A 288,358-nucleotide genomic window follows, 5' to 3' on the forward strand; every position below is an offset into this window, starting at 1 on the left:
GGAGGCTCCCGTAGAGGAACGACGTGAATAGTTGAGGAGTCTTTCATGAGGGGTTGCATTAGTAGCTGTGCACAGCAGTGATCTAATAGAGTGAAGAGCATCAGGTAGGACAGTTTGCCAGTGTTGAACAGGTAGATTGCGCGACTTCAATGTCATTGTAACTGCCTTCCATATAGTACCATTGAACCGCTCCACTTGACCATTGCCTTGAGGGTTGTAGCTTGTTGTTCTGCTGCAGGCAATACCTTTGCTAGCCAAAAACTCCTGAAGTTCGATACTCATGAACGAGGATCCCCTGTCTGAATGGATATAAGCTGGCATACCAAAAATAGAGAACAACTGTGAAAGACAACTAATAACAGTTGAAGCAGCCATATTTGCACAGGGGAATACAAAGGGAAACCTTGAATATTCATCTACTATGTTAAGGAAATACCTATTCTGATTTGTGCTTGGTAGAGGTCCTTTGAAATCTATATTCAATCTTTCGAAAGGCTGGGTGGATTTTATGAGATGAGTCTTCTCTGGCTGATGAAAGTTTGGCTTGCACTCTGCACATACTCTGCATGCTCTGATCACTTGTCGCACATCTTCCACTGAGTAGGGCATGTTCTTTGATTTGACAAAATGGTACAGGCGTGTAACTCCTGGGTGACACAAAGCCTTGTGGAGAGCTGAGAGTGATTGCAAATCATGACATGCTGCTCCACAGTGGGACCTAGAGAATGCATCAGGTGAGATGTTCTCTTGACCCGGTCGGTACAGAATATCAAAGTCATAACACGATAGTTCCATCCTCCAGCGTAATATCTTGTCATTCTTTATCCTACTTTTGTGCTTCTTGTCGAACATATACATCACGGACCGTTGGTCAGTCCTTATGGTGAAATGTCTACCAGTTAAATAATGCCTCCAGTGGCGAACTGCTTCTATGATGGCCTGGGCTTCCTTTTCTACAGCAGCATAACATTTCTCTGATCCTTGAAAAGTTCTCGAAAAGAAGGCTACTGGTCGTCCTGCCTGAGATAAGACTGCAGCAATGGCAATGTCAGATGCATCCGTTTCCACTTCGAATGGTAGGGATTCATCAATGGCTTGAACTACTGAGTTTTCAATGTCCTGTTTGAGAGTATGGAAAGCGGCTTCTGCTTCCTTTGTCACAGGAAATGTGGTAGCACTCAATGGGCGGACTTTACTTGAATAGTTGTAGATCCATTGTGAGTAATAAGCAAAGAGACCAAGAGTTCTTCGGAGTGACTTTTTGTCTTGAGGCATTGGAAGTTCCCGTAGAGGTCGTAGTCGTTCAGGGTCTGGGAATATTGAACCTCCTTCCACTACATAACCAAGGATGCTAAGCCTTTTAGTTGAAAAAGTGCACTTTTCCTCATTGTAACTGATATTTTTCTTCTTGGCGGCTTCCAAAAACTTATCAAGGTTTGCATCATGTTCCTCCTGGGTCTTGCCACAAATGGTAACATTATCTAAATACGCGTAAGTTCCCATGAGTTGCTCTTCCTGAATGAGTGAATCCATAATTCGTTGGAAGCAGGCTACCCCATTGGTGACTCCAAAAGGGACTCTGGTAAACTGATACAGGCCATCACTAGCCTGAAACGCTGTGTATGGTTTATCTTCATTCCTTATAGGGACTTGATGATAGGCACTCTGTAGATCAATTGTGCTAAACACATAGTACTGAGCAATTTTGTTCACTGTATCGTCAATTCGAGGTAGAGGGTACCCATCAAGAAGTGTAAATTTGTTGATTGTCTCAGAGTAATCGATAGCCAGTCTCCGTTTCCTATAACCATCTTTAACAACAACAACCTGTGCACGCCAAGGGGAATCACTCGGTTCTATAATACCCTCCTTCAGCAGCCTCTGAGTTTCTTTCTCAATGAACATCCGATCCTCATAAGAATAGCGGCGTGACTTAGCTGATATAGGATGGCAATCCGCGGTAAGATTTGCAAACAGCTTTGGTGGGTCTACCCTTAAAGTGCTAAGTCCACAGACAACAAGAGGAGGCAGTTCACCTCCATATGTTAAGGTGACACTACCATGCAGCTTCTGAAAGTCCTGACCAAGGATAACATCAGAGCACAGTTGTGGCAGAATAGCTAAATGTACATCTTGATAATCCTTTCCATTAACTCTGAGATTTACCTTACAAAACCCTAAGGTCTGAATAGAGAGAGATGTTGATGCCATGGAAACGGTACCTGAGGAGTGATGTAGAGTCAAGGAGAGCCGTTTAACTAAGTCAAGGTTGATGAAACTCTCTGAGCTGCCACTATCAATAAGACCATCTACTTCTGTTCCTTTGATGAATACTTTCACAACTGCCTTTGACAGTGAATTTGGAGTAGCCGCAGAAGTCACTGTTGCTAGAGTCGCATGATCACTGGAATGTGTGGAGGCACTAGCTCTTGTTGATGCATTAGCACGACATACTTTAGCAAAGTGACCTTTCTTGTGGCATTTATGGCACATTGCTTCACGAGCAGGACACTTTGGACGTGGATGTCTTGAAAAACCACAAAAGAAACACACCGTACCTGCTGCTGCTGTCACTGAGGCAGGTTCCACAGTAACTTCATTGCACGAGTCTTGGTCAGGAATTGCAGCACTTACCACTCGAGAAGGCTGAGTGGTACTGTATACTTCAGAATTCTTCTGGGCTGAATCTAGAGCTCTTGCCTGGTCAAAGGCAGCGGCTAAGTCGAGAGTTTTATTCTCCAATAAACGCTGCCTTATTATTGGTGATTGCAGGCCACTGATAAAAGCATCCCTGATGGACTCTTCACAATACTGAGCAGCTGTCACTGCTTGGAAGTGACAGTCCTTACCTAAAATTTTCAGTGCTTGAAAGTATTCCTCTAAGGATTCATCAATCTGCTGGCGGCGAGTTGCAAGGCGATAGCGTGCAAAGATTTCATTTGTAGGTTTAATATACTGAGACTTGAGGGTTTTGATAGCATCTTCGTAGGTATTACACTCAGAAATAGCCTCATATATCTTAGGTGACACAAAATTGATGAGCAGACTTAGTTTATCTAGATCTTCTTTAGGAAGGGCTCCCAAGAAGTTTTCGAAAGTCTTAAACCAGTGCTTCCATTCCTGAGCAGCCGTTGATAAGCTGGGGTCACAGTCTAGCCTCTCAGGTTTCAGTAAACGCTCCATGTTGTGATGTAGTCTAGCTCAGGATCACCACCAGGTAGCCCAGGATTCTATGTTCAATAAATTGTTGTGATAGAAACACAGGCCTTATCTCTAGGCTTTATTGAACATAGAATCTTCATAGTACTTCTGCAACAACAAAATATAATGACTAGTACATCTAATAATGGCTTCTACAGGGATGGTGATGTCTTGCATATGTCAAGAGAAAAGTTATAACTACAGGCCACATATTTAAACTCACCATGTAATCTGCATCACTGATAAATGGATATAGTAGGAGAGAATCACACACCATGTGTTGGCGCCCATGACACACACCAAACTGTTGTTGTTGTTAAGGGCCCCAAGAGGTGGTGCAGTATTATCCTGCTGCTGCTCCCCACAGGACCAGTATCACTACAAGATCATCATTGTTAGTGAAGATGATGTCTAGTGTATTCTCCAGTCTAGTTGACTCTATTATTTGCTAGTTTAAATTGAATTTTGTGCAGAGATTTAAAAGCTCGTGTGAGTGTGAGTTTTCATCAGAGCTGCCTCCTGGTGTTATTACTGCAACAATATTATTTGCTATATTCCTCCATTTTAGGTGCCTTAAGTTGAAATCCCCCAGGAGCAAGATGTTGGGTGCAGGAGCTGGAAGATTTTCTAGACAGTGGTCAATTTTTAACAGCTGTTCCTGGATTTGCTGGGATGTTGCATCCGGAGGCTTGTAGACTACCACAATGACTAGGTTTTGGTTCTCGACCTTTACTGCTAAAACTTCCACTACATCATTTGAGGCATTTAGCAGTTCTGTGCAAACAAGTGACTCTGCAATGTACAGGCCAACCCCCCCCTCCCCTTTTGCCTGTTCACTCTGTCACATCTGTATAGGTTGTAACCTGGGATCCATATTTCGTTGTCCAAGTGATCCTTTATGTGGGTCTCGGTGAAAGCCGCGAACATTGCCTTTGCCTCTGCAAGCAGTCCACGGATGAAAGGTATTTTGTTTGTTGCTGGCTTTAGACCCTGTATATTTGCAAAGAAGAATGTCATTGGACTGGTGGTATTGTTGGTACTGAGGGGGATTTTTTTTTCGGCATTAGTATCTGTATCTGTTGGTTTAGAGTGGAGGCCATCGACTGTGGTTCCACTCCAGAAATGACTGGATTTGGTGTACGATTTCTACCATTTCCTGCCAGTTTTTTCTCCTTCCTGGCACTAAAAAACCAGGTATAATCCAGGTGTGAAATGTGGTTGGTGCAGTGAGACATCTGTGGAGACAAATAGCTTTATCCATTTAGGCAATAAAGAGAAATGTAGGTAGATGTAGGTAGATGTAGATTATGGTGATGCTAACGCTGTGTTACGGGTTTGAGGAATGTATTTTCAACGATGCAGTGAAGAGGAAGCTAGAGGCAGTGGAGATGTCGTGCTTGAGGGTGATATATGGTATGAATATTATGCAGATAACTCAGAGTGTGAAGACTAGGAGTGGAGTTAATTAATAAAAGCATAGTTCAGAAGGCTGAGGAAGAGTTGAGGTGGTTTGGGCATTTGGAAAGGATGAAACGGAATGGGGCGAGCAAGAGGGAGAGCCATCTAAATTGTGTGGAAAGACTGATTTAATGAATGTTGTTTCCTCCTTTTTTGGTCACTGTACCTCGGTGGGAGATAGCTAGCATGTTTAAAATAATAAAATATTGAAATTATCTCAAAATCGAAGTTAAAGCCAAAGATTTATTTCTACATGATAAAATGTTTGTACAGAGATGCGTAACATGATGTAATATTTGTACAGAGATGGGTAACATTTGGTTGTGCATGCAAAACGCCCATGGTTATGTAGACCATTTCGGGCAATGGCTGTGTGTATGGCCCTGCCTCTATCCACACTACATTTTATGGGTGTACAGATAATTTCCTAATCCCTGGGAACGGGAAAGTAGGGCTTAATGCGTCTTGCACAGTGATGGGCCTTAAGAATCCCGACATCATGGGCTCTGGTGGCCTGGTGGCAAACGCTCTCGCTTCACACGGCGAGGGCCTGGGTTCGATTTCCAGCCAGAGTAGAAACATTGGGAATGTTTCTTTCCACCTGTTGTCTATGTTCCCCATCAGTAAAATGGGTACCTGGGTGTTAGTCGACTGGTGTGGGTCTCATCCTGGGACACTGACCTAATTTGCCCGACATGCGGAGCATAACAAGCGGCTTTCTATATAGTAGTATGTCATTGTTGTCAGCTAGGACTGTATACCTTGTACATGCACTTGTAGTAAATAAAGATATTATTATTATTATTAACAAGAAGCCCTAACCACACGGACTTCAGCACTGATGTTGGTGGAGTGTAGACGTGTTGCTCAGGGAGTAAGACACCTGGCTCTGCCGGTGTTTAGGCCTGAAGTTCACCTGACCTAAGTTGGGAATTTAATGTTTACCTTTCTTTTTTTCCGGAGGAAACTTTCCTATCTGAATTCCGCCCAGATTTGGTCAATACCATATTCCACGGACTCGGGTGGTAACGCTCAATAAAGGTTAAGCTTTGGTAGCCCTAAATAATCCCAATAACACCAACAACCCTCAACCACAACAAAACACTGATGAGACGACCTGTCACTTGCCTTTATAAACCCAAAAAGAAGATGGTGATGAAGAAGAAGATGCTGATGAGACAACTTTAGCAAGCATCTCACATCATAAAAACACATGAGAATTTATTCACGGTTTCGACTAAAGCGAGAGAGAAACACTAGATGACCTCAGCAAGCAAGTAGCACTGAGAACTAAATTACCAATGAACCAACACAGCAAGAGTGACAATACACTACAACTTTTGTAGTCAGAAGAAGATTAAGAGATTTCGTTCGGATTTTTAACCCCGGAGGGTTAGCCACCCAGGATAACCCAAGAAAGTCAGTGCGTCATCGAGGACTGTCTAACTTATTTCCATTGGGGTCCTTAATCTTGTCCCCCAGGATGCGACCCACACCAGTCGACTAACACCCAGGTACCTATTTGCTGCTAGGTGAACAGGACGATAGGTGTAAGGAAACGTGTCGAAATGTTTCCACCTGCCGGGAATCGAACCCGGGCCCTCCGTGTGTGAAGCGGGAGCTTTAGCCACCAGGCCACCGGGCCTCTGTATAGCCCTTGTGGCTTAGCGCTTCTTTTTAATTATAATAATAATAATCTGAGATCCGTTTCAGGCCCTTCCCAGGAGTATGCTAACTCCTAGTTATTTATTCACTGCTAGGTAATGGGGCAGGTGCTAGGAGAGTTGTCCATACGTCTCGTCTCTTCCTGGATTTGACTTGGGGTCCTCTCAGATGTTAGCCGAGGACACTATCATTGAGCTACGAAGTACCACAAGTCTTGAAGCACCTGTGAACTGAAACATTACAGTGTTACATGCCACTGTATAGCCTCACACACCATTGTATAGCCTCACACACCATTATATAGCCTCACACACCATTGTATAGCCTCACACGCCATTGTATAGCCTCACACACCATTGTATAGCATCACAAACCATTGTATAGCCTCACACACCATTGTATAGCCTCACACACCATTGTATAGCCTCACACGCCATTGTATAGCCTCACACACCATTGTATAGCCTCACAGCATTGTATAGCCTAACATGCCATTGTATAGCCTCACACACCATTGTAAAGCCTCACACACCATTGTATAGCCTCACACGCCATTGTATAGCCTCACACGTCATTGTATAGCCTCACACGTCATTGTATAGCCTCACGCACCATTGTATAGCCTCACACACCATTGTATAGCCTCACACACCATTGTAAAGCCTCACACACCATTGTATAGCCTCACACGCCATTGTATAGCCTCACACGTCATTTTATAGCCTCACGCACCATTGTATAGCCTCACAAACCATTGTATAGCCTCACACAGCTTTGTATAGCCTCACACACCATTGTATAGCCTCACACACCATTGTATAGCCTCACACACCATTGTATAGCCTCACACACCATTGTATAGCCTCACATGCCATTGTATAGCCTCACACACCATTGTATAGCCTCACACACCATTGTATAGCATCACACACCATTGTATAGCATCACACACCATTGTATGGCCTAACACACACACACACACCATCGTGCAGTTACCAGGATTATTATTGCCATGAGGAAGCGCCAAACCCATAGGATTATACAGCACCTGTGGGAGAAGATGGAAGGTATTCAGGCTTAATTCAGGGAACTGAGTGCAGATCCAATTCCCTAGATCAAGAGCCCCTCACCAGCATCAAGGAACCTCCCTTAAGGGGCAGTCACTAGGAAGAAAAGAGTGATGTTTCACTCTTATCTTACACTACATTTCATGCATTCATCTGGAGAGAAAGAAACTTCTAAATAGACCTCATATATAAAAATATATAACTTAATTCACTCTCCTCTCAATTTTTTTTATACTGACACATCACCTACCATTCTGATTTCATTATGTCACCTAATAGAAAAAGAAGTGTTGGAAAAAGTGTCCAGAAGAGAATTACACGACGACAGATTTCATTTGCAACAAAAATTGCCATTCTTGACAAATTGAAAGCTGGTGTGAGGCCTTGTATTATTGAACAAGAGTTTGGTGTAAAATACAACTCAATATTGAGCATAAAGTTTAATGAAACAAAAATAAGAGCCAAAGGTAGTACAAAAGGTAATCCGGTTAATCAGGAAACTTACTGTATGTCTTCGAGTGATCGTCATCTTCGAGTCTATGAACACGTTAATACTTCTGTACATAGTAAGCACAATATATAAATAAAGTACAGTATACAATACTCTTATTGGAATACAGATAGTTATACTTCTTTAGTTAATCTATAGATGTATGAAAATATGATGACTTAACCAAATATATTTTAGCAATTTATTGAATAATAACGATTCTGTGATGGGTTATGTTTATATATAATTTTCCAAAAGCTAATTTGATATATAAAATTAATAGAACAATTTAATTTAGTCATTTTTTTTTTTTGTTGCTCAATTGTTATATTTTCTAATTTAGTAAAACAATTTATTTCTGATTTTCCTTGCATTACATAGCTATAACTATGTACCGGTGTTACCTGGAGTTTACCTGGAGAGAGTTTCGGGGGTCAACGCCCCCGCGGCCCGGTCTGTGACCAGGCCTCCTGGTGGATCAGCGCCTGATCAACCAGGCTGTTGCTGCTGGCTGCACGCAAACCAACGTACGAGCCACAGCCCGGCTGATCAGGAACTGACTTTAGTTGCTTGTCCAGTGCCAGCTTGAAGACTGCCAGGGGTCTGTTGGTAATCCCCCTTATGTGTGCTGGGAGGCAGTTGAACAGTCTCGGGCCCCTGACACTTATTGTATGGTCTCTTAACGTGCTAGTGACACCCCTGCTTTTCATTGGGGGGATGGTGCATCGTCTGCCAAGTCTTTTGCTTTCGTAGTGAGTGATTTTCGTGTGCAAGTTTGGTACTAGTCCCTCTAGGATTTTCCAGGTGTATATAATCATGTATCTCTCCCTCCTGCGTTCCAGGGAATACAGGTTTAGAAACCTCAAGCGCTCCCAGTAATTGAGGTGTTTTATCTCCGTTATGCGCGCCGTGAAAGTTCTCTGTACATTTTCTAGGTCGGCAATTTCACCTGCCTTGAAAGGTGCTGTTAGAGTGCAGCAATATTCCAGCCTAGATAGAACAAGTGACCTGAAGAGTGTCATCATGGGCTTGGCCTCCCTAGTTTTGAAGGTTCTCATTATCCATCCTGTCATTTTTCTAGCAGATGCGATTGATACAATGTTATGGTCCTTGAAGGTGAGATCCTCCGACATAATCACTCCTAGGTCTTTGACGTTGGTGTTTCGCTCTATTTTGTGGCCAGAATTTGTTTTGTACTCTGATGAAGATTTAATTTCCTCATGTTTACCATATCTGAGTAATTGAAATTTCTCATCGTTGAACTTCATATTGTTTTCTGCAGCCCACTGAAAGATTTGGTTGATGTCCGCCTGGAGCCTTTCAGTGTCTGCAATGGAAGACACTGTCATGCAGATTCGGGTGTCATCTGCAAAGGAAGACACGGTGCTGTGGCTGACATCCTTGTCTATGTCGGATATGAGGATGAGGAACAAGATGGGAGCTAGTACTGTGCCTTGTGGGACAGAGCTTTTCACCGTAGCTGCCTCGGACTTTACTCTGTTGACGACTACTCTCTGTGTTCTGTTAGTGAGGAAATTATAGATCCATCGACCGACTTTTCCTGTTATTCCTTTAGCGCGCATTTTGTGCGCTATTACGCCATGGTCACACTTGTCGAAGGCTTTTGCAAAGTCTGTATATATTACATCTGCATTCTTTTTGTCTTCTAGTGCATTTAGGACCTTGTCGTAGTGATCCAGTAGTTGAGACAGACAGGAGCGACCTGTTCTAAACCCATGTTGCCCTGGGTTGTGTAACTGATGGGTTTCTAGATGGGTGGTGATCTTGCTTCTTAGGACCCTTTCAAAGATTTTTATGATATGGGATGTTAGTGCTATTGGTCTGTAGTTCTTTGCTGTTGCTTTACTGCCCCCTTTGTGGAGTGGGGCTATGTCTGTTGTTTTTAGTAACTGAGGGACGACCCCCGTGTCCATGCTCCCTCTCCATAGGATGGAAAAGGCTCGTGATAGGGGCTTCTTGCAGTTCTTGATGAACACAGAGTTCCATGAGTCTGGCCCTGGGGCAGAGTGCATGGGCATGTCATTTATCGCCTGTTCGAAGTCATTTGGCGTCAGGATAACATCGGATAGGCTTGTGTTAGTCAAATTTTGTGGCTCTCTCATAAAAAATTCATTTTGGTCTTCGACTCTCAGTCTGGTTAGCGGCTTGCTAAAAACTGAGTCATATTGGGACTTGAGTAGCTCACTCATTTCCTTGCTGTCATCTGTGTAGGACCCATCTTGTTTAAGTAGGGGCCCAATACTGGACGTTGTTCTCGATTTTGATTTGGCATAGGAGAAGAAATACTTTGGGTTTCTTTCGATTTCATTTATGGCTTTTAGTTCTTCCCGCGATTCCTGACTCCTAAAGGATTCTTTTAGCTTAAGTTCGATGCTTGCTATTTCTCTGACCAGTGTCTCCCTGCGCATTTCAGATATATTGACCTCTTTTAGCCGCTCTGTTATTCTTTTCCGTCGCCTGTAAAGGGAGCGCCTGTCTCTTTCTATTTTACATCTACTCCTCCTTTTTCTTAGAGGAATAAGCCTTGTGCATACATCGAGTGCCACCGAGTTAATCTGTTCTAGGCATAAGTTTGGGTCTGTGTTGCTTAGTATATCTTCCCAGCTTATATCGGTTAGGACTTGGTTTACTTGGTCCCACTTTATGTTTTTGTTATTGAAGTTGAATTTGGTGAATGCTCCCTCGTGACTAGTCTCATTTTGTCGGTCTGGGGCTCCATGCATACATGTCTGAACCTCAATTATGTTGTGATCTGAGTATATTGTTTTTGATATGGTGACATTTCTTATCAGATCATCATTGTTAGTGAAGATGAGGTCTAGTGTATTCTCCAGTCTTGTAGGCTCTATTATTTGCTGGTTTAAATTGAATTTTGTGCAGAGATTTAAAAGCTCGTGTGAGTGTGAGTTTTCATCAGAGCTGCCTCCTGGTGTTATTACTGCAACAATATTATTTGCTATATTCCTCCATTTTAGGTGCCTTAAGTTGAAATCCCCCAGGAGCAAGATGTTGGGTGCAGGAGCTGGAAGATTTTCCAGACAGTGGTCAATTTTTAACAGCTGTTCTTGGAATTGCTGGGATGTTGCATCCGGAGGCTTGTAGACTACCACAATGACTAGGTTTTGGTTCTCGACCTTTACTGCTAAAACTTCCACTACGTCATTTGAGGCATTAAGCAGTTCTGTGCAAACAAGTGACTCTGCAATGTACAGGCCAACCCCCCCCTTTTGCCTGTTCACTCTGTCACATCTGTATAGGTTGTAACCTGGGATCCATACTTCGTTGTCCAAGTGATCCTTTATGTGGGTCTCAGTGAAAGCCGCGAACATTGCCTTTGCCTCTGCAAGCAGTCCACGGATGAAAGGTATTTTGTTGTTTGTAGCTGGCTTTAGACCCTGTATATTTGCAAAGAAGAATGTTATCGGACTGGTGGTATTGTTGGTACTGGGGGGGGATTTTTTTTCCGGCATTAGTATCTGTATCTGTTGGTTTGGAGTGGAGGCCATCGACTGTGGTTCCACTCCAGGAATGACTGGATTTGGTGTACGATTTCTGCCATTTCCTGCCAGTTTTTTTTCCTTCCTGGCACTAAAAAACCTCTCCCTCTTGAGTGGCTGTGGCTACCCAGGTTTTCCCATGGCCTGGATGTTTTGTATCTTTTTGTCCCCTTTAGATGGTATGCCTGGCAATTTAAGTTATAGCACAGTCTTTCCTGTACTGAAGAGGTACACATTTCAGGGTGAAAAAGCTTACAGGAAGGGAGTTTGCATTTTCCTGTTTTCATATGGGCATGGCATTTTCTAGGGTGGTCATAGTTGCATGTCCCATCTGTTTTTCCAGATTTCCCATGCCAGCAGATACCAAGTGCATAGTATGTGCACAGGCTTGGTTTCCGCTTGCCTTGGGTTTCTGTGACTGTATTCCCTGTTGGTGCATGTTTCCCTGTCTTACTTCTATCCTCCCTAGCACCAACAATGGAGCTCCCACCAGTTGTTTTTGGTAATTTATCCTCACTATTGCTATTGGAGTCCTCTTGTTTGCTATTTCCTGCGGTATTTCTAGTTTGCAATATTGGTTTTATCTTATCTTTGACTACACTTGTTTCCCTACTATGGCTCCTGTCCCCTATGAGATCATTTATATGTATTCCTTCCTGCGTATAATTCCCGACTACCTGGACAATATCTCCAGCTTCACCATTTCTGTCTCCCAGGACAGTATCTCCAGCTTCACCATTTCTGTCTCCCAGGACAGCACCTCCAGCTTCACCATTACTGTCTCCCAGGACAGTATCTCCAGCTTCACCATTTCTGTCTCCCAGGACAGCACCTCCAGCTTCACCATTTCTGTCTCCCAGGACAGTATCTCCAGCTTCACCATTTCTGTCTCCCAGGACAGCACCTCCAGCTTCACCATTACTGTTATAAGAACATAAGAACATAAGAACATAAGAATGGAGGAACACTGCAGAAGGCCTACTGGCCCATGCGAGGCAGGACCTTATCAAAACGATTACTACCTAAAGCTTTCCTAGAAATAACTCCTGTACCCAATGACACCAATCAAACCCAGCCCCTCCCACTCATATATTTGTCCAGTCTCTTCTTAAAGCTACCCAAGGTCCTAGCCTCTATCACCCCACTGGGAAGACTGTTCCACGCATCTACAACTCTGTTAGAAAACCAGTACTTACCTATGTCCTTTCTAAATCTAAATTTATCCAACTTAAATCCATTATTCCTGGTTCTTACCTGGTTCGACACCCTCAGTACTTTATTAATATCTCCCTTGTTTATGCCTGTCATCCACTTATATACTTCAATGATATCTCCCCTCATTCTACGCCTCTCCAGAGAGTGGAGATTTAAGGCTTTGAGTCTATCTTCATACAGGAGGTTCCTTACACAGTAAATCATTTTAGTCATTCTTCTCTGTATGTTCTCTAATGAGTCTATATCCATCCTGGTAGGCTTTTTTTTTAACATTAATGCTGTATATATTGTATACTTTTTGCTGGTTAATAATGACCCTGGCACTTTGGATTTTAGCTTAAACATGTATGAGTGATGGTGAAAGTGTTGAATGATTACGAAAATTTTTTCTTTCTTTTTAGGTTTTTCTTTCTTTTTGAGTCACCCTGCCTCGGTGGGAAACGGCTGACGTGTTAAAAAAAAAAATGGTTCATTATGTAATTTTTCCAACATAAAGAGTCAGTAGAAATAGTTTTTATTTTAATTACCCAGAATATAACTGTCTATATTGCACAACCCACTTATTATTGTGGAATTTACATAAGAAAATTAGCGGCTAAACACAATACATGCTTACCTTGGTAATATGGTGCTCGCTTTAGAGCACTTCACTAATAAGTAAGTGTATTCAGGTACAGGTATACATAAATACAGTTACATAAATAATCATACATAGCATGTGTAGATTACCCAAGATAACCCAAAAAAGTCAGACAAAGGGACTTGCTTCCATTGGGGTGCTATTCAGTGATGTATATTCATGTTTATTATTTCCGGCACTTGCCTTGCTTTTAAGATGGTTTTTGAGTTCAAAAAAAAATTTTCTTTTTTTTACATTTGTTTTTAGCTTTTTATATGAACTGGCAAGTGAAAATATAGCTATGATTTGCTTTATGGTGGCGGTCTGGAACCTAACCCATCTGGAACGTGAGTCACTTTCCTATTGAACTGAGGGTCAGCTTTGATTCTTTTTACTGTATTTATTTCTTCCAAATAACTGCCTTCTTATGTAACATAGGTAATATATGCTTATATTTAAATCACATTGTGTATGTACTGTTACATTGTGTATGTACCTAAATATAGTAAACATATGCATTATTTTCATATAGTCAGACTTGAGTCCTGGAAATGGAAAGTACAATGCCTGCACTTTAAAGGAGGGGTTTGGGATATTGGCAGTTTGGAGGGATATGTTGTGTATCTTTATACGTATGTGTTTCTAAACTGTTGTATTCTGAGCACCTCTGCAAAAACAGTGATTATGTGTGAGTGTGGTGAAAGTGTTGAATGATGATGAAAGTATTTTCTTTTTGGGGATTTTCTTTCTTTTTTGGGTCACCCTGCCTCAGTGGGAGACGGCCAACTTGTTGAAAAAACAAAAAATGCGTTAAGATAGTATTTCAATATCTGTTAACTTTCATTTTTCTTATTTTGTTCAGGAAACCGTTACAAGGAATATTTGGAAGCTAGAAAATCTGGATTTGACAAAATTGCTGAATTAGAGTTAATGGAGGCAAGAAAAGATTGTGAAGACAGAATTAAAGAATTAGAGAATTTGCTGGCCAAGAGAGCTTTAAAAGGCAAAAAATCTGCTGTGCTGCTTCAAGAGTATAGCAACAAAAATGAAATTATGGATTTTCAAAGAAGAGGTGCTGTTATAAAATCTACATCTAAAGTTGATGGTAAATTAGAGAGTATTGTTAACTAAGTAAATTTTATTTCCCACATTATATTCTTTGTATGCCACCTTCTTATTATGCATTACTTTATTCTCAAAAATAATTTTATGTATTTTTTTTTCACAACTTTGATTACAAAATTCTAAATATTACAAATAATATACTTAAACAATAATTAATATTAGAATCCAGTTCTATACTTCCAGGGCAAGGGTCTGAGTCTCATCCTGACAAAACTATCAGGCAAGAGTTTTCTTTAGGTGTGGGAGAAAAACAGGAACTGATTAATAATGGTACTGTATGTCATCTTATGTATTTAAGATTTATCAAAAATGGTTTTGCATGTGTGTGTGTGTGTGTGCACGTGTGTGTGTGTGTGTACTCACCTGTACTCATGCAGTATTTTATATGTCGTTATCATGTCTCCCCTGACCCTCCTGTCCTCCAGTGTCGTCAGGCCGATTTCCCTCGAACTTTCTTCGTTGGACAATCCCCTTAGCTCTGAGACTACTCTTGTTGCAAACCTTTGCACTTTCTCTAATTTCTTGACATGCTTGACCAGGTGTGGATTCCAAACTGGTGCTGCATACTCCAGTATGGGCCTGACGTAAATGGTATACAGAGTCTTGAACGATTCCTTACTGAGGTATCAGAATGCTATCCGTAGGTTTGCCAGACGCCCGTATGCTGCAGCAGTTATCTGATTGATGTGCGCCTCAGGGGATATGCTCAGTGTTATGCTTACCCCCAGATCTTTTTCCTTGAGTGAGGTTTGCAGTCTTTGGCCATCTAGACTATATTGTGTCTGCAGTCTTCTTTGCCCTTCCCCAATCTTCATGACTTTGCATTTGGCAGGGTTAAACTCAAGGGGCCAGTTGCTGGACCAGGCTTGTAGCCTGTCCAGGTCTCTCTGTAGTCCTGCCTGATCCTTGTCCGATTTGATTCTTCTCATTAACTTCACATCATCTGCAAACAAGGACACTTCTGAGTTTATCCCTTCAGCACAGGTCCTAGGACTGACCCCTGTGGAACCCTGCTTGCCACAGGCGCCCACTCTGACACCTCGTCACGTACCATGACTCGTTGTTGCCTCCCTGTCAGGTATTCTCTGATCCATTGCAGTGCCTTTCCTGTTATGTGTGCCTGATCCTCTAGCTTTTGCAGTAACCTCTTGTGAGGAACTGTGTTGAAGGCCTTCTTGCAGTCCAAAAAATGCAGTGTGTGTGTGTGTGTGTGTGTGTGTGTGTGTGTGTGTGTGTGTGTGTGTGTGTGTGTGTGTGTGTGGTGTGTGTGTGTGTGTGTGTGTGTGTGTGTGTGTGTGTGTGTGTGTGTGTACTCACCTAATTGTGGTTGCAGGGGTCGAGACTCAGCTCTTGGCCCTGCCTCTTCACTGATCCATACTAGGTCCTCTCCCTCTCTGCTTCCTGAGCTTTGTCATACCTCTTCTTAAAACTATGCATGGTTCCTGCCTCCACTACTTCTCTAGCTAGGCTATTCCACTTCCTGACGACTTTATGACTGAAGAAATACTTCCTAATGTCCCTGTGACTCGTCTGAGTCTTCAGCTTCCAATTGTGACCCCTTGTTTCTGTGTCCCCTTTCTGGAACATCCTGTCCCTGTCCACCTTGTCTATTCCCTGCAGTATCTTGTATGTCGTTATCATGTCTCCCCTGACCCTTCTGTCCTCCAGTGTCGTCAGTCCGATTTCCCTCAACCTTTCCTCGTACAACATTCCCCTGAGGTCTGAAACTAGCCTTGTTGCAAACCTTTGTACTTTCTCTAACTTCTTGACGTGCTTGACCAGGTGTGGGTTCCAGACTGGTGCTGCATACTCCAGTATGGGCCTAACATACACAGTGTACAGTGTCTTGAACGATTCCTTATTAAGGTATCAGAATGCTATTCTCAGGTTTGCCAGGCGCCCGTATGCTGCAGCAGTTATTTGGTTGATGTGTGCCTCCGGTGACGTGCTCGGTGTTATGGTCACCCCAAGATCTTTCTCCCTGAGTGAGGTCTGTAGTCTTTGTCCACCTAGCCTATACTCTGCGGTCTTCTTTGCCCCTCCCCAAACTTCATGACTTTGCATTTGGCTGTGTGTGTGTGTACTCACCTAGTTGTACTCACCTAGTTGAGGTTGCGGGGGTCGAGTCCGAGCTTCTGGCCCCGCCTCTTCACTGATCACTACTAGGTCACTCTCCCTGAGCCGTGAGCTTTATCATACCTCTGCTTAAAGCTATGTATGGATCCTGCCTCCACTACATCGCTTCCCAAACTATTCCACTTACTGACTACTCTGTGGCTGAAGAAATACTTCCTAACATCCCTGTGATTCATCTGTGTCTTCAGCTTCCAACTGTGTCCCCTTGTTACTGTGTCCAATCTCTGGAACATCCTGTCTTTGTCCACCTTGTCAATTCCTCTCAGTATTTTGTATGTCGTTATCATGTCCCCCCTATCTCTCCTGTCCTCCAGTGTCGTCAGGTTGATTTCCCTTAACCTCTCCTCGTAGGACATACCTCTTAGCTCTGGGACTAGTCTTGTTGCAAACCTTTGCACTTTCTCTAGTTTCTTCACGTGCTTGGCTAGGTGTGGGTTCCAAACTGGTGCCGCATACTCCAATATGGGCCTAATATACACGGTGTACAGGGTCCTGAATGATTCCTTATTAAGATGTTGGAATGCTGTTCTGAGGTTTGCTAGGCGCCCATATGCTGCAGCAGTTATTTGGTTCATGTGCGCTTCAAGAGATGTGCCTGGTGTTATACTCACCCCAAGATCTTTTTCCTTGAGTGAGGTTTGTAGTCTCTGACCCCCTAGACTGTACTCCGTCTGCGGCCTTCTTTGCCCTTCCCCAATCTTCATGACTTTGCACTTGGTGGGATTGAACTCCAGGAGCCAATTGCTGGACCAGGTCTGCAGCCTGTCCAGATCCCTTTGTAGTTCTGCCTGGTCTTCGATCGAGTGAATTCTTCTCATCAACTTCACGTGTGTGTGTGTGTGTGTGTGTGTGTGTGTGTGTGTGTGTGTGTGTGTGTGTGTGTGTGGGGGTGTGTGTGGGTGTATGTGTATTCACCTATATGTGGTTACAGGGGTTGATTCAAAGCTCCTGGTGACCTAAAAAGAAAAACATAAGTTTTTCTTTTTAGGTCACCCTGCCTCGGTAGGATATGGCTGGTGCATTGAAAAAATATATACAGTAGTACCTCGGTACTTGAACTTAATTTGTTCTAGAAGGGTGTTCAAGTGCTGATCTGTTCGGGTACCGAATGAATTTTTCCTAAAAGGAATAATGTAAATTAGATAATCCATTTCAGACCCCTAAAAATACACTTACAAAATCATATTAACATGAAGTTTACAAGCCTAGCATGCATAAATCTAAAAAAATAAAAAATAAACGCAAAGTGGGGAAATGAGGTTCGGGTCACAACCAAATTGGGTTGCGACCAGAGTTTTGGAATGAATTATGGTTGTGACCAGAGGTTCCATTGTAGTATATATATATGTATATATGTACATATACAGTGGAACCTTGGTATGTGACCAGGTCCCTACTCGAACAAAGCTCAGAACTCTACCAAACATATACGACCTGCCAGAACTTTGCTGTAAACTGTGTACAGTGGAACCCCAAGTTTTGGCAGTAATCCATTGCAGGAGCTAGGCCTAAACTCAAAACAGCCAAAAGTTGAAGCAATATTTTCCTAAGAAATAATGTAAATACAGTTAATCCATTCCAGACCCAAAAAAATATTCACAAAAAATAAATTTTTTAAAGAATAACTATAGTTTAACATACATATAGTACTTAAAACATGCATATATAGTATTAAATGAGTAATACAATACATAAATAAACATTTAAATAAACATTTAAAATCACATTTACGTACCTTTATTAAAGTCTCTTGTTGGCTTCTGGAAGATAAGGAAGAGGAGAGAGGGAGGACTTATTATTGCCTCAACCACTGCCTCCACCACTGCCTCAACTACTGCCTCAACCACTGCCTCAACCACTGCCTCCACCACTGCCTCCACCACTGCCTCAACCACTGCCTCAACCACTGCCTCCACCACTGCCTCCACCACTGCCTCAACCACTGCCTCCACCACTGCCTCCACCACTGCCTCTACCACTTCCTCCACCACTTCCTCCATCACTGCCTCAACCACTACCTCACTGCCACTATGAAGTTTCTTTGGGCCCATGGTGGCTTATTTCACAGTCACAATCAATAAACAAGCACTAAACACAATGAATTTATTGTGAAATGTTTCGATGAGCATGCAGGGTAATGTTCACTTAAGGATAAACAAAGCTAGACTAGTTCAGGATGCCTGCCCGGGGAGGTGCACAGGCACGGGCAGGCAGACAGGTCTGGTACGCCGGCTGAAACACGGGACAACGGCCAAAACTCAGGACAAAAAAAAGTGGCCAAAAATAGCGGTTGAAACTCGAAGCAGCTGATACTCAGGGCAGCCAAAACTTGGGGCTCCACTGTATTTCATGTTTCTTTGCATTTTTTTTTTTTTTTTTTTATTATTTATATAAAGTCACCATGGGGCCTACAGTGATTAGTGATAACAGCCAACCAAACAGAAAATTGGTTGGGAAGAACTTGTTCAGTACTCAAACAGAGCAGCACTCGAACAGCCTTCTGGAATGAATTAAGGTCGTATACTGAGGTTCCACTGTACATACATACATACATACATACATACATACATACATACATACATACATACATACATACATACATACATACATACATATACATACATATACATATACATATACATATACATATACATACATACATACATACATACATACATACCTACATAGGTTGAAGAAGCAATCAAGGACTGGAATCAGAACATGCACACTCGACTAAATGAATACCTTGATTTCCAGGACGACAAAACTGAACAAGATAAGTTGTCTGATGCAGTTATAATAAACAGTCCACACATTCCTAGTGACATAACCCAAGCACAGTGCAAAGAAACTGCTATCAGGATAATACAGAACCACGTACAAGTCATTGTGCAAAACAATGAAATCAAAGAAACACGTTTGTTAGGAAAACCAGGAAGTAAACACAGTTTAATGATCCGACTTCATTCATACGATAAAAGAAAGGACCTAATTAAATCAGCAATTACAATGAAAAATGGAGTGTACATAAATGAGTATCTAACAAGAAAATGTCCAAACCTTCTGTTCAGGTTGAGAAAACTTAAACAGGAAAACAAAATACATCAGTGTTTCACGCGAGATGGGAAAATACTAGTAAGGAAAACATCAACAGGACAACAATATACTATCTCAAACGAACATGATTTCTCTACCTTCCTTAGAAAAGCTGACATTTCTGTAACAGATTAGATAAGTTCCCTTAATACATATATACGTGTGGTGCATATTGTGTACGTTACTATTATATTGTGCATTATTATTTTTTATTTTTCATCACTAGGTAATGCCAACTACCTCCAATACTTTATACTTCTTTCTTACTGCTATTAATTGCTCATAATTTTATGTTACAAGTCAAATCTTACTCCAAATTAATATTATTCATTGTTCTTACCTGTCCATTTAATTTTGTTTACCACTACTTGTTTTTTTTAGTCACTTTTTATTGTGTGTGCAATTAGTGTATATTCCAATTACTTTTTTGCAAGTACCAAAACTATCTTTTGCTAGCTAGTACCAACTACCTCATATTTTTTTACTTTTTATTGTGCAATAAACTGCTCAACTTATTTAATATTACAAATCAGATCTTACTCCTAAACCAATATTATTTCATAGTGACTATCTGTCCATTTAACTTTGTTTACCATTACTTAATTTTAGTCACTTATATATTTTCTCCTTTATTTTAGCTTTATATAACTACCCTAGTTCATATATTCACAATTGTTAAAATAATCAAGGTGCTATTCTCAGGTGCTAAAGTGTAATAAGTTCACTATTTTGCCATTATATTCCAGAGCTCATTTATTTGATTACCACTTTATTGTTCACCACAACTTATATTAGTTCCTTTTATATTGTTTTCCCTAATTATAACTTTAAAGAATTACCTTTAAAGTACTACCTACTATCATATTCCCAAGCTCCATTATTTGATCATCACTTTATTTGTTCACCACAAATTATTTTAGTCCCTTTTATATTGTCTCCTTTATTTTAGCTTTAAAAAAAAAAAAAACTACCTTAGCTCATTATTTTTACATTTGTTAAATAATTCAGGTGCTATTTTTTGCTTTAGACTATTTACTTTGTGTTATACTTTATTCTAACTATAGATTCACTACAAATCTTATGATTACAAGCATTGATCCTGATACCAACCTCTTATTTAATGACTTAAATGAATCAAACAGTTACTGTAATTACTACACAGCAGAACAATCAAAGGCACTCCTCAAAGCTAACAACACCATAACTGTCTTTAACTACAATATCAGATCTTTAAGCAAGCATTACAGTGACCTCATAGCATTACTAAATTCCTTGCATGCCAATATGTCCATCATTACACTAACTGAAACCTGGCTAAAGCCTGATACTACAGATGTCTATGCCATTCCTGGTTACACAGACATACACAACTGTAGGCCAGACCAACAAGGGGGTGGCACAGCTATATACTACTCAGACCAACTAGAATGTATCACTAATACTTGCACAAGGGATGAACATGGGGAATATATAATAGCTAAATTCAAATCCAAATACCTACAAAAACCTCTCACATTGATAAACATCTACAGAGTTCCACAGTCAAACATTAGCCAATTTAGTCAAAACCTAGGAAGTATGATAACTGATGCACGCATGAACAAAGATCACTTACTACTCTCAGGTGACTTCATTATAAATCTCCTGCAAGACCAGGACCCACACATTACTGAATTCACAAACACAATGAGTAACTGCATGTTGCTACCAACAGTAACAAAACCTACAAGAGTTACAGAGACTAGTGTTTCCCTACTTGACCACATCTGGACCAACACCATATCCCCTTTAAAATCAGGCATAATCACAGATAATATCACAGACCACTACCCTACTTTCCTCATAACAACTCTTGGTAAATTACCCCAAGACACTACTAAAGTCACCTTCAAACTTCACAATGAGGCAGCCATTAATAACTTCACAACAGCAGTAACAAACATTGACTGGCACACTGAGCTAGAAATCTATACAGATATTGACGAATGTTTTAATAATTTTCTAAAAAAGACCCAATACCTCTATAACAAGCACTGCCCTAAAAAAACTAAACAGATGACAGCTAAGAGACTGAACAGTCCCTGGCTAACACCCAGCATTCTCAAATCCATAAATACAAAGCACCAATATGAAAAACAGTACAGAATGGGTCACATAACCAGAGACCAAACAAAACGTTACTCGTCAGTCCTAACCAGCCTGATAAGAAGGGCAAAAAAACTGTATTATGAGAACAGATTATCCAACTTACGAGGTGATATAAAAAAGACCTGGAAGACCCTATCAGAAATTCTGGGAACAAAAAAGATATCACGAAATAGCGAAATAAAATTAGCAAAATCAGATGAACCCCAACTCCCACCAACAGAAACAGCAAACAGACTCAATGATTTCTTCTCCACTATAGGACAAAACCTTGCCAATAAAATCTCAAGCTCAGATACCCCACCAAATGACTACCTCACTGGCAACTACCCGAACACACTGTTCTTAGCTCCGACTAACCCATACGAAGTCTCCCTTATTATCAACGCACTAAAAAACAAGGCAGGAGATTTAAATACCTTACCACCCTTTATATACAAAAAAGTGTCACAAGTGCTATCACCAATCATTGCAACACTCTTTAACAAATCCACTGAATTCTCCACCTTCCCTACAGTTCTCAAAATAGCAAGGGTCACCCCGATCCATAAAGGAGGAGACCAAACAGAGTTGAATAACTATAGGCCAATATCCAATTTACACCCTCTCTCAAAAATCTTCGAAAAATTAATTCATAAACGAATCTACTCCTACCTCATCTCCCAAAACATACTCAGCCCCTGCCAATTTGGATTCAGGCCTAATAAAAGTACTAATGATGCTATTATACACATGCTAGAACATATATACACTGCAATAGAGAAAAAAGAAGTCCCACTGGGGATCTTCATTGACTTACGTAAAGCTTTTGATACAGCTGACCATGACTTGCTCCACATAAAATTGTCACACTATGGTATAAGAGGGCACTCCCTCAACTACCTCAAGTCATACCTCAGCAACAGAAGCCAATATGTGTACGCAAATGGGGCAAACTCTTCCGCACAACCAATTACAGTTGGTGTCCCACAGGGAAGTGTCCTTGGCCCTCTTCTCTTTCTCCTATACAGAAATGACCTACCAAACACTTCGCAATTACTCAAACCCACACTATTTGCAGATGACGCTACATACGTCTTCTCTCACCCGAGCCCAGTCACGCTAGCCAATACTGTAAATACTGAATTACAGAAAATGTCTACCTGGATGAGGACTAACAAACTTACACTAAACATTGACAAAACTTACTTCATTCAGTTTGGTAACAGAGCTACAGATGTCCCTCTTAACATAATGATAAATGGATCACCTATCACAAAGCTAACAGAGGGAAAATTCTTAGGAATCCACCTTGATAATAGACTCAAATTTCATACACATATACAACAAATTTCTAAGAAAATTTCCAAGACTGTAGGCATGCTATCGAAGATACGGTACTATGTTCCACAGTCAGCCCTCCTGGCCCTATATCACTCTCTTATTTACCCCTATCTCACCTATGGAATTTGTGCATGGGGCTCAACAACAATTAACCATCTCAGACCACTAATTATCCAACAAAAGGCTGCAGTCAGAATGATAACAAATTCCCACTACAGGCAGCACACTCCACCAATACTCAAAACACTAAACCTACTCACCATACAAAACATCCATACTTATTACTGCACCTATTACATACATAGAACACTTAACTCTGATATTAACCCTCCCCTCAAACATCTCCTTGCCAACCTCAACAGAACACATGACCATAACACAAGGCACAGATCACTCTTTGATGTTCCTCATGTCCATCTCACGCTATGCAAAAACTCAATGCACATAAAAGGCCCTAAAATCTGGAATTCATTACCTGTAAATATAAAAGAAACACTACCTGTTTATAAATTCAAGTCTCTTCTCAAAGATCACTTACTCACCCAAAACCAAATAAATACTGAATAACTGAACCTTATAAATTGTATATCTTAAATGTTTCTCACAATTTTTTTTTTTTTTTTTTTCAACAAGTCGGCCGTCTCCCACTGAGGCAGGGTGACCCAAAAAAGAAAGAAAATCCCAAAAAAGAAAATACTTTCATCATCATTCAACACTTTCACCACACTCACACATTATCACTGCTTTTGCAGAGGTGCTCAGAATACAACAGTTTAGAAGCATATACGTATAAAGATACACAACATATCCCTCCAAACTGCCAATATCCCAAACCCCTCCTCATAAATGTTAAACCTAAGACCCAATCTAACTTTGTTATTTTTTAAATACACTACCTAACAGAATACTCCATTCGACTGAATGTACAGCAATGCATGCAACCATATGACCTGTCTTTGTAATACTCATTTGTGCTTTATTGTTATCTGTTTACAATAATGTTTTATCACTGATTACATCATTGCTTAGTTAATCTTAAGTTAATTTTAAGCCAGCCCGTAATGCTATGCATACAAGTGGCTTTGGCATGCTGCTCTTACCTGTATTTTTTTGTACCTCTGTATGCATGCTCAAATTACTAAATAAATAAATAAATAAATTTTTTTTACATTTTTTTTATTTACAGGACTGGGCAGCAACAGGAAATCTTTGGAAGAAAATTCAATGCCTTCTACTTCAGGTTAGCATTTTGGATATTTTGTACAACCTCCATATTTGTAATAAATTGTAAGATAAGCTAAGCTTTATTAAGGAGCCCTACAAATGGTTTAACAGATTGCAGAATGAATGTTAGGCCATTGACTTTTATTAGTGCAAGGTTTTTGTTAATATGATGATTCAGAAACTCTAGGTTTATGTGTGAAGTACCTTTGACTGGCTTCACCAGGTTTTTCTGCCCTTGCAGCCTGGCCCAGGTTTTTCTGTTGATTGCCTCTTCTATCAGGCTTCAAAGATTCTGTGACTGGCGTGTACATGATCAGGTGACCAATTTCATTCGCTTATCTACAGTAAGTGTTTGAGTCCTGGTCACCTGAGTATTTAAAATGTATTTTCCCTTTCCCATAGTGAACAGCAAAATTTTCAAACATAATATTCTGGATACTGGTTGCTAGCAGTTTTGTTAGCATGGTCTTGCTTTACTTGTTTTAGTCTATTATCAGCTTCTAGCATTTCTATTTATTGTATATATTTACTTAATTCTATTCTCATATATTTGCTGTTCCAGCCTCATAGTCTATCCATTCTTTTTCTTTAGTTCATATCCCAAATAAAATTATTTTTTCTCCTTTAAGAGGTTACTTCTCATTAATATGCCCTTTTAGTACAGTATACGTATTATGTAGTCACTCATATATAATTTTCAAATGTTCTGTTTCCCATATGATTTATATTATAATGTGTTCTTACAGGTCTTCAAGGCAGATGTAAAAAAAGGTGTCCAAAATGTAGTGCGATAGTTCCTAGTCGCAAATACGCATGTGAATGTGGGCACAATTTTTTTGCAGAAAAAGAACACTTAAAGAAAAAAAGGGAAGCTCAGTTGCAGAAAGCTGGAATTATAGCAAGTGAAAATGGGAATCTATGGCGGGCCTTTGATGCAATTCAAAAACAGGTATAGCTGAGAAATGTATTATATTTCTATAATACACATATATACGTATATTCTTTCTTTCTTTCAACACACCGGCCATGTCCCACAAAGGCAGGGTGCCCCAAAAAGAAAAGCAAAAGTTTCTCTTTTAAATTTAGTAATTTATACGGGAGAAGGGGTTACTACCCCTTGCTCCCGGCATTTTAGTCGCCTCTTACAACACGCATGGCTTACGGAGGAAGAATTCTGTTCCACTTCCCCATGGAGATAAGAGGAAATAAACAAGAACAAGAACTAGAAAGAAAATAGAAGAATACCCAGAGGGGTGTGTATATATATGCTTGTACATGTATGTGTAGTGTGACCTAAGTGCAAGTAGAAGTTGCAAGACATACCTGAAATCTTGCATGTTTATGAGACAGACAAAAGACACCAGCAATCCTACCATCATGTAAAACAATTACAGGTTTTCGTTGTACACTCACTTGGCAGGATGGTAGTACCTCCCTGGGCGGTTGCTGTTTACCAACCTACTACCTAGGTTGGTGTGTGTGTGTGTGTGTATATATATAAATATATATATATATATATATATATATATATATATATATATATATATATATATATATATATATATATATATATATATATGGGAAGTACAATGCCTGCACCTTAAAGGAGGGGTTTGGGATATTGGCAGTTTGGAGGGATATGTTGTGTATCTCTATACGTATATGCTTCTAAACTGTTGTATTCTGAGCACCTCTGCAAAAGCAGTGATAATGTGTGAGTGTGGTGAAAGTGTTGAATGATGATGAAAGTATTTTCTTTTTGGGGATTTTCTTTCTTTTTTTTTTGGGTCACCCTGCCTCGGTGGGAGACGGCCGACTTGTTGAAAAAAAAAAAAAAAAAAAAAAAAATATATATATATATATATATATGTATGTATGTATGTATATATATATATATATATATATATATATATATATATATATATATATATATATATATATATATATATATATATATATATATATATATATATATATATATATATATATATATATATATATATATATATATATATATATATATATATATATATATTTTTTTTTTTTTTTTCCAACAAGTTGGTCGTCTCCCACCGAGGCAGGGTAACCCAAAAAAGTAAGAAAATCCCCAAAAAGAAAATACTTTCATCATCATTCAACACTTTCACCACACTCACATATTATCACTGCTTTTGCAGAGGTGCTCAGAATACAACAGTTTGGAAGCATATACGTATAAAGATACACAACATATCCCTCCAAACTGCCAATATCCCAAACCCCTCCTTTAAAGTGCAGGCATGGTACTTCCCATTTCCAGGACTCAAGTCTGACTATAAGAAAATATCCGGTTTCCCTGAATCCCTTCACTAAATATTACCCTGCTCACACTCCAACAGATCGTCAGGTCCCAAGTATCATTCGTCTCCATTCACTCCTATCTAACACGCTCATGCACGCTTGCTGGAAGTCCAAGCCCCTCGCCCACAAAACCTCCTTTACCCCCTCTTTCCAACCCTTTCGAGGATGACCCCTACCCCTCTTTCCTTCCCCTATAGATTTATATGCTTTCCATGTCATTCTACTTTGATCCATTCTCTCTAAATGACCAAACCACCTCAACAACCCCTCTTCTGCCCTCTGACTAATGCTTTTATTAACTCCACACCTTCTCCTAATTTCCACACTCCGAATTTTCTGCATAATATTTACACCACACATTGCCCTTAGACAGGACATCTCCACTGCCTCCAACCGTCTCCTCGCTGCTGCATTTACCACCCAAGCTTCACATCCATATAAGAGTGTTGGTACTACTATACTTTCATACATTCCCTTCTTTGCCTCCATAGATAACGTTTTTTGACTCCACATATACCTCAACGCACCACTCACCTTTTTTCCCTCATCAATTCTATGATTAACCTCATCCTTCATAAATCCATCCGCCGACACGTCAACTCCCAAGTATCTGAAAACATTCACTTCTTCCATACTCCTCCTCCCCAATTTGATATCCAATTTTTCTTTATCTAAATCATTTGATACCCTCATCACCTTACTCTTTTCTATGTTCACTTTCAACTTTCTACCTTTACACACATTCTCAAACTCATCCACTAACCTTTGCAATTTTTCTTTAGAATCTCCCATAAGCACAGTATCATCAGCAAAAAGTAGCTGTGTCAATTCCCATTTTGAATTTGATTCCCCATAATTTAATCCCACCCCTCTCCCGAACACCCTAGCATTTACTTCTTTTACAACCCCATCTATAAATATATTAAACAACCATGGTGACATTACACATCCCTGTCTAAGACCTACTTTTACCGGGAAGTAGTCTCCCTCTCTTCTACAAACCCTAACCTGAGCCTCACTATCCTCATAAAAGCTCTTTACAGCATTTAGTAACTTAGCACCCATTCCATGAACTTGCAACATCTGCCACATTGCTCCTCTATCCACTCTATCATATGCCTTTTCTAAATCCATAAATGCAATAAAAACTTCCCTACCTTTATCTAAATACTGTTCACATATATGCTTCAATGTAAACACTTGATCTACACATCCCCTACCCACTCTGAAGCCTACTTGCTCATCCGCAATTCTACATTCTGTCTTACCTCTAATTCTTTCAATTATAACTCTACCGTATACTTTTCCTGATATACTCAGTAAACTTATTCCTCTATAATTTTTACAATCTCTTTTGTCCCCTTTCCCTTTATATAAAGGAACTATACATGCTCTCTGCCAATCCCTAGGTACCTTCCCCTCTTTCATACATTTATTAAACAAAAGTACCAACCACTCTAACACTATATCCCCCCCTGCTTTTAACATTTCTGTCATGATCCCATCAGTTCCAGCTGCTTTACCCCCTTTCATTCTACGTAATGCCTCACGTACCTCCACCACACTTACATTCTGCTCTTCTTCACTCCTAAAAGATGGTATACCTCCCTGGCCAGTGCATGAAATTACCGCCTCCCTTTCTTCCTCAACATTTAAAAGTTCCTCAAAAAATTCTCGCCATCTACCTAATACCTCCCTCTCCCCATCTACTAACTCCCCTACTCTGTGTATATATATCTGTATATATATATCTTTCTTTCAACACACTGGCCGTATCCCACCGAGGCGGGGTGGCCCAAAAGGAAAAATGAAAGTTTCTCCTTTTACATTTAGTAATATATACAGGAGAAGAGGTTACTAGCCCCTTGCTCCCAGCATTTTAGTTGCCTCTTACAACACGCATGGCTTACGGAGGAAGAATTCTGTTCCACTTCCCCATGGAGGTAAGAGAAAATAAAGAACAAGAACTAATAAGAAAATATTAGAAAACCCAGAGGGGTGTGTATATATATGCTTGTACATGTATGTGTAGTGTGACCTAAGTGTAAGTAGAAGTAGCAAGACATACCTGAAATCTTTCATATTTATGAGACAGAAAAAAAGGACACCAGCAATCCTACCATCATGTAAAACAATTACAGGCTTCTGTTTTACACTCACTTGGCAGGACGGTAGTACCTCCCTGGGCGGTTGCTGTTTACCAACCTACTACCTAGGTTGGTGTATATATATATATATATATATATATATATATATATATATATATATATATATATATATATATATTTCTTTTTTCTTTTTTTCAACAAGTTGGCTGTCTCCCACCGAGGCAGGGTGACCCAAAAAAGAAAGAAAATCCCCAAAAACAAAATGCTTTCATCATCATTCAACACTTTCACCACACTCACACATAATCACTGTTTTTGAACATTAAAATGGTATAAAATACTGACAGTTTTTAGGTAAGACACATACGCAACAGTTAGGTATCTTTATTTCGAAACGTTTCGCCTACACAGTAGGCTTCTTCAGTCGAGTACAGAAAAGTTGATAGAAGCAGAAGAGACTTGAAGACGATGTAATCAGTCCATCACCCTTAAAGTTTTGAGGTGGTCAGTCCCTCAGTCTGGATAAGAGCATTGTTCCAAAGTCTGAAACAATGCTCTTCTCCAGACTGAGGGACTGACCACCTCAAAACTTTAAGGGTGATGGACTGATTACATCGTCTTCAAGTCTCTTCTGCTTCTATCAACTTTTCTGTACTCGACTGAAGAAGCCTACTGTGTAGGCAAAACGTTTCAAAATAAAGATACCTAACTGTTGCATATGTGTCTTACCTAACAATCACTGTTTTTGCAGAGGTGCTCAGAATACAACAGTTTAGAAGCATATATGTATAAAGATACACAACATATCCCTCCAAACTGCCAATATCCCAAACCCCTCCTTTAAAGTGCAGGCATTGTACTTCCCATTTCCAGGACTCAAGTCCGACTATATGAAAATAACCGGTTTCCCTGAATCCCTTCACTAAATATTACCCTGCTCACACTCCAACAGATCGTCAGGTCCCAAGTACCATTCGTCTCCATTCACTCCTATCTAACACGCTCATGCACGCTTGCTGGAAGTCCAAGCCCCTTGCCCACAAAACCTCCTTTACCCCCTCTCTCCAACCCTTTCGAGGACGACCCCTACCTCGCCTTCCTTCCCCTATAGATTTATATGCTTTCCATGTCATTCTACTTTGATCCATTCTCTCTAAATGACCAAACCACCTCAACAACCCCTCTTCTGCCCTCTGACTAATACTTTTATTAACTCCACACCTTTTCCTAATTTCCACACTCCAAATTTTCTGCATAATATTTACACCACACACTGCCCTTAGACAGGACATCTCCACTGCCTCCAACCGTCTCCTCGCTGCTGCATTTACCACCAAAGCTTCACACCCATATAAGAGTGTTGGTACTACTATACTTTCATACATTCCCTTCTTTACCTCCATAGATAACGTTTTTTGACTCCACATATGCCTCAATGCACCACTCACCTTTTTTCCCTCATCAGTTCTATGATTAACCTCATCCTTCATAAATCCATCCGCCGACACGTCAACTCCCAAGTATCTGAAAACATTTACTTCTTCCATACTCCTCCTCCCCAATTTGATATCCAATTTTTCTTTATCTAAATCATTTGATACCCTCATCACCTTACTCTTTTCTATGTTCACATTCAACTTTCTACCTTTACACACATTCCCAAACTCATCCACTAACCTTTGCAATTTTTCTTTAGAATCTCCCATAAGCACAGTATCATCAGCAAAAAGTAACTGTGTTAATTCCCATTTTGAATTTGATTCCCCATAATTTAATCCCACCCCTCTCCCGAACACCCTAGCATTTACTTCTTTTACAACCCCATCTATAAATATATTAAACAACCATGGTGACATTACACATCCCTGTCTAAGACCTACTTTTACCGGGAAGTAGTCTCCCTCTCTTCTACGCACCCTAACCTGAGCCTCACTATCCTCATAAAAACTCTTTACAGCATTTAGTAACTTACCACCTATTCCATATACATGTACTTGCAACATCTGCCACATTGCTCCCCTATCCACTTTATCATATTTTTTTTTTTTTCAACAAGTCGGTCGTCTCCCACCATAAATGCAATAAAAACTTCCCTACCTTTATCTAAATACTGTTCACATATATGCTTCAATGTAAACACTTGATCTACACATCCCCTACCAACTCTGAAACCTCCTTTCTCATCCGCAATCCTACATTCTGTCTTACCTCTAATTCTTTCAATTATAACCCTACCATACACTTTTCCTGGTATACTCAATAAACTTATTCCTCTATAATTTGTATAGTCTCTTTTGTCCCCTTTCCCTTTATATAAAGGGACTATACATGCTCTCCGCCAATCCCTAGGTACCTTCCCCTCTTTCATACTTTTATTAAACAAAAGTACCAACCACTCCAACACTATATCCCCCCCTGCTTTTAACATTTCTGTCATGATCCCATCAGTTCCAGCTGCTTTACCCCCTTTCATTCTACGTAATGCCTCACGTACCTCCCCCACACTTACATTCTGCTCTTCTTCACTCCTAAAAGATGGTATACCTCTCTGACCAGTGCATGAAATTACCACCTCCCTTTCTTCCTCAACATTTAAAAGTTTCTCAAAATATTCTTGCCATCTACCTATTACCTCCCTCTCCCCATCTACTAACTCCCCTACTCTGTTTTTAACTGACAAATCCATACTTTCCCTAGGCTTTCTTTCTTTTATCTTCATCAACATTTAACAATATATATATATATATATATTTTTTTTTTTTCAACAAGTCGGCCGTCTCCCACCAAGGCAGGGTGACCCAAAAAAGAAAGAAAATCCCTAAAAAGAAAATACTTTCATCATCATTCAACACTTTCACCACACTCACACATTATCACTGTTTTTGCAGAGGTGCTCAGAATACAACAGTTTAGAAGCATATACGTATGAAGATACACAACCTATCCCTCCAAACTGCCAATATCCCAAACCCCTCCTTTAAAGTGCAGGCATTGTACTTCCCATTTCCAAGACTCAAGTCCGACTATATGAAAATAACCGGTTTCCCTGAATCCCTTCACTAAATATTACCCTGCTCACACTCCAACAGATCGTCAGGTCCCAAGTATCATTCGTCTCCATTCACTCCTATCTAACATGCTCATGCACGCTTGCTGGAAGTCCAAGCCCCTCGCCCACAAAACCTCCTTTACCCCCTCTTTCCAACCGTTTCGAGGACGACCCCTACCCCTCCTTCCTTCCCCTATAGATTTATATGCTTTCCATGTCATTCTACTTTGATCCATTCTCTCTAAATGACCAAACCACCTCAACAACCCCTCTTCTGCCCTCTGACTAATGCTTTTATTAACTTCACACCTTCTCCTAATTTCCACACTCCGAATTTTCTGCATAATATTTACACCACACATTGCCCTTAGACAGGACATCTCCACTGCCTCCAACCGTCTCCTCGCTGCTGCATTTACCACCCAAGCTTCACATCCATATAAGAGTGTTGGTACTACTATACTTTCATACATTCCCTTCTTTGCCTCCATAGATAACGTTTTTTGACTCCACATATACCTCAACGCACCACTCACCTTTTTTCCCTCATCAATTCTATGATTAACCTCATCCTTCATAAATCCATCCGCCGACACGTCAACTCCCAAGTATCTGAAAACATTCACTTCTTCCATACTCCTCCTCCCCAATTTGATATCCAATTTTTCTTTATCTAAATCATTTGATACCCTCATCACCTTACTCTTTTCTATGTTCACTTTCAACTTTCTACCTTTACACACATTCTCAAACTCATCCACTAACCTTTGCAATTTTTCTTTAGAATCTCCCATAAGCACAGTATCATCAGCAAAAAGTAGCTGTGTCAATTCCCATTTTGAATTTGATTCCCCATAATTTAATCCCACCCCTCTCCCGAACACCCTAGCATTTACTTCTTTTACAACCCCATCTATAAATATATTAAACAACCATGGTGACATTACACATCCCTGTCTAAGACCTACTTTTACCGGGAAGTAGTCTCCCTCTCTTCTACAAACCCTAACCTGAGCCTCACTATCCTCATAAAAGCTCTTTACAGCATTTAGTAACTTAGCACCCATTCCATGAACTTGCAACATCTGCCACATTGCTCCTCTATCCACTCTATCATATGCCTTTTCTAAATCCATAAATGCAATAAAAACTTCCCTACCTTTATCTAAATACTGTTCACATATATGCTTCAATGTAAACACTTGATCTACACATCCCCTACCCACTCTGAAGCCTACTTGCTCATCCGCAATTCTACATTCTGTCTTACCTCTAATTCTTTCAATTATAACTCTACCGTATACTTTTCCTGATATACTCAGTAAACTTATTCCTCTATAATTTTTACAATCTCTTTTGTCCCCTTTCCCTTTATATAAAGGAACTATACATGCTCTCTGCCAATCCCTAGGTACCTTCCCCTCTTTCATACATTTATTAAACAAAAGTACCAACCACTCTAACACTATATCCCCCCCTGCTTTTAACATTTCTGTCATGATCCCATCAGTTCCAGCTGCTTTACCCCCTTTCATTCTACGTAATGCCTCACGTACCTCCACCACACTTACATTCTGCTCTTCTTCACTCCTAAAAGATGGTATACCTCCCTGGCCAGTGCATGAAATTACCGCCTCCCTTTCTTCCTCAACATTTAAAAGTTCCTCAAAAAATTCTCGCCATCTACCTAATACCTCCCTCTCCCCATCTACTAACTCCCCTACTCTGTGTATATATATCTGTATATATATATCTTTCTTTCAACACACTGGCCGTATCCCACCGAGGCGGGGTGGCCCAAAAGGAAAAATGAAAGTTTCTCCTTTTACATTTAGTAATATATACAGGAGAAGAGGTTACTAGCCCCTTGCTCCCAGCATTTTAGTTGCCTCTTACAACACGCATGGCTTACGGAGGAAGAATTCTGTTCCACTTCCCCATGGAGGTAAGAGAAAATAAAGAACAAGAACTAATAAGAAAATATTAGAAAACCCAGAGGGGTGTGTATATATATGCTTGTACATGTATGTGTAGTGTGACCTAAGTGTAAGTAGAAGTAGCAAGACATACCTGAAATCTTTCATATTTATGAGACAGAAAAAAAGGACACCAGCAATCCTACCATCATGTAAAACAATTACAGGCTTCTGTTTTACACTCACTTGGCAGGACGGTAGTCCCTTCCTGGGCGGTTGCTGTTTACCAACCTACTACCTAGGTTGGTGTATATATATATATATATATATATATATATATATATATATATATATATATATATTTCTTTTTTCTTTTTTTCAACAAGTTGGCCGTCTCCCACCGAGGCAGGGTGACCCAAAAAAGAAAGAAAATCCCCAAAAACAAAATGCTTTCATCATCATTCAACACTTTCACCACACTCACACATAATCACTGTTTTTGAACATTAAAATGGTATAAAATACTGACAGGTTTTTAGGTAAGACACATACGCAACAGTTAGGTATCTTTATTTCGAAACGTTTCGCCTACACAGTAGGCTTCTTCAGTCGAGTACAGAAAAGTTGATAGAAGCAGAAGAGACTTGAAGACGATGTAATCAGTCCATCACCCTTAAAGTTTTGAGGTGGTCAGTCCCTCAGTCTGGATAAGAGCATTGTTCCAAAGTTTGAAACAATGCTCTTCTCCAGACTGAGGGACTGACCACCTCAAAACTTTAAGGGTGATGGACTGATTACATCGTCTTCAAGTCTCTTCTGCTTCTATCAACTTTTCTGTACTTGACTGAAGAAGCCTACTGTGTAGGCAAAACGTTTCAAAATAAAGATACCTAACTGTTGCATATGTGTCTTACCTAACAATCAATGTTTTTGCAGAGGTGCTCAGAATACAACAGTTTAGAAGCATATATGTATAAAGATACACAACATATCCCTCCAAACTGCCAATATCCCAAACCCCTCCTTTAAAGTGCAGGCATTGTACTTCCCATTTCCAGGACTCAAGTCCGACTATATGAAAATAACCGGTTTCCCTGAATCCCTTCACTAAATATTACCCTGCTCACACTCCAACAGATCGTCAGGTCCCAAGTACCATTCGTCTCCATTCACTCCTATCTAACACGCTCATGCACGCTTGCTGGAAGTCCAAGCCCCTTGCCCAAAAAACCTCCTTTACCCCCTCTCTCCAACCCTTTCGAGGACGACCCCTACCTCGCCTTCCTTCCCCTATAGATTTATATGCTTTCCATGTCATTCTACTTTGATCCATTCTCTCTAAATGACCAAACCACCTCAACAACCCTTCTTCTGCCCTCTGACTAATACTTTTATTAACTCCACACCTTTTCCTAATTTCCACACTCCGAATTTTCTGCATAATAATTACACCACACTGCCCTTAGACAGGACATCTCCACTGCCTCCAACCATCTCCTCGCTGCTGCATTTACCACCAAAGCTTCACACCCATATAAGAGTGTTGGTACTACTATACTTTCATACATTCCCTTCTTTACCTCCATAGATAACGTTTTTTGACTCCACATATACCTCAATGCACCACTCACCTTTTTTCCCTCATCAGTTCTATGATTAACCTCATCCTTCATAAATCCATCCGCCGACACGTCAACTCCCAAGTATCTGAAAACATTTACTTCTTCCATACTCCTCCCCAATTTGATATCCAATTTTTCTTTATCTAAATCATTTGATACCCTCATCACCTTACTCTTTTCTATGTTCACATTCATCTTTCTACCTTTACACACATTCCCAAACTCATCCACTAACCTTTGCAATTTTTCTTTAGAATCTCCCATAAGCACAGTATCATCAGCAAAAAGTAACTGTGTTAATTCCCATTTTGAATTTGATTCCCCATAATTTAATCCCACCCCTCTCCCGAACACCCTAGCATTTACTTCTTTTACAACCCCATCTATAAATATATTAAACAACCATGGTGACATTACACATCCCTGTCTAAGACCTACTTTTACCGGGAAGTAGTCTCCCTCTCTTCTACGCACCCTAACCTGAGCCTCACTATCCTCATAAAAACTCTTTACAGCATTTAGTAACTTACCACCTATTCCATATACATGTACTTGCAACATCTGCCACATTGCTCCCCTATCCACTTTATCATATTTTTTTTTTTTTCAACAAGTCGGTCGTCTTCCACCATAAATGCAATAAAAACTTCCCTACCTTTATCTAAATACTGTTCACATATATGCTTCAATGTAAACACTTGATCTACACATCCCCTACCAACTCTGAAACCTCCTTTCTCATCCGCAATCCTACATTCTGTCTTACCTCTAATTCTTTCAATTATAACCCTACCATACACTTTTCCTGGTATACTCAATAAACTTATTCCTCTATAATTTGTATAGTCTCTTTTGTCCCCTTTCCCTTTATATAAAGGGACTATACATGCTCTCCGCCAATCCCTAGGTACCTTCCCCTCTTTCATACTTTTATTAAACAAAAGTACCAACCACTCCAACACTATATCCCCCCCTGCTTTTAACATTTCTGTCATGATCCCATCAGTTCCAGCTGCTTTACCCCCTTTCATTCTACGTAATGCCTCACGTACCTCCCCCACACTTACATTCTGCTCTTCTTCACTCCTAAAAGATGGTATACCTCTCTGACCAGTGCATGAAATTACCACCTCCCTTTCTTCCTCAACATTTAAAAGTTTCTCAAAATATTCTCGCCATCTACCTATTACCTCCCTCTCCCCATCTACTAACTCCCCTACTCTGTTTTTAACTGACAAATCCATACTTTCCCTTGGCTTTCTTTCTTTTATCTTCATCAACATTTAACAATATATATATATATATATATTTTTTTTTTTTTTCAACAAGTCGGCCGTCTCCCACCAAGGCAGGGTGACCCAAAAAAGAAGGAAAATCCCTAAAAAGAAAATACTTTCATCATCATTCAACACTTTCACCACACTCACACATTATCACTGTTTTTGCAGAGGTGCTCAGAATACAACAGTTTAGAAGCATATACGTATAAAGACACACAACATATCCCTCCAAACTGCCAATATCCCAAACCCCTCCGTTAAAGTGCAGGCATTGTACTTCCCATTTCCAAGACTCAAGTCCGACTATATGAAAATAACCGGTTTCCCTGAATCCCTTCACTAAATATTACCCTGGTCACACTCCAACAGATCGTCAGGTCCCAAGTATCATTCGTCTCCATTCACTCCTATCTAACACGCTCATGCACGCTTGCTGGAAGTCCAAGTCCCTCGCCCACAAAACCTCCTTTACCCCCTCTTTCCAACCATTTCGAGGACGACCCCTACCCCTCCTTCCTTCCCCTATAGATTTATATGCTTTCCATGTCATTCTACTTTGATCCATTCTCTCTAAATGACCAAACCACCTCAACAACCCCTCTTCTGCCCTCTGACTAATGATTTTATTAACTCCACACCTTCTCCTAATTTCCACACTCCGAATTTTCTGCATAATATTTACACCACACATTGCCCTTAGACAGGACATCTCCACTGCCTCCAACCGTCTCCTCGCTGCTGCATTTACCACCCAAGCTTCACATCCATATAAGAGTGTTGGTACTACTATACTTTCATACATTCCCTTCTTTGCCTCGATAGATAACGTTTTTTGACTCCACATATACCTCAATGCACCAGTCACCTTTTTTCCCTCATCAATTCTATGATTAACCTCATCCTTCATAAATCCATCCGCCGACACGTCAACTCCCAAGTACATGTATCTGAAAACATTCACTTCTTCCATACTCCTCCTCCCCAATTTGATATCCAATTTTTCTTTATCTAAGTCATTTGATACCCTCATCACCTTACTCTTTTCTATGTTCACTTTCAACTTTCTACCTTTACACACATTCCCAAACTCATCCACTAACCTTTGCAATTTTTCTCTAGAATCTCCCATAAGCACAGTATCATCAGCAAAAAGTAATTGTGTCAATTCCCATTTTGTATTTGATTCCCAATAATTTAACCCCACCCCTCTCCCGAACACCCTAGCATTTACTTCTTTTACAACCCCATCTATAAATATATTAAACAACCATGGTGACATTACACATCCCTGTCTAAGACCTACTTTTACCGGGAAGTATTTTCCCCTCTTCTACACACCCTAACCTGAGCCTCACTATCCTCATAAAAACTCTTTACAGCATTTAATAACTTGCCACCTATTCCATATACTTGCAACATCTGCCACATTGCTCCCCTATCCACTCTATCATATGCCTTTTCTAAATCCATAAATGCAATAAAAACTTCCCTACCTTTATCTAAATACTGTTCACATATATGCTTCAATGTAAACACTTGATCTACACATCCCCTACCCACTCTGAAGCCTCCTTTCTCATCCGCAATTCTACATTCTGTCTTACCTCTAATTCTTTCAATTATAACCCTACCATACACTTTTTCTGGTATACTCAGTAAACTTATTCCTCTATAATTTGTACAGTCTCTTTTGTCCCCTTTCCCTTTATATAAGAAAGCCTAGGGAAAGTATGGATTTGTCAGTTAAAAACAGAGTAGGGAAGTTAGCCTTATCTAAATACTGTTCACTTATTTGTTTCACTGTAAACACCTGGTCCACACACCCCTACCTTTCCTAAAGCCTCCTGCTATCCTATTCTCCGTCTTACTCTTAATTCTTTCAATAATAACTCTACCATACACTTTACCAGGTATACTCAACAGATTTATCCCCCTATAATTTTTGCACTCTCTTTTGTCCCCTTTGCCTTTATACAAAGGAACTATGCATGCTCTCTGCCAATCCCTAGGTACCTTACCCTCTTCCATACATTTATTAAATAATTGCACCAACCACTCCAAAACTATATCCCCACCTGCTTTTAACATTTCTATCTTTATCCCATCAATCCCGGCTGCCTTACCCCCTTTTATTTTACCTACTGCCTCACGAACTTCCCCCACACTCAGAACTGGCTCTTCCTCACTCCTACAAGATGTTATTCCTCCTTGCCCTATACACGAAATCACAGCTTCCCTATCTTCATCAACATTTAACAATTCCTCAGAATATTCCCTCCATCTTCCCAATACCTCTAACTCTCCATTTAATAACTCTCCTCTCCTATTTTTAACTGACAAATCCATTTGTTCTCTAGGCTTCCTTAACTTGTTAATCTCACTCCAAAACTTTTTCTTATTTTCAACAAAATTTGTTGATAACATCTCACCCACTATTATTACAGGTCGGCCATCACTGATCCGGCAGTCAGTCATCCAGTTCCATCAGTAATCCGTCACTAATTTTTGGCTAGCATTATTTCAAATTTCATCAATATACTGACTCAAATTTCATCATTATACTGACTCAGAAATTGTGCAGATGGCTGTAAATCCACAGCAGCAAGCCAGTGGACGAGAAAGCAGTGATGAAAATGAGGAAGATGTAGCAGAGAGAGAGTCTTTATTAATGGGTTAATTAAGTGTATTCTAACCTAACCATTCTGTAATCTGACAAACTCACTAATCCAGCACACTACAGGTCCCAATGATGCCGGATTAGTGATGGCTGACCTGTATTATTATTATTATTACAGTGGAACCTCAGTTGTTGAATTTAATTAATTTCAGATGTCAATTTGACAAGCAAAATGGATGACAACCAAAGCAGTTTTTCCCATAAAGAATAATGTAAACAGAATTAATCTGTTCCAAACCCCAAATGACAATATAATAATTTATTAAAAATGTACTAACTACTACATAAAACTGTAAAAATAAATACTAAAGGAAACTTTAACTGAAATACTGTACAATAAATGAAAATTTAACTGCCTCTTACTTGTCAGAGGAGAGCAAATGGCATACTGGAAGCAGGAGGTGGAGGAGAGGAGGGGGTATGTTACTGCTTGGAAGGAGAGTCACCTATTAACCCTTTGAGGGTCGACAGGCCCTCTCCAAGACTTGTTCTCAGGGTCGGCCAAATTTAAAAAAAAAAATGATTTTTTCTTATGAAAAGATAGAGAATCTTTTCCCGATCATAATGACACCAAAAGTATGAAATTTGATGGAAAACTTACGGAATTATGCTCTTGCGAAGTTAGCGGTCTTGACGATGTTTATGCATCGGCGATTTTGTCCACTTTGAGCATATTTACGGCCAATTCCAGTGTACTAGTCGAGAAAAATCATAACTATTTCTCTAGAACTCCATTTTTTCTATTGAATGAGTACAAGAAACCACCCATTTACTGATTTAAACTATCCAATACAGTGGTCAGAATTTAGCAATTTGCCAATTTCACACAAATTTCAAAATATGCCAATTTCCAAATAGGGTCCAGAATAAACAAGAAAGACATTCCTAGCACTAAAATAACATTTCCTCTGTTCGTTAGTCACATCCCCAGGCCCCTCTTATATTTCTTTGGCTTTCCACTTTCAATTTTTATTCTTACAAAAAATAGAAGATTTACTGTTATGCAGACTGCTGCATTAGTGTAAAAATGGTATAAATAATATCAGTGCACTTGTGAAAGAATATTAGACTCACCAGTTGATGTGTATTGGATGCTTGGCATGATTTGTTTACTTTTGAACTTTGGTAAAAATCGAACATTTCTGCTACTTTGAGCTCAGTTTCAAGGTACTTTTCATTTTAAACCCAGTCAAATTCATCTCAATTTCTGTAATATGTCTTCCATTCTCTAAAATGAGACCAAGAAAACTAGAATACAACAATAAATACCACACGAAAATACAATGCAAAGTCGTTGTTTTATTCCAAAAACATGGTCAAAGTTTTTTTTTCTCTCATTATGCACTGTGTGCTGCAGGATTTTTTTTATACTGCACACACTGACCACATAGACCCATTCTTTCATATGTATGCCTACCAGCTTTCTCCCACTAGATTTGAGGGCGCTAGAATTTAGGCGTACTAGTACGTCAAAAACCCTGGGTCGTAAGCCGTACTAGTACGGCCGAAACCCCCAAAGGGTTAGTATGTCAGGCAACTGTCCTGGTGTTGTTTCTTTTCTTTGTCTCTTTTCACAACCAACACTACTCTGGCTCACTGATTCTTCGTCTTACTAAAAACTTGTACAGTGAGGGTTTGTTTCAGGCTCTGTTTTAACATTTGTTTAAATTGAGACATTACACTGTCATTGTACATATTAGAGAAACAGATAGCCACTGCTTTGTCTGGATGGTATTTTTCAGCAAACTCCTGCACAGCTCCTCCGCTGCTATCTATTGCTGCTCTTTCTGAAGGCCTACAAGTTCTGTGGTGAGTTCAGTTCTGTGCTCCTCTACCTCCTCCTCGTCATCTTCAGTCACCTCTAGGCCCAGGGTCTTCCCCAGTGACACAGTATCCTCTACTGGCTCAGGCTCATCTTCAAAGTCATCAAAATCCCTGGCTACCACAAAGTCAGGCCACAATTTCTTCCATGCTGACTGCATGGTCCTGGAAGACACTTTTCCCCACGCTTTGTCTATAAGCCTCAAGCAGGTGAGGATATTGAAATGGTCCTTCCAGAACTCCTTAAGGGTTAAATTTGTTTCTAAAGTAACTTCAAAGCACCTTTCAACAGTGCTTTGGTGTAGAGTTTCTTGAAGTTAGAAATGACCTGCTGGTCCATGGGCTGGATGAGGCAAGAACCTCACATTTATAAAACTGAACTCCTCCAGCAACTTGTTTTCCAAGCTTGGAGAGTGGGCAGGAGCATTATCCATAAGTAAAAGGGCCCCTGAGTGGCAATTGTTTTTTAATGAGATACTTTTTAACAGTGGGAGCAAAGCCCTCATGAACCCATTCAATAAAAAATTGTCTTGTTCCCAAGCTTTCGTGTTGGCCCTCCACATTACAGAAAATTGTTTTTTCATAACATTGCTCTTAAAAACTCATAAATTTTTGGAATGATAAACAAGTAAGAGCTTCAGTTTCAATTCCCCCACGCTGTCGACTCATTAACCAGTGTGCATTCTTTGAGCACGTGGCCCGAGCCGTTCACATTGTTGGTCGACAACCAAGAGACTGCACAAAAACCAGGACATTTTTTCTCGAATTCCTCGTTCAAAAACCGATTTGTTCGACAAGTAATACAGTCGAGAACTGAGGTTCCACTATACGTATTAAAGTTTCATTTTTATTTCTTATGAGCCATTCAGTAGTTATACAAACTGATTATTCAGTATTTTGAGTTTGCTTTTATTATAATACATATATAATTTAATACAGTAAGACTCAGAAGAAAGCCACTAATTATGATAATTCATAAAGCTACATACTGATATCTAGAAGAAGGTAACAAAAGGTCTAGGTAGTATACAATAAAGCTCAGAAGAAAGCCACTAATTATGTTAATTCATAAAGCTACATACTGATATCTAGAAGAGAGTAACAAAAGGTCTAGGTAGTGATAGATAGAATATAAGATTGAATGATGAGAGTATGGAAGGAGTGGATGTACATATTTAGATATTTGGGAGTGAACATGTCAGTAGATGGGTTTATGAAAGATGAGGTGGACCATAGAATAAATGAGAGGGGAAAACTAGGATAGTGTGTTGAGACATCTGTGGAAAGAAGGTTTATCTATGGAGGCAAAGAGGTAATGTACCACAGTATAATGGTATTAACACCTTCATGGAAGTGAGGAATGAGTTTTGAATGCTGCAATGAGAGGGCAGCTAGAGGCAGTGGTGATGTCATGTTTGAGAGCAGTGTGTGCTGTGAATATCATGCCCAGAGTTTGGAGTGTAGAAATTAAAAGACATTGTGTGGTCATTGTGGGTATAATTCACAGAGCTGAGGAGGGTCATTAAGGTAGTTTGGGAATATATTGAGGGAAAGGAATAGGATGACAAAAAGGGTGTGTCAAGTTGGAGCAGAAGGTAGGAGGAGTAAGTTATTCCAGGAAGGGTTGAAGGAAGGGACTGAAAGAGGTTTTGAGTGTTAAGGGCTTGAGCATCCAGCAGGCTTGTGTGTGTGTGTGTTAAATAGGAGCAAAAGAGACAAATGATTTTAAGTGGATGCTCTGTTGGAGTGTGAACCCTTGCTCACACTTATGAATGGAGTCAAGAAAACTATTTAGCCAGACTTCAGCTCTGTAGGTGGGAAGGGCAATCACTCTGAAGGAAGGGTGGGAATGTTGCAATTGGAGAGTAATCTAAATTGTGATATCAACACTATTTTGACAAGACAGCAGTTGAATGAATGATGGTGAAAATGTTTACTTTTTTGAGTCACCCTAGCTTGGTTGGAGTCAGTCATTGACATAAAAATAAAGTGTACAATAGATATATAGTATATAAAAAAATTTATGTAGATATTCATTTCTTGTCAGAGTGCAAAAATAAGAGGAGGGGGTTATACAGTTGCTACCCTGTACTTTAAAGAATGTCCTACACGAAATATTAAGGGCATTATATCTGGAAGTGCTCTCGAAGAAGCTGACAAGGCCCTCCTCATGAATATATTCTGTAAGGGTGAGTATAAACATTAAAACTGGTTTTCACAGAAACAGTGAAGCACTTACCTATACGTACTAGATATTTACTGCTCAGCCCTAGCAATTTTAATTTTTATGTCTGTCATATGTTATCTAGCCATGAAACCCCATTCCAGAGATGAGAGACTGATACAGTCATCAGTAGCTTTAATAATTAACCCAACTCCTTACAACAACACACTTTCCTCTTATTTCAGTTGGTAAACTTTCTAAATATTAATGAGAGAGAGGTAGCAATTTCATGTATTGGGCAGGGAGGTATAATGTCTTTTAGGAGTGAGGAAGATCCAGATGTGAGTGTGGTAATGGTGTATGAGGCAGTAAGTGAATGAAAGGGTTTAATGCAGCTGGGAGAGGTGGATCAAGACATATATGTTAAAAGCAGGTGGGGATATAGTTTTCAGGTGGTTGATACATTTGTTCAGTAAATGTATGAAAGTGCAGAAGGTACATAGTGATTCTCAGAGAGCATCCATAGTTTTTTGCATAATGGAAAATGGGATAAAAGAGAGTTTAAGAATTATAGGGGGCAAAAGCCAGGTAAAATGTATAGTAGAGTTATTACAGAAAAAAATCAAGGGTTAGACAGGGAGCAGGATTGCAGATGCACAAGTGTTTACATAAAACATTTAAGCAAACAATACATAGATGAAGGTAAAGAAGTTTTTGTTGCATTTATGGATTTAAAAAGAGCATGTGATAAGGTGGATAGAGAAGCAATGTGGCAAATGTTGCTAGTGTATGGAATAGGTGGTAGGTTACTTAAAGTACTAAAGAGTTTTTTGAGGATAGTAAGACTCAGGTTAGGGTATGTAGGAGAGAAAGGGGATTATTTTCTAGAAAAAAGTAGGCCTTTGACAGGGATGCGTAATGTCACCATGGTTATTTACCATATTTATAGATGGGGTTGTGAAAGTGAATGCTAAAGTGTTAAGGAGAGGAGTGGGATTAAAAGCTAAAGAATTTATGTCACAGTTGCTTTTTGCCAACTATACAGTACTTCTGGGAGATTCTGAAAAGAAGTTGCAGAGGTTGGTAGATGAATTTGGGAGAGTATTTAAAAGAAGGAGATTAAAAGTGAACATAGGAAAGAGCAAGGTGATGATAGTAACAAAAAATTTAGGTGTTGAAAGATTGCATATCAAATTGGAAGGACAGAGTTTGGAGGAAGTGAATGTATTCAGCATATGAGCTGTAATGTTTGCACGCCTCTGGCAAGATGGTGATAGAGTGAATGATAGTGAAAGCATTGTCTTTTTCAGGTCAGCCTACCTTGGTGGGAGATGACTAGTGTGTTAAAAAAATTGGTGACATCATGCATGTCTGTCTAAATCCTACTTCACTGTATTTCTTAACTTGAGCCTCGCTATCAGCATGAAGACTATTGACTACTTTTAATAACCTACGACTGATTCGTACATTTGAAACAGCTGCTACATTGCTCCCCTATCCAACCTATAATATGCCTTTTCAAAATCTGTAAATGCAAAAACTGACCCTTCTGTTTAGGTATTGTTCACTTAATATGCTTCAATGTAAACACTTAGTATACACATCTACTACCCTTCATAAATCCTCCTTACTCCTCTGCAGTCCTAATTTCTGTCTTACCCCGAAGAATTTTTGTCTCTAATTAAATTTTTTACCATTAATGCAATTTTAAGATTTATTCAGACTCTTGTTAAATTTTATTTCTCATAGTTTTCGAATATTACAGTGGCTAAATCATTGAAGAGAAAAGAGAGGGAACATGAAAAGGAGTCTGCATTTCAAGATAACCCAGGAGAGAAATGCTTGGTTGTCTTAAATGAGTGTAAGTAAGTTCAGTATTATTATTATTATTATTATTATTTCATTTTATGGATAGAGTGTTAAACCCATAGAGTTCTTATAACACTGGGGTAATGGGAGGCAACCAGATTCAATCCAAATAAAGGGAATGTAGCTGGATCAATAACTCTTCACTGGCATCAAGGCAGCTTCAGTGAAAGGTATGAGTTCATCCAATTTGATGTATCTTTATACAAGGTACTGTCATAGTGACTGGTATATCTGTCTGAAATGGGTGAATAGTTCCAGCTAATGTTGTTCTGATGGTATCTTAGATGCATGCCACTCTGATACTTTCTCATCACTCTTATTCTCTGTAAAACATTTATAAAAATTTTTTTTTTCAAGAATCAATTACACAGGCCAATAAGTTATTTTCATTAAATATCTCTGAATGTGCATGGTTTTAGTGGAGTAACATATATATATATAGTAATAAGGATGAGTATGGAAGAAGTGAATGTTTTCAGATACTTGGGAGTTGACGTGTCGGCGGATGGATTTATGAAGGATGAGGTTAATCATAGAATTGATGAGGGAAAAAAGGTGAGTGGTGCGTTGAGGTATATGTGGAGTCAAAAAACGTTATCTATGGAGGCAAAGAAGGGAATGTATGAAAGTATAGTAGTACCAACACTCTTATATGGATGTGAAGCTTGGGTGGTAAATGCAGCAGCGAGGAGACGGTTGGAGGCAGTGGAGATGTCCTGTCTAAGGGCAATGTGTGGTGTAAATATTATGCAGAAAATTCGGAGTGTGGAAATTAGGAGAAGGTGTGGAGTTAATAAAAGCATTAGTCAGAGGGCAGAAGAGGGGTTGTTGAGGTGGTTTGGTCATTTAGAGAGAATGGATCAAAGTAGAATGACATGGAAAGCATATAAATCTATAGGGGAAGGAAGGAGGGGTAGGGGTCGTCCTCAAAAGGGTTGGAAAGAGGGGGTAAAGGAGGTTTTGTGGGCGAGGGGCTTGGACTTCCAGCAAGCGTGCATGAGCGTGTTAGATAGGAGTGAATGGAGACGAATGATACTTGGGACCTGACGATCTGTTGGAGTGTGAGTAGGGTAATATTTAGTGAAGGGATTCAGGGAAACCGGTTATTTTTATATAGTCGGACTTGAGTTCTGGAAATGGGAAGTACAATGCCTGCACTTTAAAGGAGGGGTTTGGGATATTGGCAGTTTGGAGGGATATGTTGTGTGTCTTTATACGTATATGCTTCTAAACTGTTGTATTCTGAGCACCTCTGCAAAAACAGTGATAATGTGTGAGTGTGGTGAAAGTGTTGAATGATGATGAAAGTATTTTCTTTTTGGGGATTTTCTTACTTTCTTGGGTCACCCTGCCTCGGTGGGAGACGGCCGACTTGTTGAAAAAAAAAAAAATAATAATAATATCTTTATTTACTACAAGTACATGTACATGTCATACAAGCCTAGCTGACATCAATGACATACTACTATATAGAAAGCCCCTTGTTATGCTCAGCATTTTGGGCAAATTAGGTCAGTGCCCCAGGATGCGACCCACACCAGTCGACTAACACCCAGGTATCCATTTTACTGATGGGGAACATAGACAACAGGTGTAAAGAAACACGCCCAGTGTTTCTACTCTGGTTGGGAATCGAACCCAGGCCCTTGCCGTGTGAAGCGAGAGCGTTAGCCACCAGGCCATTATTTAGTGGTAACTGTGGTGAGAGGATGAGAGTATTGAATAAATTAAAGGAGGAGTCAGGTAGGGTAAGTTATAAAGAACTGTTGGGAGAAAGGTGGGGCAGAGTATGTAAAGGTAATAAGGAGGGGATTGAACAGGTGTGGAGTAGACTTAAAAGGTATGGTGTTAGAGGATGGGTGCAGGTGATGAGAAGAATGATGGTGAAATGATGAGTTAAGAGGATGGTAAGGGAGAAAAAAGTGAGTAAATGAAAGGGTTTTACAGTTTAGAAGTGATTTATGAAGGGTGGGATATATGAAGAGAAAAAGGGGGTTGAAAGAGTGGTGTAGGAGTGCAAATTCAAGCCAGTGAGAGTGGGGGAGGCTTTATCAACAAATTTCAAAGAGAATATAAAAAATATATGAAATGAGATCACTAAGCTGAGAGAGCCTGAGGAACAAATGGATTTATCAGTTAAAACAAAAGAGGGGCATTATTAGATGAGGAGGTGGAAGTATTGGGAAGATAAAGGGAATGTTTTGAGGAGTTGTTGAATGTTAATGAAAAAAGAGAGGCAGTGAGCTCGTGCATTGGGCAGAGAGGTATACCATCTTGTAGGAGTGAGGAAGAGCAAGATGTGAGTGTGTGGGGCAGAATGAAAGGAAAGTAAAGCAACTGGAATAGATGGGATTAAGATGGAAATGTTAAAGGCAGGTGGAGATATAGTTTTCAAGTAATTGGTGCATTTGTTCAGTATATGTAAAGGGGAAAGGTGTGTAATAATGTTGGTAGAATTACCGACAATATGTAAAGTAAAAGGACACAAGTGTAACTAATGTGACATTTTTATTGTGGCAACATTTCGCTCTCCAGGAGCTTTGTCAAGCCGTAACGGCTTGACAAAGCTCCTGGAGAGTGAAATGTTGCCACAATAAAAATGTCACATTAGTTGCACTTGTGTCCTTTCACTTTACAAAGGGGAAAGGCACCTATGGATTGGCAGAGATCATATATAGTTGTTTTGCATAAGGAAAAATGGAATAAAAGAAAGAGTGAGAATTATAGGGGTGTGATAAAAGAGAAAAAGTTAGCTTATGAGATGTTTTTACAAAGCAGAAGTGTTATAAGAAGAGCAGAGTATATGGAGAGTAAAAGAAAGGTGAAGAGAGTGGTGAGAGAGTGCAAAAGGAGAGCAGATGATAGAGTGAGAGAGGCACTGTCAAGAAATTTTAATGAAAATAAGAAAAAATTTGATAGGTAGTAGGTTGGTAGACAGCAACCACCCAGGGAGGTACTACCGTCCTGCGAAGTGAGTGTAAAACGAAAACCTGTAATTGTTTTACATGATGGTAGGATTGCTGGTGTCTTTTTTTTCTGTCTCATAAACATGCAAGATTTCAGGTATGTCTTGCCACTTCTACTTACACTTAGGTCACACTACACATACATGTACAAGCATATATATACACACCCCTCTGGGTTTTCTGCTATTTTCTTTCTAGTTCTTGTTCTTGTTTATTTCCTCTTATCTCCATGGGGAAGTGGAACAGAATACTTCCTCCGTAAGCCATGCATGTCGTAAGAGGCGACTGAAATGCCGGGAGCAAGGGGCTAGTAACCCCTTCTCCTGTATATATTACTAAATTTGAAAGGAGAAACTTTCGTTTTTTCTTTTGGGCCACCCCACCTCGGTGGGATACGGCTGGTACGTTGAAAGAAGAAAGAAGAAAAAATTTTGGAGTGAGTTAAACAAGTTAAGAAAGCCTAGGGAACATATGGATTTGTCAGTTAAAAACAGAGTAGGGGAGTTAGTAGATGGAGAGAGGGAGGTATTAGGTAGATGGTGAGAATATTTTGAGGAACTTTTAAATGTTGAGGAAGAAAGGGAGGTGGTAATTTCATGCACTGGCCAGGGAGGTATACCATCTTTTAGGAGTGAAGAAGAGCAGAATGTAAGTGTGGGGGGGGAGGTACGTGAGGCATTACGTAGAATGAAAGGGGGTAAAGCAGCTGGAACTGATGGGATCATGACAGAAATGTTAAAAGCAGGGGGGAATATAGCGTTGGAGTGGTTGGTACTTTTGTTTAATAAATGTATGAAAGAGAGGAAGTTACCTAGGGATTGGTGGAGAGTATGTATAGTCCCTTTATATAAAGGGAAGTGGGACAAAGGAGATTGTAAAAATTATAGAGGAATAAGTTTACTATTAACAGTTTGGAGGGATATGTTGTGTATCTTTATACGTATATGCTTCTAAACTGTTGTGTTCTGAGCACCTCTGCAAAAACAGTGATTATGTGTGAGTGAGGTGAAAGTGTTGAATGATGATGAAAGTATTTTCTTTTTGGGGATTTTCTTTCTTTTTGGGTCACCCTGCCTCTGTGGGAGATGGCCGGCTTGTTGAAAAAAAATAAAAAGTTTACTGAGTATACCAGGAAAAGTGTACGCTAGGGTTATTATTGAAAGAATTAGAGGTAAGACAGAATGTAGGATTGCGGATGAGCAAGGAGGTTTCAGAGTGGGTAGGGGATGTGTAGATCAAGTGTTTACAATGAAGCATGTATGTGAACAGTATTTAGATAAAAGTAGGGAAGTTTTTATTGCATTTATGGATTTAGAAAAAGCATATGATAGAGTGGTTAGAGGAGCAATGTGGCAGATGTTGCAAGTACAGTGGACCCCCGCATAGCGAACGCCTTGCATAGCGAACAATCCGCATAGCGAACGCTTTGTTCGCTGAAATTTTGCCCCGCATAGTAGACAAAAACCCGCTCAGCGAACTTCGTCCGAGACGCGTCCAATGTGGGCCCTCAGCCAGCCTCACATGTGCCGCCCGTCCCATTGTTTACCAGCTAGCCTCCGCGGTAACATTCAAGCATACACTCGGAATATTTCGTATTATTACAGTGTTTTCGGTGCTGTTTCTGGAAAATAAGTGACCATGGGCCCCAAGAAAGCTTCTAGTGCCAACCCTGTGGTAAAAAGGGTGAGAATTAGTATGGAAATTAAGAAAGATTTTGAAGGGTTTGGGGCTAACCCTGAGAAGCCTATGCCAGTTGTGGAATCCATTGTGCCTACTTCAAAAATTAAGGAAATGTGTGCACAGTGGGTTGAACTGCAAACCTTTATGGATGAAAATCACCCTGACACAGCTGTTGCAAGCCGTGCTGGTGACTATTTCAATGACAATGTTATGGCCCATTTTAGGAAAGTCTTGAAGGAACGGGAGGTACAGAGCTCTATGGACAGATTTGTTGTGCGACAGAGGTCCAGTGACTCTCAAGCTGGTCCTAGTGGCATTAAAAGAAGAAGGGAAGTAACCCCAGAAAAGGACTTGCTACCTCAAGTCCTAATGGAAGGGGATTCCCCTTCTAAACAGTAAGAAGATAATGCTCTCCCCTCCTCCCATCCCATCAATCATCACCAGATCTTCAATAAAAGTAAGTGTCATGTAATTGTGCATGCCTTTTTCAGTTTGTGTGTACTAAAATTAACATTTTTTTGTGGTAAAAAAATTTTTTTTTCATACTTTTGGGTGTCTTGCACGGATTAATTTTATTTCCATTATTTCTTATGGGGAAAATTAATTCGCATAGCGAACATTTCGCATAACGACCAGCTCTCTTGCACGGATTAAGTTCGCTATGCGGGGGTCCACTGTATATGGAATAGGTGGTAAGTTACTAAATGCTGTAAAGAGTTTTTATGAGGATAGTGAGGCTCAGGTTAGGGTGTGTAGAAGAGAGGGAGACTACTTCCCAGTAAAAGTAGGTCTTAGACAGGGATGTGTAATGTCACCATGGTTGTTTAATATATTTATAGATGGGGTTGTAAAAGAAGTAAATGCTAGGGTGTTCAGGAGAGGGGTGGGATTAAATTATGGGGAATCAAATTCAAAATGGGAATTGACACAGTTACTTTTTACTGATGATACTGTCCTTATGGGAGATTCTAAAGAAAAATTGCAAAGGTTAGTGGATGAGTTTGGGAATGTGTGTAAAGGTAGAAAGTTGAAAGTGAACATAGAAAAGAGTAAGGTTATGAGGGTATCAAATGATTTAGATAAAGAAAAATTGGATATCAAATTGGGGAGGAGGACTATGGAAGAAGTGAATGTTTTCAGATACTTGGGAGTTGACGTGTCGGCGGATGGATTTATGAAGGATGAGGTTAATCATAGAATTGATGAGGGAAAAAAGGTGAGTGGTGCATTGAGGTATATGTGGAGTCAAAAAAGTTATCTATGGAGGCAAAGAAGGGAATGTATGAAAGTATAGTAGTACCAACACTCTTATATGGCTGTGAAGCTTTGGTGGTAAATGCAGCAGCGAGGAGACGGTTGGAGGCAGTGGAGATGTCCTGTCTAAGGGCAATGTGTGGTGTAAATATTATGCAGAAAATTCGGAGTGTGGAAATTAGGAGAAGGTGTGGAGTTAATAAAAGCATTAGTCAAAGGGCAGAAGAGGGGTTGTTGAGGTGGTTTGTCGTTTAGAGAGAATGGATCAAAGTAGAATGACATGGAAAGCATATAAATCTGTAGGGGAAGGAAGGCGGGATAGGGGTCGTCCTTGAAAGGGTTGGAGAGAGGGGGTAAAGGAGGTTTTGTGGGCGAGGGGCTTCAACTTCCAGCAAGCGTGCGTGAGCGTGTTAGATAGGAGTGAATGGAGACAAATGGTACTTGGGACCTGACGATCTGTTGGAGTGTGAGCAGGGTAATGTTTAGTGAAAGGATTCAGGGAAACCAGTTATTTTCATTTAGTCAGACTTGAGTCCTGGAAATGGGAAGTACAATGCCTGCACTTTAAAGGAGGGGTTTAGGATATTGGCAGTTTGGATGGATATATTGTGATAATGTGTGAGTGTGGTGAAAGTGTTGAATGATGATGAAAGTATTTTCTTTTTGGGGATTTTCTTTCTTTTTTTTTGGGTCACCCTGCCTCGGTGGGAGAAGGCCGACTTGTTGAAAAAAAAAAAATATGATAGAGTGGATATTGGAACAATGTGGCAGATGTTGCAAGTACTGTATATGGAATAGGTGGTAAGTTACTAAATGCTGTAAAGAGTTTTTATGAGGATAGTGAGGCTCAGGTTAGGGTGTGTACAAGAGAGGGAGACTACTTCCCGGTAAAAGTAGGTCTTAGACAGGGATGTGTAATGTCACCATGGTTGTTTAATATATTTATAGATGGGGTTGTAAAAGATGTAAATGCTAGGGTGTTCGGGAGAGGGGTGGGATTAAATTATGGGGAATCAAATACAAAATGGGAATTGACACAGTTACTTTTTGCTAATGATACTGTGCTTATGGGAGAATCTAAAGAAAATTTGCAAATTTTAGTGGACGAATTTGGGAGTGTGTGTAAAGGTAGAAAGTTGAAAGTGAACATAGAAAAGAGTAAGGTGATGAGGGTATCAAATGATTTAGATAAAGAAAAATTGGATATCAAATTGGGGAGGAGGAGTATGGAAGAAGTGAATGTTTTCAGATACTTGGGAGTTGACATGTCAGCGGATGGATTTATGAAGGATGAGGTTAATCATAGAATTGATGAGGGAAAAAAGGTGAGTGGTGTGTTGAGGTATATGTGGAGTCAAAAAACATTATCTATGGAGGCAAAGAAGGGAATGTATGAAAGTATAGTAGTACCAACACTCTTATATGGGTGTGAAGCTTGGGTTGTGAATGCAGCAGCGAGGAGGCGGTTGGAGGCAGTGGAGATGTCCTGTCTAAGGGCAATGTGCGGTGTAAATATTATGCTGAAGAGGGGTTGTTGAAGTGGTTTGGTCATTTAGAGAGAATGGATCAAAGTAGAATGACATGGAGAGCATTTAAATCTGTAGGAGAAGGAAGGCGGGGTAGGGGTCGTCCTCGAAAAGGCTGGAAGGAAGGGGTAAGGGAGGTTTTGTGGGCGAGGGGCTTGGACTTCCAGCAGGCGTGCATGAGTGTGTTCGATAGGAGTGAATGGAGACGAATGGTATTTGGGACCTGACGATCTGTTCGAGTGTGAGCAGGGTAATATTTAGTGAAGGTATTCAGGGAAACTGGTTATTTTTATATAGCCGGATTTGAGTCCTGGAAATGGGAAGTACAATGCCTGCACTCTGAAGGAGGAGTTCGGGATATTAGCAGTTTGGAGGGATATGTTGTGTATCTTTATACATATATGCTTCTAAACTGTTGTGTTCTGAGCACCTCTGCAAAAACAGTGATTATGTGCGAGTGAGGTGAAAGTGTTGAATGATGATGAAAGTATTTTCTTTTTGGGGATTTTCTTTCTTTTTGGGTCACCCTGCCTCAGTGGGAGACGACCGGCTTGTTGAAAAAAAAAAAAAAAGGCTGTTAGGTAAAATGTATAATATTATTGAAAGAATTAAAGATAAGACTAAATAAGGGAACAATACATACTTAGATGAAGGTGAGGAGCATTTTGTTCAATTTATGGATTTAGAAAAGACATTGAGTGGATAGTGGAGCAATGTGGCAGATGTTGCAGATATATGGAACAAGTGGTAGGTTATTAACCCTTTGAGGGTCCGTCCTGTCGATCTACGGCTTTACGTTCAGGGTCCAAACCGTAGATCTACGTCATGAGCTCAGCTCTGATAAACTGTGAGTGGTACATTTGGGCCTAGATATGAGAGAATACATCTATGTGGTATGTGTGCACCACATAAAACAGATCCTGCAGCACGCTGTGTATAATGAGAGAAAAAAACTGAAATCATGATTTTTCGATTAAAACAGCGAATTTGCAGTGTTTTTTCGTATGTTTTTTATAGTTCTACTTGCAATTTCTTGGTCTCATTTGATAGAATGGAAGACATATTACAGAAATAGAGATGATTTTGTTTGGTTTTAGCACTGGAAATGGCTTGAAACTGAGCTCAAAGTAGCAGAAATGTTAAATTTTTGCCGATATTCAAGAGTAAACAAACGACCTCACTCGTCTAATACACGCCAGCTGGTGGGTCTAATATGCATTCACAGATATGGTGATGATATTTATACAATTATTACAGTATTGCATAACAGTAAATCTTCTATTTTTTGGTGTGAATAAAAATTCATTATGTGAATAAAAAATCAAAATGGAATTTATTTGTAAAGCCTCAAAACGTAACTAATGAACAGAGGAAATGTTAGTTTAGTTCCAGGAATACCTACATTGTTTATTCTGGACCCTATTTTGAAATTGGAATATTTTGAACTTTGTGTTAAATTGGCCAAATTAACAATTTCCGATCACTTTAATTTGTAGTTGAAACAGTTGACTTGGCGATTTCTTGTGCTCAATCAATAGAATAGAAGTAATACTAGTGAAATAGCTAAGAATTTGGTTGACTGGAATAATGTAATTGGCCTAAAATGGGAGTCAAAGTTTGCAAAATTGCCGATTCGTAAATATCGCTGACACATCAAAATTCGCGAGAGCATAATTTCGTCAGTTTTCCATCAAATTTCGTACTTTTTGTTTTATTACCTTCACAAAAAGATTCTCTACCATTTCATAAGAAAAAATAAATGTTTTTTTTTTTTTAAATTCTTGGACACTGGGGCACCACTTCAGATTTGGGCCTTGGACCCTGAAGGGGTTAAGAGCAGTAAAGAGTTTTTATGTGGATTAAAAGGTATCAGATCTGATACAAAGTGAGAGTTGTCACAACTGCCTTTTGCTGATGAATATTGGGGTATGTGAAAGAAGGAAATTAAAAGTGAATATAAAAATGAGCAAGGTAATGAGAGTAACAAAAGAATTTAGGTAATGAGAGATTGGAAAGAGGTAGTAAATTTTTTTTTTTAACACACCAGCCATCTGCCACCGAGGCAGGAAGTAAGTGTATATATATGTTTTACGAGCCAGTGTTTTTGGTGTATTTATACTCCAAAATTCTAGCGGCTTCAAATCAAGCAGGAGAAAGCTGATAGGCCCACATGTGAGAGAATGGGTCTATGTGGTCAGTGTGCGCAGTATAGAAAAAATCCTGCAGCACGCAGTGCATAATGAGAAAAAAAATCCGACCGTGTTTTTTTATTAAAATGCTGACTTTGAGGTGTATTTTCGTATAGTATTATGGTTGTATTCTCGTTTTCTTGGTCTCATTTGATAGAATGGAAGACATGTTACAAAAATATAGATGATTTTGATTGGTTTTATGATGAAAAGGACCTTGAAATTGAGCTCAAAGTGGGGAAAATGTTCGATTTTTGCCAATGTTCAAGAGTAAACAAATGACATCATTGTCCAATAAGTGTCCAGCTAGACATTCTAACACACAGTCATGAATGAGTTGACATTATTTATACAATTATTACAATAATGCAGTAGTCTGCATGACAGTACATCTTCAAATTTTTGTGTGAATAAAAATTCAAAATAGAAAGCAAGAATAATATAAGAGGGGCCTGGAGATATGACTGATGAACAGAGAAAATGTTATTTTAGTGCCAGGAATGTCTGCATTGTTCATTCTGGACCCTATTTTGAAATCGGTATCTTTTTTAATTTGTGTGAAATTGGCCAAATTGCCATTTTCTGAGCACTTTATTAGGTAGTTGAAATCGGTAAATGGGAGGTTTCTTGTACTCAAATGGAGTTCTAAAGAAATGGCTATGAGTTTGGTCGACTGGAACAATGGAATTAGCCAAAAATAGGGTTCAAAGTTGGCAAAATCGCCAATGCGTAAATATCACCAAGATCACTAACTTCACGAGAGCATAATTCCATAAGTTTTTGGTCAGATTTCATACTTTTAGTGTCATTACCATTGGGAAAAGATTCTCTATCATTTCATAAGAATTTTTTTTTTTTTTTTTTTAATTCTTCGACACTGAGAGCAAGTTTGCGAACAGGGGTCTCGACAGTCAAAGGGTTAAATATTTGGGAGTGAACTTGTTGGCAGATGGATCTGTAGAACATGAGGTTTGGAACTTTTGTGCCTTATTGAGGCTTACTGTATTTGGGATGTTTTCAGCTTCAGTCCTTGAAACAGTTTGGTGGTATATTGCTGCATGATTATGCACAAAATTTCTTATGATAAACTATTCATGGAATTCTAAACTTACAGCTGTCACATCTGGGAACAAAGTTAAAAATCAACTACCTGAACTACAACATGTGGAGCAAGTCATGGAAGTGAAACAAGAGAATTAAACAAGAGCGCCTCAAAGAATAAGTTTAAATAATCTCCAGTATATAAATTCTTCATGTAAATATAAATACAGTGGACCCTCAGTTTTCATATGCCCTAGTTTTCATATGATTTGGTTTCCGACAACTTTTATCGTTGAAATTTTGTCCCAGTTTTCGTACATCCACTTGGTTTTCATACAGTTGAAAATGGTCCATACCAAACTTGTCCGCCTGCCTGCATGACTCGGCCACTCATTTCCCGGAATCAGGCACTCACACAAATATCCCATGCATTCGTGATTTTGAAGGGTTTGAGGCTGAGAGAGTAGATAAACTCTCGAAACTCTTCAAAGGTACTAAGGTATTTGGGGAAGTCCATGGGGTTGGATGTGAGTGGCCAGGATGTGGAAGAGTTGGTGGACGACCACAGGGAAGAGCTAACCACTGAAGAGCTGCAAGACCTTCAACTGAAACAGCAATGGACCACAGCTGAGAAAATTGTTTCACAGGAGGAAGAAGAGAGAGGGGAGAATGTGCCTTCTTCAGTGATTAAAGACATGTGTGCCAAGTGGAATAAGTTGCAAAGTTTTGTGGAGAAATATCACTCTAACAAAGCTGTTGCAAGCCATGTCTGCAACATGTTCAATGACAGTGCCTTGTCCCATTTTAGGCAAATCTTAAAGAGACACCAGAAACAGATCTCTCTGGACAGTTTTTTTTTTTTTGCAACAGGGGTCCAGTGACTCTCAAGCTGGTCCTAGTGCCAGTAAAAGACAAAGAAGGGAAGTAACCTCGGATAGGGCCTTGATACCTGAATTCCTTATGGATGGGGATTCCTCTTCCAAACAATAACCTCTCCTCCTCCCTCTTCCCTCCTCGCCATCTTCCATACACCAACAAGAGTCTTTGATGAAGGTAAAAGTGATGTTAAATGTTCATTTATCCATTTCATTAGTCATTTATATTTATTTCTGTATGTAAAACTATAGTTATTCTCTATAAAATGTATTTTTTATTAATATTTTTGGGTGCCTGGAACAGATTAATTGGATTTACATTATTTCTTATGGGAAATATTGCTTCAGTTTTCGTACGATTCGGTTTTCGTCAGACATTTTCGAATGGATTAATAACGAAAACTGAGGTTCCACTGTTTTGTAGAAAATATCTGTGTGCAAGATAAGTATAAATCCAGGGATAAAAAATAAATAACACTTAATGACAATGTTGATAAAGGTGAAATGTTGCCATGTAATAAAGCTATCCATTGCATCTGTTATTTATTCAACTTTGTTGTATATTTACACATTTCATTTTCAAGGGGGGGGAGGGGTTCTTTGATGCTAATAAAGGGGGCTCCTTTCCTGGAACTGACTCTGTCCTCCCTTTCCACAGATTAAACCTGAATGCCTTTCCCTTTCCTCTACTTTTGGCCTTTTTAGTAGGAATATTTCTCTTTTGTTCAGTTGAGCAATACGTATAGTGAAAGGCCCTGTTGTAGCTTTTCTCCAAGAGGTGTTGCTGTGGTGGTTGTGTTACTCCATCTAATGGAAATTGGAGCATCTTGAGGCATGCTAAATGGACTTTCAGTGAGAGCCATTTGACATGTCCCAGTGACATGAAGATTGTGCAAGCTCTCGGATAGCAGAAGGGTTACTGGAAGTTGCTTGTAGATCCAGGAGTGGTAACAAAAAGTGTATGACTCCTGGAATTTGTTCCAGTTTGTCCATCAACATTGTATAGCCAGTTTCTCTGGTTTCAAAGAGCTATGATCAAATTTTCAAATGCTGAGGTGGTTCGGACATTTAGAGAGGATGGAACACAATAGGATGACTTGGAGAGCGTATATATATCTGTAGTAGAGGGAAGACAGATTAGATGTCGTCCTAGGAGAGGTTAGAGGAACAGGGTAACAGAGGTTTTGTGTACAAGGGGCTTAGACATCCACAAACATGTGTGAGTGTGTTAGATAGGAGTGAGTGGAGGCAAGTGGTTTTATGACTTGACATTCTGTTGGACCATGAGCAATGTAACATTTATGAAAGGATTCAGGGTAACTGGTTAGCTGAACTTGGGTCATGGAGGTGGGAAGTGTAGTGCCTGCACTCTGTAGCAGGGGTAGAAATTATGCTGAAATTTTAAAGCTGTAGCATTGGCACGCCTCTGGGAAGACAGTGATGGAGCGAGCGATAATGAAAATGTTTTTTCTTTTTCTGGGTAACCCTTCCTCGGTGGGGAATGGTCGATGTTTTAAAAAAATTAAAATGTCATGGTAAATGCCCTAACTTTATCACTGACATCAGCTGGGCTCCTGAACATTATCTTTCCATACCTGTAGGTATGGAGAACTATGCTTCCACAATCAAGACTTGGACACACTAGATTGCCAGGTTGAGATATTGATTCATTATATCTTAATAGACCGTTTCATTGATCAGAGGGCAAGCAGAATTCACTTTCAATATCTATAATGGCCTCACACTGGCCTTATTGAAAATTCCACCTGCAGTCAGATTTGCTCTTTGACTTTATAGCAGAAACTATCCAGGTTTAGCAACTTTTATATTAATTTTGAATCAGTATTAACCCGTAACTCCACTGAAGAAAAAATTTATGAAGCGAAAGTATGTATTGTTATACAGATATTAGTTGTGATTTTTAACATCATGCACCTTAGATTACATCTAAAAATATGTACAATAACAGTAACTGGGTTAAAATAATAATAAAAATGTCATGAAAGTAATTTTTTTTTTTTAGCATGCCAGCCTTCTCCCACCAAGGCAAAGTTTTATATAATACTTAAAAGGAAAAAAAGATATATTTTTAGAATATTAACAAGATAAAAAAGCATTTGCTTTTTTTATTATAAATTTTGCAATCTGTGGCACTTTTTTTACTTTTATTTATTTTACCCTTAACTCAAGAACACTAAATTATTTTGCCTTATTCTAATCTGGATAGAAATTAGCATTTGAACTTATTGTATACTATTGTATGTAAAATAAAATCTGTACTGTAAAATCTGTACTCTATTGTTGTATTTTTAATATGCAGTATTATGTATAAATCAGTAAATGTCAGTAGAAATAATACCTAATACTTTTTCATTTTCATAACTATGCATGATCCTAACCCAAATTATTAAACTGAAAAAGTTGTCTTCTCTTTTATTTAATTTAGTGAGAATATGAATGAATCTTAATCATACTCAAGGATCCAAAATTCAGAAAAATATTTTATACACATTCATGTACATTTTTTCTCATCATGGTATCCTGCTCTAACAAAAAAAAAACATTCTAAAACAAACTAAAATTATTAGAATTTCTGTTATGTACGTATATAATTTATCCTGGAAAAAGGGAAAAAATAAAAGTAAAGACTACTGTACTTTGTCCTAAATTTGGAAAGTGAGATGAACACATCAATATTTTTGAAAAAAATATATACAGTATATTTTTTTTTTTTAACTCAATGGCTTTTTCCCACCAAGCAGGGTGTCCCAGAAAAATAAATGAACAAACAAACACATGCACACACACACGCACACGCACGTACTCGTGCAGGCACACACAAAAAAGATCGTTATTAAGGCAGGTACTATTCCTGGTTTATGAGAACGACATTCCAGATGAGACTGAATCAGATGTATCCTTGTTTGCTGATGATGTACAACTGAGAGGATTAAAAACATAAAAGAAAAGGGAAAAGTTGTAAATGGATCTGGACAAGCTGCAAGATTGGTTAGATAAGTGGTTCCTTGAATTCATCTCCAACTAATGCATGGTCAAGAAGATAGGGGAGGGGTACAGAAGACTGGACACAGTGTATAGCCTCAGGGAGCAGAGATTATAGACCTCGCTCAGAGAGGAAAGCCTAGGGATGAGCATAGTGCCTGGGATTTCACCAGAGGTTTACATCAACTGAATAACCACTGCAGTCAATGCTCGCCTGGCAAATCTAGAAGTGTCCTTAAAGAATCTTGAGAAAGAGTCTTTCTGGGCACTTTATACAACATATGCCAAGCCCATCTTGTGGTACACTGTATATAGCACCAGCATGGAACACAAACCTGAGGAAGCATGTTAAGAAACTGGAAAAAGTGCAGAAGTATGCAACAAGGCTTGTTCCAAAGTTAAGGGGGCATGAGCTATGAGGAGATGATTATGGAATTGAATCTAATGACATTTGAGGATAGAAGAGTCAAGGAAGATATACAGGGTAAATTCAAAGGATGAAATTGAGACACATGTGCAACATCTGGGTATCTTTATTGTAGACGTTTCGCCATCCAGTGGCTTTATCAATACAAATTCCAGGACTTAACTTGAAGACAGGAGAACTATGTACAGAAGATGAGGTAAACAGTCCCTCAACCTAGCAGTAGGTGCGAAGAGCACCATAGTCGTGGAGATTCTGAGGCAGAAGCAAGGCGCCTGACGCTTATATAGTAACGTCAGGTGGAAATGGGACGGGTAGCAGACGAGGGCATAGTCACTGGTAGGCGGGATTCCCCAGTGGAAGTAGGTCCTACCCAAAGAGATATGTTAGTTGTAGTAGTAGTTGTCGTAGCCGTGAAGGTACCCAGATGTTGAAAATGTGTCTCAATTTCATCTTGTCGGTATTGTATACCATTCTTGTACAACCTGTCAGACACTGCAACATCATGGAATCTTGATTCTGAGGACATGTACATAACCTTCACGACTACGACAACTACTACTACAACTAACCCATCTCTTTGGTTAGGACCTACTTCCACTGGGGAATCCCGCCTACCAGTGACTATGCCCTCGTCTGCTACCCGTCCCATTTCCACCTGACGTTACTATATAAGCGTCAGGCGCCTTGCTTCTGCCTCAGAATCTCCACGACTATGGTGCTCTTCGCACCTACTGCTAAGTTGAGGGACTGATTACCTCATCTTCTGTACATAGTTCTCCTGTCTTCAAGTTATGTCCTGGAATTTGTATTGATAAAGCCACTGGATGGCGAAACGTCTACAATAAAGATACCCAGATGTTGCACATGTGTCTCAATTTCATCTTGTCGGTATTGTATACCATTCTTGTACAAATTCAAAGGATACACAGGGACAGGCTGTTAGAGAGGTGAGAAATGCAAATTCAGGGACACAGCTGTAAGTTAAAGACACAGATGAGCCAAAGGGATGTCAGGAAGCATTTCTTCATTCTCAGGATGGTCAGAAAGTGGAATGATCGTGGTGAAAAAGTGGTGGAGGCAGGCTCTATGCATAATTTTAAGGGCAGATACAATAAGGCACACAAGGCTAAGAGGGAGAGAGTGAATCTAAGTGGCAAGTTGGGAGATGGGCCCAGGAACTACTGCAGTCACATATGTATACGTATAGTGGTGTGCACACATGCACATCACTCTCACTGAAAATTTGAAGCTGGTCAAAAGAGGAATGTCAACGAATTGTCAAATTTGCACCTGCGCAAACTTAACTTACCAACACCATACTGCATTTAAGATGCATCAGCACAAAAAGATTAAAGCCATTGAAAAAGAGACATTTTTATTTTTAACACACTGACCATCTCCCATTGAGGAAGGGTGACCTAAAAAGAAAAACAAAAGTTTTTCTTTTTAAATTTAGTAATTTATACAGGAGAAGGGGTTACTAGGCTCTTGCTCCCAGCATTTTAGTTGCCTCTTATGACACACATGGCTTATGGAGGAAGAATTCTTTTCCACTCACTCTTGGAGATAAGAGAAATAAAGAAGAACAAGAATTATTAAGAAAATAGAAAACCCAGATGGGTGTGTGTATATATATGCATGTACATGCAAGTGTAGTGTGACACCAGCAATCCTACCATCATGTAAAATAACTACAGGTTTCTATTTCACACTCACTTTGCATGATGGTAGTATCTCCCTGGGTGGTTGCTGTCTACTAACCTACTACCTAGGAAAAAGAGACATTTTTAAATATATTTAACATGATTGATGCCATTGGGTGGAAATTTTCAAATATGTTTACCATGATTGAAGGGGTATAGGAAATTTTATAATATTTTAGACATAAAACTGGTAAAAGTATGCCTACATACTTCAGTATCACTCTTCCTTTGTCTTCGGACAATACTCTGGTGTTGAATGTTTAGGTCCAGTCAAATGAGGTTTGTAAAAGTTATCAGATGCATTTAAGGAGACTTGCAATAGTCTCTAAAATGTATTGATCATGTGGGACCTGTACACACCAGTAGTGGCATGAACCTTTTTCCTGTAGAGTAATCCAGCACTGAAAAGTTGAATCCGATCAGATGAGATGCTCTCAGGTTATAAATGAAAGTTTGGAGGAAGAATAAAAAAATCAGGCAACCACTGAATTAAAGATATTTGTGGCATTCATCTGTAAGATTCATATGACTTTAAGAATGTTGTGGCCCTTCAACTACACAATTCCATTGGGGGTTCATGTGATCTCAGTGCACTCATATCTCTTCTACCCAACAACATATAAGGTCCCTGCACCTTAGAGCTGTCGTGTCCCTTCAAACTTATCAATACATAGGGGTCATGCAGTCTCAGGTCTGTTATAACCCTTCCACACAGTAATATTTATAGTCAATGCAGTTTCAATATTACAAGGCTCATGTAGTGTCAGGGTCATTGTAACTTTTCCTTTTGGCAATACAATAATGTTCATGCAGTTCCATGGTGCATCATAACTCCTCCTCGAAAAGCATTGATCCTAGCAGTCACGGGTGTCATACCCTTCTCAAAGAACATACAGGGTTCATGCAGTCTTAGGGCAGTCATAACCCTTCCCTCAACATCATACACTCAGTGGCTGCCTTATTAAGTATACCTTTCCAGTGGTAGTTAGGAGCCCTCCCTTTGCTCCCAGAACAGCCTGAATTCTTCATGGCATAGATTCAACAACGTGCTAGTAGCATTCCTTAGAGATCCTAGTTCATGTTGACATGATAGCATCATGCAGTTGTTACAAATTTGTTGGCTGCACATTCATGCTGTGAATCTCTTGTTCCATTACATTCCGAAGGTTTACAACAAATTCTGACCCTACCATCTGCACATTGCATGCAATTCGTTAGACCAAGGGATGTTTTTCCAATCTTCAGCCATCCAGTGAGCCTGTACCCACTGTAGCCTCTGTTGCCTGTTCTTAGCTGAGAGGAGTGGAAACCTCTTGTGTTCTGCTGCTGTTGCCCATCCATTTCAAGTATCAGTGTGTTGTGTGTGTTTAGAGATGCTCTTCTGCATACCACTGTCGTAATGCGTGGTTATTAAAATTACTCTCACCTTCCTGTCAGCTTAAATCAGTCCAGTCATTCTCCTCTAACCTCTTAAAGGCATTTTTGCCCAAAGAACTGCAGCTCACTGGGGTGGCAGTTGTGCATGAAAATCCCAAGAGATCAGCAGTTTTTGAGATACTCAAACCACTCTATCTGGCATCAATAATCATTCCACAGTTAAAGTCACTTAGATCACATTTCTTCCCCATTCTGAATTTTCTGAACACCAGTTGAATCTCTTGACCATGTCTGTATGCTTTTAGGCACTGAGGTGCTGCCATTTGATTGATTAAATATTTGCATTAACGAGCAGGTGTACATTTGTGACCACTGAGTGTATAGGGTCCATGTGACTTCAGGGCACATATAAGTAACTAAATAAATAAGTTTTTATTTATGTTTACATAAATCAAAACTAAGCAATTTTGTAAAGTCACATATTGACTTATTTCTGTGGTTCGACCCCTGGCATGGGGGAAAACATTGGGCATGTTACCTTACACCTACTGCCCATGTTCACCATGCAGTAAGTAGGTACCTGGGTGTTAGTTGACTTGTGGGCTGCATCCTGGGGGTGGTAGTACAGCCTCTCTTCACTTAACAACAGAGCTCTGTTCCTAAGACCATATAAGTAAATGAATTCGTCATAAGTGAGGAGCATACTATGATGGTAGTGGGTTTGTGTCTACCATCTTTGATATTGCTTTAATGTCACCTTTCCACCATTTATAACATTTCTGGTAGATTTTTAAATGTTTATATAGCAGTGTACTCTGTATTTTAATAAAAAGAATAGAGGAAATCAGCTCTAATATACATTATTTAGGTATGCTTACTGGTCAGAGAGCCCGTCATAAGTTCAAGGCATCAGTAAACAAGTACGTCGCTGAGTGAGGAGAGGCTATATACCCTAGGGCTGGGCTTCGAAATGAGCCGAGGTAGGATGACAGCTCTTAACCTTTAAAACTGATTTGTGTGATAAATAAAAAAAAGAAAAAAGAATAAAAACTTTCCTCCCAACAACATGTGGGACTCGTGCACCTTCAGGGCCATCTTAATTCTTCCTCCCAACATGTAGGCGCCATGCACTGGCAGGGCCATCTTAACCCTTTCCCTCAACAGCATACAAGTGTCCATGTAGCTTTAAAACCATTGTATCCTTTCCCTTAACACAGGATCCATGTGACATCAAGGCCAATGTAACCCATTTTCCCTGAGCATCATGTATACCTGGAGTATACCTGGTGAGGGTTTAAGGGGTCAACACTCCCGTGGCCTGGTCTGTGACCAGGCCTCATGGTGGATCAGAGCCTGATCAACCAGGCTGTTGCTGTTAGCCGCACGCAACCCAACATACGAACCACAGCCTGGCTGGTCAGGTACTGACTTTAGGTGCCTATCCAGTGCCTTCTTGAAGATAGCCAGGGGTCTATTGGTAATACCCCTAATGTATGCTAGAAGGCAGTTGAACAGTCTTGGGCCCTTGACACTTATTATCTTGTCTTTTATTGTGCTAGTGGCACCCCTGCTTTTCATTGCTGGGATGTTGCATCGTCTGCAGAGTCTTTTGCTTTCATAGGGAGTGATTTTCGTGTGCAAGTTTGGTACTAATCCCTCTAGGATTTTCCAAGTGTATACAATCATGTATCTCTCCGGCCTGCATTCTAGGGAGTACAGGTTGAGGAACTTCAAGCTTTCCCAGTAATTTAGGTGTTTTATCGCAGTTATGAGTGCCATGAAGGTTCTCTGTACATTTTCTAGGTCAGGAATTTCACCTGCCTGGGGAGGTGCTGTTAGTGTACAGCAATATTCCAGCCTAGATAGAACAAGTGACCTGAAGAGTGTCATCATGGGTTTGGCATCCCTAGCTTTGAAGGTTCTCATTATCCATCCTGTCATTTTTCTAGCAGATGCAATTGATACACTGTTATGGTCTTTGAAGGTGAGATCCTCTGACATGATCACTCCCAGGTCTTTTACATTAGTTTTTTGCTCTATTGTGTGGTTGGAATTTGTTTTATACTCCGATGAAGATTTAATTTCCTCACGTTTTCCATATTGGAGTAATTAAAATTTCTCATCATTGAACTTCATATTGTTTTCTGTGGCCCATTTAAAGATTTGATTGATGTCCGCCTAGAGTCTTGTGGTATCTTCACTGGAGGACACTGTCATGCAAATTCAGGTGTCATCTGCAAAGGAAGACACGGTGCTGTGGCTTACATCCCTGTGTCTTTCAGATATGAGGATGAGGAACAGTATGGGAGCGAGTACTGTGCCTTGTACTCGCTCAGTACTCGGTCAGTGGATCACTTATTTTACGAATCTTGTTGGTGATTTTGGACTAGCTCGTGAAGGGACTACTGGAATATTATTTAATAGAGTAATACATGTTTAGATTGATACAGAAAGTACTATAACTTGCGTGTTGGAGAAACCAGTGACTTCTGGCAGCTCCTACTATGATGAATGGCAGGTGACCTCTGGCACCCTTTCTTACCACCTGAAGTTTTGGGCACTTATAGATCACTGTATTTAGCTTTTCTAGATTTTTTCCACCACCACCACAACAAATGCTATTTTTATCACTATTGTTGACTGGTGAAGATTACTGGAGGAATATTTGCTTTTTGTTGTGTATATTGCGACCGCTGCTAACTACAAGTTTAATGTATTTCCACAAACTGTGTATGTCTCGTATTTCAAAAAGGAAGAAATTTCTAATGTTCGTCACTCCACCACACTAAATACCAGTTTGTTACTTGTTATTAGCTATGGCAGCACTGTGAAAAGGTTTCTGGATGATAGATCTTATGTTGTTGTATACATTCACTGACAGCTTGACACTGTTTATCGTATTTCTACAAAGCTGTACACTTTTTGTATTTCCTCAAGATTTTGCACCTTTTCGTATTTCAATAGGAATATTTAACTCAGTTGTATCACTAGATTATAGGTCAGGTTTAGGAAAATTGTTAATACGAGCTGACTTGCGTGGTTGGGTCCTGGCGACTGCTGGCAACTGTTTACAATATGAACCTATCTCTTTAGGTCTAACACTTCAGCCTTAATTTCACCTAGCATTTATTATGGTATCTTACCTATATACTATGGTACCAATGTGATATACACTATAACACTATGTATGACACTCTATTATCAGGGCGACTGTCTTTCCTCTGACAGAATTTGTTCTATTTTTTGTTGTTTGCACATGGCATGTTAAGCCTATACTTCCCTTCTGGGAGTATGGCTTGGCTGTGGTATTGCACACTAATTCTCCCTTTTTTGACTCGGTGCATACTATTTTTTACTAGATTAGTTCCAAGCGCTGGAGGGGTGTACAGTGGTCCCTCGATAGTCGTCCTTTTCAGAAATTGTCGTGTTATTTTCGTCCAAACATTGGCTTGCAAATGGTCGGTTGACTCGCTAATCGTCATTCATCCTGGACGCGTACTCATGGCTCTGAGCCGCCTCAGCCTCCCTTCACAGCCAGTGTGCCATTCATTGTTTACCAGTGAGCAACAGTCCCCTCACTTGGTCATACGAAATACAGTGGACCCCCGCATAACGCTCACCTCTGAATGCGACCAATTATGTAAGTGTATTTATGTAAGTGAGTTTGTACGTGTATGTTTGGGGGTCTGAAATGGACTAATCTACTTCACAATATTCCTTATGGGAACAAATTCAGTCAGTACTGGCACCTGAACATACTTCTGGAGTGAAAAAATATCGTTAACCGGGGGTCCACTGTATTTCATAATATTCTATTCATTTTAGTGCTTGCAAGTGCTAAATAAGCTACTATGGCTCCAAAGAAAGCTCCTAGTGCCAAGCCTTTGGTAAAGAAGGTGAGAAATACAATTGAATTTAAGAAAAACATCATTGAACAATATGAAAGTGGCGTACATGTGGCCGAACTGGCCAGGATGTATAACAAACCCCATACAACCATATCTTCCATCGTGGCAAAGAGAAAGGAAATCAAGGAAGCGTTGTTGCTTGGAGAAAATTGTGGCCAGATTGTGTCCACAAGAGGGATTTTGAAGGGTTTGTGGCTGACCCTGATGAGCCTATGTCAGTTGTGAAATCTATTGTGGCATTGGGGAGTTCCATGGGGTTAGATGTGAGTTTGGAGGATGTGGAAGAGTTGGTGGAGGACCACAACGAAGAGCTAGCCACTGAGGAGCTGCAAGCTTCAGCAGGAACAGCAACAGATCGCAGCTCAGAATCTTCCTGCAGAGGAGGAGGAAGAGAGATGGAAGAAGGTGCCTTCTTCAGAAATTAAGGAGATTTTTGAAATGTGGGGTAGGATGGAAAGATTTATGGAGAACCATCACATCACTCTGAGAAAGATGTTGCAAGCCATATCAGCAACTTGTACAGTGACAGAGTCTTGGCCCATTTTAGGGAAGTTTTAAAGAGACGTCAGAAACAGAGCTCTCTGGACACTTTTTTTGCGAGACAGGACTCCAGTGACTCTCAAGCTGGTCCTAGTGGCATTAAGAAGCAGAGAAGTATGTAACCCCAGAAAAGGACTTGGTACCTGAGGTGTTGATGGAAGGGGATTCCCCTTCCAAACAGTAACTAATCCAATCTCTCTCCTCCTCCAGTCTTCCATACATTAAGAAGAATTGCTGTTAATGTTTCATTCATCATATCCCATTGTATTGTTTATGTACTATATCTATACATGTATTTCATGTAAAAAAAATTTTTTGTTTAATACATTATTTCTTATGGGGAAAATTGATTCGAAAATCGTCTATTTCGATAATCGTTGCACTTCCAGGAACGGATTAACGACAATAAACGAGGGACCACTGTACTTTATAAGTTCACTGGCACAGCTTAAAGTTCTAGCACACAAGAGAGATCATGATAATCATGAAAAAATACGGAGCGCAGCAGAGCACATGGAGCACGAGCACACACACAGGATCTATGTAACAAAAGGTTGGTTGTTCCCTTTCCACCCAGATATCATAGCACTCCCAGACACAAAGCTCAGAGAGATGACAACAGATGCAGTCGTCGTAGTTGGATATCAGATTATGAGGAAGAGCAGAGGAAATGGAGGAGGTGGAGTAGTGTTGTTACTCAGAAACCAGTGGAGTTTTGAAGAAATGAGATGAAAATTAAATACGTACAGAGGAGGCAAATAACTATATATTAGGCACACAAGGCTAGGGGACCAAAAGTGGTCATAGTGTTTACACGATTATTCGTCGTTCCTGCAGAGCGGGGTTCAATGATAAGGCTTCGGAGGCATTTTACTTTATTTGCAATGTCGTGGGATACACAGGCAGTGTGTTAAGTGCCCATGGCCCGGGAGGGCCATGCCCAGCGAGGGAGAGAGGAGTAGTCCTTGTTGACTGAGTGAAGGCCGCTGAGTGAGTAAGGTAGAGGCTGGTCTGGGCATACTGAAGTGGCATAGGCCTATAGGTGGCAGCACAAGCATGGCGTGAAATATGAACTCAGCTGGCAGACAGCATAGGCTGTCTATGCAGAGAGTACAGGCTGTCTACATTTGCTCGGCCATGCACCACCATGGTCATCCCTGACCATGACTAACTGTAAAAAAAAAAAATCAGTCTCTCTCTCGCAGGAACAGGGCACAGAACACAAAATAAAAACATATACATACATGGACATGGAAAAAAAACTTCCTACAGGGAAGGAAGAAAAAAACGGGTGGGGTGTGCTAAACATTGTGGTCTAAGGCAGTGAGCATTGATGGGCATCACTGCACGCCTTCCTGCGTCTGGACAGATAATGCAACACAGGAGACACTGCTGTGGCTGAGCTGTGATGTAACTGGGTACGGTCTCCTGGAACGGTGAAGCAGTCATTGTAGGAGTCGCTGCAGGGTTTCACTCAACCTGGGGCACAACCTGCTGGTGCCCTCGAGTGAGGCATCGTCAGTACTCAGCAACTGGGCAGGACTTCTTCTGGCAAGCAACTCAAGAGGACATTTTTTTGACTGGTACTGTCACTGCCGGCGAGCGTAGAGTGAGTTGTGGCAGAGACGACTCGGCAAAACATCTGGGAGTCGTAACATCATACTCCATACTACAGTGAGCAGGCTAGCAGTCAAAGTGACATCGTCTTTGTGCAGGAGCTTACTGAAGCTTGTGACACGAGGCTGACAGCACCTGCCAACAGGGCTTAACTGCGGCTTGACGAGTGTCAATCTCTCGACAGTTGGAGTTGCAGCAGAGGTTAGTCTAAGCATCCTCAGACTTGTTTCTCTACATATAACTGCACTCTGACAGTCCCCAGACTTGTTTCTCTACATATAACTGCACTCTGACAGTCTGGAGGTGAAGTGAAACAAATCTCAATGGGAATCATATCGGGTACAATTCTGCAGGCCATCACGAGCGGCGAACATAAAAAGCTTTCTGTATAAGAGGCTCAGATGCTCAGGCTGACTAATATTAGCTGTCAAGCGTGCGGGTCACACCGGGTGACAAGTAACACGAGGTGCTACACAGTGGTCTGGGCTCAAGACCACACAGGACACACAGAAACTGCACACACCCGCACTGCACATGCGGTACAACATGGCTTACTAGCAAATGATGCTTTTCTGTGCAAAAAATCGACACTAAGCTGTACACGAACATGTAAGAACACTGACTGAGAGGAATTAACACACGACATATATCTTCTCAATCTTCTCGACATCACAACATATTGCTCACTGTGAAACTAACACTGTCGATCAGGCATGACATTGTGAGGTGATGTCATGGGGTGACATCGCAAGGTGATGTCAGCAGACGTCTCGAAGTGACGTCCTGGAGTGACATTGTGAGGGATGTCATGGGGTGACATCACGAGGTGACGTCAAACAGACATCGTAACGTGAAGTCGGGCAACATCATGGGTGACGTCGTGAGGTGATGACAGTGGAGTGATGAGGCAGCAGACCACAGCATGTGGCCTGGGACATCTGGCTTGGTAACCCACATGGCTTGTAGATCCACATGACATCGTCCACACCCCACGTGGCTTGCTCCACGTGGCTTTGTGATCTACATGGCATGCTGAGCCACATGGCTTGGTGATCCACATGGTTTCATGATCCACGTGGCTTCGAGTGGCCTCGGGCACTCGGATACACAGCTCTGGCAATGAATTCACATGGAAAACAGCAGAAAACATAGCAGAGGGAGTGAGTACATAGTGGTGGAGTGTGATGATAGGCGGGTGAGGTGTGAGTGAGGCAAGGAACTCGGCCACTTCCTCTCCCACATACCCACTTGGAGAAACACCCAGAAACAACCACACTGGAAGCTGAAATCACCACAAACTCACCTCTGACTTGCTGTAATAGTCATGCTGAGCTGAACAACAACAGCATACTCTGAAGATGTAACTTGAACAGCATGGGATGCTGTGGCGTGGAGTCACTTACAATTCTCAAAGAAATTCAGTAAATTTCGGCCAAATCCTGCTTCTACCTATGTCTGGAAGCTGAAACGTGCAGACACAACATCAGGGTAACTCATTGAGAGATGGATGCTTCTTGTGTGGGGTGATGAAGTGAAGGTGACTTCATTCCTCGTCCTTCCCTCCTCGAGCAACACAACCGCTGCGACCACTGCTGTCACCAATGTTTACCAGATTATTGGTCGTTCCTGCAGAGCAGGGTTCATTGATAAGGATTTGGAGGCTTCTTACTTTATTTGCAATGTCGTGGGGTACACAGGCAGTGTGTCAAGTGCCCATGGCCTGGGAGGGCCATGCCCAGCGAGGGAGAGAGGAGTAGTCCTTGTTGACTGAGTGAAGGCCGTTGAGAGAGTGAGGTAGAGGCAGGTCTGGGCATACTGAAGTGGCATAGGCCTATAGGTGGCAGCACAAGCATGGCACAAAATATGAACTCAGCTGGCAGACAGCATAGGCTGTCTATGCAGACAGTACAGGCTGTCTAGAATAGCAGTGATGTACAGTGCTCCACTAAACAGCAGGAGACCAAAACAGGAGTATAACAAAATAGTGATGGTGAACACTGTAGCAGAGGTGTCTAGAAGAGCTCATATGAGTAATGCACAGCTGCTGCTCATGGGAGACTTCAACCACAAGGAAAGAGACTGAGAGAACCTGGAGCCACATGTACCAGAAACATGGAGAGCTAAGATTCTAGACATGGTAATAGAGAATTTCATGTACCAACACGTCAGGAATACAACCAGAAAGAGAGGGGAAAAAGATGAGCCAGCAAGGGTGGACCTTGTATTCACCTGAGCAATTCTGACATAAGGAATATTGAATATGAGAGGCCCCTTGATGCAAGTGATAGTCCTTAGTTTTGAATACTTTATGGGAGTAAATTTGAAAAGAGAAATAGCACAAGAAGGACAAGAGAAGCCAGACTTCAAAAGTGGAGACTACACAGACATGAGGCAGTTCCTGAATGAGTCTTAGTGGAATGGGAAACTGTAAGGGAAGACAGTGAATGAAATGGAGTATGTAGCTAGACAGTACCAGGAGGCAGAGAAATTCATACCCAGGAGCAGAAGTTATAGAAAGAACAGTGAACCCATAGTTCACTCAGAGGTGCAGAGAGAGAAAAGCTAAAAAGTGCTAGAACATGGACAAAACACACAAGGCCCTCCCCCCATAAAAAATGCAGAAAAACAAGGAAACGAGCAAAAGAGCCAGAAATAAATATGCAAGGGTCATACATACCTGGGGAGATAGAGGCATTCAGGTTTGATCTAAGGAAGGGAAAAGCAGGGCCAATTCTTTGGGTCAAGAGTACCTTACAAGCATCATGAAACCTCACTTAATGAGCCATAGGTAAGAAGAGATGCTTAACAACAATTTGAGGATGTCATTGTATTGAAAGTCTAATACAATCCTTCGCTGCTATGCAGCCACATCTGGAGGAAAACAGTAAATAGTAAAGGACCAGATAATCAAGCAGAAGAGGGAAGGAGGGCTCACAAGAAATGACTAAAAAGTCTATCAGGAGCTCACTAAGAAATTTAAGGAGGTATTCTCAGAAGAAATAGGGACGTTACTAAAGAGCCATAGTGGTGGAGTGCGCACCAGCAATTATTAGACAATACATTGACAGGAGAGCATCTGAGGCAACTGCAGTACTGTGTGAGCTAGACACCTCAAAGGCAATGGGACCAGAAAAAATATATCCATGGGTCTCGAGAGAGGGAGCAGAAGCATTGTGTGAGCCACTAGCCATAATCTTCAACACGTTAATCGACGTGGCAACTGCCGGAGGTCTGGAAGACCGCAAATGTTATTCCGGGACTTAAAAAAGGGGACAGTCAGATAGTATTAGGCTATAAACTGGTGTCACTAACATGTACACGTATATGTAAGGTATGGGAAAGATTATCAGAAAAGTAGTGGAGTGCCTAGAGAGGAGTGGGTTCATAACAACAACCAGCAGAGTTTTAGAGATAATAAATCCTCTCACCAATCTACTCAAGTTCGACAAGGTAGGAAGGAGAAGGATGAGTAAATTGCATATTTTTGAACTGTAAGAAGATTTTTGAGACAGTAATGCACAAGAGACTGGGGCAAAAGCTAAAGAATCAGGCAAGAATAACAGAGAAGGCACTGTAACAAACCAAGAAAGGAAACGAGTAATTATACGAGAAGAGGTGTTGAATGAGCGCCTGACGATTGGGGTTCAGAGAGTCGAGGATAATAATAATAATAATAATAATAATAATAATAATAATAATAATAATAATAATAATATCTTTATTTACTAAAAGTACATGGTATACAGGTCTAGCTGACATCAATGACATACTGTACTACTAGTATATGGAAAGCCCCTTGTTATGCAGAGCATTTCGGGCAAATTAGGTCCTTGTCCCAGGATGCGACCCACACCAGTCTACTAACTCCTAGGTACCCATTATAATGATGGGTGAACATCGACAACCGGTGTATAGAAACACGCCCAATGTTTCTACCCTCGCTGGGAATCGAACGTAGACCTTCGCTGTGTGAAGAGAGAGCTTTAGCGATCAGACCACGGGGCACCGTGGTAGTGGTATTATTTCTTGTATACGTGTAAATGACAGAAGAAATATAGGTATTCCTGTTCACTGATCATACGAAACTAATGAGGAGAATACGACAATGTAAGGACCAAAAACCACTACATGTGAACCTGGACAGGCCGCAGGTCTGTCTGACAAATGGCTACTAGGATTTAATCCCAGCAAATACGTTATGAGGCTTGGGGATGAGCAAAGAAAACCACGAATAAAGTACAGACTTTCGAGACAAAAGTTGCAAATCCTCAGGGTGAGCAGTGTACTGAGACAGACATGAGGCACACAGGCGCGGATATAAGGGGGGGGGGCCCAGGGGGCCCGGGCCCCCCCTTTGGCCCTCTTTGGGCTTTGGCCCAGTGTCGTAGTGGGTTTTCATTTTGGGGCGAGGGGAAGGAGGGGCCAATCCTTTACATGGCGGGGGCATGCCCTCCCGAATTATTTGAGATTTTAAAGCCGATATATATATATATATATATATATATATATATATATATATATATATATATATATATATATATATATATATTTACTTTTCTAGACACAAAACTATGCAGATACTCCTTTTCAAGTGGGGGGGGGGGGCCCACAGCTCTAGTGAGGGAGAGGGGGCGGACCCCCCAGGCTCCCCGTAGTTACGCCACTGCTTTGGGATGCATTTAAATTTGTTTTGCAACTTTGCAAGTTTACAGACCACTAATACCTCTAGCTCCATAACAATACAAAAATGCTTTTTAAGGTTGGATACTTATAATAAACATTTTGGAGCTGTATTGATGCTGAGAATAATGAGATGTGGCAAAAAAAATCGTGGAAATGTCCTAACTTGAAAGAAATTTCGCATAAGACCCAGAGAGGCAGGCAGGCTCTGAGAGAGCGAGGCTCAGCCTCAGCGAGCGTCAAGCAGTGTTGCATGTTGAGAGCACGTGGTAACATCAGACGGCTGATGCGGCATGACCCCCGTGACGGTGAGTCACCGTCCCCCGGTATTTCAAGGCTCCAACACACATACTGACTCACTGCGAGCCGGGCACGAACCAGGACGAGAGGGTAAGGGTTCATGAACCATTCAGTGACCTTACTGCACCAGGTAAAGGGGCCAGGGCAAGATTAATACATTAGGCTATTGTGTTTAAGCCTGTTTTGGAGCCTTGTGGGACAGTGCCAGAGTGGAGTGGGTTGGAGCCTTGGAGCTATGCCTACGGTAGCCTACCGTGAAAGAGTATAATAATAATAATAATAATAATAATTGTTATTTTTATTAGGCTAAGTTTCAACATATTTACCCATATCTGCTTAGGCTGCAGTGTGATTAATCCTTTCAGTGTAATAACCTTTGCATGTTACTTTTAAGGCTACTATTATGGGTAATATTATAAAGTATAATGCTTACTGTCTTAAGCAGGTATATATATATATATATATATATATATATATATATATATATATATATATATATATATATATATATATATATATATATATATATATATATATATATGCAAAACAACCACTCTGAAAGAATAGGGAAATTCCAAGTGCTTTCGTGAGTAGTCACGAAAGCGCTTGGAATTTCTTTATTCTTTCAGAGTGGTTGTTTTGCATATTTTGAAATCGCCTGTTTACTGTGATCTTAATGCATATATATATATATATATATATATATATATATATATATATATATATATATATATATATATATATATATATATATATATATATATATATATATATATATATATATATATATATATTCTACATTTAAGTTAATGTCTAATGTAAAAGTCTCTAGCTATTAAATTCTTACTTTCAATAAAGTTTTAATAAGATACAAAATTCCTCACATTGTAAGGTCAGTGTTTTTTTTTTTCTCAGAAAAATCGGCGCTCTCATTTGGATCCGAAGAGAAACACTGGCACCTAGAGCAGATGGTTATGCCCATTCATTTAGGTCAGTCCGCCAGTAATTAACAAATAAGAATCCCGTTAGTGGAGAAACGGTAATGCTAATGCTCTTTAAACAACCGAAAATTCTGCCGTCGGGCCCCCCCCAAACTTTGTTCCTAGATCCGCGCCTGGCACTAAACTACAGACCTGTATCACTAACGTGTATAGTATGCAAGGTCATGGAGAAGATCATCAGGAGGAGAGTGGTGGAGCACCTGGAAAGAAACAAGTGTATAATTGACAACCAGCACGGTTTCAGGGAAGGAAAATCCTGTGTCACAAACCTACTAGAGTTTTCTGACAAGGTGACAGAAGTAAGACAAGAGAGAGGGGTGGATCGACTGCATTTTTTTGGACTGCAAGAAGGCCTTCGACACAGTTCCTCACACGAGGTTACTGCAAAAGCTAGAGGATCAAGCACACATAACAGGAAAGGCACTGCAATGGATCAGAGAATACCTGACAGGGAGGCAACAACGAGTCATGGTACGTGACGAGGTGTCAGAGTGGGCGCCTGTGACAAGCGGGGTTCCACAGGGGTCAGTCCTAGGACCTGTGCTGTTCTTGGTATATGTGAATGACATAACGGAAGGGATAGACTCAGAAGTGTCCTTGTTTGCAGATGATGTGAAGTTAATGAGAAAAATCAAATCGGATGAGGATCAGGCAGGACTACAAAGTGACCTGGACAGGCTACAAGCCTGGTCCAGCACATGGCTCCTTGAGTTTAACCCTGCCAAGTGCAAAGTCATGAAGATTGGGGAAGGGCAAAGAAGACCGCAGACACAATATAGTTTAGATGGCCAAACACTGCAAACCTCACTCAAGGAAAAAGATCTGGGGTGAGTATAACACCGAGCATATCTCCTGAGGCGCACATCAATCAGATAACTGCTGCAGCATACGGGCGCCTGGCAAACCTACGGATAGCGTTCCGATACCTCATTAAGGATTCGTTCAAGACTCTGTATACCATTTACGTCAGGCCCATACTGGAGTATGCAGCACCAGTTTGGAATCCACACCTAGTCAAGCACGTCAAGAAATTAGAGAAAGTGCAAAGGTTTGCAACAAGACTAGTGTTGTGATAGAAACACAGGCCTTATCTCTAGGCTTTATTGAACATAGAATCTTCATAGTACTTCTGCAACAACAAAATATAATGACTAGTACATCTAATAATGGCTTCTACAGGGATGGTGATGTCTTGCATATGTCAAGAGAAAAGTTATAACTACAGGCCACATATTTAAACTCACCATGTAATCTGCATTGGTGATAAATGGATAAAGTAGGAGAGAATCACACACCATATGTTGGTGCCCATGACGCACGCCAAACTGTTGTTGTTGTTAAGGGCCCCTAGAGGTGGTGCAGTATTATCCTGCTGCTGCTTCCCACAGGACCAGTATCACTACAATCTCCCCCTTCTAAAATATCAGAGACAGTAATCTCCCAAACTGTTAGGTGGGCGACGTACATGTCCCGACCTTCGTAGCCCTTGAGCCTCTTCACCAGGTTCGATATTTTCCAGCGGGGTTTGATTAACTGCTGGAGCAGAATCCTCTATTTCCATAGGGGTAGTCTCAAGGGGCTTTCCAGGAGAAAACGAAGCATCTTTCACATCTATTGGTGTATCTTGAGATTCCACACTAATAGGGATTTCAACTGGGGCTAAATGTCTTGTAGATACTGTAGTCTCTTCACCATTTTGGTAGCGAATGTGGGCGTAATGTGGATTAGCTTGCAGGAGCTCTACCTCTTCCACTAAAGGATCCGTCTTGTTCATCCTACGGTGACTCTTCAGGAGAACGGGTCCAGGATGACATAACCAAGTGGGCACGGAGGCTCCCGTAGAGGAACGACGTGAATAGTTGAGGAGTCTTTCATGAGGGGTTGCATTAGTAGCTGTGCACAGCAGTGATCTAATAGAGTGAAGAGCATCAGGTAGGACAGTTTGCCAGTGTTGAACAGGTAGATTGCGCGACTTTAATGTCATTGTAACTGCCTTCCATATAGTACCATTGAACCGCTCCACTTGACCATTGCCTTGAGGGTTGTAGCTTGTTGTTCTGCTGCAGGCAATACCTTTGCTAGCCAAAAACTCCTGAAGTTCGTTACTCATGAACGAGGATCCCCTGTCTGAATGGATATAAGCTGGCATACCAAAAATAGAGAACAACTGTGAAAGACAACTAATAACAGTTGAAGCAGCCATATTTGCACAGGGGAATACAAAGGGAAACCTTGAATATTCATCTACTATGTTAAGGAAATACCTATTCTGATTTGTGCTTGGTAGAGGTCCTTTGAAATCTATATTCAATCTTTCGAAAGGCTGGGTGGATTTTATGAGATGAGTCTTCTCTGGCTGATGAAAGTTTGGCTTGCACTCTGCACATACTCTGCATGCTCTGATCACTTGTCGCACATCTTCCACTGAGTAGGGCGTGTAACTCCTGGGTGACACAAAGCCTTGTGGAGAGCTGAGAGTGATTGCAAATCATGACATGCTGCTCCACAGTGGGACCTAGAGAATGCATCAGGTGAGATGTTCTCTTGACCCGGTCGGTACAGAATATCAAAGTCATAACACGATAGTTCCATCCTCCAGCGTAATATCTTGTCATTCTTTATCCTACTTTTGTGCCTCTTGTCGAACATATACATCACGGACCGTTGGTCAGTCCTTATGGTGAAATGTCTACCAGTTAAATAATGCCTCCAGTGGCGAACTGCTTCTATGATGGCCTGGGCTTCCTTTTCTACAGCAGCATAACATTTCTCTGATCCTTGAAAAGTTCTCGAAAAGAAGGCTACTGGTCGTCCTGCCTGAGATAAGACTGCAGCAATGGCAATGTCAGATGCATCCGTTTCCACTTCGAATGGTAGGGACTCATCAATGGCTTGAACTACTGAGTTTTCAATGTCCTGTTTGAGAGTATGGAAAGCGGCTTCTGCTTCCTTTGTCACAGGAAATGTGGTAGCACTCAATGGGCGGACTTTACTTGAATAGTTGTAGATCCATTGTGAGTAATAAGCAAAGAGACCAAGAGTTCTTCGGAGTGACTTTTTGTCTTGAGGCATTGGAAGTTCCCGTAGAGGTCGTAGTCGTTCAGGGTCTGGGAATATTGAACCTCCTTCCACTACATAACCAAGGATGCTAAGCCTTTTAGTTGAAAAAGTGCACTTTTCCTCATTGTAACTGATATTTTTCTTCTTGGCGGCTTCCAAAAACTTATCAAGGTTTGCATCATGTTCCTCCTGGGTCTTGCCACAAATGGTAACATTATCTAAATACGCGTAAGTTCCCATGAGTTGCTCTTCCTGAATGAGTGAATCCATAATTCGTTGGAAGCAGGCTACCCCATTGGTGACTCCAAAAGGGACTCTGGTAAACTGATACAGGCCATCACTAGCCTGAAACGCTGTGTATGGTTTATCTTCATTCCTTATAGGGACTTGATGATAGGCACTCTGCAGATCAATTGTGCTAAACACGTAGTACTGAGCAATTTTGTTCACTGTATCGTCAATTCGAGGTAGAGGGTACCCATCAAGAAGTGTAAATTTGTTGATTGTCTCAGAGTAATCGATAGCCAGTCTCCGTTTCCTATAACCATCTTTAACAACAACAACCTGTGCACGCCAAGGGGAATCACTCGGTTCTATAATACCCTCCTTCAGCAGCCTCTGAGTTTCTTTCTCAATGAACATCCGATCCTCATAAGAATAGCGGCGTGACTTAGCTGATATAGGATGGCAATCCGCGGTAAGATTTGCAAACAGCTTTGGTGGGTCTACCCTTAAAGTGCTAAGTCCACAGACAACAAGAGGAGGCAGTTCACCTCCATATGTTAAGGTGACACTACCATGCAGCTTCTGAAAGTCCTGACCAAGGATAACATCAGAGCACAGTTGTGGCAGAATAGCTAAATGTACATCTTGATAATCCTTTCCATTAACTCTGAGATTTACCTTACAAAACCCTAAGGTCTGAATAGAGAGAGATGTTGATGCCATGGAAACGGTACCTGATGAGTGATGTAGAGTCAAGGAGAGCCGTTTAACTAAGTCAAGGTTGATGAAACTCTCTGAGCTGCCACTATCAATAAGACCATCTACTTCTGTTCCTTTGATGAATACTTTCACAACTGCCTTTGACAGTGAATTTGGAGTAGCCGCAGAAGTCACTGTTGCTAGAGTCGCATGATCACTGGAATGTGTGGAGGCACTAGCTCTTGTTGATGCATTAGCACGACATACTTTAGCAAAGTGACCTTTCTTGTGGCATTTATGGCACATTGCTTCACGAGCAGGACACTTTGGACGTGGATGTCTTGAAAAACCACAAAAGAAACACACCGTACCTGCTGCTGCTGTCACTGAGGCAGGTTCCCCAGTAACTTCATTGCAAGAGTCTTGGTCAGGAATTGCAGCACTTACCACTCGAGAAGGCTGAGTGGTACTGTATACTTCAGAATTCTTCTGGGCTGAATCTAGAGCTCTTGCCTGGTCAAAGGCAGCGGCTAAGTCGAGAGTTTTATTCTCCAATAAACGCTGCCTTATTATTGGTGATTGCAGGCCACTGATAAAAGCATCCCTGATGGACTCTTCACAATACTGAGCAGCTGTCACTGCTTGGAAGTGACAGTCCTTACCTAAAATTTTCAGTGCTTGAAAGTATTCCTCTAAGGACTCATCAATCTGCTGGCGGCGAGTTGCAAGGCGATAGCGTGCAAAGATTTCATTTGTAGGTTTAATATACTGAGACTTGAGGGTTTTGATAGCATCTTCGTAGGTATTACACTCAGAAATAGCCTCATATATCTTAGGTGACACAAAATTGATGAGCAGACTTAGTTTATCTAGATCTTCTTTAGGAAGGGCTCCCAAGAAGTTTTCGAAAGTCTTAAACCAGTGCTTCCATTCCTGAGCAGCCGTTGATAAGCTGGGGTCACAGTCTAGCCTCTCAGGTTTCAGTAAACGCTCCATGTTGTGATGTAGTCTAGCTCAGGATCACCACCAGGTAGCCCAGGATTCTATGTTCAATAAATTGTTGTGATAGAAACACAGGCCTTATCTCTAGGCTTTATTGAACATAGAATCTTCATAGTACTTCTGCAACAACAAAATATAATGACTAGTACATCTAATAATGGCTTCTACAGGGATGGTGATGTCTTGCATATGTCAAGAGAAAAGTTATAACTACAGGCCACATATTTAAACTCACCATGTAATCTGCATTGGTGATAAATGGATAAAGTAGGAGAGAATCACACACCATATGTTGGTGCCCATGACGCACGCCAAACTGTTGTTGTTGTTAAGGGCCCCTAGAGGTGGTGCAGTATTATCCTGCTGCTGCTCCCCACAGGACCAGTATCACTACAACTAGTCCCAGAGCTACGGGGATTGTCCTACGAAGAAAGGTTGAGGGAAATCGGCCAGACGACACTGGAGGACAGGAGGGTCAGGGGAGACATGATAACGACATATAAAATACTGTGCGGAGTAGACAAGGTGGACAAAGACGGGATGTTCCAGAGGAGGGACACAGACACAAGAGGTCACAATTGGAAGTTGAAGACCCAGATGAATCAAAGGGATGTTAGGAAGTATTTCTTCAGTCATAGAGTAGTCAGGCCGTGGAATAGCCTAGAAAGTGACGTAGTGGAGGCGGGAACCATACATAGTTTTAAGGCGAGGTATGATAAAGCTCATGGGGCAGGGAGAGAGAGGACCTAGTAGCAATCAGCGAAGAGGCGGGGCCAGGAGCTATGACTTGACCCCTGCAACCACAAATAGGTGAGTACACCAGGCCTAGTGTCTAATCGACATGTGCCTAGGACAAAATGGTAACTAACATTGCCTAAGGCTCACATCAACCCAAAACTGCCGCAGCAAGCGCTAGTCTGGCAAATCTAACACTAGCTTTAAGGAACCTAAGTAATAAGTCATTCACTGTATATGCCAGGTACATTGGCCTATACAACACTAGCGTGGGACCCACACCTGATCAAGCATTTCAAGAAAATGGAGAGGTTTGCAACGAAACTACTCTTTGAGCTGAGGAATATGAGCTATGATGGGAGACTAACGAAGCAAATCCTGATTACAGAAGACAAAAGGACTAGGGATGATATGAAAATGACATTCAAAATACTAAGAGGTATTGATGGGGTGGACAGCAACAGATTTATTCGATTCGGAAAAGTGGAACATGAGGACACCATTGGAAATTGAAAACATTGACGAATCACAGGGATATTAAGAAATATTTCTTCAGATTTAGAGTTATCATAAAGTAGAACTACATGGATAGTGGAGGGGTAAAGGCAGGATCCATATATAGTAATAAGAGGTACGATAGGGCTCTCGAAGCCAGGAGAAAGTGAACCCAGTAGCGGCCAGTGAATGGGTGTTACCAGGAACTGAGAATGAACTCCTACAATCACATGTAAGTGAGCACATATTGTGTCCTTGCAGCTTCAGGACTGTCGTAACCCCTTCCAAACAACATAAAGGATTTGATGAAACAGACACATGTGCAACACTCTGGTATCATTATTTTTGAAACGGTGCCCCGTGCCCCCTGGCCTGGTAGCAAAAGCTCTCGCTTGACAAGGTGAGGGGTCCGGGTTCGATTCTCGGCGAAGGGGTGGAAACATTGGACGTGCTTCCTTACACTGATTGTCTAATGTTCACCCATCAGTAAAATGGGTACCTGGGTGTTAGTCGACTGGTGTGGGTCGCATCCTGGGACAAAGCTGACCTAATTTGCCCGAAATGCTTCTCATAACAAGGGGCTTTCTATATATAGTAGTATGACATTGATGTGAGCTAGGCCTGTATACCTTGTACATGTACTGTAGTAAATAAAATTATTATTATTATTATTATTATTATTATTATTATTATTATTATTATTATTATTATTATTATTATTATTATTATTATTATTATTAAACATTTAGCCAACACAAGGCTTATTCCTCTAAGAAAAAGGAGGAGTAGATGTAAAATAGAAAGACAGGCGCTCCCTTTACAGGCGACGGAAAAGAATAACAGAGGGGCTAAAAGAGGTCAATATATCTGAAATGCGTAGGGAGACACTGGTCAGAGAAATAGCAAGCATCGAACTTAAGCTAAAGGAATCTTATAGGAGTCAGGAATCGCGGGAAGAACTAAAAAGACATAAATGAAATAGAAAGAAACCCAAAGTATTTCTTCTCCTGTGCCAAAATCACCCCTCAAGGAAGGTTCCTTGATGTTGGTGAGGGGCTCTTGATTTAGGGAATTGGATCTGTGCTCCAGTTCCCCGAATTAAAGGCTTGAATGCCTTCCACATCCCCCCCCAGGCGCTGTATAATCCTCCGGGTTTAGCGCTTTTCCCTTGATTATAATAATAATAATAATATGCCAAAATCAAAGTCGAGAACAACGTCCAGTATTGGGCCCCTACTTAAACAAGATGGGTCCTACACAGATGACAGCAAGGAAATGAGTGAGCTACTCAAGTCCCAATATGACTCAGTTTTTAGCAAGCCACTAACCAGACTGAGAGTCGAAGATCAAAATGAATATTTTATGAGAGAGCCACAGAATTTGGTTAACACAAGCCTTTCTGATGTTATCCTGACGCCAAATGACTTCGAACAGGCGATAAATGACATGCCCATGCACTCTGCCCCAGGGCCAGACTCATGGAACTCCGTGTTCATCAAGAACTGCAAGAAGCCCCTATCACGAGCCTTTTCCATCCTATGGAGAGGGAGCATGGACACGGGGGTCGTCCCACAGTTACTAAAAACAACAGACATAGCCCCACTCCACAAAGGGGGCAGTAAAGCAACAGCAAAGAACTACAGACCGATAGCACTAACATCCCATATCATAAAAATCTTTGAAAGGGTCCTAAGAAGCAAGATCACCGCCCATCTAGAAACCCATCAGTTACACAACCCAGGGCAACATGGGTTTAGAACAGGTTGCTCCTGTCTGTCTCAACTATTGGATCACTACGACAAGGTCCTAGATGCACTAGAAGACAAAAAGAATGCAGATGTAATATATACAGACTTTGCAAAAGCCTTCGACAAGTGTGACCATGGCGTAATAGCGCACAAAATGCGTGCTAATGGAATAACATGAAAAGTCGGTCGATGTATCTATAATTTCCTCACTAACAGAACACAGAGAGTAGTCGTCAACAGAGTAAAGTCTGAGGCAGCTACGGTGAAAAGCTCTGTTCCACAAGGCACAGTACTCGCTCCCATCTTGTTCCTCATCCTCATATCCGACATAGACAAGGATGTCAGCCACAGCACCGTGTCTTCCTTTGCAGATGACACCCGAATCTGCATGACAGTGTCTTCCATTGCAGACACTGCAAGGCTCCAGGCGGACATCAACTAAATCTTTCAGTGGGCTGCAGAAAACAATATGAAGTTCAACGATGAGAAATTTCAATTACTCAAATATGGTAAACACGAGGAAATTAAATCTTCAACAGAGCACAAAACAAATTCTGGCCACAAAATAGAGCGAAACACCAACGTCAAAGACCTGGGAGTGATCATGTCGGAGGATCTCACCTTCAAGGACCATAACATTGTATCAATCGCATCTGCTAGAAAAATGACAGGATGGATAATGAGAACCTTCAAAACTAGGGAGGCCAAGCCCATGATGACACTCTTCAGGTCACTTGTTCTATCTAGGCTGGAATATTGCTGCACACTAACAGCACCTTTCAAGGCAGGTGAAATTGCTGACCTAGAAAATGTACAGAGAACCTTCATGGCGTGCATAACGGAGATAAAACACCTCAATTACTGGGAGCGGTTGAGGTTCCTGAACCTGTATTCCATGGAATGCAGGCGGGAGAGATACATGATTATATACACCTGGAAAAACCTAGAGGGACTAGTACCGAACTTGCACACGAAAATCACTCACTACGAAAGCAAAAGACTTGGCAGACGATGCAACATCCCCCCAATGAAAAGCAGGGGTGTCACTAGCACGTTAAGAGACCATACAGTAAGTGTCAGGGGCCCGAGACTGTTCAAATGCCTCCCAGCATACATAAGGGGGATTACCAACAGACCCCTGGCAGTCTTCAAGCTGGCACTGGACAAGCACCTAAAGTCGGTTCCTGACCAGCCGGGCTGTGGCTCGTACGTTGGTTTGCGTGCAGCCAGCAGTAACAGCCTGGTTGATCAGGCTCTGATCCACCAGGAGGCCTGGTCACAGACCGGGCCGCGGGGGCGTTGACCCCCGGAACTCTCTCCAGATACATAAGGTTGTGTAGGAGACTAAGAGATGGCAGAGAGAGATGGCCAGATACACAAGCTTCTTCAGTCTGATACAGAGGTGACTAATATTTAGAGACAGCTCAGAAACTAAAGTGATGCACATGTATCTTATTCATAAAGTTTTTCGGTGTTATATACCTTTATTATTATGAACTATATGAGGTTTAAGCATTTTCAGGGCCATCTTAACCCCATCTCTGAAAACCACTGAGGATGCATGAGACTGGAAGGCTGCTGTAACCTTTCTCAGGATCTCAGGAAACAGGACAAACAACAAACTTTATTTCTTTGTGCAATATACAAGATGTAGTTACATGTAATAAAATATTGTTAAGCACAAAAGAAGACACCAGCATCCTGTTCATTTCGGGCAGACTAATCTTAATTCTTACAGACTACTTGAGACTGGACATAGGTTGTTGAGTGGTACAATTTTAAGTATACGTTATTACAAAAAAGAGGTAGAAAAAATAGTACAGTTTTAAGTATGCATTAATACTTTAAAATGATTTAGTAATCTTAAGGTAACTGGGATTTCTTAAGTAGTTTCAAACTGGCTCCATGGTTTCAGTCTAGGGAACAATTATAAGAGACGGTGAAGAAACAGGAAGTAGTTTGATGACTTGGTTTTATTTGGTACAGCATAGTGTTAGTGTAGTTAAGCTAGGGAGATGAGGTGATTTTGAACTATAACTCTAAAATGATTGACAGACTGGGGACCTTTCGTTGGTTCGGGCAATGAATTTCAAATCTTTGGGCCTTTGATGTGTGTGCATTTTTGCACAGGGTGAAGCAGACACGGGGAGTGTCGGAGAGTTTCTTGTCTTGAGTTGTACCTGTGTTTCCTGACGCGAGGGTCATATGATGACCCGCAACTAGTGCTTTTGGTAATCTCCCCTCAAGGAAGGTTCCTTGATGTTGGTGAGGGGCTCTTGATTTAGGGAATTGGATCTGTGCCCCAGTTCCCTAATTAAACCTGAATGCCTTCCACATCCCCCCCCAGGCGCTGTATAATCCTCCGGGTTTAGCGCTTCCTCCTTGATTATAGTAGTTTTGGTAATCTGACCGAGGCATTTCCCTGGCTTACCGGTCCACCCCTTTAAAAATTATATATATATAATGGCTCTGGTGGTTAACGCTCTAGCTTCACACGGCGAGGGTCTGGGTTCGATTCCCAGCCAGAGTAGAAACATTGGACGTGTTTCTTTCCACCTGTTGTCTATGTTCCCCATCAGTAAAATGGATACCTGGGTGTTAGTCGACTGGTGTGGGTCGCATCCTGGGACACAGACCTAATTTGCCCGACATGCGGAGCATAACAAGCGGCTTTCTATATAGTAGTATGTCATTGTTGTCAGCTAGGACTGTATACCTTGTACATGTACTTGTAGTAAATAAAGATATTATTATATTATCCTTTCCCCCAACATTATATATGTAGTTGTTACCTCCTCAGGACCGTCGTTGCCCATCAACTCAACAACAACATTTGAACGTCGGGACGAGTTCCTCCAGGAAAAGGTCTTAATCATCATCTTGATCTTGTTCGTTACTGCTGATATTACTCCTCGGTAGTGAGGTTCTGCATGTGGTGTCATGGGTTGCTTCTCGCACATGTTGCATGTGAATCACCTTTGACAACTACATACACATACTGCACTGAGAATTTTTCTCTTTCTGGGAGGTGTCTTGATGGTGTTCAGGGACTCTTGACCAAAGAAATTGGATCTGTTCTACCCTTCCCTGAATCAAACCTGAATGCCGTACATTTACATATGGGTTTAGCGCTCTCATGAATATGTTAATAGTAATTTCTAGGCCTCTAATCCCCTCAAGGAAGGTTCCTTGATGTTGGTGAGGGGCTCTTGATTTAGGGAATTGGATCTGTGCTCCAGTTCCCCGAATTAAGCCTGAATGCCTTCCACATCCCCCCCCCCAGGCGCTGTATAATCTTCCGGGTTTAGCGCTTCCCCCTTGATTATAATAATAATAGGCCTCTAATCCCTTAAGGTGTTTTGTCGCTGGTGAAGGGCTCTTGATCCAATGAATTGGGCTTATCCTCCCCCGCTGATTCATATTAATTGCTTATCAGTCCCAGCGCTGTGACTCCAACAAGTTTAGTGCTTCCCCATTATATAAATATTACAAAATACAGTATAACCCCTGTGGGTTTAGTGTATTGTTTTATATAATAAATTTACACTCATGGGAAGTGGCAAACCTATATGGGTCATACACTGCCCGAAGGATGGGAGGTAATCAGATTCGATACTTGAAAGAGAGGGTTGCTCCGATTCCTTGGATCAAAAATGTGGAAAATAAGTAGTCAGTGTTTGGTAGGGATGTTCTAGGTTATATCATTATAACATATCTTCTTTTTGTCAATAATATCTTAAGAAGGGGAAAAATGAAGGGCTCTTGATCCAAAGATTTACAGCAGCCCTCCCATTCCTTGGATAATACCTAATTAAATTCAAGTCCCCAATTGTTATAGATTTATCACTTTCACATGAATTTACTAATAATACTAATAATGAACTAAATAAAAAGAATTAAGTACAGCCATTCGTGTATACCTGGAGGGTGTTTCAGGGGTCAACGCCCCCATGGCCCGATCTTTGACCAGGCCTCATGGTGGATCAGGGCCTGATCAACCTGTCTGTTACTGTTGGCCACACATAAACTGACATATGAGCCACAGCACGGCTGGTCAGGTATTGACTTTAGGTGCCTGTCTAGCTCCTCCTTGAAGACAGCCAGGGGTCTTGATAATCCCCCTTACGTATGCTGGGATGCAGTTGAACAGTTTTGGGCCCTTGGCACTTATTGTGTCAGGGCGTACTCGTGGCGCTCCTGCTTTTCACTGGGGGGATGTTGCATCTCTTAAAGAGCCTTTTGCTTTCACAGGGATTGATTTTCATGTGCAGATTTGGGACTAGTCCCTCTAGGATTTTCCAAGTGTATATTATCATGTATTTTTCTCACTTGCATTCCAGGGAGTACAACTCCAGGGACTTCAACCATTTCCAGTAATTTAGGTGCTTTATCATACTTGTACGTATACCTGGAGTATACCTGGAGAGGGTTTCGGGGGTCAGCATCCCCGCGATGCACTCTGAGACCAGGCTTCGTGGTGGATCAGGGTCTGATCAACCAGGCTGTTACTGCTGGCTGCATGCAAACTGACATACGAACCACAGCCCGGCTAGTCAGGTACTGACTTTAGGTGCCTGTCCAGTGCCTTCTTGAAGACAGCCAGGGGTCTGTTGGTAATCCCTTTTATGTATGCTGGGAGGCAGTTGAACAGTCTTGGGCCCCTGACACTTATTGTGTTGTCTCTCAGTGTACTCGTGGCACCCCTGCTTTTCATTGGGGGACTGTTGCATCTCCTGCCGAGTCTTTTGCTTTCTAGAATATTCTAAGTGTATATTATTATGTATCTCGCCTACATTCCAGGGAATACAAATCAAGGGACTTCAACCGTTCCCATTAATTTAGGTGCCTTATCGTACTTATGTGTGCTGTGAAAGTTCTTTGTACACTCTCTAGGTCAGCAGTTTCGCCTACCTCGGTTGCTTTATGACCCTTAGGGGTTTAATGCTCTCCTGTGAATGTAACAGTAACACAAAAAAGTAACAGTTTTATAAATTAAAATATGTATGCATTTGCCTTACAAATACAGTATGTAATTTTTTCAGAGTTAGCAAATCTGGATGGTGTGGATGAACTTAGCATCATGATATCATGTGGGGATGCCCAGGAGTATGTCCCATTCGGGCGAGAATATTTGTGTTATCACCCAGGGGACGTCGGCTTGCCTCCGCCCAGACCAAGCCCAGCACCACCTCATCTGGATCTCATGAGACAGCTAGATACAGTCTCCATTAATGGTTCCAAGGTATTCTGGTTCTATTTTTAATTACTTCTGCATTACTGTGCTTTACGCAGTAATTATTCCAAGGAAATTTAGTTTATCACTCTGTGAACACTGCTTTTTTATAAATTTCAGTAAATCATTTTGTTATACTTTAAAGTTTGTTGAGTGTTGTCGAATACAGAATATATAATTGTAAAAAAAAAAAAAATTATTTTACCACATTGGGGCGCTCCCACCTTGGTAGGGTAACTCAAAGAAGGAAATGCATTCATCAACACTCACTCGTTTGGCGTCTTGCCAGAAGTTCATGGACATCACACTTTAAATAACTCTCTGAACTGCAGCATCATGATCCATTTACATTGATAACCCTGTAACATTTATTCACTGAAATAATACGTATGTTTTTGGTATGTTGTGGATTAGCCCTTTCTAAGACTGTTTTTTTTACTCCTATGACTTTTACAGTACCTTTCATAGCTTTTTATGAATTTTTGAAAGTGAATTAGTCATTATTTTTTACTTACGAGTGATTACAAATGATTGGAAAGTACCCTCTCCCAAATCAAGATCTACACTGCTTCATATCTCAGCTCCTTACTTCCCTGGGAAATGAGTTGGGGCTCTATGAGCAGTAACTTGAGGATGATGAAGAGTTCCTATTTTGAGAGGGTCAAGGCAAACACTGTTAAATAAGAGGAGAAAATGTGTATGGAAAAATGTCAGGGCCCTTGACCCAAGGAATTAAAGTTACTCTCCTCTTCCACAGATCAAACTTTATTATTTTCCATTCTCCAGGCACTGTATGACCCCTATGAGTTTAGCACTTCTCTCTTAATATACAACTTCACTCACTTAGTGACGTGCTCGTTTACTGACGCCTCAGACTTAAGTCTCTGACCAGTAATCATACCTAAATAATGTATATTAGAGCTGATTTCCTCTGTTCTGTTTATTTCACTATACAGTACACTACTGTATAAACATGTAAAAATATACCAGAAATGTTATAAATAATGCAGAGGTGACATTAAAACAACATCAGAGATGGTGGACACAAACTCACTACCATTATAGTATGCTCTTCACTTAGCAACAAATTCGTTTAACAACGTGGTCTTAGGAACGAAACTCCATCGTTAAGTGAGCAGAGGCTGTATTAATAATAGTTTTCATGCAGTACTCTAGACCCTTAAGTTGTGGCAGACTGTGAAAAAATAATATTGTGTGCAAGGCAAAATTTAAAAAAAAAAAAATTCTGATAGATTCAGGGTACCATATTTTCTGGCATATATGGTGCACGAACATATAAGACGTATAAGACGACGTTTGCAAGCGCTTGTAATGTAACATTAGTAAACAACTGCTAAAGAGTAACCCAAATCCTACCCTTGACCTGACCTTGAGCATATAAGGAGCAGGCTGATTTTCCAAGACTTTTTGTGGGAAAAAAGTGCTACTTACATGCTGGAAAATACAGTACATACATGTTTCTAATTACAGTAGAATAAAAAATGAAATCAGATGAAAAATGATCCATTGTTGATAACATTGGTGATTTTTTAAAGCAAATTTTATTTTTTTCCAGTGTTTTTTTTTCAGTATTGAACACTATATAATGTACAACATTTTATTAAGGTAATAGAGTAGATCTTCAAGTTGTATTAGTATTGAAAACAGGCAGAAAAACACATCATACCATATTCATAATTTCAATATACACTTCAAATTTATTGAAATACTATATGTGTTTTCTTATTTCTTAGGACTTCTTGCCTTCCATCACTGTGTAGAGGAAATTATTCCATTATAATTATTTCAAGATGTTATGCAGCAATTCCAAAAAATGCAGTTGCAACAGCAGCACAGTTGCAGCACCATCAATTTCATTATAACTTACATTAGTAGAATTTCCAGATGTTGATCCACAGTACAATGAACTGCATACAAGACAGAGTGTCTTAATCATGCCCTGCACTGATGCAAGTGGTCTGCATTTTTTCATAGATGTTATGAGATACCTGGCAACGCAGACAACTGAGCTGATTCATCAAATGGTGTCGCTTGTCAAATATGAAGGAAAACAAAATTACGACATGAAGCATATGTCACAGTCTAGTCTCCTGATGTACAGTGTATGTCACATACAGTATAAAGGTTAACACTGTCCCTTATATGAACTAAATTATGTTTTTGTTTTAACTGGCACATACACTTGCTGCCTCACTGTAGACTGAGACCCACAAAGAATCAGTGAATGATCAGGGTAACTCACTGGTCAGTATATATTATATAACTTTCATTATCTTTAGATGATCTTATATGCAATGCCTGATTTTCTTTCAGGATTGGTGGGAGTTACGTCATAGCTCTGATGGTTTGACAGAAGAAGAATTATACGTGTGCGGTCCAACAGTGGTATGGTCACGAGGACAAGCTGGCAGTGCAGGTTCACGTCAAGTTATCAAATGTATGACCTGTGACTCTACAGTTCAACATGTAATGTTTGCCACCTTTTATACATATCCTGACCAACCACCACTGCTAGGAGAAGCTGTCCCAGAAGAACCCACAGGTTAGCATGTGTTGATTAATTTAGGGTACATACACAAGTCTTATTTTTATGACAGCATTTTATATACATTTATAAAATACTTAAATGTGAAGGTATTTTAAGCGTTATATAATTTCTGTTTCAGGAGATTGTCTCCCTAGCATCTGTGTAGCGGAGAGTGATAGCCTGAATATATTTACTGAAGATGGAGATGACTGTTCTGTTGCCTTGCCCTTTCCTGTAAGTTGTTGATTTCTTATCAGTAATCCATGATCAGTAGTGTCAAATGCAGCAGAGAGGTCCAATAAAATTAACAGCAATGCATTTCTTACACAAGCATTCAGTATCAGATCATTATAAACCTTTCATAAAGCTTTCTCAGTTAAATGAAATGGTCTATACCCAGATTAAGCACATGGTAAAACATTACTCTGTCCCCGAAAAAGAAACGATTGATCAGTCAGTTTAGAAATTAGTGTAAGATTTGAAACAGGACTAGTTTAACATGTTTCCTGAATCAAGGGAAGGTTTCTGGAGGAGGGTAAAAACCAAGGCCGCCTTGTAGACTGTAGAAACAGTCATTGTCAAGTATTAACCCGTAAACTGCCCAAACGTAGATCAACGTTTGTTTGCGTAGCACTCCGAACGTAGATCTACATTTTTTTTTACATAAGAAAGCATGCAAAATCGAATGTAGATCTACGCTTGGAGTGCTACGCGAGTGAATGTAGTTCTATGTTTGGACAGTTTAAGGGTTAAACTGAAAGTCCCTGGTGGGCAAATAATTTCTTGGTAAAGATATCCAGGTGCTTCACATGAGCTGTAGTCATCAATTTATTATATACCATTGATCTAAACATTCAGTACAGTGGACCCCGCATTACGATATTAGTCCATTCCTGAGAGCTCATTGTAAGCTGAATTAATTTTCCCCATAAGAAATAATGGGAATCAAATTAATCCGTTCCTGACACCCCAAAGTATGAAAAAAACAAATTTTTTACCACGTGAAATATTAATTTTAATACACACAAACTGAAGAAGACATGCACAATTACTACTCTACTAAGAATAGAATACATGACACTTACCTTTATTGAAGATCTGGTGATGATTGATGGGATGGGAGGAGGGGAGAGTGTTTAAGTTATTGTTTAGAAGGAGAATCCCCTTCCATTAGGACTTGAGGTAGCAAGTCCTTTTCCGGGGTTACTTCCCTTCTTTTAATGCCACTAGGACCAGCTTGAGAGTCACTGGACCTCTGTCGCACAACAGATCTGTCCATAGAGCTCTGTACTTCCCGTTCCTTTAAGACTCCTAAAATGGGCCATAACATTGTCATTGTACAGGTTGCCAACACGGCTTGCAGTAGCTGTGTCAGGGTGATTTTCAGCCATAAAGGTTTGCAGTTCAACCCACTTTGCACACATTTCCTTAATCTCTTTTTTCAATTCCATACTAATTCTCGCCCTTTTTACCACAGGGATGGCATTAGAAGCTTTCTTGGGGTCCATGGTGACTTATTTTGCAGTTACAAGCACTACATTTTGCAGTTACAAGTGAAATGTACCGAATGTGTGCGTGGATGCGACCGCACTGGCTGGCTTGTAAACACTGGCGCTGAGGCTACACATGGGATGCGTCCCAGATGAATCATGTAAGGCCAGTTTTTTAGCGAGGCAAAATTTTTGCATTCAAGTGCTTCGTATGGCAGATTTAATGTAATGTGATGCGTTCGTAAGGCGGGAGTCCACTGTATATGGTAAGTTCTTTGTCTTTTAAAGTCTGCCATTATTCCAGTGCTGTACACAGATTCTCTCCCCCCCCCCAACCTCCTTTTCTCTCTTGCTTTAAGCAGCAGTGTTCTGGGCCCCTGATGGCTGTAGTAATAATCTGTCAAGTCATCAACACTTAATTTTTCATTAAAAAATTCCTTCTTTGGTTGGAAACGGCCAATGTGTTAAAAAAAAAATTCAACATTAGGTTTTGAGTATCACTGATTGCATGAGAGCGAATTTATATCACAGAAAGGGAATTGCTGGTAGTGGGGCATTGCATAACAGCGGATTCATATATATATAGTGAACTGCCTAAAGTTGGGGATTGCTGCATAACATGGGTCTGCAGTAGAGCTGGATGCTGTTTCAACAGCATTTGTGTAAGTCTACAAGCCTGAGCATTGAATATACTTTGAAGAAAGTGCCATGAACACTAATCAATGAAAAGTGAGAAACCACTTGGACCAAAAATGAAGCTACAGGAAAAAATGGTTTATATATTTTGGTTTTAGAGAGACATTTAAGGGTCTACTGAAATACTTATTGTTTCTTATTTTGTTGTGTAGCATTTTGAACTGTACCACATGTTTATAGTTTAGTCGTGGTTTGTGCCCCACAGTTAGTTTTTTTGTAATTGGAATTTTTAGTTTGGATTTTCCTGAAAGCTTATTGATGCCTACCTCTCCTGAAGGCAGTTCTTTCCTTACTGAGGTGATTACAGTCTTCATAGTTGCCTTAGCTCATACTGGCAAGGGCTTTTCTTGCCAGGGTGACTGATGGCTTTGATGCTTTAACTAAACACTGGCCATTGCAAGTCCCATGTATGAAGACTCCCGTATTCCTTATTTATGCTAGTCTGGGAGTTAAACCTACCTCTGAAAATCCTGTTCTTTAATGTGTTGATAAAGGTAAAATGGGAGGTTTGCTTTGTCTGTTATCTCAAGGCAATCATTTTAATAGTTGCATACTCGTTAAAGGTAGTGAAGGTTTCCAGAAAAGCTACATCACTGCTGACCATGTTGATGAGTGTACTGGGATCCAGTGATGGATTACTGATTCCTTATACTTTCATTTTGATTAACATTTCTTCCCCCTCTTTTGTATCCCCTCTCTTTATTACTATGGAGGTGCCTCCCCCCCCCCCCTAACCATTCTTGCTTTTCAGCAACCACATCTCTCATTATCCCTGTACAACAGTGAGATCTGTGAGTCAGCCTTGGACTCACTCTGCTCTTAAATACCTAAAAGTCTTCTTTCTAAACTCAGGTTTTGGGTTTCAAGCAAAGTAATAGCTTAAGGATTTTTAGGACAGGAGCAAATCAATATTTTATAAGTATACAGTTATGGCTATTATATTTTAGTAAGTTTTGGTGTAAGCATGTGGGCCAGTGGCAGCAATAGCCTAGTTGACCAGATAGTTAACAATAAAGTTGGCCTCTGACCAAGCTTTGAAAGTAGAAACCAGTTGTAGTTATATCACTGATGTGTCATGTAAGATTTATAATTGTATTTTTTACCCTCTTATGTTCAATCTTTAAAAATGTTATTTCTAATTATGATATTTTTTCAGGAAGTATACATTGATAAGAGGAGTGTATTTCAGGTGCGTAGAGTGTGGCCAATAAAGTATGGAATCCTTCTGGAGCGCCAGGTACCTGCATCAGAACTAGCATCACCAAAACCTGAAGGCGAGAGATTGCCGATATTCTACAGTTTACTGCACCCTCTGGATGAAATAAATCCTCTAATCTATAGAGCTGGTGAGATGGGATATCTCATTCTTGCTTTGACAATTGGAAAAAATTTATATGCTAACCACTTTTGCAGCATCTCATTTAATAAGATAGACACATCCTTAGTTAGCCAGCCTTGAGTTGCTGCTCCTGTGTCCAGAAAGAGGGGATGAGGAGGCTGCAGTTTTGAGTCATTTGAATTGTGATGTCCATCCACCTCTGGCACAACAGTGGTGGTGAATGCAAGTACTTATTTTAGTCACCCTGTATGTGGCAGCCAAGCACTAGAATGTACTGTATGTGTGACAACTAAATGCTCTAACTAGTTTGGTGACCAAACACACTAGCAAGTGAGTGATCAAATGCTTTAGCTTGTGTGGCAGTCAGATGCTCTAGCATATTTGTGGTGGCTAAACATATATGTGGCAACCAGACATGCTATCACATTTTCCTGAATGCTAACATTATATAACTGAAATTGCATTCAGGAATTTGTTTTGCATACTGTATATAATGTGGTGATTTGTTCTAAATATGGAACTACGGTAGGTCCCTCGACAATGTTAGTGCATTCCTGAAAATTGTTTGCAAGTCAAGTCTTTGGAAGTCAGAACCTTTTTCCCATGACACTTATAACTGGAGAAGTATTCAGAGGCTCAAAAATTCTGTTTCTTATTTCATTTGCTTCTTTAACTAGGAATATTTACCCAATAGTTGACATTCAGTAGTGTTCTGTTTCACTTACAAATCGTTTTAAACATTATTTACAAATATATACATGTTAATCAAACAGAACAGGACTTTACTATAGTGTATAGTACAGTACAGTGGATGTGTAGGGGCAGAAAGCAGCAGTACTCTCTCTCTCTCTCTCTCTCTCATTCTCACTCTTATTCATTCCCACCCTCTCTTGCATCATATTTAACACCATACTCTTTACATGGGGTCACCATTCTCTCACAGGTTATGATGAGGGCATCAGCTGTTTGAGTATATAATGTAGGAAAGCAGCAGTTAGGATAATTGTGAAGGAAAGGGTGTAATGAGTGAGTAGAGCTTTTACTGTCCTGTATCTCACACACTGACAAGTTCAGTGCAAGAGCACCAGCTGTACTGCAGCTACAGCAACCCAACATTAATATTTTTTTATTTTAACAAGTCTGCTGTCTCCCACCGAGGCAGGGTGACCCAAAAAAGAAAGAAAATCCCCAAAAAGAAATTACTTTCGTCATCATTCAACACTTTCACCTCACTTATACATAATCACTGTTTTTGCAAAGGTGCTCAGAACACAACAGTTTAGAAGCATATACGTATAAAGATACACAACATATCCCTCCAAACTGCCAATATCCCAAACCCCTCCTTTAAAGTGCAGGCATTGTACTTCCCATTTCCAGTACTCAAGTCCGGCTATATAAAAATAACCGGTTTCCCTGAATCCCTTAATTAAATATTACCCTGCTCACACTCCAACAGGTCCCAAATACCATTTGTCTCCATTCACTCCTATCTAATACGCTCATGCATGCTTGCTGGAAGTCCAAGCCCCTCGCCCACAAAACCTCCTTTACCCCCTCCCTCCAACCTTTTCAAGGACGACCCCTACCCCGCCTTTCTTTCCCTACAGATTTATATGCTCTCCATGTCATTCTACTTTGATCCATTCTCTCTAAATGACCAAACCACCTCAACAACCCCTCTTTAGCCCTCTGACTATTTTTTTTTTTTTTTTTTTTTTTTTTTCAACAAGTCGGCCGTCTCCCACCGAGGCAGGGTGACCCAAAAAAGAAAGAAAATCCCCAAAAAGAAAATACTTTCATCATCATTCAACACTTTCACCACACTCGCACATTATCACTGTTTTTGCAGAGGTGCTCAGAATACAACAGTCTAGAAGCATACACATATAAAGATACACAACATATCCCTCCAAACTGCCAATATCCCAAACCCCTCCTTTAAAGTGCAGGCATTGTACTTCCCATTTCCAGGACTCAAGTCCGACTATATACTTTTATTAAATCCACACCTTCTCCTGATTTCCACACTCCGAATTCTCTGCATAATATTTACACCACACATTGCCTTTAGATAGGACATCTCCACTGCCTCCAACCACCTCCTCACTGCAGCATTTACAACCCAAGCTTCACACCCATATAAAAGTGTTGGTACTACTATAGTACTTTCATACATTCCCTTCTTTTCCTCCATAGATAATGTTTTTTGTCTCCACATATACCTCAACGCACCACTCACCTTTTTTCCTTCATCATTTCTATTGTTAACGTCATCCTTCATACATCCATCCGCTGACATGTCAACTCCCAAATATCTGAAAGCATTCACCTCTTCCATACTGCTCCTCTCCAATTTGATATCCAATTTTTCTTTATCTAAATCATTTGATACCCTCATCACCTTACTCTTATCTATGTTCACTTTCAACTTTATACCTTTACACACTCCCAAACTCGTCCACTAACCTTTACAACTTTTCTTCAGAATCTCCCATAAGCACAGTATCATCAGCAAAAAGTAACTGTGCCAATTCCCATTTTGTATTTGATTCCCCATAATTTAATCCCACCCCTCTCTCCAACACCCTAGCATTTACTTCTTTTGCAACTCCATCTATAAATATATTGAACAACCAGTGGCTAACCCGACGGTATGGAGGTTTGAGACTCTCTGACCAAGGGTTCAAACCCCACCCATGATATGGTTTTATGTTAGTAGTAAGTTGGTAGACAGCAGCCACCCAGGGAAATACCACCGTCCTGCCAAGTGAGTGTAAAACGAGAGCCTATAATTGATTTACATGATGGTAGGATTGTTGGTGTCATTTGTCTGTCTCATAAATATGCAAGATTACAGGTACGTCTTGCTACTTCTACTTACACTTAGGTCACACTACACATAGATGTACGTGTTTATTTATACACACTCGTCTGGGTTTTCTTTGATTTTATCTTTATAGTTCTTGTTCTTATTACTTTTCCTTATAGATCCATGGGGAAGTGGAATAAGAATCTTTCCCCCGTAAGCCATGCATGTTGTAAAAGTCAACTAAAATGCCGGGAGCAATGGGCTAGTAACCCCTTTTCCTGTCAAGATTACTAAAAAGAAGGAGAAGAAGAAAATTGTCAACATAAATATGTAATTATTTAATCCTCAGTTCACACCCTATCTCAACCAGAAACACACGAATTTTCCATATGCATATAAGGAGCATATTTACACAAAATACCAATATCTTTAGTAAAAATTAAAAAAAAATTTGCTATACCATTTATAATTCAGCCTTAAGAAAATCATAAATATTAAATTACTAACCAAACTCTTATCAAACAAATGTAAGGGCTCTGTACCTGCATAAAATAGATGTGTGCAAATCATGAATGCCCTTCCCATGTCCAGGACTCAAGTTTGGCTAACCCATATCCCCTGAATCCCTTCATAAAAGTTCCCTTGCTCATGTTAACAACAGCATATTCATTTAAAACCTCTTGTCTCAGTTATCTCTTGTCTATCATACTCACACAAGCCTGCTACATGCTAAAGCTCCTAACACTCAAAGCCTCTTTTACCTGTTCCCTCTATCTATTCCTGGAATACTATCCCTTCTAACTTCCACCCTAAATTTAACACTCTTTCTGTCATTGTATTCCCCTTCATCCCTTCTACATACTTAAACCAAACAACTCCTCCTCAGCTCTCTGAATTGCATCCTTGGAAGATTGCTAATCACATGGAATCACATCAGTTGCACAATCCAGGGAAGCAAGGATTTAGAATAGGTTGGTCCTGCCTTTCACAACTGCTAGACCATTGCTTTGTGATCTTGGATGCACTGGAAGACAAGATTATGCAAAAGTCTTCGACAAGTGTGATAGCACACAAAATGCACGCAAAAGGAATAACTGGTAAAGTGGGAAAATGGATATTTAACCCCTTAACAAACAGAACCCAGAGAGTAGTGGTAAACAGGGTGAAGTCTGAGACTGTCAAAGTGAAAAGCTCCATTCAAGGCACAGTACTCACCCCAGTTCTATTTCTCATTCTTATATCCAACATAGACAAGGACATATACCAAAGCATAACTTTTCCATGAATTACACAACACGCATGCACACGCATTCAAATTGCACCAAAGTGAATAGGCCACTTACGTTGAAAACCCCACCTCTCCCCCTACTCCCCCTAAGCTTTCACACATTCCATCCTTACCCATCCTTCTTCCTTCCCCATCTCACCAAAGCTCTGGTCAGAACCTCTCACCTCACACCAAAGCACTGTAACAACTTTTGCTGATGACACCAAAATGTATGTGAGTGGCACCTGTCGAAGTTGCTGCCAGTCTTAGAGCCGATATAACTGAAGTCTTCTGATAGGCCTCAGACAACAATAGGATGTTTAACAAGGACAAGTTTCAGTTGCTCTACTGTGGAAGACTGGAGGTAATAAGGATTGAAAAGAAGTACAGAACAAACTCAGTTCATTCAATTGAGCAAAAGTTTCATGTGTGAGACTTGGGAATGATGTCAAAAGATTCCACTTTCAAGAATCACAACAGTGTTGCTATGCTACCATAAGGAAAATGATAGGCTGGATAACTAGGACTTTCAAGACAGTAGATGCTGAGCCAATGATGATATGCTTCAAGTTGCTTCTTCTCTTCAGGCTGGAATATTGCTGTATACTAACGGCCCCCTTCAAGGCAGGCAAGATTGCTATGCAAGAAAGCATAGAGAGAACTTTTACTGCTTGTTTACATTCAGTCAAACATCTGAATTACTGGGAATGCTTGCAATCACTCTTAACAATATTCCTTGGAATTTAGGTGAGAAAAATACATCATAATTTACACCTGGAAAATCCTGGAGCAAATAGTCCCAAACCTTCACACCAAAATCATTCCATTTGAAAATGAGACTTGGCTAACAGTGCAGTGTACCTTCAGTTAAAAAGCAGGGGCATGAGTACGCTAAGAGAGAGCTCAATAAGTGTCGTATATCCCTGACTTTTCAACACCCTCTTTTCGTGCATAAGAGGAATTGCCAACAGACCTCTGACTGTCTTCAAGAAAGAATATGGCAAGTTCCTCAAATCATTTCCTCACCAGCTGGGCTGTGATACATATATTGGACTATTTGTGGCCAGCAGCAACAGTCTGGTTGATTAGGCCTTGATCCACTGGGAGGCCTGATCTGTGACCAGGTGGCATGAGTTTTCACTGGAGGAAGCATTCTTCAGGTATCCCTCAGGTATCCTCATAGCTTTATTTTACTTAACACTAGGACATCCTTCTTTTCATTCATAACATTAGCTATCAATTCTTTCTTATCTGTACCATACTCATGCATTTAAATACCCTAGTTTCAAAATTTTCTTTAACTGTTTAGTAACTGAATACAGAAGGTTACTAGCCTCTCTCCTGGCATTTTAGTCAACTTTTACAACACACATGGCTTATTGTGAAAGAATTTTTGAACACTTTTTCCCATTACTTCTGCATTATAAATTTTCCTTCAGCTGTGGGCTTATTTTATGTTTCAGAGGTCTTATCCCTTTCTGCAGTCTGATTAATATTGACGTTCAAAATAAAAAATTGTCCAAAAAGAAGAGAGAGATTATCATGGGAAATTTTTTCAGCACATTTTGAACAAAATACTACATAGATTTTAATTTAGGGGTCATGTATGTTAAGTGCATACCTAATATATGCATAGTGCATGCCTAGTGAATGTCTAGGTGTATGCATAGTGCATGACTCGTGAATGCCTAGTGCACATCTACTGCACACCTAACCAAAATACAGTGGACCCCCGCATAACGATTACCTCCGAATGCGACCAATTATGTAAGTGTATTTATGTAAGTGCGTTTGTACGTGTATGTTTGGGGGTCTGAAATGGACTAATCTACTTCACAATATTTCTTATGGGAACAAATTTGGTCAGTACTGGCACCTGAACATACTTCTGGAGTGAAAAAATATCGTTAACCGGGGGTCCACTGTATTGGAATCATGAAAAGAACCCACATATATCCAAAAGCATTGAAGGGAGGCCCTTCAGTAAAAAGTTGAGTAATCAAAATATGCAAATCGGGAATCTTGCTAATTTGATGGTTCAACTGTGCAGTACTTGTATACTATTTTGTATTTTAATACTGCAGATATATATGGTATTTATGTATCCAGAACCATGATAATATTTTTATTTAGATAATATTTCTTTCAGGTTATAGTGGCTCAGCTCGTCCTGCCTTCATGAGTGATTTATCTCAGCAAGCAGTGTTCATGTCACAGGATCCTTCCATTTGTATTCTTTATAACTCCAGTAGCAGCAGTCATACTATATGGAAAATTCGAAGGGCAAAATTAGAGGTAAATGTATTTTTAATTAAATTTGTTTGGCTTTTATCTGTATAACAAAAATAAGTTTATTGAATAATTTGCATTTATTTCACTTTGGGTTGATCACCTGGTATTGTATATTTTCATCATTCATCAGTACTGTTTGGGAGGTAATTAATTGCTTTTTATCACGTCTGAAATTTCTTACCGAAGTAGGGTGGCTCCCCCCACCCCATCCAGAAAAAAATAATATTCACCATCAATCATTTAAAAGAAGTCTTGCTAGCAGTACATAGACACCACAGTAAATGACCCTCTGAACTATAACATCCCCATCCCTCCTTCAGAAGGATGGGGATGTTTTAGTTCACCCTACCCACTGAGGTAGGGTGAACTGAAAACGAAACACTTTCACCATCATTAACTCCATCACTGTATTGCCAGGGGTGCATCAGTACTACAGTTCAGATGCCAATCCAAACTTCAAATATCCCCACCCCCTCATTCAGAGTGCAGTCAATGTACTTCCTTCCCCGAGAACTTAAGAAGAAGAAAAACTTTTTGAATTATATTAACATTCATTAGATAATTCCTAAATGGTTGTGTCATTGTAGCTTGTTTATGTCTTCTTAAGAAAAAATTGAAGGAGTGCCAGATAAACATGTAGCACTTGGCTCTGGTGCTGACCTTTCTTATCTTGGCACATTAGCTGCTGGTATGAGCAAAGTACAGTAATATACTTGATGGGATCAAAAGAAACTGGTTAGGTTAGTTCAGGATAATCATTTAGTCAGATTTTAGCTCTGGAAGAGGAAAGTGCACTCAAGCACCATTATTATGTACTCAAATATTCTAATACACTACACACTGACATTAGGATAGAACAAAATATGATGACCTGGAGGGCATATAAATTTCTAGTGAAGGAAAGACAGGGTAGGGTCGTCCTTGGAAAGGTTGGAGGAAGGGGAAATAAAGGAGGTTTTGTGTGCGAGGGGCTTAGACATCCAACAAGCATATGTGAGCATGTTAGATAGGAGTGGTTGGAAGCAAGTGGTTTTTATGACTTGACATGTTGGAGTGTGAGCAAGGTAACTTCTATGAAGGGATTCAAGGAAATCAGTTAGCCAGACTTGATTTCTGGACAAGGGAAGTGCAGTGCCTGCACTCTGAAGGAAGGGTATGAATATTTGTAGTTTTGAACTGTAGTATCAGCATCCGTCTGGCAAAACAGTGATGGAGTAAATGATAGTTAAAGTGTTTCTTCTTTTTTTGGGTTACACTTCCTCAGTGGGATATAGCTGGTTTGTTGAAAAAAAAAAATAGAGGACAATAATGCATTGATATGTTGTGTGTGGGAGAGAAGGTAAAAATGTTTTTATTGACTTGAGTGAAACATAACCGCCATTTATTTTACATAAGAAAGGAGGCACACTGCAGGAGACCTGTTGGCCCATACTAGGCAGGTCCTTTACAATTCATCCCACTAACAAAACATTTGCCCAACCCAATTTTCAATGCCACCCAAGAAATAAGCTCTGATGTGAAAGTCCCACTCAAATCCAACCCCTCCCACTCATGTACTTATCCAACCTAAATTTGAAACTACCCAAAGTCCCAGCCTCAATAACCCAACTAGGTAGACTGTTCCACTCATCAACTACCCTATTTCCAAACCAATACTTTCCTATGTCCTTTCTAAATCTAAACTTAATTTAAATCCATTACTGCGGGTTCTCTCTTGGAGAGACATCCTCAAGACCTTATTAATATCCCCTTTATTAATACCTATCTTCCACTCATACACTTCGATCAGGTCTCCCCTCATTCTTCGTCTAACAAGTGAATGTAACTTAAGAGTCTTCAATCTTTCTTCATAAGGAAGATTTCTAATGCTATGTATTAATTTAGTCATCCTACGCTGAATGTTTTCTAATGAATTTATGTCCATTCTGTAATATGGAGACCAGAACTGAGCTGCATAATCTAGGTGAGGCCTTACTAATGATGTATAAAGCTGCAGTATGACCTTTGGACTTCTGTTGCTTACACTTCTTGATATAAATCCCAGTAATCTATTTGCCTTATTACGTACGCTTAGGCATTGCTGTCTTGGTTACAATATTGATTTGCGGGAAAGTACACCTCTAGTTCGCAACTTGCAAAATACGAGAGAAATTTGGGAATGTAAATGATTCATAAAGACCTCATGTACTAAGCAGGACATAATGAAATCCCATGAATGATATATTCTGGGTAAGATTTTAGTAAAATATCATAGATATGAGATTAAAAGGATTCCACTATTGTGATCATGTTTTGTTATTGCCAAAACATTTGGCAATAACATTTGGCAGCATCACATTCAGAGCAAGAAATGGTCGAAGCTCAATCCTCTGTTCTCTTATTGAAAAAGAAAAAATCTTCCTTTCTCTGGCAGCTGGGTTTCTCTCCATATTGAATAAGATCATGAGGAAAATATCAGTAGTAACATTACACACTATGACTGAGGAAAGTTTTTAACCCTTTCAGGGTCGAGAACACCGATCCTTAACCCACTCTTAGGGTCAAAAAAATTTCAAAAAAAAAAAAAAAAAAATTTCTTATGATGGTAATGATACCAAAAGTACGAAATTTGATGGAAAACTTATGAAATTACGCTCTTGAGAAGTTAGCGATATTTACACATCAGCAATTTCGCCCACCTTGAACCCTATTTTTGGCCAATTCCATTGTTCCAGTTGACTAAAATCATTGCTATTTTGCTAGAACTCCATTTGTTCTATTGATTGAGTACAAGAAACCGCCCATTCAATTTCAACTAGCCAGTAAAGTGGTCAGAAATTGACAATTTCAAAATAGGGTCCAGAATAAACCAGACAGACATTTCTGGCACTAAAATAACACTTTCTCTGTTCATTAGTCACCTCTCCAGGCTTTTATATTACTCTTGCTTTCCATTTTGAATTTTTATTCTCACAAAAATTAGATGAGTTACTGTTATGAAGACTACTGCATTATTGTAAAAATGGTATAAATAATATCAGCGCACTTGTGAAAGAATATTAGACTCACCAGTTGACGTGTAGTGGACGTGTGGGATGATTTGTTTACTCTTGAACATCGACAAAAATTGAAAATTTCCGCTACTGTGAGCTCAATTTCATGATACTTTTCATCGTGAAATAAATCAAAATCATCTCTGTATTCGTAATATATCTTCCATTCTATCAAATGAGACCAAGAAATGAGAATGCAACCAAAAATAACATAGGAAAATACACTGCAAAGTCGCTGTTGTAAACCAAAAACACAGTCGGATTTTTTTTTTCTCATTATGCACTGTGTACTGCAGGATTTTTTTTATACTGTGCACACTGACCATGCAGACCCATTCTTTCATATGTAGCTACCAGCTTTCTTCCACCAGATTTGAAGGTGCTAGAATTTTGGAGTACAAGTATGGGACCGACACTGGTTCTTAAGCTGTACATATATGTGACTGACCCTGAAAGGGTTAAGTTGTGTGGTATTTATAGTAGCAGAAAACTTAAGTAGGCATACTGCAGTGTTTACAGCACACCCTGACCACATTGTGGAAATGTTTTGCTAGTAATAAATGTTCTTTCTTTCAACAAACCGGCCGCATCCCACCGAGGCAAGGTGGCCCAAAAAGAAAAACAAAAGTTTCTCTTTTAAAATTTAGTAATTTATACAGGAGAAGGGGTTACTAGCCCCTTGAGTAATATATGTATATTATTATTTTTATATGTATTTTTTTTATTTGGATTTCAGGAAAACAACTTTGTACTTCAAAGCAATATGAGTTCACCAGCATCCTGTCTACTATCCAACCCTGGCTCATTTGCACAACTGCACTCCTATACACACGGTCATTCTCTCTCCCAAAGTCACTCCCATGGAGCATCTCCTGTTAATCAAGCGTCCACTCATACACCAACTCCTACCAGTTCTCGTACAAAGTCTAGCATATTTCCTAATATGCTGACCACTCCGAAGGCACAGCAGTCTCAGGCTCCCAGGAATCACATGGCAATGCTTAGGTATGTCTTCAGTGATCAATTTGTATTGCGAGGGAACATGCACGGAGAGGAGGAAATTGTACAGTACAAGTTGACCATCGCTAATCCAGCATCATTGGGACCTGTAGGGTGCGGGATTAGTGATTTTTGCAGGATTACAGAGTGGCTAGGTTAGAATACACTTAACCGAACGGTGATGTTTACGCATCAATGATTTTCCCCACTTTACGCCCTATTTTTAGCCCATTCTATTGTTCCAGTCTACCAAACTCAGCTATTTCACTAGTATCCCTTCTATTCTGTTGGCTGAGTACAAGAAACTGCCCATTTACCTATTTCAACTACCCAATAAAGTGGTCAGAAATTGGTAATTTGGCCAATTTCACACAAATTTCAAGAGATGCTAATTTCAAAATAGGGTCTGGAATAAACAATGCAGACATTCCTGGCACTTAAATAAAATTTTCTTTGTACATTACTCATGTCTCCAGGCCTCTCATACGTATTATGCTTGCTTTTTATTTTGGATTTTTATTCACACAAAAAATAGAAGATTTACTATTATGCAGACTACAGCATTATTGTAATAATCGTATAAATAATGTCAACCCATTTGTGACCACATATTAGACTGGCCAGTTGGACATGTATTGGACAGAGACGTCATTTGTTTACTCTTGAACATTTCATTGAACATTTCCTCTACTTTGAGCTCAGTTTCAAGGTACTTACTTTCCTTCTTAAAACCACTCAAAATCATATCTATTTCTGTAACATATCTTCCATTCTATCAGATGGGCCAAAAAACAAGAATACAACAATAAACCATACAAAAATACACCGCAGAGTTGCCGTTTTACACCAAAAACACTTTTCGCAGTTTTTTTTTTCTCATATACTGCATACTGCTGGATTTTTTTTTATATAGTACACACTTACCACACAGACCTATTCTCTCATATGAAGGCTTAAATTTACTGGTCACAGTTTATCTAAGTGAGTTGAGTTCATAGCTACCGTGTGTGGCTTCAAAGCCACCTTATCTTTTATGGACGGTGTACGGTGTATGTGCTTTACACAACGAGAAGCATTTCTTTTATTTGTTGGAACCATGGCTTGGGTTAAAAGTGAGCAGATTATAACAATAAATAGAGAAGAGCAAATTGGAATGACTCATGCATCAAGTAACGCCACCAAACAGCAGCAGCAGGTTGGTGTGGCAGCTCCGGAAATTTGAAATTAGGCTAGCTGAAATTAGTGCCAGATTACTGATGGCCAACCTGTATTGCAAAATTTTTGACGGTAAGAAAAGAATTTGGTTGTCCATTGGAACTTTGGAAATTTACCAAGGGAATGGACAAGGATGCCCAGAGGATGGGGAGCAAGGTCTTTCAGGGGAAGGGGGGCAAGAAGATAGGCAAGCCATCAGAATGGTTGTTTTTCTGGATGCAGGCTTAATTCAAGGAGTTAACTACTCTTCCTGGTATCCTTTCCCTATCTCAGCAGATGCTCTTATATACAGTGTGAAAAGTATTAGGGAAAGAGCAACTTGTGCTTTGGGATTATGTATAATAATACTCTTACATCCTAGGTAGTAGGTTGGTAGATAACAGCCGCCCAAGGAGGTACTACTGTTCTGCCAAGTGAGTGTAAAACGAAAGCCTGTATTTGTTTTATATGATGATAGGATTGCTGGTGTCTTTTCTCTGTCTCATAAACATGCAAGATTTCAGGTGCATCTTGTTATTTCTGCTTACACTTAGGTCACACTACACATACATTTTTTTTTTTTTTTTTTTTTTTTTCAACAAGTCGGCCATCTCCCACCGAGGCAGGGTGACCCAAAAAAGAAAGAAAATCCCCAAAAAAGAAAATACTTTCATCATCATTCAACACTTTCACCACACTCACACATTATCACTGCTTTTGCAGAGGTGCTCAGAATACAACAGTTTAGAAGCATATACGTATAAAGATACACAACATATCCCTCCAAACTGCCAATATCCCAAACCTCTCCTTTAAAGTGCAGGCATTGTACTTCCCATTTCCAGGACTCAAGTCCGACTATATGAAAATAACCGGTACATACATGTACAAACCTATATATACACACCCCTCTTGAGTTTTCTTCTATTTTCTTACTAGTTCTTGTTCTTGGTAGGTAGTAGGTTGGTAGACAGCAACCACCCAGGGAAGTACTACCGTCCTGCCAGATGACTGTGAAACAAAAACCTGTAACTGTTTTGCATGATGGTAGGATTGCTGGTTTTCTTTTTCTGTCTCATAAACACGCTAGATAACAGGGATATCTTGCTACTCCTACTTACACTTTGGTCACACTTCACAGACACGCACATGCATATATATATATACATACATCTAGGTTTTTCTCCTTATTCTAAATAGCTCTTGTTCTTTTTTTATTTCTTCTATTGTCCATGGGGAAGTGGAAAAGAATCTTTCCTCCGTAAGCCATGCGTGTCGTATGAGGCGACTAAAATGCCGGGAGCAATGGGCTAGTAACCCCTTCTCCTGTATACATTTACTAAAAAAGAGAAGAAGAAAAACTTTATAAAACTGGGTTGTTTAAATGTGTGTGGATGTAGTGCAGATGACAAGAAACAGATGATTGCTGATGTTATGAATGAAAAGAAGTTGGATGTCCTGGCTCTAAGCGAAACAAAGCTGAAGGGGGTAGGAGAGTTTCAGTGGGGGGAAATAAATGGGATTAAATCTGGAGTATCTGAGAGAGTTAGAGCAAAGGAAGGGGTAGCAGTAATGTTAAATGATCAGTTATGGAAGGAGAAAAGAGAATATGAATGTGTAAATTCGAGAATTATGTGGATTAAAGTAAAGGTTGGATGCGAGAAGTGGGTCATAATAAGCGTGTATGCACCTGGAGAAGAGAGGAATGCAGAGGAGAGAGAGAGATTTTGGGAGATGTTAAGTGAATGTATAGGAGCCTTTGAACCAAGTGAGAGAGTAATTGTGGTAGGGGACCTGAATGCTAAAGTAGGAGAAACTTTTAGAGAGGGTGTGGTAGGTAAGTTTGGGGTGCCAGGTGTAAATGATAATGGGAGCCCTTTGATTGAACTTTGTATAGAAAGGGGTTTGGTTGTGGGTAATACATATTTTGAGAAAAAGAGGATAAATAAGTATACACGATATGATGTAGGGCGAAATGACAGTAGTTTGTTGGATTATGTATTAGTAGATAAAAGACTGTTGAGTAGACTTCAGGATGTACATGTTTATCGAGGGGCCACAGATATATCAGATCACTTTCTAGTTGTAGCTACACTGAGAGTAAAAGGTAGATGGGATACAAGGAGAATAGAAGCATCAGGGAAGAGAGAGGTGAAGGTTTATAAACTAAAAGAGGAGGCAGTTAGGGTAAGATATAAACAGCTATTGGAGGATAGATGGGCTAATGAGAGCATAGGCAATGGGGTCGAAGAGGAATGGGGTAGGTTTAAAAATGTAGTGTTAGAGTGTTCAGCAGAAGTTTGTGGTTACAGGAAAGTGGGTGCAGGAGGGAAGAGGAGCGATTGGTGGAATGATGATGCAAAGAGAGTAGTAAGGGAGAAAAAGTTAGCATATGAGAAGTTTTTACAAAGTAGAAGTGATGCAAGGAGGGAAGAGTATATGGAGAAAAAGAGAGAGGTTAAGAGAGTGGTGAAGCAATGTAAAAAGAGAGCAAATGAGAGAGTGGGTGAGCTGTTATCAACAAATTTTGTTGAAAATAAGAAAAAGTTTTGGAGTGAGATTAACAAGTTAAGGAAGCCTAGAGAACAAATGGATTTGTCAGTTAAAAATAGGAGAGGAGAGTTATTAAATGGAGAGTTAGAGGTATTGGGAAGATGGAGGGAATATTTTGAGGAATTGTTAAATGTTGATGAAGATAGGGAAGCTGTGATTTCGTGTATAGGGCAAGGAGGAATAACATCTTGTAGGAGTGAGGAAGAGCCAGTTGTGAGTGTGGGGGAAGTTCGTGAGGCAGTAGGTAAAATGAAAGGGGGTAAGGCAGCCGGGATTGATGGGATAAAGATAGAAATGTTAAAAGCAGGTGGGGATATAGTTTTGGAGTGGTTGGTGCAATTATTTAATAAATGTATGGAAGAGGGTAAGGTACCTAGGGATTGGCAGAGAGCATGCATAGTTCCTTTGTATAAAGGCAAAGGGGATAAAAGAGAGTGCAAAAATTATAGGGGGATAAGTCTGTTGAGTGTACCTGGTAAAGTGTATGGTAGAGTTATAATTGAAAGAATTAAGAGTAAGACGGAGAATAGGATAGCAGATGAACAAGGAGGCTTTAGGAAAGGTAGGGGGTGTGTGGACCAGGTGTTTACAGTGAAACATATAAGTGAACAGTATTTAGATAAGGCTAAAGAGGTCTTTGTGGCATTTATGGATTTGGAAAAGGCGTATGACAGGGTGGATAGGGGGGCAATGTGGCAGATGTTGCAAGTGTATGGTGTAGGAGGTAGGTTACTGAAAGCAGTGAAGAGTTTTTACGAGGATAGTGAGGCTCAAGTTAGAGTATGTAGAAAAGAGGGAAATTTTTTCCCAGTAAAAGTAGGCCTTAGACAAGGATGTGTGATGTCACCATGGTTGTTTAATATATTTATAGATGGGGTTGTAAGAGAAGTAAATGCGAGGGTCTTGGCAAGAGGCGTGGAGTTAAAAGATAAAGAATCACACACAGGGTGGGAGTTGTCACAGCTGCTCTTTGCTGATGACACTGTGCTCTTGGGAGATTCTGAAGAGAAGCTGCAGAGATTGGTGGATGAATTTGGTAGGGTGTGCAAAAGAAGAAAATTAAAGGTGAATACAGGAAAGAGTAAGGTTATGAGGATAACAAAAAGATTAGGTGATGAAAGATTGAATATCAGATTGGAGGGAGAGAGTATGGAGGAGGTGAACGTATTCAGATATTTGGGAGTGGACGTGTCAGCGGATGGGTCTATGAAAGATGAGGTGAATCATAGAATTGATGAGGGAAAAAGAGTGAGTGGTGCACCTAGGAGTCTGTGGAGACAGAGAACTTTATCCTTGGAGGCAAAGAGGGGAATGTATGAGAGTATAGTTTTACCAACGCTCTTATATGGGTGTGAAGCATGGGTGATGAATGTTGCAGCGAGGAGAAGGCTGGAGGCAGTGGAGATGTCATGTCTGAGGGCAATGTGTGGTGTGAATATAATGCAGAGAATTCGTAGTTTGGAAGTTAGGAGGAGGTGCGGGATTACCAAAACTATTGTCCAGAGGGCTGAGGAAGGGTTGTTGAGGTGGTTCGGACATGTAGAGAGAATGGAGCGAAACAGAATAACTTCAAGAGTGTATCAGTCTGTAGTGGAAGGAAGGCGGGGTAGGGGTCGGCCTAGGAAGGGTTGGAGGGAGGGGGTAAAGGAGGTTTTGTGTGCGAGGGGCTTGGACTTCCAGCAGGCATGCGTGAGCGTGTTTGATAGGAGTGAATGGAGACAAATGGTTTTTAATACTTGACGTGCTGTTGGAGTGTGAGCAAAGTAACATTTATGAAGGGATTCAGGGAAACCGGCAGGCCGGACTTGAGTCCTGGAGATGGGAAGTACAGTGCCTGCACTCTGAAGGAGGGGTGTTAATGTTGCAGTTTAAAAACTGTAGTGTAAAGCACCCTTCTGGCAAGACAGTGATGGAGTGAATGATGGTGAAAGTTTTTCTTTTTCGGGCCACCCTGCCTTGGTGGGAATCGGCCAGTGTGATAATAAAATAAAAAATATTCTTGTTCTTGTTTATTTCCTCTTATCTCCATGGGGAAATGGAGCAGAATTCTTCCTCCATAAGTGTGTCGTAAGATGCGACTAAAATGCCGGGAGCAAGGGGCTAGTAACCCCTTCTGTTTAAATTACTAAATTTAAAAAAAGAAACTTTGTTTTTTCTTATTGGGCCACTGTGACTCGGTGGGATACGGCCGGTTTATTGAAAGAAAGAAGAAGAATACTCTTAAAATGAATCACTTACCTTAATACACATTCTCCTAGGTAGTAGGTTGGTAGACAACAACTGCCCAGGGAGGTACTACCTTCCTGCCAAGTGAGTTCAAAACAGAAGCCTGTAATTGTTTTACATGATGGTAGGATTGCTGGTGTCTTTTTTGTCTCATAAACATGCAAGGTTTCAGGTATGTCTTGCTACTCCTACTTACACTTAGGTCACACTACACAAGCATGTATATAAGCATATATATAGACCCCTCTGGATTTTCTTCTATTTTTTTACTAGTTCTTGTTTATTTCCTCTTACTCCATGGGGAAGTGGAACAGAATTCTTCTTCCGTAAGCCATGTGTGTGTCGTAAGAGGCGAATAACATGCCTGGAGCAAGGGGCTAGTAACCCCATCTTCTGTATACATTACTAAATTTAAAAAGAGAAACTTTTGTTATTCTTTTTGGGCCACCTGCTTTGGCAGGATATGGCTGATTTGCTGAAAGAAAAGGAATGCACATTCTGAGTATAGTGATGCATCAGTAATCTTCTCTTTACATTCTGAAGCAAACTGATATATTGCGTGAAACTAATGTCTTGCATCTATTATACAATGTAAAGTTTCTGTAGATTCCATGAACCACTAATGGAATGGGAACCTGTCAGTAGAGTTTATATTACACTAGTATTGGGCTCTGTAACCACTTTTTGCCCAGTCAGCCTTTTGTTTTTGTCTACTGCATACCTGCACTTCCTTGTTGCCTATTCAGCCAGCTGCTCAGGTTTTAAGCTCCAGTCAACTGCCTTCATTGGCCAAGGAAAAACCTTTCTGGTTACTCAGTAATGAGAACATTACTTGAATTTTTAGATATAAACTTCTTACTCCTCAGTGATAGACATATTCATTGAATAGCTTATGAGAGTCAGGTCATGTGAAGAGGAAGAAACTTGTTCATTGTTAATAGCCAAAACAAGAGCTATCCATTGATAATGGGGGTGTATGTGAAGAGTGTTAATGGCAATAAAGTGAGTGACATGCACAACTTGGTTATGTGTAACCATTCTCCCCCAGACACAAACATTATCACTTCCACAGCTTACTGATATATCAACTCTTAGGAAGAGGACAAGAAAGACACTGGTATTCCATAGTATTACCCATTGCCTTTCATGCCTAGGACATTAGTGTTAGGGTAATTAAGCCATAATTCCCTGCTGTTCACAGGCCTCCTCCCACCTTTAACCCTTTCAGGGTCGACAGGCCCTCTCCCAGACTTGTTCTCAGGGTCGACAAATTTAAAAAAAAAAAAAAATTATTTTTTCTTATGAAAAGATAGAGAATCTTTTCCCGATCATAATGACACCAAAAGTACGAAATTTGATGGAAAACTTACGGAATTATGCTCTCACAAAATTAGTGGTCTCGACGATGTTTACACATCAGTGATTTTGCCCACTTTGAGCCCTATTTTCAACCAATTCCAGTGTACTAGTCGACAAAAATCATAACTATTTCGCTAGAACTCGATTTTTTTTGTATCGAATGAGTACAAGAAACCACCCATTTACCGATTTCAACTATCCAATAAAGTGGTCAGAATTTAGCAATTTTGCCAATTTCACACAAATTTCAAAAGATGCCAATTTCCAAATAGGGTCCAGAATAAACAAGAAAGACATTCCTGGCACTAAAATAACATTTTCTCTGTTCATTAGTCACATCCCCATGCCCCTCTTACATTCTTTTGCTTTCCACTTTGAATTTTTATTCTCATAAAAAATAGAAGATTTACTGTTATGCAGACTGCTGCATTGGTGTAGAAATGGTATAAATAATATCAGTGCACTTGTGAAAGAATATTAGACTCACCAGTTGACGTGTATTGGATGCGTAGTAAAAATCGATGATTTCTGCTACTTTGAGCTCAATTTCAAGGTACTTTTCATTGTAAAACCAATCAAAATCGTCTCAATTTCTGTAATATGTCTTCCATTCTATAAAATGAGACCAGGAAAACTAGAATACCCTCATAAATACCATACGAAAATACAGTGCAAACTCGCTTTTTTAAACCAAAAACACTGTCAGTTTTTTTCTCATTATGCACTGTGTGCTGCAGGATTTTTTTTATACTGCACACACTGACCACATAGACCCATTCTTTCATATGTAGGCCTACCAGCTTTCTCTCACTAGATTTGAGGGTGCTAGAATTTAGGCATACTTGTAGGTCAAAAACCCTGATGTGTAAGCCGTACTAGTACGTCAGAAACACTGAAAGGGTTATCTACTGAATGACCATCTAGTACAGGAGTTCTTGATTAATATAGACTATTTTTAGAGTTCTTGATCACACACATGAGCAAGTGCATTTCATACTCATTCAGTGTCTGTGACATTGCATTTCCTACAAGACTGACACTTATGCAGACAGCAACGTAAGGATCTTGCTCTTTTTTTTTTTATGTACCCTTTTTTCTCTTGAGAATGTAAAGGTCAGTATTTCATTAGATTACACTTTGTGATGCAAGATGTTTGCTAAGATCACTTTGGAAGATGTTTAGTTATGTAGTACTGAAATCCAATTATAGGGTTGCATACAGGAGACAAGAACTTCTTTTCATATCTTTTATTGTACTCAAGTCATGATTAGCAATATCATTTTATGGATGGGGTCAGTTCTGGCTAATCACAGGACTGGCAAAAGTGAAGAGTTGCTCCAATAATTTGAAGTCTCATTAACCAAGGAGGCTCTTACCTATAATCAATGTCATTCATCTGATATCATCGCTTCCTTTTATCAACAGAGAGGTAAGGTGATGCTGATATTAAGAGCATTTCAGACACAAGGGCCTTACTTTGCTCCAAGGAGAGAGCCCTTTCAAGCCAAGACCAAAAATATGTCACGTGCTGTACTTAGAGTTTCCTACCTTCTGGTTTTCAGCTGCAGTCGTCATTTACAGTGCTAGTGATGGGATTCCTGCATTATTATTCTTCTTTCAACAAACCGGTTGTATCCCACTGAGGCAGGGTGACCCAAAAAGAAAGAAAATCCCAAAAAAGAAAGTACTTTCATCATCATTCAACACTTTCACCTCACTCATACATAATCACTGTCTTAGCAGAGGCGCTCAGATACGACAGTTCAGAAGTCCCTCCAAACTGCCAATACTCCAAACCTCTTCTTTAATGTGCAGGCATTGTACTTTCCATTTCCAGGACTCAAGTCCGGCTAACCGGTTTCCCTGAATCCCTTCACAAAATATTACCCTGCTCACACTCCAACAGCTCATCAGGTCTCAAAAACCATTCGTCTCCATTCACTCCTATCTAACACATACAGGAGGAAGAGTTACTTGCCCCATGCTTCTGGCATGTTAGTTGCCTTTTACAACACACATGGCTTATGGAGGAAGAATTCTGTTCCATTTCCCCATGGAAATAAGAGAAAATAAGCAAGAACAAGAACTAGTAAGAAAATAGAAGAAAACCCAGAGGGGCATGTATTATTTATATGCTTGTACATGCATGTGTAGTGTGATCTAAGTGTAAGTAAAAGTAGCAAGACTTGCATGTTTATGAGACAGAAAAAAGACACCAGCAATCTTACCATCATGTAAAACAATTACAGGTTTCCGTTTTACAATCACTTGGCAACATCAAAACTGAACTCTATGCTGGCTGCAGTTTTAAATGTGAAAAATAATTGTCTGTGTAGAATTCAATGAACCACAGAAACTGCCACCCCCACATGTCAGTTGTTATTTCTCAGGATGTTAAAACCAGTGCTGGACACCCAAATGAACCTATCAATAATAAAATAAAACAGGGAATAAGAGAAAATGACAGGTAAAACAGAATCACTGAGCTGAAAGCGGTAGGTAAAGTTCATAAGACTGGTATTTCTGAAGTATAAACTGAGAAGTTATTTCTACAGGGTTTATCAAACCTTACACAGATAATAGACTTTCATACTTTCAACACAGTAATATAGGTTATTTATGATGGTCCTTTTATTTATCACAGCCCTGTACTTATTTATTTTCTCAGTTCACTTTTTTTTTTAAACACTGGCTATCTCCCACCAAGTCAGGGTGACCCGAAAAAGAAGAAATTAAAGTTTTTCTCCTTTGTACATTTAGTAATTGACACATGGGAGAAGGGGTTACTGTCCCTTGCTCCCTGCATTTCAGTCATCTCTTATGACACACTTGGCTTATGGAGTAAGGATTCTACTCCACTTTCCCATGGAGTTCTTCATATTACCTGATTATTTTTGCTTAGATGTCCTCTACCTTGAATTTATACAAGTGTTTCCATTTTTTGAGCCTATCATTTTTTTTTTTTGATTGATTTGCTCCCTTTATTTTGTATGCCATCCATTATTTCCTCTGCCATACTTTTGAGTTTGTTATTTTCTTTTGTATGATCATTGTTTTTCTTCTTAATTTTTGGTTTAAACATTTTAGTTTTTCATGTCATTTTTTTTTATCTTGCTTTCATGGTTTGACTCAGTTTTAGATCTTTAATTTTATAGCAACTTTTTGTTTGTAGCAAAACCAGAAAGTCATCTCCATTTGTTGCTAGTTACAATTGCTTCCTTTATTATTGATACCTCTTCATTTTCAGCAAGAATTTAAGGGTTTTATTAGAATTTAAAAGACAACAAATTATGAATATTTTAGGCAGTGGTATATCACTTGTTTTCTGAAGACCTAGTAGAGGATTATCTAGTAGGGTCATGCCAAAATATCAGTACATAATGGTATTGGCTATTTTTGATGGTATTGTTATCAGTGGGTATTGGCTAATTTTGATGGTACAGTAGGGCCCCACTTATACGGCAGGTTAGGTTCCAGGCTACCGCCGTAAAGTGGAACACCCTTTTTTTCCACTTATAAATGCATACAAACACTAGATAACAAGTTTACACTAACATATATTAAGTTAGCAATAGAACCAGGCATCAAAAAACAATAAAAAGTACAATACACACATAGTGCACTCATTACTTACCTTAAAATATTTATAGTCTTAATCTAGGGTGAGACAAGTAGTATTTATTGTAAGAAATCAAGTGTGGTATGTATGGTAGTCAGCCGGGCTATCATACCAGGCCACATAATATTCTATTATATTTAAGCATCGTAGAGCGATAAAATGCATATACAGTTTACTCATTACTTACCTTAAAATATTTGTAGTCTTAATCTAGGGTGAGATGAGTAGTATTTATTGTAAAAAATCAAGTGTGGTATGTATGGTAGTCAGCCGGGCTACCATACCAGGCCAACCCACCCACACATACTATTCTATGATATTTAAGCATCCCAGAGCGATAAAATGTATATACAGTTCACTCATTACTTACCTTAAAATATTTGTAGTCTTAATGTAGGGTCAGGAGTAAGTAAATGAGATAAAACGAATAAATGAGAGAGAGAAAGAATGAGTATACGAGAGAGGACAGGTGCAGAGTTATGTAAACAAACCAGGCGAACGTAAGTTTTGTAAACAAAAAAAGTGTACACGTCTGGTTTGTGTACAAGTTGTCTCTACATTGATACGGTAGAATAAATAAAGAAGAACACTCCCATTCTAATGTAACATCATTTTGAGAAGAAATGATGCTCTGAGTGAAGGCAATGGAAATAAGTCACTCTGACTTTTTTGGGCTATCCTGGGTTCTCTACACATATGTTGTTATGTATGATAATCTATGTAACTGTATTTGTGTATACCTGAATAAACTTACATACATACAAAAGGAATAATTTTCTACAGTTACCCCCAGTAACACATTTTCTCTTATGTTAGATTAGAGAAAATGTTATTCTTGGCATCACTTGTACAAGTTATCTGGCTACCACATCTCATATTTATGTTTATTTATTCTATTGTGGGATGTATTTATCATCTTTTTATGTTATGTATCGTGTTTATTATATAATTTTGAAAAAAATATCATGGATGGATTAATGAAAATGTATATATTAGCGTAATATACGACATTTAATGAGACTCGGTGATTATTATTATTATTTGTAATATGGCGTCACTTGTGCAAGTCGTCTGCTACCACATCTCACATTTATGTTTATTTATTCTACTGTGGGGTGTATTTATCATATTTATATGTTATGCATCATGTTTATTATATAATTTTGAAAAAATATCATAGATGGATTAATGAAAATGTGTATACTGCATTAACGTAATATACGACATTTAAATGAGACTCGATGATTATTATCATTACTAATATGACGTCTGGAGACCTAAGAGACTCTTACTGATTTTAATGTGTACCTGCATGCCAGCACAGTATGTAAGTTTATTTAGGTACAAGTATACATATGTATAATTATCAGAGTATATATAAAATATGAAATAACTTTTAAAAACACTTAAAATTTTGGAGTTTCCGGACAAAATGGAGAGATTTAGTGCTTACAGATCTCACAGAGAATGTAAACAAACCAGGTGGGGCACGGTGACCGTATTAGAAAGTCAGGTGGGGGGAGCCGTATATCGAGTTTTGGTCATAATTTGAAATGACCGTATTAGCGGAACGCCGTAAAGCGAAACGCCGTAAAGTGGGGCCCTACTGTATTGTTATTGGTATCAGTGAGTATTGGTGAATTTTGGTGGTATCAGTGGGTATGGGTTAATTTTGATGATATCTGTATTGATATTAGTGGGTATTGTCAAATTTTGTTGGTATTGGTATCGAACCCATAGCTTGCCATGGGTTTGAGGATTCCATGCTGTTGATCAGGTTTTAGTACCATGTTGGCAGTTATTTCTTTTGTAAGAAACACACCTTTAGGATTTTTCTGTTTATCTGTTTTTCTAAGGTTAGTGGATGAGTTTGGGAGTGTGTGTAAAGGTAGAAAGTTGAAAGTGAACATAGAAAAGAGTAAGGTGGTGAGGGTATCAAATGATTTAGATAAAGAAAAAATGGATATCAAATTGGGGAGGAGGAGTATGGAAGAAGTGAATGTTTTCAGATACTTGGGAGTTGACGTGTTGGCGGATGGATTTATGAAGGATGAGGTTAATCATAGAATTGATGAAGGAAAAAAGGTGAGTGGTGCGTTGAGGTATATGGAGTCAAAAAACATTATCTATGGAGGCAAAGAAGGGATTGTATGAAAGTATAGTAGTACCAACACTCTTATATGGGTGTGAAGCTTGGGTTGTGAATGCAGCAGTGAGGAGGCGGTTGGAGGCAGTGGAGATGTCCTGTCTAAGGGCAATGTGTGGTGTAAATATGCAGAAAATTCAGAGTGTGGAAATTAGGAGAAAGTGTGGAGTTAATAAAAGTATTAGTCAGAGGGCTGAAGAGGGGTTGTTGAGGTGGTTTGGTCATTTAGAGAGAATGGATCAAAGTAGAATGACATGGAGAGCATTTAAATCTGTAGGAGAAGGAAGGCGGGGTAGGGGGTCGTCCTCGAAAAGGTTGGAAGGAAGGGGTAAGGGAGGTTTTGTGGGCAAGGGGCTTGGACTTCCAGAAGGCGTGCATGAGCATGTTCGATAGGAGTGAATGGAGATAAATGGTATTTGGGACCTGACGTTCTGTTGGAGTGTGAGCAGGGTAACATTTAGTGAAGGGATTCAGGGAAACCGGTTATTTTTATATTGCCGGACTTGAGTCCTGTAAATGGGAAGTACAATGCCTGCACTCTAAAGGAGGGTTTTGGGATATTAGCAGTTTGGAGGGATATGTTGTGTATCTTTATATGTATATGCTTCTAAACTGTTGTGTTCTGAGCACCTCTGCAAAAACAGTGATTATGTGTGAGTGAGGTGAAAGTGTTGAATGATGATGAAAGTATTTTCTTTTTGGGGATTTTCTTTCTTTTTGGGTCACCCTGCCTCGGTGGGAGACGGCCAACTTATTGAAAAAAAAAAAATCTGTTTTTCTTTCTTCTTGTTCACTTTTTTTTTTTTTTACATTTGTGTATGTGCAATGTTTGTTTGAAAGAACGAGCTTTTATTAAATTTTGAAGCAAAGTTATTTCTTCTGTGTCTTGCAGTCGAACACAGTCACCATCGGTATTTGGAGGGCAGAATCTTCGGCTGGCAATGAGTCCTTCACCATCTCGATCTCCCGGGCCCCGCACACCTCGATCATCACAGTATACTTCTCTTAATGAAACCTTAACTGAGCCAGAACCTTTGGTTCCAGATATTTGCTTAGATCACCTCTGGACAGATCATTCCCTTGCCCGGGCCACAAAGGCTTTCCTTACAGAAGATAGTGTGGGTCAAAAATATCTATGTTTAATGCTCTCACAGGCAGGAATGCTTCGCTGTATTAAATATGATTATACCAATGATAAATCAAGTCTTATATTTGGCTCTATAGCCTCTGTAATTGCTAAAGATGCCTTACCAGTTAAAGCACTCCACATGATGATTGTTGTTGATGGAAGTAGTAGCGTATCCCTTTATACAGGGCCAGTTCATGTGAGTCGTATTAATCTTTGTGGATTACCTACATTCAACTCCTCTTTATTTAGAGATTTTTCGTCTTTGAATATATCATCGCGACTTCACAGTCCATCTACAACACCGCTTCGTCGATCAAGTCTTTTCACCTCTAGTAGACCCAGTTCATCTCTAGATGCAAAGTTTGAAGTTGGTCTTTCTCCAGTTATTACTGAGAAGTCACACATGGATGGATCTTTCACAGATGACCCAAGTCTGCCTCTTTCTTCATCTATTGTATCCCTGAGAGATCCTTCAGATACTAAAGTTACGTTGGAACATGCAAATGGCAATTTTTACAGAATAACTCTGCCAGAAATTGCATCATCTCCAGTTGTTAAACATTCTCTAGCTGCACTTAAATATGTTCTGCCTCGAGAGCCTGCACTTCAGTTAGTTAACAAGTGGTATTCAACTAGGAATGCTCCTGGATCTGGGGATTTTTCTCCTCAGGGAGAATGGACTATGTTTTCAATGATGCTTTTATCAATGATAGGCTATGACACAGACAAATTAGCTTTAACATGTCCAGTAGAATCCTCTGACTCATGTAACACTCTCGTAGCTACAAAGAAGTTTCGTGCAGCTGAGAGTGGCTCGGATAATGATTGGGAGTACATGTTGTCTTCACCCTTTCATATGGCTGCTGGAAACAGTCTGAGTGAAATGCTGGGATTACAAAAAGTGGGGGTGATGCAGAAACCAAAAGAAGTCAATAAAGGTACAGTGCATACAAGATCACCTTTGTTCTCACATCTCCCGGCAATATTCTTTGCACTTCATTTAGTATATGAAGAATTTAAATTGAACATTTTAAATTGGGAATTTTGCAGTCTCCTTGTTACTTGTCTGGATCAACTAGCTTCAGATCTTCGCCTTACTCAATATCTGCACCATTATTGGAGAGATTTTCCCACTGTGTGTCCATTACATGGTCCACCATCACAGGTACCACTGGAGGAGGCAAAAAAATTAACTTATGCTAGTTATTTTACTGAGAAACCTCCTCATGTGTTAGCCCACTTGTATGCAATAATGGGAGGTATTGAACCTGAGCCTTTCCCATACATTCCTGAAGTGTGCACAACAACCAAAAATCTGATGCTGCTGTACTCTGTTGCAGCAGCAGATTGTGGCTTACAAAATATTCCCATGGAGCGCTTTTTGAAACAGATTAGCTCAAGTAACGTGAAACCATTTTTTTCAGCTGATGTATCACTTAACTTACAAAATTATTGTGAAAATAATCCCAAAATCCATGAGAAGATAGTTCTTTTAACAGACCAACTTGGATTAACTGTCAGGGATATCCAGCTCCTCTCTCCTGGAGTTTCTCTGGTCCTTATGAACGCACAGCACCTTTGTCGTACTTGGCCTCCTCAGAATTGGCCAGCCTCTGCTTATCACCTCATCCACAGACCTGATCTTGTTGCTCACAGGGAAGAAGATGCAAAAAATGAAAATGACAGTGGAAAGAAGCCAAAAGATCCATTTAATATAAAGGTAAGAATGCAAGAAGAAAAGAAAGTCTCACAGTCATCTACCAAGGAAGAAGAAGATGGCATGGAAACCTTGGATACAGACATGCTGGCTCTAAGGTGGCGTGAAGATCAACGCATAGCTGAAGTACGCCGTATGCTCTGCTCATCCCGTGCTGTTACAATTAGTGCTGTTCAACGGCCGGAGGTGTCTGATCATGATTTTCTAGAAGAGCAAGAGAGACATTTGTATGCCCTCTGCATTAGGACTATGTCACTACCTATTGGACGAGGTATGTTCACTCTGTTTACTTCTTCCCCAATAATTACAGAAACGCTTCCAATACCCAAGCTCAATCTCTCAGGCAAAGCTCCCCCAAGAGGAACAACTATTGACCTTTCCAACATTGAAGTACCTCCAAATATGGATATGTGGCCACATTTCCACAATGGTGTTGCAGCAGGACTGAAAATTGCTCCCAACTGTGGAGAAATTGATTCCACATGGATTGTGTACAATAAACCAAAAGGATCGTTGGATAATCCAACTGAACATGCTGGATTTCTCATGGCCCTTGGACTCAATGGTCATCTTCGAAACCTTGCAACTGTCAACATGCATGATTATTTAGCACGAGGGCATGAAATGACATGTGTTGGACTACTGCTTGGCATATCTGTAGCTAAGCGAGGAACATTGGACATTCAGACTACAAAGCTACTCAGTGTTCACCTTGAGTGTCTTCTGCCACCAACATCAACTGAGCTAGATGTTCCTCACACTGTTCAAGTATGTCATATATTATTAGTTTCTTAATGAATTGGTAGTACAGTATAAAATTTGTGCTAAATTGCCACAGGTGAACATGTGTATGGTTTCATTATTTATTGCTACATGTAATTATTTATTTCTCGAGGAGCAGAGCTATGATCATAGTATCCCATCTTTGGTAATCATTTCATCATATAGTTTTTGCTAAAATTTATGGTTATTGTAGCACTTGCTACCTCCTCTTTTAATCCATTCCTTTGTTCTACTAATCTGTTTAGCAAGAAAAACTTAAAAGTATCTTTTTGGCTTCACTTTTTTTTCCTCAGTTACAACTGTGACTGTTAGGTAAGACACACATGCAACAGTTAGGTATCTTCATTTCAAAACGTTTAGCCTACACAGTAGGCTTCTTCAGTTGAGTACAGAAAAGTTGATAGAAGCAGAAGAGACGTGAAGATGATGTAATCAGTCCATCACCCTTGAAGTTTTGAGGTGGTCAGTCCCTCAGTCTGGAGAAAAGTATTGTTCCATAGTCTGAAACAATATGGAGTTGAAGTGACAGGATGGAGCCTTATATACCATCAGGTGGTGAGATGTAGGCCACTAGTAGAGGTAAGAATGTAGTCGTTGGGAGGTGACATCCCTCTCAATTCCAGCCATTCTCACTAGTAGACGTTGTTCAAGTTGTTTTCTGTTCTGTACCAAGATACCATTGTGTTGCAGTGTCTGACAGAATGAATATTAAAATGGTATAAAATACCTACAGGTTATTAGGTAAGACACATATGCAACAGTTAGATATCTTCATTTCGAAACGTTTCGCCTACACAGTAGGCTTCTTCAGTCGAGTACAGAAAAGTTGATAGAAGCAGAAGAGACGTGAAGACGATGTAATCAGTCCATCACCCTTAAAGTTTTGAGGTGGTCAGTCCCTTAGTCTGGAGAAGAGTATTGTTCCATAGTCTGAAACAATATCATATTGTTTCAGACTATGGAACAATACTCTTCTCCAGACTAAGGGACTGTCCACCTCAAAACTTTAAGGGTGATGGACTGATTACATTGTCTTCACATCTCTTCTGCTTCTATCAACTTTTCTGTACTCGACTGAAGAAGCCTACTGTGTAGGTGAAACGTTTCGAAATAAAGATATCTAACTGTTGTATATGTGTCTTACCTAATAACCTGTCGGTATTTTATATATACCATTTTAATATTCACTCTGTCAGACACTGCACCACAATGGTATCTTGGTACAGAACAGAAAACAGCTTGGATAACATCTACTAGTGAGAATAGCTGGATTTGAGAGGGCCGTGGCCTACATCTCACCTCCTGGCGGTATATAAGGCTCGATCCTGTCACTTTAACTCCATATTGTTTCAGACTGTGGAACAATACTCTTCTCCAGACTGAGGGACCGACCACCTAGTACCACCTAGTACCGAACTTGCACACGAAAATCACTCACTACGAAAGCAAAAGACTTGGCAGACGATGCACCATCCCCCCAATGAAAAGCAGGGGTGTCACTAGCACGTTAAGAGACCATACAATAAGTGTCAGGGGCCCGAGACTGTTCAACTGCCTCCCAGCACACATAAGGGGGATTACCAACAGACCCCTGGCAGTCTTCAAGCTGGCACTGGACAAGCACCTAAAGTCAGTTCCTGATCAGCCGGGCTGTGGCTCGTACGTTGGTTTGCGTGCAGCCAGCAGCAACAGCCTGGTTGATCAGGCGCTGATCCACCAGGAGGCCTGGTCACAGACCGGGCCGCGGGGGCGTTGACCCCCGAAACTCTCTCCAGGTAAACTCCAGGAAAACCTCAAAACTTCAAGGGTGATGGACTGATTACATCGTCTTCACGACTCTTCTGCTTCTATCAACTTTTCTGTACTCGACTGAAGAAGCCTCTTGTGTAGGCGAAACATTTCAAAATAAAGATACCTAACTGTTGCATGTGTGTCTTGCCTAACAACCTGACGGTATTTTATACCATTTTAATATTCACAATTGTGACTACTTGCTAACCCAGTTGAAGTTACAGTACTCTACTATATACGTATACTAATGAATCTTCTCTTCTTAGTCTTTTTTGTTCTTTTATGTGCAAGTTATCATTTATTTTTGTCTTAAGTAGATTCTCATAGATTTTTTTTTTACATGCACAGGTTGCAGCTATCATTGGAGTGGGACTAGTTTACCAAGACACTGCTCATCGACACATGGCAGAAGTCCTACTGCAAGAAATTGGTCGCCCACCAGGCCCAGAAATGGAAAATTCAAATGATCGAGAGTCTTATTCTTTGGCTGCTGGACTTGCTCTTGGCTTAGTATTATTTGGGAGAGGTGGAGAAGCTGCTGGCTTTACAGATCTTAATATTGCAGGAGAACTGTATCACTATATTGAAGGCGGACACAAGAAACCACTTTTTGGCATCCACAAAGATAAATATAAGTCGCCAAGTTATCAGATAAAAGTGAGTCTTGTAATTCAGTACTGCATATGTACTGGTACTGTACTCACCTAATTCACCTAATTGTGGTTGCAGGGGTCGAGACTCAGCTCCTGGCCCCGCCTCTTTACCAACCGCTACTAGGTCCTCTCTCCCCCTGCTCCATGAGCTTTATCATACCTCATCTTAAAACTATGTATAGTTCCTGCCTCCACTACATCGCTTGCCAGACTATTCCACTTCCTAACTACTCTATGACTGAAGAAATACTTCCTAACATCAGTGTGTGAGGATTTACCTGTTTTAATTATATACATCTTTCTTCTTTCAACAAACCAGCTGTATCTCACCAAGGCAGGGTGGCCCAAAAAGAAAAACAAAAGTTTCTCTTTCTAAATTTAATAATTTATACAGGAAAAGGGGTTGCTAGCCCCTTGGTCTCTGCATGCATGGTTGACAGAGGAAGAATTCTGTTTCACTTCCCCATGGAGATAAGCAGAAATAAACAAGAAGAACTAGGAAGAAAATAGAAGAAAACCCATATGCTTGTACATGCATATTTAGTGTGATCTACGTGTAAGTAGAAGTAGTAAGATGTACCTGAAACTTGCATGTTTATGAGGCAGAAAAAGGTCACCAGCAATCCTACCATCATGTAAAACAGTTACAGGTTTTCATTTCACACTCACTTGGCAGGACGGTAGTACCTCCCTGGGCGGTCGCTGTCTACCAATCTACTACCTACAACTATCTACCTCTGTTGTAAAAGAATTTTTGTAGTTTGCAGTTGATGCCTGTTCTTGTTAATGGGGCTAAAAATAATCTTTATTTTTTAAAACACATTTGTTATTTCCCAGTAATGCAGGGTGACCCAAAGAAGGAAACACTCATCATCATTCAATTCTACATTGGTTGTCCTTCCAGAAGTTCAGTGACACATTACAATTCAAGTGACACTCCAAACTGTAACATTCTCAACCATCCTTTGGAGTGTACACACTGTACTTTCCACTTCCAGTGCTCAAGCCCACTAATATCTTCAATATATGTAGTACAGTAGGACCCCCATATCCATGGGGACACGTTCCAAGGACCTGCTGTGGATACCAATACCACAGATAATAATAAACCCTATACAGTGGTCCCTCGTTTTTCATAATTAATCCGTTCCTGGAGCCGTTACCATAAACGAAATTTATGATTTGCGAATCAATTTTCCCCATAAGAAATAATGTAAATACAATTAATCCGTTCCTGACACCCAGAAGTATTAAAACAAAAAAATTTTTTACATGAAATATACATATAGTACATAAACAGTACATTGGGAAATGATGAATGAAACATTAACAGCATAACACTTACCTTTATTGGAGATTCTTCTTAGTGTATGGGAGACTGGAGGAGGAGAGAGATTGGATTGTTTACAGTTTGGAAGGGGAATCCCCTTCCAGCTACACCTCAGGTACCAATTGCTTCTCTGGGGTTGCTTCTCTTCTCTGTTTCTTAATGCCACTAGGACCACCTTGAGAGTCACTCTAGTCCTGTCTCGCAAAGTAACTGTGGAGAGAGCTCTGTTTCTGGCGTCTCTTTAACACTTACCGAAAAGGGCCCAAGACTTTGTCACTGTACATATTTCTCACCTTCTTTACCACAGGCTTGGCACTAGGAGCTTTCTTTGGAGCCATGGTTAATTGCAAGCACTAAAATGAGTGGAATATTATGAAATATTTCGTAGGAGCACTTGAGGGGACCTTCACTCACTGGTAAACAATGCCAGACTGGCTGGGTAGGGACGCCGCCCTGGCTCACACCGTGCATACGCGTCCCAGACGAACTACTATTCGTGAGTCAACCTATGAAAAACGAGCCCATGTTTATACGAAAATACCCCTATGATTGACGAAATTTACGATTGCCGAGAACTACGAAAAGCGAGGGACCACTGTATATAAGTCACTGATGGGAAACATTTCACGGCTTCTCTTAGGTTTTGAAGAGCTGCCAACTTCTCTACTTTTTGTGGCCATTGTTATATGAAATTAAGGGGTATTTTTGGGCCACAGTAAACTGTGGATAACTGAAACCACAGATACCGAATCATTGGATATGGGGTTCTGCTGTATAATGGCTGATTCCACTTGCTCTCTTGAACTGTCTTCCACACCACTCATTGTTCACATGTATTTACATAATCATTTGCTCCACATACAGCTGTATCTGTTTACCTGATTCCCATTTTACTATCCCTTCTTTTTCATATAGGGCTTTCTTTGACTCAGTGATTGTGTTGTATCATGTTTTTTTTTTTTTTTTTTTTTTTTTTTTTTTTTTTTTTTTTTTTTTTTTTTTTTTAAAGAGTCCCATTTCTGTGGTCATATCTTAACACGGTTTTCTTCTTTCAAATGTCTTTCATGCATTGTGCATCTATAAGCTTATTCCACACTTGTGCATAGTGGAACAGACAGCAGGAGCAAGTTCTCTAAGTAATAAAAAGCAGCTAAGGTGGTTTATTTTTGTACATCACCAGTATTTTTTATTGGTAATAGTAATTACAGTCCTAGGTAATAGGTTGGTAGATGGCAACCACCCAGGAAGGTACTACCGCCCTGCCAAGTGCCAAGCGAGTGTGCAATGGAAACCTGTAATTGTTTTATACGATGGTATGATTGCTGGTGCCTTTTTTCCATCTCATAGACATGCAAGGTTTCAGGTATGTCTTGCTACTTCTACTTACACTTAGGTCACACTACACATGCATGTGCAAGCATATGTATACACACCCCTCTGGGTTTTCTTTTCTTTTTCTTATTAGTTCTTATCCTTGTTTATTTCCTCTTATCTCCATGGGTGAGCGCAACAGAATTCTTCCTCCATAAGCCATGTGTGTCGTAAGAGGCAACTAAAATGTTGGGAGCAAGAGGCTAGTAACCCCTTCTCCTGTATATATTACTAAAGTTAAGAAGAGAAACTTTTGTTTTTCTTTTTGGGCTCTGGTGGCCTGGTGGTTAACGCTCTCGCTTCACACGGTGAGGGCCTGGGTTCGATTCCCAGCCAGAGTAGAAACATTGGACGTGTTTCTTTCCACCTGTTGTCTATGTTCCCCATCAGTAAAATGGGTACCTGGGTGTTAGTCGACTGGTGTGGGTCGCATCCTGGGACACTGACCTAAGGAGGCCTGGTCACAGACCGGGCCGTGGGGGCGTTGACCCCCGGAACTCTCTCCAGATAAACTCCAGATAAACCCTGCTTTGGTGGGATACAGCCAGTTTGTTGAAAGAAGAAACGTGCAACATTTCAGATACGTCTTGCTACCTCTACTTACACTTAGGTCACACTACACATGCATGTACAAGCATATGTATACACACCTCTTTGGGTTTTGTATTTCCTTACTAGTTGTTGTTTGTTTCCTCTTATCTCCATGGGTAAGTGGAACAGAATTCTTTCTCTGTAAGCCATGCGTGTCGTAAGAGGCGACTAAAATGTTGTGAGCAAGGGGCTAGTAACCCTTTCTGTATAAATTACTAAATTTAAAAAGAGAAACTTTCGTTTTTCTTTTTAGGTCACACTTCCTTGGTGGGATACTGCTGGTTTGTTGAAAGAAGAATAGTATCATTTTACCCTCAGACTGTCCAAGCGTAGATCTACGTTCACGTGTGTAGTGCTCCGAACGTAGAACGACATTTTTTTTTTTACATTTGAAAGCATGTAAAATAAAATGCAGATCTATGTTCGGAGCATTACACACATGAACATAGATCTACATTTGGACAGTAAGGATTAAACAATGCATAGATATTTTGGGTTAATAGTTGTGTGTGCATCAATGAAATTTTTTTTGCCAGAGTTATGCATAACATTACTACATTAATGATATACAATACTGATGAATTAGACATGCCCGACACCTGGGTATTATTATTTTGAAGATGTTTCATCAGCCAGTGGCTTATTCACTTCAATACTAAGATACTATATGGAAAACAGTGGAAGATGATGTAATTATTCCCTCAGCCTTAAAGCTGTTCATTACCTTAGTTTTGATGAATCTCATGTTAATGAAAGCCACTTGGTGGCAAAAAGTTTTAAAAATTTAGATATCCAGGTGTTCATTAAGTGTCTAATTTATGTGCATAGCATTTTGGGGAGACTAGTGCCAGAATTAAACTTAGTGAAATACCTGTAGAGAATCAAGAGAATGTTTGTATCTTGTCTTCCACTTGACAGGAGGGTGACTGTGTCAACATCGATGTAACTGCTCCAGGAGCCACCTTAGCGTTGGGGATGATATATTTTCAGAGTAATAACAAGGCAATTGCTGAGTGGATGCTTGCCCCAAGCACTCCGTATCTATTAGACCAGGTACAAAACTTAAGACTTGTATGTTTAATTCTAAGCACAGCTGATAAAAGGATGTTTATTTAATTACATCTGATATAATGATGTTTATTTCTGAACCCATCTGATATAAGGATGTTTATTTCTAAATGCATCTGATATAAGGAAATAGAATGCCTCCACTTTAAAGGAGGGGTTTGGGATATTGGCTGTTTGGAGTGTCATCTAAACTGTCATATCTGAGTGTCTCTGCGAAGACAGTGATTATGTGTGAATGATGGTGAAAGTGCTTCTTTCTTTTTTGGATCACCCTGCCTTGGTGGGAGATGGCCATTGTGTTAAAAAAAAAAAAAGGTGTTTATTTCTGAATTCGTCTGATGTAACTACAGTATGTTTATTTGTGAATTCATCTGATGTAGCTATAATATATTTATTTCTGAACATATCTGATATAAGAGTGTTTCTGAATACATCTTATATAATGATGTTTATTTCTGAAGCCTACTGCTATAAAAATAATGTTAGGGTGTATCCAAACAAATTGATGTAAGGACATTTTTGAACACATCACTTGTTACAGTGGTTTTGAACATATATGATGTTTGGATATTTTTGAACATATTTTTTGTAAGGATGTACCTATATACATATGGTGTAAGTATGTTCCTGTATACATATGTTATAAGAATGTGTCTATATATATGTGATGTAAGGATGCTTCTTTATACATCTGCTGAAAGGATGTTTCTTTATACATCTGATGTAAGGATGTTTACATATCTGTTGTAAGGATGTTATTGAATTCATCTGATGTAAGGATACTTATGATCACCTTTGATGTAAGGCTGTATGATTCTCAACACATACATGTCAACTTAACTTCCACCTCACAAAATCCTTTCAGTGTATTAAACTAGAAAATAAAACCAATCTTTGTTACAGGTGAGGCCTGATTTTCTGCTGCTTCGTACAGTTGCTCTTGGACTTATCATGTGGGATTCTGTGATGCCAACATCTCAATGGATTGAGAGTCATGTGCCTCTGACAGTTCTCACTCATGTCCACCGAGGAGGTAATCAGTCTACACCAGGGATAGACTATGAATCTATGCATCAGGTTTGTTTGCGAACCATATTTCATATCCAGGGAAGGACTGGGTATAAAAATACATATTTTATGTACATTTCAGCTGCTACCTATTCTCAATTTTAGTTTGTCTTAAGATACTAAGGTAACACTTAAGAACCCTGCATGTAAGTATATTACTCCCCTGCATAATAAACATCTGCTTAGCTTAAATTTGACTAGCGCTTAAAAATACAAAGAGCATCAGAGCGGAACTTAGCCCATTTAACTACTTGCAACTTATAGCAGTTTCCTGAGCCAAAAAACATGGTAACTGTACAAGAAAATTTCATGCTTCTTAACTGATTTGTTGAAAAAAATATTGATCCATCACGTACACTAAACATTTATGTACAAAAATTAAATGCCTTCATAAAAAATGAGAAAAAGTCTGCTGTTAGCTTTTGGCAACAATAGCCTAGTTCATCAGCCTGAGGACAGGAAACCTAGCCTCAGGCTGAATTACAAGGAAAACAGTCTACGATATGTGCACCTTTAAATTCTGTCAAACTCTCCTAATTCCACCTATATGCTTCGCTGCATCAAACATAGAGCACTAAGCGAGTGCAACGTTGTTCATTTCATTCACAAATAACTCACACTTTGGAAAAAAAGTTCTAGATGACATTTCAGGCCATATTAGACCATTATGAATGCACAGCTGAGCAAGGTTGTGACTTGATAATGGTCCTGGACAGATCAAAACTTATCGAGTTTCCTCTTCAGAATGTTAGCTATTTGTTAATTGTTTCTGTCATGGTATTGTCATCACAGTATATGATAATATGAATAAAAAAACTGCATTTTATGTGCCTATACTTCCATCACATACATTTCACTGCCATGTAAGGCTCACCAAATGGTTGGGATTCAAACCCATGATGGGCCAGTCCTGAAATTAGTAGGCCCATGGTGATCCATGGTTTCAAATCCCACTTGTTCCATGAGTTATTTATAATCATTCTTCTTCTTCTCTCAACAAACCAGCCGTATCCCACCAAGGCAGGGTGGCCCATGAAGAAAAATGAAAGTTTTCCTCTTTAAAACTTAGTATTTTATACAGGAGAAGGGGTTACTAGCCCCTTGCTCCTGGCATTTTAGTCTCCTCTTACACCACACATGGCTTACAGAAGAATAATTCTGTTCCACTTTCCCATGGAGACAAAAGGAAATAAACAGGAACAAGAAGTAGTAAGAAAATAGAAGAAACCCCAGAGGGATGTGTATATATATATATGCTTGTATATGTATGTGTAGTGTGACCTAAGTGTAAGTAGAAGTAGCAAGACGTACCTGAAATCTTGCATATTTATGAGACAGAGAAAAGACACCAGCAATCCTACCATCATGTAAAACTAGTACAGGCTTTCATTTTACACTCACTTGGCAGGATGGTAGTAACATTTCTATCAGAGTTGTTTTCTTGATTTGATTAGTGTACAATTTGTTATAGTATATTTTATTTTTCTTTAAGATAATTTTATATTTCTCTTAGGCTTACTACAACATATTAGCTGGTGCCTGTATGGTCATTGGATTGAAGTTTGCTGGGTCAAGTAACAGTGAGGCCTTCCAGATTTTGTGGAAGTATACAAGGATGTTCACCAATTTCACCAAGAGGTATGACACAAAGTATATTGATCATATTTTTATGTGAAGTCTCTTAAAGTCAGTCAGGTTATGTCACTATGAATTTCAAAGTTGCTTGCTCCTCTTTAACAATGTACTGTTGTACTGCATATCTCTATTTACTTCTGTGTACTATTATCTTAGCTTCCATTTGCCTGTTCTCAGTAATACTTACATTAGGTAATAAAAATATTTACTCTAACCCTTGGTTTTTCAGCCCAGCTACCTTCTGAGTTCTTCTTTAACCCTTTCAGGGTTCAGAGGCCAAATTTCAAAGTGTTCACCAGGGTCCAAGAATTTTCAAAACATAATTTTGTTATTTTTTCTTATGAAATGGTAGAGAATCTTTTTCTGAAGGTAATAAAACAAAAAGTACGAAATTTGATGGAAAATTGACGAAATTGTGCTCTCGCGAATTTTGATGTGTCAGCAATATTCACTCATCCGCATTTTAGGCCAATTACATTATTCCAGTCAACTAAATTCGTAGCTATTTCACTAGTATTACTTATGTTCTGTCGATTGAGCACAAGAAATCACCAGGTCAACTGTTTCAACTACAAAATATAGTGATTGGAAATTGGTAATTTGGCCAATTTAATGCAAAGTTCAAAATATTCTAATTTCAAAATAGGGTCCAGAATAAACAATGCAGGCATTCCTGGCACAAAACTAACATTCCCTCTGTTCATTAGTTATGTTTTTCAGGCTTTACAAATGAATTCCATTTTGATTTCTAATTCACATAATGAATTTTTATTCAAACCAATAAATAGAAGATTTACTGTCATGCAATATTGTAATAATTGTATAAATAATATCACCACATTTGTGAACGTATATTAGACCCACCAGCTGGCATGTATTAGATGTGTGAGGTCATTTGTTTACTCTTGAACATTGGCAAAACTTTAACATTTCTGCTACTTTGAGCTCAGTTTCAAGCCATTTTCAGTACTAAAACCAATCTCAATGATCTCTATTTTTGTAATATATCTTCCATTCTATCAAATGAGACCAAGAAATCGGAAATAGTTGTACACCTACCATCCGACTTACGACCGAGTTCGGTTCCGAGAAACCGGTCGTAAGTCAAAATGGTCGTAAGCCGAATTTTACTACTGAATATCAACAAAACATTTTTGTAATGACTTTATTTTATTGTTTTATTTTGGTATTTCATGTTTTACTTTACTTTTTATGCTGTTAGTACTGTATTATACTGTAAGGTTTAGGATAAACACTGTGTACAACACAAATAGTTCTTTATTTCCCAGAAATTTGTCATAAAAGACACGGTCATAAGTCGAGTGGTCATAAGTCGAGCAGGTCGTAAGTCGGATGGTAGGTGTATTTGAAAAAAACACTGCATGTGAAAAAACTGCAAAGTCGCTGTTTTAATCGAAAATTACGGTCTCAGTTTTTTTTTCTCTCCTTATGCACTGTGAGCTGCAGGATTTGTTTTATGTGGTGCACACATACCACATAGATGTATTCTCTCATATCTAGGCCCAAATTTACCACTCACCGCTTATCAGAGTGAGCTGAGCTCATGGTGTTGATCTACGGTTTGGACCCTCAACGTAAAGCCGTAGATCTACAGCACGGACCCTGAAAGAGTTAAAAGTCCTGTACATTCATCATTAGACCTCTGTAAGGCAGATTCTTGCCTTGCATACCTCTGTATTTATCTAGAACTTTCCTTTGACATTGTGTTAATCCAGTTTGACAAAAATTATACAATGTTCATTATAAGTTTTTCCTCATATACCACATATCAGTATTGTTTTTAAAGCTTGAAATTTGTTTAAGTCCTAGTGAAAGGTAATCTTTTTAAATAATCATGGACTGAAGTTTAATATCACCTTAAAGACCGAGAAATTTTATTTAATTATACAATAGGAGAATTGCCTATTCAAAGATTTCATGTCACAGATGCATCGTTATTCATTAACTGTATAAATATTGTCTTCAAGTTAATTAAACAGTGAATTAGTATTATTATTTTATTACACCAGCCATCTCCCACTAAGGTAGGGTGACCTGAAAAAGAAGAAACACTTTAACCATCACTCACTCCACCACCATCTTACCAGAGGTGCACAAACATTACAACTCATATGACCCTCCAAACTGCAGAATTCATCCCTCTCCTTTAAAGTGCAGGGACTGTACCTCCCACCTCCAGGACTCAAGTCAAGCTAACCGGTTTCCTTAAATCCCTTCATAAATGTTACCTTCCTCACACTCCAGTAGCAAGTCAGGTCATAAAAATCCCTTGTCTTCCCTCCTAATATGCTCACATACGTCTGTTTGATATCCAAGCACCTCACATACAAAACCTTTACCCCCTCTCACCAACCTTTCTTAGGATGAACCCTACTCTTCCTTCCCTCCATTACAGATTTATACGCTAAGTCAGTCTATTTTGCTCCATGTTCTCTAAATGTCCAAGCTGTTACAACCCCTCCTCAGTCTTTTGGATAATACATTTAGTAACCTCGCATCTATAACTCCAAACTATGAATTCTCTGCATAATAATCAAACCACATATTGCTCCTCACTGTAATGTTTCAAACCCATACTTCATGCCCATATAGGAGTGTTGGTACCACTATACACTGATACACTCCTTTTTGCCTCTATTAATAACTTCTTTTCTCTGCAGATGCCTCATTGTACCACCTGCCTTTTTCCCTTCATCAGTTCTACGATCCACCTCATCTTTCATAGGCTTGTCCACTGAGTGGTCCGTTCCCAGATATCTGAGAACATTTACTTCCCTCCTTCTTCCTCTTTCTACTCTGATATTCAATCTTTCATTACCAAAATTTTGTGTTAATCTTATCATCTTGCTCTTTCCTATCTTTATTTTCTATTTCCTTCTCTTTTATACCCTTCCAAATTCATCCACCAACCTTTGCAACTTCTCTCAGAATCTCCCAAAAGCACACTTGCGGAATGGGAGGTAGTCAGGGATGTTACAAGGAAAGGGAGGGTAGTTCTAATTCCTTGAAATAAGAGTTCTTCACCAGCATCAAGGCATCCCCTGTGAAGTTAACTAAATAGTTAACAATATGCAGTTAACTTGTTGCAGGAGTGTTGCAGAACTGGCTGGGAAATCAACTATCGAGACTTGTCTTAATGTAATTCTGCTGAGTTTGTCCATGGTGATGGCTGGAACTGGAGACCTCGATGTGCTGCGTATCATCCGATATTTACGATCTAGAGTTGGACCTTCAAATTCCACAGTTGGGTATGTAAATATTGTTCTTGTTGTGGAAATGCAGTTTCATGAGAAAAGAAATGATGAAGAAGGTTTAGCACTGGCAAAACAAAGTTTGAGAATACTAAATTTATTATAATTTTTATTTACATAGTTTGAATTGACAGTGCATATAATTGATAAGCGTAACAACTGGAATGGTGTGAAAATTAGAGGTAAACATAACCCTTTCATTATCCAGAGGCCAAATTTCAAAGTGCACACCAGGGTCCAAGAATTTTCAAAAAATAATTTTGTTATTTTTTCTTATGAAATAATAGAGAATCTTTTTCTGAAGGTAATAAAACAAAAGTACGAAATTTGATGGAAAATTGACGAAATTATGCTCTCGCGAATTTTGATGTGTCAGCGATATTTACGCATCGGCGATTTTGCCGACTTTGACTCCCATTTTAGGGCAATTACAGTATTCCAGTCAACCAAATTCTTAGCTATTTCACTAGTACTACTTCTATTCTGTCGATTGAGCACAAGAAATCGCCAAGTCAACTGTTTCAACAACAAAATAAAGTGACTGGAAATTGGTAATTTGGCCAATTTAATGCAAAGTTCAAAATATTCCAGTTTAAAAATAGGGTCCAGGATAAACAATGCAGGCATTCCTGGCACTAAACTAACATTTCCTCTGTTCATTAGTTACATTTTCAGGCTTTACAAATGAATTCCATTTTTATTTTTTATTCACATAATGAATTTTTATTCAAACCAAAAAAATAGAAGATTTACTGTTATGCAATACTGTAATAATTGTAAAAATAATATCACCACATTTGTCAATGTATATTAGACCCACCAGCAGTCATGTATTAGACGTGTGAAATTATTTGTTTACTCTTGAACATCGGCAAAAAATTAACATTTCTGCTACTTTGAGCTCAGTTTCAAGCCATTTCCAGTACTTAAACCAATCAAAATCATTTCTATTTCTGTAGTATATCTTCCATTCTATCAAATGAGACCAAGAAATTACAAATACAACTATAAAAACATACGAAAAAAACTGCAGTCGCTGTTTTAATCGAAAATTACGGTCTCGGTTTTTTTCTCTCATTATGCACTGTGTGCTCCAGGAGTTGTTTTATGTGGTGCACACATACCACATAGATGTACTCTCTCATATCTAGGCCCAAATTTACTGCTCACAGCTTATCAGAGTGAGCTGAGCTCATGGCGTAGATCTACGGTTTGGACCCTGAACGTAAAGCCGTAGATCTACGGCACAAACCCTGAAAGGGTTAATGAGAGGTATGTTTATTACCAGTCATTAAAAGGAATTAAAATTAATTAATTAAAAAGAAAGGTGAAGAGAGTGGTAAGAGTGCAAAAGGAGAGCAGATGATAGAGTGGGAGAGGCACTGTCAAGAAATTTTGATGAAAATAAGAAAAAGTTATGGAGTGAGATAAGTTAAGAAACTCTTGGGAACAAATGGATTTGTCAGTTAAAAACAGAGTAGGGGCATTAGTAGATGGGGAGCTAGAGGTATTGGGTAGATGGCAGGAATATTTTGAGGATCTTTTAAATGCCGATGAAGAAAGGGAGGTGGCAATTTCATGCACTGGCCAGGGAGGTATAACATCTTTTAGGAGTGAAGAAGAGCAGGATGTGAGTGTGGGGGAGGTGCGTGAGGCATTACGTAGAATGAAAGGGGGTATAGCAGCTGGAACTGACGGGATCATGACAGAAATGTTAAAAACAGGGGTAGGGGGATATAGTGTTGGAGTGGTTGGTACTTTTGTTTAAAAAATGTATGAAAGAGGGGAAGGTACCTAGGGATTGGCAGAGAGCATGTATAGTTCCTTTATAAAAAGGGAAGGGGGACAAAAGAGATTGTAAAAATTATAGGGAAATAAGTTTACTGAGTCCTAGGTAGTAGGTTGCTAGACAGCAACCGCCCAGGGAGGTACTACCGTCTTGCCAAGTGAGTGTAAAACGAAAGCCTGTAATTGTTTTACATGATGGTAGGATTGCTGGTGTCCTTTTTTCTGTCTCATGAACATGCAAGATTTCAGGTGTCTTGCTACTTCTACTTACACTTAGGTCACACTACACATACATGTACAAGAACATATATACACACCCCTCTGGGTTTTCTTCTATTTTCTTTCTAGTTCTTATTCTTGTTTATTTCCTCTTATCTCCATGGGGAAGTGGAACAGAATTCTTCCTCCGTAAGCCATGCGTGTTGTAAGAGGCGACTAAAATGCCGGGAGCAAGGGGCTAGTAACCTCTTCTCCTGTATATATTACTAAATGTAAAAGGAGAAACTTTCGTTTTTCCTTTTGGGCCACCCCGCCTCGGTGGGATACGGCCGGTGTGTTGAAAGAAAGAAAGAAGTTTACTGAGTCCTAGGTAGTAGGTTGGTAAACAGCAACCACCCAGGGAGGTACTACCATCCTGCCAGGTGAGTGTAAAATGGAAACCTGTAATTGTTTTACATGATGGTAGGATTGCTGGTGTCTTTTTTCTGTCTCATAAACATGCAAGATTTCAGGTACATCTTGCTACTTCTACTTACACTTAGGTCACACTACACATATATGTATAAGCACATATATACACACACCCCTCTGAGTTTTCTTCTATTTTCTTTCTAGTTCTTGTTTATTTCCTCTTTTCTCCATGGGGAAGTGGAACAGAATTCTTCCTCCGTAAGCCATGCGTGTTGTAAGAGGTGACTAAAATGCCGGAAGCAAGGGCCTAGTAACCCCTTCTCCTGTAGAAATTACTAAATTTAAAAAGAGAAACTTTTGTTTTTCTTTTTGGGCCACCCAGCCTTGGTGGGATATGGCTGGTTTGTTGAAAAAAACAAACAAAAAAAAAGTTTACTGAGTCCTAGGTAGTAGGTTGGTAAACAGCAACCACCCAGGGAGGTACTACTGTCCTGCCAAGTGAGTGTAAAACGAAAGCCTGTAATTGTTTTACATGATGATAGGATTGCTGGTGTCTTTTGTCTGTCTCATAAACGTGCAAGATTTCAGGTATGTCTTGCTACTTCTATTTCCACTACACGTACATGTACAAGCATACACACCCCTCTGGGTTTTCTGCTATTTTCTTTCTAGTTCTTGTTCTTGTTTATTTCCTCTTATCTCCATGGGGAAGTGGAACAGAATTCTTCCTCAGTAAGCCATGCGTGTTGTAAGAGGCGGCTAAAATGCCAGGAGCAAGGGGCTAGTAACCCCTTCTCCTGTATAAATTACTAAATTTAAAAAGAGAAACTTTTGTTTTTCTTCATGGGCCACCCTGCCTTGGTGGGATACGGCTGATTTGTTGAAAAAAAAAAGTTTACTGAGTGTACTAGGAAAAGTGTATGGTAGGGTTATTATTGAAAGAATTAGAGGTAAGACAGAGAGTAGGATTGCAGATATGCAAGGAGGCTTTAGAATGGGTAGGAGATGTGTAGATCAAGTGTTTACATTGAAGCATATATGTGAACAGTATTTAGATAAAGGTAGAGAAGTTTTCATTGCATTTATGGATTTAGAAAAGGCATAAGATAGAGTGGATAGGGGAGCAATGTGGCAGGTATTGCAAGTATATGGAATAGGTAGCAAGTTACTAAATGCTGTAAAGAGTTTTTATGAGGATAGTGTGGCTCAGATTAGGGCGTGTAAATGAGAGGGAGATTACTTCCCGGTAAAAGTAGGTCTTAGACAGGGGTATATAATGTCACCATGGTTGTTTAATATATTTATAGATGGGGTTGTAAAAGAAGTAAATGCTACGGTGTTGGGGAGAGGGGTGGGATTAGATTATGGGGAATCAAATACAAAATGGGAGTTGACACATTTGCTTTTTGCTGATGATACTGTGCTTATGGGAGATTCTAAAGAAATGTTGCAAAGGTTAGTGGATAAGATTGGGAGGGTGTGTAAAGGTAGAAAGTTGAAAGTGAACATAGATAAGCCTCAGACATGACATCTCCACTGCCTCCAGCCTTCTCCTCGCTGCAACATTCATCACCCACGCTTCACACCCATATAAGAGCGTTGGTAAAACTATACTCTCATACATTCCCCTCTTTGCCTCCAAGGACAAAGTTCTTTGTCTCCACAGACTCCTAAGTGCACCACTCACTCTTTTTCCCTCATCAATTCTATGATTCACCTCATCTTTCATAGACCCATCCGCTGACACGTCCACTCCCAAATATCTGAATACGTTCACCTCCTCCATACTCTCTCCCTCCAATCTGATATTCAATCTTTCATCACCTAATCTTTTTGTTATCCTCATAACCTTACTCTTTCCTGTATTCACCTTTAATTTTCTTCTTTTGCACACCCTACCAAATTCATCCACCAATCTCTGCAACTTCTCTTCAGAATCTCCCAAGAGCACAGTGTCATCAGCAAAGAGCAGCTGTGACAACTCCCACTTTGTGTGTGATTCTTTATCTTTTAACTCCACGCCTCTTGCCAAGACCCTCGCATTTACTTCTCTTACAACCCCATCTATAAATATATTAAACAACCACGGTGACATCACACATCCTTGTCTAAGGCCTACTTTTACTGGGAAAAAATTTCCCTCTTTCCTACATACTCTAACTTGAGCCTCACTATCCTCGTAAAAACTCTTCACTGCTTTCAGTAACCTACCTCCTACACCATACACTTGCAACATCTGCCACATTGCCCCCCTATCCACCCTGTCATACGCCTTTTCCAAATCCATAAATGCCACAAAGACCTCTTTAGCCTTATCTAAATACTGTTCACTTATATGTTTCACTGTAAACACCTGGTCCACACACCCCCTACCTTTCCTAAAGCCTCCTTGTTCATCTGCTATCCTATTCTCCGTCTTACTCTTAATTCTTTCAATTATAACTCTACCATACACTTTACCAGGTACACTCAACAGACTTATCCCCCTATAATTTTTGCACTCTCTTTTATCCCCTTTGCCTTTATACAAAGGAACTATGCATGCTCTCTGCCAATCCCTAGGTACCTTACCCTCTTCCATACATTTATTAAATAATTGCACCAACCACTCCAAAACTATATCCCCACCTGCTTTTAACATTTCTATCTTTATCCCATCAATCCCGGCTGCCTTACCCCCTTTCATTTTACCTACTGCCTCACGAACTTCCCCCACACTCACAACTGGCTCTTCCTCACTCCTACAAGATGTTATTCCTCCTTGCCCTATACACGAAATCACAGCTTCCCTATCTTCATCAACATTTAACAATTCCTCAAAATATTCCTTCCATCTTCCCAATACCTCTAACTCTCCATTTAATAACTCTCCTCTCCTATTTTTAACTGACAAATCCATTTGTTCTCTAGGCTTTCTTAACTTGTTAATCTCACTCCAAAACTTTTTCTTATTTTCAACAAAATTTGTTGATAACATCTCACCCACTCTCTCATTTGCTCTCTTTTTACATTGCTTCACCACTCTCTTAACTTCTCTCTTTTTCTCCATATACTCTTCCCTCCTTGCATCACTTCTACTTTGTAAAAACTTCTCATATGCTAACTTTTTCTCCCTTACTACTCTCTTTACATCATCATTCCACCAATCGCTCCTCTTCCCTCCTGCACCCACTTTCCTGTAACCACAAACTTCTGCTGAACACTCTAACACTACATTTTTAAACCTACCCCATACCTCTTCGACCCCATTGCCTATGCTCTCATTAGCCCATCTATCCTCCAATAGCTGTTTATATCTTACCCTAACTGCCTCCTCTTTTAGTTTATAAACCTTCACCTCTCTCTTCCCTGATGCTTCTATTCTCCTTGTATCCCATCTACCTTTTACTCTCAGTGTAGCTACAACTAGAAAGTGATCTGATATATCTGTGGCCCCTCTATAAACATGTACATCCTGAAGTCTACTCAACAGTCTTTTATCTACCAATACATAATCCAACAAACTACTGTCATTTCGCCCTACATCATATCGTGTATACTTATTTATCCTCTTTTTCTTAAAATATGTATTACCTATAACTAAACCCCTTTCTATACAAAGTTCAATCAAAGGGCTCCCATTATCATTTACACCTGGCACCCCAAACTTACCTACCACACCCTCTCTAAAAGTTTCTCCTACTTTAGCATTCAAGTCCCCTACCACAATTACTCTCTCACTTGGTTCAAAGGCTCCTATACATTCACTTAACATCTCCCAAAATCTCTCTCTCTCCTCTGCATTCCTCTCTTCTCCAGGTGCATACACGCTTATTATGACCCACTTCTCGCATCCAACCTTTACTTTAATCTACATAATTCTTGAATTTACACATTCATATTCTCTTTTCTCCTTCCATAACTGATCATTTAACATTACTGCTACCCCTTCCTTTGCTCTAACTCTCTCAGATACTCCAGATTTAATCCCATTTATTTCCCCCCACTGAAACTCTCCTACCCCCTTCAGCTTTGTTTCGCTTAGGGCCAGGACATCCAACTTCTTTTCATTCATAACATCAGCAATCATCTGTTTCTTGTCATCCGCACTACATCCACGCACATTTAAGCAACCCAGTTTTATAAAGTTTTTCTTCTTCTCTTTTTTAGTAATTGTATACAGGAGAAGGGGTTACTAGCCCATTGCTCCCGGCATTTTAGTCGCCTCATACGACACGCATGGCTTACGGAGGAAAGATTCTTTTCCACTTCCCCATGGACAATAGAAGAAATAAAAAAGAACAAGAGCTATTTAGAAAAAGGAGAAAAACCTAGATGTATGTATATATATATATGCATGTGCGTGTCTGTGAAGTGTGACCAAAGTGTAAGTAGGAGTAGCAAGATATCCCTGTTATCTTAGCGTGTTTATGAGACAGAAAAAGAAACCAGCAATCCTACCATCATGCAAAACAGTTACAGGTTTTTGTTTCACAGTCATCTGGCAGGACGGTAGTAAGGTGATGAAGGTATCAAATGATTTAGATAAAGAAAAATTGGATATCAAATTGGAGAGGAGCAGTATTGAAGAGGTGAATGTTTTCAGATATTTGGGAGTTGACATGTCAGCAGATGGATTTATGAAGGATTAGGTTAACCATAGAATTGATGAAGGAAAAAAGGTGAGTGGTGCATTGAGGTATCTGTGGAGACAAAAAACATTATCCATTGAGGCCAAGAAGGGAATGTATGAAAGTATAGTGGTGCCAACACTCTTATATGGGTGTGAAGCTTGGGTTGCAAGGAGGTGGCTGGAGGTAGTGGAGATGTCTTGTCTAAGGGCAATGTTTGGTGTAAATATTATGTAGAGAGTTCAGAGTGTGGAAATTAGGAGGTGTGGAGTTACTAAAAGTATTAGAGGGCTGAAGAGGGGTTGATGAAGTGGTTTGGTGATTTAGAGAGAATGGATCAAAGTAGAATGACTTGGAGAACAGGGCAGGGTAGGGGTCATCCTCAAAAAGGTTGGAGGGAGGGGGTACAGGAGGTTTTGTGGGCAAGGGGCTTGGACTTCCAGCAAGCATGTGTGAGCGTGTTAGATAGGAGTGAATAGAGACAAATGGTTTTTGGGACCTGACGAGCTGTTGGGGTGTGAGCAGGGTAATATTTAGTGAAGGGATTCAGGGAAACCGGTTTGGGATATTGGGGTTTGGGATATTGGCAGTTTGGAGGGGTATGTTATAGTTATGTATCTTTATATATGCTTCTAAACTGTTGTATCTGGGTGCCTCTGCAAAGACAGTGATTGTGTGTGAGTGAGGTGAAAGTGTTGAATGATGAAAGTATTTGCTTTTTGGGGATTTTCTTTTTGGGTCACCCTGCCTGGATGGGAGACGGCTGACTTGTTGAAAAAAAAAATTGTATGTAATAGTGCAGTGGCTGATTTAATGTGATTATTTACTTCAGCTAGTTGTTATAGGAGTAGAGTTATACTCATTGTGGCCCTTCTTGTAGCATTGAGTTTGTTGTATTTTTTCATGTATGCATTGTTTGTAGCATAAATTACCTCTGGAATCCCATTCCAGTAATTGACTGTTGTGATGGCTGGGTATCCTAGTGTTTTATTCTCAGAATTTAACCCGTAAACGGTCCAAGCAGATCTACGTTCACATGTGTAGTGCTCCAAAAGTAGATCTACATTTTTTTTACATATTTTCAAATATAACAAAAAAAAAAGAAGTAGATTAAAGTTTTTTACAAATTTTCAAATGTAAAAAAAAAAAAAAAAGATCTACTTTTTTTACATTCAAATGTTGAAAAAACGTATACAGTGGAACCTCAAATATCGAACTTTCTTCGGTCCAGAAGGCTGTACAAGTGCCTTTACCGAATGAATTTATTCCCATCAGGAATAATGTAAATTAGATTAGTCCATTTCAGACCCTCAGAAATACACTTATAAAAGCACTTACAAAAATACACTTACATAATTGGTCGTGTTGGGAGCAGTTCGATTTTTGAGGTTCCACTGTATATACGTTTGGACCGTTTACGGGTTAAGGAGGGGTTTAGGATATTGGCAGTTTGGAGGAACGTCTAAACTGTCATATCTGAGCACTTCTGCAAAGACAGTGATTATGTATGATTGATGGTGAAAGTGTTGAAGGATGATGAAAGTTTTTTTTTCCGTTTTGGGTTTTTCTTTCTTTTTGGGTCACCCTGCCTCTGTGGAAAATGGCCAATGTCTTAAAAAAAAAAAGGTGATATTAACCAGTGGTGGGCTATGATAAGTGATAAAAGAAAATTAGAGGTTCTGTATCATTATTTAATGCCATATTTCAGGTATGGCTCCCATTTGACAATCCATATGGCATTAGGCTTCCTGTACTTGGGTGGGGGACGCTTCTCCCTTGGAACTTCTAACATGGCTATTGCTGCTCTCCTCATTGCCTGCTTCCCAAAGTTTCCAACTCATTCCAATGACAACCGCTATCATTTACAGGTAACAATAATTTGATCTGTTTGTGTATCATCATAAATAATGATAAAAATTACCAACTAATGTACCAAGTAATGGTAATTTGATATTAATGTACTATTTTGAAGTATTGTGGGTTTTCATGAATGAGGAAAGAGATGAGCACCATGACTTCTCCAAGCCTACGTACAGTGCATGTCTTGAGACATTGAGTGACGTTGTTTAGGGTCACTGCAGTTTGTGCAGTCTGTGCCTCTCAAGCCATGCTGTGGTCTTTTTTTGGTTTGTGGTACTTCACTAGGAAGCCTTAACCCTGTGGCATTCTGTCATTGAAATAATGGAAGAATTTTGATGTGCTTCTACTATATTATGACTTGTTCTATAAAATTTTAGTTTATGCATTTTGAGTATTTAAAGTGAAACTGAACAGTCATTATTAACACAAATGATTGTGAAACACCCTATCCAAAGTCTAGAACTATACTGTTTATTTGTTTTGTTTTTTGGTTGTCAAATTAACTTTTGAATTTTCCAGGCACTGAGGCACTTGTATGTTTTGGCTGCTGAGCCAAGGTTACTGATGCCAGTTGATGTAGATACTGGAAGACTCTGCCAAGTCAATGTTACTGTTAGGTGAGGTGGTTATAATTTTGTATTGTATCTAATATTGTATTGTATCTTCAAAATACAGGTGTCCCTTGATTTATGTGACTGATGTAGTAATCCCAAAGTGAAGTGCATACACTAGTATTTCACTTGTGTGGTATGAACTGCACTGATCACATGAATTTGTCATACATAGGGAATTACTGGTAGAAATGGGGTCATCACATATTATGAATCCACATATAGCTGCATGACTATTATGAACCCACATATAGCCACAGATTACTCTTAATTAATAATGCATAATATTACCCTGTATTATATAGTGGAACCTCGTTTTTTGGCCACTTTGTTTATCAGCCAATTCGTATTTAGGCCTATTTTTCGGCGAAAATTTTGCTCTGTATTTCAGCTGTTGCCTCGTGTATCAGCTATATTAGAAGCGTTAGCCCCCCTCCCCCGCCGGGACGCCGGGCTTTCGTGAGTCAGTCTCCCTTTGTCAGCGAGTGAACATGTACTCCGCACATTGATCCAAACATTTCCTTAAAATCCATTGTTTTTCGTGGTTTTTTATTAAGTGCAACTGTGAAATAAGCTACCATGGGCTACAAGAAAGTTCCTAGTAAAGTTCCTTTGATAAAAGAAGTGAGAAACACGATGGAATTTAAGAAGGAAGTAATAGAAAAATATGAGTGTGGTGTGTGGGTGCTGGAACTTCCCAGGATGTATAGCAAAAACAAATCAACAATCACTTCTATCCTGGCAAAGAAAGAACAAATCAAGGAAGCTGATGTGATTCAGTGATTCTACAATATATGTAGCCAGCAATAAAGTGTAGCATTAACAGTGTAGCAAGTAAGTTAAGCGAAAGAAAAAGGAAGATACAAAACTGACTCCTCCAATGTTGTTGGAGGTATATAGGGCCACTACCAACATATGCCTCCCTGCCTTCTTCCACCACCCTAAACCCATGCCAGCATCTCCAAGGTACAGTAAGTGTAAATATTTCTTATTTAAAAATTACAAGTGTAAATATTTCTTATTTATAAATTACATACATTGTTTGTGTGAATAGTGTTACTGGCTTCTGATGCTGCCTCCATTATCACTAATATGTATGACTTCTCTCAGTGGCCCTTATAAACCCAACAACATCACCACCACTTACTCCTCACATACGTAATGACATATTTTATTCATTCTAGAGTATATATCATGTTTCTATGTTATTAATATTGTTTATCATGTCATATTAGATCAATTGTGATAGATAAATAAGCTGTAGAGTTTATATTAGCATCATATTGAAGGAGTATCTTGTCCTGTCTCCAAACTCTCCTCTTCCTCCTCCCCCCTGTCTTCCATAAGCCAGCAAGAGTCTTCAATAAAGGTATGTAATAGTGATTTAAATGTTCTTAATTTATTTTATTTAGTTCTCATTATTTTGTGTATGTAAAACTATAATTAATCTTTAAAAAATGCATTTTTTGTGAATATTTTTGGGTGTCTGGAATGGATTAATTGTATTTACATTAATTCTTATAGGGAAATAGTGCTTCAAATTTAGGCCGACCTTCTGGAATGGATTACGGTCGAAGAACAAGGTTCCACTGTACTTTATTACTATACTGAATTGTACTCACCAGATACAGTGTAAACAAGACAAGGTATGTACTATATAACATTTTATTTATGAAGATCTTTTGTCCACCGAGAACCTTTATCAAGTCGTGAAATGATAAAGACTGTGGTGAATGAAACTCCTCCATTAATAATAAGCAATAACCCACACATTGTCTTATTATTGTACTGACAGTATATTCTACTGTTGTATTACCAAGTATAATATAGGTTACTGTATGTTATGACCTTCAGGCATGCATTCTGCAGTTGTACCTAATTTACACACTTGAATTGTGGTGCATAGGCACATTCTCCAATTATTGTTAGCAAAGTTACATGCTGCATGTATTTGCTTGGTTGACAAATATTGTTATTGGGTGCTGAGAAGTCACACATTTTCCTCCTGATTTGTGTTTTGCTCACGCTGATGTTAGCTGTTTTTGTCCCACTGGTTGAGAAAGTGTGAGGTGATTTTCATATTCAGTAGCTGAGATTAAGGCTTATCTTTAATAATAATAATGGTAATTATTTTCAAAAAAGTTTGTAAATGCTACAAGATTGTGATAGTTGTATATTTAAATTTTTTTGAAACATTAATAACTTCATAGTTATGCACATCATATTTAGGTTTATTCATAACTGTGTTGAGTAATTTCTTTCCCATTGACAGTTAATTTTCACATATAAAAATAATGTTCATTTATTAGATACAGTGTATTTTGTGCTGTATGAAGCCAAAAAAGTTGTAGTGGATAATAAATTTAAGAATTAACACCAAATTGTACTAAATTTCTTAAAAATCATTATTAATGATAGAAAAACATTTGGTTTTGTTTTCTTGCAGGTTCAGTGACACCCACCAGTACAAGAATCAGTCTTATGAAGCTATGGCTCCACTGATGTTGCCGGAACTGTCCAAGCTGTCTCAAGTTATTATAGAAGGTGATGCTGCTAATCATCGGTATTGGCCTGTTAGGTAACAGAACTTAATGTTTTACTTATTATGTACAAGTGTATTTATTCCAGTAAGAGTATTCACCTTTAAGCACTCACCTATATAGGGTTTCAGTGGTCATGTCTTAGCTCCTGACCCCTGCCCTCCCAACTTGCCGCTTGCCAGATTCATTCCCTCCTAGCTTCATGGGCCCTTTTGTACTTGATCTTAAAATTATGTATGGAGTCTGAGACAATGCAAAAGTAAATAAGCACAAACTGAAAAATAAAGTGAAATGAAGATGTGCATGTACATTTATTTGCTTGATTAATTGTTTTTTGTATGTTCTCTAATTACCAGCTTGCAATTATCTGTTTTGCATCTACGGGAGCAGAGCTAAGCTCATGGTGTCCTATGTTTAGTATTTTTTTTTTTTTTTTTAACAAGTCGGCCGTCTCCCACCGAGACAGGGTGACCCAAAAAGAAAATACTTTCATCATCATTCAACACTTTCACCTCACTCACACATAATCACTGTTTTTGCAGAGATGCTCAGAACACATCAGTTTAGAAGCATATACGTATAAAGATACACAACATATCCCTCCAAACCGCTAATATCCCGAACCACTCCTTTAGAGTGCAGGCATTGTACTTCCCATTTCCAGGACTCAAGTCCAGCTATACAAAACTAACCGGTTTCCCTGATTTTTTTTTTTTTTTTTTTTTCCAACAAGTCGGTCGTCTCCCACCGAGGCAGGGTGACCCAAAAAAAAGAAAGAAAATCCCCAAAAAGAAAATACTTTCATCATCATTCAACACTTTCACCACACTCACACATTATCACTGCTTTTGCAGAGGTGCTCAGAATATAACAGTTTAGAACCATATACGTATAGAGATACACAACATATCCCTCCAAAACTGCCAATATCCCAAACCCCTCCTTTAAGTGCAGGCATTGTACTTCCCATTTCCAGGACTCAAGTCCGACTATATGAAAATAACCGGTTTCCCTGAATCCCTTCACTAAATATTACCCTGCTCACACTCCAACAGATCGTCAGGTCCCAAGTATCATTCGTCTCCATTCACTCCTATCTAACACGCTCATGCACGCTTGCTGGAAGTCCAAGCCCCTCACCCACAAAACCTCCTTTACCCCCTCTTTCCAACCCTTTCGAGGACGACCCCTACCCCTCTTTCCTTCCCCTATAGATTTATATGCTTTCCATGTCATTCTACTTTGATCCATTCTCTCTAAATGACCAAACCACCTCAACAACCCCTCTTCTGCCCTCTGACTAATGCTTTTATTAACTCCACACCTTCTCCTAATTTCCACACTCCGAATTTTCTGCATAATATTTACACCACACATTGCCCTTAGACAGGACATCTCCACTGCCTCCAACCGTCTCCTCGCTGCTGCATTTACCACCCAAGCTTCACATCCATATAAGAGTGTTGGTACTACTATACTTTCATACATTCCCTTCTTTGCCTCCATAGATAACGTTTTTTGACTCCACATATACCTCAACGCACCACTCACCTTTTTTCCCTCATCAATTCTATGATTAACCTCATCCTTCATAAATCCATCCGCCGACACGTCAACTCCCAAGTATCTGAAAACATTCACTTCTTCCATACTCCTCCTCCCCAATTTGATATCCAATTTTTCTTTATCTAAATCATTTGATACCCTCATCACCTTACTCTTTTCTATGTTCACTTTCAACTTTCTACCTTTACACACATTCTCAAACTCATCCACTAACCTTTGCAATTTTTCTTTAGAATCTCCCATAAGCACAGTATCATCAGCAAAAAGTAACTGTGTCAATTCCCATTTTGAATTTGATTCCCCATAATTTAATCCCACCCCTCTCCCGAACACCCTAGCATTTACTTCTTTTACAACCCCATCTATAAATATATTAAACAACCATGGTGACATTACACATCCCTGTCTAAGACCTACTTTTACCGGGAAGTATTCTCCCTCTCTTCTACACACCCTAACCTGAGCCTCACTATCCTCATAAAAGCTCTTTACAGCATTTAGTAACTTACCACCTATTCCATATACTTGCAACATCTGCCACGTTGCTCCTCTATCCACTCTATCATATGCCTTTTCTAAATCCATAAATGCAATAAAAACTTCCCTACCTTTATCTAAATACTGTTCACATATATGCTTCAATGTAAACACTTGATCTACACATCCCCTACCCACTCTGAAACCTCCTTGCTCGTCCGCAATTCTACATTCTGTCTTACCTCTAATTCTTTCAATTATAACCCTACCGTATACTTTTCCTGGTATACTCAGTAAACTTATTCCTCTATAATTTTTACAATCTCTTTTGTCCCCTTTCCCTTTATATAAAGGGACTATACATGCTCTCCGCCAATCCCTAGGTACCTTCCCTGAATCCCTTCACTAAATATTACCCTGCTCACACTCCAACAGATCGTCAGGTCCCAAATACCATTTGTCTCCATTCACTCCTATCGAACACGCTCATGCATGCCAGCTGGAAGTCCAAGTCCCTCGCCCACAAAACCTCCCTTAACCCTTCCTTCCAACCTTTTCGAGGACGACCCCTACCCCGCCTTCCTTCCCCTACAGATTTATACGCTCTCCACGTCATTCTACTTTGATCCATTCTCTCTAAATGACCAAACCACCTCAACAACCACTCTTCTGCCCTCTGACTAATACTTTTATTAACTCCACACCTCCTCCTAATTTCCACACTCCGAATTTTCTGCATAATATTTACATAGTATTTAATCTCTTGTAAAATTTTTTTAATTTCCAGCAGTTTTAGCATTTATTGCTTTTGTGACCTAGTTCCTTTGTTCATTCTCTAGGCACTGTATCACTATGGCTGTGATCTCTTGTTCTCTCTACTTATAGTGTTAAGATCTTCCATATAAATTTTTTTTATCCCTTTACTGTCAGATAAGTAGGGAAAAAAGGTGAGTGGTGCGTTGAGGTATATGTGGAGTCAAAAAACGTTATCTATGGAGGCAAAGAAGGGAATGTATGAAAGTATAGTAGTACCAACACTCTTATATGGATGTGAAGCTTGGGTGGTAAATGCAGCAGCGAGGAGACGGTTGGAGGCAGTGGAGATGTCCTGTCTAAGGGCAATGTGTGGTGTAAATATTATGCAGAAAATTCGGAGTGTGGAAATTAGGAGAAGGTGTGGAGTTAATAAAAGCATTAGTCAGAGGGCAGAAGAGGGGTTGTTGAGGTGGTTTGGTCATTTAGAGAGAATGGATCAAAGTAGAATGACATGGAAAGCATATAAATATATAGGGGAAGGAAAGAGGGGTAGGGGTCGTCCTCGAAAGGGTTGGAAAGAGGGGGTAAAGGAGGTTTTGTGGGTGAGGGGCTTGGACTTCCAGCAAGCGTGCATGAGCGTGTTAGATAGGAGTGAATGGAGACGAATGATACTTGGGACCTGACGATCTGTTGGAGTGTGAGCAGGGTAATATTTAGTGAAGGGATTCAGGGAAACCGGTTATTTTCATATAGTCGGACTTGAGTCCTGGAAATGGGAAGTACAATGCCTGCACTTTAAAGGAGGGGTTTGGGATATTGGCAGTTTGGAGGGATATGTTGTGTATCTTTATACGTATATGCTTCTAAGCTGTTGTATTCTGAGCACCTCTGCAAAAGCAGTGATAATGTGTGAGTGTGGTGAAAGTGTTGAATGATGATGAAAGTACTTTCTTTTTGGGGATTTTCTTTCTTTTTTGGGTCACCCTGCCTCGGTGGGAGACGACCGACTTGTTGAAAAAAAAAAAAAAAAAAAAAAAAAAAAAAAGTAGTTATCATGTCTCCTCATCTCCTATGAGTTAAGGAAGGCATGTCTTAATACTTTCAGCATTTCTTCATAACCTAGGTAGTAGGTTGGTAGAGAGCAACCGCCCAGGGAGGTACTACCATCCTGCCAAGTGAGTGTAAAACTGAAGCCTGTAATTGTTTTACACGATGGTAGGATTGCTGGTGTCTTTTTTTTTCTGTCTCATACACATGCAAGATTTCAGGTACATCTTGCTGCTTCTACTTACACTTAGGTCACACTACACATACATGTACAAGCATATATATACACACCCCTTTGGGTTTTCTTCTATTTTCTTTCTAGTTCTTGTTCTTGCTTATTTCCTCTTACCTCCATGGGGAAGTGGAACAGAATTCTTCCTCCGTAAGCCATGCGTGTTGTAAGAGGTGACTAAAATGCCGGGAGCAAGGGGCTAGTAACCCCTTCTCCTGTATATATTATTAAATGTAAAAGGAGAAACTTTTGTTTTTCCTTTTGGGCCACCCCCGCCTCGGTGGGATACAGCCAGTGTGTTGAAAGAAAGAAAGAATTCTTTATAACTCTCTGGGAGATATTTTGTAGCTTCTAGCTTGTTCATGCTTTTATAGGTGATGACACCATACCACAACTGTATATTCCAATTTTGTTTTATGTGTACACTTTTCAGATTTTCTTCGCAGAATAAGACTTGGTCTGTACTGGAAACAATATTGCGTTCTGGTGAAGGCTTATCAGTGAAGCTGAAAGATGGTCGGTATCCATATGGTGATGCACCTTCAGGGTTCCAGGTTCAGCTAGCACACCTACTCACACAAGACAAGTCTGCTCGCTGGACAATGAAGGTAAATAAGGAAAGGTTCACCTTATGGACCAACAGGTTCAAAGTAATAGAGTTATAGATGAGTGAAACGAGCTGCCAGGTAACATTGGTGAGGATGATGTCTTGGGTAACTTTAAAAGTATGTTAGACAAACACTGTGCGAGTTTGAAAAGTTGGATTTGAGAAGGACCTTTAGAAGGACCTGACTAGAATAGGCCTTCTGCAGTTCTTCTCTGTTCTTATGTAAATGGCTCTTAACTTTAAATTATTTGACTATTTTATTATTTATGTAAAAAAACTAGTTTTATGATGGGATTCTGGAATGTGCAACCTTCCTCATGCTGTAAAGGTGAGTGACATGATGTTTGTTTATACATGCAATTTATTTTAGTGATGCTAAAATTTGGTGCAATACAATATAGCAGTAGTTGAAAATGAACATAGATAATTTAAATAGACATCATAGGTTGAGAAATGAACTCCAACTTGCTGAATATTGAATGCTAGTCCTTGTGTATAGCCATGTTTGTGATGAATACAAGACAATACTGTGGATGGAACAGTTCACAACTAACACACAATTAAGAGAATTTTTTTAAAATGTTTTGGTCCATGCAGACCATTATTGAGCTTAAATTTTGGGTTAATTGTAAATGTGTTTGATCACTGCTGCAAGATGTTGAATGGATCCTCTATATTCATGGTTACTGTTTGTCTCATCCTTTGCAATAACTTTCTCAATATTTACTGGGCAGAATAGTTTCTTAGATATAACACACAATGTAGCAAAAGGTGCTAATGGTACTTTGATACAGCAACTTCGATTTGCTATGACTCTGTGATCAGTGAGCAGGGAAGAGGGAAATGTAGGTTTGAACATGCTGCTGTTGCTGGCTTCAACATTAGCATAAATATGAAACCTCAAAATATTAATTCTCCTGCACAGTTAAAAAGTGTAGTTTTTCTTGTAAATATAACAGTGCAATTTAAAACTCTTTATCACGCACTTTAAAACTCTTTATCACACACTTTAAAACTCTTTATTGCACACTTGTATACAGTAATTGTTATGATGGAATATGTGTTTTAGTTAAGGTGAATAATGATGTGAACAGGACATGCACATGCATACACATATGAATGTATGCATGCACACATATGCACATACACATGCACTCCAGCCATATGCATGCACATGTGTGCACACACACACAAAAAAATCCAACCAACCAACCACCCACCCACCCACCCACCCAAACACCCCACCTCACCCCACACTGACACAAATTTGTGATGTCATCTTAGTTATGCAATATATTTATAGATGAGATTGTAGAAGAAGTGAATGCTAGAGTGTTGGGGAGAGGTGTATGACTGAAAGATAATGAGCCTGATATGAAGTGGGACTTACCATAGTTACTCTTTGCTGATGAAACTTCTTTAGGGAGATTCTGAAGACTATATTATTATATTTGTCTGAAAAACTAAACCTGCATAGGTCATTCAGTGCAACAGGCTTTATTCTCTGTCTGCTAACTGTGAGACAGAAATCCTACTCTCATAGGCAGGCTTTTCTCAAGGGTGCTTCTGAAGAGAAGTTGGAAACGTTAGTGAGGAGTTTAGGTGTGTATGTGTAAAGGAAAGAAATTAAAGTGATCAGAGAAAAAAGCAAGATGATGAGAGTAACAAAAAAGTTTAGATGATAAAGTACTGGATATCAGATTAGAGAGAGTTAATTAATTAAAGAGGAAATGAATGTGTTTAGGTATTTGGGAGTGGCTGTGTCAGCAGACAGGTCTCTGGAAGATTAAGTGAAACACAAAATAAACAAGGGAAGAAAAGATAGAGGTTGTGTTGAGGTGTCTGTAAAAAGAAGTTATTTATAGAGGTAATAAGGGGACTATACATGCTCTCTGCCAATCCCTAGGTACCTTCCCCTCTTTCATACATTTATTAAACAAAAGTACCAACCACTCCAACACTATATCCCCCCCTGCGTTTAACATTTCTGTCATGTTCCCATCAATTCCAGCTGCTTTACCCCCTTTCATTCTACATAATGCTTCACGTACCTCGCCCACACTTACATTCTGCTCTTCTTCACTCCTAAAAGATGGTATACCTCCCTGACCAGTGCATGAAATTACTGCCTCTCTTTCTTCCTTAACATTTAAAAGTTCCTCAAAATATTCTCGCCATCTACCTAATACCTCCATCTCCCCATCTACTAACTCCCCTACTCTGTTTTTAACTGACAAATCCATACTTTCCCTAGGCTTTCTTATATAAAGGGAAAGGGGACAAAAGAGACTGTAAAAATTATAGAGGAATAAGTTTACTGAGTATACCAGGAAAAGTGTACTGTAGGGTTATAATTGAAAGAATTAGAGGTAAGACAGAATGTAGGATTGCGGATGAGCAAGGAGGTTTCAGAGTGGGTAGGGGATGTGTAGATCAAGTGTTTACATTGAAGCATATATGTGAACAGTATTTAGATAAAGGTAGGGAAGTTTTTATTGCATTTATGGATTTAGAAAAGGCATATGATAGAGTGGATAGAGGAGCAATGTGGCAGATGTTGCAAGTATATGGAATAGGTGGTAAGTTATTAAATGCTGTAAAGAGTTTTTATGAGGATAGTGAGGCTCAGGTTAGGGTGTGTAGAAGAGAGGGAGACTACTTCCCGGTAAAAGTAGGTCTTAGACAGGGATGTGTAATGTCACCATGGTTGTTTAATATATTTATAGCTGGGGTTGTAAAGGAAGTAAATGCTAGGGTGTTCGGGAGAGGGGTGGGATTAAATTTTGGGGAATCAAATTCAAAATGGGAATTGACACAGTTACTTTTTGCTGATGATACTGTGCTTATGGGAGATTCTAAAGAAAAATTGCAAAGGTTAGTGGATGAGTTTGGGAATGTGTGTAAAGGTAGAAAGTAGAAAGTTGAAAGTGAACATAGAAAAGAGTAAGGTGATGAGGGTATCAAATGATTTAGATAAAGAAAAATTGGATATCAAATTGGGGAGGAGTATGGAAGAAGTGAATGTTTTCAGATACTTGGGAGTTGACGTGTCGGCGGGTGGATTTATGAAGGATGAGGTTAATCATAGAATTGATGAGGGAAAAAAGGTGAGTGGTGCGTTGAGGTATATGTGGAGTCAAAAAACGTTATCTATGGAGGCAAAGAAGGGAATGTATGAAAGTATAATAGTACCAACACTCTTATATGGGTGTGAAGCTTGGGTGGTAAATGCAGCAGCGAGGAGACGGTTGGAGGCAGTGGAGATGTCCTGTTTAAGGGCAATGTGTGGTGTAAATATTATGCAGAAAATTCGGAGTGTGGAAATTAGGAAAAGGTGTGGAGCTAATAAAAGTATTAGTCAGAGGGCAGAAGAGGGGTTGTTGAGGTGGTTTGGTCATTTAGAGAGAATGGATCGAAGTAGAATGACATGGAAAGCATATAAATCTATAGGGGAAGGAAGGCGGGGTAGGGGTCGTCCTCGAAAAGGTTGGAGAGAGGGGGTAAAGGAGGTTTTGTGGGCAAGGGGCTTGGACTTCCAGCAAGCGTGCATGAGCGTGTTAGATAGGAGTGAATGGAGACGAATGGTACTTGGGACCTGACGATCTGTTGGAGTGTGAGCAGGGTAATATTTAGTGAAGGGATTCAGGGAAACCGGTTATTTTCATATAGTCGGACTTGAGTCCTGGAAATGGGAAGTACAATGACTGCACTTTAAAGGAGGGGTTTGGGATATTGGCAGTTTGGAGGGATATGTTGTGTATCTTTATATGTGTATGCTTCTAAACTGCTGTATTCTGAGCATCTCTCCAAAAACAGTGATAATGTGTGAGTGTGGTGAAAGTGTTGAATGATGATGAATATTTTCTTTTTGGGGATTTTCTTTCTTTTTTGGGTCACCCTGCCTCGGTGGGAGACGGCTGACTTGTTGAAAAAAAAAAAAATAAGGGGTAATGTACCTGAGTATAGCGGTACCATTAGTTTATATGGGTGTGACCCATGGTCATTAAACTATTCAGTGAGGAGGTGGCTAGAGGCAGTGGATGTCATGTTTGAGACAGATGTGTGGGGTAAGTATTTTAGTACAGAGAAATAGAAAAACATAGAAGACAGCATCGAGTTTTAAAAAGTATAACCCAGAGGATGGAGGAGGGCTTGTTGAGATAGTTTTGTCAAGCACAGGAAGGAAGCAGAGATTGTCAGGAAAGTCATCAGAATGGGAAGAGTAGACTGAGGAGCTACACAAAGATTAGTATGAGGATCAGTACTATTTTTGTTTATGTGAATGACATTCCAGATGTGACTGATTTAGATATATCCCTGTTTGCTGATGATGTAAAACTAATGAGAATAAAAACAGACAAGAACAAGTAAATGACACAGTTACTTTTTGCTGATGATACTGTGCTTATGGGAGATTCTAAAGAAAAATTGCAAAGGTTAGTGGATGAGTTTGAGAATGTGTGTAAAGGTAGAAAGTTGAAAGTGAACATAGAAAAGAGTAAGGTGATGAGGGTATCAAATGATTTAGATAAAGAAAAATTGGATATCAAATTGGGGAGGAGGAGTATGGAAGAAGTGAATGTTTTCAGATACTTGGGAGTTGACGTGTCGGTGGATGGATTTATGAAGGATGAGGTTAATCATAGAATTGATGAGGGAAAAAAAGGTGAGTGGTGCGTTGAGGTATATGTGGAGTCAAAAAAACGTTATCTATGGAGGCAAAGAAGGGAATGTATGAAAGTATAGTAGTACCAACACTCTTATATGGATGTGAAGCTTGGGTGGTAAATGCAGCAGCGAGGAGACGGTTGGAGGCAGTGGAGATGTCCTGTCTAAGGGCAATGTGTGGTGTAAATATTATGCAGAAAATTCGGAGTGTGGAAATTAGGAGAAGGTGTGGAGTTAATAAAAGCATTAGTCAGAGGGCAGAAGAGGGGTTGTTGAGGTGGTTTGGTCATTTAGAGAGAATGGATCAAAGTAGAATGACATGGAAAGCATATAAATCTATAGGGGAAGGAAAGAGGGGTAGGGGTCGTCCTCGAAAGGGTTGGAAAGAGGGGGTAAAGGAGGTTTTGTGGGTGAGGGGCTTGGACTTCCAGCAAGCGTGCATGAGCGTGTTAGATAGGAGTGAATGGAGACGAATGATACTTGGGACCTGACGATCTGTTGGAGTGTGAGCAGGGTAATATTTAGTGAAGGGATTCAGGGAAACCGGTTATTTTCATATAGTCGGACTTGAGTCCTGGAAATGGGAAGTACAATGCCTGCACTTTAAAGGAGGGGTTTGGGATATTGGCAGTTTGGAGGGATATGTTGTGTATCTCTATACGTATATGCTTCTAAACTGTTGTATTCTGAGCACCTCTGCAAAAGCAGTGATAATGTGTGAGTGTGGTGAAAGTGTTGAATGATGATGAAAGTATTTTCTTTCTTTTTTTTGGGTCACCCTGCCTCGGTGGGAGACGACCGACTTGTTGAAAAAAAAAAAAAAAAAAAGAACAAGTAAAGGCTCCAAAGGTTCTGTACAAATTTCAAGAGTGGTCAAATAAGTGGTTGATTTAATTCAGTCCCATGAAGATTGGGGAAGGAAGAAGACCAGAAATGAGGCTGCAGAAAAATACCTAAGGGTGAGCATAATGCCCAGTATAATGCCAAAGATTCACATTAGCTTAATAACCTCTGCAGTCAGTATGTACTTGTCTTGCAAATCTAAGAGTAGCCTTCAGGAATGTCAGTAGATTCATTCTGGGCCCTCTATACAACATACTGGTACATTAGGCCCATCTTGGAGTATGCAGCACAAACATGGAGCCTGCACCTGAAAAAGCATGTTAAGAAACTGGAGAATGTGCAGAAATATGCAACTTAGCTTATTCCTGAGCTAAGGGGCATGAACTATGGGAAGAGACTAATGGAATTAGACCTAAAGCCATTAGAGGACAGAGGAACCAGGGTAAAACATGATAGCAACAGAAAATACTCATAAAAATTGGTAAGGTTGAGAGGGATAGGCTGTTTGAGAGGCGAGAAACAAGAACTTGGAGACACCATTTGAAGTTAAAGGCACAGATAAGCCACAGGGATGTTAGGATGTATTTTTTCTGTCTCACAGTAATTGGGAAGTGGAATGATCTTAGCGAGGAAGTGGAGGAGGCAGGCTTCATACACAGTTTTAAGATCTCATGCGGCTAAGAGGGAGTGAATCTGAAGAGTGGCAAATTAAGAGGCAGGGCCAGGATCTGAGTATCGACCCCTACAACCACAAATGAGTACAGGGAAGCTTCTTGATGAAGTTACTCTCTCAAGGAAGGGAAGGAAGGAAGTAGTGATTAAAAAGGATTTTATTAAGACTTGCAGTTATTTGCTAGATGATATTCTTATTATATAGGGTGTCCCTGAATCACAAATGCTAGAATTATGATGATTCATAAACAAGAAGTAAAAGACATATTCAGAACTGTTTTATGAATTCTAATCTACTGTTTTGAACATGTATGACACAACCACCATCTGTAGTCCTCTGCTACCATTTTCTATAGTGTAATAGGTTCAGGGTTACAAAAAGCTCGTTCCTAAGTTGAAACACCGGGATTGCAACGTGTTCACAAGCTGAAATGCCAGTAAAACAACTTGCTTTTAAGTTGAAACAATGGGAATTTAACTTGCACATAAGTTGTGCACCTACTTTATAGAAATATTTGTCTGTTTAACATTACTAAATAAGCTCTATGAAGGCTAATGAAAGCTATTACTCTCAAAGAGCTGAAAAGCACCAAATATTGTACAGAGTATATGATATAAGGTGGGAGTATGATATGAGTATTATCTGTGGCCTTTTCATGAACTAAAAGGTATGATAACTGAAATTCATAACTAGAAGCAAAAGATGTTGAAATAATCCGGATCTAGAAAACGCATGTTTATATTCTTGTCGTTACATCGGCCTGACACATGATTGAGGAGAGTTGTGTTGGTAACCAGCCACTTGATGCTGCAGTCACATGCCAGTTCTTCATCTGTTAAATATTAAAAATTGCTCATGTTATTGAATTTATTATTATTATGTGAAACAAATTCTAAACCTGTATGATCATACACTTTTAACCACATTAGTTGTCTCCCAAGGTAGGGTAACGTCTCTCCTCCAAAATAAAAGGAAATGCATTCACCATCCTTCATTCAAAAGCTGTCTTGCCAAAGGTACAGACACATCACAGTTTAAGTGACTGCATGTTGTCAGACTCAAGTCAGGCTCATTTGATTTAAGAAACAGGAGACAAAACATTTTAAATTAGATACAGTACGTACTTGGTGTGTATTCCTGGTTCAGCACATCTTTTTATTTATACTATCTGAAATTTTAATTTTATGAACTATTATAGATCCATGTAAAGCTGTTAACTGGTATTGTTAGTTTTAAAATGTGCATGCAGCTTCTTTAGCAATATGAAGAGATAGTTATTATTATATTAATGGGAAAACATTAAACTTGTAAGACCCATTCAGTGCCTGGGAAATGGTGAGATATCAGATTTGATACAAGGAAGAGGAGAGTAGTTCCAGTTGTTTAGATATTGCCCTTTACCAGGATTGAACTTGGGTTCTTCACTTGTGAGACGAATGTGCTACTTCCGAGGAGCTATGAGCCACCTCCTTACCCTTATCTAGGCATTGCTCACTTATATACATACTTTAATGCCAAAACATGAGCCACATATCTTGTTCCCCTGCAATCCTACTTTGTCTTATTTCATAATTCTGTAGTACACTTTACTGAATGCAGTTAACAGGCTTATTTCCTTATATGAAATTTGCTTTACTTTTCTGTTTTCCTTCACTTTAAGAACTACAGTATGCATGTTCTTTGCCAATCCTTAGTTACCTTCCATTCTTTCATATTTTTTTTTTTTTTATTATCACACCGGCCGATTCCCACCAAGGCAGGGTGGCCCGAAAAAGAAAAACTTTCACTATCATTCACTCCATCACTGTCTTGCCAGAAGGGTGCTTTACACTACAGTTTTTAAACTGCAACATTAACACCCATCCTTCAGAGTGCAGGCACTGTACTTCCCATCTCCAGGACTCAAGTCCGGCCTGCCGGTTTCCCTGAATCCCTTCATAAATGTTACTTTGCTCACACTCCAACAGCACGTCAAGTATTAAAAACCATTTGTCTCCATTCACTCCTATCAAACACGCTCACGCATGCCTGCTGGAAGTCCAAGCCCCTCGCACACAAAACCTCCTTTACCCCCTCCCTCCAACCCTTCCTAGGCCGACCCCTACCCCGCCTTCCTTCCACTACAGACTGATACACTCTTGAAGTCATTCTGTTTCGCTCCATTCTCTCTACATGTCCGAACCACCTCAACAACCCTTCCTCAGCCCTCTGGACAACAGTTTTGGTAATCCCGCACCTCCTCCTAACTTCCAAACTACGAATTCTCTGCATTATATTCACACCACACATTGCCCTCAGACATGACATCTCCACTGCCTCCAGCCTTCTCCTCGCTGCAACATTCATCACCCACGCTTCACACCCATATAAGAGCGTTGGTAAAACTATACTCTCATACATTCCCCTCTTTGCCTCCAAGGACAAAGTTCTTTGTCTCCACAGACTCCTAAGTGCACCACTCACTCTTTTTCCCTCATCAATTCTATGATTCACCTCATCTTTCATAGACCCATCCGCTGACACGTCCACTCCCAAATATCTAAATACGTTCACCTCCTCCATACTCTCTCCCTCCAATCTGATATTCAATCTTTCATCACCTAATCTTTTTGTTATCCTCATAACCTTACTCTTTCCTGTATTCACCTTTAATTTTCTTCTTTTGCACACCCTACCAAATTCATCCACCAATCTCTGCAACTTCTCTTCAGAATCTCCCAAGAGCACAGTGTCATCAGCAAAGAGCAGCTGTGACAACTCCCACTTTGTGTGTGATTCTTTATCTTTTAACTCCACGCCTCTTGCCAAGACCCTCGCATTTACTTCTCTTACAACCCCATCTATAAATATATTAAACAACCACGGTGACATCACACATCCTTGTCTAAGGCCTACTTTTACTGGGAAAAAATTTCCCTCTTTCCTACATACTCTAACTTGAGCCTCACTATCCTCGTAAAAACTCTTCACTGCTTTCAGTAACCTACCTCCTACACCATACACTTGCAACATCTGCCACATTGCCCCCCTATCCACCCTGTCATACGCCTTTTCCAAATCCATAAATGCCACAAAGACCTCTTTAGCCTTATCTAAATACTGTTCACTTATATGTTTCACTGTAAACACCTGGTCCACACACCCCCTACCTTTCCTAAAGCCTCCTTGTTCATCTGCTATCCTATTCTCCGTCTTACTCTTAATTCTTTCAATTATAACTCTACCATACACTTTACCAGGTACACTCAACAGACTTATCCCCCTATAATTTTTGCACTCTCTTTTATCCCCTTTGCCTTTATACAAAGGAACTATGCATGCTCTCTGCCAATCCCTAGGTACCTTACCCTCTTCCATACATTTATTAAATAATTGCACCAACCACTCCAAAACTATATCCCCACCTGCTTTTAACATTTCTATCTTTATCCCATCAATCCCGGCTGCCTTACCCCCTTTCATTTTACCTACTGCCTCACGAACTTCCCCCACACTCACAACTGGCTCTTCCTCACTCCTACAAGATGTTATTCCTCCTTGCCCTATACACGAAATCACAGCTTCCCTATCTTCATCAACATTTAACAATTCCTCAAAATATTCCTTCCATCTTCCCAATACCTCTAACTCTCCATTTAATAACTCTCCTCTCCTATTTTTAACTGACAAATCCATTTGTTCTCTAGGCTTTCTTAACTTGTTAATCTCACTCCAAAACTTTTTCTTATTTTCAACAAAATTTGTTGATAACATCTCACCCACTCTCTCATTTGTTCTCTTTTTACATTGCTTCACCACTCTCTTAACTTCTCTCTTTTTCTCCATATACTCTTCCCTCCTTGCATCACTTCTACTTTGTAAAAACTTCTCATATGCTAACTTTTTCTCCCTTACTACTCTCTTTACATCATCATTCCACCAATCGCTCCTCTTCCCTCCTGCACCCACTTTCCTGTAACCACAAACTTCTGCTGAACACTCTAACACTACATTTTTAAACCTACCCCATACCTCTTCGACCCCATTGCCTATGCTCTCATTAGCCCATCTATCCTCCAATAGCTGTTTATATCTTACCCTAACTGCCTCCTCTTTTAGTTTATAAACCTTTACCTCTCTCTTCCCTGATGCTTCTATTCTCCTTGTATCCCATCTACCTTTTACTCTCAGTGTAGCTACAACTAGAAAGTGATCTGATATATCTGTGGCCCCTCTATAAACATGTACATCCTGAAGTCTACTCAACAGTCTTTTATCTACCAATACATAATCCAACAAACTACTGTCATTTCGCCCTACATCATATCGTGTATACTTATTTATCCTCTTTTTCTTAAAATATGTATTACCTATAACTAAACCCCTTTCTATACAAAGTTCAATCAAAGAGCTCCCATTATCATTTACACCTGGCACCCCAAACTTACCTACCACACCCTCTCTAAAAGTTTCTCCTACTTTAGCATTCAAGTCCCCTACCACAATTACTCTCTCACTTGGTTCAAAGGCTCCTATACATTCACTTAACATCTCCCAAAATCTCTCTCTCTCCTCTGCATTCCTCTCTTCTCCAGGTGCATACACGCTTATTATGACCCACTTCTCGCATCCAACCTTTACTTTAATCCACATAATTCTTGAATTTACACATTCATATTCTCTTTTCTCCTTCCATAACTGATCATTTAACATTACTGCTACCCCTTCCTTTGCTCTAACTCTCTCAGATACTCCAGATTTAATCCCATTTATTTCCCCCCACTGAAACTCTCCTACCCCCTTCAGCTTTGTTTCGCTTAGGGCCAGGACATCCAACTTCTTTTCATTCATAACATCAGCAATCATCTGTTTCTTGTCATCCGCACTACATCCACGCACATTTAAGCAACCCAGTTTTATAAAGTTTTTCTTCTTCTCTTTTTTAGTAATTGTATACAGGAGAAGGGGTTACTAGCCCATTGCTCCCGGCATTTTAGTCGCCTCATACGACACGCATGGCTTACGGAGGAAAGATTCTTTTCCACTTCCCCATGGACAATAGAAGAAATAAAAAGAACAAGAGCTATTTAGAAAAAGGAGAAAAACCTAGATGTATGTATATATATATATGCATGTGCGTGTCTATGAAGTGTGACCAAAGTGTAAGTAGGAGTAGCAAGATATCCCTGTTATCTTAGCGTGTTTATGAGACAGAAAAAGAAACCAGCAATCCTACCATCATGCAAAACAGTTACAGGTTTTTGTTTCACAGTCATCTGGCAGGACGGTAGTACTTCCCTGGGTGGTTGCTGTCTACCAACCTACTACCTATATACAGCACCTGCCATTCCAAATCTAAACCCCATTTTTAACTTTATAATATTAGATATATGACAAACTAAACACCTGAAACTAAAATAGGTAATCAATTAAAATATTTCTTGCTGACTAGAATAATAACTTTCATAAGATAATGGTAAAGGAGGTAGTGTGTCCTAAACTTAATGGAAAGTTTAAAAATCTTTTTGACAAATTAAATACTGATGAAGGCATACCATAAAGCTAACTTTGCTACAGTAACTTCAAGTAGGTAATCACATGAGCACATACATAGGCACACATGAGAGTTTATTGAGCTCAGTAACCCACTTCAATAAAACTTACTGTGTATCCAGAGTTGAGGTTTTCCCCAGTCATTGTGGACAATATTTTGTTGGGCCATATGTTGCAGGAGAGGCTGGAAGAAGGCCTGGTCAAGGCTTTGCAGCCCTGTTTCTCTCAGGTCCACCCAGCTCGGTAGAGACCCTGCACAGTGGTAATTCATATACTTTTGTTAAATATTTAGGACAGTACAGTATATGTAATTTCTTACAAAGTTCTTCTGAATTTTTTTTTTTTTGGGGGGGGGAGGGGGGGGTGATGTGTCATAATTTACATCAGATAATGATTAAAGCAAGAAAAAGAGCACTTATGCAGGGATTCAGGAAAACTGGTTAGCCAGAATTGAATTTCAGAAATGGAAAGTACAGTGCCTGCACTCTGAAGGAAGGGTAAGAAAGTTAGTTTGGAGGGTCATATGAATTGTAATGTCTGTACATTACAATTATTGAATGAGTGATGTGAATGTATTTACTTCTTTGAGTCCCTTCACTATGATGGGAAATGGCTTATCTGGTAAGCAAATGTTAAAACAAATTTACTTACTTGTGGTTAAATACACTGAATCCTCAATTTAATGATCTCACTTTAATAAACTTTTGACTTTTTTTTTATTAACACACTGGCCGATTCCCACCAAGGCAGGGTGGCCCGAAAAAGAAAAACTTTCACCATCATTCACTCCATCACTGTCTTGCCAGAAGGGTGCTTTACACTACAGTTTTTAAACTGCAACATTAACACCCCTCCTTCAGAGTGTAGGCACTGTACTTCCCATCTCCAGGACTCAAGTCCGGCCTGCCGGTTTCCCTGAATCCCTTCATAAATGTTACTTTGCTCACATTCCAACAGCACGTCAAGTATTAAAAACCATTTGTCTCCATTCACTCCTATCAAACACGCTCACGCATGCCCACTGGAAGTCCAAGCCCCTCGCACACAAAACCTCCTTTACCCCCTCCCTCCAACCTTTCCTAGGCCGACCCCTACCCCGCCTTCCTTCCACTACAGACTGATACACTCTTGAAGTCATTCTGTTTTGCTCCATTCTCTCTACATGTCCGAACCACCTCAACAACCCTTCCTCAGCCCTCTGGACAACAGTTTTGGCAATCCTGCACCTCCTCCTAACTTCCAAACTACGAATTCTCTGCATTATATTCACACCACACATTGCCCTCAGACATGACATCTCCACTGCCTCCAGCCTTCTCCTCGCGGCAACATTCATCACCCATGTTTCACACCCATACAGGAGTGTTGGTAAAACTATACTCTCATACATTCCCCTCTTTGCTTCCAAGGACAAAGTTCTTTGTCACCACAGACTCCCAAGTGCACCGCTCACCCTTTTCCCCTCATCAATTCTATGATTCACCTCATCTTTCATAGACCCATCCGCTGACACGTCCACTCCCAAATATCTGAATACATTCACCTCCTCCGTACTCTCTCCCTCCAATCTGATATCCAATCTTTCATCACCTAATCTTTTTGTTATCCTCATGACCTTACTCTTTCCTGTATTCACTTTCAATTTTCTTCTTTTACATACCCTACCAAATTCATCCACCAACCTCTGCAACTTCTCTTCAGAATCACCCAAGAGCACAGTGTCATCAGCAAAGAGCAACTGTGACAACTCCCACTTTATGTGTGATTCTTTATCTTTTAACTCCACACCTCTTGCCAAGACCCTCGCATTTACTTCTCTTACAACCCCATCTATAAATGTATTGAACAACCACGGTGACATCACACATCCTTGTCTAAGGCCTACTTTTACTGGAAAATAATCTCCCTCTTTCCTACATACTGTAACTTGAGCCTCACTATCCTCGTAAAAACTCTTCACTGCTTTCAGTAACCTACCTCCTATACCATACATCTGCAACATCTGCCACATTGCCCCCCTATCCACCCTGTCATACGCCTTTTCCAAATCCATAAATGCCACAAAAACCTCTTTAGCCTTATCTAAATACTGTTCACTTAAATGTTTCACTGTAAACACCTGGTCCACACACCCCCTACCTTTCCTAAAGCCTCCTTGTTCATCTGCTATCCTATTCTTCGTCTTACTCTTAATTCTTTCAATAATAACTCTACCATACACTTTACCAGGTATACTCAACAGACTTCTCCCCCTATAATTTTTGCACTCTCTTTTGTCCCCTTTGCCTTTATACGAAGGAACTATGCATGCTCTCTGCCAATCCCTAGGTACCTTACCCTCTTCCATACATTTATTAAATAATAGCACCAACCACTCCAAAACTATATCCCCACCTGCTTTTAACATTTCTATCTTTATCCCATCAATCCCAGCTGCCTTACCCCCTTTCATTTTACCTACTGCCTCACGAACTTCCCCCACACTCACAACTGGCTCTTCCTCACTCCTACAAGATGTTATTCCTCCTTGCCCTATACACGAAATCACAGCTTCCCTATCTTCATCAACATTCAACAATTCCTCAAAATATTCCCTCCATCTTCCCAATACCTCTAACTCTCCATTTAATAACTCTCCTCTCCTATTTTTAACTGACAAATCTATTTGTTCTCTAGGCTTCCTTAACTTGTTAATCTCACTTCAAAACTTTTTCTTATTTTCAACAAAATTTGTTGATAACATCTCACCCACTCTCTCATTTGCTCTCTTTTTACATTGCTTCACCACTCTCTTAACCTCTCTCTTCTTCTCCATATACTCCTCCCTCCTTGCATCACTTCTACTTTGTAAAAACTTCTCATATGCTAACTTTTTCTCCCTTACTACTCTCTTTACATCATCATTCCACCAATCGCTCCTCTTCCCTCCCGCACCCACTTTCCTGTAACCACAAACTTCTGCTGAACACTTTAACACTACATTTTTAAACCTACCCCATACCTCTTCGACCCCATTGCCTATGCTCTCATTAGCCCATCTATCCTCCAATAGTTGTTTATATCTTACCCTAACTGCCTCCTCTTTTATTTTATAAACCTTCACCTCTCTCTTACCTGATGCTTCTATTCTCCTTGTATCCCATCTACCTTTTACTCTCAGTATAGCTACAACTAAAAAGTGATCTGATATATCTGTGGCCCCTCTATAAACATGTACATCCTGAAGTCTACTCAACAGTCTTTTATCTACCAATACATAATCCAACAAACTACTGTCATTTCGCCCTACATCATATCTTGTATACTTATTTATCCTCTTTTTCTTAAAATATGTATTACCTATAACTAAACCCCTTTCTATACAAAGTTCAGTCAAAGGGCTCCCATTATCATTTACACCTGGCACCCCAAACTTACCTACCACACCCTCTCTAAAAGTTTCTCCTACTTTAGAATTCAGGTCCCCTACCACAATTACTCTCTCACTTGGTTCAAAGGTTCCTATACATTCACTTAACATCTCCCAAAATCTCTCTCTCTCCTCTACATTCCTCTCTTCTCCAGGTGCATACACGCTTATTATGACCCACTTTTCGCATCCAACCTTTACTTTAATCCACATAATCCTTGAATTTACACATTCATATTCTCTTTTCTCCTTCCATAACTGATCCTTCAACATTATTGCTACCCCTTCCTTAGCTTTAACTCTCTCAGATACTCCAGATTTAATCCCATTTATTTCTCCCCACCGAAACTCCCCTACCCCCTTCAGCTTTGTTTCGCTTAGGGCCAGGACATCCAACTTCTTTTCATTCATAACATCAGCAATCATCTGTTTCTTGTCATCCGCACTACATCCACGCACATTCAAGCATCCCAGTTTTATAAAGTTTTTCTTCTTCTCTTTTTTAGTAAATGTTTACAGGAGAAGGGGTTACTAGCCCATTGCTCCCGGCATTTTAGTCGCCTCATACGACATGCATGGCTTACGGAGGAAAGATTCTTTTCCACTTCCCCATGGACAATAGAAGAAATAAAGAAGAACAAAAGCTATTTAGAAAAAGGAGAAAAAACCTAGATGTATGTATATATATATGCATGTGCGTGTCTGTGAAGTGTGACCAAACTGTAAGTAGGAGTAGCAAGATATCCCTGTTATCTAGCGTGTTTATGAGACAGAAAAAGACACCAGCAATCCTACCATCATGTAAAACAGTTACAGGTTTCTGTTTCACAGTCATCTGGCAGGACGGTAGTACTTCCCTGGGTGGTTGCTGTCTACCAACCTACTACCTATAAACTTTTGATATACAGGACAAAATTTGCTGGGTCATTTAATTTAGAAACAACAGACAGTTGTTACTATCATGGCAAAAAATTGCATCTTTATCCACAATAATCACCATAACCAGCCACTCACTCCCCTCTATTAGCTCAGTAAATTGAGGGTTTACCATGTTTTGACAGTTTATGTAACGTACCTTACCCTGTCTTAAAATATAGAAAAAAAAATTCTAACTGCACATAACATTCCTCAATTGACACTAGGGAATGCATAGAAAACTCATGGTATAAAATGAAGATAAGTTGAGTATGGAGCCTACACCCACAGCTTAATTCCAGAGGTTTGCCTCCAGACAGATACCAGAGCTTAGAAACAAAAGCAGCAATGTAAGACTGCATATACTGAATAAACTTTGATTAAAAGGAGAAATGATTACACCATACAAATTACTCTAGGGAATATGAAAGATGGGCATAAATATACTGTTCACCAACAAAAGAAACCAAGACAGTGGATGCTGAACAGCTAAAGGAGTCAGATTTTTTAGCATGCTGTACCTTTACAGCAAATAAGCTTACAAAGCTGCACATACATCATCCCCAGTCACATAGTCGTGCAGTACTTAACAGGAGTTGGGAACACAGAATGGTAATTACACATTTGATTAATATCTTCAGGCCAATACTAAATTTGTCAATGCTGTTAAAAATATTTTATAAAATAAAGTACTGAAGTTAATATGTTTTGTCAAGTTGAAGCACAACATTCTAAATCTCCGGAAACTTGGATTCAGTCCAAAAGAAAAAAAAAGCACAAATGGTGGCTTAATAAGAAGTCAGACATTGTCTTGATAATAAATACTGTCACTTGGACTGATTATTGATCTTTGAAATCCTTTTTACACTGTTGACCCTAACAACTTTCAACTTGTACTACAGTAAATTGCTGGGGATACTAGGTGAAGAACACACACCTATTTTTCTCATATTTTTTAGGTTCGTAAGTCACGGAAATCATTAGTAGCACAGTTTTTAGGAACGTAACCCGTGCAAATTATAATTGTCCACTATACAGGAGGGCCCTGTTTTACAGCATTTTGCAAATGAAACAGTTTTCGATTATACCCATTCTTCATTTATTCAGACTTCCTACAATAAATGTATTTACCACTCGCTATAAGTTAAGGATGAAAATATTTTAAGGTAAGTAATGTGTGTACTGTATATGCATTTTTAGGCCTAGCCTTACTGCTCACTTAATATATGATAGTGTAAACATGTTATCAGGCTGTTGCATGTTAGTGATTTTTCGCTTTACAGAAGTAGCCTGGAACCTAAGCTGCTGTATAAGTGAGGTTCTTCTGTACAAGTTTTTTAAAATAGTGATAGACATTCTAAATAAATATTAAAGAGCTCGTAACTATTAACTGGTGGGTTGTATGCATACAACCCACCATGTAATGATTTTTTTTTTTTTTTGTAAGTGGGGTCCTATTTATTCACTGTAAACACAGCTAATCTATAATGGTAGCCGTAAGACTACATTGCACTTCTTAGCTCGGTATGCCTTCCGGTATGGCTCCTATTTTCTCCCTTGATTTTTGACTCAGAGCCAGTAGTAGTCTGAACAATCCGCTAGGCTGGACCATCAGCTTACTACTAGCTGTGCTGCACTTACGATGTTTACATGATTAAAGAACAAAAGACACAATACTGTGACTGGAACAATACACAAATGCCCAAACATAGGAGAGAGAAGCTTATGATGACGTTTCGGTCCGACTTGGACCATTTACAAGTCCAAGTCGGATGAAAACATCATGAGCTTCTCTCCTATGTGCAGGGTTATTTGTGTAATGGCTATATGATTGCTCCTAATATGCAAAATGACATAGCCAGTTGTGTTTTCCTCTACCTGCCAGTCCTATAGGGGACTGATTTGTGGCTTGTATTCTTTTAATGTTGGTTCAACAGCGAGAACATGCTGCCTCTCAGACCCAAGGGGCCAGCAGAGTGAGGTTAGTGTATTACTTCCCACTTCAAGATTAAATATTATGTGATAAAATCATAAAAAAAACCTGAGATAGAAAAAATATAGGTGTAAATATAACAATAGGTTATCAGCAGAGCCACATACACACTTTGGCACTCTTTTCATATTTCAAGATAAATTTCACAGGCATATGGATGGTAAAAATTATAAAAAGCTTAACAATATACAATAGACCAAAACTGAAATATACAGTATAACAGCAATTATGCAGTTAAGACTAAAGACAATATAATGCCCTTGTTGGTAGACAGGAAAGATGCAATTACCATATGTATGATACAGTAAATAAAAGAAAACAGATGGAGATTTTTTGATACTATTAGCATAGAGAAGGACACAATTTCAAATTACATTACAAAAAAGTAGTAAGAAAATAGCCACTAGAAAATATTTCTTCTTACTGAGTGGAAGCCTTGAAATGGGATTCAAGAAAAGGATGTGTGCTACAACTACTGGAACATTCAAAATGTAACCAAGAGCACAATTCTGTTTCTATAACTGCAAATAGGTAATCGCTTACAGTGTATGAAAGTGAAACGGAGGACATTTGTATTTCAACAGGAGAAACCTGACGAGCTGTTGGAATGTGAGCAGGGTAATATTTTGTGAAGGGATTCAGGGAAACCAGTTAGCCGGACTTGAGTCCTGGAAATGGGAAATATCTGCACTTTAAAGGAGGGGTTTGGGATATTAGCAGTTTGGAGGGACTTCTGAACTGTCATATCTGAGCACCTCTGCAAAGACAGTAATTATGTATGAGTGAGATGAGTGTTGAATGATGATCAAAGTATTTTCTTTGTGGGGATTTTCTTTCTTTTTGGGTCACCTTGCCTAGGTGGGAGACGACCGACGTGTTGGGAAAAAAAAACTACCATATAATTTAGAAAATCTATATCATATAATTTGAATGAATATGACATCTTGAAGGTCAGTATGTGTGCTTTCTACCTTGATTTCAAGTCTGTACTCTGGCAATGTAACTGATTTAATAAGCATTAAGATAAGTAAGGATTTATGTTATACATAATTATAATTGTAGACACTTACCATTATGAAAAGCTGTCTCACTAAGCTTAGTAATAGGGGTGTGACGGAAGCTGAGGAACCATGGGGCTGAGGTGGGTGTTTCCATGCTGCTTATGCCCACCTCTATTACATTCGTGTAACTCAGATCAACATACTCCAGACTTCTCAACCCATGGAAAGACCCTTTCAATAAAAGAAATTTTCTGTCAGGGTACGTTGTTAAAGTAGCAATGTTTTCATTAGTGAGAGCACTGATTTAATATATGGTATTTCATGTATTTTCACTGCTTCATTCCCATGTTTAATTTTCTACAGCTATTGCATTTTAGTGTATTGTACTATTGCTGTATGCAATCCTTTGCTGTTGTCAAAGGTTATATTTCACGAAAACCATGCCAACAGTAAGATGATAATTCAGTGGGAAATGGGGGGGTTTAGGAACTTGAGTCAATAAACCCTTCCCTACTTTAGAGATTGCTTTTGGCAGTAAATTAATATTAACACTGTATTGATTTGAAGAGGTGAATGACTTGTGTAGTGGAGACTTCAGTGAATACATGGCAGGAACAGAGAGAGAAAAAAAGAGTGAGCAAGGTGATAATAGTAATTATGTAAAACCCAAAGAAAACAGGATGGCCAAAGCAGAAATACAAGAAACACTTAGCAGTAATATAAATCCTAGAAAATGCAGCACAAAGTGAATAGAACAGAAACAAAATTACTGTTTTATGTAGGCTTTAATCATGATCGTGACTGGGAGAACTGGGAACCACATGAAGGACCAGAAATGTAGGGAGATGAACTAATGGAAGCATTGATGGGGAAACTTCATGAGCCAACATGTTAGAAACCACACGTATACGAGGGAAGAATGAACCAGCAGGACTGGACTTGCTCTTTCCCCAAGTGAAGTAGACATAGCTGAAATTTATTGAGGACCGTTTAAAAGCCAATGACGACATGGTCAGAAGTTTTGACTACCAAGGTGTGGATGGAGAGAAACGTGAGCAGAGAGTTAAAAGAAAACCATTCCATAAAAGAGGTAATTATGCTGGAATTAGTGCTTCTAAATGAAGTTTAGTGGGACTGAGAAGTGGAACGCAAGGCAGTACACGAGATAATGGCGAAATTACTCGAGGTATATGAGGCAGTTACATAAAGTTGCACTAGCTATAAATAAAGGGAATACAAAGAAAAGGGTCCATAATTTACAGAGAAGTGCATTGAACAAAAGCTAAAGAGTAACAAGACATGGAAAACACAGAAAAAAATGGCAACAAACAGGCAACTAAGCAGTAATTCCAGGAACGACTATACAAGGATAACCCTCAAAGGAGTTACCTTGATGCTAGTAAGGGACTCTTGATCTAAGATGTTGAGCCTGTAATCCAAATTCTTGAATCGAGTCAGAATGGCTTCCATTCCCTTAGTCATTATATGACCATGACTATTATAATAATAATAATATACAAGGATAAGAAAGAAATAGAAAAGATATAGCACTGGTTAAATCATATCCTAAGCTGATGCACACTCAGATATGGAGAATGACTGTAAAGGACCAGGAAGTAAACAAAGAGGGAGCTGACAAAGGATGACTAGGAGATATGCATTTATTTGAAAAGAAGGTTGAGAGACTCGTATAGAAGAACTGGGAATAATGGCAGAAGGGGGAGAGAAGCGAACTGCAAAGATTTTAATTTAGACTAAGTGTCATACACAGTTTCAAGAGCAGTTATGATTGGGCCCTGGAGGCCAAGAATCAGTAAAGTCAGTTAATATGAGTTAAATGCAGTAGAGCAAGCATTCAGCCCTTACAAACACAACTAGGTAATTACAGTACATATATTTAAGGGAAATGCTAAAGCTGTAAGGGCCATCCAACATCTGGGGAATGAGAGGTAACCAGCCTCAATCCAAGGAAAAGGAGGACAATTGCAGTTCCTTGGCTCAAGAGCCCCTTGCCAGAATCAAGGAAGGGCACGTACCTAATAGGATCTGATAAGATGGGTCTTAGAAGATTGGGCAGATGAAATCAGTTATCTTTGGAAAACCTTTTGGATTTTGCTTCAAGAGTAAACTGATGAAAAATGGCAGACAGTGTATTCAAAGGTGACATATGTACCTGTCACCGGTTTCCAGATTTCTTAGTCTTAAAGTTCAGCCAAAAGCCAGACTTCTTGTTGACTGCTTGATCAACCAGGTTGTTGCTCTTAATGGTTGCTGGTTTCCATAGTCATCACAACACGACTGATATCTCACTTGTTGCAGGAGGTGATCCAGTTTCCTCCTGGAAACCTTTATCTTTAATCTGACATTATTTCTTTTATATCTGCTGATGAAAGTTGAAGAGAGTTGTACTGATGTCAACAGTGTTCTCAATTTGTGCCCTTGGCACAAATATAAACAAAGTTTTCCAGTGGGCAACGGAAAACAATATGTTCAATGATGACAAATTCCATCTACTCTGTTATGGAAAACTGGAGGGGATAATAACTAGAACAGAGTATACTACAAACTCTGGCCATACAATAGAGTGGAAAAATAATGTAAGGGACCTGGGAGTAGTAATGTCTGAGGATCTCACTTTCAAGGATCACAACAGTGCCACAATCACAAGTGCAAAGAAAATGATAGGATGGATAATGAGAACGCTCAAAACGAGGGATGCCAAGCCAATGATGATCCTTTTCAAATCACTTGTTCTCTCTAGGCTGGAATACTGCTGTACATTAACATCTCCATTCAAAGCAGGTGAAATTGTAGATCTAGAGAGAGTACAGAGAACCTTTACTGGACGTATAAGTCCTGTCAAGCAACTTAACTACTGGGAACACTTGGAAGCACTTGACCTGTACTCGTTGGAACACATGAGAGAGAGATATATCATAATCTACACTTGGAAAATCCTGGAAGGAATGGTCCTGAATCTGCACACAGAAATCACCCCCTACGAAAGTAAAAGACTGGGCAGGCGATGCAAAATACCCCAATTAAAAGTAGGGGCGCCATTGGTACACTAAGAGAAAACACCATAAGTGTCTGGGGCCCAAGACTGTTCAACAGCCTCCCACCAAGCATAAGGGGAATTACCAATAAACCCCTGGCTGCCCTCAAGAGAGAGCTGAACAGATAGCTAAAGTCAGTGCCGGATCAGCCGGGCTGTGGTTCATATGTTGGACTGCGTGCGGCCAGCAGTAACAGCCTGGATGATCAGGCCCTGATCCACCGGGAGGCCGGGTCACGGACCGGGCCGCGGGGGCGTTGATCTCCGGAATAACCTCCAGGTTGGCACAGGTGCTCATCGTTGAGTTTAGTCTACATATTCTCCCATATCTCTTACTGCATTACATTGTTATGACAGTATATTTGCCGAGTGTATATTGTCAATTTCAGAGAACACATTTTAAATGCTTTGAAATATTCCTTGTAGTTTAGATGTTTTGGTGACTCCGGCAGAAAATAATCTCTCCTTCCATGAAAGACATGAGCATTGAACATTGCTTTAAAAGCTAGACCCCACGTTATTTGAAAAGTCTCATCATCGGCGTAATTTCTTTGCCATTTTCCTGGCATTGCACGAGTTTGCTTTAATGTGTACTCCTCCAAACGACAGGTCATCTCACATTATTCTAATTAGGTCTTTTATGCTGTGGGAGGGTCTGTGTTTTATGTACTTGCTTTTAGATCATATTTTTCCAGATCTAAACAGTTGGGATTTATAACTGTTGAACATGTGGGTCAGCGGGTCACTAACAGTAACAGTCTGGTTGAACATGCAGTCAACAAGCAATCCTAGCCAAAGACCGGGCTGCAAGGGCAGAAAAATCCTCGAAACCGGTCACAGGTAAATCATAATCACAGGTAAAATAGCATTTTTATCTGACCACAAGAAGACTGTTAATACCCTCTGATCACAGGAAGACTGTTGGTATCTGCAAAGACCGATACTGAACTGTGGTTAGTGTATTTACATGTCAGTGTGTGGAATGAGGATGACAAGCAGCATAGGTGCCAGGGCTGTGCCTTGCAGTACTGATCTTTATAATTTACTACAACTTCATTCTGCTTGCTTTACTGCTACATTGTAATGTTTGACATTTGGACATACGTTACCCCTATCGTTCCTGTTATATTTGTTAATTTGACTTTCCCTTCGTGTTCTAAAATAATAATGTCGTTATGGCTTTTCATAATACTGGTAATTTGCCTTCTTGGCACCCTTCCAAAGATTTTTTTATATTTGTTATTGCTACTTGGCCCCTGGTCTGTATTTTTATTAATTGCTCTACTGCTTCCTGAGTGTTGTACAGATATTGCCTTTCTTTAGAGACTTTCGGATTTCATCTGTTTAAGGTTCACTTGACAAGCAGTGTTGTGAAAATACGGGAGAAAAAAATTTAGAAGTGAATAAAGTACTTTCATATCAAGACTAACTAGGCTATTGATTAGGTTTCCTTCGGTAATTTATTGTATAAAGTATCAGATCTCCTAAGCTATTATAGTCACAAAAATTATTCAAGAAAGAACTGGATAGGCTGCTCCCATCTATTTAGATTTCTAAAAAGTTTTTGAACCTAGGGGAGCCGACATTGGAGTGTCACAACTGTTACACTGTGGCAGTTCTACATTGTATGTTACCTTGTGGCAGGGTGGTAATAGGGTTTCCCCATAACATGAGGGAGCGTAATGCAGACAGGAGGGCCAGTTGTGGGGGTAGATATTCCAGGCGGTTTGAATGGAGGTCAAGGAACTGAAGGGAAGGTAGGGAAGTGAGGGCGAACTGGTGGAGGGTGTGGAGACGGTTGTTGGAGATGCTGAGGTGGAGGACGGCGGGCAGCTCGGAGACCCCCGCTGGCACTTCACTCAACCCATTGTCATCCAGGGAGATAAACTGTAACTGCTGGAACACTTTGAGGTTAATTAGCGGGAACATAGTGATGTTGTTGTTTCGCAAATCTAACACACGAAGGGTGGCACGGGAAGACCAGAAGGCCTTCTCCGCCAGGCGGGCCAGCGCATGGTTGTACTTGACATGGATATGCGTAAAACTCAGGTTGTTGAAGGAGTGGTCGTCGAGGCCGAGCAGTTCGGAGCTCATGAGAACGAGGCGCACCGTGGCATTCCTGTAGTCAGCCAACATCGGAGGAGGGCTAGTAAAGCTACTCGCCACGTCTGCGCTGGTCTGTGCCATAGAGCAGTCCACCAGTAGTTGGCCATCACTCTGCACCACACACACGCATGGTGTTCCACACACTGACGCACGCCCACCACGACCACCTGACCACCGCTCTAGCTCCGACCATGGCACCCGACCACCCCACCCCTTCCTCTCCACTACCAATAACCCTTGTGATGCGTCCTGCACACCTACCACCCAGTATACCACTATTATTACGCTAAACTTCATTATATACTTTTGTAATAAACAAGATTTAATTTAATATTCCCACACTACAAAAAAATATTTTGCTTCAAAGAATGATGCGATATTGTTTTCTGTTAAAGTCAGGTGGCGGCAGGCCGCAGTGGGCAGTTAAGACAAAGGTGGAAGGTGATACTGAGTGTTGGTGATATTGGATCAGGAACGAGCCTGGTTAGTGCTTGTGATATTGGATCAGGAGCGAGCGTGGTTAGTGCTTGTGATATTGGATCAGGAGCGAGCGTGGTTAGTGATATTGGATCAGGAGCGAGCGTGTTTAGTGCTTGTGATATTGGATCAGGAGCGAGCGTGGTTAGTGATATTGGATCAGGAGCGAGCGTGGTTAGTGATATTGGATCAGGAGCGAGCGTGGTTAGTGCTTGTGATATTGGATCAGGAGCGAGCGTGGTTAGTGATATTGGATCAGGAGCGAGCGTGGTTAGTGGTATTGGATCAGGAGCGAGCGTGGTTAGTGATATTGGATCAGGAGCGAGCGTGGTTAGTGTTTGTGATATTTATTGTTTGAAAAGTGAGTGTGGCTGTGTTGACGGTGGAGGTTAGTGTAGGGTTGTGGCGCCGAGTGTACGTCAACTGGGCTCCGGCAGCACCATGTCTCTTTATCAACACACCATAACACTGACTCCGCCCACTCTTCCACCCACCTTTCCCTCATCTACCGCCAAATGGAGCTTTTGGTCATTGACCGAGGCCTTTCTCTGGCTTGTTGATAGTAACACACTAGGCAGGGGTCTGTCATAAGATGGACAGTTCACTTGTGACGACCCATTGATGGACACACGTTCTCCTTCAGCGGAGGAGGGGATTGACGCCCGTGAAGGGCTCTTGATCCCCCAAAAATTGAGCAACCCAGTTTTCCTTGTATTAAAACCTGAATACTTCCCATTCCTCAGGTGCTTTATAAATTTAACACTTCCCACTGAATATTATACATTATAAAAGTATTATAACATGTTATGGTACATAACCTTCACATGTTATTAACGTTTGAAGGTTATATAGCTGATGGAAAAGCAGGGGTGTCACTAGCACGTTAGACAATACAATAAGTGTCAGGGGCCCGAGACTGTTCAACTGCCTCCCAGCATTCATAAGGGGGATTACCAATAGACCCCTGGCTGTCTTCAGGCAGGCACTGGACAAGCACCTAAAGTCGGTACCTGACCAGCCGGGCTGTGGCTCATACGTTGGATTGCGTGCAGCCAGCAGTAACAGCTTGGTTGATCAGGCTCTGATCCACCAGGAGGCCTGGTCACAGACCGGGCCGCGGGGGCGTTGACCCCCGGAACTCTCTCCAGGTAAACTCCAGATGGGCATATGGTTATTATTATTATTATTATAATCAAGGGGAAGCGCTAAACCCGGAGGATTATACAGCGCCTGGGGGGATGTGGAAGGCATTCAGGCTTAATTCGGGGAACTGGAGCACAGATACAATACCCTAAATCAAGAGCCCCTCACCAACATCAAGGAACCTTCCTTGAGGGGTGGGCATATGGTGAGCTTACTGGTACTCACCTATTTGTGGTTGCAGGGGTCGATTCATAGCTCCTGGCCCCGCCTCTTCACTGATTGCTACTAGGTCCTCTCTCTCCCTGCTCCATGAGCTTTATCATACCTCGCCTTAAAACTATGTATGGTTCCCGCCTCCACTACTTCACTTTCTAGGCTATTCCACGGCTTGACTACTCTATGACTGAAGAAATACTTCCTAACATCCCTTTGATTCATCTGAGTCTTCAACTTCCAATTGTGACCTCTTGTGTCTGTGTCCCATCTCTGGAACATCCCGTCTTTGTCCACCTCGTCTATTCCGCGCAGTATTTTATATGTCGTTATCATGTCTCCCCTGACCCTCCTGGCCTCCAGTGTCCTCAGGCCGATTTCCCTCAACCTTTCTTCGTAGGACAATCCCCGTAGCTCTGGGACTAGTCTTGTTGCAAACCTTTGCACTTTCTCTAATTTCTTGACATGCTTGACTAGGTGTGGATTCCAAACTGGTGCTGCATACTCCAGTATGGGCCTGACGTAAATGGTATACAGAGTCTTGAACGACTCCTTACTGAGGTATCGGAACGCTATCCGTAGGTTTGCCAGGCGCCCGTATGCTGCAGCAGTTATCTGATTGATGTGCGCCTCAGGAGATATGCTCGGTGTTATACTCACCCCCAGATCTTTTTCCTTGAGTGAGGTTTGCAGACTTTGGCCATCTAAACTATATTGTGTCTGCGGTCTTCTTTGCCCTTCCCCAATCTTCATGACTTTGCATTTGGCGGAGTTAAACTCAAGGAGCCAGTTGCTGGACCAGGCTTGTAGCCTGTCCAGGTCTCTTTGTAGTCCTGCCTGATCCTCATCCGATTTGATTCTTCTCATTAACTTCACATCGTCCGCAAACAAAGACATTTCTGAGTCTATCCCTTCCGTTATGTCATTCACATATACCAAGAACAGCACAGGTCCTAGGACTGACCCCTGTGGAACCCCGCTTGTCACAGGCGCCCACTTTGACACCTCATCACGTACCATGACTCGTTGTTGCCTCCCTGTAAGGTATTCTCTTATCCATTGCAGTGCCTTTCCTGTTATGTGTGCCTGATCCTCTAGCTTTTGCAGTAACCTCTTGTGAGGAACTGTGTCGAAGGCCTTCTTGCAGTCCAAAAAAATGCAGTCGATCCACCCCTCTCTCTCTTGTCTTACCATACCCCCGGCCGGGATTGAACCCATGGTCATAGAGTCTCAAAACTCCAGCCCGTCGCGTTAGCCACTAGACCAGCTAGCCTGTGCTAACCTTTCTATGGTGTAGAAATATACCTAGTTGGATGAATCTTATTGTGGCTAGCTGGTCTAGTGGCTAACGCGACGGGCTGGAGTTTTGAGACTCTATGACCGCGGGTTCAATCCCGGCCGGGGGTATGGTTTGTTTGTCATCGTGTCATTACGATTTCTTGAGTCATGTTGACGGCAGTGAAGGGACTTGAGCTAGAGTTCGTCACGGCCACGCTAGCTGGAGATTCGTCTGTAAAAACTTGCATTTGTGGTCACAGAGGTGCCTGTGCTAACCTTTCTATGGTGTAGAAATATACCTAGTTGGATGAATCTTATTGTGGCTAGCTGGTCTAGTGGCTAACGCGACGGGCTGGAGTTTTGAGACTCTATGACCGCGGGTTCAATCCCGGCCGGGGGTATGGTTTGTTTGCAATCGTGTCATTACGATGTCTTGAGTCATGTTGACGGCAGTGAAGGGACTTGAGCTAGAGTTCGTCACGGCCACGCTAGCTGGAGATTCGTCTGTAAAAACTTGCATTTGTGGTCACAGAGGTGCCTGTGCTAACCTTTCTATGGTGTAGAAATATACCTAGTTGGATGAATCTTATTGTGGCTAGCTGGTCTAGTGGCTAACGCGACGGGCTGGAGTTTTGAGACTCTATGACCGCGGGTTCAATCCCGGCCGGGGGTATGGTTTGTTTGCAATCGTGTCATTACGATTTCTTGAGTCTCTTGTCTTTCTTCTGTCACCTTGTCATAAAACTCTAATAGGTTTGTGACACAGGATTTTCCCTCCCTGAAACCATGCTGGTTGTCAATTATACACTTGTTTCTTTCCAGGTGCTCCACCACTCTCCTCCTGATGATCTTCTCCATGACCTTGCATACTATACACGTTAATGATACAGGTCTGTAGTTTAGTGCCTCATGTCTATCTCCCTTTTTAAAAATTGGGACTACATTTGCCATCTTCCATACCTCAGGGAGTTGCCCAGTTTCAAATGATGTGTTGAAGATCTTCGTTAATGGTACACACAATGTCTCTGCTCCCTCTTTAAGCACCCACGGAGAGATGTCTGGTCCCACCGCCTTTGAGGTGTCAAGTTCGCATAGCAGCTTCTTCACCTCCTCCTTGGTTATATGTACCTCATCCAGCACTTGCTGGTGCACCCCCCTGCTCTGATTTCCTGGAGTCCTACTGGTTTCCACTGTAAATACTTCTTTAAATCTTGTGTTGAGCTCCTGACAAACCTCCTGGTCGTTTCTTGTGAATTCCCCATCACCCTTCCTCAGTCTGATTACCTGGTCCTTGACCGTTGTTTTCCTCCTGATGTGGCTGTACAACAGCTTCAGGTCAGTCTTGACTTTCGATGCTATGTCATTTTCGTATTGCCGCTGAGCCTCCCTTCTTATCTGTGCATATTCGTTTCTGGCTCTTCGGCTAATCTCTTTATTTTCCTGAGTTCTCTGTCTTCTGTACCTTTTCCATTCTCTAGTACACCTAGTTTTTGCCTCCCTACACCTTTGGGTGAACCAAGGACTCATTCTGTTCTTCCCATTATTTCTGTTTCCCTTGGGAACAAACCTCTCCTCTGCATTGTACTTCTCATTTCCAGAACTCTAAGTCCGGCTATATAAAAATAACCGGTTTCCCTGAATCCCTTCACTAAATATTACCCTGCTCACACTCCAACAGCTCGTCAGGTCCCAAATACCATTTATCTCCATTCACTCCTATCTAACACGCTCACGCACGCTTGCTGGAGGTCCAAGTCCCTCGCCCACAAAATCTCCTTTACCCCCTCCCTCCAACCTTTTCGAGGACGACCCCTACCGCGCCTTCCTTTCCCTACAGATATAAGAGTGTTGGTACCACTATACTTTCATACATTCCCTTCTTTGCCTCCATTGATAACGTTTTTATATATATTATAGTTTATTTTGTCCTAGAATTAGTAAAAGTATAATAATGGCTACTTATTTAGAGTTTCCAGACAGTAAGAAAAGAACTTCAATATGCATATTAGCTATGTGCCGTTATATTTGAATCTTTAGGTATCATGGCGAGCTGATGGTGACTGTAATAAGGCGCTGGGCCTGACAGTAATGTCAGTGTATGGGATGTAACCAGAGATTCCTTCCTGGTAGTAACAATAGTTTCACTTGCATCAAACCTGGTTACGCTTATCTCAAACACTAACACAATCTATTTACGAGAAGTAACATGTGCTGGGGGAAGTTAATGGAGGGCGGTGACAGTGTAAAATGTAGGAGGGAGGACTGGATCTTGGCATGGCGCCACTGGAGGTCGAGCAACCAAGGCTGGAGGGTTGTCGTGGCCATACGGTACGCCATTGTTTTTGCTTTGGCTTGTCACATTTGCTGAAATTGTTAACTTTTCATGCGTCGTCCTTTTATTTTATAATGTTCATCCACCCGTGTCATATAATCAGAGTAACCACACCAAGTGTATCTTATAATGATAAGTTATTACGTGCTCGGGGCATCCTCAGAATTCCGTATCTCTTTGTTTACAACAAGTGGTCCCCAAACCTTGTGTAAAAATGGGAACATTAGATTGTCAAATAAGTGATAAGGGCCGCACTAGGTTGAGGAACTGGTTACCTCAAACTACTCCTTAACCTACACCATTCTTATCTGTATTGGACTGAAGAAGCCACTGGCAAGCGAAACGTTTCTAGAATCAAGATACCCGAATGTTGCACTAGTATTTTATCTATTAACATGGCGGTTTTCTAAATCGTTTCTACAAAATTAATGGTATACCTGGTGGGACTTGCTGTCTTGCATCAAGATGCACGAGATGAACAATAATAATGTTGATGTTTGACCGTTCTCATGCAAAAAGATTCAGGTAGCTAGGCTGAACCACGAATGAAATTATTGAATATGATCTCGTAGCTTCTTGTGTTTGTTTTATGTTTAATTCCCAAAAATATAGACAAACGTTGAGTGATTTTGACTTATCAAAAAACCGAGAAAGTTGTACTAAGCAGGTCCATGGTTGAGCAAAATATAATCGAATCATGTTTCATAAAAACAGTACTGATTTAAATTTTAATACACGTTCAGGGTAATATAAAATAAATTAATTTATAATGAATATATATAATTTATGAGGAATTTAAGCTATACCTGATATGTTGCTCATAAAATTTTACTTATGTGATCTGACCAAATTTTCACCACACTCCCACGCTCAGCGTGTTGGGCTGTATAGCCCTTGTGGCTTAGCGCTTCTTTTTGATTATAATAATAATCAGCGTGTTGGGAGACAACTGCGGGTTTAGTACCTAGTTTTGATTGTAATATAGTAATCAGCGTGTAGGGTCAAGTGTGAGGACATATCTCAGCCTTATAAGTCTTCTGTTGTCCTGCTATTTGTACTATTCCTTGATAATGTGAGAAATCACGAAAGGCTTGGAAGTTCACTATTTTTTTCACTGGCCTGGTGGCTAAAGCTCCCGCTTCACACACGGAGGGCCCGGGTTCGATTCCCGGCGGGTGGAAACATTTCGACACGTTTCCTTACACCTGTTGTCCTGTTCACCTAGCATCAAATAGGTACCTGGGTGTTAGTCGACTGGTGTGGGTCGCATCCTGGGGGACAAGATTAAGGACCCCAATGGAAATAAGTTAGACAGTCCTCGATGACGCACTGACTTTCTTGGGTTATCCTGGGTGGCTAACCCTCCGGGGTTAAAAATCCGAACGAAATCTTATCTTATCTTATCTTATATATATATATATATATATATATATATATATATATATATATATATATATATATATATATATTATATATATATATATATATATATATATATATATATATATATATATATATATATATATATATGGTGAAAGTGTTGAATGATGAAAGTATTTTCTTTTTGGGGATTTTCTTTCTTTTTTGGGTCACCCTGCCTCGGTGGGAGACGGCCGACTTGTTGAAATATATATATAGATATATATATATATATATATATATATATATATATATATATATATATATATATATATATATATATATATTGCAGTGTATAAAGAAGAGTAAGGCACAATACTGTGACTGGAATAATACACAGATAACCAGCACATAGGAGAAGGAAACTTATGACGTTTCACTCCGACTTGGACCATTAACTGGTAACATAAGCGCGATGGGTACCAGGGTATATACTGTCCAAGTCGGACCGAAACGTCGTCATAAGTTTCATTCTCCAGTGTATGAGTTATTTGTGTACTACAGTATATATACTTTTCATCAACTTGTCATCACTAACATATATCTGGTTGTTACCCAAGTCTCGTGTATCGTGGAAAGGCTCACTCCTCCAGGTATTTTTCTTCACTAGTTTATGGGCTACCTACGATTCACTACACTTGATCTCTCGTCAATATTCTGCTTTTTATGTAGCTTCCCGTTTTGTTTCTATGAAGACTTTATATCTTCTGCTGAGTTCTTCACAAATTTCTCTGTAATCCTTGTGTGTGTAGAGAAGAAACACCTGACCCAGGCCTGGTATTGAACTCAGATGGTACAGTAAAATGGTAGTCGTGGGGTTTACCTGGAGAGGGTTTCGGGGGTCAACGCCCCCGCGGCCCGGTCTGAGACCAGGCCTCATGGTGGATCAGGGTCTGATCAACCAGGTTGTTACTGCTGGCTGCACACAAGCTGACGTACGAACCACAGCCCAGTTAGTCAGGTACTGACTTTAGGTGCCTGTCCAGTGCCTCCTTCAAGACAGCCAGGGGTCTATTGGTAATCCCCCTTATGTATGTTGGGAGGCAACTGAACAGTCTTGGGCCCCGGACACTTATTGTGTTGTCTCTCAATGTACTCGTGGCGCCTCTGATTTTCATCGGGGAAATGTTGCATCTCCTGCCGAGTCTTTTGCTTTCATAGGAGTGATTTTCGTGTGCAGGTTTCGTACCAATCCCTCCAGAACCTTCCAAGTGTATATTATCATGTATCTCTTGCCTGCGTTCGAGGGAATACAGATCAAGGACCTTCAACCGTTCCCAGTAGTTTAGGTGCCTTATCGCACTTATGTGTGTGCGGGTGACAGTTCTTTGTACACTCTCTAGGTCTGCAATGTCGCCAGCCTTGAAGGGGGCCTTTAGTGTACAGCAGTATTCCAGCCTATTTGAAGAGAATCATCATGGGCTTGGCGTCCCTAGTTTTGAAGGTTCTCGTTATCCATCCTATCATTTTCCTAGCGTATTAGGTAGATACATTGTTGTGGTCTTTGAAGGCGAGATCCTCTGACATTATCACTCCCAGGTCCTTCACATTACTTTTCCGCTCTATCGTATGGTTAGAATTTGTGGTATACCCTGACGCATTTTTAATTTCTTCAAGTTTTCCATATCTGAGTAGTTGAAAATTCTCCTTGCTGAACTTCATATTGTTTTGAGTGGCCCATTCGAAGATTTGGTTGATGTCCGTGGGATGATGAGCCTTCGTGTGATACGTGTTACTTTCTGGTAATACACGTGCTCACAACCTGAACACTGGTCGCCACCGAGTTCACAAGGTGAACAGTGAACTTGACACTGGAGGCTTCCTCAGGGCTCATGATCTTGTGTAAGTGTTGCTCATACGGTGTGAGTGACATTTGAGTCGTGGTGGCGGTGGTTGTGCTGGCGCCAGGGACGTGTGTGACAGGTCGGACAAGTTGCGTGTGTGGCGCCTACGACGGCAAGGCGTGCTGGTTTTTACCAATTTTGAGATTTGCCTACTACGAGTCGAGCCTTGTGAGTTTTATGAGTTACTTTGACGGTATATGAAGGGGGCCCTGTGTGTGTGTGTGTGTACACTCAGCTAGTTGTTGTTGCTGGGGTCAAGTCACAGTTCCTGGCCCCGCCTGTTGACTGGCCGCTACTAGGTCACTTCCTGCTCCATGAGCTTTATCATACCACTTCTTAAAGCTATGTATGAATCCTGCCTCCACCACATCGCTTCCCTGACTATTCCACTTACTGACAACTCTCTGACTGAAGAAATACTTTCTAACATCCCTATGATTCATCTGAGTCTTCAACTTCCAACTGTGACCCCTAGTTGCTATGTCCCATCTCTAGAACATCCTGTCTCTGTCAACCTTGTCGATTCCTTTCAGTATTTATCAGATCAGCCCTATCTCTCCTGTCCTCCAGTGTCGTCAGGTCAGTTTTCCTTAACCTCTCCTCATAGGACATACCCCTTAGCTCCGGGACTAGTCTTGTTGCAAACCTTTGCACTTTCTCTAGTTTCCTTACGTGCTTGGCTAAGTGTGGGTTCCAGACTGGTGCTGCCTAACGTTTACAGTGCACAGGGTCCTGATCGATTCCTTATTAAGATGTCGGAATGTTGTTCTTAGGTTTGCTAGGCACCCTTATGCTGCAGCAGTTATTTGGTTGATGTGCGCCTCAAGAGGTGTGCCCGGTGTTATACTCACCCCAAGATCCTTTTCCTTGATTGAGGTTTGTAGTCTCTGGCATTGTGCGTCCTCCCCTCGCTCTCCTGATGCCTTCTCCTCCTCCCATTGCCTTTTCCTGTGTGTCTCTGGGTCCCATTTGTACATGGCCATTGTTTCCCATATTTTTTCCTGTAGCTCTTGGTGGCATGGTCGTGCCTCTGCATGGGACCTAACCCCCTCTCCACCTTCTTCCCCCTCTCTTACTGCTATCCCTGCTCCCAACTGCTCTCCCCCTTCATTCATCGGCCCTGTTTAGTGGACTGATAGGGCCTTAGCGTAAGTCATGTCTCTTCTCCGTTGGGCTCCTCGTTCAGTAGGGGTGTACCTGCTTCAGATGCCATGTCTCTTCCGGGCAGTAGCCCTGTGACTCGCTTCAGCCTATTTAACTCATTCTAGGGCCCTTATCCTGGCTTCTGCGGCATCACTCTACTTGCATTAATTCACCGTTTCCAAACCAATAATAAACATATTTCCACAGATTCGTTAATTCTCCCGCTCAGCTCTTTTCTTCATCTTACATTATTTTCTTTAGCTGTTCTATAATTCATTCATCTTCCATAGACCTATTAGCTGACTTTCCACTTTAATATTAAACGTATTCTCTTTTTCAAAATTCCTTCCCAAAAATCTCACGTACAAAATTTTATACCTTACAATTCGTACTCTCATCATCTTGCGCTTTTCTCTGGTCTTTTTCAACAACTTCCTTCCCTACGAAACTTAAAACAACCTTTGTAGCTTCTCTTCCTAAACTCCCAAAAACAGTAGGTCATCACCGTAGCATTTTCTTCTTTTACAACCTAAACTGGAAAATATATTGAACTATCACGTTGATATCACCCCTGACTACACCTACTTTTACTAGAATAATATATATGTCGTGCCGAATAGGTAAAACTTGCGATTTTGGCTTAAATAGCATCGGTCTTGTCGAATAAGGCAAGCGAAAATTTGTGTATGCAATAATTTCGCAAAAATAATTCTGAACCTAACGAAGAAAATATATTTCATTGTGTTTGTTTATGATTAAATTATTGTAAACTTATCTAAAATATATTTAGTTGGATTAAGCTAAATTAAATTGTGCTTGTTATAATAGCATAAATAAAAAAAATCTTTAAACGTATAAGAGAAAATTTCAGAAAGGACTTAACTTTAAATGAGTTCTTGTTAATTAACCAATTTTACCTATTCGGCACCACACACACACACACGTGTGACGTGTGTGTGTGTGTATATATATATATATTATATATATTATATATATATATATATATATATATATATATATATATATATATATATAAAGTGAAACAAAGCTGAAGGGGGTGGGAGAGTTTCAATGGAGAGGAATAAATGGGATTAGGTCAGGGGTTTCAAATAGAGTTAGAGCTAAAGAAGGAGTAGCAATAATGTTGAAGGATAAGCTATGGCAGGAAAAGAGGGACTACAAATGTATAAATTCAAGGATTATGTGGAGTAAAATAAAGATTGGATGTGAAAAGTGGGTTATAGTAAGCGTGTATGCACCTGGAGAAGAGAGAAGTGTAGAGGAGAGAGAGAGAGATTCTGGGAAATGTTGAGTGAATGCGTGGGGAGTTTTGAATCAAGTGTGAGAGTAATGGTGGTTGGGGATTTCAATGCTCAAGTGGGTAAAAATGTTATGGAGGGAGTAGTAGGTAAATTTGGGGTGCCAGGGGTAAATGTAAATGGGGAGCCTTTAATTGAGCTATGTGTAGAAAGAAATTTGGTAATAAGTAATACATATTTTATGAAAAAGAGGATAAATAAATATACAAGGTATGATGTAGCACGTAATGAAAGTAGTTTGTTAGATTATGTATTGGTGGATAAAAGGTTGATGGGTAGGCTCCAGGATGTACATGTTTATAGAGGGGCAACTGATATATCGCATCATTATTTAGTTGTAGCTACAGTTAGAGTAAGAGGTAGATGGGAAAAGAGGAAGGTGGCAACAACAAGTAAGAGGGAGGTGAAAGTGTATAAACTAAGGGAGGAAGAAGTTCGGGCGAGATATAAGCGACTATTGGCAGAAAGGTGGGCTAGTGCAGAGATGAGTAGTGGGGGGGGTTGAAGAGGGTTGGAATAATTTTAAAAATGCAGTATTAGAATGTGGGGCAGAAGTTTGTGGTTATAGGAGGGTGGGGGCAGGAGGAAAGAGGAGTGATTGGTGGAATGATGAAGTAAAGGGTGTGATAAAAGAGAAAAAGGTAGCTTACGAGAGGTTTTTACAAAGCAGAAGTGTTATAAGAAGAGCAGAGTATATGGAGAGTAAAAGAAAGGTGAAGAGAGTGGTGAGAGAGTGCAAAAGGAGAACAGATGAAAGAGTGGGAGAGGCACTGTCCTAGGGAAAGTATGGATATGTCAGTTAAAAACAGAGTAGGGGAGTTAGTAGATGGGGAGAGGGAGGTATTAGGTAGATGGCGAGAATATTTTGAGGAACTTTTAAATGTTGAGGAAGAAAGGGAGGCGGTAATTTCATGCACTGGCCAGGGAGGTATACTGTAAAAGAAATTTTAATGAAAATAAGAAAAAAATTTGGAGAGAGTTAAACATAAGAAAGCCTAGGGAAAGTATGGATATGTTTAAAAACAGAGTAGGGGAGTTAGAGATGGGGAGAGGGAGTATTAGGTAGAGCAGAACTTTTAAATGTATTTCAGTGTGGTGAATGAGTGTGGTGGAGGTACGTGAGGCATTACGTAGAATGAAAGGGGGTAAAGCAGCTGGAACTGATGGGATCATGACAGAAATGTTAAAAGCAGGGGGAGATATAGTGTTGGAGTGGTTGGTACCTTTGTTTAATAAATGTATGAAAGAGGGGAAGGTACCTAGGGATTGGCGGAGAGCATGTATAGTCACTTTATATAAAGGGAAAGGGGACAAAAGAGATTGTAAAAATTATAGAGGAAAAAGTTTACTGAGTATACCAGGAAAAGTATACGGTAGGGTTATAATTGAAAGAATTAGAGGTAAGACAGAATGTAGAATTGCTGATGAGCAAGGAGGCTTCAGAGTGGGTAGGGGATGTGTAGATCAAGTGTTTACAGTGAAGCATATATGTGAACAGTATTTAGATAAAGGTAGGGAAGTTTTTATTGCATTTATGGATTTAGAAAAGGCATATGATAGAGTGGATAGAGGAGCAATGTGGCAGATGTTGCAAGTATATGGAATAGGTGGTAAGTTACTAAATGCTGTAAAGAGCTTTTATGAGGATAGTGAGGCTCAGGTTAGGGTGCGTAGAAGAGAGGGAGACTACTTCCCGGTAAAAGTAGGTCTTAGACAGGGATGTGTAATGTCACCATGGTTGTTTAATATATTTATAGATGGGGTTGTAAAAGAAGTAAATGCTAGGGTGTTCGGGAGAGGGGTGGGATTAAATTATGGGGAATCAAATACAAAATGGGAATTGACACAGTTACTTTTTGCTGATGATACTGTGCTTATGGGAGATTCTAAAGAAAAATTGCTAAGGTTAGTGGATGAGTTTGAGAATGTGTGTAAAGGTAGAAAGTTGAAAGTGAACATAGAAAAGAGTAAGGTGATGAGGGTATCAAATGATTTAGATAAAGAAAAATTGGATATCAAATTGGGGAGGAGGAGTATGGAAGAAGTGAACGTTTTCAGATACTTGGGAGTTGAAGTGTAGGCGAATGGATTTATGAAGGATGAGGTTAATCATAGAATTGATGAGGGAAAAAAGGTGAGCGGTGCATTGAGGTATATGTGGAGTCAAAAAACGTTATCTATGGAGGCAAAGAAGGGAATGTATGAAAGTATAGTAGTACCAACACTCTTATATGGATGTGAAGCTTGGGTGGTAAATGCAGCAGCGAGGAGACGGTTGGAGGCAGTGGAGATGTCCTGTCTAAGGGCAATGTGTGGTGTAAATATTATGCAGAAAATTCGGAGTGTGGAAATTAGGAGAAGGTGTGGAGTTAATAAAAGCATTAGTCAGAGGGCAGAAGAGGGGTTGTTGAGGTGGTTTGGTCATTTAGAGAGAATGGATCAAAGTAGAATGACATGGAAAGCATATAAATCTATAGGGGAAGGAAAGAGGGGTAGGGGTCGTCCTCGAAAGGGTTGGAAAGAGGGGGTAAAGGAGGTTTTGTGGGCGAGGGGCTTGGACTTCCAGCAAGCGTGCATGAGCGTGTTAGATAGGAGTGAATGGAGACGAATGATACTTGGGACCTGATGATCTGTTGGAGTGTGAGCAGGGTAATATTTAGTGAAGGGATTCAGGGAAACCGGTTATTTTCATATAGTCGGACTTGAGTCCTGGAAATGGTAAGTACAATGCCTGCACTTTAAAGGAGGGGTTTGGGATATTGGCAGTTTGGAGGGATATGTTGTGTATCTTTATACGTATATGCTTCTAAGCTGTTGTATTCTGAGCACCTCTGCAAAAGCAGTGATAATGTGTGAGTGTGGTGAAAGTGTTGAATGGTGATGAAAGTATTTTCTTTTTGGGGATTTTTTTCTTTTTTTTGGGTCACCCTGCCTCGGTGGGAGACGACCGACTTGTTGAAAAAAAAATGTGTATATATATATATATAAACACATGAAACCAAGCGTTTTCGCGACGTTCATCTTACAACGCTTCCGGGGGTTATCGTTCCCTCTGCCCGATCCAAGACCAGACTTCCTAGTTGTTGCCTTCTGACCAAACTTTTGCACCACAGCCAAGATGATCAGGAACCGACTTGAAGAACTTATCAAGCTCACTCGTGAAGACAACCGAAGGTTTGTTGGCAATTCCGCTTATGCACAAAGGAATGACATTAAAAAGTTGAGAACATCCTACACTTAAAAGCTCTCTCGAAGTGTATTCATCGCCCACTTGCTTTTTTATTGGAGGTATTTTTGCACCGTCTGTCAAGCTTCTTTCCTGTAGAATTATGTGTGTAGGCTTAGGAACAGTCTCTCCAGGATTTTCCAGGTGGAACTTACTGTGTACCTTGCCTGCTTTCCAAGAAATACATTAGAAAGTTCTCTATTTTCTAGCTCTGCAGTCTCTGATGCCTTGGAAAGGGCCGTTAGTATACAGCAGTATTCCAGCTTAAGGTACCATCATTGGCTTGGCATCTCGTTTTGAATGTTCTGTTTATCCAACCTATCATTTTTCTTGCAGTGGTCATAGCAACATTGTGTAATCCATGAATGTGAGATGCTTTCTGATATTATCACTCACATGAGCTTTTGATCTTTTGAATTATTCAAGTTTGTCTTATACTCCGTTTCAGTCTTTATTTCCTGCATTCTTCAATAGCGGAGCACCTGAAACTTGGCCCCGTTGAACATCATATTGTTTGTCCCATTGAACCTTCATATATATCTACTTGAAGATTTACGGTGTCTCGACGGATGCCACTTTCATAGAAATTCTGGTATTATCAGCAACGGATGATTTGGTATTATTAATGTCCTTGTCTGTATCAGATACAAGAATGAGAAACAAAAGAGGGACGAGGAACAAAGTTTTTCATTGTGGCAGCCTCCGACTTCACTCTGCTACTACTCTCTGGATTCTATTTATTAAGAAGTTATATATCGATTTGCCCACCTGTTCCATATGTGATTTTCATCCATGATTTTGCATACGATAAAAAATATTTGAGATTTCTTCTAATTTCATTTATGGCTCTTTGCCGACCCCCCCCCCCCCCTCCTTCCTTCCTTCCTTTCGTCTTTCCTGAACTCTATCAGTCTATATATTGACCTGCGAGACACCGGAGAAGGTTGAGACTTGTGTTGCTTAGGGACCCACTCAGCACCTACATATCTTAATTGTTAGTATCCTATAGTGGAATTTTATAGATACATGAAAAGGCTGGTAAAGCTGAAATGTTGATCTCCCAGTTTTCATCTTTGAAGTTTTTGTCTATGAGAAGCTAAACTTTATCATACAGTCTGCTTTCCTGTCTCTTTTACAATAAGTTAACCTTTATCCAGATACTTCATACAGTCTTGCTGTCAGCAACCTGTTACCATTCCCTGGGTCTGTAAGACACTAAATACTGCTGATGTGCATAGTTTATCGCAGTTTTTAGTACTGCTTAAGAATGTGTAGGTGGAGTGTCCCGTAAGGAGGGTATGAGGGGTCGTGCTATCACCCAGCACACACCACCACAATTATACTTCTGTCTTTTTCTCTTCTTTAAGACAGAGGGGCTCTATTTTCTCTTAACACTGCTACCAAACCGTGTATGATAGAAGACGTAAGTGCTTAATTCTTAACTACAGGACAGTAAGAGTTAGATTACTGAGAACATAATAGAGGAATACGACAGTAGATCCATGTAGTAAGAGGGTGCCCGTGGCTCGGTTAGCAGCGCACTCAGCTCATATTTGGTGTCCGTAGTTCGATCCCCGGCACGGGTGGAAATGTTGGGCATGTTTCCTCACAGCTGCTGTCCCTGTTCACCTAGCAGTAAATAGGTACATGGGTGTTAATCCACTGTTGTGGGCCGCATCCTGAGAGGTGGTAGTATACCAGAGATAGAACCAGACGTTTGTATCCTGGGACTTTTATCGCTTTACATACATGAGCAGTGAGAACACAAATTGTGTATAGTGGCCGGAGAGAGAATTGTAGTGGTTGGCTGCAGGTCGCCAGAAGTGTAAGAGGCTTCGTCTTATGGCTGTGGCACGTGCAGTCTTGAGGAAGCATGTTCTAAGGTCATCTGGGCTAAGTTATGGAAATTCTATAACTGCCATCTGTTTTCAACGATAGTGTTGGTGTAATTAAGTTGGTAGAATTACCGACAATATGTAAAGTAAAAGGACACAAGTGCAACTAATGTGACATTTTTTTGTGGCAACGTTTCGCTCTCCAGGAGCTTTGTCAAGCCGTTACAAACAGTGCATGGACACAGAGGGTATATATAGGCTCAGAGTGAGGTGCAATACTAGTGGTGGTAGTAGTTGTAGTAATGATATAAGTAGTAGTAGTAGTAGTAGTAATACAATAAGTTAGAACAATTAACTTGCACATGAGTAAAAGGATATAAAAGCCATTACTTGGGAAACATAATAATAGGTTAGACAAATATATCTATTGGTGGCTGGATAGAGAAGGTCTGTTTCAATGTTCCTTTTCTGTAAGGTGCTTGTGTAGTATTAACAGAAGAGACTATGTGATGGCAGGATTTACTGTTTTCAGGAGGATTCTTGCTAGGACTTCAGAGATGGTGAAGCTGCCTTTGTTTTGTTTAATAGTATTAGAAACAGCTATTAGTGAAGATTCAAGGCACTTGCGTCTGCGGAAGTTAGTTTCTTTGATCACTAGTTGGGCGTCCCTGAACTTCATGAGGTGATTGGTGGAATTTCGGTGTTGTACACAGGCGTTGTTCAAGTTATCGTTTCTACATGCATAAATGTGTTCATTAAGGCGGGTGTCGAGGTTTCTTGCTGTTTCACCTACATAAATCTTGTCGCAGCCTCCACAGGGTATAGTGTAAACCCCTGCGTTGACTGGTTCGTGGTGCTTGGATTTTGTTCTGGTTAGATCCTTTATCGATAGTGTTGGTGCCGATGAGTGATGATTCAAGAACACGGCGTCACCTTGAATGTGATTCCCTATAGATCAGTTTAGCATATTTTCTAATCATGAGATGTCCCTCGGTGTTTGGCACAAGCATTACTAGTGTCGTCCCTGCTGCAGGTGTATTGGTGTTCGTAAATTCTTGTGGACAAGTCTACTGGTTTCTTTCATGTACATCTTGTCACACTGCCACAGGGAATGTTGTAAACTATTTCTTTAGAGGGAGCATTAAATGGGAAGTCTTTCTTGGTGAGGTCCTCGATTGAAGCGGTGGCTTTAGTGGCGACTTGTATATTAGGGAAAGAGAATGTGTTGTATATGCAATCACATCATTGCAAGGTAACACCAGAAATTTTCGCTTACATCTGGTTTGAGCTCTGCATCTGCAGTAATGCATAAAATGAAAAGGGGGAGTGAAGACGAGTAATTGCGTGCCAAATATAAGTGAATTCTTCCAAGAACTCGGAGTTGGAAGTGCATTGAGCCCTCAGAAAGAATCGGATGACCACCCTGCGTATAGTGCGAGAGTCAGTGTGCGAAGAGAAGTGTGAGAGATCATCTTTCTTGGTAGGCTTCCTATAAGTTTTGAAAGACAATGTATCCTTCTGTGTATTCTGCAGACGTATCGAAAAAGGAAAGAATGCTATCGGCTTAGAGTTCAAATGTAAACTTGATGGTTTTACGATGTTGGTTTAAAGTATGTTCATACTTCTCGGTTAGGGAATTAGGATATTGTCAACATGCAAGAGCCATGTGACAGTGTCCAAGAGTATGGAGTAAAAGTCCTCAGTCTTCAGGTTTTCCGTATACCTTTGAAGAGTTTCGAGAGTTAATCTATTCTCTGTGCCCGGCCATGGGCCAGGCTCGTCTGGTGCTTGCCTGGTCAACCAGGCTCTTGCTGCTGGAGGCCCGCCGTCCCACATATCCATCACAGCTTGGTTGATCTGGCACTTGGTGAAGATGCTTGCCCAGTTTCCTCTTGAAGGCTTCTACACTTGTTCCCGCCGTGTTTTTGATATATTCTAGTAAGATGTTGAATAGTCTGGGAGCCTGGATGTTGATACAGTGTTCCCTTATTGTTCCCATCGCACCCCTGCTCCTCACTGGGTTTATTTTACACGTCCTCCCATATCTCTCACTCCAGTATGTTGTTATGGCAGTGTGCAGATTTGGGACCAAGCCCTCGAGTACCTTCCAGGTATATATTATCATGTATCTCTTCGCTCCGATGAATACATGTTCAAGACTTGCAGGCGTTCCCAGTAGTTTAGGTGCTTCACAGGCTCAGTGTGAGCCGTAAACGATCTGTGTTTGTTCCAGGTCCGATATTTCTCCTGCTTTGAACGGGGCCGTCAGCACTGAGCAATATTCTAAGTGAGGGAACACTAGCGATTTGAAGTGTGTCACCATCGGCATTATTTCCCTTGTTTTGAAAGTTCTCAATACCCACCCCGTCATCTTCCTGACTGTCGTGATCTTTGTCTTGTTATGGTCTTTAAAAGAAAGGTCCGCTGACATAATTATTCCCTGGTGTTTTACGTGTTCCTTACGTTCTGTTTGGTGACCCTCTCGAGTTTTGTGTATAGTGTTCCTTTTGAGCTCTTCATTCTTTCCATACCTAAGCAGCTGGAACTTATCACCATTGAACATCGTGTTCTCCACTGCCCACTGGAAAACCCTGTTTATGTCTTCCTGTATTTTTTCAGTCTCCTCTACCGTAGTGACTTTCATGCTTATTTTAGTGTCATCTGCAGATGATGATACAAAAGTGTGCCGGGTGTTTTTGTCTATGTCTGCTATGAGGATGAGAAACAGCAGAGGTGCCAGGACAGTGCCTTGGGGCACTGAGCTTTTGACCTCGCTGATGCTGGATCTTGCCCTGTTCACTACTACTTTTTGTGTTGTGTGTGTTAGGAAACCGAAAATCCATCTGCCTACCTTCCCCGTAATGCCCATGGACCTCATTTTGTGCGCTATCACTCCATGATCCCATTTGTCAAACGCCTTTACAAAATCTGTGCAAGTCACATCTGCGTTTTGGTCGTCTTCCAGTGCCTCCGTAATTCTGTCATAATGGTTCAGCACCTGTGACAGACATGATCGTCCTGCTCTAAAACCATGCTGGTTCGGCTTATGCTGGTTGTGCTGCTCCATGAAATTTGTAATCTGCCGTCTCATCACTTTTCCGAAGATTTTTATGATGTGAGAGGTTAGGGCTACTGGTCTGTAATTTTTAGCTAGTGCTCTACTACCTCCCTTATGCAAAGATGCTATGTCTGCACTCTTTAAGGCCTCCGGTATTTCACCTAGATCTAAGCTCTTTCTCCAAAGAATACTGAAGGCTCGTGCTAGTGGTACTTTGCACTTCTTTATAAATAGAGTATTCCGTGAATCTGGTCCAGGTGCTGAGTGAGTGGGCATGGTTTCCATTTCTTTTTCGAAAACTATGGGATTTGTACTAATGTCAGTTAGTTGGTCTGCGCGGCCTTCTTCTGGAGTGAAAAATATTTCTGCATTTTATACCTTCTAGTGGGTTGCTGAACACCGACTCATACTGTTCTTTAAGGATTTCACTCATTCCCTGTTCATCGTCAGTATACGAATCTCCTCTGAGTAGTGGTCCAATTCTGCAGGCAGTTCTTAGCTTGGATTTTGCGTAGGAATAGAAATGTTTTGGGTTTCTTGCAATATCCTGTATGGCCCTTTGTTCCCTTTATACTTCAGTGAGGTATGACATCCTAAGTTTTTGCTCTAATTCGGTGATCTCTCGGCTAAGTCTATCTTTCTTCTGTTGTAGCATATTTGTGTTTTTAAGCAGTTCGGTAACCCGTTTTCTTCTGTACCATCGACAAAGTCAGTGGTCCAAGTCGGACCGAAACGTCGTCGTAAGCTTCTCTCTTTTATGTGCGGGTTATTTGTGTATCGTTCCAGTCACGGTATTGTGCCTTTTTTTGTTATTTCTGTACCATCTCCTACGCTCTCTCTCTCTATCTGATCTTCTGAGTTTCTTCAGTGGTACGTGCTTCATACATACCTTGTATTTTTCTCTATTCTGCTTCTCTAGGCACTGGTGGGGATTTAGGGTGCTCATATCTGATTCCCAGGGTATGTCTGATAGCTCTTGGTTTATTTTTTCCCAGTCAGTTCTATGATTCTTAAAGGACTGCTCATGGCCATGCCAAAACATTGAAAATTTTATTTTCTAATCGGAAATAAATAAATTGACACATAGGTTCACCAAGATTGAAATCAAGGCTGGGTAAAGTTGTGTTTATCAGCAATTTTTCTTTGTAGAATACCAGTGATGTGGCTATTGGGAACATGTCATTCTTGACCTAACAAAGATCTCAGTTTGGGTACTTGTCTAGACAGCATTTGATACTAATTGCCATAGATAACTAACTACTGCCAACTTTTCTGTATGGCACAATGCTATGTATGACAGGGATCTCTTCCTTATTCTAATTACACAGTTTGCTGTTTTTTTTTTTAACTAGGCAAACAAGTTCTCGCTTCTATGCTTCCCAGCATCATTACTTCCAGTGCTGAGGCTGATGATAGGGTAGTTCCCAGTACTGGTCATGATACGTTAACTACTGCATATTCTCCATCCCAGCTCCAGGAAACCACACCCTCAGGCTTCTTTTCCCAACCTTGTTACAAACAGCCCTGTCTGTAAATTTATTCTGGGAATCTGATACCAGAACATGCTTACCTTCGCTAGTGACGTTCATTGTGTCCTCCATGACCGGACCACATTAGTCCGGCAACACAGCCAAGGAAGTTGTAATTTTCATTATTAATCCTTTATTGCCCGCTAGTTTCCATTCGTTGCAGCTGGTATCCTCCTCTTTGTTCTGGAGATGAATTCCCTCAAAAAGTAGTATCTCCTTCCTAGCTTCCTTTAGCTCTGCCTTCACCTAAAGGTACAGCTGCTCAAAACTAAAAGATATACCTAACACTTCAGTAGCACTAGCACTGAGAACGTCTTCACAGGACACATCAACTCTACGCACAAGCAAGCGCACCTCACAAAAATATAGACCCATCTCTTGATGGCTTTACTGTATATATTTTGGTAGAATTACCGACAATATGTAAAGTAAAAGGACGCAAGTGCAACTAATGTGACATTTTTATTGTGGCAACGTTTCGCTCTCCAGAAGCTTTATCAAAGCTCCTGGAGAGGGAAACGTTACCACAATAAAATTTCACACTAGTTGCACTTGTGTCCTTTTACTTTACATGACTTGACTGGTTAAGCTGCCCCATTACCATTCAGCAGGAAAACTATCCTGCGCGTTGGGTGTGTTAGGTAAACAGTTTTTGCTCTAACCATGTAAAACATATATATAAATCAGGGTACCCCCACAAAGCGGTATAGCCAATTTTGTTAATAAAAAAAATCACTTTATAAATATATAAGCTTTAATCCTTGCCTTTTATTTTGACTTTTATTGTGTGGAACATATTGTACCCTTGTGTATATGTTTCGAGATTGTGTTAATCTTGTTTATGTGGCCAGGATCCCACAAGCCAGTTTTACGGAAGAAAGTTCACTGTTTTTAGCCCAGGAGCAATCCAAACCAGGAAGATCTTCTCTCACACAGTTCCTTGGTCACCGTATCATTTTTGAAGAACCATAATGTAGATAGTGTATATTTAAATTTTCGAAGCCATTTAACGAATGTGACATTGATTGATAAATTGAAGGTCAGAATGAATATTACATGAAGTTGGGAAGCTATTTATAAGTTTTTTAGAAACTTAAGTTTCAAAGATTGACAAAAAAAAAAGTAGACAAAATTCAGTTGGAGAATATTAAAATGTTGGGTGCGTAAATCATTGTACTCGCTGCTTGACTCTACCAATATAAACATGGCAAAGTTAGCTTAGACTGATAGCTTATCTAATCTGTTTAAGAATTTGCATAACTATACCTTACTGTTTTCCTTGTTTAAGAGTAACGAAACTAGTTGAGTTGAACGATCAAAGACGCTTGATATATATATATATATATATATATATATATATATATATATATATATATATATATGGCAAAGTTAGCTTAGACTGATAGCTTATCTAATCTGTTTAAGAATTTGCATAACTATACCTTACTGTTTTCCTTGTTTAAGAGTAACGAAACTAGTTGAGTTGAACGATCAAAGACGCTTGATATATATATATATATATATATATATATATATATATATATATATATATATATATATATATATATATATATATACATACATACACACACACACACACACACACACACACACACACACACACACACACACACACACACACACAGTAGTCAGGCCATGGAATATCCTAGAAAGTGATGTGGTGGAGGCAGGGACCATACATAGTTTTAAGGCGAGGTATGATAGAGCTCATGGGGCAGAGAGAGAGAGGACCTAGTAGCAATCAGCGAAGAGGCGGGGCCAGGAGCTGTGAATCGACCCCTGCAACCACAAATAGGTGAGTACAAATAGGTGAGTACACACACACACCTGAGGTGTATTTGTCGTACTGTATACACGCTGAGAGCTTAATCCCAAAAATAGGAATAAAGTATTCTTGTTTGGTGGTAAAAAGATTACGTGCAATCACTAGGCTTTAATCCCAATTATCCAACCATCAGAGACGCCGGTGAAGGGCTCTTAATTCAAGGACCTGGAGCTCCTCTTTCTAACTTTCTATCGAATAGAACGCAGAGTAATAGTTAAGTCAGAGTCTGCAAGAGTGAAAACTTCTGTTCCTATCCTTTTCCTCCCCCTCCTCATATCCGACATTGACATTGACATAAATCATCCTTCGCATACGATGCCGTAATCGGCATGAGAATAGCATTGTTTGATGAGGACACAGCAGATTTCCAAGCGGATAGAAGCCAAGTCTTCCAGTAAGCCACAGATAGCACTATGATCAGCGAGAGAAAATGAAAAAAAAACTACAATTGAGTATAAAACTAATTCTAACCACTTGATAGAGCGAAAAACTAACTCGAAGGACTTTAAAGTGATAATGTCATAGGACCTCGCTTTCAAGGACCACAAGAGTGGAAAATGATAAGATGAATAGCGAAAAACTTCAAAACAAGAGATGCCAAGCCAGTGATTGTTCTCTTTGTCATTTGTTCTCTAGGCTGGAATATTGCTGTACATTAATAACCCTTAAATTTTAAGGTGCGTGAAATTGCACACCTAGAGAATGTACTGAGAGCCTCTGTTGCATGTATAAGTTCATTCAGACACCCAAATTACTGGGACTGCTTGAAGTCACTTGACATATATTCCTTGTAATGGTGACAAGAAACGTATAATTTACACATAGAAAATTCCAGAAGGATTGGTCTAAATCTGCATACAGAAATCACCCTACGAAAGCAAGGGGCTCGGCGGACGGCGCCGAGCAAGGATACCATGAGTTCACTGTGAAATAACACGTGGGCGAATTTCCAACAGACTCGTTGCTGTCTTCAAGAGTGAAAATGAAAAGTTTTTCAACACACTTCCTGATTAGCCGGGCTGTGTACATTTGCCTAAGAGCCGTCAGCAGTAACTGCCTGGTTGAGCAGGGCATGATTCACCGGGAGGCCTGGTCTGGAACCGGGCCGCGGGGGCGTTGATCCCCCAAAATATTTTCAGGTATCCCTCCCCTTCCTTGAATCAAATTGATTACCTTCCGTTTCCAAGGCGTTGTATGATCCCTATGGGTTTAGCTTTTCCACATGCATATAATAATACTCTCCTTGCACTACTGAAGTCTCTTAATATTTGCAAATATTCGTATGATTGAATGTGACAGAGATACACATTTGTTGGCTTTTTTTCCCCCAACTTGTAACTCAAAACAACAACAGAAGCAGTTTTTGTTCCCTCCGCGTAACTATCATATAGAGGCGTCCCCCAGGATGCGACCTACAACATTCGGCTAACACCCACGTACCTTTTGCTGTTAGGTGAACAGGGACAGCAGGTGTAAGGAAGCACGCTAGTTTTGTGAAATAAAAACATGGTCAGTTGACCGTGTACAGTAGCCTCGTCATGGCCTCTCATTTAGATTTACGAGAAACTTAATGGCACGAAAATTCTGAGTTAGACTTTTACAGCGCTGTTAATAAAGAAGTTTCAACAAGTAGATGTGTGGAGGTGGTAATTATTAAATTCATTGTGTGGCAGACGTAAATGTAACCGTGTTGTGTTGTGCTCCACTGCCATCATATTTTGACCACTTCCTCTTGCTGAGCCTTCAGTATAGATGGAAGTAGGTTCCTTTATGCTGGTGAAGGGCCCTTGATTCAGAGAATTCGAGTTATAGTTCACTTCCTAGAATCAAACCTGATTACCTCCCATTCCCCAGGCATTTATAACCCTTCCGGCTTTAGTATTTCCCCATGAATATATTGATCAATAATGATAATAAGAAAATATATTGAATTTTGAGCGTGTGTATAATGCGATTTGAAACTCTTCAGGTCAGTTAAGCATTACTCTCGCCGTGGGTGGCGGCCACCTCACCTAATTTTATGGTACCGAAATTACAGTGGTTCATTGTGCAGTAATGACTCTAATATCTGAGTCATCTCCGGGTTGGTCTCACGTGATGCCCCTGAAATATGTTAAATCTAGACCAGAACCCATACCTGGGAACTTGTTATATTGTAACACACTCGCTTTCCTTTGAAATTATTATTATTATTATTATTATTATTATTATTATTATTATTATACATTTATGCTATGCGCTAAATCTGTAGGGTTAATACATTGCTTGGGGAATGGGAAGCAGTTAAGTTTGATCCGAAGAAGGGGATTATAAGCCTAATTCCTTTGATCAAGAGCCCTTTAGATATGAGGTGAGGGGCCACTTAAACGTTCCATCATCGAAATAATGGAGGGATTTAGACGGGTTTTTAGTATGTCATTGAGTACTTGAGGGTGATGAAGAGTTTTCGCTTTTGGCTAGAGGCAATGTCAGCAATTTCATGTGTCTTGAGCTCTGGAACCTTCCAGATGTAGACCCTCCCTACCCGGCCTCTTGAATACTAAAGGTAAGTTTAAGCCGTATGTGATGTGCAGATTAAGTTACATAAGTGTGATTACCGATTTGTAGCCATAGGAGCAGAGATGTGCTCTTGTTGTCCGTCTTCAGTGTAGCTACAAGAACAGAGATAAGTTCGTTGTATCCCGTCTTCAGTATTTGTAGCTACAGGAGCAGAGATAATAACATGATGCCCTGTCTTCAGTATTTGTAGCTACAGGAGCAGAGATAATAACATGATGCCCTGTCTTCAGTATTTGTAGCTACAGGAGCAGAGATAATAACATGATGCCCTGTCTTCAGTATTTGTAGCTACAGGAGCAGAGATAATAACATGATGCCCTGTCTTCAGTATTTGTAGCTACAGGAGCAGAGATAATAACATGATGCCCTGTCTTCAGTATTTGTAGCTACAGGAGCAGAGATAACATGATGCCCTGTCTTCAGTATTTGTAGCTACAGGAGCAGAGATAATAACATGATGCCCTGTCTTCAGTATTTGTAGCTAAGTAAGACACATGTGCAATAGTTAGGTACTCGCTCCCATCTTGTTCCTCATCCTCATATCCGACATAGACAAGGATGTCAGCCACAGCACCGTGTCTTCCTTTGCAGATGACACCCGAATCTGCATGACAGTGTCTTCCATTGCAGACACTGCAAGGCTCCAGGCGGACATCAACCAAATCTTTCAGTGGGCTGCAGAAAACAATATGAAGTTCAACGATGAGAAATTTCAATTACTCAGATATGGTAAACATGAGGAAATTAAATCTTCATCAGAGTACAAAACAAATTCTGGCCACAAAATAGAGCGAAACACCAACGTCAAAGACCTGGGAGTGATCATGTCGGAGGATCTCACCTTCAAGGACCATAACATTGTATCAATCGCATCTGCTAGAAAAATGACAGGATGGATAATGAGAACCTTCAAAACTAGGGAGGCCAAGCCCATGATGACACTCTTCAGGTCACTTGTTCTATCTAGGCTGGAATATTGCTGCACACTAACAGCACCTTTCAAGGCAGGTGAAATTGCCGATCTAGAAAATGTACAGAGAACTTTCACGGCGCGCATAACGGAGATAAAACACCTCAATTACTGGGAGCGCTTGAGGTTCCTAAACCTGTATTCCCTGGAACGCAGGAGGGAGAGATACATGATTATATACACCTGGAAAATCCTAGAGGGACTAGTACCGAACTTGCACACGAAAATCACTCACTACGAAAGCAAAAGACTTGGCAGACGATGCACCATCCCCCCAATGAAAAGCAGGGGTGTCACTAGCACGTTAAGAGACCATACAATAAGTGTCAGGGGCCCGAGACTGTTCAACTGCCTCCCAGCACACATAAGGGGGATTACCAACAGACCCCTGGCAGTCTTCAAGCTGGCACTGGACAAGCACCTAAAGTCAGTTCCTGATCAGCCGGGCTGTGGCTCGTACGTTGGTTTGCGTGCAGCCAGCAGCAACAGCCTGGTTGATCAGGCTCTGATCCACCAGGAGGCCTGGTCACAGACCGGGCCGCGGGGGCGTTGACCCCCGGAACTCTCTCCAGGTAAACTCCAGGTATCTTTATTCTTGGAATAAAGATGCCTAACTTAACAACTTGTATGTAGATGAATGGTTCAAAGAACCGACACGTTGTTAAATTAGACACATGTGCAACTCTTGGGTATCTTTATTGAGGAAACGTTTCGCCACACAGTGGCTTCATCAGTCCATACAAAGGATAAACTTGAAGAACAGGAGGAGAATGAGGTAATCAGTCCCTCAGCCTTGAGTCGATGTCGTCAGTCCATCAATTCTATTCAAGATTGATGGACTGACCACATCGACTCAAGGCTGAGGGACTGATTACCTCATTCTCCTCCTATTCTTCAAGTTCATCCTTTGTATGGACTGATGAAGCCACTGTGTGGCGAAACGTTTCCTCAATAAAGATACCCAAGAGTTGCACATGTGTCTAATTTAACAACTTGTATGTATTATATACCATTATCATATTCATATATTTGTAGCTACAGAAGCTCGTAGTGTCCCTCAATATTTGTAGCTACAGAAGCACAGAAGCTCGTGGTGTTCCATCCTCAATATTTGTAGCTACAGGAGCACAGAAGCTCGTGGTGTTCCATCCACAATATTTGTAGCTACAGGAGCACAGAAGCTCGTGGTGTTCCATCCTCAATATTTGTAGCTACAGGAGCACAGAAGCTCGTGGTGTTCCATCCTCAATATTTGTAGCTACAGGAGCACAGAAGCTCGTGGTGTTCCATCCACAATATTTGTAGCTACAGGAGCACAGAAGCTCGTGGTGTTCCGTTCTCAATATTTGTAGCTACAGGAGCATAGAAGCTCGTGGTGTTCCATCCTCAGTATTTGTAGCTACAGGAGCACGGAAGCTCGTGGTGTTCCATCCTCAATATTTGTAGCTACAGGAGCACAGAAGCTCGTGGTGTTCCATCCACAATATTTGTAGCTACTGGAGCACAGAAGCTCGTGGTGTTCCGTCCTCAATATTTGTAGCTACAGGAGCATAGAAGCTCGTGGTGTTCCATTCTCAATATTTGTAGCTACAGGAGCACAGAAGCTCGTGGTGTTCCATCCTCAATATTTGTAGCTACGGGAGCACGGAAGTTCGTGGTGTTCCGTCCTCAATATTTGTAGTTACAGGAGCACAGAAGCTCGTGGTGTTCCATCCTCAATATTTAGTCTACTGTAAAGTTTTTTTTCGGGTCCAGTGGTTGTAACATTTGGTACCAATTTTTAAAACAATTTCAGTTTTTTACCTCTCTTTTTTTGAAGATAAAACATTTAGTATCCCGTCTTGTATCTTGCTCAGGTGTCTCAGTTTAGCATTGCAGCTTTTGAATCAATTGTTATTCCCTGAAATCTAGATTTAGTTGAAGGTTTCATTTACGGTAGTGTCAGATATCTGCTTGTAGTTATTCTTCCTTTGACTCTACGGTTCTGCCAGCCCACTGTGGGCCTGCTAGATTTGTGCTGCAACAATATTCACTTGGTAGACTCGGCCAGTTACACATTACAATTGCAGTATTGTCTTTGGAACTGCCACATTACAGTATATAAACTGGAATAATACTGAACGTGGCAGCATCTGGATCTGCAAGGCTCAGAAACTATGAGATTAGGTTAGGTTAGGCAGGAAACAGGACAAGTGTTACCTGGCATGGATCTTTGTCGTATGATGGCCCGCATTTGGAGCTTTTGGTCCTCTGAGCGAGGCCTTGAGCTGGCTTACCGGTGTACCGCTTTAAAAATTATGATTTTAACCATTAAAACTGGAACCTACTTGCCTTTAGAAATGCTTAGTCAGCACTGTATGACCCATACCAGTTTAGCAGTTGTTTTTACTATGGTAACAATGTTGTCAGTTTAAATTGTTTTATGTATTTGACCAGTTTGTTAGGTTTAGGGTTTATCGAGTGCCCAAGGATCTTTAAGATCACATGCCCTAACACAAGAATAAAGTAAATGTATATGTTTGCAACTATATAAATAACCCCTGTGGTGACTAGAAGTGAGAGGTAACCATATTAAACTTAAATATACCGGAACTAAAGGATTTGTGTGATGTACCTCGGAGTTATCTCGGGTAAAATTCTGCAGATTTATGGCGCATTCACTAACGACTACAATCTTGTGATGAGGGATGTATAGTTTTGCAAATGGTTCCGGGATCATCGCCCTCACGGCCCGTTGTCAACCCGTGTTTCTCAGATTGGAAAAAGAAACATAGAAATAACAACTTCTGTATTATGAAACGCTAGGAAGAGTGAAAATAAGTCTATACTGAATGTAACTGAAATTTGTAAAATATACTTACATATTTGTAAGACAAAAAGAAAGGATCAATAATCTTGGCATAGCGCAAATCGCTCAACAAACTTCCATTTCACACTTGTATTGATGGAGTGCAGGTGATGGTTATTGTTGTTATTGTTATTATTATTATTAATATTGTTATTATTATTATTATTATCATCATGAATCCAATCTATCACTTCAGATAAATAGGTATGATCAGATAGACAATGAAAATAAAGAGAACTACGTTCACTTATAAAGTTTATTTTAAATCAAATTTCGACTATAACAGTAAAATTAAATATGGTACTCTACTTAAAGCTGAAAAGATCCTGGGCAAATAATTGATGATCTATAAATATTTTCCTAACCTGACATTTAACTTGAAACTTCAAAATCTGTATCTTATCATGTAGGCAAATCGGACAAGTTCTAGGCAGAAAGTTTTCAACAATATTCTCCTTGGAACTCGGGCACTCATAACTTGTACTCTCCAGGAACACTGAATTACTAATTCATACGACCCCAGACGTCATCTAGGCTGGTGTAAGTGTACTGTTTACATCACATCAGCTGATAACTTTCAATACTCCTCAAATAAAAAAAAAAATTAGCGAATTTTGTAATATACCCTCAACATACCATAGTTAATTACGTTAGTTTTAAAAGTATAAAAATTGTGCAAATATGATAAGCTCTTGATATATCATTTCCCCATGTCAACAGAAACACCACATAGATACACTTGCTAAAGCCTCCTGGGGAAAAACATAATCAAGAGTTTTAGGGTGAAAAAAAACGTGCAAAAGAACAATACCCGATTAAACGCATGTGAAGTTTTGATAAGTTTTCAGCCGGCTAATCGCATGAGAGGAAGACCTTAAAGCGGTTACTAAAAAAAAAAAAAAAGTATTTTTCCTTCCTCCAAAATTTCCGCTTTTATTTCATTCGTAACACGAGAATACTTCATCCGATCGTCTTCAAATTTTCAACGCTGGTGTAAAGTAACTAGGGAAAAAATTCTTGGAACAACTGATACGTGTTGGCTCCCAGTGACCAATGTTGTAGAACCCATCCTCACATACTAAAATGGCTCCGATAACCTCCCAGAACCCTCTGCAGCGAAACTTCAGACATTCACGAACAGTGCCTCCTAATTCGACAAAACCGGAAAGTGTAAAAATAGTGTGATTTTTTTTTTATTTATGTTAATTAAATTTGAGTCTTCATCTCTTGAGCGCCTTCAGTATTCAATGGCCGATGCATCTTACATGTCTGTATACTAAATTAGTTAAGAATAAAATCTTGGAATCGTTGGACTCCGTGCTATTGTAACTTGGGAATGACCCTTCTGATTGGCTGCAAATTTTTATTGATGTTCTTTCCTGAACGCATGCTTCACTTTGTTATTGGGATTTCCCTTAAGTAAATAATGCTGATTCTGATCGGCTTCAAACCAACACATTCAGCGGCCTCTCCAGCTGCTCTCTTTACCCTTAACCCTATCCATCACCAAGGATTACGTTTATGCCTTGGTGCTTTTCGCTCTTCCCCTGTTGAGAGCCTCTATGCAGAAGCGAATGTTCCATCCTTGTCTGATCGCCGTGATGCCCATTGCCTTCGCTACTGTGTGCGCTCTCACGATCTCCGCAATCCTTCCATTTATAGAATGGTCACCGATATTAGTAGACATTCTTTATTTGTTCGCCGCCCCTGTTTACTCCGTCCCTTCTCTCTCCGCCTACATTCGCTTTTGTCTTCCCTTCAGTTACCACCATTATATGTTCATGTAGCATCTCACTTTTCCCTACCCTGCTGGGAAGTTGCAGCTGTTCGGGTCTGTTCTTTCTCACTCCCTTGCTCGAAAGCCCAATTGCCTACGGTGGCTTCCCGCTCTCTTTTTCTTGACCACTTCCACTCTCATTCTCATGCCATCGCAGTGTACACAGATGGCTCTAAGTCTTCTGAGGGCGTCGGATTCGCAGCAGTGTTTCCGGACAGCATAGTGCGAGGGCATTTACTATCTTCGGCTAGCATTTTTACTGCTGAATTGTATGCCATTCTTGCAGCACTTATTCGTTTCACATCTATGCCTGTGTCATCATTTGTGGTTGTCTCAGACTCCCATAGTGCTCTACAGGCTATACGGAAATTTGATACACCTCACCCCCTAGCTCTCCGTATCCAACTTTGGCTACGCCGTATCTCTACCAAACATAAAGATATTGTTTTTTGTTGGATCCCTGGTCATGTTGACGTACAGGGCAATGAACAGGCAGACACTGCTGCGCGGTCAGCAGTACATGACCTACCAATTTCATATAGAGGTGTTCCATTTCCGGACTATTTTGCTGTAATAGCTACCCACCTTCACACCCGTTGGCAACAACGTTGGTCAACTCTACTCTGTAACAAACTTCATTCTATTAAACCGAGCATAGGTTACTGGCAGTCTTCTTGTCATCAGTGCCGAGGTTGGGAGACTACTCTCTCCCGCCTTCGCATTGGCCACACTCGTCTTACTCATGGGTATCTCATGAAGAGGCACCCTGTTCCTCTCTGTGAGAAGTGTCAAGTTCCAGTATCGATTAGCCACATTCTATTTGACTGCCCTCTCTATCAACGAGCACGCAGAATTTACCTCCAACGTCGTCTCCGCTCTACTACTACTCTCTTTACCTTCCCCTCTTGCTGATGGACCCTCCTTTAATCCTGACTCTCTCATTGACTTCTTGACAACGACTGATTTACTCCACAAACTTTGATGATACCTTTTGCACTCCCCTCAGCCCTTTCTACCTCAATCTCTTGCTGCCCTCTACCCTTTCACCATCCACTGCCCCGCTGTTCTCCGTAACCTGTTACTCATCCATCTCCCTTTTGTCACCTGATGCCCTCGCTTCCTTCCCGCCCTGCAGCGCTGTGTAGCCCTTGTGGTTTAGCGCTTTTTTGTGATTATAATAATTCAACCCAACAAATGACGTATGGTATGAGATTCATTATACCTGGAGAGGGTTTCAGGGGTCAACGCCCCTGCGGCCAAGAGATTATAGTAGTGATAATTATAGTAGGAGTGGTAATAGTAGTAGTGCCAATAACAGTGATAATTATAGTGCTAGGGGGTGGTGATTTATAGTAGTTCTAGTAATGGTGATAATTATAGCAGTGCCGGTAGTAGTGATATTTATAGTAGTGCCATAAGTGATCATGATAGCGCACAAGTAATCACGGTAGTGCCAGTAGTGGGGAATCACGGTCGTGCCAGTAGTGGAGGATGATGGTAGTGCCAGTTGTGATCATAGTAGTGCCAGTTGTGATCATAGTAGTGCCAGCAGAGGTGATCATGCACTATTCGAATCACGTGCATTAAAGTACAGGGGGCTAGGGTTATGCAGTATGGGATGTGGTTGAAGATTGAGACACTTATGCAGCATATGGGAATCTTTATTCAGGAAACGTTTCGCCACACAGTGGCTTCATCAGTCCAATACAAAGAGGAAGGCGTAAGGAGAGGAGGAGAATGAGGTAATCAGTCCCTCAACCTGGAGTCGATGTGTTCAGTCCATCAATCTTGTAGAATGTACAGCATAGGGCCGTAGACGTGGCTTATATACTGTAGTGAGGTGACGTGAAGCAGGTGGAGGCGGGGTCATAGTGGTACCATCCACTAGTCGAAGTAGGTCTTCGTCCAAAGGTTGAACAAGTGTTGAAGAATTCTTTGTAACAAGATCCCATGATGCTGCAGTGTCTGACAGTTGTGATGAATGGTTTGAAAAACCGACAAGTTGAAGATTGAGACACTTATGCAGCATATGGGAATCTTTATTCAGGAAACGTTTCGCCACACAGTGGCTTCATCTGATGAAGCCACTGTGTGGCGAAACGTTTCCTGAATAAAGATTCCCATATGCTGCATAAGTGTCTCAATCTTCAACTTGTCGGTTTTTCAAACCATTCATCACAACTGTCAGACTGCAGCATCATGGGATCTTGTTACAAAGAATTCTTCAACACTTGTTCAACCTTTGGACGAAGACCTACTTCGACTAGTGGATGGTACCACTATGACCCCGCCTCCACCTGCTTCACGTCACCTCACTACAGTATATAAGCCACGTCTACGGCCCTATGCTGTACATTCTACAAGATTGATGGACTGAACACATCGACTCCAGGTTGAGGGACTGATTACCTCATTCTCCTCCTCTCCTTACGCCTTCCTCTTTGTTTTGGACTGATGAAGCCACTGTGTGGCGAAACGTTTCCTGAATAAAGATTCCCATATGCTGCATAAGTGTCTCAATCTTCAACTTGTCGGTTTTTCAAACCATTCATCACAGTATGGGATGTACCTTTCTCCGATTGACAGTCACAGAAATGCACCTAATTATTTTTATTATTGTTTTTAACGAACCGGCTGTATCCCACCGAGGCAGAGTGACTTAAAAGGAAAAACGAAAGTTTTTCTTTTTTAAATTTAGTAATTTATACAGGAGAGGGGGTTAGTAGCCCCTTTCAGCATTTTAGTCGCCTCTTACGACACGCATAGCTTACGGAGGAAGAATTCTTTTCCACTTCCCCATGGAGATAAGGGGAAATAAAAAACAAAAAATATTAAGACATTATTATTATTATTATTATTATTATTATTATTATTATTATTATCACAAGAAATTGCTAAACTCAAAGGTATCATGGAACTCTAAAGGACGAAGTGGCTTGTAAGTGGGAAGTGTAAAAGGGTTAAGTCAAAGTGGGTTTAAAAGCCAGTTTTATAAAAAAAAATATAGAATGTGCAGAGTTCAGGTGGTGGGTTGAGAAAGTGGCCTCCCTGGCGCCAGGTTGTGGTCCTGTGCCGCTGCTATCGCACGAAAATCGCCACCCACCCGTCAATTTCTGCACTAAGTGCAGCATACCCACTCAACCTGCCCGGGAAACTGCACTCAAACCTGTGTGCTAGTGCGCCATAGGAGGATGTGGATCCGGTATAAGCGTCTTCTCGGCTTACAGTCTTATGTAAATGTGAAGAGCATTCTTGCTACATTACCTTGATAACAAGGCTGATGTTTTGAGAGCGGAGGTTAAGTGTGAACACAAGATGGGCTTTTTTTTTGCAGGAGGAGGAGGAGGGGGGTATGACAGTGCGGGCTGCTGATGCAATCTATTTTCATTTTTTTTTTACCTGGTACTCAACTTTGGTTTCTTAACTCCTAGAGTTTTTGTATCCTATTTTTATTATTTATAGTTGAATTTAGTTTAGGTTACATAAATCTATAATTATTGATAAGATAAGATTTTGTTGGGATTTTTAAACCTGGGTGAGGGTTAGCCACCCAGGATAACCCAGTAACGTCAGTGCATCATCGAGGTCACTTATTGTTAATCTTGTCCCCCAGGATACGACCCACAACAGTCGACTAACGCCCAGGTACCTACTTACTACTAGGTGGACATGGACAGCAAGTGTAAGGAAACATACCCAACGTTTTCACCCGTGCCGGGGATCAAACCATGGACACTCAGTGTGAGAGCTGAGTGCTCCATCGACCGAGCCACGAGTAAAAAAAAAATGCAACGTTCGTAATTTGTTGTGCGAGAATGGGCTAGTGATAGTAATATGGGTGCGGGGGGGGGGGTTAAGGGGAAGGCTGAAGGGCATGGGGATGCAGTCAAGTCACTACAGGTTGGTGCCTCCACCCAGCGGCTCACCTCAACAAGGCCGCCTCCCACAACCTGCTGTTCCACTCCACCTCAGGACCTTCACAAGGACACCCGCTCTCTTCACATCAGGTCCTTATCCCCAGGTGGCAGGTCCTCATACCCGAGGTTATCACTCCCTAGAACCCCAATGGAAATAAGTCACTTCGTCTGACTTTTTTGGGTTATACTAGGTAATTTACTCATATGTTACTTATGTATGATAATTTGTATAACTGTATTTACGTGTACCTGTACCTAAATAAACTTAGATCCTTATGCCTCAGGTCCTCACACAGATTCCCAAACTCAGGTCACAAGAACATAAGAATGAAGGAATACTGTAGTAGGCCTATTGGCCCATGCTAGGCAAGTACAACTCACCCACTCATGTACCCATTTAACCTATATTTAAAGCTACCTGAAGCTCTTGTCTCGACGCTACCTGTGAATTTGTTCCATCGTCTACAACTCTGTTACCAAACCATTATCTCCGCATATCCTTTAGAAATCTAAATTTGCCCCTCTTAATAATATTTCTACAATTGTACATGATACTACTACAGTATTATACAAAAACCGACATCATTGCCATGCTATATAGAAAGTTTCTGGTTATGCAGAGCATTTTAGGCCACTTAGGTTAATCTTGTCCCCCAAGCTGTGACCCACAACAGACGGCTAACACCTAGGTACCTACTTACTGCTAGGGGAACGGGCAGCAGGTGTAAGGAACGTTTCTCCAATGCCAGGATTGATCCCTGGATCCATAGTGTGTGAGTCCTGTCTTGTTTGTTATTTTAAACATACTGTTTATATTCCCCCTAATTTATTCGGTTTTCCAGTGATACACCTCAATAATATCTCCCCAAATTCTACGCCTTCCCAGGGAGTACAAATTCAGTGCCTTCACTCTATTTTCATAGGAAAGGTTTTTGATACATAACCAACTTCATCATAATCTGTATATTTTCCATCGCATTTATGTATGTTCTATATATTATATGGATAACTAAGCATTATACTCTAAATGAGACCTAACCAAAAACATGTTCAAGTATAACCTTAGAACTTACATTATTTTTACTGGATATGAAGCCAAGAATTCTTTTAACTTTGTTGTGAACACATTCATTGTTGTCTTGGCTGTAAGAGGCACGTAAGTTCCCCCGTCTTCTAATAACATGTTCATTTTTTCACCATAATCTACCTTGTCCATAATTATTATCGCATTTGCTTTGTCTGTTTCGTAAGGTGAAATCTAGGATCTTTAATTCATGGTATAATTTAACAAATCTTTGAGGATAAGTGTGTTGCAGAGGTCTGAGCAGAGAATCTGTAGTTCGTTTATTAGGAGGGGCTGGGTTTCAAAAATTACTATCCAGAGGGCTGAGGAGGGGTTGTTGAGGTGGTTCGGACATTTAGAGAGGATGGAACAAAATAGAATGACTTGGAGAACGTATAAATCTGAAGTGGAAGGAAGGCAGGGTAGGGGTCGGTCTAGGAAAGACTGGTGGAAGGGGATAAAGGTTTTTGTGAGCGAGGGACTTGGACTTCAGCAAGTGTGGGTAAGCATGTTACTTAGGAACGAGCGGAGACAAATGGATTTTATGACTTGATGTACTGTAGGCGTGTGAGCAAAGTAACATTTATGAAGGGATTCAGAGAAACTGGCAAGCTGGACTTGAGTCCTGGAGGTGGGAAGTACAGTACCTGCTATCTGAAGGACGGGTGTTGATATGTTGCAGTTTTTTAACTGTAGTTTAGGTGCACCTCTGGCAAGACAGTGATGGAGTGAATGATGATGAAAGTGCTTCTTCTTTTTTGCATCTCTCTCTCTCTCTCTCTCTCTCTCTCTCTCTCTCTCTCTCTCTCTCTCTCTCTCTTTACACAGGGTTTGACAAGGTTAAGGATCCCTATTTTTACTGACAAGCTATTTACAGGTTAAGGATTCCTAACTTTATTGACAAGCTAAGAGCTGTTACTCTCTCTCTTCCTCTCCCTCTTTCCTTCTCCCTCTTTCTCTCCTTCTCCCTCTTTCTCTCCTCCCTCTTTCTCTCCTTCTCCCTCTTTCTCTCCCTCTTTTCCTCCTTCTTTCCCTCCCTCTCTCTCTCCCTCCCCCTCTCTCCCTCCCTCCCTCCCTCCCTCCCTCTCTCTCTCTCTTTTTTTTTTTTTACACAGGGTTTGTCAAGGTTAAGGATCCCTAGCTTTATTGACAAACTATTTACAGGTTAAGGATTCCTAACTTTATTGACAAGCTAAGAGCTGTTACTCTCTCTCTCCCTCTCCCTCTTTCTCTCCTTCTCCCTCTTTCTCTCCTTCTCCCTCTTTCCCTCCCTCTTTCCCTCCTTCTTTCCCTCCTTCTTTCCCTCCTTCTTTCCCTCCTTCTTTCCCTCCCTCTCTCTCTCCCTCTATCTCCCTCTCCCTCCCTCTCTCTCTCTATCTCCCTCTCCCTCCCTCTCTCTCTCTCTCTCTCTCTTTTTTTACACAGGGTTTGTCAAGGTTAAGGATCCCTAGCTTTATTGACAAGCTATTTACAGGTTAAGGATTCCTAACTTTATTGGCAAGCTAAGAGCTGTTACCTACATCGGCTCATTTGAAAGCATTTTTATTGTTATGAGACATACAAGTAGGGAACAGGATGAAGTTGGAGCCATCTGTGGGCCAGCATTTTCATTTGATCAACTGACATTATCTCGTTAACATCATTATGCTGTACGAATGTATTCCATACTCGAGTCATCCTGGGTATATGTGATCTCAGATGGAGTGATTTTCTGGAGAAGGGTACAGCCAGAGTGAAGTTGCTGCTTTCTGCCCGTCTTGTGGCATAAAAGCTTGTTTCACGCTGTCCTCGAAGTGGATCCAAGTGTGGTACTTTGACAATATTGGCCTTGTACATAACAGTAAGGCCACCCACATCCCTCCTGTGTTGAAGGCTCTGCTGAAATGACAGGTCTATCCAGGATGGGTCCAGGCGAGAGATGAGACGTCTTGCTCTGTTCTCTACTCTGTCAAGCAGTCGCAGATGAGAGGTGGGGGGGGCAGGCAAACCTATCTCTCTCTCTCTCTCTCTCTCTCTCTCTCTCTCTCTCTCTCTCTCTCTCTCTCTATCTCTATCTCTCTATCTCTATCTCTATCTCTCTCTATCTCTCAATCTCTATCTCTCTCTCTATCTCTCTCTATATCTCTATCTCTCTCTCCTATCTCTCTCTCTCTCTCTCTCTCTCTCTCTCTCTCTCTCTCTCTCTGTTCTCTCTCTCTCTCTCTGTCTCTCTCTCTGTCTCTCTCTCTCTCTGCTCTCTCTGTCTCTCTCTCTCTCTCTCTCTCTCTCTCTCTCTCTCTCTCTCTCTCTCTCTCTCTCTCTCTCTCTCTCTCTCTCTCTCTCTCCACCCCTACCTACCTACCTCTAGTTGGATGAATCTTATTGTAGCCAGCTGACCAAGTTACTTACACACTGGCCTGAAGTTTTATGATTCACTTGCCATGGGTTCAGACTCCACCCATACTGTGGTTTACTGGGTATCTTTAGTGCCGAAATGTTTCACCTGCACAACAGGCTTTTTTAGTCAAATGCAAAAAGCAGTAGTAGTTTTGACATTATTTGTGTGTTGCCCTGGGTTGGCGTTTACTGGGGTAGATGTGAGATGAAGCAGCTGGAGGTGACGCCACTGTCGAACATGGCCTACGAGTGGGAGTAGGTCATGCTGAATAGTGGTTCAGCAAAGTAATTGTAAAAGAATCCCTCTCTACCAAGATGTCATGATACCTGTCTGACACAGAAATGCCATGGCATCATGGTACAGGGATATTCTTTTACATCTCCTTTGCTGAACCACTATTCAGCATGATCTGCTTCCACTCATGGGCCACACTTGCCTGTGATGTCACCTCCACCTGCTTTACCTCGCCTCTACTCTAGTACAGTGGACCCCCGATGTTCGATATTAATCCGTTCCTGAGAGCTCATCGAATGTCGAAAATATTGAAAGTCGAATTAATTTTCCCCATAAGAAATAATGGAAATCAAATTAATCCTTGCAAAACACCCAAAAGTATGAAAAAAAAATTTTTACCACATGAAATATTAAGTTTAATGCAATGGAATAATTACAATAACAATAGATTAATAACAATAGAATAATTGACACTTACCTTTAATGAAGATCTGGTGATGATTGATGGGATGGGAGGAGGGGAGAGTGTGGATGGTGTTAGTGTTTAGAAGGGGAATCCCCTTCCATTTGGACTTGAGTTATCAAGTCTTTTTCCGGGGTTACTTCCCTTTTTCTTTTAATGCCACTAAGACCAGCTTGAGAGTCACTGGAGTCCTGTCGCACAACATATCTGTCCATAGAGCTCTGTACCTCCCGTTCCTTTAAGATTTGTCTAAAATGGGCCACAACATTGTCATTGTAATAGTCACCAGCATGGCTTGCAATAGCTGCGTTAGGGTGATTTTCATCCATAAAGGTTTGCAGTTCAACCCACTTTGCACACATTTCCTTAATCTTTGAAGTAGGCACAATGGATTCCACAACTGGCATAGGCATCTCAGGGTTAGCCCCAAACCTTTCAAAATCTTTTTTAATTTCCATACTAATTCTCACCCTTTTTATCACAGGGTTGGCACTAGAAGCTTTCTTGGGGCCCATGGTGACTTATTTTGCAGAAACAAGCACCAAAAACAGTGATAATATGGATAATATGGAATGTACCGAATGTATCCTTAGATGCGCGCACACTGGCTGGCTTGTAAACACTGGCACACACGGGGCAGTTCAGGCCACACGTGGACACGTCTCGTACGAATCGTGTCAAATAGCGGGTTTTCGATCGAATGTCGAGGCGAAATTTTTGCATTAACCCTTTGACTGTTTCCGACGTATAAATACGTCTTACAAGCCAATGTTTCTGACGTATTTATACGCACAAATTCTAGCGGCTTCAAATCAAGCGGGAAAGGCCTGGTAGGCCTACATGAGAGAGAATGGGTCTCAGTGGTCGGTGTGCACCCTGTGAAAAAAATCTGGGACCCAGCGGTGCATTGTGGGAACGCCATGTTGTTAGTCCATTTTCACCATGCCTCTCGGTAAGAAGTTCCTCACTCCTCGGCAGATTGGAGGTCTTTTGTTCCGAAGTGATAGCTCTAACAGCGATGAAAATGTCAGTGACAGTGAATTCCAGGGTTTTGAAGTGAGTGTTACCGGAAAAAGTGCCCAGGATAACGTAATTAGTGATGAAAACCCAGATGACCCACAACCTTCCACCTCTGGTGCTGGGCCGGCTTGTTCACGTTCACATTCGCTTGTACCAGGACGAAAGAGGAAACTATTTGGTCATGTACAACACCCAGATGTTAGCAGTGATAGTGATTTCAAGGTCATTGAAAGCAGTTCTAGTGACAGTGAGAGTGAGTATTCCCCAGTGAAGCGGCAGTATGTACGACGTAGCATGCGGTCTGGTAGTGTTTCATATGTTGTTCCAAGGGGAAGGAGAAACTCTGGGAGCACATCCCGTGGCCCTACACCACGACCTGATAGTGAGGATGACGATATTGTAACAATGGGTATGAATGATGTTAGTGATGGAGCAGGCAGTGGTGGTGATAGTGAGGGTGGCACGGCCCATGTGGCACCATCAGCGGGCCACGCTACTACCCACGCTGCTGACTCTGCACAACAACCAGCCTCACCCTACCCCACACTCCCACAACCTGCACCACCACAACCTGCGCAACCATAACCACGGTACAATATCCAGACCCCACCAGCAGACCGCATCTGGGATTGGCAGGATGGTGACGAGTTTGTTCCCAGTCCCCATGACTTTGATGAAACACAAAGTGGAATAAAGCCATCTTGTCCACTTGGGAACAATGCCAGTGAACTGGACTGCTTTGAGTTATTCTTTGATGAACCCCTGATGGACATCATTGTCAGGGAAACAAACACATACTGTGATTACACCATGGCAAATACAATTCTCTCACCAAAATCACGGCTACACAAGTGGAAGGAGACAGCTGTGGCAGAGATGTACCTGTTTTTTGCCACAATAATGCTTATGCCACATGTGTATAAGCACACTGTCACCACATACTGGGCAACAGAACGCCTGATTTCAACTCCAGGTTTTAGTGACATTATAGGTGTCAATCGTTTCCTGATACTGTTACGTATGTTACACTTTTCAGACAAAACCAGGCCTGACAGAAGCGACAGGTTATATAAGATCAGAAATGTGTTTATGTACCTGAAACAAAAGTGCTGCATGTATTTTTATCCCTTCAGGAAGCTTGTTATTGATGAGTCCTTGATTTTATTCAAAGGAAGACTCTCATTCAAGCAATATATACCAAGCAAGAGGAAGCGCTTTGGTATAAAGCTATTTGTACTTTGTGATTGCAGAAGTGGTCTAGTTTTGGATATCATTGTGTACACTGGCAGTAGTACTTTGAGAGATACCATGAAGTTATTGGGTATCTCTGGTGATGTGGTTCGAACAATGATGGAACCATATCTTGGTAAGGGGCATATGTTATTTACTGATAACTGGTACACAAGCCCCTTACTCAGTGATTTCTTGCGAGTGAACTTGACAGACGTGTGTGGCACAGTGCGTCGTAATCGTAAACATATGCCAAGGTTCGACGCTGGCACTCGCAGAGGTGAGGTGCAAGCCTTTGCTGCCAATGACATCATGGCATTTCGGTGGCATGACAAACATGATGTCACATTGTTGACATCAGTTCACAGAAACGAAATGGTACCCAGTGGCAGGGAGAACAGAGAGACCAATGAACCCATTCTAAAGCCTGCAGCTGTCATGGACTACAACCTCAATATGCGCTTAGTGGACAAATGTGACATGCAGATTGGGTTTGCAGACTGTGTACACAAGAGTTATAAGTGGTATATAAAACTTTTTTTCCATCTTGTTGATATCTCTATGCTAAATGCTTATAACATATACAAATTGAAGACCAACAAAACACCAAAATACAGTGGACCCCCTGTTAACGATTTTAATCCGTGCAAGAGGGGTAATTGTTATGCGAAATAATCGCTATGTGAATGAATTTTCCCCATAAGAAATAATGGAAATCAAATTAATCCGTGCAAGACACCCAAAAGTATGAAAAAAAAAAATTTACCACATGAAATATACATTTTCCCACACACAAAGAGAAGGATACATGCACAATAGTAGAGTAGTACATGCACAGTATATATTGTGCATGTACTAGTCTACTAAATGAAGAATAAATGACACTTACCTTTATTGAAGATGCAGCAATGACTGATGAGACACTGTGTCCTGGGAGTGCCTTTTCCTCCTGAGTACTGTAGGTCCTGTTTGGCATTTTCTTCCAGAACAGGCCTTATCACACTGTGTATGCCACTATGATTCTTAAATCTCTCAAACCAACCTTTGCTGGCTTTAAATTCACCAATATGAGCACTAGTTCCAGGCATTTTTCCCTGTTCACCTGGGTGTTAGTCGACTTGTGTGGGTTGCATCCTGGGAGACAAGATTAAGGACCCCAATGGAAATAAGTTAGACAGTCTTCGATGACATTGACTTTTTTGGGTTATCCTGGGTGGCAAATCCTCTGGGGTTAATTGTTTCTTGGTATTCTCAATAAGCCACACCAACAACGGTGCTACAGCAGCAGCAGCAGCTGACAGTGCAGCAGCAGCAGCAGCTGTACCACCAATAGTAGCGATGGTTGATTGGGGTTTATTATACAACCTGGCCAGCTCGGAGACATGCACTCCACTTTCATACTTATCAATGATCTTTTTCTTCATCTCTATTGTAATTCTCACCCTTATTGCTGTAGGGTTGGCACTAGAAGCTTTCTTGGGGCCCATGGTCACTTATTTTCCAGAAAAAGCACCGAAAACACTGTAATAATACGAAATATTCCGATTGTATGCTTGGATGTTACCGCGGAGGCTGGCTGGTAAACAATGCCACCGGCGGAACATGTGAGCGTGGCTCAGGCCGCACATTGGACGCGTCTCGGACGAAAATCGGTAAGCGGGTTTTTAAGCGGTATGTGAGGCAAAATTTTTGCAATTAAAGTAAGCGGTATGCGAAATAATCGCTATGTGATGCCATCGTTATGCGGGGGTCCACTGTATGGTGAATTTTGCCTGTCAGTAATCAGACAAATAATTGCAAAGTACCAAGGAGCAACTCCTGCAATAGACCAGCGCCCACACACGTCATCTCGTTTCAGGCCTGGTGATCACGACCCCATACAACTGCCTCCTACTACTGCCAAGAAAAATGCTCAGAAGAGGTGTTATGTATGTATGCATACCACAAAACGCCCACAAACACGCAGAGACACTCGTTTTATGTGTGAGGAGTGTGAAGTGCCCCTCTGCATATACCCATGTTTCAAAGAGTTACACAAGCTGCAGCTGTTCTAGGAACGTGTTTAGTGACTGTACATATGTATATATATTATGGAACAATAGTAATAAACATTGTTTTGTATTGTTTGTTTGTGTAAACAAAGTGTATACACAAACTAATAGTGATAAAGTTTGTTCTGTTATTGTGTTGTAAACAATGAGTGTATATTTGAAGAATGCACCTTACATTGGTCTCACAGGCCACATAAGTTACCTGGAAAAGAAAAATATTGAAAAATGCAAGAAACTTTTGAATTAGAGTAAATAAAAGAATACCGGGTGGGCGGCAGTTGCCACTGTTGCCGTACGCACGTCACTTTCTGCAAATTTTGCGGCTCTATATCTTGGTAAGTACTGATGGCAAAATTTTTTTATTAGGCTTAAAACACTCACAAAAATATTCCTAAAATTTTCATAAGAAAAAATAATTTTTTTTTTTTCGAATATTTGGCGACATAGAATGACAGTTTCAGAGAGGGGCCTGAAACAGTCAAAGGGTTAAAATGCATCGAATGTCGGATTTATCGAATGGCGATGCCATCGAATGTCGGATTTATCAAATGGCGATGCCATCGAATGTCGGGGGTCCACTGTATTTACGATCTGTCCGCATGCCTGTGCTTTAGGCTTGAGGGACTGACTAGATCCTACCAAGGATGACAGACTGATAATATCACATCTATTTCTACTGCTTTTTGTATTTGACTAAGAAAGTTTGTTGTGCAGGCAAAACATTTCAGTAATAAAGTTACTCATATGTTGCAACTGTCTTATTCATCTACTTACTGGTATTGTATACTACCAATACAAAAATCATATTTGTCTTGTAACCATTACCAAACATATAAATACAATATTGCATCTGACTGTTAATTTTGACACACAAAAATTTGTAGGTACTGTATCCAGATGCTGAATACAGTATATTTTGAATAAATTAAGTGTACATACTCAGGAATTCACAGGTTAATAAAATCACTTGATAGTTGAACAAAACTGTATATTGCAGGGTTGTGTGTTGGAAGAAGTCAGTGGGTGTTCAGCTAGATTAGTGAGCACCTTAGTGGGTGGGTCATCCCCCTTCCCTGCATCATCTGCTGCATCCATCTCTTCATCATCCAGAGTTCCATCTGCTGCAACCATCTCTTCATCATCCAGAGTTTCATCTACTTCATCCACTACCACCACCACTTCTACATCTACATCAGCATCACATCTCAAATTAGACGATGGAGAAGCAGCATTTACTCAGGCACTTGTGACCATCATTTATGAATACTTATCAGTGGGCAAACCACAGGCTATCACCAACTGGTTAGCAGCTCTACAGGTGAGTGGCTTTCCTGTACAGTGGACCCTCGGTTATTAGCTGTAATCCGTTCCAGAAGGTCGGACTAAAACTGAAATGCCCTAAAGCCGAAATAATATTTCCCATAAGAATTAATGTAAATACAATTAATCCATTCCAGACACCCAAAAATATTAACGAAAAATGCATTTTTTAAAGATTAATTATAGTTTTACATACACAAAACAATGAAAACTAAATAAAATAAATAAATGAACATTTAAATCACTATTACATACCTTTATTGAAGACTCTTGTTGGCTTATGGAAGACAGGGAGGAGGAGGAGAGAAGGAGGACTGATTATTGTTTGGAAGGGGAATCCCCCTCCATAAGGACTTCAGGTATCAAAGCCCTCTCTGGGGTTACTTCTCTCCCTGCCTGCTACACTCCCTGTCTGCCTGCTACACTCCCTGCATCCCTTCCACACTCCCTGTTTCCCTGCTACACTCCCTGCCTCCCTGCTACACTACCTCCCTGCATCCCTTCCACACTCCCTGTTTCCCTGCTACACTCCCTGCCTCCCTGCTACACTTCCTCCCTCCATGCTACACTCCCTGCCTCCCTTCCACACTCCCTGTTTCTCTGCTACACTCCCTGCCTCCATGCAAAAAGCCTTTTGCAACATTAGCTTCCTTGATTTCTACTTTCTTTGCTAGGATGATGTAACTGTTGATTTGGATTTCCCATTCATTCTAGCAAGTTCTAGCACTCGAACACCAGTCTCATACTTTTCAACAACTTCTTTCTTAAATTCCATCATGTTTTTCACTTTCTTTACCAAAGGAACTTTACTAGGAACTTTCTTTGGGCCCATGGTTGCTTATTTTGCAGTTGCACTCAATTAATAACTACAAAAAACAATGGATTATAGCGAAATGTATGGATGAACGAGCAGAAGTTTCCTCACTCGCCCAGAGACACAGCCAGACTGACTCACTGATACACAAGCGGCTGGTGGGTGGATGCATCCAATACAGCCGATAAGTGAAATAACGGCCGATAACTGGAATAAAATTTCGGCCAAAAACTGGGCGATAACCGAGTTGGCCAATATCCAGAACGACCAATAACCGAGGGTCCACTGTACTTGTATTTTCTGAGGTCCATATGAATTATAGGGAAAATTGTAGAATATGCATTCTTAATACGTACGTGTATTTGATAGATAGTAGTCATCCAGGGAGGTACTACCCTTCTTTCATGAGTGTGAAATATAAGTCTGCTAAATGATTTACACTATGGCAGGATTGTTAATCTTTTCTTTCTGTCTAATGAACAAGTAAAATAATATGTAACTCTGAAGAGCTTCTGCTTACAGTGTACACTTATCTTTAATTTCTTGTGCATTTATTGATTGAGTCCAGCACCAAAAGTTCAGATGGATTTTGGCTAGAAGTGTTCAGAATATACAACACTGGTCAATACTCATTTTCTGGTCAATGATATTACACCAATTTTAGGGTAAGTTTGTGGTGCTGATTCCGAATATGTCATTGTTTTTGCTTGATATGCTCTAGTTTTTGATAAAATTGGTATCCCATTGAAAAACATAAAAGATGTGAAAAATATATTGATCAGGCAGGGCACTGAAATTATTTTTTAGATCATGCAAGCAAGCAAGAAGTTTACCATTTTCAGATCAACACAAATAGACATCTTTCTTTCTTTCAACACACCAGCCGTATCCCACCGAGGCGGGGTGGCCCAAAAGGAAAAACGAAAGTTTCTCCTTTCACATTTAGTAATATATACAGGAGAAGGGGTTACTAGCCCCTTGCTCCCAGCATTTTAGTCGCCTCTTACAACACGCATGGCTTACGGAGGAAGAATTCTGTTCCACTTCCCCATGGAGGTAAGAGGAAATAAACAAGAACAAGAACTAGAAAGAAAATAGAAGAAAACCCAAAGGGGTGTGTATATATATGCTTGTACATGTATGTGTAGTGTGACCTAAGTGTAAGTAGAAGTGGCAGGGCATACCTGAAATCTTGCATGTGTATGAGACAGAAAAAAAAGACACCAGCAATCCTACCATCGTGTAAAACAATTACAGGCTTCAGTTTTACACTCACTTGGCAGGACGGTAGTACCTCCCTGGGCGGTTGCTGTCTACCAACCTACTACCTAGGACAAATAGACATATTGTCCTCATAATAGCAAAGCTTCTGCAAGATCATTTTAATATTTTCGTATTCTTTAAATTTTGTTGAGTGAGTAGTTGGAAGAGATGCATATTGGTTACTATTGTACAATAAGACATTTCACACTTCTACTGGGCCTGTCTATAAATAGCTGCCAATCTCCTGGCCAGTATTGAAGTCCCATTCAAAAAAGTCCAGTGATGTTATTGCAGTATACAAGTTCTTAATCTTGGCTGAATTAAGAAAGGAGTTCAACCTCTCTTGTCCAATAAGCTTTTACGTTAACTTCTTGTTGTAGACAGTTCTTTTCCTTTACATAGTTTAGATACTAGAAGTTGAGCTGCTTGCTTTGACAGACTGAGGTCACGTATCAGATCAGCTGTATTTGGTGACCACTTCCACCATATTAGATCTAGGAGATTCAGGCATTATGCAGGAAGTAATGTATTCCTTCCAGGCTTTCACAGCAGAAATTATACTAAACAGTATACAAAACATACATCTACTAAAATACGTACATGCCAGCCTGCACATATCTTTTGACATTTCCTATCTCATCTTTTTATGTCTTTCTTTCAACACACCGGCTGTATCCCACCGAGGCGGGGTGGCCCAAAAAGAAAAATGAAAGTTTCTCCTTTTACATCTAGTAATATTTACAGGAGAAGGGGTTACTAGCCCCTTGCTCCCAGAATTTTAGTCGCCTCTTCTGACACCCATGGCTTACGGAGGAAGAATTCTGTTCCACTTCCCCATGGAGATAAGAGGAAATGAACAAGAACTAGTAAGAAAATAGAAGAAAACCCAGAGGGGTGTGTATTTATATGCTTGTACATGCATGTGTAGTGTGACCTAAGTGTAAGCAGAAGTAGCAAGACATACCTGAAATCTTGCATGTTTATGAGACAAAAAAGACACCAGCAATACTACCATCATGTAAAACAATTACAGGCTTTCGTTTTACACTCACTTGGCAGAATGGTAGTACCTCTCTGGGCGGTTGCTGTCTACCAACCTACTACCTTGAATCTTTTTATTTATATGGTATATGTATTTTTTATTCAACTTGTGCAGATAAATATTATCTTTCTCATTTATTCCATTACTTTTCTCTCTTTGAACATAGTTAATTTAATTTTTACAATTACAGCCTCTCCTCACTTAGCGACGTACTTGTTTACCGACGACTTGGACTTATGACGGGCTCTCTGACCAGTACACATACCTAAATAATGTATATTAGAGCTGATTTTCTCTATTCTTTTTATTATAATATGTAGTACACTACTGTATAAACATTTCAACATATACTAAAAATGTTATGAATGGTGCAGAGGTGACATTAAAACACTATGAAAGATGGTTGATACACACACACACACTACCATTACAGCATGCTCCTGATGTGGTGTTAGGAACAGAACTCCATCATTAAGTGAGGAGAGACTGTACATTACAGTAAATCTTGTCTGAAATGCTGGATAATAGGGGCTTTGTAAAATGTTATAATGTATATTATGTCTAAATTGTTTCTGTGCCTGTCTATTTTTTCTTTTTTTCAAATACTGTAAGTATTTAAATCTGAGCCATAGTCATACTGTGTATTATTGGTTCTTCATAAGATTTATTTATATCACCACTGTATTAGAGTACTGTGTATTGAAATTGAAATACATGAACTAATTATACATAAAAATGCTCACATGAATTTTTTTATTTCTATTTTAGGGTGTAAGGCGAGTTTCAGTGCTTAGCCAACGAGCAGGACTCCTGTTGTGGCAGGTCAAGCTAATTGCTCGTGCTGCTCATTTCTTGCATCATCTGACTGGTTCATCTAGTGAAAGTGCAGCATCAAGTGAAGAGAGTATTGGTGGTGAACCAAGTCCTCTTATATCAGCTGAGCAAGCATTATCACTTAATAAGCGCTTAGAGCTACTTACTGATACTTGGCTTGAAGGTTAGTTCCCAAAATTCACAGTTAGTACACATTTTAGAGAGAAAACTTTAAAATATGTTTGTCAGTCTTGGACTATTCATTATCAAGTACATACTGTAACTTGAATATAGTCTAAAGAAAACATGTGTCCTCTCTGATTTGTAGGCTAATTGTAATTCATTCTAGCCACAATATTGTGATTTACTCTTCTAATTTTCTGAAAATTTTCACAAATTTTAATTAAGTTAACCATATGTTCTAGCTCTGGTTCTCAAACATTTTTTTCACTTTGTCCCCCTAACAATTAAGTCTCTGACCCAATAACCCCTTCCTTCCTAATATACTGAACATTGTACAGTTTATTAAACGTGATATTTTTAAAAGAATACAGCAAAACACCTTATGCACAAATAACCTGCACATAGGAGAGAGGAGCTTACAACAGCACTTCAGCCCAACATCTTATACAGTGGACCCCCGGTTTTCGTAATTAATCCGTTCCAGAGAGAGTGACTAAACCCGAATCTGATGAATTCCGAATTAATTTTCCCTATAAGAAATAATGGTAATCCAATTAATCCGTTCCTGACACCTGAAAGTACTAAAAATTAATTTTTTTACATATACATTTCCCTACACAGAAAACAATAAGACATGCAGAATAAACGGTACTAAAATGACACCATAATTGAAGACTCATTGATGAGTGATGAGATGGGAGGAGGGGAGAGGATGGAGGTATACTATTATTTGGAAGGGGAATCCCCTTCCATAAAGACTTCAGGTACCAAGTCCTTTTCTGGGATTACTTCCCTTCTTTGTTTTTTAATGCCACTAGGACCAGCTTGAGAGTCACTGGACCCCTGGCACTCAAAAAAGTGTTTCAGAGAGGTCTGTATCTGGTGTTTCTTTAAAACTTCCCTAAAATGGAGCACAACATTGTTATTGTACATGTTGCCAACTCAGCCTGCAACAGCTTTGTCATGGTGATGTTCATCCATAAATGTTTGCACCTTTGTCCACATTGTACAAATCTCCTTAATCTTTGAAGGCACCTTCCTCCATCTCTCTTCCTCCTCCTCTGAAGCAATTTCCTGAGCTGTGGTCTGTTGCTTTTGCAGCTTTGTAGTTGTTAGCTCTTCATCATGGTCCTCCACCAACTATTCCACATCTTTGAAACTCACATCCAACCCCATGGAATTCCCCAATGCCACAATACTTTCCACAGCTGGCATAGGCTCCTCAGGGTCAGTCCCAAGCCCTTCAAAATCCCTCTCTTGTACACATTGTGGCCACAGTTTTCTCCAAGCAGAGTTCAGAGTCCTGGAAGTCACTCCCTCCCAAGCCTTACCTATAAGGTTTATGCAATGGAAGATATTGAAGTGATCTTTCCAGGACTCTCCCTCTTTTGAAACACTGCTTTGGTGTACAGTTTTTGAAATTTGGAATGACCTGCTGGTCCATGGGCTGGAGGAGAGGAGTTGTATTAGGGGGCAAGAACTTCAATTTGCTCTTCCAAGTCTGGAGGATGAGCAGGAGCATTGCCCATTACCAGAAGGCACTTGAGTTCCAATTTATTTTCCAGGAGGTATTTCTTCACACTGGGGCCAAACACATCATTAAACTAATCAAGGAAAATGTCCTTCGTGACCCATACCTTACTGTTTGCCTTCAACATGACTCACGAAATTGTAATGACACACACAATTTACTCTTGATGACACTGTTTTTCTTGAACACTCTGGGATTTTCAGAGTGATACACCAGTAAAGGCTTCACTTTGAAATCCCCACTAGCATTACTACAAAACATGAGTTAGCTTGTCTTTCATAGGCTTGTGTCGTGGGATTGCCTTTTCCTCCTGAGTAATGTAGGTCCTCTTCGGCATTTTCTTCCAAAAGAGGCCTGTTTCGTCACAATTGAACACTTGTCGGGGTTTGAATTTTTCAGCCTCTATGTACCCCTTGAATTTCTGAACATATTTTTCAGCTGCTTTTTTGTCAGAACTGGCAGCCTCACTATGCCTTATCACACTGTGTATGCCACTACGATTCTTAAATCTCTCAAACCAGCCTTTGCTGGCCTTAAATTTACCAATATCAGCACTAGTTCTAGGCATTTTCTTTACGAAGATCATCATGCAACTGCCTTACCTTTTCACAAATTATTGACTGCATAACACTACCTCCTGACAATTGTTTCTCGTTGATCCACACCAACAACAAAGTCCCCACATCTTCCAGTATTTGCGATCTCTGTTTTGTAAGCATATTTGCACCTTTCGCAACAACAGCTTCCTTGATTTCCTTTCTCTTGGTCATGATTGAAGCAATGGTTGTATGGGGTTTGTTATACAACCTGGCCAGCTCTGCGACACGTACTCCACTTTCATATTTCGCAGTGATGTCTTTCTTGAATTCTATAGTGTTTCTTACCCTCTTTATCAAAGTGCCAGCACTAGAAGCTTTCTTTAGGCCCATGGTGGCTTATTTAGCAGCTGCCAGCGCTAAAAAGAATGGAATAATACAAAATATATCATATGAACGTGTGGGAGCGTCCTCACTGGCTGATAAACAATGGCATACTGGCTGTAAATGGTGTGTCGGACCACTCGGGCCGTGCGGTCGTGTTTGGGACAAATGACTAATACCGAGTGCAGTAACGATCACCAAGCCAATACTTTGACGAAAAAACGTTACTTATTCCGAATACTACTACGAATTCCAATGACAACGTAATCCGGGGGTCCACTGTATATGAAATTTTAAATGCTCCATGTGCAACCCTCTGTTGTGCAAAACACTACAGAAAGTATTCACTGGTATTAAAAGTCAAGAGATACTACAAAAAAGAGTACAGTAGGGCTCCACTTATACGACAGGTTAGGTTCCAGGCTACTGCCGGAAAGCGGACATTGCTGGAAAGCAGAACGCCATTTTTTCCACTTATAAATGCATACAAATGCCAGACAACAAGTTTACACTAACATTTATTAAGCCAACAGTAGAACTAAGCATTAAAAAAACAATAAAAAGTCAAATACATACACAATACATTCAGTACTTATCTTAAAATATTTGTAGTCTTAATGTAGGGTGAGAGGTGAGTAGTACCTATTTGTAGGTACTACTCCCCATCCCAGACTTAATATACAATATTTAAAGCAGCCCAGGGAGATAAAATACACATACAGTACACTCATTGTTTACTTTAAAATATGTGTAGTCTTAATGTAGAATGAGAGGCGAGTAGTATTATTTGTAGGAAGTCAGGTGTAGGTAGCCAGTAGATGTAGCACACCTGGCTACATAGCTATACAGTAGAATAAATAAACAAATGTGAGATGTCGTAGCAGACGACTTGCACAAGTGGTGATAATAACAATACCGAGTCTCATTAAATGTCGTATATTACGGTAATATACACATTTTCATTAATCCATCCATGATATTTTTTTCAAAATTATATAATAAACACGATACATAACATAAAAAGATGATAAATACACCCCACAATAGAATAAATAAACATAAATATAAGATGTGGGAGCCACATAACTTGTACAAGTGACGGCAAGAATAACATTTTCTCTAATCTAACATAAGAGTAAATGTGTTACTGGGGGTAACTGTAGAAAATTATTCCTTTCGTTTGTATGTAAGTAAGTTTATTCAGGTATACACAAATACAGTTACATAGATTATCATACATAACAACATACGTGTAGAGAACCTAGGATAACCCAAAAAAGTCAGTGTGACTTATTTCCATTGCCTTCACTCAGAGCTTCATTTCTTCTCAAAATGATGTTACATTACCTACCTGCATAGCTGTACGATATTTAACCCTTTCAGGGTTTCAGCCATACTAGTACAGCTTACGCGCCAGGGTTTTTGATGTATTAGTACGCCTAAATTCTAGCACCCTCAAATCTAGTGGGAGAAAGCTGGTAGGCCTACATATGAAAGAATGGGTCTATGTGGTCAATATGCGCAGTATAAAAAAAAATCCTGCAGCACACAGTGCATAATGAGAAAAAAAACTTTGACCGTGTTTTTGGATTAAAACAACGACTTCGCACTGTATTTTCATATGGTATTTATTGTTGTATTCTAGTTTTCCTGGTCTCATTTTATAAAATGGAAGACATATTACAGAAATTGAGATGATTTTGACTGGTTTTACAATGAAAAGTACCTTGAAATTGAGCTCAAAGTAGCAGAAATGTTCGATTTTTACCAAAGTTCAAAAGTAAACAAATCATGCCACGCTTCCAATACACGTCAACTGGCAAGTCTGATATTCTTTCACAAGTGCGCTGATATCATTTATACCATTTCTACACTAATGCAGTAGTCTGCATAACAGTAAATCTTCTATTTTTTGTAAGAATAAAAATTCAAAGTGGAAAGCCAAAGAAATATAAGAGGGGCCTGGGATATGACTAACGAACAGAGAACTTGTTATTTTAGTGCCAGGAATGTCTTTCTTGTTTATTCTGGACCCTGTTTGGAAATTGGCATCTTTTGAAATTTGTGTGAAATTGGCAAAATTGCTAAATTCTGACCACGTATTGAATAGTTGAAATTGGTAAATGGTTGGTTCTTGTACTCATTCGATAGAAAAAATGGAGTTCTAGCGAAATAGTTATGATTTTTGTCGACTAGTACACTGGAATTGGCTGAAAATGGGGTTCAAAGTGGGCAAAATCGCCGATGCGTAAACATCGTTGAGACTGCTAACTTCGCGATTACATAATTCCGTAAGTTTTCCATCAAATTTCATACTTTTGGTGTCATTATGATCGAGAAAAGATTCTCTATCTTTTCATAAGATTTTTTTTTTTTTTTTTTTTTTTTTTTTTTTTTTTTTTTTTTTTTTTTTTTTTTTTAAATTTGGGGGACCCTGAGGACAAGTCTCTGAGAGGGCCTGTGGACCCTGAAAGGGTTGATGATCTTCAATCTTTCTTCATACGGAAGATTTCTAATGCTATGTATTAATTTAGTCATTCTATGCTGAATGTTTTCTAATGAATTTATATCCATTCTGTAATATGAAGACCAGAACTGAGCTATGATGAATGATTTTGAAAACTGACAAGTTGAAGAATTGAGACACTTATGCAACATATGGGAATCTTTATTGAAGAAACATTTTGCCACACAGTGGCTTCATCGGTCCAGTACAAAGTAGAAATGGGTAAGGAGAGGAGGAGATTGAGGTAATCAGTCCCTCAGCCTGGAATCAATGTGTTCAGTCCATCACTCTTGTAGGAAGTACAGAATAGGTTCAGAGAGGTGGCTTATATACTGCAGTCAGGTGAGTCGAAGCAGGAGGAGGTGGGATCACAGAGGGACCTTCCACTAGTGTAAGTAGGTCGTCTTCCAAAGGTAGCACAAGCATTGAAGAAGTCTTTGTACCAAGATCCCATGTTGCAGTGTCTGACAGTCTCTCTCCTTACCCATTTCTACTTTCTATTGGACTGATGGAGCCACTGTGTGGCAAAATGTTTCTTCAATAAAGATTCCCATAAGTTGCATAAGTGTCTCAATTCTCCAGAAATGAGCTGCGTAATCTACGTGAGGCCTTACTAATGATGTATAAAGCTGTAATATAACCGCTGGACTTCTGTTGCTTACACTTCTTGATATAAATCCCAGTAATCTGTTTGCCTTATTATGTACACTTAGGTATTGCTGTCTTGGTTTAAGATTGCTGCTTACCATAACCCCCAAGTCCTTTTCGCAATCTATATGGCTAAGTTCTACGTTATTTAACTTATAAGTGCTAGGGTTATGGACACTCCTGAGCTTCAGAACCTTGCATTTATCTACACTGAACTGCATCTGCCACTTTTCTGACCATGAATTGAGTTTGTTTAAATCCTCCTGAAGTTCCATGATATCTACGTTCGAATCAATTATCCTACCTATCTTTGTGTCATCGGCGAATTTGCTCATATCACTAGTAGTTCCCTCATCAAGATCATTGATATATATTATAAACAACAACAGGCCCAAGACTGATCCCTGTGGAATGCCACTTGTTACAGGTCCCCACTCGGATTTAACCCCATTTATGAACACTCTCTGCTTCCTTTTCGTGAGCCATGACTCAATCCATGACAGCACTTTTTCCCCAGTGCCATGAGCTACCACTTTCTTTAACAGTCTCTAGTGTGGTACTCTATCAAAAGCCTTACTAAAATCTAAATAAACAATATTAAATTCTTTATCATGATCAAAAGCTTTACTGAAGAAGGTTAATAAATTAGTTGGACAGGAATGACCCTTCGTGAATCTATGCTGAGTATCATTAACCCTTTGACTGTTTTGGTCGTATATATACGTCTTACGAGCCAGTGTTTCGGACGTATTAATACGCATAAATTCTAGCGGCTTCAAATCAAGCAGGAGAAAGCTGGTAGGCCCACATGTGAGAGAATGGGTCTGTGTGGTCAGTGTGCACCACATAAAAAATTCCTGCAGCATGCAGTGCATAATGAGAAAAAAAAACTGACCATTTTATTGGATTAAAATGCCGACTTTGAGGTGTATTTTTGTATAGTATTTATCGTTGTATTCTCGTTTTCATGGTCTCATGTGATAAAATGGAAAACATACGACAGAAATAGAGATAATTTTGATTAGTTTCCCGATGAAAACGACCTTGAAATTGACCTCAAAGTAGCGGAAATGTTCGATTTTTACCAATGTTCAGGAGTAAGCAAATCACACTACACGTCAACTGGGGAGTCTAATATTCTTTCACTAGTGCACTGATATAATTTATACCATTTTTACAATAATGCAGTAGTCTGCATAACAGTAAATTTTGTATTTTTTGTATGAATATAAAATCAAAATAGAAAGCAATAGTAATATAAGAAGGGCCTAGAGACGTGACTAATGAACAGAGGATATGTTATTTTAGTGCCAAGATTGTCTACATTGTTTACTCTGGACCCTATTTTGAAATTGGCATCTTTTTTAATTTGCATGAAATTGGCATCTTTTTTAATTTGTGTGAAATTGGCCAAATTGTCAATTTCTGACCACTTTATTGGGTACTTCAAATTGGTAAATGGGCAGTTTCTTGTACTCAACTGATAGAAAAAAATGGAGTTCTAAAGAAATAGCTATGAGTTTGATCAACTGGAACAACGGAATTGGCCAAAAACAGGGCTCAAATTCGGCGAAATCACCGATGCGTATATGTCGCTGAGACCGCAATTCCGTGAGTTTTCGACCAAATTTCGTTCTTTTGGTGTCATTACCATCAGGAAAAGATTCTCCATCATTTCATAAGAATTTTTTTTTTTTTTTTTTTTTTTTTTTTTAAATTTTGCGACATAGAATGACAGTTTCAGAAAGGGGCTTGTGACAGTCAAAGGGTTAATCAAATTATGCTTATCCAGATGGCTTCTTATAATATCAGCTATAATTGACTCTTAGCCCTTTGAGGGTTTTGGTCGTACTAGTACGTCTTACGCGTAGGGGTTTTTGACGTACTAGTACTCATAAATTCTAGCGGCCTCAAATCTAGTGGGAGAAAGCTGATAGGCCTTCATATGAAAGAATGGGTCTATGTAGTCAGTGTGCACAGTCTAAAAAAAATCCTGCAGCACACAGTGCATAATGAGAAAAAAAAAAACTTTGACCATTTTTTTTTAATAAATCAGCGACTTTGCAGTGTATTTTCGTATGGTATTTATTGTTGTATTCTAGTTTTCTTGGTCTCATTTTATAGAATGGAAGACATATTACAGAAATTGAGATGATTTTGACTGGTTTTACAATGAAAGGTGCCTTGAAATTGAGCTCAAAGTAGCAGAAATGTTCGATTTTTACCAAACTTCAAAAGTAAACAAATCGTGCCAAGCGTGCAATACACGTCAACTGGTGAGTCTAATATTCTTTCACAAGTGCACCAATAATATTTATACCATTTTTTACACTAATGCAGTAGTCTGCATAACAGTAAATCTTATATTTTTTGTGAAAATAAAAATTCAAAGTGGAAAGCAAAAGAATATAAGAGGGGCCTTGAGACGTGACTAATGACTAGAGGAAATGTCATTTTAGTGCCAGGAATGTCTTTCTTGTTTATTCTGGACCCTATTCGGAAATTGGCATCTTTTGAAATTTGTGTGAAATTGGCAAAATTGCTAAATTCTGACCACTGTACTGGATAGTTGAATTTCATAAATGGGTGGTTTCTTGCACCCATTCGATAGAAAAAATGGAGTTCTAGCGAAATATTCATGTTTTTTGTCGACTAGTACAGTGAAATTGGCCGAAAATGGGGCTCAAAGTGGGCAAAATCGCCGATGCGTAAACATCGCCGAGACCGCTAACTTTGCGAGAGCATAATTCCGTAAGTTTTCTATCAAATTTCAAACTTTTGGTGTCTTTATGATCGGGAAAAGGTTCTCTATCTTTTCATAAGAGAAAATAATTTTTTTTTTTTTTTAAATTTGGCCGACCCTGAGAACGAGTTTCGGAGAGGGCCTGTCGACCCTCAAAGGGTTAGTAATTTGCCTACAATTGTGGTCAGACTTATTGGGCGGTAATTTGATGGTAACAACTTGTCCCCTGCTTTAAAAATAGGAATTACACACCAGCCAGGGTACTTCTTCACATACCAGCCAGGGCACTTCCCCACACACCAGCCAGGGCACTTCCCCACACACCAGCCAAGGTACTTCCCCACACACTAGACAGGGTACTTCCCCACACACCAGCCAGGGCACTTCCCCACACACCAGTCAGGGTACTTCCCCACACACCAGACAGGGTACTTCCCCAAACACACCAGCCAGGGTACTTCCTCACACACCAGCCAGGGTACTTCCCCACACACACCAACCAGGGCACTTCCCCACACATCAGCCAGGGTACTTTCCCAAACACCAACCAGGGTACTTCCCCGCACACACAATTTGACTTGAGTGGGACTTGCGCATGAGTGAATAGAATTATCAAAGCTTATTGCTTGGGAAACATTGAAAACTGGGTTGGGCAAATGCGATTCTGTTAGTGGGATGGTTTGTGAAGGACCTGCCTAGTATGGGCCAACAGGCCTGCTGCAGTGTTCCTGCTTTATGTTCTTATGTACACTAGTTGAGGAAATTGCTTCAGAGGAGGAGAAAGAGAGAGGGAAGGTGCCTTCAAAGATTAAGGACATTTGTGCAAAGTGGAGTGAGGTGCAAACATTTGTGGAGGAACGTCACCCTAACCCTCTCCCCTCGTCCTATCTTCCATACACCAACAAGAGTCTTTAGTAAAGGTAAGTGTGATATTATTGTTTTATACTCGATTTCTCATACTTTTCTGTATCTAAATCTGTATTTAATCTGCAAAAAAAATTTTTTTTTAATACTTTTGGGTGTCTGGAACGGATCAATTGGATTTACATTATTTCTTATGGGGAAAATTAATTCGGAAATTGTCAGATTCGGGTTTAATCACTCTCTCTGGAATGGATTAATTATGAAAACTGGGGGTCCACTTTATTATGATTAACAAAAAAAAACTTTGCAGAGGTACGAGACGAAATTGTGCGCTACCTGAAAGGAGAGACAGAGAAGCAGTATTCAGCAAAGTGTTCATTTACACTTGTAATGCGAGACCTTCCCTTACCTGTAAATCTTAATGAACCTGAAGGTAAGAATATTGTGAAACATTCTGTGAAATACCAGTACCTGTATATAAATGTTTTGTGCACGTAGATTCTCTCCGTGACCTTCTTGTAGATAATCACCCTAATACTGTAACTATAATTGGTAGTAACACGTAGATAATTAAATACAAACACGTAAAATAAGAGAAATAAAAATGAAAATTTACAATGAGTAAGATATGTTCTGTTTAAAAGAAAAGTATTAAAGGATGAGGTAAAATATCTTGCTGGGATTATGTTCCAAGCTGGGTCCTAGTAGGTAGTTATTGTTTACTTATGCTATCTTGTTAATAAATAATGTGTTTTGTCTTGGTGGTGGACAGGTTGGTCTGATCCTCTGGCACTGCATGCTGCTTTACACAGAGCTAGGGTACCATCTGCTGCAATATCTGCTCTCTCAAAGATGTTGTTCCAGTCTTAGACATAAATGTCCTTAATAAAAATACATTTTATTCCATTTAAAATAAATATTTTACACGTTTAATAGTTTTATTATCCATTTTATATTATGTTTAATATTAACCTGTTCCTTTAAAGCAGGGATGCACAACCTGTAGGTTGCATGCAACCTGCAAGTAGAATAATTGTAGTCCTTTATATCAGCTATAAGAAACCAAACTACCACCAACTTTTGATGCTGAATATTACCATTAGCTTTACTCGGTTTATAAACTGTACACAACATAACTTTTTTCAGTCATTAATAATAAGTAGTTTATTATATTTAGGGGTCATTTTAAGTAACCATGCTAAAGTGATAAAATACAATATTGCTAAGATCTGAGGTATTTTAATGAATACTTAATATTGAAAAGTTAAAAATTTCAGTCAGCTTCGTCTGCAGTCAGACTTGTTCATCGAAGAGACAGACGATAACTGTGAAAAGTGTATGATTATTGCTCAAAAACTATACTGATTCGGTGAAGAAATTTGAAAGCACCAGCTTAAGTATCATGACAGTGCAATGTAGAAACATCTGTATGTCAAATGATGTCTTATAACAAAAAAAAAATGGCAAAGAAATTTGTTCTTTTCCTTAGTAGTTGACAAAATAAAATTAACAGCTCAATTAGTAATATATGTACAAGGTGTTAAATGGGAAGAACGTATTGGCCTCAGTTGACTGAAAGGGCCGACAAATTAGAATGATTTTCTAATTTGGCTTTTGGAACAAACTAGTGGCATTGAACTAGATATAGAAACATTTGTTGGGATAGCAATGAAGGTACTCCTGAAATGGTTGATGTGCTTAACAGAATGGTCACTATTGCTTAACCTGTAGTTTGCACAAAAATTAATTTATTTGTTTTCACTGCATTATACTTGAGAATTTGTGTGGCAAAGAGTTAAACTCTGGAAAGGTAATGAAAGCTATATTTTCATTGGTTACCTTCAAAATTGCAAACCTTACTTCACTGCCAATTCAAGCTGTTTCTTGAAAGTTTATTATTATTATTATTATAATCAAAACTAAGCACTAAACCACCAGGGTTATACAACTGGTGATCTTATTTTCTTCAGAGAAGTTACATGGTTCAACTGGGGTAATACACTGAAATGATCACTCATCCTTTTTAATAAAATCATCAAGTAAATGATTTCTCAACCTCTTGAACAAAATCATTATTTTTGTCAATGAAAACTAAAAAGCAGCTCCATAGCATTTTTTTTATATTACCAGTTGCTTAAGTAGAATGAATAGTAAACTTCATGGGGTGGTAACTTGTTCGTTTTGCAACCTGAAAACTGTCTGTCAGCGTAACACAAGCTTAAGTTGTTTCAGACAGTTTTTTATAAATGCAGTATCAAAATAGTATGTATGTTTGAAAAGTACAGGGGTGTAACACAAAGCTGAAAACTATGTCTGAGATTCCTTATTAGGTATTTAGCAAATATTATAGAAACTGCAAGAAAGAACAGAAATGCAGGTCTTCTGTAATGTGTTTTCTGTATCACCTGATGGCACTGAACTAGAAGTCCAGGTAAGGTTGATTAATTTTCACATCTGTGATATGAGCTCAGAGTGCACAGAAGAGTTTCTTTTTAATTTCTTGCCCAAAGATCGGTTTCTATATTTTCAAAAAAAAAAAAAAAAAAAAAAAAAGCCACTATTTATGTACCCTCTAAGGTAGATGCCAAGGACAGGCTCCTGGTTCAAAGAATTGGAGCTCTCTCTCCTTGACATGAACATAGTGCCTCCCAGTCCTCAGGTGCTACACAACCACAACTGAACATGTTTAGCACTTTTCCATTAATATAATATTTTTTTTTTTTTTTTTTTTTTTTTCAACAAGTCGGCCGTCTCCCACCGAGGCAGGGTGACCCAAAAAAAAGAAAGAAAATCCCCAAAAAGAAAATACTTTCATCATCATTCAACACTTTCACCACACTCACACATTATCACTGCTTTTGCAGAGGTGCTCAGAATACAACAGTTTAGAAGCATACACATATAAAGATACACAACATATCCCTCCAAACTGCCAATATCCCAAACCCCTCCTTTAAAGCGCAGGCATTGTACTTCCCATTTCCAGGACTCAAGTCCGACTATATGAAAATAACCGGTTTCCCTGAATCCCTTCACTAAATATTACCCTGCTCACACTCCAACAGATCGTCAGGTCCCAAGTATCATTCGTCTCCATTCACTCCTATCTAACACGCTCACGCACGCTTGCTGGAAGTCCAAGCCCCTCACCCACAAAACCTCCTTTACCCCCTCTTTCCAACCCTTTCGAGGACGACCCCTACCCCTCTTTCCTTCCCCTATAGATTTATATGCTTTCCATGTCATTCTACTTTGATCCATTCTCTCTAAATGACCAAACCACCTCAACAACCCCTCTTCTGCCCTCTGACTAATGCTTTTATTAACTCCACACCTTCTCCTAATTTCCACACTCCGAATTTTCTGCATAATATTTACACCACACATTGCCCTTAGACAGGACATCTCCACTGCCTCCAACCGTCTCCTCGCTGCTGCATTTACCACCCAAGCTTCACACCCATATAAGAGTGTTGGTACTACTATACTTTCATACATTCCCTTCTTTGCCTCCATAGATAACGTTTTTTGACTCCACATATACCTCAACGCACCACTCACCTTTTTTCCCTCATCAATTCTATGATTAACCTCATCCTTCATAAATCCATCCGCCGACACGTCAACTCCCAAGTATCTGAAAACATTCACTTCTTCCATACTCCTCCTCCCCAATTTGATATCCAATTTTTCTTTATCTAAATCATTTGATACCCTCATCACCTTACTCTTTTCTATGTTCACTTTCAACTTTCTACCTTTACACACATTCTCAAACTCATCCACTAACCTTTGTAATTTTTCTTTAGAATCTCCCATAAGCACAGTATCATCAGCAAAAAGTAACTGTGTCAATTCCCATTTTGAATTTGATTCCCCATAATTTAATCCCACCCCTCTCCCGAACACCCTAGCATTTACTTCTTTTACAACCCCATCTATAAATATATTAAACAACCATGGTGACATTACACATCCCTGTCTAAGACCTACTTTTACCGGGAAGTATTCTCCCTCTCTTCTACACACCCTAACCTGAGCCTCACTATCCTCATAAAAGCTCTTTACAGCATTTAGTAACTTACCACCTATTCCATATACTTGCAACATCTGCCACATTGCTCCTCTATCCACTCTATCATATGCCTTTTCTAAATCCATAAATGCAATAAAAACTTCCCTACCTTTATCTAAATACTGTTCACATATATGTTTCAATGTAAACACTTGATCTACACATCCCCTACCCACTCTGAAGCCTCCTTGCTCGTCCGCAATTCTGCATTCTGTCTTACCTCTAATTCTTTCAATTATAACTCTACCGTATACTTTTCCTGGTATACTCAGTAAACTTATTCCTCTATAATTTTTACAATCTCTTTTGTCCCCTTTCCCTTTATATAAAGGGACTATACATGCTCTCCGCCAATCCCTAGGTACCTTCCCCTCTTTCATACATTTATTAAACAAAAGTACCAACCACTCCAACACTATATCCCCCCCTGCTTTTAACATTTCTGTCATGATCCCATCAGTTCCAGCTGCTTTACCCCCTTTCATTCTACGTAATGCCTCACGTACCTCCACCACACTTACATTCTGCTCTTCTTCACTCCTAAAAGATGGTATGCATGCATATTAAACTTCATTTATATCTGGGAACCAACATTCAGCTTCTCGAACTGTTACAAGTGACAAAGTGGGGTGGTATCTAATTTGTATTTGGCCAGGGTCAAGCAAGCACCAGAGGCTGCTTTTATGTTATATTATCTACTGTTTTCATCCCTTCATGGTGCTTCCTTGTAAGCACTTCCCATGAATGTATTAATAATATTGTGAAGGGCTTATGATCTGAGTTTCCCCTCCCTTTCCTCAGATCAACCCTATATTTCTCCCATCCCTCCTTTTAGCCTAAATAGCAAGAATCTACTGTGGCTTACAGCCTGTGTCTTGGTTCATACTGTAATAAATATACACCTTGTGCTGCTGACACCACCACTTATGATGCTGATGATTCTTTTATAAACAAAACTCCAACTGGCAACCCTTAATGCAGACTTAATAAGATTTCATTATTGCCTCTAGTTTATATCACATGTGACTCATCCAATTCCCTTTCACTCTATTCATGTTCACTCTTCATTACCTCTCCCTTTTTTTTCCCTCTTGCCATATAATGCTTCATGCCTTTTATGGGTTTAGTGCTTCTCCATGAATACCATATGTAAATATTGTTTTCATAATTTTTATTAATTTTCTAATTAGTTTCATAATCAAGTTATTTTTTAAATGACTCTGTATAGCATTTTCGTGTAGTACACGTAATGCAAAAAATTTAATTTTGCTTTCATCATTTTTTTTTTTTTCATTTTAATTTTCATTTTTAAAAACTATTTTGGAAAAATGTCTTTCAATATAATCATACAAATCTTGAATATCCTTGCATGGGCTAAGTCACTCGGGTAAACTTCAATGACATTATACACTGACAGTGAAACGATATACTGGTCACTTTCCTTTAGGGCATATATCATTTGGAATGGCTTGATTCCCTAGTCAGATTTTCTTCACTACCACATTTCTTCTCAGGCACCAGGTCATCCTTTCACTTCTGCCACAACCAACATACTCTGACTAGAATCTTCCCAAAGCTCTGCTTCAGGGTGTTGGTAGAGCAGTGAGGAGGGAAAGACGATAAGCAGGTACGAGCTTGACTTCTTCCCCTTTCTCTTCATGACACCATGTCTATTTTGTCTCCTGCCAGAACCCATAATAGCCCTCTTTTCCTTCCAGTTCTGCCTTGCTATACTCAGGTCTGGAGGGGCATCCAGTCTCTCCAAACACTGTTGAGACTCCATGGATTGGCTCTTGATGGGTCTGCTTCTCCTCTCCCCTCTACTGTCTGGTGCCTTCAGACAGAAAGAAAGAACATGGGCTTTTGTAGAAGTCAAGGTGGCAGTTCTCTTTGGCTAAAATTTCTGAATGATATTACTCACCATATCTAACAAGTGCTTCTTTCAATGAACTGGCCTGTAAACAGGAACAGTGGTTGAGAATTCATTGCCTTTTCTCTCAATGAGAATTGCAAGATTTTGTTCTGTCTGATTAGTATGCTCTACCATCCTATTCTCTTATGGGTGATAAGCTGTTGTAAAGAAACTAGATGTTCTTAAGATTCTTCTAACTTTCTGAACCATTTTACCCATAATGCTGAAAATTGGTCAGTTAATAACTTTTTGCCGGTCTGAATAGGGTAACGACAACGACTGATTTACTCCACAAACTCTGATGATACTTTTCGCACTCCCCTCAGCCCTTTCTAGTTCAGTCTCTTGCTGCCCTTTACCCTTTCACCATCCACTACCCCGCTGTTATCCATAACCTATTACTCATCCATCTCCCTTTTGCCACCTGATGCCCTCGCTTCCTTCCTGCCCTGCAGCGCTGTATAGTCCTTGTGGCTTAGCGCTTCTTTTTTTATTATAATAATAATGAATAAGGTAACAAATCTTCAAAGAATGCCTCTAAAACAAGTCTGTTTATATACTGACTCGAGTCCTGGAGGTGGAAAATACAACGCCTGCACTTTAAAGGAAGGGTTTGAGATACTGGCTGTTTGGAGTGACATCTGACTGTTGTATCTGAGTGCCTCTGCAAAGACAGTGATTATGTGTGAATAGAGGTGAAAGCGTTTCTTTGTTGGGTTACCCTGCCTCGGAGGGAGACGGCACATGTGTTGAAAAAAAATTATGTATGTATTGATGTAGACATGCACACACAGTGTTCTCTGCTGAATTTGCAAAATGAAAATTTATTTTTGCCATTAATCAGTGGAAATCAATATGAACATAATGCAAAATTATATTTCATTGATTTTAAGTAATATTAAATTTTTTTTAACTGATCTATAATATACATAGCAGAATTTACCTAAAAAAATTATGCTAATTTAAGTTAGGTCAGATGAGGTTTCTAAGTTAAATTTGGCCCAAAAATAGAACGTTTTATATCAAGGACAAAATACAGTGGACTCCCGGTTTATGATCACCTCCCAATGCGACCAATTATGTAAGTGTATTTATGTAGTTGCGTTTGTACGTGTATGTTTGGGGGTCTGAAATGGACTAATCTAATTCACAATATTCCTTATGAAAACAAATTCGTTCAGTACTGGCACCTGAACATACTTCTGGAATGAAATAATATCGTAAACCGGGGGTCCACTGTATATCTGAATCAGTAAAAAATTTTGGCTGGGAAAGTTCAAATTTTAAAGGAGTTCAGCTTATTTGGCAAGTTGTGTTTGTTAGGTACGATGTGTATATTTTTTTTTCAACACATCGGTTGTCTCCCACCGAGGTAGGGTGACCCAAAAAGAAAATACTTTCATCATCATTCAACACTTTCACCTCATACATAATCACTGTCTTGGCAGAGACTCTCAGATACGACAGTTTAGAAGTCCCTCCAAACTGCCAATATCCCAAACCCCTCCTTTAAAGTGCAGGCATTGTACTGCACATTTTCAGGACTCAAGTCCGGCTAACTGATTTCCCTGAAACCCTTCACAAAATATTACCCTACTCACACTCCAACAGCTCGTCAGGTCCCAAAAGCCATTCGTCTCCATTCACTCCTATCTAACATGTTCACACACGCTTGCTGAAGTCCAAACCCCTCGCCCACAACACCACCTTTTCCCCCTCCCTCCAACCTTTTTGAGGACAACCCCTACCCGCCTTCCTTCCCCTACAGATTTATATGCTCTCCATGTCATTCTACCTTGATCCATTCTCTCTAAATGACCAAACCACCTCAACGAACCCTCTTCAGCCCTCTGACTAATACTTTTATAAACTCCACACCTCCTAATTTCCACACTCCGAATTTTCTGCATAATATTTACACCACACATTGCCCTTAGACAGGACATCTCCACTGCCTCCAACCGCCTCCTCGCTGCAGCATTGACAACCCAAGCTCCACACCCATATAAGAATGTTGGTACTACTATATTTTCATACATTCCCTTCTTTGCCTCCATAGATAACATTTTTTGCCTCCACATATACCTCAATGCACCACTCACCTTTTTTACTTCATCAGTTCTATGATTAACCTCATCCTTCATAAATCCATCCGCAGACACGTTAACTCCCAAATATCTGAAAACATTCACTTCTTCCATACTCCTCCTCCCAAATTTGGTATCCAATTTTTCTTTATGTAAATCATTTGATACTCTCATCACCTTACTCTTGTCTATGTTCACTTTCAACTTTCTACCTTTACACACACACCCAAATTCGTCCACTAACCTTAGCAATTTTTCTTTAGAATCTCCCATAAGCACAGTATCATCAGCAAAAAGTAACTGTGTCACTTCCCATTTTGTATTTAATTCCCCATAATTTAATCCCACCCCTCTCCTGAACACCCTAGCATTTACTTCTTTTACAGTCCCATCTATAAATATATTAAACAACCATGGTGACATTACTCATCCCTGTCTAAGACCTACTTTTACCGGGAAGTAGTCTCCCTCTCTTCTACACACCCTAACCTGAGCCTCACTATCCTCATAAAAACTCTTTACAGCATTTAGTAACTTACCACCTATTCCATATACTTGCAAAATCTGCCACATTACTTCCCTATCCACTCTATCATAAATGCAATAAAAACTTCCCTAACTTTATCTAAATACTGCTCACATATATGCTTCAATGTAAACACTTTATCTACACATCCCCTACCCACTCAAAAACCTCCTTGCTCATCTGCAATCCTACATTCTGTCTTACCTCTAATTCTTTCAATAATAACCCTACCGTACACTTTTCCTATTATACTCAGTAAACTTATTCCTTTATAATTTTTACAATCTCTTTTGTCCCCCTTCCCTTTATATAAAGGGACTATACACGCTCTCTGCCAATCCCTAGGTACCTTCCCCTCTTTCATACATTTATTAAACAAAAATACCAACCACTCCACCACTATTTCCCCCCCCCCCTGCTTTAACATTTCTGTCATGATCCCATCACTTCCAGCTGCTTTACCCCCTTTCATTCTACGTAATGCCTCATGCACCTCCCCCACACTCACATCCTGCTCTTCTTCACTCCTAAAAGATGGTATACCTCCCTGGCCAGTGCATGAAATTACTGCCTCCCTTTCTTTGTTGACATTTAAAAGTTCCTCAAAATATTCTCACCATCTACCCAATACCTCCATCTCCCCATCTACTAACTCCCCTACTCTGTTTTTAACTGACAAATCCATTCGTTCCCTAGGCTTTCTTAACTTGTTTAACTCCAAAATTTTTTCTTATTTTCATTAAAATTTCTTTACGGTGCCTCTCCCACTCTATCATCTGCTCTCCTTTTGCACTCTCTCACCACTCTCTTCACCTTTCTTTCACTCTCCATATACTCTACTCTTCTTATAACACTTCTGCTTTGTAAAAACATCTCATAAGCTACCTTTTTCTCTTTTATCACACCCTTTACTTCATCATTCCACCAATCACTCCTCTTTCCTCATGCACCCACCCTCCTATAACCACAAACCTCTGGCCACATTCTAATACTGCATTCTTAAAACTATTCCAACCCTCTTCAAACCCCCCACTACATGTACTTGCACTAGCCGACCTTTCTGCCAACAGTTGCTTATATTTCACCCGAACTTCCTCCTCCCTTAGTTTATGCACTTTCACCTCCCTCTTGTTGTTGCCATTTTCCTCTTGTCCCATCTACCTCTTACTCTAACTGTAACTACAACTAAATAATGATCCTATATATCAGTTGCCCCTTTATAAACGTGTACATCCTGGAGCCTACCCATCAACCTTTTATCCACCAATACATAATCTAACAAACTACTTTCATTATGTGCTCTATCATACCTTGTATATTTATCCTCTTTTTCTTAAAATATGTATTACTTATTACCAAACCTCTTTCTACACACAGCTAAATTAAAGGCTCCCCATTTTCATTTACTGCTGGCGCCCCAAATTTACCTACTATTCCCTCCACAACATTTTTACCCACTTGTTTCACTTAAAGCCAGGACATCCAGCTTCTTCTCATTAATAACATCCACAATCATCTCTTTCTTATCATTCGTACAATATCCACGCACATTCAGACATCCCACTTTGACAATTTACTTATTCTTTTTAGTAATTACAGGAAAAGGGGTTACTAGCCCATTGTTCCCGGCATTTCAGTTGACTTTTACAACACGCATGGCTTACGGAGGAAAGATTCTTATTCCACTTCCCCATGGATATAAAAGGAAAAGTAATAAGAACAAGAACTAGTAAGATAAAATCAAAGAAAACTCTGATGAGTGTGTGTAAATGTGTACATGTATGTGTAGTGTGACCTAAGTGTAAGTAGAATTAGCAAGACGTACCTGTAATCTTGCATATTTCTGAGACAGACAAAAGACACCAGCAATCCTACCATCACGTAAACCCCTCAAGGAAGGTTCCTTGATGTTGGTGAGGGGCTCTTGATTTAGGGAATTGGATCTGAGCTCCAGTTCCCCGAATTAAGCCTGAATGCCTTCCACATCCCCCCCCAGGCGCTGAATAATCCTCCGGGTTTAGCGCTTCCCCCTTGATTATAATAATAATAATAATAACTATCACGTAAAACAATTACAGGCTTTCGTTTTACACTCACTTGGCAGAACGGTAGTACCTCCCTGGGGTGGTTGCTGTCTACCATCCTACTACCTACATATATACATACATATATATATATATATATATATATATATATATATATATATATATATATATATATATATATATATATATATATATATATATATATATATATATATATATATATTGTCGTGCGAAATAGATAAAGCTTGCGATTTTTACTTAAATAGAAACACTCTTTTTGCCGAATAAGGCAAGTAAAAAATTTGTGTAATTTCGCAAAAGTCATTCTGAACCTAAAGAAAAAAAATATTTCATTGTGTTTGTTTATTATTAAATTATATCTCATGTAAACTTATCTAAAATATATTTAGTTGGATTAGGCTAAATTAAATTGCGTTTGTTGTAGTAAGGTTAGGTGTTTTCTAAGGTTCTTTTGGTACAAAATTATTAATTTTTGCGTTAACTTAAATGAAAAAAAAATATATCTTGAAACGTATAAGAGAAAATTTTTAGAAAGGATATAATTATAAATAAGTTCTTGCTAACATTGTATCAATCGCATCTGCTAGAAAAATGACAGGATGGATAATGAGAACCTTCAAAACTAGGGAGGCCAAGCCCATGATGACACTCTTCAGGTCACTTGTTCTATCTAGGCTGGAATATTGCTGCACACTAACAGCACCTTTCAAGGCAGGTGAAATTGCTGACCTAGAAAATGTACAGAAAACCTTCACGGCAAGCATAACGGAGATAAAACACCTCAATTACTGGGAGCGCTTGAGGTTCCTAAACCTGTATTCCCTGGAATGCAGGCAGGAGAGATACATGATTATATACACTTGGAAAATCCTAGAGGGACTAGTACCGAACTTGCACACGAAAATCACTCACTACGAAAGCAAAAGACTTGGCAGACGATGCAACATCCCCCCAATGAAAAGCAGGGGTGTCACTAGCACGTTAAGAGACCATACAATAAGTGTTAGGGGCCCGAGACTGTTTAACTGCCTTCGAGCATACATAAGGGGGATTACCAACAGACCCCTGGCAATCTTCAAGCTGGCATTGGACAAGCACCTAAAGTCGGTTCCTGACCAGCCAGGCTGTGACTCGTACGTTGGTTTGCGTGCAGCCAGCAGTAACAGCCTGGTTGATCAGGCTCTGATCCACCAGGAGGCCTGGTCACAGACCGGGCCGCGGGGGCGTTGACCCCCGGAACTCTCTCCAGGTAAACTCCAGGTAATTGACCAATTTTACCTATTCGGCACCACACACACACAGTGTAGTGAGGAAGTGGAATAGTCTGGCAAGTGATGTAGTAGAGGCATTAATTATACATAGTTTTAAGACGAGGTATGATAAAGCTCATGAAGCAGGGAGAGGGAGGACCTAGTAGCGGTCAGTGAAGAGGCGGGGCCAGGAGCTGAGTCCCGATCCTTGCAACCACAATTAGGTGAGTACAGATACACACAGGAGCTATGAATCGACCCTTGCAACCACAAATAGGTGAGTACACACATATTGTGTACGTCAGGCCCATACTGGAGTATGCAGCACCAGTTTGGAACCCACACCTGGTCAAACACGTCAAGTAATTAGAGAAAGTGCAAAGGTTTGCAACAAGACTGGTTCCAGAGCTAAGGGTATTGTCCTACGAAGAAAGGTTAAGGGAACTCAGTCTGACGACACTGGAGGACAGGAGGGTCAGGGGAGACATGATAACGACATATAAAATACTGCGCGGAATAGACAAGGTGGACAGAGACAGGATGTTCCAGGGAGAGGACACAGAAACAAGAGGTCACAATTGGAAGCTGAAGACTTACATGAGTCAAAGGGATGTTAGGAAGTAGAATAGTGTGGCAAGTGATGTAATGGAGGCAGGAACCATACATAGTTTTAAGAAGAGGTATGATAAAGGTCATGGAGCAGGGAGAGGGAGGACCTAGTAACGGTCAGTGAAGAGGCGGGGCGAGGAGCTGAGTCTCGACCCCTGCAACCACAATTAGGTGAGTACACACACATATACGTATATATATATATATATATATATATATATATATATATATATATATATATATATATATATATATATATATATATATATATATATATATATATATATATACACTCGTACATATACACACATCAGGGCCACAACTTGGAAGGGGTGTTAGATGAGGCCAGGGGAAGGTTATCACTTTTGTACATGAAGTTGATTCAGACTTTATTCACTGGTATCATTTTTTTGTTCTTTAGTTACGTATGCATTAAAAATTAACAAACGTAAGTATAAACAATTTTTAAGTGAAGACGGTACCTGCAAAGCATCAAGATTAAATGAGATTATTTCAAATTTTAGCATAATCGCGGTAAAGGGTTAATGCTTTAAATTACTATATAAAGAAAAACAGATATATAATTATACTAAACATCACATAGAAGAGATATATGGTATATAATATTTTTTTTTCCTTTAGGCCGAATGCCGGTACCCTTAAATCAAGTGTCATCTGTAATGGCTAAATTAATACACCTGTAGTCTGCGCTGTTTTCTTTGTTCTGAGACCCTTAAGGGTTTAGCGCTTCGTAATGATTATAATTCTTTATTCTGAAAATTTGCTTGGAAACGTGTCATTCGAATTATTCGTGCACCGAAATTTGAAGACAAAAAAAAAATGCAAGTTTTGGTCTCCGGTGAGAGGACTCCATGACGTGTTGGATGATCAGTGTGACTTAATTAAGTGGTGAAGATGTGCACTACTTTGTTGCAGTGCAACACATGAATGTTGATCTTGCAAGTGCAACATTGTCAAACATGAGGTTTGTTTCTGATCAACAAAACCTGAGAAGGTTTGTTTATGGTTAAGCATTTTTTTTTTTTGTAGGACTGATATTGGCCCTTTATGTATGTCATTTTCTTTGGCAGAATTAAAGCGCTGTATAGCCCTTGTGGCTTAGCGCTTCTTTTTGATTATAATAATAATAATTTGGCAGAATTACGAAAGACTTTGTTACTTATCCTCCTCAGGATTTGGGATTTAACATGTTTTTTAATAACAATTTATTTTTTTTAGATTGTATTCTACACTGTGCTGTGTACATCAACTATATAAAATAAATGTGAAATATGAAGTGATTAATATTTCTTTTTAGTGGTGTAACAGTTTTCACTGGGGTCCAACAAATTACTACTACTACTATCATATTCCTTGAAGAGGTAAACCCGTGTGGTTATTCCGGGGGGGTCTAGCAAAAATACCTCTGTAATATTTTGGCTACCGCCCACAGGATGGTTATGAGGTGCATAATAAACATATTAAACCAACTGACCTGCGTAATTCTGTTATATGTGCTGCTGCTCAATGTTTCCTGTTTGGAAGATAGTAAGTAGGGCAGTGAGGAGCAAGGTTAAGTGAACGGGGAAGTAGAGTTCTCCACCATGGTTGTCTGTTGTTGTTGCTAGCTTATGGTGTTGATGGTAGGGTGTGTGTTGCATGCTCTACACTGTCTTACTAACCCACTACCATCCTCTAGTTAATTGCCTTGTTTGTTTTACGGTCATGTACTGCACATGAATCATTAAGGATGCATTCAATCTCAAAAATGAAGGTAAAAGTAATCTTTTAGTGTGTATACACTGAAAGATGTAAGCATCTCAGTGTGTATACACTTGACAGCAAGTATTATGAAGACGAGGCTGACACTACACAACCTTCATCTTCCTGATTATACTTGGCGGCTTGGTGTTTAGCTGATGGATAAGACAAAGTGCAACACCTACTTATTTTTATTGCCGAAACATATCGCCCGCAGAGCAGGCTTCTTCAATCATAATATAGAACATATCACAAGACAGTAAAACAAGTCATTTTGATAACCAAGTTTCTAGCATGTCTCTTATTCAACTTATCAGTACTGTATACCATCTATATGACAGTTTGATCTTTTAAAAATCTGTCGACTACACGAGGGTCATTAAATCTGGATATCACTTGGACACCACTAGCCAAGGATAATACATTCCCTAAAATAGGGATTAAAGTAAACTGTATATATGCTGAGATACACACACCTCTTAGTGTATATGCTTTGATCACACTTGTTCCCTTTTGCTAGTGGCATGAGACGTTCAGGGCAACTTTGTTCTTGGGACGTGTTTAAAATTTACCATCTTTCCAAGAACGTCTTTGAAGCCCTCGCACGAGAAAATAACATTAAAGTGGCCATAGCAACTAGTACATCTATCAGAGATCTCACCAGGACCAAGTTGGAGAAAATTGAGCCAGTGACAAGGTATACGTCGATAAAGCAACTTAAAAGCTAGGAACACATTTAAAATACAAGCACATGTACGCATACAGATGTGATACCTTGAATAATGCCTGTGTACAATATTGGAAGATCACTAACCACTTTGAGATAAAATGATATCCGTTTAGTTATTAAGGAACGAAACACCCACAGAGGAAAATACCTCGAAGCATTTCAGACACAATTACACAGAATAAGGACAGCTTCATCATTTAAAGCAACAAAAAAATCATTGGCTGCCTCCCATCAAAGTAGGGCGACCCCAAAAAAGGAAACATTCATCACCATTTATTCAATAGTTGTTTTGTCAGAAGTGCACAGACATCACAATTTATCCTCCGAACGGCCACATCCTCACCCCTCTAGAGGGCAAGCACCGTACTTAAGTAAGTACTTCCCACTTCCAGGACCCAACTTCGGCTAACTGGTTTTCCCTAACTCTTGACTTCCATCTAACACGCTCACACAAGCCTACTGGGTGCTCAAGCTTCTCGCACTCAAAACCTTCTTTATCCCCTCTCCCTCACCCTTCCTGGGACGACCCCTACTCCGTATTTATTTTCATGAGTCCACTGCAAATTTATATACCTCTTGGTTAGCTTATTCTGCTCTGTCCTCTCTAAATGTCCCTCACTGGCCCACTGAATTATACCTATGATACCACTCACACTTTTCTAATTTCCACTCTCCAAATTCTCTGCATAATATTCACACCACACTTTATTCTCAAACATGACATCTGTCACTAGCCTCCTCACTATAACTTTTAAAGCTAACGTCTTACACCCATATAAAAATGTTGGTACCACTATGGTACATATCCCTTCTTGCTTCCATAGATAAACTTATCTTTTTCTACAGACGTCTCAACACGACTACCCTATTCTCTACGTCAGTTCTGTGGTTCACTCTAGTAATTTTTTTTTTATTATTAACACACTGGCCGATTCCCACCAAGGCAGGGTGGCCCGAAAAAAGAAAAACTTTCACCATCATTCACTCCATCACTGTCTTGCCAGAAGGGTGCTTTACACTACAGTTTTTAAACTGCAACATTAACATCCCTCCTTCAGAGTGCAGGCACTGTACTTCCCATCTCCAGGACTCAAGTCCGGCCTGCCGGTTTCCCTGAATCCCTTCATAAATGTTACTTTGCTCACACTCCAACAGCACGCCAAGTATTAAAAACCATTTGTCTACATTCACTCCTATCAAACACGCTCACGCATGCCCGTTGGAAGTCCAAGCCCCTCGCACACAAAACCTCCTTTACCCCCTCCCTCCAACCTTTCCTAGGCCGACCGCTACCCCGCCTTCCTTCCACTACAGACTGATACACTCTTGAAGTCATTCTGTTTTGCTCCATTCTCTCTACATGTCCGAACCACCTCAACAACCCTTCCTCAGCCCTCTGGACAACAGTTTTGGTAATCCCGCACCTCCTCCTAACTTCCAAACTACGAATTCTCTGCATTATATTCACACCACACATTGCCCTCAGACATGACATCTCCACTGCCTCCAGCCTTCTCCTCGCTGCAACATTCATCACCCATGCTTCACACCCATATAAGAGCGTTGGTAAAACTATACTCTCATACATTCCCCTCTTTGCCTCCAAGGACAGACTCCTAAGTGCACCACTCACTCTTTTCCCCTCATCAATTCTATGATTCACCTCATCTTTCATAGACCCATCCGCTGACACGTCCACTCCCAAATATCTGAATACATTCGCCACCTCCATACTCTCTCCCTCCAATCTGATATCCAATCTTTCATCACCTAATTTTTTTGTTATCCTCATAGCCTTACTCTTTCCTGTATTCACTTTTAATTTTCTTCTTTTGCATACCCTACCAAATTCATCCACCAACCTCTGCAACTTCTCTTCAGAATCTCCCAAGAGCACAGTGTCATCAGCAAAGAGTAACTGTGGCAACTCCCACTTTATGTGTGATTCTTTATCTTTTAACTCCACGCCTCTTGCCAAGACCCTCGCATTTACTTCTCTTACAACCCCATCTATAAATATATTAAACAACCACGGTGACATCACACATCCTTGTCTCTAAGGCCTACTTTTACTGGGAAATAATCTCCCTCTTTCCTACATACTCTAACTTGAGCCTCACTATCCTCGTAAAAACTCTTCACTGTTTTTAGTAACCTACCTCCTACACCATACACCTGCAACATCTGCCACATTGCCCCCCTATCCACCCTATCATACGCCTTTTCCAAATCCATAAATGCCACAAAAACCTCTTTAGTCTTATCTAAATACTGTTCACTTATATGTTTCACTGTAAACACCTGGTCCACACACCCCCTACCTTTCCTAAAGCCTCCTAGTTCATCTGCTATCCCATTTTCCGTCTTACTCTTAATTCTTTCATAAGAACATAAGAAAGAAGGAACACTGCAACAGGCCTACTGACCCATGCGGAGCAGGTCCATGTACCCCCCCGGATTAGACCAATGACCCCCCCCCGGATTAGCCCAATGACCCACCCAGTCTGATCATCTCCACTCAAGGATGGAGCACTGCACCAGACCCAGCAGCACAAGCTAGTCAGGTCCAACTCTCAACCACCCATTTCAATAATAACTCTACCATACACTTTACCAGGTATACTCAACAGACTTATCCCCCTGTAATTTTTACACTCTCTTTTGTCCCCTTTGCCTTTATACAAAGGAACTATGCATGCTCTCTGCCAATCCCTACGTACCTTACCCTCTTCCATACATTTATTAAATAATTGCACCAACCACTCCAAAACTATATCCCCACCTGCTTTTAACATTTCTATCTTTATCCCATCAATCCCGGCTGCCTTACCCCCTTTCATTTTACCTACTGCCTCACGAACTTCCCCCACACTCACAACCGTCTCTTCCTCACTCCTACAAGATGTTATTCCTCCTTGCCCTATACACGAAGTCACAGCTTCCCTATCTTCATCAACATTTAACAATTCCTCAAAATATTCCCTCCATCTTCCCAATACCTCTAACTCTCCATTTAATAACTCTCCTCTCCTATTTTTAACTAACAAATCCATTTGTTCTCTAGGCTTCCTTAACTTGTTAATCTCACTCCAAAACTTTTTCTTATTTTCAACAAAATTTGTTGATAACATCAAACCCACTCTCTCATTTGCTCTCTTTTTACATTGCTTCACCACTCTCTTAACCTCTCTCTTTTTCTCCATATACTCTTCCCTCCTTCCATCACTTCTACTTTGTAAAAACTTCTCATATGCTAACTTTTTCTCCCTTACTACTCTCTTTACATCATCATTCCACCAATCGCTCCTCTTCCCTCCCGCACCCACTTTCCTGTAACCACAAACTTCTGCTGAACACTCTAACACTACACTTTTAAACCTACCCCATACCTCTTCGACCCCCATTGCCTATGCTCTCATTAGCCCATTTATCTTCCATTAGCTGTTTATATCTTACCCTAACTGCCTCCTCTTTTAGTTTATAAACCTTCACCTCTCTCTTCCCTGATGCTTCTATTCTCCTTGTATCCCATCTACCTTTTACTCTCAGTGTAGCTACAACTAAAAAGTGATCTGATATATCTGTGGCCCCTTTATAAACATGTACATCCTGAAGTCTACTCAACAGTCTTTTATCTACCAATACATAATCCAACAGACTACTGTCATTTCGCCCTACATCATATCTTGTATACTTATTTATCCTCTTTTTCTTAAAATATGTATTACCTATAACTAAACCCCTTTCTATACAAAGTTCAATCAAAGGGCTCCCAAACTTACCTACCACACCCTCTCTAAAAGTTTCTCCTACTTTAGCATTCAGGTCCCCTACCACAATTACTCTCTCACTTGGTTCAAAGGTTCCTATACATTCACTTAACATCTCCCAAAATTTCTCTCTCTCCTCTACATTCCTCTCTTCTCCAGGTGCATACACGCTTATTATGACCCACTTTTCGCATCCAACCTTTACTTTAATCCACATAATCCTTGAATTTACACATTCATATTTTCTTTTCTCCTTCCATAATTGATCCTTCAACATTACTGCTACCCCTTCCTTAGCTCTAACTCTCTCAGATACTCCACATTTAATCCCATTTATTTCCCCCCACCAAAACTCCCCTACCCCCTTCAGCTTTGTTTCGCTTAGGGCCAGGACATCCAACTTCTTTTCATTCATAACATCAGCAATCATCTATTTCTTGTCATCCGCACTACATCCACGCACATTCAAGCATCCCAGTTTTATAAAGTTTTTCTTCTTCTCTTTTTTAGTAAATGTCTACAGGAGAAGGGGTTACTAGCCCATCGCTCCCGGCATTTTAGTCGCCTCATACGACACGCATGGCTTACGGAGGAAAGATTCTTTTCCACTTCCCCATGGACAATAGAAGAAATAAAGAAGAACAAGAGCTATACAGAAAAAGGAGAAAAACCTAGATGTATATATATATATATATATATATATATATATATATATATATATATATATATATATATATATATATATATATATATATATATATATATATATACATATATATATATATATATATATATATATATATATATATATATATATATATATATATATATATATATATATATATATATATATATATATATATATATATATATATATATATATATATATATATATATATATATATATATATATATATATATATATATATATATATATATATATATATATATATATGCATGTGCGTGTCTGTGAAGTGTGACCAAAGTGTAAGTAGGAGTAGCAAGATATCCCTGTTATCTAGCGTGTATTTGAGACAGAAAAAGACACCAGCAATCCTACCACCATGCAAAACAGTTACAGGTTTCTGTTTCACAGTCATCTGGCAGGACGGTAGTACTTCCCTGAGTGGTTGCTGTCTACCAGCCTACTACCTAGTAATAATAATAATATAATATCTTTATTTAGTACAAGTACATGTACATGGTATACAGGCCTAGCTGACATTTCGGGCAAATTAGGTCAGTTTTATCCTAGGATGTGACCCACACCAGTCGACTAACACCCAGGTACCCATTTTAAACTGATGGGTGAACAGGAACAGGGACAGCAGGTGTCTTATGGAAACACGTCCCTAATGTTTTTCAGCCGTACCGGAGGAGATTCAAACTCCAGACCTCAGTGTGTGAGCTGAGTGCGCTAGCGATGGAGCTACAGGACACCGATTTCCACTTGTCTCTAAGACCCATCTGCCGATATATCCACTCCCAAATACATAAATACTTTAATTTCCTTTCTTACACTTTCCTTCTAATCTGATTTCCAATCTTTCGTTGTTTAGGCTTTTTTGTTCTGTATGACCCTCGTGGGTTTAGCGCTTCGTTATGATTAATTGGGCTTTTTATTACTCATCAACTTGCTATTTTACATGTTCGCTTAATTTCTGTCATTTACATACCCTCCCAAATAAATCCGCCAACTTTTGAGCTTCTATCCAGAATCTCTCATAAGAACTGTCTCATCTTCGAAACACAGCTGCGACACCTGCAACTATCATATTTATTATTTTCTAATTTCACACCTGTCCCCAGCACCCTTCATTCACTTCTTTCACAACCTTATCTGTAAATAAATATTATTTAATAACCACTGTGGCATCATACATCCACCGTATTATGTGCCTTTTTGAAAATCAATAAATGCGACAAACCGTTCCTTACCCTTATCAAACATTGTTCACTTATATGCTAAGCACTTATATAAGCACTCACTTGGTCTGCACATTCGCTACCCTTCTCAAATCCTCTTTGTTCCTCTGCATTCTTACTGTATGGCTTACCCGCACTTCTTTCAATAATATTCTCTGGAATATTAGTACTAATCCTCCTTGAAACCACAAACCCCGCCGTTACCAGAAACAAGAAGTCTTCTGCTTCTACTACTAGCTTGAGCCAGTAGACTTACTGCTGTGCTTGTGGTGTTACTCCCTGTACCTCACCATATTCCTTTCATATAGCCTCCGTGTCTTTGTTCGTGTTGCCTTCATAAAGGTCCTGAAGAGCGAAACAACCGTAATCGATGTTACATTAGTGGCTCTTGTGTCTTTTTTTATTTAGCACGTTGTCGGTAATTTTAATAATAATATTTATTCACAAAATGAAAGTTATATAACCTTTGAAAGCATTAAAATTTAAGTATTTCTATTATGATACTCCTTTATCAAACCTAAAGGTAAGAGAAAGACCTAAGGTATGGTAAAAATAGTTAAGACACAGCAGTACAGTCCAAGGGCTTACGTTATCCATGATACTCATTGTTGAAGATAACAACAGAGAGGTCAGGATGACCTCATTTATATTTAGAATATGTTGTGACAAACATGTGATGAGCCCTTAACAAGGTCAGCAGTCTCTTGCAGATTTAATTTCGCAGATGCTACTCTATAATTGTTATTGATGTGTATGTAGATAATATTGCTGAGTGCATAAGTTCTATTGCAAGCTGTGTTTCCCCCAGGTGTACTAGGTAGATATGTAGCAAATAGTAAAGTGCTGACGTGACGGGTAGCTATTAGTCACTGCGTTCGTCTATGACCCCATTAGTTCCTTAGCTTCCTCGGTGGAGTCTTGTCACGGTCAGCGACATGACCTTCCGGTAGTCCCAAGGTTGCATCCTCGGAACTCGGAAGCAGAAGACCTAACGTTGAAGGCTCAGGACTCTTGCTGGTGATGTAGAGGCTGGTGAGAGATCACTTGTGCTCCTGCTTCTGCTGGTACTGGTGCTCCTCCTGCAGCTGGTGGTAGTCGAAGTAAAGTGTGTCCCAGCACTGGTAAGTGTTGAACGTGTATTCCAAGCATTTCTATAAAATCTCTTAGACATTTATGTGTAGCCATTGAAGTTTAAACGGTAGTAACATCAACATAAAGCGTCAAATCTAGTTTATTGATATTTCTTACTTATATGGGAATATTTTAGATGTCATACGATCTCTAATTTATCAAATGACGAAAAAATATGAATAGTAAAGCGATACAAGTGTTGTTAAGAAAATAGACATTACTGAACAAACTTTTATTGGGACACTGTTTCTCTATGTGTGTGAAGCTCAACACAGAGCGACACGTTAACCCAATAACAGCATGTTCTGTAACGTGTCTTTTATTATTAGCAGTGCACTATTTCGATACATCTATTGTCTACAGTCCTGGAGGGATTGATACCAAACTTGCACACGAAAATCACTCCCTATGAAAGCAAAAGACTCGGCAGGAGATGCAACATTTCCCCAAATGAAAAGCAGGGGCGCCACGAGTACATTGAGAGACAACACAATAAGTGTCCGGGGTCCAAGACTGTTCAACTGCCTCCCAGCATACATAAGGGGGATTACCAATAGACCCCTGGCTGTCTTTAAGAAGGCACTGGGCAGGCACCCAGTCAGTACCTGATTAACCGGGCTGTGGTTCGTACGTCAGCTTGCGTGCGGCCAGTAGTAACAGCCTGGTTGATCAGACCCTAATCCATCGTGAGGCCTGGTCTCAGACCGAGCCGCGGGGGCGTTGACCCCCGAAACCCTCTCCAGGTAAACCATCAGCGGGTACTTGTCTTCAGTGTTCCCTGATTAATTGTCAGGAGCAGCTGGTTGTGTTCCTCTAATCACTGTATGACCCCCTAGAGTCATACAGTGATTAGAGGAATGGAAGTCAATCAGGTTCAAGCCAAGAAACTGAAGGGCAGGTTAAATTTTTTAGATCAAGAGCTCCTCACCTATGTCAAGCAACCTCCCATGACAAAAGAGGATGAAGTCATTGAGCACGGGCCTGTATGCTTACTACAGTGCTCAGGGTTTTTTCTATTGCCAGTAGGCCTACTTTATTGCTTTTTCTTGCGCATCTGACTTGTGTACATATATACAAACTTTCTTCCAAATAATTTAGCATCGCCTGAAAGATCTATAGTCTGGACTAAGAAAAGTTAGCAGTGATCATCAACTGGGACCCTAAACTTACTTAGAGCTTCCATTCCATATACCTAGTCACAGTGCAGCTCAACTCCGACTGTTGGTGTAACATGAAAAACTGTAATAAACAGTTATAACTGTGATCTATTAAAAAGCTAGAACTATTTATTACAGTTTTCGATTACAAAGACAACAGTTGGGTTGAAGAGCTACACTCCGTCTTTGTTATGGGAACGGGAGGTCCAGCGGCCTGAGCTACACTCTGTCTTTGTTATGGGAACGGGAGGTCCAGCGGCCTGAGCTACACTCCATCTTTGTTATGGGAACGGGAGGTCCAGCAGCCTGAGCTACACTCCGTCTTTGTTATGGGAACGGGAGGTCCAGCGGCCTGAGCTACACTCCGTCTTTGTTATGGGAACGGGAGGTCCAGCGGCCTGAGCTACACTCCGTCTTTGTTATGGGAACGGGAGGTCCAGCGGCCTGAGCTACACTCCGTCTTTGTTATGGGAACGGGAGGTCCATCGGACTCTGCTTACATTTCCTGGTTCAGTATGTGACGAGCCGCCTGAACCCTTCTTATTGAAGTTTCGAGCCTCATAGTTAAAGAACCTTTCCTGTCATATTTCTTAATCTTGGACGTTGTATAACCCTTGTGGTTTAGCGTTTCTTCTTTTATTATAATAATAATAATCTTGGCACAATTTTTTCAGTTTTCTGTCTGCCAGTTTACTTTCTTATGTAAGGTATTCGAGGCGGTAGACCAAGATAAAAAATACTATATTGTGTAAATAGACTTCAGTAAGATCTTTGATAAAGTTCCACATTAAATTTAGTTGATTAAGAAAGTAGTGGTACATGGAATAGGAGAAATCATCTCTGGGGTCCAGGCATGGCTGACCTATAGACAATAGCGTTTGTATTAATGAGGAGAGATCGTAATGGGAACCAGTTATGAGTGTTGTGCCACAGATGTCTGTGTTGAACCCTTATTCACATTGATGAGGGAATAAATAGTGACGTAAGAAACTTTGCCGATGCTAATAAAATAGTCCATCAAATAATTTGTGATGAGGACACTAGAAGATCACAAAATGACCTGGATAAGTTGATGTTGTGGTCGGAGAAGTGGAAGATTTAGTTTAGTGCAGACAACTGTAAGGTTCTAGTCATAAGCAAAGGAAATAATTATGGAACTTATAAGTTAAACAGTGTAAATGTTCTTGCAGTGCGTGTGTACTCACCTATATATAGTTGCAGGGGTCGATTCATAGCTCCTGGCCCCGCCTCGTCGCTAGTCACTACTAGGTCCACTCGTATCTCTTATCGCATCTTTTCTTAAAGCAATGTATGGATCCTGCCTCCATTACTTCACTCTCCATATTGTTCCACTTCCTGACAGCTCTAAGGCTGAAGAAATATTTCCTAACATCCCTGTGACTCGTCTGAGTTTTGGATTTCCAGTTGTGTCCCCTTGTTCCTGTGTCCCGTCTCTGAAACATTCTGGCCCTTGTCTACCTTGTCAATTCCTATCAGTATTTTATACGTCGTTATCATGTCCCCTCTATTCCACCTGTCCTCCAGTGTCATCATGTGTGTGTGTGTGTAGTTATAGACATGTTACTGATTAGTAAATTATGTGTAATGTTGCTGGATCCTGGTTGGAGAACGGACCTCATAGCCTCTTTATTTTTCTCATTCATTTTCATCCTTTTACCCTCTCTCCCTCTCCTCTTCCTCCTTCTCTCTCATTATACCCTTCCCTTGCTTCCTCTTTCCTCCATCCTCTTTGTCTATATTCTCCCTTCCCCCCACTCTCTTTCTTGGCACTTAGTCACTTTATCCACCCTCTTTCTACTGCAGTCGTATAAACAATGAAGTTATATAAACAGTGCATTTATATAAACAGTGCAGCCGTATAAGCAATGCAATCATATGCACAGTGCTTCTATTAACACAGCGCGTCGCCAGTGTCCTGGGCGCAACACAAACCTGACCTACCCTACACATACACAAGGAAAATTAACCAGAGAATAAACGTTACTTCTTCCAATTTGCTTCTTTCTTCCTCTCCTCCCACATGTTCGGGGCATCACATGTGCTTCTTTTTTTTTTCTTTCATCGTACCCTCGCTCTAAATACATAAACAGCGGAGTCACAACAAGCGTCTCTGTGACGGACCAACATCGTCTGGTATTTGACCTAGATGAGTGTAACTAATGCTGTGACTGGGGGTGTTGCTGTGCTCAGCAAGGAGTGGTGGCGGAAGACTGAATCTTCATCACTCCGAAAGCTGAATGACCCACACGAGCTTAGCGTTTTACATAAATCTAATATAATTGGATCTCGGTGGCCCTACCTACCTGGAGGGTATTCCGGGGATCAACGCCCCTGCGGCCCTGTCCATGACCAGGCCTCCCGGTGGATCAGGGCCCGATCAACGAGGCTGTTACTGCTGGCCGCACGCAATCCAACGTATGAACCACAGCCCGGCTGATCCGGCAGTCTTTAGTCCTGACACAGCCCACTGTTTTAGAAGTAGTAGTAGTATTGTACTATTTCGGTCTAAGCTGTACGTCGGCTTTGAACTTAGCTGTACCGAACCAGCCTCGATGGAGCCTGGGCAGTGGCCCTGACGTGGCATACTGTATAAACGACATAGCTGTACCGAACCAGCCTCGGTAGAGCCTGGGTAGTGGCCCTGATGTGATTCACTATGAGTGGTGTAGCTGTACTGAACCAGCCTCGGCGGAGCCTGGGTAGTGGCACTGACGTGGCCCACTATTTACAAACACTCTCTTATCCTTGCTAGATCCTGGCAGCCTGCTGTTAGTAGGTGTGTTACTATACAGGACGACATTTCAGTCCGTCCTGGACCATGTGAAGACTGATCCAACACTTACCAAAACGTCGTCATAATGTTCCTCTTCTTGGTGCGGGCCTTTGGTGAATTGCTCTAGCCACGGTATTATCACTATTCTGTCTCATATAAGATTTGTGCAAATTTCCCGATTTGCATTATTTAGGCTAGATTGAGTTAGGTTAGTGTCCTCTGTCAATAAAAAAAGTGACCAATTATAACATACCACAACGCCAATAAATGAAATTTGAGATAAAAACGATAACTGGTGATACAGGAACACAAAACGGGGACCTACTCAGCCTAACAGAAGATCTTCAGTGAGATGATCACTTATACTTATTAAACAGTACTCATTTAACTGTCTTGGTAACAGTGAAATAATGTCTGTTATTAAGAGGATAGTCTGTTAGAAGTGGCACTACCCTCGATAGCACAGCCTGTTGTTGGGTATGTTGGTAGATGTGGTACTACCCATGATTATACAGCCTGTTCTTGGGTATGTTGGTACGTGGTAGTACTCATGATAACCTGTTCTTGGGTATGTTGGTACGTGGTACTACCCATGATAGCACAACCTGTTCTTGGGTATGTTGGTACGTGATACTACCTATGATAGCACGGTATGTTGGTACGTGGTACTAACCATGATGCACAGCCTGTTCTTGGGTATATTGGTACATGGTACTACCCATGATAGCACAGCCTGTTCTTGGGTATGTTGGTACATGGTAGTACTCATGATAACCTGTTCTTGGGTATGTTGGTACGTGGTACTACCCATGATAGCACAGCCTGTTCTTGGGTATGTTGGTACATGGTACTACCTATGATAGCACAGCCTGTTCTTGGGTATGTTGGTACGTGATACTACCTATGATAGCACAGTATGTTATTGGGTATGTTGGTACGTGGTACTACCCATGATAGCACAGTCTGCTGTTGGGTGCGTTGGTACGTCGTACTACCCACGATAGCACAGCCTGTTAGGTATGTTGCTAGGTATGGGAGACAAGAGTCGCTTATGTTTCACAGTCTACGGACTTCCCTTCCCAGCTGCGGGAGGAGAGGAGTTACTTACACAAGAGTCCTTGGATTTTAGGTATAAAGACAAGTAATGCAGGGCAAGCCTCTGTTGAGCTTAATTAAGTCTACAGATAGAGAAGCTGAAGGTAGTATAATAAGGTAGTATAATAAGGTAAAAGGACCCCAATGGAAATAAGTCACTCTGTCTGACTTTTTTGGGTTATCCTAGGTTCTCTACACATATGCTGCTATGTATGATAATTCTATGTAACTGTATTGTGTATACCTGAATAAATTTACTTACTTACTTACTAAGGTCAGACCACGTGTGGCGTCTTGGAGGCGGCATAGCTGTGTGCTTCCTTTATTTACCTCATCACCGATAACACAGTGTTGAAAATGGTATAAATACTGACAAGTTGATGAGGAAGACACATGTGTAACAATTAGGTATCTTTATTATTTCGAATACTGTGTAGGCGAAACGTGTCAATAATAAGGATACCCAAACTGTTGCATAAGTGTCGAACTCATCACTAGTAGTACGATCTGATGTTAGGAACAAGTGGCGTCCCGGCACTAGAAAACTTCATCTTCGATGCTAGTCCCTGTTCACCTAGCAGCAAGTAGGTACCTGGGTGTTAGTCGACTGGTGTGGGTTGCATTCTGGGGGCAAAATTAACCTAAGTTGACCGAAATATTCTTCATAACCAGTGGCTTTCTATATAGTATGTCACTGATGTCAGGTATGATCTGTATAAGTTATATCATGTACTTGTAGAAATAAAGATGATGATTATTATTATTATTAGTAGATTATAGTTTTTTGATGGTCTCAGATCCTCATCCACAGGAAGTTACAGCCATCACCTGTATTGCGTGTTTCGTCTGCATTTTGCGTTTCACCTTCAAAGTATAACACAGCTATGTTACCTTCCTCACAGAACAGGATTATCCGTGTCACGTGTGTCTGCATTAGTTTTTCTAGTTCATCTGCTTAACTGATTCTCGTAATCTTGCTAGTTACTTGTATTTCCAACACGTGTGTAAAGGAAGCAAGCTACACTTCATAATGTAAGTGCTGCGAACTCCTCCCAGTTATATTCATGGGGAAACCCTCACCAGCATCAAGGATCCTTGATGCTGGTGAGTGGCTCTTGATCCGGGGAATTAAATCTGTGCTCTAGTTCCTTGAATCGAGGCGTTATATAACTCATAATAATAATAATGAGGAAACGCAAAAGTCGTAAGGGTTATTCAACGGGCGATGAATGTGAGTTAATATTAACGGTTTTGGGGATGCCTGAATGGCAGGGCTGCATCTGCTCTTGTTGCCACCTCCCTAATTAAGAACGATAAGAAATATGTTGAACTAGGCATAAAAATTAACAACTAGGCGTCTACACTGCAAACTGAATTGTTTGCAGTCCTAATGGCGCTAAAGCTAACTTATGACACCTAGCTTGACTCTATCATCATTACTGATTCTGTCATCACTGGAGGCTCTTGACTCATATAATGACTCCAACAACATGCTCATTGGAGAAGCCAGGTGTAGATACTCAAAAATCCGGAACAAAGGAATTAATGTACAATTGCTATGGATCCCATCACACATTGGATTACTCCTTCATGATAAAGGTGGTATGTTAGCCAAGAAGAGTACCCAGAAAGAGAATGTAGAATATAACTTTGGTATATCTGTGTCTAGCATTAGGAATAATATTAGGAGAGAAGCAAATAATGAAAATGATTGTTATAGAAATGCAGTTAGAAGAGTGAGTAGATCTATAACCCACTATGAACGTAGATAAGTATGTTTATGGAGCAACTTGCAATATGAACAGACTGACTGAGGTTGTAGTGGCCAGGCTTAGGCTTGGTTACATGTACTTCTGGCAGTTTCGGAGACACACAGATGATGATCAGATTAAAAGCAAATTATGTGATCAGGCATATGGTCACTGTCTTGAACACCATGTGCTTAATTGTCCACTTATTGAGGAGTACAGAGACAGACAGTATAATAACCTATGTGACATGTCAAGATATCTTATTAATGAAAATAAGATACCAGATATACTAAGCAAATTTCCTAAATTTGCTTGTAACAGATAAGTGAACTGTAGATATGTAGATATAAATCCATATGTACACCTGCTAACCCTTTTGGGACCTAGTTCCTAGGCCTTTTGTGTATCCATATGTTCTTGCTCTACCGTCCACAGGATGGATATGGGGTGCACAATAAACTAGCCACTTCGGTGGCAAAATCTAATCTAAATCTTAATGCCTTCTATCCTCCTGGAGTTTACCTGGAGAGTGTTCCGGGGGTCAACGCCCCCGCGGCCCGGTCTGTGACCAGGCCTCCTGGTGGATCAGAGCCTGATCAACCAGGCTGTTGCTGCTGGCTACACGCAAACCAACGTACGAGCCACAGCCCGGCTGGTCAGGAACCGACTTTAGGTGCTTGTCCAGTGCCAGCTTGAAGACTGCCAGGGGTCTGTTGGTAATCCCCCTTATGTATGCTGGGAGGCAGTTGAACAGTCTCGGGCCCCTGACACTTACTGTATGGTCTCTTAACGTGCTAGTGACACCCCTGCTTTTCATTGGGGGGATGTTGCATCGTCTGCCAAGTCTTTTGCTTTCGTAGTGAGTGATTTTCGTGTGCAAGTTCGGTACTAGTCCCTCTAGGATTTTCCAGGTGTATATAATCATGTATCTCTCCTGCCTGCGTTCCAGGGAATACAGGTTCAGGAACCTCAAGCGCTCCCAGTAATTGAGGTGTTTTATCTCCGTTATGCGTGCCGTGAAGGTTCTCTGTACATTTTCTAGGTCAGCAATTTCACCTGCCTTGAAAGGTGCTGTTAGTGTGCAGCAATAATCCAGCCTAGATAGAACAAGTGACCTGAAGAGTGTCATCATGGGCTTGGCATCCCTAGTTTTGAAGGTTCTCATTATCCATCCTGTCATTTTTCTAGCAGATGCGATTGATACAATGTTATGGTCTTTGAAGGTGAGATCCTCCGACATGATCACTCCCAGGTCTTTGACGTTGGTGTTTCGCTCCTCCCCCCACAGGCGCTGTATAAACGCTACGGGTTTGGTGCTTCTCCACAATAATAATCACGTTTTGGGTGTTTTCCCTCTGCCCCCCGGGTGCACTTTCATGGAATCACCAATGACATTATGATTTCGGGGGTTTTGGGCACTGACGGTTTTTCCCTGGTGCAAGTTTCTTCGAGACACCATTGTAATATTGTACTTCCGGTCATTGTACTTGATGATGATGTTTGAATCCTGAAGTTTAGTTTACGTCACCTTGTAAATGTACGCACGTGTTTGTTGCTTTCTGATGCAGTTTCCTGTTCAAGTCTAACTTTAGCTTCCAGGCCTGCCTCTGTTTATATATATATATATATATATATATATATATATATATATATATATATATATATATATATATATATATATATATATATATATATATATATATATATATATATATATATTTCTTCTTCTTTCAACAAACAGACCTTATCCCACTGAAGCAGGGTGGCCCAAAAAGAAAAACGAAAGTTTCTTTTTCCAACTTTAGTAATGTATACATGAGAAGGGGTTACTAGCTCCTGTGTGAACGAATACAAATGTTTGCAGAAAAGACGTGGGTAGAGGAAACTTTGAGTGGAACATACTTTTACTCTATATAAAGCGAAACGTCGCAGTATGAAGTTTGTTCTTCACCAGCGTTTTATCATCGGTACTGTAATTAGTAAGAATTTGTATCAACATAATGGAAGTTATAAGAGGAAATACGAGCAGTGATGTGTTCAGTCATCACAGAGACTACATTATAAACAGAAACAAACTGTAAAGTCAAACTTTATCGTGTCAATTCGAAACCGATATATTTAAAAGGTAATTTAATTTCACCACGAATGTTTAAGCTCAGGCAGTTGGCATCTTCCGCAAACTATGTACTGAGGTAATGGAGGCCAGACTATACATACCTCACCGGTGCGACGATATAGTCATCTCCTGCATGTTCAAAGTTTTTTGTGTATACTACTGTAATATATTCTATTCCGCTGTGTTGGGAGATAATCGTCGATGTATGTTGATGTACACGTGTTGATGCATATGGGTAACCTGTTGAGTCATCTTTGTTTCTAGCTACCAGTGCTTCTACGTAGTGGCAGTTCCGTCATCCTGGGCTTCAGGCTGTGGTGAGGCTTTGCTGAATAATATGAGTCTCTTCATTTTTTGTATTTTTTTTTCTCTGTGATCTAGGGTAAATGGGATCATGGAGTCTAAGTGAGTCTGCCGATGTAATGCCGCAGATACACTTCCTTTCCATAAATTGTGGCTACAGCTGACAAGTAGTGACAACAACAACAACAAAACAAGAAATTAAAGAACTTTTATAGAAGTACGCGATGTTTCATTCACATGTATTGAACATTCTGAAAGTGAACTTGCAGAAACCTCACTACATGTGAGTGAAACGTTATGTACCTCTATAAAGGTAATGTTTTCTTTTTAACATTTACATTCCATGAGGATAGGGGTGTCAAGGCGAACGTCATGGTTAGTTAGTTTAATATCTTTATTATGCACCCCATACCCATCCTGCGGGCGGTAGTCAAAAGATTACAGAGGTACATAATGGGTCCAGGGACTGGACCTCAAAGTTTTGATAGCTGAACTAGATATAAAGGTAATGAATTCACAAGTTACAAAAGTAATGAATCCTGCAAGTATCGTTACTTACGTTTATAAATGGCTACGATCATAACAAATTATAGAGTAATAAGCAATTCACACTTCCACACCCGGTCACAACTGTAATGAGTTATTGGTGCAAATATTGATTGTTGACACACACACACACACACACACACACACACACACACACACACACACACACACACGTGGTAATGCTTTATTTACAGGGAGCAAAGTCAGGGTATTTCTGCCGATACCAATAGTCAAGAGGGTTGAGGCGAGTGCCGAGGGAAGAATTAAGGGCAGCCAGTACGAAATGCGATTCAAGATGTGCGCTCACTACTATGTAATAAACTCTGTCCAACGCAGTGTTGGTGAGGCCATATTCTAGCCAATGCCTTGTCACAAGGTCTCTTCACCTGAGAATAAATGAATTTAAAGAAGTATCGCCGTAAGCAAGGGTAAATGTGGGTTAAATGGTGACCAGTTTTAATGAAAGACTCTTGTCCTCTCCTTCCTCGGATCAAAACTATAACCTTCCATTCCCCAGGCGCTGTATGTCCCCCTATTAGCTTAGCGTTTATCTTCCTAAATATAATAATATATGACCTACCCTTGGGGTGAGGCGAAGCATGTAACTCTATGGCAGCGGGAAATTTGTTTATGCCCACTGAATAAGTTGGATTATTATTATTATTATTATTATTATAATATTATTATTATAGGTAGTAGGTTGGTAGACAGCAACCACCCAGGGAAGTACTACCGTCCTGCCAGATGACTGTGAAACAAAAACCTGTAACTGTTTTGCATGATGGTAGGATTGCTGGTTTTCTTTTTCTGTCTCATAAACACGCTAAGATAACAGGGATATCTTGCTACTCCTACTTACACTTTGGTCACACTTCACAGACACGCACATGCATATATATATATACATACATCTAGGTTTTCCTCCTTTTTCTAAATAGCTCTTGTTCTTTTTTATTTCTTCTATTGTCCATGGGGAAGTGGAAAAGAATCTTTCCTCCGTAAGCCATGCGTGTCGTATGAGGCGACTAAAATGCCGGGAGCAATGGGCTAGTAACCCCTTCTCCTGTATACAATTACTAAAAAAGAGAAGAAGAAAAACTTTATAAAACTGGGTTGCTTAAATGTGCGTGGATGTAGTGCGGATGACAAGAAACAGATGATTGCTGATGTTATGAATGAAAAGAAGTTGGATGTCCTGGCCCTAAGCGAAACAAAGCTGAAGGGGGTAGGAGAGTTTCAGTGGGGGGAAATAAATGGGATTAAATCTGGAGTATCTGAGAGAGTTAGAGCAAAGGAAGGGGTAGCAGTAATGTTAAATGATCAGTTATGGAAGGAGAAAAGAGAATATGAATGTGTAAATTCAAGAATTATGTGGATTAAAGTAAAGGTTGGATGCGAGAAGTGGGTCATAATAAGCGTGTATGCACCTGGAGAAGAGAGGAATGCAGAGGAGAGAGAGAGATTTTGGGAGATGTTAAGTGAATGTATAGGAGCCTTTGAACCAAGTGAGAGAGTAATTGTGGTAGGGGACTTGAATGCTAAAGTAGGAGAAACTTTTAGAGAGGGTGTGGTAGGTAAGTTTGGGGTGCCAGGTGTAAATGATAATGGGAGCCCTTTGATTGAACTTTGTATAGAAAGGGGTTTAGTTATAGGTAATACATATTTTAAGAAAAAGAGGATAAATAAGTATACACGATATGATGTAGGGCGAAATGACAGTAGTTTGTTGGATTATGTATTGGTAGATAAAAGACTGTTGAGTAGACTTCAGGATGTACATGTTTATAGAGGGGCCACAGATATATCAGATCACTTTCTAGTTGTAGCTACACTGAGAGTAAAAGGTAGATGGGATACAAGGAGAATAGAAGCATCAGGGAAGAGAGAGGTGAAGGTTTATAAACTAAAAGAGGAGGCAGTTAGGGTAAGATATAAACAGCTATTGGAGGATAGATGGGCTAATGAGAGCATAGGCAATGGGGTCGAAGAGGTATGGGGTAGGTTTAAAAATGTAGTGTTAGAGTGTTCAGCAGAAGTTTGTGGTTACAGGAAAGTGGGTGCAGGAGGGAAGAGGAGCGATTGGTGGAATGATGATGTAAAGAGAGTAGTAAGGGAGAAAAAGTTAGCATATGAGAAGTTTTTACAAAGTAGAAGTGATGCAAGGAGGGAAGAGTATATGGAGAAAAAGAGAGAAGTTAAGAGAGTGGTGAAGCAATGTAAAAAGAGAGCAAATGAGAGAGTGGGTGAGATGTTATCAACAAATTTTGTTGAAAATAAGAAAAAGTTTTGGAGTGAGATTAACAAGTTAAGAAAGCCTAGAGAACAAATGGATTTGTCAGTTAAAAATAGGAGAGGAGAGTTATTAAATGGAGAGTTAGAGGTATTGGGAAGATGGAGGGAATATTTTGAGGAATTGTTAAATGTTGATGAAGATAGGGAAGCTGTGATTTCGTGTATAGGGCAAGGAGGAATAACATCTTGTAGGAGTGAGGAAGAGCCAGTTGTGAGTGTGGGGGAAGTTCGTGAGGCAGTAGGTAAAATGAAAGGGGGCAAGGCAGCCGGAATTGATGGGATAAAGATAGAAATGTTAAAAGCAGGTGGGGATATAGTTTTGGAGTGGTTGGTGCAATTATTTAATAAATGTATGGAAGAGGGTAAGGTACCTAGGGATTGGCAGAGAGCATGCATAGTTCCTTTGTATAAAGGCAAAGGGGATAAAAGAGAGTGCAAAAATTATAGGGGGATAAGTCTGTTGAGTGTACCTGGTAAAGTGTATGGTAGAGTTATAATTGAAAGAATTAAGAGTAAGACGGAGAATAGGATAGCAGATGAACAAGGAGGCTTTAGGAAAAGTAGGGGGTGTGTGGACCAGGTGTTTACAGTGAAACATATAAGTGAACAGTATTTAGATAAGGCTAAAGAGGTCTTTGTGGCATTTATGGATTTGGAAAAGGCGTATGACAGGGTGGATAGGGGGGCAATGTGGCAGATGTTGCAAGTGTATGGTGTAGGAGGTAGGTTACTGAAAGCAGTGAAGAGTTTTTACGAGGATAGTGAGGCTCAAGTTAGAGTATGTAGGAAAGAGGGAAATTTTTTCCCAGTAAAAGTAGGCCTTAGACAAGGATGTGTGATGTCACCGTGGTTGTTTAATATATTTATAGATGGGGTTGTAAGAGAAGTAAATGCGAGGGTCTTGGCAAGAGGCGTGGAGTTAAAAGATAAAGAATCACACACAAAGTGGGAGTTGTCACAGCTGCTCTTTGCTGATGACACTGTGCTCTTGGGAGATTCTGAAGAGAAGTTGCAGAGATTGGTGGATGAATTTGGTAGGGTGTGCAAAAGAAGAAAATTAAAGGTGAATACAGGAAAGAGTAAGGTTATGAGGATAACAAAAAGATTAGGTGATGAAAGATTGAATATCAGATTGGAGGGAGAGAGTATGGAGGAGGTGAACGTATTCAGATATTTGGGAGTGGACGTGTCAGCGGATGGGTCTATGAAAGATGAGGTGAATCATAGAATTGATGAGGGAAAAAGAGTGAGTGGTGCACTTAGGAGTCTGTGGAGACAAAGAACTTTGTCCTTGGAGGCAAAGAGGGGAATGTATGAGAGTATAGTTTTACCAACGCTCTTATATGGGTGTGAAGCGTGGGTGATGAATGTTGCAGCGAGGAGAAGGCTGGAGGCAGTGGAGATGTCGTGTCTGAGGGCAATGTGTGGTGTGAATATAATGCAGAGAATTCGTAGTTTGGAAGTTAGGAGGAGGTGTGGGATTACCAAAACTGTTGTCCAGAGGGCTGAGGAAGGGTTGTTGAGGTGGTTCGGACATGTAGAGAGAATGGAGCGAAACAGAATGACTTCAAGAGTGTATCAGTCTGTAGTGGAAGGAAGGCGGGGTAGGGGTCGGCCTAGGAAGGGTTGGAGGGAGGGGGTAAAGGAGGTTTTGTGTGCGAGGGGCTTGGACTTCCAGCAGGCATGTGTGAGCGTGTTTGATAGGAGTGAATGGAGACAAATGGTTTTTAATACTTGACGTGCTGTTGGAGTGTGAGCAAAGTAACATTTATGAAGGGATTCAGGGAAACCGGCAGGCCGGACTTGAGTCCTGGAGATGGGAAGTACAGTGCCTGCACTCTGAAGGAGGGGTGTTAATGTTGCAGTTTAAAAACTGTAGTGTAAAGCACCCTTCTGGCAAGACAGTGATGGAGTGAATGATGGTGAAAGTTTTTCTTTTTCGGGCCACCCTGCCTTGGTGGGAATCGGCCAGTGTGATAATAAAAATAAAAATAATATTATTATTATTATTATTATTATTATTATTATTATTATTATTATTATTATTATTATTACATGGGAAGTTCTAGACCTATAGAGATCATAGAATGAGTTTAATTATTATTCCTACATATATAGGAAGTGTTAAACCAATAGGGATCATAGAGTGCCTGGTTCAGCCCTAGGAAGGGAAGGACTGGTCCAATTCCTTGGATCAAGAGCCACTTACCAACATTAAGGAACCATTTACCTTGAGGGAAGAAATGAATGGAAGAGGGCCCAATATTAGGCCAAAATATACAGCATTCTTCTTGCCTTGTGTTCATTTCTCCCCGTGTGGGTTCAGTCGCATCACTGACCAGTTTTTATTATACTTTACCCCTCATAGGCGGTTCCTTGCTGCTGGTGAGGATCACTTGGTCTGCGGAGTAAGACCTGTGTTTCAATTCCTTTAATAAAGCCTGAATACCTTCCAATCCTCCAGAGCTGTATAGCCCCTGTGGGATTAACCCTCTCCCCATGAATGTAATAACATTCCGCAACTGTATTTAGAATTATGCACATAATAATAATAATAATAATAATAATAATAATAATAATAATAATAATAATAATAATAATAATATCTTTATTTACTACAAGTACATGTACAGGGTATACAGGCCTATCTGACATCAATGACATACTACTATATAGAAAGCCCCTTGTTATGCTGAGCATTTCGGGCACATTAGGCTAGTGTCCCAGGATGCGACCCACACCAATTGACTAACACCCAGGTACCCATTTTACTGATGGGTGAATATAGACAACAGGTGTAAAGAAACATGCCCAATGTTTCTACCCATGACGAAGTCATCTTTCCACAACCTCCACTCCTTCCATAGACTTTAGAAAAAAAATTGTTGTCATGTAGGTATGTTCGTCGCTTCCCTAAACAACCTAAATTCTGTACCTACTTTAGTTTCTAATTTAACCAGGAAAGACGATAAGCTGAAAGCATGGGACTACACCTACCTCCGTTAGGCCGAAGATAGTGAAGGTAGTGCCAACATTTGCAGTAAGACCCAAAAGACCCACCAACACAGGGACTTGATAGTATGATGCAACTTCGTTCCAAATATGATCGGAGACCCTTGCATCATAAAGTGAACACTCAGGTTTCTGAATGAGTTAGGTGACAAGCCTGTCAAGGAAACCAAGGGCCCCAGAGTATGCCTGGAGAGGGTTTCGGGGATCAACGCCCCCGCGGCCCGGTCTGTGACCAGACCTCCTGGTGGATCAGGGTTTGATCAACCAGACTGTTACTACTGGTCGCACGTAGACCGATGTATGAACCACAGCCCGGCTGATCAAGTTCTGACTTTAGGTGCCTGTCCAGTGCCTTCTTGAAGACAGCCAGGGGTCTATTGGTAATCCCCCTTATGTATGCTGGGAGGCGGTTGAACAGTCTTGGGCCCCTGACACTGTGTTGTCTCTTAGCGTACTCGTGCTGCCCCTGCTTCTCAGTGGGGGGATGTTGCATCTTCTGCCCACTCTTTTGCTTTCGTAGGGAGTGATTATCGTATGCAAATTTGGGACTAGTCTCTCTAGGATTTTCCAAGTGTATATTATCATGTATCTTTCTCGCCTGCGTTCCTGGGAATACAAATCAAGGGACTTAACCGTTCCCAGTAGTTTAGGTGCTTTGTCGTATTTATGCGTGCCGTGAAAGTTCTCTGTACATTCTCTAGATCTGCAATTTCGCCTGCCTTGAAAAGGGCCGTTAGTGTAAAGCAATATTCCAGCCCAGAGAGAACAAGCGATTTGAAGAGAACGATCATGGGATTGGCATTCCTAGTTTTGAAGGTTCTCATTATTCATCCTATCATTTTCATAGCGACTAACTTTCTTTTCTAGAGATTCAGTTTCGCAATTCAAAAGAAATGCCTCCAGCATTTTGGGCACAGCCTACCTCTGGGGAGCTGGCTGAAATGTTTGAAATGCAAGTTTCATGATGTCATTCATGTTTTTCTCATTCGCAAAGTATCACACACACACACTCGTGTATATATATGACTGTGTAATGAACACTTGTCAGTGCTGAATATTCCGCATGGAGAGAGAAACTCAAAAAATGGATATATATGAGGTCCTCTTCGACAGATGAAATATAAAGAGGAAAGAGACCAGGTAATTATAGGGGTACGGAGGGTGATAGTTCTTTGGCGGTAGACTGAAACATCATATTGTTAGGGCGAAGTTTAAAATATAAATAAATAAAATATCTTTTATTTACTACAAGTACATGTACAAGGTATACAGGTCTAGCTGACATCAATGACATACTACTATATAGAAAGCCGCTTGTTATGCTGAACATTTCGGGCAAATTAGGTCAGTTTTGTCCCAGGATGCGACCCACACCAGTCAACTAACACCCAAGTTCCCATTTTATACTGCCGTACCGGAGATTCGAACTCCGGATCTCAGTGTGTGAGCTGAGTGCGCTGGCGCTCCTGGATCTTCAAGGTGCTTAGTTGAAGGTGAAGGTGCACAGTTGACCCCTCATGTTACACTGTCGTTATTTAGAAGTGTGAGTTTCTGGGTAATTGTTTTGTGCCATAAGTTGCTTTGAACATAAGATAAAGGCGTACTTAAACATGCCTCTTGTTCCAAGCTAGACGGGTCCTATTCTTCACACTCAGAATGGTAGCCCTTATTGAAGGACGTGTTGTGGGATGAATTAAACTCTATCAAGGCTGAAATACTTAATACCTCAAAAATTACCTCTTCATTTCTTCCACTGTCTTCTATAAGTCGCCTCCATATTAGTTTGAAAAAGTCTGCTGGGCAGGCGAAACATCACTTTAATAAAGATACCCAGGTATGGCGCATTTGATATTCACTAAACTTGAAGATACTGTATGCCATTAATTTAATGCACAATTGAACCCAGCGATGGAATTTTTTTTAGTGCATATTTGGTAATCACCTTGAATTTGAAATTTTCTTTCGAAATGTTAAAGCACGCTTTTGACATGCTGATGTAAGTCGTACACATGCAACATACCAGTGTAATTTGTACAGATCTAACGTTCTGATGTAATTCGTACATATGTCATACTCGTGTATTACATACACACGTACGTAGTTCTGTATGAAATAGGATTTAGTGCTTTCTTGTTAATTTAATGACAGTATACATTTAAGTGACGTCTCTGAGAAACTGCGTCACCTTGTCACCCAAAGAGCTAGCAAACACCAGTAGCTGACTAGCCCATGTAGTCTTGACGATCAGGTCTAGTCTGATCTTGAAGACCACGTCTGGTGTGGTCTTTACCAGTGGTTTGCCTCAAGCATACATTTTCTCGTTTCCGTACCCACGTCAAACGTCATATGTGTTGCACCACTGCCTGGCTAGCTTGATGTCCTGTTGGAAGGTTTCTTGTTAAGTGCATAGGTGCAGTGGTGGGGGAAAGAAGAGTGCGGGGGATGGGGGTGTTGATCCTGGGGTGTGGGGGAACTCCCAGAGTAGTGGTTCCCCCACACTGCTGGTGCACCGTCGCCGGCTCTTCAGTACACTACCTGGCGCTACGAGGTACAGGTGGGGGCCAGCGAGCTCTCTCTGTTTTCCTACTGGCAAGCGGATCGTGTCTATCTTAAAAGAACCTTCCTGTGGCTGCTCTTGCGTTCATACTGTGGCAACTTCTCTGTTTCACTGCTTTTTTAGCCGCGGTTGAAGCTCAGGAGGAGCAGAGGCACTTTACAACACCACTCAGGTAGCACCAATCTACCAGCAGGGCTCTGATAACGCTGCTCTGGTGCGTTGATATCACCAGTGTCTCTCGTGGTAGCCTTCAAGCACAAACGTCAACGTACGTATCTTTCACATTACTTCTGCGCTATTTTTGCCAAATGTAAACCCTTCAGTGACGATTCTTTGCTGCTGGTGACGGGCTCTTGATCCAAGAATTGAAACTGCCTTCTTGGATTAAACCTATTTATTCCCAAGGCATTTTATAATTTCCTATGTTGTTAACATAACACTAATAATTCGTTATCCTGAATTTAAATTTAAAACTGGAATTTTGAAGTGTTTAGCGTGTTAAGGTTGGCCTCGAACACGAGTACAAGTGTGTTAAATACCTGAGACAACTGAACATCTGCTCACTGGGGCGCCCAATACGTCAGCAAACATGTCTCAGCGTATGCTATGAGGCCCAATGAAATATGCATTTACCTAATTTGTTTACAGGATATGCACACCAAGAGGTGTGTGTATCATTTATACATATCGAAAGACGAGTGCCTCTGTATATACACTAAAGTGGTTATCTGTTTATACACATCCAAAGGTGTATTTCAGTGTATATACAGTACACAGTTATGTGTCTGTATATGCACAGAAAGGTGTGTATAATACAGTACACAGCTGTGCATGAGTATATATACACAGGAGTCTCTAAATATATTGTATAGATTTACCTCCTAGTGTAGGTACACTTGGGGATTGAATTGAACATGTGACATGAATATAGGTTTAGTATTATGTATCGTAGACCTTACGCATTGCATTAGTTTTTTCAAATGTCGTGTTATATGTAATGCCCACCCGCGGTTAAGTCCTCAGTACTTTTCTACAAGATGTAAAACAAGCTTTTGTTGACAGTTTCTCTCGTGACTGATAAAAGCGAAGTGAATCATTGACTCAATATAGGTAATTATCATGATTATATTAAAAACATGTTCCTAATGGGAACATGAATGTTACTTCTTGAGAGTATATTTTACTATCAGTTCAGGAACATGAATGATTTGTGTATCAAGTTATGATCACATCAGTTATGTGGACTGAACGAAGGTCAGTATAGCTTCAGTTCACCTCCTGACTATTTTAAACTATAGCAGGAACTCCCGTAAACTGTCAGTGTACATACCTCTCAGTGTATTTATACACACACAAACCTCTTCCTTGGTGTGTTTGCATTGATTCACATTTTTCACTATATACAACGTTTGTATTAGGTTTTAAAGTCTGTTGGCTGCGCGCGAGTCAACAAGGCCAAAATTCATCTGTAAGATAAGATTTCGTTCGGATTTTTAACCCCGGAGGGTTAGCCACCCAGGATAACCCAAGAAAGTCAGTGCGTCATCGAGGACTGTCTAACTTATTTCCATTGGGGTCCTTAATCTTGTCCCCCAGGATGCGACCCACACCAGTCGACTAACACCCAGGTACCTATTTGCTGCTAGGTGAACAGGACAACAGGTGTAAGGAAACGTGTCGAAATGTTTCCACCCGCCGGGAATCGAACCCGGGCCCTCCGTGTGTGAAGCGGGAGCTTTAGCCACCAGGCCACCGGGCCACAAAATTAAGATTACTTGAATATATAAAATAGGATTTCATTAAAGTCTGAGACTAAAGTGCACATTGATATATGTTCGTCTTATAGTATGTATCCTGTTATGACTGTTTCATGAAGATGTCTTAGTGTGTTGCTTGTGCCAGTGTTATATACGCGGAAAAGTATGTCAATTGCATGTTAAATACCAAAGTACTCAGGAAAGATAGATGCGCACACACAGTATTTGTTGTTTTTTTCTTCACTAGTTTGCATAACCTAGTGTTTGAGTAGTGGATATTTGACTACAGCCTAAATTGACACAAAGACATGTTTTTCATACTTAACGATACTTTCCATATTCGTCCGCCTCGTTGATGTTTAATATTAAAAATAACGTTGCAACTACCATATCATTGCTTAGGCTCATGGGGAAGCGCTGAACCCGTACGGGTCATTCACCGCATGTGAAATGGGAGATAGTTTGATTTGATCCAGGGAGAAATTAGCTCTAATCATTTGAGTCATGAGCTCTTTCACATTATGGTCATCATATAGTGAGGGTAGCACAAAAACATACCTCAGTGGTCAGGTGGTGTGGGTAGCACAGCAGCCTACCTCAGTGGTGGTCAGATGGTGTGGGTAGCACAGGAACCAACCTCAGTGGTGGTTAGGTGGTATGGGTAGCACAGGAGCCTACCTCAGTGGTGGTCAGTGATATGGGTAGCACAGGAACCTACCTCAGTGGTGGTCAGGTGGTGTGGGTAAGGACAGACACCTTACACACGGAAGACATGATTGCTGTGTCTGCCTTGCCTTTCACTTCTCACTTCTGATTACCCACCAAGGACACCAGTGGCAGTATAAGTCATTAATGGCACTGGCCATTGCACTCAGTCCTTGGGCACTGCTCAGTAGCACTGTCCTTCTTAACTGATAGTTCAATTCTTATTCAAGAAGAGACTTGTTACGGGTGCAAGTAATTGAATATGTCCTCCACTTTTTAGGATAGACCCATGAACACTCCCATTACCCAGGCGCCGTATGCTCCCCCCGACGGGTCTAGCACTTTCCCATAAGTACAGTAATGACTGAAAACTTGTTCCAAAACGACTGTCTATGTTGGAAGACAAAAAGAAAGCTCGTTGTGTACGCTACGGGCTCCATATTATAATCTGTTAAAATAATCATGGGGAAGAACTAAAGCAAGTCATATAGCGTCTAGGGTTTGGGAGGTAATTTAGTTTGATCCAAGGAAAGGGTGGGTAGCTCCAATTGCCTGGATCAAGATCCCTTCAGCATATAAATATCCCACTCCATTACTGACGTCAATGTGAAGACGCCATTATTAGTGGTTCATGTAACCACTATTGACGTTACTTTGAAGATGTCGGTACTACATTGGTTCATGCAGTCACTATTGACGTTACTGTGAAGATGTCAGTACTACATTGGTTCATGCAGTCACTATTGACGTTACTGTGAAGACGTCCCTACTACAGCGATTCATGCAACCAGTACCAACGTCAGTGAAGACGTTAGTACTACAGTGATTCATGCAGCCACTACCGAGGTCACTGTGAAGACGTTAGCACTGCTGTGACCCACGATGTCTCCTTTGTTTTATATAGTAAAATTGGATGCATCAGCAGTGTGCTGCTGTCCTGTTCTGTATGATAGCTAGCGTTTGTTCCCAGTGTAACTGTTTCCCTGTCATATAATTACAAACATGTCTACACACCAACAGTGCACACGGTCCCACCTGCACATATGTCAACAAAGTATGTGAGATTAGATATTTCTTAGGCATGGCAGTAATATATCAACGCAAGCGCATGCAGGCGAAACAGATGTCCCATTGTTAAACTTTAACACAGTAGTGTGACACATCATAAGAGACAACGAGTATAACAATTTCACACACACACCGCAGAGTATAGGCTAGGTGGCCAAAGACTACTGAGCACGTCTCCGGAAGCACACAGCAGCCAGATATCTGCTGCAGCATATGGGCGCCTGGCAAACCTGAGAATAGTGTTCCGATACCTCAGTAAGGAATCGTTCAAGACTCTATAGACCGTGTACGTCAGGCCCATATTGGAGTATGCACCATCAGTTTGGAACCCACACCTAATCAAGCACGTCAAATAATTAGAGAAAGTGCAAAGGTTTGCAACAAGACTAGTTCTAGAGCTAAGGGGAATGTCCTAAGAAGAAAGGTTAAGGGAAATCGGCCTGACGACACTGGTGGACAGGAGAGTTAGGGGAGACATAATAACGACATACAAAATACTACGAAGAATAGATAAGGTGGACAGAGACAGGATGTTCCAGAGAGGGGACACCGACACAAGGGGTCACAATTGGAAGTTAAATACTCGGATGAGTCAAAGGGTTGTTAGGAAGTATTTCTTCAGTTATAGAGTTGTAACGAAGTAGAATAGTCTGGCAAGTGATGTAGTGGAGGTAGGAACCATACATAGTTTTAAGTCGAGGTATGATAAAGCTCATGGAGCAGGGAGAGAGGACCTAATAGCGACCAGTGAAGAGGCGGGGCCAGGATCAGAGTCTCGACCCCTGCAACCACAATTAGGCGAGTACAGTTTATATATATATATATATATATATATATATATATATATATATATATAAAATGTCATGCCGAATAGGTAAAATTGGTCAGTTAGCAAGAACTCATTTAAAATTAAGTCCTTTCTAAAACTTTCTCTTATACATTTAAAGATATATTTTTTTCATTTATGTTAATGTAAAAATTAACAAGTTTGTGCCAAAAGAACCTTAGAAAATTTACCTAACCTTATTTTAACAAGCGCAGTTTAATTTAGCCTAATCCAACTAATATTTTAGATAAGTTTACAATAATTTAATAAGAAACAAACAGTGAAATACATATTTTTCGGTAGTTTCAGAATGACTTTTGCGAAATTATTGCATACAAAAATTTTTGCTTACCTTATTCGGAATGTAGATGAATGGTTCAGAGAACCGACAAGTTGATAAATTAGACACATGTGCAACACTTGGGTATCTTTAATGAGGGAACGTTTCGCCATACAGTGGCTTCATCAGTCCATACAAAGGAGAATGATGATCAGCTACTTCTTCGCACATATGCTGTATTCTATTCAAGATTGATGGACTGACTACATTGACTCAACGCTGAGGAACTGATTACCTCAAATTCCTCCTGTTCTTCACCATTCTCCTTTGTATGGACTGATGAAGCCACTGTCTGGCGAAACGTTTCCTCATTAAAGATACCCAAGTGTTGCACATGTGTCTAATTTATCTACCCTCTTCGGCAAGAAGAGCGTTGCTAGTTAAGCCAAAATCGCAAGTTTTGCCAGTTCGGTACGAGATATATAATGCGTGTTTACATATCTAATGTCAGTGTGTGGAGACGTCAGTACTGACTCACGAAAACCGCTAGTACGTAGTGCCCCTCCCTACTCAGGATTTTCCTTCCCGGAAACATTGGGGTTTCCAGCTTATTATTAGTACGACGAAGACTTCTAAAATTATCAGAAAAACGAGCAATAGAACTGGTGTTATAACACCAACGCCAATTCTATTTTAAGCTGTTGCTAAAGTGTTTCAGTAGTTGGAGACTGGAATACTGTTTTTGAGACAACGTTGAAAATTTGTTCTGAAAATTTTTTAAGCACTGCTCTCAAGCTGTACGCAATGTGGAACCGGGCCTAGTATTAATCTGTATAGTAATAGGCCTAGCATTTACCTGTATACTAGTGGGGCTAGTATTAATCTGTATATGAGGGTGGTCTGATGTGAGGATCGCTGTCTGGTGTATACTGACATCAACTCGACCAGGCTAAAGCACTTTTCAAAATTCATCAACCAAATATGCAGTATAATGTGATCCTTTATTGACAACGTTTCGCCCACATAGTGGGCTTTTTTTCAAGTCACAGACTTGAAAAAGCCCAGTGTGGGCGAAACGTTGTCAATAAAGGATCACATTATACTGCATGTGTGTTTATATTTACATTGTGTCGGTATTCTATACCATTTATTTCCATCTCATCAACCAAATTAATGTTCTGGTCCTATTCTCGTAATGATCTTCCAGTTATCTGGAGACTACGCTTTAATGAGGAGTTTTCCTTTTTTATATACCGTTGTATTTCAGGTTTAGAACTTATACACACTCCAGGGCCAGGTTGCATTAATAAGAGATTCTCGGTGACTGTACGCTAACACACTGAGGGTTGGGGATCAATCCTCGGCACGGGTGAAACTTTGGGCATGTTTCCTTACACTTGCTGCCCCTGTTCACCTAGCAGTAAGTAGGTACCTGGGTGCTAGTCGACTGTTGTGGGTCGCATCCTGAGGAACAAGGGAAACCTAAGTTGCTCGAAATGCTCTGCATGACCAGGAGCTTTCTATATAGTATGTCAGTGATATCAGTTGGGTTTATATCAGTTGTAGCATGTACTTGTAGATATAATTATTATTATTTTTATTATTATTATGAAGACTGCCTGATCACACATCTTATGCGTCGCACCGTATATGCTCAGTCATACACAAATTGATCAGTATAGAGGGATATTCTGTTTCACACCGTATATGCTGTGCTATACATACATCTGGTCTATATAGGGAATATTTCCACTACACAATATCACAAAAATTGCAAATCAGACATGAAAACGACGACGTTTTGGTCCGGCCTCGATTTTTTACCATTTAGAACATAACATAAGAAAGAAGGAACACTGCAACAGGTCTACTGGCCTATGCGAGGCTTAAGCCGGGTTTATTATATATTTGCAGTCAAGGATTCAGGGGGATTTTTATGGTTGATAATAGAGCAACACAGTCAAGGAACTGCGTTCCACCTGCCAATCTAGCGCCAGATCCTCACACATGACTCTCAGAAGAAAATCTCTTCTCGGCACGGCCATCTCTCTCTCTCTCTCTCTCTCTCTCTCTCTCTCTCTCTCTCTCTCTCTCTCTCTCTCTCTCTCTCTCTCTCATTTCCTAAGTTGAGTATGTTAATCCTATATAATTCATATAGTCGCATCTAACTGTCAGTGTGCTTTTTATTTTAAAACACTGTTGGATTATTTAAACATTTCTGCAAGCCCTTATCGCTGGTGAATAATTTTTGACCAAAGAAATTGGAGCTATCCTGTCGTTCCTCGGATCGAACCTATTTTCTCCCATTAACCCTTTTTCAGTCAGCCCGACCATGCTTAATACATACCTGGAGGTTACCTGGAGGTTATTCCGGGGATCAACGCCCCCGCGGCCCGGTCCACGACCAGGCCTCCCGATGGATCAGGGCCTGATCAACTAGGCTGTTACTGCTGGCCGCACGCAGTCCAACGTACGAGCCACAGCCCGGCTGATCCGGCACTGACTTTAGGTATCTGTCCAGCTCTCTCTTGAAGGCAGCCAGGGGTTTATTGGCAATTCCCCTAATGCTTGATGGGAGGCTGTTGAACAGTTTTGGGCCCCGGACACTTATGGTGTTTTCCCTTAGTGTACCAATGGCGCCCCTACTTTTTATTGGGGGCATTTTGCATCGCCTGCCCAGTCTTTTACTTTCGTAGGGAGTGATTTCTGTGTGCAGATTTGGGACCATTCCTTCCAAGATTTTCCAAGTGTAGATTATGATATATCTCTCCCTCCTGCGTTCCAACGAGTACAAGCCAAGTGCTTCCAAGCGTTCCCAGTAGTTAAGGTGCTTGACAGAACTTATACGTGCAGTAAAGGATCTCTGTACACTCTCTAGATCTGCGATTTCACCTGCTTTGAATGGAGATGTTAATGTACAGCAGTATTCCAGCCTAGAGAGAACAAGTGATTTGAAAAGGATCATCATGGGCTTGGCATCTCTCGTTTTGAAACTTCTCATTATCCATCCTATCACTTTCTTTGCACGTGCGATCGTGGCACTGTTGTGATCCTTGAAAGTGAGATCCTCAGACATTACTACTCCCAGGTCCCTTACATTATTTTTCCGCTCTATTGTATGGCCGGAGTCAGTAGTATACTCTGTTCTAGTTATTATCTCCTCCAGTTTTCCATAACGGAGTAGTTGGAATTTGTCCTCATTGAACATCATATTGTTTACCGTTGCCCACTGGAAAACTTTGTTTAAATCTTCTTGGAGGTTAACCGCGTCCTCAGCAGATGACAGCCTCATGCAGATCCTAGTATCATCCGCAAAGGATGATACGGTGCTGTGGTGTACATCTCTGTTTATGTCTGATATGAGGATAAGGAATAAGATGGGGGCATGTTCCCAACACCTGACTCCTCCCTGCCCCCACTTAATTGGATTCAGAGCAATAACTGAAGAAAACCCCTTCAGATTGTCTTCAACTTTCAGCATTTAGGATGGTGCGCCTTGATACTGAGCTGCGTAATTTTTAACATTCCCATTTTCTCTCCCCACTCATCTATATATATATATATATATATATATATATATATATATATATATATATATATATATATATATATATATATATATATATATATATATATATATATATATATATATGTATATGTAAAGCACTGCGTACCTTGTTCCAAGGTTCGTAGGTTCGAGTCTCCTTCAGCCAGAGATCAGTGTTTGTGTATATTTCGCCTGCTCTTGCGAATTCCTTGCATTGTTAATATCTCTAGTAAGGCTGATGCATGCAGGAGATGAGATGAAAAGCTTTAAGCCTTCTCCCTGAAAGCTGGCTGCCTTGGATCAAAGTCTAGCGCAAGCTGGACTCCAAGGTATTGGTCCAGTGTGGGTAGATTGGTAAAACACTGCGTACCTTGTTCCAAGGTTCGTAGGTTCGAGTCTCCTTCAGCCAGAGATCAATGTTTGTGTATATTTCGCCTGCTCTTGCGAATTCCTTGCATATATATATATATATATATATATATATATATATATATATATATATATATATATATATATATATATATATATATATATATATAACATAGCAACCTAATCTAACCTTACTAAAATTTATGCAATAAAAGGTCATTTGATTGACCTAATTTAAGAGTTTCCACAGCTGTATTTCACCGTTATCATTGGGAGGGGGGAGAAGAGGAAAACGATAATTCGGGTGCTATTATAACAGTTTCCATACCTGAATATAGTAATCAAGGTGGGGGGGATGGGGTAGTCAAAAGTATGGTTGATTCGGTTTTAGGCTCTGGTTCTTGCCACAGTGCTCCCGGTGGACTTATACCCCGAGATCCTTGTCATTCTGCGTTGTACTTCTATACGCAGCATCTGTCATTTTCTAAACCGCAGTGCTGGGTGGCTCTTGTGGGTTAAGCGCTTAGTTCTGATTGAATTATTATTATAAACAAATATATATAAATAAATATATAAATAAATATATATATATATATATATATATATATATATATATATATATATATATATATATATATATATATATATATATATATATATATTTGCCAGTCTGTAAACCATTTGTGAAGGTCATACAAGTCATTTTACACAGAAGTGACTCCCTCTTCACTGTTTACCATTGCAGAGATATTAGTATTGTATGCAGATATGATGCAGTACACATCATGTCTGTCATTGATGTTAATTACAAGCAGAAGTGGTGCCAGAACGTTGCGGACAGCAGAAAATATTGTTAATTCAGATTCTACTTCATTTGTGACAACCCTCTTCTGATTGTTTCAGACATTGTTTTAATCATTCCAGATTTTTTTTTCAGTTGTATCATATTTAGGGATTTCCCGAGCTAATATTTCTTTGTAAAGTTCATATAATGTTCATGAAATGGGAATCCTTGGTCAGTGTAGATGGTAAGTTACATGTAAACAAATGTGTTAAACAATATTTCTATAGACTCATATTGGAACGTTTTGAATAGACTGGAATCAAATAAATAATAGTTAACCGTCACTTTCGCCAACATCCTCTCATGAAGGTTGCGGGTATGTGAGGTGAAGATAACTGGCTGGTAGGTTTATGCTGTGCTGCTTTTTGTCTTCATTAGTATGGTAACATTTGCAGTTTTAAATCATCTTCCCGGGTCCAGGATGCTCTAAACTCTAAATACCAGTCTAATCTCTAGTGGCAGACACGTTAAAGTGAATGCAAAAAATAATTAGGAGTTCTGATTAGCAGAAATTTAAAGTTAACTTAAGACTGCAAAGTGCTCCCAGTAAGATTAGTAGATTTCTTGGCATCATATGACGTAGTATAAATAGAAGTCTTAAGATTATCCTTCAACTTTATGTATCTTTGGTAAGGCCTCATTTATATTATGCTGCTCATATCTGGTCTCTATATCACAGAATAGACAAGTGCGCTGGAAAAAAAATACAGAAAAGGATGAAGTTAATTCCATGTATTAGAATTTGTTTACGAACATAGTGCAAATTCAGTTTCTCCAGCCTTTCTGGGAAGACATAGAATTCTGAGAGATGATTGAAGTGTGCAAATGGAAAACAGGAATAATTAAAGGGCACATAAATAACGTGATGAAAATATCTAACCAAGACAAACTCGCAGCATTAAATTAAAGTTGGAAAAAAATAGATTTAGGAAGGATATAGGGAAGTGCTGGTTTCACAATAGTGTTGCAGATAAATGGAGCAAACTCCCAGGTAGCGTCACTGCGGCAAGAACCTTGGGTAGCATTAAATACGCCTAATATTGGCCAATAGGCCTGCAACGTTCCTTCATTTTTGTGTTCTTGAGTGAGGGCTGCAGTCTTTGACCCCTTTGTGTGTATGTGTGTGTGTGACGGTTAGTAGCGTTTTGCTATTGTGCTCTTGGCTTCCATACTTTCTACTGGGTCTCTTGTTTGTACTTGCCTATATGTAATTGCAAAGGTCGAGACTTAGCTCCCGCCCTCCACCTCAATTTACAGCTTGACAGATTCAGTACCAGCCTCATGGGCACTTACCATACATGCTCTTAAAACTATGTATGACGTCTGCCTTCACCAGTTCGCGTGTATTTCACTTCCTGACCACCACTAGGATGAAGAAATACTTCCTGACATCCCTGTGGCTTATCTGTGTCTTCTAACTGGTTCTTTTATCCTCTAACGTTGTTAAGTTCGATTCCTTTAGCCTCTTGTAGCTCGTACCCCTTAGCACTGGAACTAGCCTCGTTGCATTTCCCTGAGATTTTAACAGTTTCCTGTGGTGCTGTGTATGGATCCTGCCTCCTCTGCATCACTCTCCATATTGCTCCATTTCCTGGCAACTCTAAGGCTGAAGAAATACTTCTTAGCATCCTTATGACTCATCTGAGTTTTTAACTTCCAGTTGTGTACCTTTGTTCCTGTGCCCCATCTCTGAAACATCCTATCCTTATCAACCTTGCCAATTCCTCTCACTATTTTATGTCGTTATCGTGTCCCTCCCTCCTGTCCTCCAGTGTCGTCAGGTTGAATTTCCTTAACCACTCCTCGTAGGTCATACCCCTTAGCTCTGGGACTATTCTTGTTGCAAACCTTTGCACTTTCTCTAGTGTGTGTGTGTGTGTGTGTGTGTGTGTGTGTAAGCGTGGGTATGGGAAGTTGAGTGGAGGTGGTAACATAAGGAGCGATGCTAGTGGCTGGGTGGCAGTCACTGTGAACTTGACCCACATCCTATACACTGGTGGGCAGACAGGAAGTGCCTTCACCCCGCCACACTACTGATGACCTCTCTACTGCTCTGCTCTCTCAGCAACATGATATATGAAAGGAAATTATAGTTATTATTATTATTATTGCCATATTAATATTTATTAAGTACAGTGGACCCTCGAATTTATTAGTGCCGTTTCTGTATGCAAAACTATTTTTATCTATAAAATGTATTGTTTGTTAATATTTTTGGGTGTCTGGAATGGTTTAATTGGATTTACATTATTTCCTACGGGAAATATTAAAAAAACATACATTTTATAGATAATAAAAATAGTTTTGCATTCAGAAAAGGCACTACTAAATTCGAGGGTCCACTGTACTAAGTATTTTGGTGTGTACGAAGGAAATCAGAAAAAAAGACAAGATATAGTACACATAAAAAGTTAAGACCACTTAAAACAGTGGCATGGTAATGAAGCACAACGTTAACTTCAAGCCAGCCATCCTCACATGCCACGTGGTACACGTGCTTGGATTTGCCGATACCCCACGCTGCCAGACGTATGGGAGAATTTTTAAATTGCTCATTTACAGTTAAATATTCGTTTTATGTTTATGTAGCCTTGCAAGTGAGGAGGACTGTGTATGAGATACACCGCATACTTTGCTACAAACTCTTGCTAGGCTGTTCCGGTACTCTGGAAATATTCGTCAAATGTGATTCAAGACAATTGATGATTCAGGATACTTGAAGAGACTCGGAATGAAATTAGGAGAGGCCCAGACTCGTGGAACTCCGTGTTCATCAAGAATTGCAAGAAGCCTCTATCGCGTGCCTTCAGCATTCTATGGAGAGGGAGCATGGACACAGGGGTCATCCCACACACACTAAAAACAACAGACATAGCCCCACTGCATAGCACTAACATCCAATATCATAAAAATCTTTGAGAGGGTTCTAAGAAGCAAGATCGCCAACCACCTAGATACCCATCAATTACACAACCCAGGGCAACACGGGTTTAGAGCAGGTCGCTCCTGCCTGTCCCATCTACTGGACCACTAAGACAAGGTCCTGGATACTGTAGAGGATAAACAAAATACAGATGTAGTATACACAGACTTTGCAAAAGCTTTTGACAAGTGTGACCATGGTGTAATAGCACACAAAATGCGTGATAAAGGAATAACAGGAAAAGTTGGTAGATGGATCTATAACTTCCTGACAACTAGAACACAAACAGTACGTAATAGTAAACAGTAAAGTCCCAGGCAGCCACGGTAAAAGGCTCTGTTCCACAAGGCACAGTACTCGCTCCCATTCTATTCCTCATCCTCATTTCTGACACAGACAGATATGTACTCCATAGTTCCGTGTCTTCCTTTGCGGATGATACCCGGATTACCATGGCAGTGACCTCCATCGAAGACACTGCAAGTCTCCAAGAGGACATCAACCAAATCTTCGAATGGGTCACTCAAAACAATATGAGGTTCAATGAGGAGAAATTTCAACTACTCAGATATGCGAAATTTGAGGAAATAAAAAAATGTATCAGGGTATACAACAAATTCTAACCATAAAATAGAGCGGGAAAGTAATGTGAAGGACCTGGGAGTGATAATGTCAGAGGATCTCGTCTACAAAGACCACAACAATGTATCTACCTCATCTGCTAGGAAAATGATAGGATGAATAATGAGAACTTTCAAAACTAGGGATGCCAAGCCCATGCTGATTCCCTTCAAATCGCTTGTGCTCTCTAGGCTGAAATACTGCTGTACACTAACATTGCGACATTGCAGACCTGAAGAGTGTCCAAAGAACTTTTACGGCACACATAAGTACGATAAGGTACCTAAATCACTGGGAACGGTTGAAGGTCCTAAATCTGTATTACCTGGAATGCAGGCGAGAGAGATACATGATAATATACATTTGGAAGGTCCTGGAGGGATTGGTAGGAAACCTGCACACGAAAATCACTCCCTATGAAAGCAAAAGACTCGGCAGGAGATGCAACACTTCCCCGATGAAAAGCAGGGGCGCCACGAGTACATTGAGACAACACAATAAGTGTCCGGGGCCCAAGACTGTTCAACTGCCTCCCAGCATACATAAGGGGGATTACCAATAGACCCCTGGCTGTCTTCAAGAAGGCACTGGAAAGGCACCTAAAGTCAGTACCTGACCAACCGGGCTGTGGTTCGTACGTCAGCTTGCGTGCGGCCAGCAGTAACAGCCTGGTTGATCAGACCCTGATCCACCTTGAGGCCTGGTCTCAGACCGAGCCTCGGGGGCGTTGACCCCCGAAATCCTCTCCAGGTAAACTCCAGGTAAAGTACAAGGTACAGGAATACAGAATTAATGCTACTAATATTTAAGAACAGTCGAAACATTTTGCAATAATTTTACAAGAAATAAGGGAGGAGGGGGGGAGGGGGCAGGATTTTCTGAAATTGGTTCATCGTGATTTGTAAAGGTAGTGATCCTGAATGTTGAAAGTGACGGATAGAGTTTAGTCTTACCAACGGCATGTTAACTGTTGGACTAACAAGCATAGATTTATGGCAATATGCCCAGTTGCAGGATGACTCACTCTTCCCGGTACATTCGCTGCTTGGGGCAAAATCTTGAAAATATTTATCTTTTTATGAATGTATAATTTTTAGATGTCTGATAATTGGATGGGTTCGGGTGCTTTACCTCGTGCTCTGAACATCCTCTATGTATATTACTGAATCATCTCTTTCATTCCGAATTAGTTAGGTCAAGATAATGATAGATGTCTTCCATACCCTGCTCCTTCCTCAGTAGTCCTTAACAGGATCTGGCTTGAGGTGCAGGCAATGACATTGATCCGAGAAGTTGAAGGACGCATTCTTGGTAATTAAAAAAAAATGGTTTCAATGAGAAATAATGTCAATGGGGACACTGTTCAAATCACTTGTGATCTTTCGCTTGTAATGTTCAGTGATGACGGCTCCATTCCAGGTAGGAGAAATGTGAGCGTTGGAAATAATATAATAAGCGTTTACTGCCCATCTAGAGCCAATAAAGCATTTGAACTACTGGGAATGACTCCAAGAACTGCGCAAGTACTATCTGGAGAGAAGGCGAGAGAGGCACGTGTAATAAATACAAGGAAGATTCTGGAGGGCCTAGTCCTAACTTGACACACTGTTATAATAACGTACTGGAGTGAGAGATATGAGGAAGTGTGAAATAGACGAAGTGAAAACCAAGGGAGCTACGACCACATCCGTGGGCTTCGACTAATCTTCTGTTGTCAGCAGATATCTGCAATGCTGACGGAAAATTATTATTATTATTATTATTATTATTATACTGACGGAAAAGATGTGGAAGTATTCAAGAGGAAACTATATCACAGCCTTCGCAGTGTGCCAGATCAGTTAGGCTATTATGGATATACGGTCCGGTGGGCCACCAGTAGCAACAACCTGGTCGACCAGGTAGTCAACACGAAGGCCTGACCCCAGGCCGGGCCGCGAGAGAATTATTAGTATTATTATTATTTTCATAAAAAGAGAGGCCGCGAGAGAAGGAAAACTTGAAAGTGGTCACCGGTAAATCTGGTATTAACATGGATAGGTGAAGGTAATGTGTATTTTATGATAAGAATAAAGTTTAAAACACATACCTTACATTATGATCTTCCTTTGAATATTCGTGTCGATGTTGTGACTATTGCTTCATTATAGTGCAAACTACAGGTATAAGGTCTTGTCTTATTTATTGTTTAGTATTTCAGGAACTAATGTCCATCTTATGAGAGACTTTCGGCTAAAACTTGTTACTCATTAAATTTAAACGTGACGATTAGTGTCTGTTTTTCAATTGCTGAAAATAGCACTTATACCTGGAGAGGGTTCCGGGGGTCAACGCCTCCGCGGCCCGGTCTGAGACTAGACCTCATGTTCCTGGTAGGTTTAGCGCTTCCTTTTGATTATAATAATAATATATCTATGTTAACAGCTTCACACTTCTCATACCCATGTCAACCATGAGTTAGGCACATGTCAACATTGCACATAACATGTGTTCTACCCAGATGTCTTGTTTCTGGCTATTTACGGAGAGGGACGGATATTGGTTGCTTCATTAGGTTAAATTAAAACCTATTACGTATTGTTAATGAAGGCTGCGTATTGGGGTAAATAACTATAAAATTACTCGCATGATAAACACAAATGGAGTTGGAAGTTTTATCGACGTTTCGCCCTTGCAGTGTCTTTATCGAGTGATCTGATAAAGCCACTGCATGGGCAAAAGTTTTATAAATCTTGCATCTGTTCCTCATGACTACATCTTACCTTCTTACCACTGAGAGATCGAGGCGACTTATGGTTCAAGTGGTACCGCCTTCGGCTCACA

General features: G+C 40.2%; 4 protein-coding genes and 1 long non-coding RNA gene across 12 annotated transcripts in view; 3 read left to right on the forward strand and 2 right to left on the reverse strand.

The window, feature by feature from the left end:
* The first annotated feature begins 6,233 nt into the window (after positions 1 to 6,233).
* LOC128684802 (uncharacterized) lies at positions 6,234 to 68,349 on the forward strand. 5 transcript variants are annotated; one of them, XM_070101143.1, is made up of 8 exons: positions 6,234 to 7,957; positions 14,096 to 14,338; positions 14,542 to 14,628; positions 24,245 to 24,298; positions 25,029 to 25,231; positions 43,143 to 43,284; positions 45,025 to 45,120; positions 68,007 to 68,349. In XM_070101143.1, coding segments are annotated over exons 1-8 (1,128 nt in total). In that variant the 5' UTR covers positions 6,234 to 7,656; the 3' UTR covers positions 68,009 to 68,349. The 5 variants fall into 5 exon arrangements, 4 of the variants coding, with proteins under 4 accessions (XP_069957244.1, XP_069957234.1, XP_069957231.1 ...); XM_070101133.1 differs by lacking the exon at positions 68,007 to 68,349 and adding an exon at positions 55,858 to 59,052 and having other exon boundaries at positions 45,025 to 45,124; XM_070101130.1 differs by lacking the exon at positions 68,007 to 68,349 and adding an exon at positions 55,858 to 59,052.
* Positions 68,350 to 68,479: 130 nt separating this feature from the next.
* Positions 68,480 to 86,098, reverse strand: LOC128684804 (uncharacterized). Its single transcript, XR_008406422.2, has 2 exons — positions 85,972 to 86,098; positions 68,480 to 68,788 (listed from the first exon to the last, which is right to left on the reverse strand). It is a non-coding gene; the product is annotated as an uncharacterized lncRNA (long non-coding RNA).
* On the forward strand, positions 85,993 to 234,058 carry shtd (anaphase promoting complex subunit 1). 3 transcript variants are annotated; one of them, XM_070101086.1, is made up of 21 exons: positions 85,993 to 86,044; positions 88,222 to 88,421; positions 90,747 to 90,975; positions 91,100 to 91,194; positions 94,336 to 94,492; positions 100,714 to 100,859; positions 104,625 to 104,893; positions 118,877 to 121,598; positions 123,753 to 124,061; positions 128,268 to 128,402; positions 129,321 to 129,494; positions 130,999 to 131,123; positions 134,231 to 134,389; positions 143,129 to 143,288; positions 143,800 to 143,897; positions 146,338 to 146,469; positions 150,943 to 151,117; positions 219,480 to 219,800; positions 223,690 to 223,918; positions 233,440 to 233,562; positions 233,902 to 234,058. In XM_070101086.1, exons 2-21 carry the CDS (start codon positions 88,260 to 88,262, stop codon positions 233,997 to 233,999), a joined length of 6,018 nt encoding a protein of 2,005 aa, XP_069957187.1. In that variant the 5' UTR covers positions 85,993 to 86,044; positions 88,222 to 88,259; the 3' UTR covers positions 234,000 to 234,058. The 3 variants fall into 3 exon arrangements, with proteins under 3 accessions (XP_069957187.1, XP_069957197.1, XP_069957191.1); XM_070101090.1 differs by lacking the exon at positions 85,993 to 86,044 and adding an exon at positions 86,060 to 86,094; XM_070101096.1 differs by lacking the exon at positions 219,480 to 219,800.
* Positions 157,531 to 175,793, reverse strand: LOC128684801 (oplophorus-luciferin 2-monooxygenase non-catalytic subunit). The gene is made up of 4 exons (XM_053771079.2): positions 174,840 to 175,793; positions 170,220 to 170,381; positions 162,944 to 163,084; positions 157,531 to 158,132 (listed from the first exon to the last, which is right to left on the reverse strand). Exons 1-4 carry the CDS (start codon positions 175,606 to 175,608, stop codon positions 157,990 to 157,992), a joined length of 1,215 nt encoding a protein of 404 aa, XP_053627054.2. The 5' UTR covers positions 175,609 to 175,793; the 3' UTR covers positions 157,531 to 157,989.
* A 38,499-nt stretch (positions 234,059 to 272,557) lies between the features above and the next one.
* Positions 272,558 to 288,358, forward strand: part of LOC128684800 (sodium-coupled monocarboxylate transporter 1) — an 89,574-nt gene continuing 73,773 nt past the window's right edge. For both annotated transcript variants that reach the window (XR_011394130.1, XM_053771078.2), the window contains exon 1: positions 272,558 to 272,863. The gene's annotated coding sequence lies outside the window, so the exon portion shown is untranslated. The remainder of the gene's footprint in view (positions 272,864 to 288,358) is intronic.

Source organism: Cherax quadricarinatus, chromosome 5, assembly GCF_038502225.1.
Source record: "Cherax quadricarinatus isolate ZL_2023a chromosome 5, ASM3850222v1, whole genome shotgun sequence".
NCBI lineage: Eukaryota > Metazoa > Arthropoda > Malacostraca > Decapoda > Parastacidae > Cherax > Cherax quadricarinatus.

Coding starts and splice junctions, on each gene's coding strand:
- LOC128684802 (XM_070101130.1), top strand. CDS start 7,657: ATGTCACCTAATAGAAAAAGAAGTGTTGGAAAAAGTGTCCAGAAGAGA. Junction 14,629..24,244: donor ACAGGAACTGATTAATAATG/GTACTGTATGTC, acceptor TTTTATTTACAG/GACTGGGCAGCAACAGGAAA. Junction 43,285..45,024: donor CATGAATATATTCTGTAAGG/GTGAGTATAAAC, acceptor CGAATATTACAG/TGGCTAAATCATTGAAGAGA.
- shtd (XM_070101086.1), top strand. CDS start 88,260: ATGATATCATGTGGGGATGCCCAGGAGTATGTCCCATTCGGGCGAGAA. Junction 91,195..94,335: donor CTGTTGCCTTGCCCTTTCCT/GTAAGTTGTTGA, acceptor AGTGTATTTCAG/GTGCGTAGAGTGTGGCCAAT. Junction 223,919..233,439: donor TACTGATACTTGGCTTGAAG/GTTAGTTCCCAA, acceptor AAAACTTTGCAG/AGGTACGAGACGAAATTGTG.
- LOC128684801 (XM_053771079.2), bottom strand. CDS start 175,608: ATGAAGTTTAGCGTAATAATAGTGGTATACTGGGTGGTAGGTGTGCAG. Junction 170,382..174,839: donor TATTACCACCCTGCCACAAG/GTAACATACAAT, acceptor TTTTATTGAAAG/GGTCTTTCCATGGGTTGAGA. Junction 163,085..170,219: donor TGAGACAGCTTTTCATAATG/GTAAGTGTCTAC, acceptor ACCACTGTGCAG/GGTCTCTACCGAGCTGGGTG.